Below are 288,358 nucleotides of genomic sequence, written 5' to 3' on the forward strand. Positions count from 1 at the left end.
TGAACAGGAAGGAAATCCAAAGGTGAGGGAAAATATGAATGTATGTGCAAGAGCCTCTTGATGAGGGTGGAAGAGGTGAGTGAAAAAGCTGGCTTAAAATTCAACATTAAAAAACTAAAATCGTGGCGTCCAGTCCCATCACTTCATGGCAAATAGAAGGGGAAAAAGTAGAAGCAGTGGCAGATTTTATTTTCTTGGGCTCCAAAATCACTGTGGAAGGTGACTGCAGCCTTGAAATTAAAAGACATATGCTCCTTGGAAGGAGAGCTAAGACAAACCTAGACAGCATATTAAAAAGCAGAGACATCACTTTGCCAACAAAGATTTATATAGTCAAAGCTATGATTTTTTCAGTAGTCCTGTATGGATGTGAGTGTTGGACCATAAAGAAAGCTGAGAACCAAAGAATTGGTGCTTTCAAACTGTGTTGTTAGAGAAGCCTCTTGAAAATCCCTTGAACTGCAAGGAGATCAAAGCACAAGCAGTTCTCTCTCTCTTTCTGCAGTCCACGGGGTCGCAAAGAGTCAGCCGCTGAACAACAACAGCAAAATGGCTGATTAATTTTGCTTACAGTAGAAACGAGTACAACATTGTAAAGCAACCGTGATCCAATAAAAATTAATTAAAACAAAAGACTCCTTTGTCTTTACAAATACGCATGTGTTAAAGGTGGGCTCACCTTCTCACTAGGGGATAGATGAGGGAAAGGGTACAGAGATATTGAACCCTGGAATCTGAGTTTGAAGGAGGGTTCTAGAAGGGGAACAGAGTAGAGAAATTTGATACTTCATGCCTGGGCTATCCTCATAATAGGATATTTGCTCAGGATAAGGCAAAAGGATATGTTGTAACTTCACATTCCCTCAACAAAATGCAAAATTGATGCAAGCAGGGTACAGTGAGTAGTTAAAGGGGGATTCAGCTATCAGGGCATCTGTTGGAAGTCTCAGTATGCTATAAGCAAAGCATCTGATAAACTAGTAACTTGTTTTTCTGATGATTTCATCTCTTACAGGGTAAAGGATACAAGCAGAAGAACTGCTACTTTGTATTTAATTCTAACAGAAAGAGAGAGAGAACTGTTTGTGAAATGGATGTGAAGTCTTGGGGAGAAAGTGTCCAGGTCAAGTTAGATGGTGTGATACCCAAAGATGTCAGACGTGCTGCTAGACATCAGGAAATTAGATTTTAGGAAATTGAAGGGAAAGATGAGTCAGACTCAATGGCCTAAGACTCTAAAGGCAAGATTATTTTAAAAGTCTTTCAAAAATGAAATTTTCAACTCGACAAATATTTATTGATCACTGGCAACATGGGACAATCTGTACCAGGAGCTATAAAATTCTTACTCTCGAAGGATTTATTGCCCATGGAGGGAGGACAAGGAGATAAACGCTCAAATGCACAGCTACCAATTATTGAACATCTACTGTGAAAAACAGTAAGATTAATAATTTATATATAATATTTAAAATATTTACAAATCCTCTGCAAGGTAGATATTATTCTCAGTTAACAAATAAAGAGACTAAATGTTTAGACTGGTGGAGTAAATTGCTTGAAGCCTCATAGCTCCTGAGGAAATGAGCCCCAGCCTCCCTTCCCTTGTGTTTATGGGATCAGCTTGATCCTTGATCATAAAGCCAAAGGACACTCTGCTGCTTTCTTCTTTTTCCCATGAGTGTTCAAGAGCACCCGGAGTTCATTGGCACAGATTTGGTCCCTGAAACAAGCAGCTTTTAACAACTGACTACAAAGGAATAAAATTAGTCCCATCTTTGAAACTGGAATATCTGCTAAAACTCCTGGTGGGAGAATTCATTCCTTGAGTGAAGACTTAACCATTATCAACCCTTCTATACTGAAAATCTTTCTCTTGAACGGTCAAGAGCGTAGGTAAATCAGTACTTAAAAAACAGCAGCTTAATGACAGCATGCGTAGAAAAGATTTATCATGTGAGAAGTTACATATATTTATTATTATTATTATTATTATTGTGTGACTATGCAGCTTTGCTCTTGGGATCTTAGTTCCCAGACCAGGGATCGAACCCAGGTCCACAGAAATGAAAGTACCAAGTTTTAACCACTGGACCACCAGGGATTCCCTAGACTGACTCTTTAATGTTGAAAATCACATAGTTGTACAATATGTTTAGAAGCCTAAGATGTTTGTATATGGATAAGTAGATTAGAGTTTTACTCTACACATTTAATGAATTATATAATGTATTAAATGGTTGACTAAATAAAACTGAAGACTTAAGCAATTGTGTATTGATCAAAGTTGGCATATAAATCTCTCTCTCTTTTTTTTAAAATTTATTTATTTGGCTATGCTGAATTTTAGTTGCAGGATTTGGGATCATCAGTTGCGGCATGTGGGATGCGGCATTGGGAGCATGGAGCCTTAGCCACTGGACTACCAGGAAAGTCCCTCTCTCTTTTTTTTAATGTGAGTGAAACAAGCTAACACTCACTCCATTCACTCTTTATTACTGAGCAATTAATCCTTGACTGAATTATTGGAAAATTAAATTTATACTGTTATTATTTGCCTATGGAAATTCAACTTACATGTTTTAATTAAAAAAAAAAAAAAGAAAATCAAGGAGGCCACTAGATGTGAGGAGTCTAAAAATTATGTTTTCAGAGGTTCACTGACTCTGCCTAAGAATTCGGCAACATGAGGTACGTTCAACTGAAGAAACTCACTGAAGTGAAAGAGCCAGAAAACTAACCACACCCTATTTCCTGTATATTCCTGGAGGGGAAAGTATCCCATAAACCGAACATGGAAATTACATTACAATACTTTTAATGTACACAACACCAGCTTTCCTGAAAGTTGAGGGAAAGTTGTCCGTGTTTTTCTTTTCGTGGCCAAAAAGGACTATGTTCAGAAGTAAATAATGATGAAATTTGATTCATTTACATCTATATGTAGAGAAATTAGAGAAAAAAGCACATTTAATCAGTTATTTGCTTCATATAGAAACATACATGTATAGAACTTTCAAAATCCCCTCATTAAGTGAAAAGTGAAAGTGTTGCTCAATCCTGTCTCTCTCTTTGCAACCCCAGGGACCACAGCCTTCCAGGCTCCTCTGTCCATGAGATTCTCCAGGCAATAATGCTGGAGTGGATTGCCATAACCTCCGTCAGGGGATCTTGCTGATCCAGGGATCGAACCCAGGTCTCCTGCATTGCATGCAGATTCTTTACCATCTGAGCCACGAGGGAAGCCTGAAGACCTGGTATAAAGTGGTGAAATTGAGAGTTAGCATCTACCCTGCTCCCTCTGGCCACTCCCTCTGACCAGTGGTAGGTCCCAGTAGAAAAAGGTATATCTAGTTCTAACTGGTCCACCCAGAAGAAATACAAAGACATGGGGTTGCTGGCTGAGGCCCTCAGTCTCATGGGTGAGAAGGACAAAGGAGATAACCCAGAAAGAGACTTTCTCATGAGGGTGTAGGTATGACTGTAAAAAGAGCCCCTCCTGTGTTCTATGCATTCTGGACAGCATGAATCTAGGGTCACATCATTAGAGCTTTGCTAGAGGAAGTGGGGTGGACCTCTTCCTGGGCAAAGCGTGCACTTCTTAAGAAGATGTCTATATGACTGGATTGACTCTCAAAGAATACCATCTTATGTGTCTGCTGAAAACCACACACCCCTGGCCAGTACTGTTTTGACTCTAATGGGAAAAACACTCAATAATTTGGTCTCTTCCCACCTTGTTATAGTTCTTTTTTTCCCCCTTTGACCCAAAGCGATCCCTGACCCAGAATCCCAGGGTGTTAGAAATTGGTAATCCTTCAAGTCCAAATCCAGCAGCCTTGTGCTTTCTGCATGATAGAGTGGAGGCCACTTTGTGCTTTCTGCGCCACTTAATTCTTCTGACATCTGCTCACATTTTGCATCATACACAGCTATTGAAAAATATGAACTGGAAAACTTTGCTCAATGCAAATATTGCTCTGCCTAGTCCCAACCCAAAACTGAGGAGTATGAGAAGAGAAAGAAAATGAGACATCTACATGCTTTGAGAATGTAAAGCATTGGTGGCATTCATTATATTATTGGTGTGCTATACACACCTTTTATTTCATTTGTTAAAAACTTCTTTGAGAGTTGGGGCTGTATTTTGTTTAAATTATTTATTTATTTATTGGCTATACTGTGTCTTCATTACTGCGTGGGCTTTTCTCTGGTTGTGGAGAGTGGGGGCTACTCTCCCGATGCGGTGTGTAGGCCTCTCATGGTGATAGCTTGTCTTACTATGGAGCACAGGCTCTACGGAGTGTGGCTTCAGTAGCTGCAGCTCCTGGGATCCAGAGCACAAGCTCAGTGGTTGCGGTACACAGACTTAGTTGCTCCAAGTCATATGGGATCTTCTGGGATCAGAGACTGAACCCATGTCTCCTGCATAACCAGATGGATTCTTTACCACTGAGCTACCAGAGAAGCCCCGGGGCCATGCTTTTAAATTATCTTTTAACATGTATGGACTGTAGCACAGTAGCATGAATGTCCAGGAATTTAATAAGTGTTATTTGTTGATGATGAGCCGATCTATCCCCTGGCCTCCCAGCAGTATCCCACATAATCATCCTAGACAGCTAAGAATCCGTCCTGCTTTGAAAGACCTCCAGGGAGTGAGAAGCTAAACCTTCTTCCATAACTCATTTCAGTGTCTAATAAGGCTTAGTGTCTGTTGGAGATTCTTTCCAAGAACGTGGCATTTAAGAATGTTGCCCAGTAAACACCAAACTCCCTCTAAGACCTTGGAGCCGGGTCACTTGAAGGACTAGAGCTATCCTAGAGAGTGGTTGCTGCTGGGGAAGGTAGTTGTATAGGAAGAAAAAGGGCAGAGATTATGTCTGTTTCCAGCTTGGAGGGAGTGATATTGTTCACACCTGTTAGTAGAGCTGTCTAGCGTTAAGGATTTGGGATGCCTAGAAGTCAGGAAACTGTAGAGTTGGGAAGAGCTCTACGATGGTGGAAGACAAGTCTGTCGCAGGCTACCCAGCTGTTTACATCCCTCCCTGGAGCTGTCTATGATGATAAAATGGCCATTTCTAGTCCCCATTAGTATTCCCTGATCATCAGCGTTAGTGCCTGTTAATGGAAAAGAAATACGCGTACCCTAGCCATGCTACAAATGAGATGAATGAATGCTTCCTTTGCCGTGTGTATGTGTGTGTGTGTGTGTGCGCGCATGGGTACCTGTGCGTGTGCACATGTGCAAATGAAGGATTTGTGGAGGTGCAGACCTGGAGTGACAGGAGGTGACTAAAGAAAGGATTAATCAGACCCTAGCAACCTCTCAGGTAAAAGCAGACTCAGGCAGGGAATCGGAATCAAAATCAAAATCAGGGCTGAAAATCAAAACAGATGCCCAGAGGAACTGCAAATTCAGTGAAAACCTAGGCAGGGAAGCGGAAGGGCAGAGTCAGAGGCAGAATAAGGATTGAAGCGAGGAAGTGCAGGTCACAGAAAGTAGACCTGTTGAGATAGTAGGCACTAGAAGGGATAGAAACAGGACTGAGCCTCCAGGAAAATGAGTTGTCAAGAAGAAGCTGCGAAGTTAAGTTTCAGCCTAGTGGTTGCGATACAGAACAGGGCAGGGCTTGCGTCCATCCTGCGCCCATGTCCTGGGCTGGTGGAAGGGCTGAGGAGTGCTGTGAGCACGGGATCTAGGCTGAAGGCTGGCAGGTTGGTGGCCTGGCCTCCCTGCCAGGGGGCTGAGATGAGACGCAACTGGATGAAGTAGGTGTCACTGGTTAGAACTGAGAAAGGGTTTGGACCGGAAGCGACCAAGCCAAGTTTCAGTTCTGTGCCCTGAACTGAAGGACAAGAGAAGAAGGCCTGAACCTAGCTAGAAGCGTGTTCTGAGGCCAGGAGGGGCTGGGGCACACACGGCCCCCTCAGTGACAGCCAAGTCGTCAGCCACCGCGAAGAATCTAGGTCAGTGTGGGTGAAAGGCACCCTCGACTACCGTGCCTCAGTCAGGCCTTTTCAGAAGGCAGGGGCACCCACTCCAGTACTCTAGCCTGGAAAATCCCATGGACGGAGGAGCCTGGGGGGCTGCAGTCCATGGGGTCGCTAAGAGTCGGACACGACTGAGCGACTTCACTTTCACTTTTCACTTTCATACATTGGAGAAGGAAATGGCAGCCCACTCCAGTGTTCTTGCCTGGAGAATCCCAGGGACGGGGAGCCTGGTGGGCTGCTGTCTATGGGGTTGCACAGAGTCGGACACGACTGAAGCGACTTAGCAGCAGCAGCAGCAGAAACAGAGAAGGCAGTTGATTGGAGAACAGTAGGAAGCCATGGAACTAAAACCCTAGGATAACACAAGAAGACCTAAGTGGTGTTAAGAGCTTGGAGAAGAAGTGTGGGTGGAGAGGTGAGTCATAAATAGTGGTTTCTAAGCCTTCTAAGGACAGTCAACCCCTTGGAACAGAACAAAGGCTCACACACTTGTTCCAGCCCCTATCTCTTATTAGCCCCTCTTAAAGCCGTTTTCTTTACCCTGCAGGAACTTGACATTACTCTGCTCAAATTGTAAATGATTTATTTTATGAATGCTGAATCACGGGACCGTGGTTCAAGGAAATAATCATCACACGTAAGAATCCCTGCTCTCTCCCGAAACACTTCTTTTCTTGCCTCCCTCGTGTGTGTGTGTGTGTGTGTGTGTACATGTGCGTGTGTATGTGTGTGTGTGCGGGTGTATGTGTGTGTATGTGTGTTGATTGGAGTACCTGTTCTAGATACCAGCATCATCTTTAAAGCACACATTTTCAGAAATTTTCAGGTCAAAAACTTTTAAAGTCCAAAGCTGGCCAGAACCCTAAATACCATTCCTGCTTTTCTTGGCACTTTACAATTTCTTTGGCACATATCTGAGAAAAATAATGAAATACCATTTATTAAACACTTTGGTTATAGTGGGCCTTTTATATACTTAACGTTTGTGTGTTCTTATGTACCTGTTTTACATTAAATCAAGCTGGAATACTTAACATATTTACCAAACACAAACTTGATGCAATACAATACTGGCATTTCTATAACATTATATTACCTCAAATATTTCCTCTATTAATCAGGGATTTAGCTATATGTATATGCCTATATACAGAGATATAGCTAAGATTATATGCTTTAGAAAGCAATTTTTACCACATACTGATTAGTCTTAAGAAATTGTAAGGGTTGGGCATGAATCTTACTTATTACTATCATCCTGATCTCATAGTTTTAAAAGATTAAAGAAAAAGGAATCTTTTTCTGTATTTGGGATGTGTTTTATAATTCTCTTTTTAAAATAAATCTCAAAGTTCTCACCCTGCTACCCTTATTGGTAGAATGTATGCCCCTGTAGGCTGACTAGTATGAGGGATGAGCAGTGGGGGAGTCTGAGGAGGGACCCTACATTTGCTGCCCACAGCTCAAAAGGTCTTCTACCTGGTCCAGAAAGATTCCACATGCCATGGGGCTGCAACTAAGTTTGTGGGCCACAACTAGAAAGCAGTCCCCATTCGCCAAAACTAGGTAAGGCCTGCACACAGCAGTGAAGAGCCAGCACAGCCAGAAAGAAAAAAAAAACAACAAAACAAAACTCTGCATTTGTGTTAAGAATAGCTTTAGCTCAACTTCAAGGTGGGAAGAGAAGACTGTTTTGTGTTTAGCTATGAGACAGTTTTGGGCAGATGGAAGGACAATGAGCTGCCCCTCTAAGAGCAAAATATGTAAAGCAGCTTGTTTTTACACCTGAACTTCCTTATTGCATAGCTGGGCTCTTCAAAGGAGACATTGTGACCGACAGCCAAGTTTACTTAAAGGTACAGTCTCTTCCTGCTAAGGTCAGGTTCTTCTCAAACACATCGGGACATTCCATTTGGGGGTAAAGAGGGAAAGGTGGCTACTTCATTTTCCCTGAAATAGAATAATACCAAGTATCATTGCTCTGCAATATTGTCTCAGGCATCACTTCCCAAGTGGAATGTGGCATGGAACATAACTCTTGCAGAGTTGCTCACATGTGCAGCTGTGCATGGCATAAACACCTCCAGAGCAAATCTTTGGGTGGCCAAAAAGAGTTAGTCCCAAGGCACCTCAGAGGAACACTCAGATTTCACGAAGCATCACCAGAGTTAGAATCCTACGCCCTTTTCCTCATCCAACTCCTTGAATAAGGTCCAAGCAGGGTCCCTCCAACTCTTTGGAGGTTCCTAGTTCAAGGTCAATGGCCAATTTTGGAGAGGAGGGCAGGGTCAGACTCAGGTAAAACGGGAGGTTTACCGATGATTTATTTAGAGTGAGGGTTGAAAGAAGAAAGTGAACATGTTGGTCGCCCCATTGTGTTCAACTCCTTGTGATACCATGGACTATAATAGCCTGCCAGGCTCTTTTGTCCATGGGATTCTCCAGGTAAGGATACTGGACTGGGTGGCCATGCCCTTCTCCAGGGGATGTTCTCCAACCAAGTGTGGAACCCAGGTCTCCTCCATCACAGATGGATTCTCTACCATCTGAGCCATGAGGGAAGCCCAGATCAAATCCCGTCACAGCCTGGGGTTAGGAACTGTGTATACGTTTTTAAAAGGTTGGGGTGGGGGGAGGTGGGTGGGGGGAAGCGGGGGAGAGACAGAGAACCTGACCCACAAAGCCTAAGGGCTAAATAGTTACTATCTCGCCCTTTACAGTTTGGTCCCCAGCTTCACAGCCTGTCGGGGCGCTTTCTCTGCCCTCACGCCTCTGCAACTCATCTCTGACTCCTCAGGAGGAGGAAGTCCCCACCCAGCCCTCAGCTCCAGGTGTATTTACTCAGTAGAGCTAATCCTTCCATCCAAAGGCAAACCCACTGACCTGGCTGCCTTTCCCAGGCTGGACGGAGGACCGCAGTCTGCTTCCTCCCCGCCTCTCCTCCTGCCCCCTTCCCCTGACTTCCACCTTGCGCTCTGCCCCGGAGCTGCCCCTCCTCAGGCTGTGGGTGCTCCCGTTCTCAATGCCTGCGGGCAGGCCAGGCGCTTCTGGAGACCGAGGGTCTCGTGCCTTCCCTGTAAGAGCTGTGGACATGTCTGCTCCTGAGCCTTCCCCTCTCGGGCCTCCCAGGACCTCCATCCAGGTGTGGCTTGTGACCCAGGGTGCTCCCTTTCCTCATCTTTGGACAGGGGGTAATAATAGCTCATTCATCCAGCTGGGCTTCCCAGGTGAAGCAGTGGTAGAGAACCTTCCTGTCAATGCAGGAGACGCAAGAGACGCAGGTTCGATCCCTGGATCAGGAAGGTCCCCTGGAGGAGGAAATGGCAACCCACTTCAGTATTCTTGCCTGGGAAACTCCATAGACAGAGGAGCCTGGTGAGCTACAGTCTATAGGGTCACGAAGAGTAGAACAGGGCTGATCATGCACAACACACACACACACACACACACACACACACACACACACATAAATACGTTCATCCAGGTATGGCCAGGATTAAATGTTAATCTGCATAAAATGGTTTTTAACAAGAAACCTAACACATGGTAAGTACTTAATAACATGCTCACTCTCACTACTGTTTGATGTTCTGAGGTTAAGCTGCGTCTCAGGCTGGTCTTGGCCCAGGTCTCCACTTCCTCTGGCTATTGCTTGAAGTGACTTCTGTTCTCAAAGTTAATCTTGCGGCCCCTAGAGGGATAGGCAAGATGGAGAAACACGTGGGACGTATCTAAGAAGCTTCCCATCTCTCTTATTCTTTATACCTTTTATTACACAGAATAATAATGACTAAAAATACTTTGCTTTTGAAAGGAGGCTGTGATCCACTTTCACAAACATTATTTGATTAGATGCATGCGTCAGCCCTGTGAAATAGCTGGTACATGGTAGCACTGATAGATGTTGACTGAGTGATGGAGATAGGCTGTGAGGCTGCCAGTTGGCAAAATGATGTTGTGTGGCCAGGACTGGCTGAGAAATGTTTTGCATCCTGACTCTGGAACAATGCTGTTCACGTCCTCCCTTTTTATTAATGAGGAAGCTGAGCTGGTTGATGCTTTGTCTAATATTACATACAACTTAAGTGGAGTTGCAGTCTAGAACCCAGTACCTCTGACCTTTCACCTAGCCCTGTGGTGGTTATTCCTGTCACTAAATGTGTCTAAAATCAAGTGCATTTTATTTGACTCAACAATAACCTGGTACTGGCATTCACAGTCTTTTCTTTGTGATGCTCAAGGAAGATCACAATGTCAAAAGCTGAAGAAGGATGGGGGCTCCTGTGCCTCAGGAGGCGTTCTTTGAGTCTCTGCAAAGGACAGTGACTTTCAAGCCTGCGGGAAGGAAATGAGTGAGCACGAGGTACTGAGGGACTTCCCCTCTCTCTTTGCAAGGGACTTGCCACAGGACACACAGTTTCTCTCGCCTTTTTCCCCTGGGAGAGCAGTTTCCCCTGTGGGGAAGAGCTGCAACTGTTGAATTCTGTCTGTGGCAGGGTGGGATAAGTTTAGGGGAAAAGAAGTATTGCATGTGCTCAGTCATGTCCAAATCTTTGTGACTCCACAGACTGCAGCCCAGGCTCCTCTGTCCTTGGGATTCAACAAGCAGGAATATTGCAGAGGGTTGCCATTTCCTCCTCCAGGGGATCTTCCTGACCCAGGGATCGAACCTATGTCTCCGGCATCAACTGCATTTGCAGGTGGATTCTTTACCACTGAGCTACCTGGGAAGCCCTAAGGAAGTACTAAGAAGTCCATTTAGTTGTATATCTAAGCTAGAATCTCCAAAAAGTAAAAAAAAATAAAGATCAAGAATTAAAGATATTTTACCAAATTGAACACAATTTACCAGATATGTTTCACAGAATGCTAGCCTGGCAAGCCTTTGAAAGATATGTCTTTAAAAAGGGGGTTCAGTGGGTTTATAAGATTTTCATACTGCAAAGTTTCTCAGTCTTTAATATGCTAACGAACATTGCAAACATCTAGAAGATATTTTAACATGTGCGATTTCCCAAACCTTTAAAATGTTGACCTTTTTATTCACTATACCACACGCGATGTGTCCACAATGAATGGAACACAGTTTGAGAGATCTTTACATGAGGGCATTTGGCATATTCTTATAAAGTTCTGAAGGCTGCTCACTTTTCACTAGATGTATTGAAGATGTGTGTGTGTGTGTTCACAACTGTAGAGCCAGTCACAGGTATGAGAGTGCACAGTCAATTTCTACAAGAATTGTAGTCTCATCAGAGACGAAAAACAATAACATTCAGAATGAAATAGTTTACAAATTGGCTGGATTCAGCTAGGTTTGTCAGCAGTCTAGCAGTGCTTTGTGCTTTGTGGTCAGTTGCTCAGTCATGTCCAACTCTCTGTGATCCCATGGACCGTAGCCTGCCAGGCTCTTCTGTCCTTGGGATTTCCCAGGCAAGAATACAGGAGTGGGTTGCCATTTCCTCTTCCAGGGGATCTTCCTGACCCAGGGATCGAACTTACGTCTCTTACGTCTTCTGCATTGGCAAGCGGGTTCTTTACCGCTAGTCCCAATCTAGCAGGAGGGGCACAAATACAAATAACTTGGAAGAAATAGATGCAGGCAGAATCTGTGGACAGGAATGGTGGCAAGACCACTAGCCATTTGCAGGCAATAATTTGTTATTCCCATTGACTGGCATTAAGGAGGGTTCAGTATGTTTTATCAGCTATGAGAAATGCTACCCTGATGTCTATATATCCAGCCAGAGCCTCTTAGGACGATTAGCCACCATCCTAACTTACCTGGACCAGTAGAAGTTTTTCATTTAAAGCATGTTTGTTTTAGTCCCAGTAAAGCATCAAGTTAAACAAAAGAGAAGGATCTCATTACTTACTTAAACTTTTCAAGTCTACTAAATTTTTTATTCTATGCTTAGAAATAATTTGTGCGTATTTGTATTTGACCTTGTAAACATTTACAATGTTTAAGATAATTTGACATTTTAGAATGCTTAACAGGTTATCCTCGAAATGCCAATTTAAACTATCTCCATAAGCTCTGTCATTGTTTTAGATTTGTGATGTCTAGTGAAAAGATATGAGAAGTTTATTAAATCTGTATTTTTGTAATATTCAAAAGAACAAGAGTCATCCTATTTTATAATTAATTTATCATATTTATGAGCATGACTTGTGATTCTTTTGTTTGTTGAGTAATAAAGTATTTTAAAAAGATTGAATATATTAAATGTATAAATGCAGTTTAATAATTCAAAGGAATTTAATGAACTAAATTGTAAACATTCACTTAAAAGAGAGACTTAGATATGGAACTTGAAATTGAAAGCTTAAAGGAAAGCTAGGTTTTCAAATTTGTAATAAAGGAAACTGAATTACTGTATATTGCCTTCTTTGCCCGCAAAATCTGTCTTTAAGAACAGTCCACAGCTAAATGGCCATGTGGGGGCAGGGGAGGTGGTGGTGAGAGGGAGTAAGTGGCACAAAGGTCTTCCTTATGCAATCCTTCCTTCCTTGTGTAGATGGACTAATGTTAACAGCTCAGAGTGCAAACGAGTGAATGCAGTTGATTGATTATAACCACTGCATTCAGTAAATAATTTTTGGAGACTCTAATCTAGAAATTGTGGGTCACATAACTGAGATTAAGATGTGGTTCCTCCCTCAAGCAGTTTCTCCTTTTTTCCACTTTGCATTTCTCTCTTCTCCATTCATGGAAGGACTTGCACTTTCTTGCCGCGACCTGCTTACTTTCTCTCTTCCACAGAGCAGACAGGGCTGTCAGGCAGCCTCAAGTGCAAATTCTTGTTTTGCCATTTGGCACATGAACTTCCATAAGCTATTTGGTCTTATGACTTTAGTTTCCTCATGAGTCAAACTGAGATAACAAGATTACTTACCTCTCCAGGTTTTTGAGAAAATTAGGGACAGCAAAGATAAAAGTGCTTGGTAACAAGCAACAAGCTTAAATAACTGGTAGCCATTAATATGATCTGTGATTTCTTTTCAACAATGTCCTTGTCCAGATAGAGTGTCACCTTATATCCACCAGTGATAAAATACATTTAGGCTTCTGAGCCCATCAAGAGCAGGGGAGATATTTGGGGCCAGAGACAGTATAAGATAATAGAGAGCTCTTCTTTGCCTATACTTACTCTCTAGCCAGTTGTATCCAGATCTATGATTTCAAATATCCTTACTTAACTGATGAGTCCCAACATGATGTTTTTCAGCTCTGATCCCTCCTCTGAACACTGGACTTGTGTCTCTGGCTGCCTATTTGATGTCTTCACAGGGAAGTCTGATCAGCACATCAAACTCTAATGCAAAACTCTTGATTTTTCCCTCATAAACTTTCTCCTCTCCCAGCCGCTTCCATCTTAATAAATGGCCATTCCATTCTTCTACTTATTTGCTCTATAATCATAGAATCATCTTTGACTCTTATGTTTCTCTCTCATGCCACAAGTACACTTCCTGATGCTTGTTTAAGATGTACACAGAGGGTTTCCCTGTTGGCTCACTGGTAAAGAATCTGCCTGTCAATACAGGAGATGTGAATTCGATCCCTGACTTGGGAAGGTACCCACATGCTCTAGAGCAACTAAGTCTGTGTACCACAACTATTGAGCCTATGTTCTAGAGCCTGGGGGCTGCAATTACTGAGCCCATGTGCTGCAACTGCTGAAGCCTGTGAACCCTAGAGCTTGTGTTCTGCCACAAGAGAAGCCACTGCAATGAGAAGCCTGCACACCACAATGAGGAGTAGCCCCTGCTTGCCACAGCTTGAGAAAGCCCATGCAGCAATGAAGACCCAGCACAGCCAAAAAATAAAATAAATATAAATAAAATTATTTTAAAAATTAAATAAAATATACACAGAGTGACGATCTAAAGGGGTGGGAGGGAGGCTCAAAAGGGAGGGATATATGTATACTTATAACTGATTCATGTTGTTGTACAGTAGAAACCACCACACTACTGTAAAGCAATTATCCTCCAATTAAAAGGAAATAAATTGCACACAGAGGTTAGCATCTTTTAACCAGGTCTTGCCACCATCCCCCATGTGCCACCCTCTCATTGGGATTTCTACATTAGTCCCTGACCAGCTGTCCCCTTTCCACTGTTGCACAACTGCACTCGACACTGCCCATAACAAAAGAGAAGTTGGATCAAGTCATTTCTCCCCTCAAAACCTTCTGACGGCCTTCCATCTCATGGAAGGAAAAAGACCTTCACATCTGGTTCCTGACTCCCTCTTTGGCCACTGCTTGGCTCACTGGCATCATTTTTGTCCCTAACACACAGCTTTTGCTTCTGTTTTTGTATTTGCTTCCCTGGTGGCTCAGAAGGTAAAGAATCTGCTTGCAGTGCAGGTGACCTGAGTTTAGTCCCTGGGTTGGGAAGATCCCCTGGGGAAGGGAACAGCTACCCACTCCAGAATTCTGGCCTGGAGAATCCCATGTACAGATGAGCCTGGCAGGCGACAGCCCATGGGGTCACAAACAGTCGCCTGACTGAGAGACTTTTACCTTCTCACCCTCTTGTATTTGATATCCCCTCCTCCTTCTTCTGCTTTTGCCCACTCACCCCCCAATTTTGTTCCCTGCTCACAGGTCACCTTAACTGAGCAATCTCCTCTAAAAGCCCTAGCTAAACTAATATATGCTCCCAACCATCTTCCCACCTTCTTTTATTTAAGTTTGGTACCTGGCATTTACCTGACTTACTAGCACCTAGGTATGGTCATACGCCTGGGTTCTGGCCAAGTGAGTCTGAGGGGAAGTGATAAGTACAACTGCCAGAACAAGTCTTGAAAGAGCCCAGTGACTGGCATTTGAATGTGATGGCAGGAGCCAGAAAAGCTAAGTTAGGCAACCAGTAAGAAGATATGTGTTGAGCTAGTAGAACAAACTGGGTCCTTTTTACATTACCAGTTCTATAATGTTTATATTGGAATGGCCATGTTAGAGAATAAACTTTTATCTTGTTTAAGCCACTTTTTATATTGCCTTTGTTATGGAAGTCAAACTATAGCCTAATCTGTGTGCCATACTGTTACTTCAGTCGTGTCTGACTCTTTGTGACCCCGTGGACTGTAACCTGTCAGGCTCCTCTGTCCATGGGATTCTCCAGGCAAGAATACTGGAGTGGGTTGCCATTCCTTCTCCAGGGATCTTCCTGACCTAGGTGTCGAACCTGCGTCTCTTATGTCTCTTGCACTGGCAGGGGGGTTCTTTACTACTAGCACCACCTGGGAAGCTCATGTATTTTTTGAAATCTGTCCTCCCAACCCCCTCCTGACTGGACTGGACCATAAATTCCATGTGGGTATAGGGGCTGTGTTTGGTTTATTGTAAACAACTTCTTGAGCAATGCATGGTACACTAAACATTCAATAAAAGTTTGTTGAATGAATAGCAAAACCATCAACATAATGTGAGGCCTTGATCACTACCCAAGGAAGCACATGGCTGGTCAGTATAAGTAAGTGATGGGTATAGCAGTGTGCTCCGTGTGTGGCTGGTTTTCTATTCTGACTAATCGCAAAGGCAGGATACGACCTGCTATTTCCATTATCTGAGAGGCATAAATACTTGTAAGATGGTTGTGTGTCGCTTTTGTAATTTAAATGAAGACTCCCAAGTAAAGTTCATTGTTGTAATGAAATCGGGTCACAGAGTCATGGAAAACTGACAAGGTTCACACTGATGAGGAAAGGTCACACGTCGTCTGCAAAGCACAGATGGAGAAAAGGAGCTTCTATGCTGAGATCCTGAGATGCGTGTCTGAGATGCGCATTGCTATGGATGGCAAACCCTGGTCACTGGAAGAGCCACAGACAAAGAATTGCACAAACTGAGTCAGAATGAAACAGAAATATATCACAGGGTGCCAGAGAGACGCTTGAGGGTAAATGCTGCAGACAAAAAGCCACTGAGTTCCCGGGTGAGTAAGAATACGAACGAGTTACAGTGCCAGGATCATATTTTTGGTATCAGATGTCTTTTTCATGCTATTAAGTTTGTTTTGGATATTTTAATTACATAGATCAACTCACGTAAACAAAACATCACGGTGGCTTTAAAAATATAGTAATGAGATCCTATAGTTGGGATTAAACCACCTTAATTTTAAAATGTTCTATTTCCTGAGTGATGAAAGTTGCAAAGGTGTAGGCTGTCTTGCCATACCACACCCCCTGGGTGTAATATTACTGAAATAAAACAAGTCAAGATTTGTTTAGTCATTTTATAACAAACATGTAACTTCTGGTAACAGCTGCTGGCCCCAGGTTTCTCTTTGTTGAGAAGTTAGCTAGAAAGTTCAAGAGAACTTCTTGATAATGTGCTTCTTTGCTTTAAAATTTCTTAGTAACAATAATTTCTCTTTTTTAGAAACATATTAACATTTATATTCAAAGCTTAAGGACAGCTTTTAGATTAGGACAGAGTACTGGAAATTGGCAACAATAGTTACTTGTTGTTGCCCTCTCTTGCCTAACTATTGCATTTTGGTGAGGCCTCTGATCTGCTATACTATATGTGTTGGAATGATTAGTGGGTGGAGGTAACAATACATGTGACCTTTGTATGGTGGCTCATTTATCTGAGTATTTCATGTTGAAGCCACAATGCTTATCATATCAGATAGGTTCTGGAATATAGAAGTCAAAGGGATTGTTGTTTAGTTGCTAAATCGGGTCTGATTCTTTGGAACCTTATGGACTGTAGCCCACCAGTCTCCTCTGTCCATGGGATTCTCCAGGCAAGAATACCGAGGTGGGTTGCCACTTCCTCCTCCAGGGGATCTTCCTGACCCAGGGATGGAACCAGTGTCTCCTGCATTGCAGGCAGACTCCTTTATCACTGAGCCACGGGGGAAGCCCCTAAGCCTTCCTTGAAACCCCTTCACAGGGACAACCAAGGCTTTTCCACATTGGGTGGTTTTATTTGTCCAAAGGGCACTTCATGTCTGTCTTCAGTGAGCACAGGGGAGGAAGTTCACTTTACAGGAACAAGTTTATGGCACAGGTCCCCACCTTTGGTGACTATTCTCATGATATTCAAATGAAGTCATTTATGCACAGAAATACTTTATAAACTTCAAGGATGCAAACAAACGATTATTACTACCAATGTGATAGTAACAATTTAGGAATTTCTGTTAGAAAAGACGGCAGCTTGGTGTAGGGTATAAGAATTTCAGGCTGGAAGCCCTGGACCCTAGGGACCTGAGGCAGGGTGGGCCCTCTCTTGTGAAGGGAGGGAATGAGGTCATTTTAAGGGAAAGTAAGTCTGGGATCCCCGGTTTGGAGATGACCCTGTCAAGTGTGAGGAATCCTCATTCACTAAATGCGTGGTTTGATTTTCCAGTAGCTACTGCCTGAACAGGACCCACGCAGGGCGGCACAATGTGAAACTTCAAAAACAAGCTAGGCGGAGAGATGTGTTTCACTGGGTGCTCAGATAATGAACCCTAGTTGTACTGAGATAGCTTACTAATTGGAGAGAAGATTATGCTTAGTGACATTTATATGTATGTCACTACAAATATTGACAAAAAAAGTAAAATATTATGTTTTCATTACTTCTGAAAAGCGCCTTTGCAAAAGGTGCTAGTTCTGCAGTTAAGTCAGTCTGAGCTTCAGAGTCTTTCTGATGCAAAACCAGCTCTCTTTGTGCTGTTTCCCTGTACACTCAACACAGTGTTTTGGAAACCTGCAGTTATCTAAATTCCCATCGGATGACATTGTTTAATCTAACATTCCCTCTTTCATATATGAAAATAGCTCTAAGGACAAACCACAGAGAGGCTTTGAACACTTTCTGGTGGTTGGGAGGGAGTTTCCAATCTCACTCCCTCTCCTCTGATGGTTTTCCTGCCCCCTCTCCCCCTCCCCCACCCAACACTCAAAGGTCTGGAAAGGCCTCCAGCAGCTCCTCCAAGAACTCAACTGGGGCAGGAGCCTTTGACTTTGGCCAAAAAAGGGCACCTGTCTCATCACTGAGCTTATTAGGCCACCCAGAGTCCAGATGTGTAAAAGTTAGCTTTAATGAACTTTTTTTTGGTGTGAGAATTTAGGTCTCTGATGCCGGGAGGAAACGACCATTGCTTTACAATATTGACTACCCCAATTTCCAAATATGAAAGTACAAGAGTAGGAAAACAGAACCTCTTAACCTTTTAAAAAGGCTGCAAAATTGTTATTTTACTTTGAAGACAGCAATAACTGAAAATATCAACAAAAAAGGTTTATTTCAGGCCAAATCTTAAAATTAAAGGAGTAAGCTTCTTTTCTTAATACCTTAGGCTTACACAAAGGTCCTAGAAAACCCCAAGCTCTGCTTTTTGAGGACCTTACACTGAACACATTTCTTTCAAACCTGTGAAGTGCCACCCATTTAAAAAATAATCCGCTGCCCTCATCAATATTGTTACATGATCACTCATCTCAGTAATAATCTATAAACCACCTTGATGAGCTACACACACGCAAAAAGTAGACAAAGTGGATAAACTTCTACTGTCGATGCTGCCGTAGAGGTATATATGTTTAGCAAACATTTACTTACATTATTTTATTTTTGTAAAACGAGAACTGATCGACAAAACCTTTCAAACAGACCCACCAGACGATAAATACCACCATATGTTTAATTCACAGTACATTTGGGCATAAACACTTCAATTACAGCTTTGTGTTTAGTATCAAAACCCTTTTCTTGTGTGCGCGTGTTTTCTCCACAGAGCCGGTGCTCTGGATCACATTTTGAAAATCGCTTATTACAGATAAAGCACCTTTCCAGGTCGGCTTCCAGAAGCATATGTATTTATGCACACAAAGGTGCGTGCAGCTCTTTTCCCAAACAAATGTCCATATGATGCCTGCGCCGCGCTCTCCGCACATGCTCACCGCGTGCGTGTGGCCCGCCGGCCGCGCCGCGCCGCCCGGGTGCGCGCGGGGCCAGGCCGCCCCCGACCACGCCGGAGCCCGGCCGGGCCTCCCCGGGAAAGTTAACCGGCGCCGCCCCGCCCCCACCCGGGCCCGGCCGCCCCGCACCCGGCGGCGCGCGGCGGTGGGGGCGGGGCGGCCGGGGCCCGGCGGCGCCTGGGAGCGCCCGCGGGTCTCGCTTTCTTTTTAAACGCCAGCGCCGCACCCGCCCAGCCCCCAGCGCCGCCGCGGCGGGCGGGAGGCAGAGGAGCGGGGCCGGCGGAGGCCCCCCCGCCGCGCCGCCGCCGCCTCCCCGCGTCCGCCGCGCCCCTCCCCCGCCGGCCCCTCCCCCGCGCGCCCGCCCGGCGCAGGCCGCTCGGGTTTGTTTTGCTGCGCGGCCGCCGCCGCCGCCGCCGCGGGCCTCGCGAGCTCATTTGTGCCTGGCTGGTCCCCATTCCTCTCTCCCCAGTGTTGAGTGTCTGAGCCGTTGGCTGCTCCGAACCGTTTGGCTCTTTCCCTTAGTAACAGCTTTTACCTTCTGCCTCAATTCCTCTCCCGCTCGCGCCCTTCCCCCGCGCGCCGCCTCCCCCCGCCGCCGGCCGCGTGCGCCCCCGCCCCTCCCCCCGCGGCGGGAGCACCTCCGCTCGCCACCTGGGGACCCGCGCCGCGCTCCCCGCCCCCGCCCGCCCGGCGCCCATCCCCCGCGCCCTCCGCTCGCCGGGGTTATAATTGCCTCTCACCCCCCGGAGGGGTTATTTTGGGGGTGGTTGGAGGTGGCGGCGGCGGCGGCGGCGAGGAGGGGAATTTCCTTGTGCCTCCATTCCCGGGAGGGGGGAGCGGCGTCGGAGGCCACCGTTTCCAGGTAAGCGCCGGGGGCCGGACCCCGGGGTGGGGGCGGCCGCGGGCCGGGGCGGGGGGCGCGGGCCGCGGTGGGCTGGGGGCGCCAGGCCGCGGTGGTGGGGGGGGGATGGGCGCAAGTGGAACATGCATTTTTCAACTTGGCCCTTCGGGGAGCTGGGGGGTTGGTGGGGGAGGGGAGGGAGGGACGGCATTTAGGGTGCCCCATCCCCCCTTTTTGCTCTCCCAAGCTTCTTTGAAATGCTCACGTGCCTGCCCACCCCCTACCCTTTCCTGGTCCCGGGGGATCCTCACCCTGATTATGCTGTTGTCCCCGAAAATGTGCACGTCGGCCTGCTCCCCCTCTTCCACCCTTCGTGCATTTACACCCCGTTTTTGTGTGTGGTGTGTGTGTATGTGTCTGTGGGGGAGGCTTTCAGGAAAGAATTTGCAGCAAATTGAATCAAGGAGCCATCATGAGGCCGACTCCTTTATAGCCTATTTTTAGCAGGGGAGAGGGCTTCGGCGCTCGTCTTTTGGCGAAAGCTCGGGCAGCGATGGAAGCCCGCGCCCCTCCCCCGGCGCGGCCCAGGCCGGGCGCGGCGACCCCGGGCGGCGTGCGGGGGGCGGCGGGCGGCCGTCGGGGCGCGCGGCCCGGGCGGGGTGCGGGGGAGGGGCGCGCGGCCGCAGGGCCGCTCTCCCGGACGTGTTTATTTGCAACTTAGAGCTTTTTAGCGTTTGGAGGAGGCATTTGATAGAGCCTCTTTGAAGTTGGGTTCAGAAGTGTAGAATTGGCAAAGTTATTGCTAGCTTCCTGGTAAGTTTTGGGTGGCTCAGAGTCACATTATTTTCTGACAGTGTAAAGGCCACGTTGTGAGGGTGGTTTCTCGGTAACTTCCTCTTTGCAACCGATGTCATTTTTTTGAACAGCAGCAGACTTTTATTTCAGTGAAATATTAATCTGAAATGGCAGCTCGAGGGAAGCCATGCGTGTGTGAGCGTGTTCAGTATTTTTGGAAGTTCCTAATTTGCTGAAATAGGCATCACTTTGCAGGGGCAACCGAGAATAAATTTGGGTTGTGAAAATGGTGTGTTCCATGTAAAATTTGAGTTGTAATGGCTTTTAAAAAACGCTCCTGTTCTTAGCTTATTTGATGATATTCTCAAAAATAATGTGATTACAAATGACTAAAGTGTTGGAACCAAGTTAAAAACTAGATTTTTCTCAGTGTCTGGAGCTTGCTTCCAACGGTGGACTGTGCGGACACCAAGGTGAAGAGTTTTAGTGCCTATAATGATTTATAGTTGACTGAGGGAAGTTGACTGTTGGCTTTCTGGTTTTCCAGGCAAGACCCTTCTGCTGATCTAAACAAGCTTGCTCATAAAATATGGTGGGTGGAATGTAGGTTATTTTTAGTCTGAATGGTTTAATTCCCCCTCCCCCATATAATTAGGTAATCATTTTCCTCCCCCCTTTTTTCCTGAAGACTCCTTTATCTGGTCGGGTAATAGGAGGCCCTGGTGGTGTTTTCATTTACTTAAAAAAAAAAAAAAAAGGGCATAAAAACACACAAAACTGTGATAAATATCCTGATTACACGCTGAAGATACAGTGAGTGACTTTTTGGTTTTCCCAGTGTGGTTTATTTTCATTTTTGTTAAATCAGACTCATGCTGCATTGGTGTATTTTAGTAATCTTGACTTCCTGGGACTGTATGTTCTCACTCTTTTAATAAGTTTATAGTCTGGCGAAATAGGGCAGCTTTGTCTCCATGAAAACAGTGTGTATGTTGGGTTGTATCATGGGAGTTCATGGCAAGCAAGTTTCGGAAATTATCATTGAGCGCCGTTCTAGAAATAGTTAGCGTTTACCTGTGGAGGAGGGGCAACAGAAAATATGCCCGAGAGTGGTTAGGCTTGTGATTCGTGTTTATACTTTTTGCTCTTAAATCGAGGTTTTCCTGCTTCTTTAAAATAAATATTTTTTCACCCCAGTTCTGCTGTCTTGCACCATGTGATATATGTAATCACAACCATTAAATCCATAAACGACTACTATTTTTTTTGCCATTTGAGTTGTTAGAATCAGACCTGGAGGGCAAAGCACTAAACCGAGTGGGGTATGAAAACAATATGTACAAGGAAAAAGTTTTTCTTAACTGTTAAGGAACTTAATTATTTGTTAATGGCATAAAAATTGTTGCAAGGCTCACCATTAGTTTTTTTTTTTTCCCCACCATTAGTTTTATAAGCGTTTTTTTTTTTTTTATTCCAGTGTGTACCAGCTTTGGTTGTTAATATGGGGAACACCCGTGGTAAATGGAATGGCCCCTTGTGAAGGTTATATTTTTTCATTGGTTGTTTCAAAGTAGTGTTGAATATTAACTTTTTTGCACATGTTTAGAGATCTTTGTTAGGTGTGTTCTCAACATAAGATTTATCATAATTACCATGATAACATGCCCAGGAGGAGAATAAGAAGTAACTGCTTCCTCTGTACTGGGAGCCTTTCAGGCTAATATGCAGAAAGGGCAGAATTACTATAAACGTAGGGGTTACTGATAAGAGATGAGACTAATGGACCTTTTGAATGACAACCTGTTGAACAAATATATCTGTTCATATACAGCAATGAAATATAAGTACAACCTTGTCAAATGAGTAGCTGATAAAGAGATTCATCTCCAATTTACTACAGCAGTTATTACTACAAAGAATTTCTGACTTGACGCATTTTGAGGAAGACATTTGTTGGATTTATTCATTTTCTGTGTTATTTGTAGAAAAAGAATTGAGAAGAATGTGGATAGTTGTAAGTCAGGTTAGAGAGATGGCAGAAATATTGGCACTGTCTGGGACTTTATATTTTTCTAGTACATGGAATTTGACTCATTTCAAATGACATTTATAGTGTAAGTCACTAACATGCAAAAAAAAAAAAAAAAAAAAAAAAAAGCAGCCAACATGGAGTTATGTATACACCCCCATAGTACCAAAAGGCTAGGACCCCAGGGCTGTGTAGTAAAGAACTGCTAAGAGTATGGTCTGGTTTGGAGGCCACATGGTGGTGTATCCTATTCTATTGCCAAGAGATACTTGAATTAAAAAACCTATGTGAGAGAGGCTATGCTGGAAAAGTTTACTGTTCACCACCTCTGGGTTTGGACTCCCTAAGAGTACAATTAATAGCCCTATTAGCAAGAGTCCAAGGAAAGGAACTCTGCTTGGGCTGTACTCTAGGAAAGGGGTGAGGCGCTTTGCTATGTCATTCATACCCCAGTCTAATCCTGAGCTGGGTAGTATTTGTGGATGGTAAAACAGTGAGGCGAAGATAAGTTAATTCACTTGTTCAAGGCCACAAAATGATCAAATGATGCACTAGTATTCAAATCTTTCTTTGAGCCGTAGTCCATTTTCTTTCTAGATGACTTTAGCTGGGCCTAAGTTTTGTCAGTCTTGTCTGTAGATATCCTTTGAAAAACTACTGTTTTTAACGAAGTTTATAATTGTATAGTTGGGGTCGCTACTAACTGGGTCAAGTCATTGTGTAGATAAACGAAATTCACAGGGCTCACGTATCATTGGCTTAACTCTCTAGAACTGTTTATTAATAATAAGATGTAATCTTCTTGTCCACTGCTTTGTTTCCGACTTTTAAGATTCTCTGCGGTGATAGAGCCTTTCCACATACTGCTAGCAGAAATAAGGAAATGTGATTCCATACTTGAGAAGGAAAAGCAGATCCTCAGAGCACATATTTCTGAAAACTCCTGTAGGAAAAATCATAAAAGTCTTTTTGTGCAGCTTACGGATTCTGTCAGGCATTCTCAAGGTGAACTCCCCAGCTTCAGACTCAGGCTTCATCCCTTACTAATTTTATCACCTTGTGACAGCAACTTCACCGTGTCTTAGTTTGCCCCTCTGTGTAGTGGGAAGGTCAGCTTCATAGAGTTGAGCAGATTAAGAGAATTATATATGTGATACAACTAGAGATTATCATTCTAAGTGGAGTAAGTCAGAAAGATAAATACTGTATGATATACGTGAAATCTAAAACATGGTACAAATGAATTATCTGCGAAACAGAAACAAACATACAGACACGGAGAACAGACTAGTGGCTGCCAAGAGGCAGGGGGAAGGAAACGGATGGGCTGCGAGTTTGGGGTTGGTAGATGCAAACTATTGCATTTAGAATGGATACACAACGAACTACTGGATAGCACAGGGAACTATAGCCAATCTCGTGGAATAAATCATAGTGGAAAAGAATATATGTATAAAAATGTGTGTATGTGTGTAATTGAGACACTTTCTGTGCAGCAGAAATTAGCACAACAGTGTAAATCAGCTATTGCTGAATTTAGTTGCTAAGTCGTGTCTGACTGTTTTGCAACCCCATGGACTGGGATTCCCCAGGCAAGAATACATGGAAGGAAATGAGTTGCTGTTTCCTCCTCCAGGGGATCTTCCCGGTGTCTCCTGCATTGGCAGGCGGATTCCTTACCGCCGAGCCATCAGGATACTTTGATTAAAAAAAAAAAAAAAGTATGCAGAAGTTGCTGAGAGCGAGCGGTAGCTGACAAATAAGCATTATGGAAATGTAAGGTGTTTGGATGATGATGGCTTTGGATTTGAAGTTTGCTTCTTTGCATTACATTTTATTTACTTGTTATTTAAGTAGGGGCGTAATGTCATAGAAAGTATTTAGCAGTTTTATTTCCTGACTTCTTGGGCAAAATAGTTGACATATGCTTAGCATAATTTATTTACTCCTGAAGTTGTGGCTTAAGTAAGGCTTACTTCAAGAGTTACGTTGGGTTGTAGCACTAAGGGGAAGTAATACCAAGTTCCCTGGTTGGTATAGGTAGTGGTGGGTCTTCTGTGTGTCTTTGTTGCTGTCTTGCTGTTGCTTGGACTTGGACTTTTAAAATCTGTTTGAACCATTTGAAACCTTTTCTAACTCTTTTTAAATAAAAAGAGGTTTTATTTTTCGAGGATGGATCCGCCGTGTCTAGGATCTGCTTTTTAAATTGGAGTGATTACTTAAAGTAGCTTATTGTTTTCTTCAGTCTCAACCTTTTACCTGTGTTTTACATTTTCAGCTGCTATCAAGACAGTTCTGCTTGGAGGTTCTGTTCCTTTGAAGCATCCTTGAGCCTTATTTTCCCTTCCCGTTTTTTGTCACCCTTAATTCAGCAGTAGTGTTAACTACTACTAGAATTCTCTGTGTCAGGGCCACAAGGGTGCTTTGGCAGGTGCTTGTGACAGTGGCTGCTATTTTAATTAGCAGCTGCTTGGAAACAAAGGCTGAGGTAGCAAGGAAGAGGTGCTGAGAGGGACTCAAGCCCAGTGTGTCTGGCTTCTGGGCCAGTTGACGTTCTCAACTAGCAGTCTCTCTTCTCGGTGGAGGAAGGAAGGAATGAATGGGTTTAGTTCCTGGGTTATTGCTTTACTTTTCTGGCCAGTTGCTTTGGGCAGTCTTTCTTCTTCATTCTCTGTTCTCTTAACTGCTGACAGTGTAATTCATTTAAATATTGGTTCATCATGTCAGTTCCCCTGCTGAAGAACCCATAATGGCTTCCCTTTGCCAACTGGATGTAGTTCATTTGCTTCAAGTCTGGCTTTTAAGGCTCCATTCTAACCTATTCAGCTTTGTTTCCCACTCTTTGCCAACTGGGATTCTTGCTTGCCTATCAAATAAACACCGCAGTTTTGCCATACTCACTACGCTGCCTTTGCGTGTGCTATCCTTCCCTTTGTCCTTTTTATAGCCTAGTTTCAGCCCCACTTTCGTGAGGCTTTTTCCGGCCATCCTGACTCAGGCTATTTTTTCTCTGAGATTGGATTGGATTTAATGAATGTCGCAGACGCCGTAATTATTTATTGTTTTGTGAGAATGTGTCACATTGCCTCAACTACAGTTACATTTCTTGAAGGAAAGGACCATTTTCCTTAGCTGCTCAGTCGTGTCCTACCCTTCGTGACCCCTTGGACTGTAGCCCACCAGACTCCTCTGTCCGTGGGTTTCTCCAGGCAAGAATACTGGAATGGGTTGCCATTTCCTTCTCCAGTTTTTCTTAGAGTATGTAGCAAAATTCTTGACTTTTGTACTGTACCATCTTCACGATAAAATGGATTGTTTCTATGAGGGCCCATGTTTAAATAAGAACAGTGACAGTCCTGTTTCACTCTTGGTACTGTGTCAAGCTTCTTTTTGAATTAAGCCTTCAAAGTTTAGTTATACTAAAGTCACATAACCATTAATTTGAATTTTGATGTTGCCAGTGTTGACAAGGAAGGGGAAAAAAAGAACCTAGTCATTATTTAGAGTGAAATGAAAATGGATAGTTTTATTCTCTTAATCCAGGGATAGTACCCACAGTCCTGGTGAAGAACCTAGTCTAGTTGGGAATCATGTCACGCTAAATTGTCTTTTTCTGATCATATTTGTGTTCGTTGTTATGAAACTTAAGATTTTTGGATTTTATTTTTTTAATTGTCTTTTTTTTTTTTTTGCGCATTGTTTTCTCCGTAGTATGCCTAAATAAGATTATGTTTTTAGCTCTCACTATAGGTGGCAGCCTTCTGACAGCACTGGAATCCCGTTTGAGCTGTTACTATGAATGTGTTAACTATCTATCATACAGCGTCATGGGTTCGGTCTCCCAGAGGAAGGTCATTGCAACCATCTCTCAATAGTTTTCCTTCTTTTTTTCTTGGCCGTGTGGGACCTTAGTATCCCAAGTAGTGATTGAACCCGTGCCACCTCGCTGGACGTACACAGTCCTAACCACTGGACCACCAGCGAATTCCTTCTTAAGCAGTTTTTTGTGGTAAAAAGGTACCAATCCACCTGGGTAATTTATTCTAAAGGCAACCATCTTGGTATCACGTCCTTTTGAAATTTTTAACATTTAGAGTTTTAAGATCGAAGGTTTCAGTGTCAAAATAAGTTGAATGTTACCCTGCTTTATAAGAGCTTAGATTCACAGTTCAGAAATAGTACAGTTAGACCATAAGGGTCATGCTGGAAGATCAGAAGTTCCAGGTCAGTAAATGGAGAGTTCCAGAGGGTTAGGGTAAGATATTTATGTGAAATGATCAACTTGAGGAATAAATGAGGAAGAATAGGTATTGAATGTTTAAACTGGGGAGTTTGTCACCTGTTTCCCTCTTTATTGAACTTTTCTTTCAGGAGGTAGAACTTAAAATACAGAAGAAAACATGGCAGTCAGGGATCAGAGATGGTCATTCCAGTGTTGTCTTTGTGTTATTTTTATGTGAAATTGTACTTGGGACTCTCAGACTTCTTTTTTTTTTAAACAAAGGTGAGATTTTCAGTTTTTAAGTAATTTAAAGCAAAATAAAAAATTTTTATTTGCTAAGGTCTAGATATCAATTTACATCTTTATTTTGCCTGAGATCAAAGTTGGTACCGTTGCTTTCCTCTTTTTCCTCCCTCCCTCACTCCCTTCCTTCCGCATTGCATCCTGAGTGATAGGCATCATAACAAGGTGCCCAGTGCCTTGGTTGTTAGTGGATGTTTGTGTTTTTGTTCTTAACTGCTTATGTACCTGAATGGTGGATAGTATTTTAACATGGATTCAATAGTAAGTGAATTTTTTGCTTTTTCTTTTGCAAAACCATAGTTATATGGGTAAGTCATTTAGCTTCCAGAAAGGTATAAGAGGATAAGATGAAATGCTTCCTGAAGTTTGCTCTTTCATTCTACCGATACTTATACAATCAATTCCTATATTAAAGTTCTGAGATTTTTGTCATTTAATTTTGTGATTTTTTTTTTGGGGGGGGGAGACAGATCTAAATTTTCTTAGTGTATTGGAGGACTGAAAAATTTATATTTTACATAGAATAATAAATAGGAAGTACTTGACATTAGTGTAAGCAAACACCTTGCCAGAGTTTAACAGTTAATAGCATATTTTGGTGGTTACTTTCAACTGCTAATAGAGCACAACTTATGGGTTAGAGAGAGGTGTTTTATGCTTTCCCCTTAATTTGAGCAGGCTAATTGGGTAGAGTGTGTACTAATTTTGTTCCATTTCTATTTTGCGATTGTCAGATGTCATTAACTGACAGTGTAAGGCAATTGGGTCATCTACTTTGGGTTTGTGAAATAAGGTAATGGGAGTAGATAATGAATGAATTTCTGTAATATTTTTTCATTTTCTATATGATCATTATTTTATAGGATAAAATTTATCATATGTGTGTGAATTTTTAGATGCTGTTTGTAACTGTATCAATGTTTTTTGCCATCTTTTATTTTAAAATGTATAATGCAGTATACTTGAAAATTTTTCACCCACTTAAGTGATGGATTTTCCCTAAATCACCTTTGTCTGTTTTCCTTAGTAAGCAAATATATATTTGGAGATCTTAAACTGGGGTTTGGAGTGAAGCCTGTTGGTGTATCAGGGAAATACCAATAACTTCCCTATTCTTGTGCAAAAACTAACAGATCCTTTTTATTTCTTTGACCTTGGACCTCTATATGTCCTGCCAGCAGAGGTCACCAGTTTTAACACCTGGTGAGAGATGTTTTGTGTGTACTGTTTCTGTACAGATTCTGTTTATATTTGATGTTTATAATTTTCTGGTATTTTTAAGATCTTCTCAAAGATAGATTTAAATGAAAAAGCATGGAGGCAGAAAAGGTCTTGTATAGTTTTCTGCCATTTTAGCGTAACAAGAGGGAGAGGAGTGGAAAGGACACACAGGCTGGAGTGTGCGTGTGAGTGTTTATGTGGTCCAGGTGACGCCAGCAGGATACACAGGAGCCCAGGAATAGGGTTTGGGGAGTGGAGATGAGGTGGGGAGATCATGTGGTCAGATGTGGGAAAGATTTACGTTCATGTGTAGTCTTTAGAACTGCTTGAATTTTCCTATGTTAGTATTACCATTTGAAAAAAAAAGTAGCAGTTGTGAAAGAACAAGGCATCCAGTTAAGAATTCTTATTCTTCCTAGTTCTTTCAGTTTGAACTGTCAAAAGAAGACAGAAAACTGTTCATTTCTTCCATGCTTTCCAGTCAGTTCTTAAAGAGCTGGAACTGTGTATATTTTTGCAAAAACTTACTTTTATTTTTCAGATTTGTTGGCAGAATTAGTCACTGAATATGATTAAAATGTGTTATTTCTGTGTCATGATTGGGTCATAGGACCAGTGGAATTGTTTAGTGATAGCAAACTGATGATTTTTGAGTCATGTCCATGGTTGATAATTTGAAATTAACTCGATGCAAAGAGATGTTGGCTACAGCAGTGTTGCCTGATTTCAAAAGTGTTTTGTCAGGGCTTTGGAAATTGGGTGAAAGTGGAAGTTCTCATAGTTTAGTAGTTAATTTCAGTAATTATGATAGTCTGTGGTATAATGGGATTTGTGGAATTGTAGCTTGTGATATTGCATGGATTTTAACATTACTTGTGAGTTTGGATGAATGTATTATTGACTCCAGGGAGATAGATCTGTTAGATCTTGATACTATTTTGGGTTGCAATTGGTGTCCCTTGTAATTGTGTCACCTGTAATTGTTGATTAGTTGTTTACCAGTAAAGAGTCTTGCCCTGTTTTGTGCTCAGTTTTCAATTTAAGCTAGAACAGCCTCTGGGAAGATAGCGCCCATTTATGTGCATCATGTTCTGCGCTGTGACCCCGTGCCACCCTCTCCTGAGGGCCGGGCCTCTGTCTTCAGCTCTGTGTCTGATCTTTGGCAGTAAACTCTTTGTGCAGGGTGTTACTGTGGCAGAAAGCTCAGGCTCTGGAGCTCAGCATCCCTGATTTGAATCCTGTCACTCCAGCTTATCGACCTTGGCTGGCTATAGTCCGTGGGGCCGCAGAGTCAGACAGGACCGAAGGAAGCGACTCGGCACGGCGCACAGCACCCCAGATTATCAGCTGTGTGGCTTTGGAAAGTTATGTAACCACTCCAGTTGGTTTCCACTCTGACAAATGGGAATTTTTCTCTGTAGAGCAATTGTGAGGACTGAAATGTGAAGGCAGTTGTCATGGGGCCAGCATATAGGATATACTCAAATAAATGCTAGCTGCTGCTTGGTGCTTTTGTGAGCTGCAACAGCTGAGGAAAGGGAAGAGTGACACTGCGCCTGTAAACTGTCATGGCTTTCTGTGGCAATGCAGAGAGCGGGATGGTTAACATTTCCCACTCAGAGCTAGGACTGGGTTTGGCGACTGAGCTTTTGTTGCTTACTCTAAGATGAGTTTGTGTATTGGGGAGCTTTGTTGTGTCTCTAATACATATGTTGTTTTACAGTGATGTTGTGATGTTTTACATTGAATTTGGTCACTTGATAAGATGCATCAAGAGAAAACAAAGTTACTACCTTTTAAAAACAGTAAAATCTCCCTGCTCTTTTGGGGTGGAATCACTCTTCTTTTCCTCCAGTCTGGGAGATCCAGCAGTGGTCTGGCTCTCGGTGGACGCTGCTTGGATGATCAGTCATTTCCAATACTAGTGTTACACAATCTTCAAACTTGGAATTGGACTTTCACCAAGAAATCCAGGAGTATGTTACAGCCATACACGCCCTATGTTATATGTTATAGATAACATGTGTTACCTATATGTTAGGTTATCTATATGTTAGGTAACATGTTACCTAACATATGGTACCTATGTTATAGGTAACATAGGGTGTGTATGGGTGTAAAAATAAGTTTTCAGGAAATTGTGCTTCCTTTAATATGTGGTATACACTCATTTTCTACACTCTTTCATTTATAAACATGCTGTTATAAACTTGTAAGCTGATTTTATTTTACAAGTAATAATTTCATTATTCACTGGATTTAGAATCAGTACTCAAAAATCAGAAGCAAAGTATTGCTCTGAATGGTAGGGCATAGATAGTTACAGTTATTGGTGCTCATGTCTTTAGGTAGTATTCTGAGGCTCTGTTAGGATTCTGAAGTTCTGATGCCCCAATTTTTGTAATGTCTAGATGCAAATTGTAAGGAAGTTTGGTTGCTAATAAATGTAAATATAAAAGACTTTTTAGGGGTTATCTGCAAACAGCTCTGGATTAAGAACCGTGGATGTGTCTCATAAGAGTGTTAATTATTAACAAGGGAGTAACTATCATACCAAGTTTCTTACATCTCATCAGGAAGGAAATTTGGGTAATTGTTTTGTACTATTTAAAACTAGCACATCTTAACGTATTGGCCACCTGAAGTTACACTGTTTGAAGACTCAGCTTCCTTCTATGACATCCTTAAATTAACATCCTGCCTGTGCCCACCGGTCATCTGTTTCTGGCATACGCCTCTATTTGACTGAGTGTTAATTGTTGATTAACACCGTCTCAACGCGCATGACTTTCCTTGAAGACAGTTGCATTTCACTCATCTTTTCCTCGGCACCTATCCAATTCTTTGCACAGTGTAGACGTTGCATTCATGTTGATCTGAATCCATGAAGCTCTCTGAGTGAGGCACAGGTTTTCCAGTATAAACCCTGACTTCTGAGACAGTGATTCAGATATGCAGAGGTAGAAAAGGGATCTATCCATTTTCACAAATTCATTGACTTTTGGATTTGTGTTCTTACTCTAAGACATGTCAGGGTCTGCTTGATGACCTAACATCCTGTTTCTGGTGTCTTATAGAAACAATGAATATGCTCAAAACCTGGATTAAAAGAAACAAAACACCTTGACCTGACATTAGCAGTTAAACTTGATTTGGGGATGTTTTGTGGACTTGTCCACGTGTTCATGGTACTCATGTACTTTTTCTCGGTCTCCCCTCTGCCCCCCATTGGAACTTTTACCTGATACTGCTAATTGATGATGCCTTTCTTGCTTGACCTCCTGGTATGTGTGTTCAGTCAATACATCTACGGATGTCTCCCCTTTGACTGTGGCCTTCCCTTAGGGTTTACAGGGCTTAACACACTCCATGCCCCTTGTCTCTTTAAACCAGCCATTGCAGTGCAAGTGATGCTGTGGCCCAAGATGGGTCTTAATTCTGACCTCCTCTTCTGATCCACAGCTATCTACATTCTAGCATGAGGTTACCCTAAATTTTTTTCCTGAGTTTCTGTTACTGAGTGTAGGCTGGCAGTGGCATTACGTTTTCATTTAGTGATGAGACAGCGATGGAAGATTGAGGAGGGTCAGAGATGGAAGAAATAGGGGTGGGTATGGTAATATCCAGTTGTTAGGGTGAACTGGGGCAACATTCGCTGCCTCTAGCTACTGTTGAAAACATCCAGGATAATCTGAGACACTGGGTGTTGGAGTGGAGTTTGGAGATAAGCAATCTTGGTAGATGTGTCTGTTATCATTTGAAGCCTTCCACAGTGGAGGATACCCCCCTGCCCACCCCCAGCTTTACTGAGGTATGAAAGATGATTCTTTTGTTAGAGGGAGATAGTTGCTCTCTGGAAACCAGGGAAGGTAAGATTTTCAGTTTTGCAACAACATTTCAGTGATGTTTTAAGAAACACTTGTACTTAATAAATTAAAGTTTAAAATTCTTCAGCAGATTAAAAAAATTCCTAGGGATAGTACATTAAAAAGATGAACATTCTCACTTTCCTCGGAATGTTGTTAAAACTGGCAGGGTACTATTAAATGGAATGAACACAGGATTCATCCTAGAATAGCTTTTGCATTTTTTTACACTTTGTTTACTTGCCTACCTGAGAGTACGTTTGTTTAAGTAGATAGCTTAATCTTTTCTATCTGTAGGCTCTTTGCTTCTTGTATTAGGTATGTTTTCTCATTTCTTCTCTACTTGCTTTGTTCCCTTTTTGGGGTCACACACTCTTGTGAATAGCTGGCTGCCTTATTTTTATCTAGTCTCATTTGCCTTTCTTGCATTTTCTTCATGAATGTTTTGGTAGTAGATAGCATTGGTTGGTTCATTTGGTTTGACAAATCAATGTAGAAGTGACTTGGTAACTGAGAACTGGTAGTAATAGGAAAAGTGGCTGCTTTTTTTTTTAATAAATTGTGCATAACAGCATACTAATGATCTTTTGATAAATACTAAGGGAATTACACATGGTATAACTTACATGAATGCATACATGGTTTTATAGAATGCGTGGCAGAGACATTTGTGCATACTGTTGTGTAGACACTCTCTAAGATGCTCAGAAAGTGTCAGTTTCCTTCTCTTTTCTCTGTGGGTTTTCCATCGTACTTAATATGACGTTGAAATGTTTTTCCTTCGCCTGTGAAGGTTCCACCAGCACATGATTTGCCCTTTGGCCACCTCACAGATTGTATCCTGTTTCATGGCACCCTTCCCCTTGTTCGCTGCGTCCAGCCACACCAGCTCCACACCCACAGAGCAAGCTTGTTCCTGTCTCAGCACCATGATTGCTTTACTGTCTGCCTCAGGCTTTGCCCTGAGATTGTCATGTGGCCATTTTTTTTTTATGTCATTCATATTTCAGTTCCAATGCCCTCACCTCTGAGAGACCTTGGAAAGGTCACAGTGAAGTAGCCGCCCACTCCCTAGCCATTTTCAGCCACATAGCGCTTATCTCTCTCTCTGAGAGCCTTAATTGTTGATTTATCTTTTTAAATGCACCTCTATAATTTAAACTCCCTGAGAACAGGGATGGGCTCTGTCCTGTCACACCAGGACCTAAAACAGGACCTGGTGGTTGTTCAGCAAATATTTGAGTGAATTGTTCTCTCAGGAATGTTTTTGTGACCAGCTGGTAGACTTAAACTGGTTTGTCCTTACAATAGAATAGTGGAAATAATTCATTAAAACGTCAGCATTTAGGGGAGGGTTGGAAGAGAGTTTACTACACCTTGGAATCTTCTTTTGGGGAAGCCCAAGGACTTATGTGAGTGCTGTCTGCTTTTCTTGGAGAAACATACTTACAGTGTTTGCAACAGAAAAAAAAAAAACCACACAGATGGATAATTGATAAACCAGTTTGAATATGTGCTTGTGTTAATCATAAGTGTTAGATTTTAGTAGGTTAATACTTCATTTTAAGACGCGTATTTCATACAAGAAAAATGACGAGGGCTGGGTACCCCCATTTAGGCTTTGTACAGGTTCAGGAGATTTTGAAATGTACCTTTAGTTATATTTACATGTGATATTCTGTCTTTAGAGGCACGGTCAGCTTCCCAAAATTGGTATATGATTCAGATCTCTTTCAGTTGTATGTATGCTAGAAACTCAGTTCAGACTAGCTTAAGCCAAAAAGGGAGTAGAATCAAAATGGATCAAGTAACTCATTTGTAAGAAAGAGCATTGAGCCAGCTGGGCTTTAGGAGACAACTAGAAGCACACCAATTTGAAAGCTACTAGACATCTTTGCCAGAGAAGGCAGTGGCACCCCACTCCAGTACTCTAGCCTGGAAAATCCCATGGACGGAGGAGCCTGGGGGGCTGCAGTCCATGGGGTCGCCAAGAGTTGGACACGACTGAGCGACTTCACTTTCACTTCACTTTCATGCGTTGGAGAAGGCAATGGCACCCCACTCCAGTGTTCTTGCCTGGAGAATCCCATGGATGGAGGAGCCTGGGGGGCTGCAGTCCATGGGGTCGCCAAGAGTTGGACACGACTGAGCGACTTCACTTTCACTTCACTTTCATGCGTTGGAGAAGGCAATGGCACCCCACTCCAGTGTTCTTGCCTGGAGAATCCCAGGGATGGGGAGCCTGGTGGGCTGCCGTGTATGGGGTCACACAGAGTCGGACACGAGTGAAGTGACTTAGCAGCAGCAGCAGCAGACATCTTTGCTAATAATCTTGTTTCTTGTTTGTTTGTAGATGAGCTTCATTTTCTCATAGTAGATTTGCTTTCTTCACGAGGAGGAAAATACTTGCCAGTGCCAGTTTTCATTCTCTGTTTTCTCCTGCTGTAGAGTAGGGGCTACCTCTTTGTCGTTTCTATTTGTAAAATTCTTGTCTGCATGAGTGCTCAGTCATGGCCAATTCTTTGCGACCGCATGGACTGAAGCCTGCCAGTCTCCTCTGTCCATGGGATTCTCCAGGCAAGAATACTGGAGTGGGTTGCCATTTCCTCCTCCAGGGGATCTTCCCGACCCAGGGATTGAACCTGCCTCTCCTGCATTGGCAGGCAGGTTCTTTACCGCTAGTGCCACCTGGCAAGTTTGATTTGGGACGGTGTCCACCATGGCCATGAAAGGGAAAGTGAAGTCGCTCAGTCGTGTCCTTCTTTGCTACCCCATGGACTTTGCTACCAGGCTTCTCAGTCCATGGGATTTTCCATGCAACAGTTCTGGAGTGGGTTGCCATTTCCTTCTCCAGGGGATCTTCCCGACCCAGGGAACGAACCTGGGTGGTCTCCCACTTTGTAGGCAGACGCTTTACCCTCTGAGCCACCAGGAAAGCCCACCATGGCCATAGGCCTTATCAAAACTATGGCTGCTCCCAAGTCCCTGGTGGGAATGGGGGAGAGCCTTGGGAATGAGAATTGAGTGAAATCGCAGGCTGCTGGGCAGACCACCTCTTCCCCTCCTTCCTCTTGCTGCCTGTGTCACCGCCTCACAAAATGTAACTCCATTTATGGTTGGGGGATGGTGCCTTTAATCCACCATAGATTGTCAGATAAAATTCCTTTAACAATTTGGAAAATTATATTTTACTCCTTGATACAGTGCGTGAAAGATGATGTGATGGTTTCATAGGGAAAAGGGCCTAGCTCTGAACTGAAGGGAGAAAGTTTAGCTGAAGTGACATTTCTTATTTTCTTGTTTTGCTCTGGCGTTCCCAGTCTTTTCAAACTCAGACGCATTTTTTAAATGAACAATTGAGGTCTTTCATGTGGGTTTTCTTCGTCGCTCAGACAGTAAAGAATTTGCCTGCAGTGCAGGAGACCTGGGTTGGGAAGATCCCCTGGAGAAGGAAATAGCAACCCACTCCTGTATTCTTGCCTGGAGATTTCCATGGACAGAGGATACTGGCAGGCTACACAGTTCATGGGGTTGCAGAGTCGGACACGACTGAGCGACTAACACACACATGTGTGTGGTAGTAATTGTAATTTTATGAACTTGGTCTCTGGCTAATATGAATATTCAAATGAGTGTCTTCTCAAAATGAGTTACACAGCAAATAATTTGATGCTATTTATGTTGGTTTTGTTTTTAACATTACTTCTGCTAATTTAACAGCTAATAGAAGGCAGTATTTGAGATCAGCTATTAGAAAGTTATCACGAGGTTAATTACACATATTTAGGGAATATTTTAATGTCTGAGGAAGATAACGACCTTCATCCTAACTAGGTAGTTAAATAATTTTAGCATGTAATATTAACAAGTTTTATATTCCAAACAATTACTGTTTTGAGCAGTATTTCAGCATTCACTAAAGTAAAATGTTTAGCTGTGTAGAAAAAGCCTTCTGCAACACAAGATATAGTCTTTCTGGACAGCAGTTGCTTCATCTTTAAAACACTGAACCAGGTCTCTGAGGTTGCTTTTGGAGTTAATGCTCTTTGACCCTGAGATTGCACATATAATTTAAAAATTAAGTCTGTGTTCAGCCAAATTAAATGGAAAATATACTGTACTGGTCTCTTCAGGTTAATCATTACCCGGGCTGTTTTTTTCCTAAAGAAAATGCTTGCATTTCTTTGACACCGTCTTAATTTGGAAAAAGTTAGCCATAAAGAAAATATTTTTTAGATGTCTGAAAAGACACTTCTTTTGTTTAATCCAATAATCTTTGAGTTCGGGAACATTTGTTAGATCTGATTTCACGGTAGAGAAAACTGAAAGAAATAGCATCAGACACACTTTTGAGAATGATTTTTCTTTAATTGTATGATTGCTGACTGTCAGTGGCAATAATTTTTCAGCAGTTTAGGTTTTATTAGAAGTTGTATCGAAAGTGTATCTCAAGTACTATGAGAAAATGCTGTTCACATTTGTAATTTTTTAAATACTAAGATAAATTTCAAGTGTTGCTCATATTAACTACTGAGAATCTGTGTATATTAAAATAATTTACAATCAAAATAGCTATGTGGATGATACAACAGAAGGAGAGGATATATGTTAGGGCATAGAGACACCAAACAAGTTGGTCTTTTCTGGCAACCAGTTTGGTTTATGTGTAGCACCAGCTTCGAAAGTTGGAGGGTGATGAGAACAGGCAGGATAGGTAAGTAGGGATCAGACCATGGAATGCCTTCTTTGTTGTGATGAAGAATTTGGGCATTCTTCTGTGTCAGTAAACGAGTGAAGGACGTTTAGCCTAACTGCAGGATTGTATTTTATCCCTGGATCTAGTGCATGAAGAATGACATGGTGGCTTCAGGGGGAAGAGGGCGTAACTGGACTGAAGGGAGAAAGTTGATCTGATAGTGTTATTGGTGAGAACGAGACCACGTATTCCTGAGAGTCTTGCAGACTCATCCACATTTCTGAATTCTGGAGGTAAAAAAAAAGGCAGTTGGAAATTCAGGAGAGAGTGGAGCATCCGGATTTTCTTCTCTGTGGCGTGCTGCTGCTGTTCTTTTTGTGGAGAACACGGGCATGAAGACTGATCTGTGAGGAACTAATTTGTTGTCCAAATGGCTAATGGATAAAATCAGGGGCCACGGAAAGGAGTGGGCGATTGCCCTTGTCATGATGAATCTTAACTGAGGGGTAACTGAATTAGGTATTTACTTGAGAATAGTCACAAAAAAAGTGAATTGATACAGTTTTAGTAGTTTATGAAGATTCTAGTGGGTATAATTTTTTCTGGGTTAGTCACATTTTCATATATCTTCAAAGCTTTTAACAAGTTTTTATTAGTATAAAAGTCATTAGAATCTCAGTTTGATAACTAGGAAATTAATCTAAATTGAGTACTATTTAATGTTATGTAATTAAGATTGCATAAATTTTGCTTTTTAAAAAGCTTGTTATTTTGAAATAATTTTAGATGGCACAGAAGAGTACAGGGCTGAGGCTGCGGATACTCAGGGACGGCTACCACAGAGGCGATGTGCCTGTCTTGTATCAAGCGCACATGTCAGTATTTACATACAGTGGTATCAATTGTCACTGGGGTTATTAACCTTGATCACTTGATAAGGACTGCTATTAACCTTTTATCTATTGGTAGAATTGTTTAGGGGCTTCCCAGGTGGTGCTGGTGGTAAAGAACCTGCTTGCCAATGCAGGAGGCATAAGAGACGTGAGTTCGATCCCTGAGTTGGAAAGATCCTCTGGAGGAAGGCATGGCAACCCACTTCAGTGTTCTTGCTTGGATAACCCCATGGACAGAGGAACCTGACGGGCTATGGTCCACAGGATCACGAAGAGTTGTACAGGACTGCAGCGACTTGGCACACAAGCGGAGTTGCTTAGACTGGACTATCCAGTCATGTACTGTGTACCACACATGTCATTTCAAGTCTTCCTGTAATCACACTGAAACAAGTGATAAGTGAAATTAACTGTTAAACAGCAGGTTTTATTAATCCTAGTGTAACCACAGTACTATCATTTCAGCAAGTTTTTTCATTATGAGGTTACTGTTTTTCTTCTTTCCATACTCCATTCATTAGAAGTAAGTCATTAGGTTCAGCCTTCATTTGAATGTGAAGGACATTAAGTTCCACCTGCTAGAGAGAAAAGTATCAAAGAACTTGTGGATAATTGTTGAAGTTGCTATAGCAATCAAGAACTGTTTCGGGCAGGTGCTCTAAGGATGTGTAGGTAGCCTTTTTCTTTAAAGTTTTGCCCGGTAATTTTAGCATTCGTCAGTGGGGCATTGTTTGCACCAGTGATTGCTGGGGTGTTCTGATGATGACCTTCTAGTTCTCTCATACCTTCTACATACATTAATTGGATTTTTCTGTACAGATGTGTTCCTTTTCACTCATTTTTTCAGTTTATGTGCATGTGGGTTCATGGTTTTTTATTTTGGTCTTTGGGTTATAAATTAATACCATTAACGTTAATAACTCCTTGTTTCGTTGCTCAGATTCTAGCTTTGGCTGCTGGGAACTCATTTAGGCTGCTTCCTGCACCCTTTCAACAGGACCCATCCTTTCTTTATTTAATCTCTTTCTAACCAGCAAGGTGTGCCAGGTTCATCTTGTATTTTTCCTTTCCTAGGCCTAGAATCAGCCATGTCTCCAAGAAACTCTGGCTCCCTTTTATTGGAATCACAGCAAAATTTTATTCTAATTCAGAAAGTAATGTCTTTATATGGATTTTACAAAGTGTCAGTATTGGCTTGTGTCAGATTTTTCTTATGGTTTCTGAACCACATTTATTCACTCAGCAAACTTAAAAAATGTTCATATGCCAACATTTTTAGTAGGGATCCAGGGTCAAATAAGACATGGTCATTGATGCCAAGGAGACTAGATGTGAGAAAGCAGATCTTTTCTCCCCCTGCAGCATACATTGAGGGCGTGTTATGTGCCAGGTACGGTACTACAAGGGAACAGGAAGTAATAAGAACTGGAGAAGGATAGCATAGGTTGTTTCTAGGAACACATGGGAGGGGTACTTAAGCCTGAATTGGGCCAGATGGAGTGTGGAACAAGTCTTGAAAATGACTAGATCTTAAGTGTGAAATTGAGTGGAGAGGAGGGGAAGGGGAGAGAAGCTATTCCAGGAGGAGGAATAGCATTGTCAAGACCACTGGGGATGATGAAGTGTGAGGTATGTCTAGAGATCCATATGTGGGTGGTGGTGTTGGGGGAAATGGGGGAAGTGGTGGCAGGATGCAGATTGTGAAATTCCTGTGGGCAAGCCAGGCTTTGAAGAGTTGAGGGACATTTTTTAGGAGTTTGTGTTGGAGGGTAACGTGTGGATGTGTTGGCTTTCTTGAGGCTCTTGCCATGATAGAGGTGTGAAGTGCAAGTCTTAACTAAGAACTGTGTCAGTAGTTCTCAGACTTCAGTGTGGATTACCTGGAGAACTTGTTAAAACATGTTCTAACATCACTCAGCCCCACCCCCAGTGTTTCTACTGTCTGTCTGGGGTGGGGCTCAGAATCTGCGTTTCCTTGGACAAAGTAGTGCTGAATATTTTCTGTTGAGTTGTAACAACTTCAGTCCAAACCATTGACACTTTTTAAAGATTAAAAACAACAAAATTTTAATCCGGACTCAGATACTTTTTGGGGGGAGTCTATGACCATTATATATTTTACGTGTTTATAGAAGTATGTCTGTATAGTAAGTGAAGCTGATAACTACTTTGAAAATGGTTTTATTGGGTCATTTATTCACAGGGTTCAAAATTCAGAAGTGTTCTTTCTCTTCCTGTTTTCCCAGCCCCCCAGCTACCAATTACTTTCCTGGAACCAAACAGGGATATCAGTTTCCTCCCTATCCTTTCAGAGAAATACCATATATATAAAAAAGCCAATGCATGTGTATAATTTGCACTTTCCTCAGTATTGTTTGGAACACAAATGATAGCATGCTGGTCACTCTACTGTATTTTACTTTTTTCACTGATGTATTTTAGATCTCATATCAACACCTAAAGAGCTCGCCTTCCCCTTCTTAATGGTGGTGAGGTGTTTTATTGTGTGAATTTACCATAATATATTCAGTTTGTTTGCCCAGTGGATGGATATTTAGGTTACTTCAGTCTGCTGCTCTTACAGTGTTGCAGGGAATAACCTTGTTGTGTATAGCCTGTATGTGCAGGGGTACGCGTATGATGAACTACTTGAATTGGAACTGCTTAGTCGCAGGCTGTGCGTGTCTGCGTTCAGACTCAGTCGAGGCTGACTCTCTGCGACCCCATGGACTGTCGCCCGCCAGGCTCCTCTGTCCATGGGATTCTGCAGGCAGGAATACCGCAGTGGGCTGCCATTTCCTCCTCCAGGGGGTCTTCCCGGCCCAGGGATCGAGCCCCCATCTCCTGCTTGGCAAGCAGTTCTTTACCACTGAGCCACTGGGAGGCAAGTGGGGTAGTTCCTGCGGGACAGCCTCCAGAGGCTGCCCCAGCTCACGCCACTGGTCCCAGTGTGAGTAACCGCTCACACGCTTGCCAGCGTAGCGCTAACCAAGTAAACAGCTCTGCTTTTGCTTACACGACAGTAAAGATGGCACTTGATGTTTTAGTGAGTTTGAGCGTCTTTTTATACATTTTGGTCATTTCTTTCAATGAACTCTCATTGTATTTTGGACTCTCACCATTTTTTGGTTGTTGTTCATTGTGGTATAACTTGTGTAAGATATAGTACACACATTTTATTTTTTTATTATTATTATTTTTTTTAGTACACACATTTTAAACTCAGTGAACTTTCTTTTATTGAGGTGTAATTTCCTGTAAAATGAACAGATCTTAAGTGTACAGTTTTGATGAGTTCTGACATTTTTATGTGACCATATAACCAAGTCATCCTAGATTTAGAGCATTTCCACTGCCCAGAACTAAGTTCCTTCATGCTTCCTTTCCATTCCCTTTTCCTTTCTCCTTACCTCAGGCCGTCACTTTCTGATTTCTCACCATCAATTAGTTGTGTCTGTTGATTTTTAACATGTTATAAACTCATGTAACTCCAGAGTCAAGACAGAGAACACTCCTTGCCTTGCAGTATGGTCTCCTGTGCTCCCCTTGCATCTTCCCACCAGAGGTAACCACTGCACTGACCTGGGTCAATTGTAGATAGATTTAGTAAACTTGTAAGTCATCACGCTGCTGTGTTAGTGTTTTGTTCTTTCTCATTGCTGTGTATGGGAATATAATGCCATTATTTTATTGTGGATTGACAGACTTGGTTTTTTTCAGCTTTGAGCTCTTTGAATAAAACTGCAGCGAATATTCATATATCTGTATTTTGGCAGATCTAAGAATTTAGATCTTTATAGTCTGTTAGAAATGGACTAAGTGGGCTATAGGTTAGTTATAGGTAACTAACTAGTTAACTTTAGTAGATACTGCCAAATAGCTACCCAGTATTTCCACAGTGTTTGAGAGTTTGGTTGCCCGTATCTTGGTCCTTTTAGTTTCAGCCATTCCAGTGGAATCTCATTGTGATTATAATCTGAATTTCTGTGGCAACAAATGATGCTGAGTGTCTTTTCATGTGTTCAGTGTTGACATGTTTTTAACTGGGTGATGGATCTTGGAATGATTTGTAGGAGTTATTTTTAATAGTGTATGTAATAAGCCCATTGTGATAATGAGTTTGCAAATACGTTTTTTTTTACTGGTTTATAGTATGTTTTTTACTTTTGATTGCCTGGCAGAAATCATAGTGAGTAAACTTTAAATAAGTAAAGTAGACTTTATTTTAGTTAAAATTTTCATTGTTTCAAAATTGCCTCCCAGTTTTGTGGTATACTTTTGAAAGTCTTGCTTCATTCTGAAGTCACCATATTTTAAACTTAATGTGTTCCCAAATGTATGATATTTTGTTATTTTGTGTATGGGGTCACAAAGAGTTGGACACAACTGAGTGAGTGCGCGCACACGTTTTCCCATATGATAGGAAAAATGTTATTAAACTGGTGTGATTTTTTTTACCTCTTAGAATCTTTATGTTATACTTTTAGTTTTGTGTTGTATGTACTACTCTTCCAGATAGATGAGAGGAAAATAGACATGAAATACGTTGGTTAAAGTGTTTCCGCTAATTTTTCACTTTTAAAGTAGGACTTCCGAGTTGCTTTTTGACTTCCTACTGTGTTTCTCTATTGTCTTTTGTACCGAGAAGAGTGTTGGTGGGGAGATGGGAGGAGCATTTCTTAAAAGAATTTTAAAAAAATAAAAGCAACAACCTAAAAGCCATTGAGGCTTCACTGTTAAGCTGACTTTGCAGTTAGGTAGGCCTGACTTCCAGGTGGCGCAGTGGTAAAGAACCGGCCTGCCGATGTAGGAGACACAAGAGACTTGAGTTGGATCCCTGGGTCGGGAAGCCCCCCTGGAGGAGGAAACGGCTCCTCTAGGACATTTGCTTGGAAATTTCCGTGGCCTGAGGAGTCTCGGGGGCTGCTGTCCATGGGGTTGCAGAGCTGGATGTGACTGAGCACGTCATGCAGACCTAGTTTTTTTTTTTTTTTTTTATTCTAGCTTTATGAACCTTGGTAAACTTTTCTTATTGTCCAGCTTCTGTACCTCTTTATCTGAATTCTGATTTGTAGGGTGTAAAAGAGTGGCCAGCTAATGTTTCAGCTTCTAACCTCCATTCTGCAAATGTTGATGCAGGTTGTGTAATCACAAGCAAGGACAGGTGTAGTATGATGTTAGCTGGCCAACGCTAACTGTAAAAAAAAATCTATATTTTAAGACTCTGTATCTTACATTTAATGAATACAGTATGAAATCAGAGAAGTACATTTTTCTCTACATTGATCAGTTTGAATTATTTCCTTCAGTTAAAGAAATCATAATGTCCTGTTCAGTAATCTTTTGTGTATATACATGAATATATAAACATAGTTCAGAAAAGGCTTAAAAAACAAACAGAAAAACAAAACAACAAGCAACAGTAGCAACAACAAAACCACTCTGCTGTATGTGTTGCTGAGCTACTTACTGCCTTCTGAATATTCACAGCCTTGGCCAGTGCTGCTTGGGAGAATCAGTCTGGTGCTGGTGGCCATTTGACAGTGATTATCTTTTATGTACATGTGTAGTGCCGAGGTCAGAGTCTCCGACTTGCATTTTACTAATTGAAAATGGAATTAACCTTAAGAAGTTCATAAGGTACATAAAAATGTGAGGTAGATGCAGGGAATAATTTGTTTGCCTACTGCTTGCAGAAATCTCTCTTTAATAAGGGTTTTGGGTAAAAGAAAACTTAAAGGGCACATAGACCAGCTAAAATAACCACATGAAAAGTGAGAAAGGCAGGAATTGGCTTGGGTTTCTCAGATAGGTGGGCAGAACTATCAGAAAAACAGCAAAGCACAACTTAGACAATAACAAATGGAAAATTACAGTGTTAAACGTTTATCCGATTTTAAAAACCAATGTGTGTACATTTGTGTTTGTGTTGTGTATATTTATTTGTATATAAAATTGTTGTTTAGCTGGTTTTGACTGATAAGTACTTTATAATTTTTTACATTTCTAGAGTATCATAGACTTTAGGTTTGTCTTATGATTTGGGACTCTTGAGTTTAAAATTACAAAACCCAGTAACTGAGAGCTTGATGAAAAAGCTTGATTGGAAAGTATCTTGTGAAATTTGGTTTGAGGATATGTTGTGAAATTGGGAGCATAGTGAGGACTCAGTGGAGACTGTTCTGGACATTATATGATTCTTCTTTCTCTCTGCAAACTTAACTTCTTCTCACTTGGTCCACAAATCAGCAGAACAAAGCCTCCAACAGCTCTTTAATTTTTAATGTTATTTGACTAAGCTCATAGAGAAAAGCACTCTTACTTTTGTACCTTCCCACTCCTCTTTTCTCTCTTCTCTTAGATTAAGTGACTCGTGTGCAAATCTGATTCTCTAGCTATGCTCTTAACCACTACTTAATGTTGGTAGAAAGTGAAGTCACTCAGTCTTGTCCGACTCTTTGCGACCCCATGGACACCAGGCTCCTCCGTCCTTGTGATTTTCTAGGCAAGAGTACTGGAGTGGGTTGCCATTTCCTTCTCCAGGGAATCTTCCCGACTCAGGGATTGAACCCAGGTCTCCTGCATTGTAGACAGACGCTTTACCATCTGAGCCACCAGGGAAGTCCTTAATGTTGGTAAGTGAAACTAGATCTAAACTATGAGATTAGGTACATGAACGTGGTGATATCAGTGACCTTGATGCATTTATTATGCTTTTGAAAAAAATTTATTTAAATTGAAGTGGTAAAGAATCTGCCTGCCACTGCAGGAGATGCAAGAGACGCAGGTTCAATCCCTAAATCGGGAAGATCCGCTGGAGTAGGAAATGGCAACCCACTTCAGTGTTCTTGCCTGGAAAATTCCATAGACAGGGGAACCTGGTGGGTTACAGTCCCTGGGGTTGCAGAGTTGGATGTGTCTGGCTGAGCACACATGGTTGGTTTACAGTGTTGTGCTAATTTTTGCTTTATAGCAGAGTGACTTAGTTGAAAATTTTAAACTTGTTAAATTTAGCATGCTAAAGTATGTGAAATTTTACTGAAGCTTTTGAGTCCTTATAAAGATGTAGTGTCTGGCTTGTCTTGGAAACGTGAAGGGTCATGATCAATCTCTGCCAAAGCCCCATGCAGCCCGGTGACTGCAGTAGTGTTACTTACTTGGGGAGGCCTTTCTTGGTGTCATAGGAGCTAGTACTTTTTTTAAGGCTTTACTCCTGATTATAATTATACATCTCTTTGGGTGACACTTTTCCCTCTATTCTTTTCCCACTAGAATATTAAGGGCTTACACACCTTTAATGCCTGCAAGGGTTATTGTAAATGTTTATTTTAAGAAAGAAGAGAAACTGGATATAAACTCATGCTACTAAAAAATGTGATGAGAATTTTGTGTCTTTGTGTTTTCAAGTAATTTTGATCAGATTTGTCATTTATGTGTGTAAATATATATTGACTTTTATATGGTTTTTCTTTGTAATAAATCATTCAGTTCTCATAACAGTGTTGAAAGTGCTCTGTGTTAAAATAGAGGGTCCTTATTTCAAAGTGATGCTTTAAATTGTGCTGTAAGTGGTAATTTACTTACCATTTTGGAGGGAATCTTTTTAGCATTAGAGAATTGATATAATTTCAAGAAGCTTGTTCATTCAATTTTGGAAGTGAGCTGTTTACTTTCCTTAGCAGCAAGAATCAGGCCCAGCATTTTAAACCCATGATGGAAAAGGATTTCTTCTCTTCTCCCATTGAGAAAATTTATTTGGTGCCACATAAGTAAAAAACAAACAAACAAATGAAACAAAAAACCTCTTATCTCTCCAGGAATTTAAAAAGAACTCTTCCTGTTATTTTTACATTTTAGAACAGGAGGTCTAAAACTCTAATAAAAGGGTATTTCTACATTGAGGCTTTTTGAATGCTGATGATTGTTAAATTTTTTTTATAGCTTTAGTTTTGGAGGTGAGGAGAGATGTCTTCTTAGTGCTAGCCTTAGTAGTTTAAATGTGGCCTATAGGATGGGTATACCTGTTTCTTGAGTTATATTGTGTGTGTGGAGAAGAAGAATCCTTGTTTTGTATTACGGCAGGTAGTTGACTAGTTTTCTGGGTTGATATAACTTAAGGTTGCTAGTGGTTGTCCAGTTGTGCCACAGGGGATTGCCCAGTCACGGCCACACCCAGGTAGATTGGCTTCTGAGTGCCTCTAAATTACTACTTCTGAACTGTCTTCTGTCTAGAATCAGTGCCATATTAACATGAAGGATTTTCATTTCTTACTATACAATATCAAATTTAGGGTTGTACCACTGCCATTGTTTTGTAGCCTTGTCCTAAATTCCTGTATTTGAACTGGAATTTGCAACAGAGTTTTCTTTACAAACAATGTTACAAGAGTGTTTATTAGTTCTCCAGTGGTAAATATTACTTTCTCCTTAGCCATATAATATAGATCGTTTTACGGAAAACTGCCACAGTGGGAACTTAAAGTATACGAGAAAGATAGGTTGGAATACGGAGGTTAAGAACCAACTAAAACAATACTCACTAATGATAGTATTTATGCCTTAAAATAAGTGAGGCATACTTTAGATATTATAATAAAAGGTACACATTCGAAGTGTTTAAAATGAATTTCGACAAATAGGTATACATGTATAAGCACCCAGTTCAGGCCAAGGCTCATGTTCATTACAGAGAGAGTTCTCTTGTTCCCAGCAGTGGTCAGGCCTGCTCTTCACCTGATCTACTATCTAACCCTGCAGATTACTTTTGTTTCTTTTAAAGTTTTATATAAATTCCCTTCTTTCTATGGTAGGCATAATAAAGACCCCTCCTCCAAGATGTCCCTGCCCTAATCTGGAGAACCTGTGTATGTTTTACCCTGTGTTCACTTCTCAGTCTTTCTCAGCATCAGGGGCTTCTCCAGTGAGTCGACTCTTCACACCAGGTGGTCAGAATATTGGAGCTTTAGCATCAGTCCTTCCAGTGAATATTCAGGGTTGATTTCCTTTAGGGTTGACTGATTTGATCTCTTCAGTTCAGTCGCTCAGTTGTGTCCGACTCTTTGCGACCCCATGAACCGCAGCATGCCAGGCCTCCCTGTCCATCACCAACTCCTGGAGTCTACCCAAACCCACGTCCATCGAGTCGGTGATGCCATCCAGCCATCTCATCGTCTGTCGTCCCCTTCTCCTCCTGCCTTCAATCTTTCCCAGCATCAGGATCTTTTCAAATGAGTCAGCTGTTCGCATCAGGTGGCCAGAGTATTGGAGTTTCAGCTTCAGCATGAGTCCTTCTAATGAATATTCACGACCGATTTCCTTTAGGATTCACTGGTTGGGTCTCCTTACAGTCCAAGGGACTATCAAGAGTCTTCTCCAACACCACAGTTCAAAAGCATCAGTTCTTGGGCACTCAGTTTTCTTTAGAGTCCAACTCTCACATCCATACATGATTACTGGAAAAACCATAGCCTTGACTATATGAAGTTTGTCGGCAAAGTAATGTCTCTGTGTTTTAATATGCTATCTAGGTTGGTCATAGCTTTTCGTCCAAGGAGCAAGCGTCTTTTAATTTCATGGGTGCAGTCACCATCTGCAGTGATTTTGGAGCCCAGGAGAATAAAATCTGTCACTGTTTCCATTGTTTTCCCATCTATTTGCCATGAAGTGATGGGACCGGATGCCATGACCTTAGTTTTCTGAATGTTGAGTTTTAAGCCAACTTTTTCACTCTCCTCTTTCACTTTCGTCAAGAGGCTGTTTAGTTCTTCGTTTTCTGCCATAAGGGTAGTGTCATCTGCATATCTGAGGTGACTGATATTTCTCCCGGCAATCTTGATTCCAGCTTGTGCTTCCTCCAGCCCAGGGTTTCTCATGATGTACTCTGCATATAAGTTAAATAATCAGGGTGACAATATACAGCCTTGACGTGCTCCTTTTCCCATTTGGAACCAGTCTGTTGGTCCTTGTCCAGTTCTAACTGTTGCTTCTTGACCCCCATACAGATTTTTCAGGAGGCAGGTAAGGTGGCCTGGTATTTCCATCTCTTTAAGAATATTCCACAGTTTGTTGTGATCCACACAGTCAAAGGCTTTGGCTTAGTAAATAAGGCAGAAGTAGATGTTTTTCTGTAACTCTTGCTTTTTCTGTGATCCAAAGGATGTTGACAATTTGACCTCTGGTTCCTGTGTCTTTTCTAAATCCAGCTTGAACATCTGGACGTTCACGGTTCACATACTGTTGAAGCCTGGTTTGGAGAATTTTGAACATTACTTTGCTAGCGTGTGAGGTGAGTGCAACTGTGTAGTAGTGAACATTGCCTTTCTTTGGGATTGGAAGGAAAACTGACCTTTTCCAGTCCCATGGCCACTGCTGAGTTTTCCAAATTTGCTGGCATATTGAGTGCAGCACTTTCACAGCATCATCTTTCAGGATTTGAAATAGCTCAACTGGAATTCCATCACCTCCACTAGCTTTGTTTGTAGTGATGCTTTCTAAGGCCCACTTGACTTCACATTCCAGGATGTCTGGCTCTAGGTGAGTGATCACACCATTATGATTATCTGGGTCATGAAGATTTTTTTGTACAGTTCTTCTGTGTATTCTTGCCACCTGTTCTTAATATCTTCTGCTTCTGTTAGGTCCATACAATTTCTGTCCTAATTTTCTTGAAGAGATCTCTAGTCTTTCCCATTCTACTGTTTTTCTCTGTTTCTTTGTATTGATCACTGAAGAAGGCTTTCGTATCTCTCCTTGCCATTCTTTGGAACTCTGCTTTCAGATGGGTCTCTCTTTCCTTTTCCCCTTTGCCTTTCACTTCTCGTCTTTTCTCAGCTGTCTGTAAGGCCTCCTGAGACAGCCATTTTGCATTTCTTTTTCTTGGGGGTGGTCTTGATCACTGTCTGGTGTACAGTGTCATAAACCTCTGTCCGTAGTTATTCAGGCACTCTTATCAGATCTAATTCTTGAATCCCTTATGTAGCAAAAGGGATTTTGCAGATGTAATTAAATTTTGGGCCTTCAGGAGGGGAGACTATCCTGGATTATACAGGTGAGCGTAATCGAATTGCTCGAGTCCTTTAAAGTTGTAGTTTGAGAGGGGCCTACTGAAGGACGGTCAGAGATTGAGAAAGGGGGCCATGAGTCAGCAAATGTGGGCTGCCTCTGGAAGCTGGAAAGGTCAGAGAGACGGATCTCCCCATAAGCCACTGTCGAGGAGTGTGGCTCTGCTCTCACGTCTTCAATTGAGTGCAGAGGCCTGTGTCAGACTTCTCACCTGCAGAACTGTAAGGTAATGCATTTGTATTGTTTTAAGCTGCTAGATTCCACTCCAGTATTCTCGCCTGGAGAATCCCAGGGACGGGGGAGCCTGGTGGGCTGCGGTCTGTGGGGTCGCACAGAGTAGGACACGACTGAAGCGACTCAATAGCAGCAGCAGCAAGCTGCTAGATTCAGGGTAGTTTGTTATAATAGCAATAGGAAGTGGTACGTTTTTCTTTTGTGCCCTCCTTCCTGCCATTTTAAGATTCATCATGCTGTTATCTCTGTCGATATTTAGTTCCTTTTCATGTCTTAGTACCATTCCATTATATGGATGTATCACAATTTTTTATCCATTCACCTGTTGATGAAACGTAATTGTTTTCGGTTTTGGATTATTAAAAGTAAAGCTACTGTGAATGAATATTTGTCTTTGTATGGGTGTAGTGTTTTTACTTTTTTCCACATAAGAGTGGGATTGCTAGGTCAAGTGATACGTGTATGTTTAATTTTATAAGAACTACTAAACTGTTTTCTAAAGTAGTTATTGCCATCCACATTCCTGCCACCAGCTTCTCCACCCTGAAAGTTCTAGCCTTTTTAATCTTAGCCATTCTGGTAAATATTTCATAGTATCTCCTTGTGTTTTTATTTCATTGATGACATTCATGTATCTTTTGTGAACTCTTTAAATGGTTTGCTAATTATTTGTTGGGTTGTATATTTTCATATAATTGTTATAGTTTTCTTTATATACTGTGGATTAAGTCCTTTGTCAGAAGTACATAGAATACTTTCTATGTACTTTCTATGTCAGAAGTACATAGAATAATATGGCTTGCTATATCATTCATTTCACATTCTTTTTAAGAGTCAGAGTTTTCCATTTTGGTTTGCTCAGTCACTAGTTGTGTCTGACTCTTTGTGACCCTGTGGACTGCAGCCTGCCAGACTCCTCTGTCCATGGGATTTCCCAGGCAAGAACACTGGAGTGGGTTGCCATTTCTTTCTCCATTTGGTCGTGTCAGTTCAGTTCAGTTGCTCAGTCATGTCCGACTCTTTGCGACCCCATGGACTGCAGCACGCCAGGCCTCCCTGTCCATCACCATTTCCTGGAGTTTACTCAAACTCATGTCCATTGAGTCGGTGATGCCATCCAACCATCTCATCCTCTGTCGTCCCCTTCTCCTCCCACCTTCAATCTTTAGATGATAAATTTTTTGTTTTATGATTTTATGATTTGTGCTTTTTATACCCTAAGAAAATTTACCCTATGATGTCTTTTAGAAGTTTTAGAGTTTTAGGTTTTACGTGTAGGTCTGGGATCAAACATTAAATTTCTTTGATTTAAGTTTTGTGTACAGTATGAGGTAAACTCATCCCTCCCCCCCCCGCCATGTAAATACCCAGTTTTTTCATTACCATTTGTTGAAAAAGACTACCCTTTGTCAAAAACCATCTTTGGGGAGGGTTGATTTCTTAAGATTTTCTATGTACCTGATCATACTGTCTGTGAATACAGATAATTCATTCTTTCTGATTTCTATTTTGTTCATTTGTTACTTTATTTCAACTGACTAGGACCTCCAGTACGTGTTACAGTTGGTGATACAGGACATTCTTGCCTTTTTCTCAAATGTGAGGGCAAAGCATTCTGTCTTTCTTTATTGAGTATGATGTTAGCTACAAGTTTTTCATTGAGACTCTTTATCAGACTGAGTATGTTTTCTTCTGTTCATAGCTTACTGAGAGTATTGTGAATGGGTATTGAATTTTGTCACAGGTTTTTGCTGCATCTACTGAGATAATCATATATGTTTTCTCCTTTATTATTTAGCAATTTCAAGTGATAAGTCATCTTTGCTTGCATCCAGAGTCATGATGTACTGTCCTTTTTTTTATGTTGTTGATTTGATTTCCTGACACTTTATGAAAACCTTGTTTTGTCTGTGTTCACAAGGGGCATTGATTTATAGTTTTTGTTTATTTGCTTCTTTCTCTCTCTGTCTGCTTTTGGTAATGTTGGTGTAAAGCTAATTCCAGAAAATAAATTGAGAAATGTTTGCCTTCTCTGTTTTTTTGAAGTCTGTGTAGGTTTGGTATTGTCTCTGAACGTTTGATACAATTCACCAGAAAAATCACCTGTTCCATTATCCGTTTCTAGAGCTTTTTCATTATCTAAAACAGACACTGTACTCATTAAATAATACCTCCTCATTCCTCTCTTCTCTCAACACCTGGTAACCTTTGTTCTACTATTTATTGGTAAGAATTTGCCTATTCTAGGTATCTCATGTAAATTTGATCATAGCATATTTGTCCTTTCATGTATGGCTTATTTCACAGCATATATCAGAATTTCACGTCTTAAAAAATTCTCCCTGGTTTTATTGACATATAATTGACAGTGCTGGTGTGTATGCAGGGTCGCTTCAGTTGTGTTCCGACTCTTTGCAGTCCTATGGATTGTGGTCTGACAGGCCCCTTTGTTCATGAGCTTTTCCGGGGAAGAATACCGGAGTGGGTTGTCACGCCCGCCTCCAAGGATCTTGCTCACTCAGGAATCAAACCCACATCTCTTTATGTCTCCTGTGTTGGCAGGCAGGTTCTTTACCACCTCTGGAGAAGGGAATGGCAACCTACTCCAGTATTCTTGCCTGCAAAATTCCATGGACAGAGGAGCCTAGTGGGCTATATATATAGTTCATATATATGGGTCACAAAAAGTCAGACACTACTGAGTGAATAACACTATAATTGAGCACTGTAAATTTAAGGTGCATAACATAATGATTTGGTATATGTTGTATGGCATCACCAACTCGATGGACATGAGTTTGAGCAAGCTCCAGGAGTTGGTGATGTACAGGGTAGCCTGGTATGCAGCAGTCCATGGGGTCACAAAGAGTTGGACACGACTGAGCGACTGAACTGGTAATGTATATGTTGTGAAATGATTACTACAATAAATTTAGTTAGCGTTTATCTCCTCACATTGTTTATTTTCTTTCCTTGTGATGAAAAGTTTTAAGATTGTCTTAGCATCTTTCAAATATACACTGTAGTGTTATTGACTATAATCATCATGTTCTAGCCCCAGAACTTAGTTTAACTTATAACTGGAAGCTTGTACCTTTGACTACCAGTGAAAAAGGAATTTATTTCTTTATGACTGAATAATATTCTTTTGTGTATGTTTATACTACGTTTTGTTTATCCATTCATTTATTGATGAACACTTGGGTGGTTTCCTCCTGTTGGTTAATGTGGATATAGTATATAATTCTCTTAATATTGATATATAAATATCTGAGTCACTAATTTCAATTCTTTTTGAGTAGATATGCAGAATTGCTGGATCGAGTGGTAATTCTGTATTTTGAGGCACTCCATCTTGTTTGCACATTGGTTGTACCTTTTTTTTTTTTGGCTGCACCATGCAGCATTTAGGATCCTGGTTCCCTGGCCAGGGATGAACCCATGCCCCCTGCACTGGAAGTGCTGGATCTTAACCACTAGACCGTCAGAAAGTCCTGACTGTACCATTTTATATTCTTATTGTTCAAGAGTTCCACCTTATCCAAACCCTTTCCAACACTTGTTATTTTCTGGCTTAAAAAAAAACAACATTATTTTTAATTGTGGCATGGTCAAGACAACAAAGATTTTTACCATCTTAACCATTTTATGTGTACCTTTCAGTTGTGTTAAGTACATTGTTCAGTCTCAAGAGCTCTTTTCATCTTTTGAAACTTTACGTCTCTACCCATTAAACAGCTCACTAACCTCCACTTTTCCCACTTCCAGTCCCCCACACCCACTTGTTTTTGTGGATTTGAGTAGTCCCGTGAGTGGTGCCCCCTCATGAGTGGCATCATACGGTATTTGTCTTTTTGAGACTGGCGGCTTTCTTTTGTTTTGTTTTGTTTTGTTTTGTTTTGTGACTGGCTTCTTTCATTTAGCAGAATGTTCCCCAGGGTTAATATGCATAATATAATAGTATGTGTCAGAATTTCCTTCCTTTTTGAGGTTGAATAGTACTCCATTGTTTGTAGACCACATTTTGTTTATCAATTTGTCCCTTGATGGACACTTGGTGTTGCTTCCATCTTTTGGTTATTGTGAATTGTGCTGTTAGGAACATGGGTGTGCAGATATGTCTTAGAGACCTTGCTTTCTGATGTGGGTATATGCCTGAAGTGGAATTATAGGGTCATATAGTAATTAAATTTTAATTTTTTGAGGAACTGCCGTACTGTTTTCCATAGAAGCCACACCATTTTACATACTCCCCAGCAGTGTGCAAAGTTTTCAATTTTTCCATCTCCTTGCCAACACACATTTTCTGTGGGTATGGATTTTTTAAAAATTAATAATCATACTAATGTATATCACTGTTTTGATGTGCAGTTCCCTAGTGATCATTGATGTTGGACATCTTTTCATACGTTTGTTCATCATTTGTGTATCTTATTTGGAGTAATGTCTGTTAAATCCTTTGTTTACTTTAAAATGAGATTTTAAAAATTATTGTTGAATGGTAGGAGTTCTTTATATATTACAGATATTAATCTCATATCAGATGTATAACTTGCAGATTTTTTTTACGTTCCCTAGGTTACCTTTTAACTGTTGGTTGTGTAGTCTGATGCAGAGACTTGTTTTCTGTTTACTTGGTAGTAGCCATCCTAATGGGCCTGAGGTGGTATCTCACTATGATGAATGAATAGCCAGATACCTGATGATATTGAGCATCTTTTCATGTGCTTATTGGCCATCTGTATATCATCTGTGGCAAAGCTTAAACTTTCAACAAGTGTTTTTGTGCAGTAGCTTCATTACTACTACCATTTCCTTTTCTGTTATTTGTATTATATATTAGTTTTAAATAATTTTTTAACATTGTTCTTTCCATTCTTCTGTGCCCCTCTGATTATTTTTCAAGCAATGTTTTATAATATTCTGAGTAAGGTGTGTGCTTGGTTGGTGAAGAATTTCTCTATTTTATTAAATCTTGACCTTGCCATTATTCAAATATGCACTACTCGGCAGATCAGTTTTACCTTCTTTGGGTCCATAGATGGTAATAAGTTACATACGCTGGTTGCAAACCAGTCTTCAGGCAGGGTAGAATGTGAGAACAGGAATAAGAATGTGAGAACAGGAATTGTGAAGAGCAAGAGCTAAACAGACTTGGAGGAAAGCTGTATGGAAAACAGAAAAAGAGCAGGGGGAGATGGAAGCAACATTAGTTCATTTAGGGAGCAAAGTAAATTGAATATCAAACTCGGAGGAGGCTCTATGAATGAGGAATAGAGAGCTCTACATAGAAATAGAGAGATCTGTGTAGAAAAAGATAAAAATACATGGAACTTGGGGCCAACATTGCCTGAGTAGGTGAGGGAAATAAATATGGAGTAGAGTGGGGCTCAAATTAGTTAATCTTTTGGCTCTGGAGAAACAAGAGCAAGAAGGATAGTGGTCTGGGAGTGAAAAGTAATGTTTATAATTCACAGTGAATATAGCAGCTGATTCCCTGATAGCTCAGTTGGTAAAGAATCAGCCTGCAAGGCAGGAGACCCCTGTTCAGTCCCTGGGTCGGGAAGTTGTGCTGGAGAAAGGATAGGCTACCCACACCAGTATTCTTAAGCTTCCCTTGTGGCTCAGCTGGTAAAGAATTGGCCTGCAGTGCAGGAGACATGGGTTCCAGCTGCTGGGTTGGGAAGATCCCCTGGAGAACGGAAAAGCTACCCACTCCAGTATTCTGGCCTAGAGAATTCCATGGACTGTATAGTCCATGGAGTCACAAAGAGTCGGACACCACCGAGTGACTTTCACTTTCACATAGCAACTGAAAAGAAAAGTGTGACTGCTGGGAGCATCTTTGGAAGTAACACAGGCCAATTGAGTAATCTAACAACATTTTTAATATGCCGTAATTGTATTTAATTTATTCGTGTGAGTCCCTCACAGTTAACCATTTGAGTCATCTGGAAACCAATTGTGTTCAGCGGTGTATAGGACAAAGCAGTATTTAAGACTAAGTATCGAGAGGGAGAACTCCCTTTACTCTTGATTGGTGAAAAATTATTCTGGGATTTCACCATAGGTGAGGGAATTGAAAACTCCACAGGTGTTCTAGAGTGCAGCTAGTTTTCTCACTCAGCCTGTTTGCTTTTATTATGTAAAACATCACCACCTAACACAATCTAAGTGTTTTTTAAATATTTCTTTTGATATGTGCCAATAGAGTTACACCATATTGGGGTATTTATACTTAAAAAATACTTGTTATGTAGAGATGGTGAAATCTGAAAATGTATGGCTGTACTGAGTCATGGATCTGGTTTTTTTGACCAGCTTTGAATTTTATATGGGCTTCCCCGGTGGGTCAGACAGTTAAAAAAAAAGAATCTGCCTATAACGTGGGAGACCTAGTTTCCCACCAGGGTTGGGAAGATCCCCTGGAGGAGGAAATAGCAACGCACTCCAGTATTCTTGTCTGGAGAATCCCAAGACAATGGTGGGCTGCAGTCCATAGGTCTCAAAGAGTTGGACACGACTGAGCAACTAATCCTTGATTTTATATACCATGGTGACACTGGGCAAGTGACCCAACTTTCTCTTCACCAAAGCCACATTATTTGTAAAATAAAGGAGTTGAATGTCATCTTTAATCAGCCTCATATCTCATTCTGTGATCGTTTTTTTTCTTTTAGTTTATTATTAGTTTTTCTGAGCTGTCTTCGAAACAAGTACATTATATATAACCTTATTCACTGGAGAGAATACATTTGAAGTTCTGAACAACATGCTTATGTTCCAGACCTTTTTATCAATGGTAGATTTGTATGCTATATTACATGGTGAGGTGAAATCTCAGATTCTCACAAGTTGTTCCAATTTGCGTCTGAATTATTTTTTTCATTGTTAAAAAAAATAAGGTTTTTTTTTTTTTGGTCCTGATTTTTAAATGAACGTAAAGTATAAAACTTTGACTGTTTCTCATTTATGAGTAATCTCCTCTACTTCATTCTGAGCCTATTTGGATTTTGTTACAGAATCTTCAGATAACTGCTATCTGTCAGTTGCTTTCTGCATGGCACTTGAGTAAAGGCTTAGACATGACTTACTCCTCACGGTAACTTCATTTTGGGGGCTGGAGATAGATAGGTAGAGCAAGGAATACTCCCAGTGGATAGGAAATTTGTTTCTTTTTTCTGCATGGGTGCTCAGTTGTGTCCGACTCTTTTCGACCCCATAGACTGTAGCTCGCCAGGCTCCTCTGTCCATGGGATTCTCCAGGCGAGAATACTGGAGTGGATTGCCATTTCCTTTTTCAGGGGATTTTCCCCAGGAATCAAACCTGTGTCTTCTTCATTAGCAGGTGAATTCTTTACTAGTGAGTCACCGGGAAGCCTTTCTTTTTTCTAAAAGGTTATTAAATTACATGACAGGGGAATATTTTTTTGAATCTGGGTACTTCAAAGAGACAAATAATATTGTTTTGCTAGGTAACTCAGTTCGTAGATGCTGAAAGCGGAAGAAAGGATCAGGAATGGGTCAATTTTCACCTTTTACTGGTCTGGTGACTTTTGGGCTCTGGATTTTGGATGCAGAGAAGGCACCCTAGTTTGATCATTTCTTAGCAATTGTATGTTCCAGTCATCTACCTGTGAGTTTCCTGTTTGGGCTCATTTTGTTTAATTTTAAGGAATTGAGTACTCTTTATCTTCTGAAAAATGTCAACCCTTTTGACACTATACTTACTTGCTCCATTTCTATAATCTTTGAATCCTATTCCCCCCACCCCACCCCCCAGTAAAAACCTTAATACCAGTTATTTTTTAAAAAGACTCCCTTACTGCTGGCTCTTTCAGTTTCCAGAGAAAATGAATAGTCAGGTACATTTGGTTCTTGGTGACTTGGTATTATCCTGAAAATAACTTGTTTTGACACAATATTTTAATTTGATGTGTTTGCCCTTTTGCAGTAGAAGCGGGAGAGTGACTGAAGAAAATTGGACTTTGTGGTTAGGCTTAGGGTTAGGGTTAGGGTTAACTATGGGCTGAATTGTGCAGTGTTTCATGTCTTCTATTCTCAAAGTAGGTAAGCACGGACAATAGAAATACACATATACCTATTTTAATATTAGTTTACATTGGCATTTCCTCAGTTATTTCAGAAGAATTTTAGAGCAGAGGTCAACATGCTGTTTCTGTGAAGAGCCAGGTAGTAAATACTTTAGGCAGCTACTCAAGTCTGTTTGTTGTAGTGGGAAGGCAGCCATAGACAGTATCTAAATGAATGGGCATGGCTGTATTCCAGTAGAATTTTATTTATGATAGACATTGAAATTTGAAGTTCATGTTATTTTTAATATACTCCCCCTCCTCCATTTAAAAATGTGAAAACTATTCCTAGCTTATGGATTAGGAACAAACAGGTTGGATTTGGCCCATTCACCATAGATTGCCAACTCCTGCTTTAGAAGAATGTTGATAAATTTGTTCAGTCCCTGCCCTGTCCTATTTAAGTAATCAGTTGTAGAATTTGTGTAATATAACAGAACAAAGTCTAAGCTTTCAAATCTGAGAAATCCAATCTAAACCTTTAGTTTTCTTATGTGTAAAATAGGAATGCTATACTTACTGTAAATCATAGTTCTTTATACTAAACAATAACTCACCCTGGCTATTGTAAGCAGAGTAGGGAATTATTAAAGAATATTTGGTAGCTCATAGAGTCATTGGGGAGTGCTAGAGATTGGACTTTAGTCCAAGCCTCAGGAAACATGTTCCATAACCATACTGCAGGACTCAGTTTGAGGAAGCTAATGTTGCTGAGCTCTAAATGCCAGAGACTCAAGTTTATTGCAGATTCTACTGCGGTTGTACTTTTTCAGTGGCAGGAACTCTATATGGCAACCTCTGGAAAGTGACTAACAATGCTGCCACCACCATCAAAAGCCGTATGTGGGGTCTGAGCAAAATTGAAAATTCTCCTTGTTACTTAATTCCAAATCAAAGTCTTTTGGAGATTTACTTAATACAGAATACTATGCAATGTCCATAATTAGAAGAGAGACTGGAAATTTAAATTCTAACTTCTACATTAGAGATGACATGAGTTAATTAGAAATTACATTAATATATTAGGCACTGGATCATAAAATTTGTAGAAATATCCACAAATTAAAGTCTGTTGAAATTTTTAGTGGTGGTGATTATGATGGATATCCACAATAGTAGATACTTAATTGTAACTATTAGTATATGTACCTCTTTTTGTACTTAGGCTTCAAACAACTATAATAAGCTCTCATCTAAAAACTATAATGTATGAAAGGTTTCTGTTCTAAGTTAGTATGTGAATTGGTTTGTTAGAACCTAGAATATATTTTGCGTTCAAAATTAAAAGGTTATAAATAATGGACTTGTTTCCAGGGTAGTCAGCATAAGGTTGTTTACACCAGCCAAGTGTCTATTTCACAGAAATAAGTCCCTTCATGATGGAAAGATCCTGAGTGTTATCAGCTTGCGACAGGTGGCTGTTTGTCCCCAGTGAAATATGGTACAGTTTGGTGTGGAGGTGAGAGGGACTCAGTTGCTGCTTATGGCAGGTTATATTATTCTAAGCAGTTGGCTTCCTTCTTTATTGGGTTTCTCTCTACAGGGTCCCTACCTATGGGAGGAGTACTTCTTTTTACCATTGCCTTCAAGCTTGGCCATGGGATTTGACCAAAGTCAGTGGAAGATGGGAAGTGATATATGTCATGTCTAAGAAGCTTTGGAAGCCATTGCATGAATTGACCTTTGCTTATTTTTCTCTGTCACGAGGAAAGCAGGTGCCAGATAAAGGCTTTTTCTTTTTCCAGGATTCCAGAATGAAGATGATACCTGTAATCAACCCAAAGTCAACATAACAAAAATGAGAAATATGTTTTTGTTCTAGTAAACTGTGCGTGCCTGACTGCTCAGTTGTGACCCCGTAGACTGTAGCCCGCCAGGCTCCTCTGTCCATGAAATCATCCAGGCAAGAATGCTGGCGTGGGTTGCCATGCCCTTCTCCAGGGGATCGTCCTGACCCAAGGATTGAATTGGCAGGTGGATTCTTTACCAGCTGCACCACCTCATAAAACAGTAGTTCTCAGAATGCTTTCTGTTTAGCCCAAGACCCTTTAAGGATCATAGCTATATTAATAATAATACCAGATTCCTTTTTTATTATGTTGACAGTTGCACTATGGTTCATAAGCAATGGTGGGGAGAAAACTGCTGATGTTTTAGCAAAAATCAGTGTAGTTGCTTCAAGCTGTGCTCTTTGTCACCATATATTTATAGTAAACAAAAAATTATACATGAGGATTAAACTTACTAATTAAAAAAAATCTTGATCTTGAGTATGCATCTTTCTATAAGCCTTTTTGAATGAAGCAGAAAGTATTGATGAAGCACTTCTGCATGCTGAAGTATGTGTTTGTCACAGGGAAAAGCACTTGTGTGATTATTTGAATTATGAGCCAGACTAACCTCTATGGAATATAATTTTCACTTGAAACAGTGATTCATGAGGGTTATTTTGACATGAGTGTTTGACAGACATTTTGTCAATTGAAGTGACCCTTTACTTCAAGGAAAGCAACTGGCAATATTTGTTGTCAGTGATAAAATCTGATAAGCTTTCAAGTGTAAATTAACGTTTTAGAAAATTATCAGGCAGTATGAGCTTGATAACTTCGCAGTACTTAGGTTTTTTCTGATGAGCTTGGTAGTGATAGTAATGAAGCCAGTTTTTAAAAATAATTAATACTGTGTTATGAAATGCCAACATTTGGGAGCTATACCAAACTCAGTGGACAAGTGTTTATAACTGACTGATGAATGATATTACAAAATTATACATAGGCAAAAGACTGACTCATGTTGCCAGACTGATGGATTAATGTAACAGTATGAAAGTTAACTGATAAGATTAAAGATTCTGTACTTAAATGAAGCGTTTTTTTTCTTATTGAAGTATAGTTGATTTATAATGTTTCAGTTTCTTCAGTGACCCTTTGAGACACTATTGTTGAGCTTTGAGATAGAATCAAAGACTAATACTCAAAGCTATTCAAAAAAGTCATCAAATATTCCCCCCTTTTCTAAATACATATCTGTGAGTTATTTTTCTCATATATTTCAATCAAAACAGTATTGCAACAGATGTTAATCTGTTATTTTATTAAGTCAGATCTTAAAGATTTTATTTTTTATTTAAATTTTTATTTTTTACTTTCTTTGGCTGCGCCACGTGACATGTGGTACCAGATTCCTCAACTAGGGATCGAACCCATGTCCCCTGCATTGGACACTTGGGGTCTTAACCACTGGACTACCAGAAAAGTCCAAAGAGATTTTAAAAATATAACTCTTCTTAAAATTTTACTGTTTTGTTTTTTGGAAGATGTAGTTTATTTTAAAATAAAAAGTTTATTTGTGCTAGCATGTAGTTGGTTTATTATTTTTAAAATGGATTAACAAATCTTTGAAGTCTCACCCACGGAGCATCAAGAACTACCTGGGGCCCTTTCCCAATTGGGATGTGCTTTGTCTGGATGTTGATCAAAACCCAGTTTGGTGATATACTCTCTGCTCTTTCTTTTTCTCTTTTCTTTTAATGTTAGTATATTGAAAGTAAACTAGATAATTCTCTAATAAATGTCTGTATTATTTGTAAAAAAAAAAAAAAGATAATTTAATTTCTAATGTAATTAATATTGTTAGAGCCCGTGTAAGCAGAAATTCTTTGAGAGTCTCGATTTTTAAGGGTATAAAGGAATTATCAGCCCAAAATATTTTAAGAATCACTGTTGTAACTATTAAGAATTTCAGAATTGTTTGCTGCTAAATCATAACCTAGTGAAAGATGGTACACTGGCAGGGTAGCTGAGTCAACCTTGTTGCGAGGTGCAAGTTCATACAATTTCTTGAGCCTCTGCTTTATGACTGCGGTTGATTTTTGTGAGGTCACTGATTAGGCTTTGAAGTTGCTGGTGAAAGATACTGACCAGCTTCCAAGGAATGGATTATCTTGATGCACGATTCCACATGATTATGGAATCTCCCCTCCGGTTGGGACTTTCTGGTGAGCCTTTGCATGGAACAGAAATATTTTAACACTTGGTCAGTTCTGACAGTTCCATCCATATATCTCGTCCTTAAATCACTGTCCATACCTGTGTCTTATGAGAACCTGACCTGGAAATTTAGCCAAATTATTGCTTCCTCACTGTGTTCCTGTTACTGACAATGTGGGTTGTGAGATGTACTGCCCAGTGGGAGAACTTCCCTTTCTGACCTTCCTTAGCAGCTGTTCCAGATGGGACAGTAGGATAGAAAGAGTTTTTGGGTGATAGCAGCGTGTTGTGCAGAGACAGTTGTAATCCAAGGTCAGATGTTTTCTTTCTTAGCCAGAATAGAGAATCCCCTGTGTAGCAGTAGGCCTTGTGTGAGGAAGAAGACTGCAGTGCATCAATAATCGGCGCACTGAAAATGTGAGCTGTCTGCTCGTGCCTCACACCCAGCCTGAACCCTGTTCAGCATGCATCATAGCACCTGATGGTGGGGTGTCTCTGTTGCTTTACTTGGTGGGTCACATGATGACAATTCCTGACAGGCAGCTCAGGTTTTATAGTTACCTGTGGCTGGGTGTTCATTCTCCAAAGTAGAAAAGGTACGAGAATTATTTTCAAGAGAGTCTTAGTTTAATAAAGTATGACTTGGCCCAAAAACTCTTAGGGTCGTTGCTGTGATTCTTCTAAAGGATTTGCCAGTATCTCCTTATGGCATTCATCTGTTGACTCTTGGAGCACCGTTGCCGTCAGAAGGTCATTATGGTCAAATGGTAGAGCTACTTGTACTGCAACCTGGATTGACTCAGGCATTTTCTCTTGCTCTGGGATAAACTGAAAGCTGCTGGATTTCAGGTGATTCAGTAAATAGAGCAGCACACACAAGCTAGCGTATCTTGTTGTCAATATCCAGAGGCCCAGCAAGCTTTCCCCTTCTTTTTTGTTGTAGTGGGTATTGACTTGCTTTTCATTTTGAGGGGAATATCCTGAATTGCCACTCTCCACCTGCTTCTAGAACTTCATACTGGTGTCAGGACCCTGTATTTTCTTGTGACTTATTTTCTGTCTTCTGGCATGCCTGTCTTTTTAAGGCATCTAGAGCACTGCTGTTTCTTTTTCAAAAGGTTCTGTTGGCTTGAGTTTATCAGTATAGTGAGCCAGTGTGATGTCGAATGGTGTGATGCGATAACTACAGTCTAAGAAAGTGGAAACTTGACTTAGCGAGGCAATGTAGTGAACATGTACTGCTATCCGAGTGAAATTAAAGCAAATTATAGAGACAGAGACACCATTTGCCAGAACTGTAGCTTTATACCAGGCACTGCTGCACGAAAGAGATTTAATTTGAATTACCAACTTTGCTTGTAGTCATTAAGGTTAAAACACTTTTCTTCTTTAGGAACTTCTGTGTGTTCTGCACTAGCCAGACAGTTGTACGAAGTGAATATCTGCTAGGGGCTGTGACCCTTGTTGCTTTTAATCCCCCAGGAATGGCGTTTTTGATTGGGGGGAGAGCTCCAGGGATCTCTCTCTGGCCTTAACTGGTATTATACTACCCCACTACTCCACCTGTCCTGGCATCAGTGTGGGCTTTTTTCAGTGGGTAGTCCCTGAGGCTACCCTTTTCAGCTGTATGTTTAGTTCCTGGAGAAATACCTATAAGATTACTCCACTTTCTGATAAATGGACTTGGGCCTAAACTTCATATAGTATTTGGCTTCATTCTAAAACATATGTCACAGTGGTGCTGTCTGGGTGCTCAGGATTACTTTAAGAGTTAGATTTTATAGTCCTGAAAAGGTTGGAGTATTTTCCTTTCCCAAGTGCATGATAAGTGGCTGTTGATCCTTTGTGGAAAGCCATGACAGAAATCACAGTGCTGGTGATGCAATCATAGAGCTGTTTTTGAAGGTTGCTTTGCCCTTATTTGAGGGGCTCTGCGTCTGGGAACTTTGAGTCTATGGCCTATGTTCCCTTAGTCAGGCCTAACTATATGCCATACCTGGAGTTGTTTGAGTAGATTAGGAGTCAGCAAACTTTTTCTGTAGAGGGCCACATATTAAATATCTTAGGCTTTTATGTAAAAAAATTAGCCAGCAGAGCTATTGTGGTGCTGAAGTGTCTATGGATAATACATAAGTGAGGGGGTGTGTCTGTGTTCCCAGAAAACTTTACTTATAAAAGCATCATGGATCAGATTTGGATCATAGCTTGTTGTTTCTGGGTCTCTGGTACAAATGACACAGGATTATAGTGGGATTTCCCAATATCATTGTCTTGGGGACTTTTTAGGAAGGATTCTTTTAGATAAATCAGTTTGATAACCACTATGTTCCTGTTTCTTTAAGCTTGCTTAGTACTACTTGATGTTATAATTAGGCAGTTAACAAAATCATTCTATGCATTTTGGTCTTGAGATCTAGAGTAGGGGTTGGCAAGCCACACTGTACAGGTCAGATGTGGCCTGCACTTGTTTTTAGATGACTCATAGCTAACAATATGTTTCACATTTTAAAGTAATTGGGAAAAAAGTCAAAAGAATGATACTGTTTCATGGCAAGTGAAAATTATATGAAATTTAGAATTTCGTATATAAAGGTTTATTGGAGCACAAGCCACATTAATTTATGTATAATTTTGGCTGCTCTCAGTTTGGTAGTTGTGACAAGAGCAGTTTGGTAGTTGTGACAGAGACCTTTTATGGCCTTTAGAAAATTACTATTTGGCACATTATTGAAAATGTTTGCTGATTGCTGCTCTAGAGTCTGGAGAAAAGTTCTTTTATGTCATTCTTAGAAGCTGCCTTAAATTTGGTGCTTTGAGTCAAGAATTTACACTGTGACTATGTCGCTTTCTTTTTTTGAGCTCTCACACACTTAGACGCAGTAGTCTTCCTTGGCTGTCCTTGTTTGTCTACCTCATTCCTTTCATAGTTTTGTACTACTGCTACCACTCGATCCCCAAAGACTTATTCATCACAGACGACCACATTTGATAATTTAGTCATAGCCTGAATGAACTGTCAGAGATCATCTTCAATAGCGGTGTTTACACTGCATTCAAACCCAGCCAGTTTAGATACATTCTCAAATTCCCATTACCTTGAAGGTTTGCTCATGTACCTACCTCACAGAGTGATTATAGGAATTTAATGCTGTAAATAATATTAGCCAAGATTTTATTGAATTTTTACTGTGTGCAAGGTACTGAGCTAAGCACTTTTTAATCTGTGAATAGTAAAGTACTTAGTTAAGTGCCTGTTACATAAGTATTCAATAAAGATTAGCTGATATTTATTTTTAATTAGAAATAAATTACCCCCTTCATACCCCATGTACTATAAAAAAACTTCATTAGCCATTAAAGTATTAAAAATCACATTAAGTTTAAATTGGAGTGATTGACGTAACTTAATTTTTTGGCCTATAATATTGCTCCTTAAAACAAAAAACTGTAGATAAATACAGTCAGTTCTCATTATTCACAGCAGTTAGTTGATAAAGTTGCTGTGAACACTGAATTAGAAAATATTGAACTGTTGCTTCCTGGGAAACAGAGAGTTTCATTCCTGTGAGCCTCTGGTCACAACAGATTTGTTGATGGATCAGTAATAACCTTGTTTTGTGTGCTTCTGTTTAAAGACACTTTATTGAATATATAGTTGATTCATTAACATGGCACTCATGGCCCAGCAGCATTATAAATCCTGCCTAAACAAAAAAGCCCATCTACCACGTTTTCTCCATAAGACACATCCACCTTCTTGTACTTAGGAACAATAGACAGCTTTTCAGCCCTATGCTGAATAGCAAAATCACCAATGAAAAGCATACACAAAATACAAAAATGTGGCAGTAAATTGACCACACAGAGGACATTTGTTTACACAACGAGAGCAGAAACAGGAAGAGAGCTGGACACACCCTCTCTAGGTAACTTACTCTTTGCTCTTCTACACCTGTTTAAAGACTGCAGAAATGCCATAAGTATTACTTTAGGGATTACATATAACTTTTAGCAAGTAGGCAGATTGCACAAATATGAAATCAGTGAATAGTAAGGATTGACTATGTCTTCCCAGATGCCACAATTTATCATTTATGTTTTAATTTGGGTTTTTTTTTTTTTTTTCATTTGCTTTGAGCCTTATTTTTAATTGGGTTAGGCAAAAAGTTCCTTTGGTTTTTAAATAAAAAGATGTATTTTTCATTTTCACCAAGGACTTTATTGAACAATGTATTCACTGTTTTTGTTCTACTGACTTCTGCCATTTTTAGGCAACTTCATAATTCCATCTCCCTAAAACATTTTATCTTTTAGAGCAAAAAAACTATTCGAGGTGATTTTGCAATCTTCCAGGGAATTGAATGTTTTTCCATTAAGAGAATTTTATGAAGAGTGTAATAAATGGATATCTGAAGGTGCAGTGTCTGGTGAATACAGCTGATAAATCAGAACTTCCTAGCCAAGCTATAACAGTTTTTGCCTGATCATCAGTGAAACATGTTCTTGCATTAACCTGACAGAAAATTATGCATTTTCTGTTGACTAATTCTGGATACTATTCATCTAGTACTGCTTTCGTTTGGTCTAATTGGGAGCAGTACTTGTTGGAATTAATCATATGGTTTTCCAGAAGGAGCTTGTAATAGAGGATGCCCTTCCAATCCTACCATATACACACCATCACCTTTGGATGGAGACTGGCCTTTGGTTGTTGGTGATTCAGGTTGCTTGCCCCATGATCTCTTCCGTTACACTGTAACTGTACAGTATCCACTTTCTATCAACTGTCAAAATTTGTTTTTAAAGTGGGACATTTTTGTTAGTTTCAGTAGAGAATCACCTGTGGAAATACATTTGGTCAAGGTTTTTCTTTTGCTTAATTTTTGTGGAACACAAACATCAGAGCAATTAACATGACTGAGTTAGGGTAATGATTTTCAGCACTTGATCTGGATATTTTGAGTATGTCAGCTCTCTTGCACGTGGTATAACATTGATTGATCTCAGTTTATGTCTTAGTTTGATGTCTCAGTTAATGTCTCAGTTTGATCGCTATCTCCTTCAAGTGATCCATCTGACTGGAGCATCATCCAGTGAGAAATCTCCAGCATGAAACTTTGCAAACTGCTTTTGACACATTCTATCAGTCACAGCACCTTCTCTATATACTGCACAAGCCTTTTTTTGCATTTCAGTTGTGTTTTTACCTTTCTTGAAATAATAAAGCATAAGGTGTTGAAAACATGGTATTTCTTACATTGTCAGTATTAAAATGGCTACACAAAAATTGACCAATTTTGATAAGTATTTTTTTTAATGCATGCTGATTTGACAACTGTCACAATAGAATCTAACAAAATTGTTTCAGATGAAGTAAAAGACAATGAAGTGCTACTAGAGCAATCGTCCGGAAACAACCAAATGAACTTTTTGGTCAGCCCAATAATTGTGGTAAAATAATGTCTGGAGGAGGGCATGGCAACCCACTCAAATATTCTCCCCTGGAGAATCCCATGTACAGGGAGCCGTGTGGGCTACGGTTCCATTGGGTTGCTAAGAGTTGTACTCGATTAAAGCGACCTAGCCCACATAATGTAATAGTACCTTCAAGTGCAGTCAGTCTCCAGCACTCTTTTCATATTTATACCCATTAAAGAACAGCTCCCTATTTCCCCTTCTCTCCAGCCTCTGGCAACCACCCTTCTGCTTTTTGTTTCAGTGAATTTGATTACACTTCTAAGTGGCACTATTTGGTGTTTTGTCTCTTTGCGATTGGCTTCTGTCACTCAGCATAATGTCCTCAAGGGTTCATCCATGTGGTCGCATGTGTCAGAATTTTCTTCCTTTTTAAGGCTGAGTAATATTCCATTGTATGTATATAGACCACATTTCGATTACCCTTTGATTTGTCAGCAGACACTTGGGTTGCTTTCATCTTTTGGCTGTTGTGAATAATGCTGCTGTGAACGTGGGTATGCATATATCTCTTCAAGACCCTGCTTCTAGAAGTAAGTTTATCTTTGATACATCATGTATACATAAGAAAATGAGTGACCCAACTAAACAGAATAGATGTATATTATAAAGTGACAGGTAAAAGTTCTCAGTTTGACCTCATTCCATTCACTAGAGACAGCTGAAGAGTTTGGTGTGTATCCTTTCAAATGTGTTTTTGTGCAGCTAAGGAGTATCATATATATACATACACATAGATATATAAGTATATACATTGATATATATATCTTTGTGTACATAGATTATTGATATGTGTCAATGTGAAAATATTTAATGACTCATTTACATACAGTTTAGTAGCAATTGGGGTTATATGCATACCATTCTATTGACTTGATAGCCTAATTTTTTACGAAGTAAAGACTGGAGTTTGAAACTGCTTAGTTCTGTGCCATAGTTTCCTATACAATGATTTTAGAAATGAAGAATTACTAATTGTTTAACTTTTTTTATTATGTAATATTTTTGAAGAAGAAGATACAATACTGTCTTATTAAATGTTTACTGTAAGAGGAGGATTATCTACTGCTAGGGATAAGTGCATCCTTTTTTATTTTCTTATTCATATGTTATTTTGATATCATAATTCAACTGCCACTGTTTCTTCCATATCATGTTGTGTTTTATTGGATTCCTTTTTGTTTTGGTGTTGTATCTTTTCTTTTCTTTTTTTTTTTGGTAAGTAAAATTTTAGTTTTTCAATGTCTAAAAACGTCTTATTTTGACTCTTGATGGAAAATCTGACTTGTGAGATTAGTGCTTTCCAACCTTTATATGTATAGAAAGTGATAGTGTGTGTGAAATTGTTTGCAACAGAGGCGTCTAGTTCTTCAGGTTACCTGGTAACCCATTCATTTGTAACACACATGTTGGTGAAGGTCTGTAGGAATCTGGTTTCAAAATATTTTTCCCTTTGAATTTGGAGGAAACTTCTCTGTTATCATTTAGTATCCTGATGAGAAAACGAATGTTAGAGTGATTCTAATTTCTGGAACCTTTCTCAGTATTCTGAAATTTTTCCAGCATCATCCTGGATATGGGTTTTTTTTTTTTTAACTTGGTTTTTGTTGCGTTGCATGTCTTTCACTTTGATGACGGAATCTTCCCTTAGCTCTTGGAAAGTTAAATGTGTCCCCTTGTTTGGATTAATTTCCGTCCACTTTGGGATATTTTATGTAAGTGGATGTTGGGCCCCTTAGATTTTAATTCACATTTTCTATTTTCTAACAGTTACCGTCTTTGTGTATGTTTTCTTTACTTTGAAAGCAAGGTAAATTTCCCTTCCTTTAAGGGAGCAGCTCTTCAGCCTTTTAGTATAGATAAATAATTTGGCGTTTAGTTTTGCCTGTCCATGTATTACTACACCCCCCGCCCCGTACGCATGTGCGTGCGCACACACAGACATTTTTCTTCTCTCTGTTCATCTTGTTCCTCTTTTATTCTGTTAAGTTTTCCTCATGTTTGGGGAATCATGGTTGATACTGGCAGTTGAAGTGTGTCTGCCTCAGTATGTAGTTCTTTCTCCACCAGGCCTTTGTGTTGAGTGGTAGTTTTGATGATAGATTCTTAGATGTGGAGCAGCAGACCAGATCTCAAAGAGAGTGGCTGAGGAGAGGGTAAGGCAGTGTGCGTCTCGCCTGGATAACTGTGGAGTCTTGAAGTAACGCAGCGGAGTAGTACTTTTTTAGATTTCACTCAGATAGTATTGAGGTTGCTCCATTGCTCCTCTTTGCTTTGCTTTTTCCCTCTTTCCCCTTTTTATTTCCCTCTTTGTGTTGGAAGCCTGATGGTCCTTCCATCTTTCTGCTCTGTTTTTCCTTCAGATATGACTACTCTCATAGGAAGCCTGACCTGGGCGGAAATGCCTGCTTTATGGAGATCAGCCCCCTGGCTCTATCTTAAAGGCAGAAGCTGCCACTCCTTGCATCTCAGTTCACAAAGAGAAGGGGGAGGGGATCATCTGTCCAGAGTAGGGTAATGCAACCCCCTGATGAAGTAAGTCCCCTAATGGTTTCCTCCTTCTGGGAGCTGTGATTAATTTGATTATAACTTAGAATTTCTCTCTCTTGTCCTGGAAAAGACTTTGGTATCTTACATATGATTTCATCCTTTTTTCCTCTTTTATTCCAGTCTCTCCATTATAATTTCTATATACCCAGAATTCTTTAAAATTTATGATTGTCCAGTGATGTCTTTTCTTGATCTGCAACAATGCTATCATTTCATTTTAATTTTTTTCCCCCATCATTTCAGTGGGACCTTGGGCTGGAGGAGAGAGATACATCTATTTCAGTCCACTGCCTCCTACTGTAATTGACCAGTTTGTGACTAATTTTTACAAGGTAGATATGTCTTAAAAAAAAAAAGTTAGTTGCTCAGTCCTGTCTGACTCTTTTGCGACTCCATGGACTGTAGCCCACCATGTTCCTCTGTCCATGGGGTTTCCCAGGCAGGAATTCTGGAGTGGGTCGCCATTTCCTTCTCCAGGGTATCATCCTGATGTTCTTAGACACATTCTTAAACAACATCTCTCTCTCAGTGTTCCTTAGAACCTTTATTAAATCATCCGGCCCTGTCCCTCTGTAGTAAAGAATATTTTAATTTTCGATCTAAGTTGTAATGCTCATTGCTCTTCTGTTGTAGAAGAAAACATGCATAACCATAGTGACCCTGCTGGCCATCACCTTCTGAATGCCCCTCCCACTTTTTTTGGTATATGGGGTTATACGTGTGAGTGAAGTCATCTTTTTTCTTTCTTCTTTTTTTAATATTGTTAAGTCTTTATTGAATTTGTTAGAATATGGTGTTGGTTTTCTGGTGGTCAGGCATGTGGAATCTTAGCTCCCCAAGCAGGGACTGAACCTGCATCCTCTGCATTGGAAGGCAAAGTCTTAACATTGGATTACTAGGGAATACACATATTTTTTAAAGAGACAGTATATATTGGAGAATATCCAGTCACTCATGAAGATGGTCAGGAAACTGATAAAATGGTGTTGATATCTCTAATGAAGCACAGCAAAAAGGAAGTATTTTTGAAAATGATTTGGTAAAAACCTGGGGGGAAGGAATAAGAGAATAGCTAGAACATTTTTGTTCTTTTGAGTCTTGTATGGGTGTTCAGTGTAGTTTTAACAAACACTCTGCTGGAGGGGGAAAAATATGATACTTACGTCCCAAATACTACCTTTTCACTAAACAGTTTGTAAACCCCATCCCATCCCCCTCCTCCTTTTTGGTAGTGTCTAGGATATTGGGTGAAGGATTTTATTGCCCAAATGTTTTTAACATCAGATTTTTGATGAAAAGTTGAGATGTGTCAGTGCATACAGTTGTAATAATGACAATGAGTATATCCGTGGCTTTCAGAATCTTTTGGTCTGTGGTCCACAATAAGACATACATTCACATTTCTATTTTGTATAGTGTGTAACACTGGAATTAGAGTTTTGTGAAACAGTTTTTGCCTTTGATGTGATACACTTATATTATCTATTTCATTAACAAAAAGAATATGACCCATTAACTAGTAATTGGTTATAACCTGCAGTTTGAAAAACTTCCTGGTTTAAATCCTGGTCTCTGGGAAAAGTGGGAAGATGGAGGGGTTGGATTCTGAGAGACCGAGGGAATTCTAACTTAATAGTTTTGGGTAATTTCCTTCTTTGAGTCTGTTTTCGCATTTGTTACTGGGAATAATATCTTGTTACCTTGATTGTGAGAATTGGAAATAAATGAACAGTGCTTAGCAGTGCTAGGAATGATGTAGATATTTAATAATTGGAAGGTTTATTATTGTTTTTTTTTTATTATGTGCCATCTGTCCTATTAAGTAGGCACTGAGTTTCAAGCGTCCTTGCTTTTAGGGAAGTAGATAATATCTTATTAATACAGAGGTGTTACTGTCCTCCAGGATGAGAAGGATATTACTAGAGCATATTAGAGGTGTAGTAACTTAAAGGGAGTCAGCATTGGGAAGTTACAGGTGTGCCCCCCTCTTTCCCCAAGGAACAGGGTCTCTCAAATTAGCTCCAGTTAAATTTGATACATAAGAGAGGAAAGGAAAAACAAGAACCATTTTAAAGCTGCAAAGCCAAGCATTTCAGAAAATTGCAAGTGTGCTTTGACCATAACGAATTGTTTCCATTTTCTGACTTCATGACTAATTGGACATCTTGAAGAATACGACAGTCATAGGGACTGAATTCTCATGTTTCCCTTCAATAACAGCAACTCACGACCACCAAGTCCAGTATTCTACCGTCACAGCTCAGTTCTGTCTCCCACTAGATACCAGCTTTTCTTCCACGCTTCCCTATGATTGGTGCTGCGATGTTATTTCTGCTGACCTATGTCACACTCTGCATTTCTTGACTTCTGACTTTTTTAGTTGTAAGCAACAGAAATTGAAGCAAAGACAGAGGAGCGATATGTGGTGGTTGAATGAAGTAAAAAAAAAAAAACCCTGAAGAGCAAGAGATCTGGATCATAGCAATCAATGAGCTGGTTTGGCAGTAGTTGCTAATCTGCAATTATTTTCCTATATAGTTTTTCTCTCTTCACATTTAGATACCTAGAAGCGAATCTGATTTGCCTAGCTTTAATTATTTTCATTCTTTGGCCAGGGGAGGAGAAGATAGGCTGAATGAAAATCCAGCCACGACTCGGCACAGTAGAAGCTGTATTGTGTTTTAAAAGCAAAATTAGATGTTGTTCCAGAAGGAGACTAGATGCTTACAGCCAAAAACAACAGATGTCCAATACTGTGTATGTGTGTGTGTTCGCGGAGGGATATATATGATTTCAAACTCTAGAGAGAAGATGTGTCTGGTTCTTAATCATTATCCTGCATAGAGTATGTATATTGGGCATGCTGTGTGGTTTAAAGAAGTGAACAGAATTCTGGGGAAATATGTGACTCAGCCTTAGGGCATGTATTTTGAAACTATGTGATAGGAGAGATAATAAGCAAATATAATGTCATTCCCAGGATTTTACATTCATTTATTTTAATATGCCACATTATATGATCATATTTACCTTTTATAAAGTTTACTCTGGGGGCGTTGTAAAGGTTAGAGTGAGGGTGAAGGACTGTTTAAACAGATAGAGGCAGCTGGACCAGTGAGAAAGTTGAAATGCACATTTATCAGGCCTTCTGATGTAATTTTCTACCATTTGTCCCTTACTTACCACCGTCTAACCACACTTTTGCTCACATCCAGCTTGTTCTCATCCCAGAGTCTATGTACTTTATTGGCATTCTCCCACCCTTGGTTAGCATTTGCTTAGATTTAACTCACATTTCCCTCTACCACCTCCTGGCTATAGTCTCTAATCTCGATGCCTCTTAGGGCATTTCACTATCAGATCATTCTGTTTTATTTTTTTCATCACAGTTATTACAGTTTGTTATTTTTTCTTTTTCTTTTTTTTTAACCTGTTCCCCTAACAGTGGCGGTTAGGCAGGGTTTGATTGCTAAAGAAGACTCGAGGGACCTGAAGCGATGGTGCTGATTAGTCTGTGGTCTGTTGCTGTCAAAGGGTGTAGCACAGCAGCTGCACTGGGGAAGGTTATGCTCCTCAACCACCGCTTGCCTCGCAGCAGTGGACCTGAAGAGGCCGAGCGTGCACTGCAGCGGGCCTGCCTCTGTAGATCATACCAGGTAATGCTTTCTCTCAGGTCAGGGTCACTGAGCGTGCACGAAGCACCCTGAGCCGGGGAACCCACAGTGGAGTCTCCGCTGGGGCTTCTCATGTCCTGCTGGCAACAAAGGCATATGTGTGCTATGTAACCAGCCCCAGTGGCAGGGCTCCCTGGAGGTCTTACCAAAACCAGGTGCAAACCATCAATCACACTATTAACAGTGAACAGTAAACACTGCTGGCACAAACAGTTCAAAGCTTACCGCCCCCGTAGTTTCAGATCAGCCTTACTGATCAGTTGTTCGGTCTGTGTGTGTGTTTTAATTGGAGGATAGTTGCTTTAGAGTGTTGCGTTGTGTTGATTTCTGCCGTACAACAACGTGAATCAGCCACACGTGTACGTATTTCTATGTTCCCCCCCTCTTAACCCTCCCTCCCCCCAGTCATATCAGGGGGGCTCCCTGCATCATACGGCCACTTCCCACCACCGGCTGTCTGTTTTCCATACGGTAGTGACTGTTTCAGTGCTACTGTCTCAGTTTGTCCAACCCTCTCCTGACCCCTCTGCGTCCCGAAGTCTGTTCTCTGTGTCTGCGTCTCTGTGTTTTGTGCTCTGACCAGGCATGGCTGCCATATAAGAAACTTATTTTAGGAATATACTGTGGCTGGAATTAACCCTCAGAATGCTTTTTGCTTTTATGTTTCCTTCCTTCTCTTCCACTGGAATATAAAGGCCTCTACAGCAGGAATTTATGTTGAAAGTTCTCAGTGATTTCCTTAAAGTGTTTAAGATTTGACAGTGGATATTTGGAATGACCAAAAGTACCTTCTCCATTTAGTTTTTTTTTCTTTTTCCTCCTTCTAAGTTTGGGACCTTAGTGTTTTGGGAAGGACCAGGCACTCCATGCAGTACTGAGGGCTGGAAGCAGTGATTAGTGAGAAGGGATGGGTATAAAAGTGTGGGTCTCTGCCTCTTCTTATTCCTTCATCAGAAGGGTCTTCGTGTCTAGGCAAATAAAGTAGTTTCCGTTTTTTGTTTGTTGTCGTGTGTCCTAGACACAAAAGAATTGAACCGTCTCCTATAAAAAGGTTCCCAGGTGGCGCTCATGGTAAGGAGCCCACCTGCCACTGCAGGAGACAGAAGAGATGTGGTAGAGGAGACCCCCTGGAGGAGGGCGTGCCACCCATCTCAGGGTTCTTCTTGGGGCCAGAGAGTCCCAGGGACAGAGGAGCCTGCAGGCTGCAGGCCAGTGTCACAAAGGGTCAGACGTGACTGAAGTGACGGAGCGCACGCTGTAAAAGGGATTATAGTAATTTTACATGCGGAGGAGGCAATAATAAATAACCCCCCCTTCTGTGCCTCTTATTCACCAGACATTGTGCTAAGGTTTGTTGTTATTCGATTTTTATTTTTAAATACATTATCTCTGACCTTTATGAGAATACTACAAGGTGTGGGTGGTAATATCCTGATTTTAAACAAGTAGAAGCTGAGGCTCTGAAGTGCCAGGCTCAGACTTGTTCTTAGTAGTGACCTGGCAGAGAGAGATTTGGATCTAGATCTTTGGGGCTCCCAAACCAAAGTTCTCATTGTACAAGGTAGTAGAAGTAGAAGATAGCAAGAACCTTATAGTGAATGCTCATGACCATAACATTTTATGTGGTGTGAAAATAAAAAAAGTTCAATGTCCTGCCCTTTACAGTTTGCTGATCCTTATTAAACACAGCTTCTGGGGCCCTGTCTTGTGTCTTTCTGTTTCCTTTCTACTTAAGTATTTAGAACTGTCTCATCTCTCTTATTTGGATTCATGTCAAATAGATATGTTGAGATTGAACATCCCTGTTTTGCTAAATAAATTCTCTTTGTTCTCAGAAACATAGTTTCCTATTGCTATTGTATTGCGGACCTCGAAATAAGCTGCAGTAATTTAACTAATTTTTCAGTATGTCTAAATTGCAAATATTGTGGTCTTTTCCTTTTAAAACATTTCTAGATAGTCTTTCTCTGAGAAGTGATGAGCAATTATTTTAATCTAGGCTCTGATAATCTCTCTGTGGATTCCTATTTTTGCTTTTCTTTCAGGTAATTATTTTTTAGTGTCATCAGTTTGAAGATGTAAACATTTTACATGGCTCAGACTTTAAATTCTTCCAAAGTATATACATGGGAAAATCTTCCTGCAGCTACTTGGTTCTCCTCCTTGGAGGAACCGGTGTTCTCATTTTTCTAATATGTCCTTCCAGAGATGATGTTACATACAAATAATAATATACTTAATCTCAACTTTTTCCCTCTAAAATACTGTATGTTAGTATGCTGTTTTACCTTTTTTGCCTCCTTCCTCTTTTTGGGCCCAGCCTCTGGAAAGGTGAATGTCATCTTGACTTATAGTATCAATTCATTTTTTTCATACTTCATATAAATCATACAGTATGTGTCCTTATTTATAGCTTGCTCAGCATTATATCTGAGTTTTATCCAGGTTTTATCAGAAGTTCTTGGTGAACTCTTAATTACGTTTCTCTTACAGGAAGACAGTCCTTTCATGTTTCAAACTTTAAATTTTTATGAGCATCCTTTCATGTTTCAGGCTTTAAAATTTTTGTTTTCTGTAAGCTGTTTGTTTCCTACATTCTGAATGGAGTGTCATTCCCTTAAAGATCTTTTTATATATGAAGGAAGTTAATTTTTTATCTGGGAAATGAGTTGTAACTTTTTTTCAGTTAATCATACCTTTTAATTTTGCATGTGATGGTTTTGGCATGTAGATTTTTTAAAATTACATAACCCAATTAATTTTTATGGCCTTTAAACATTTCCCTCCATAATATTCCTTACTTGTTTTCCTCTGTAAATCTACTTACTGTCTTCTGAACATCACAAAACTTTTATTAAGCCACACCTTAATGTCAATAAAAATGAAAGTACAATAAGGAAATGAAAAGTGATAACTCTGAAAGTGATATTTTAATCAGATGTAAATGGGGTTATGGAAGAATAGAATGTTGCCACTGTTCTAGAGACTCTGGATTTGCAGTCAGAGGATCTTAATGAAGGCAGACTTATGAATAAATGAGGAAAAGTGGTTGTGCTGAAAAGGGCTATGTCCAGAGGAAGTGATGCTGGCAAAAAACTTCACACTAATGGGACTCTTTTAACATTGAAAGTGCAGGGGATAAAATGTTAGAAGCTGGTCCCAATTTAGACAAGGATATGGCAGTTTCCCAAGATGTATAAAATGTAAAAGATGCTCTCCCTCTGTATTGTAAGTTATGCCATTAGAGGAGACAAGTGCTATTCAAACTGCTGGATAAGTTTATTTGTAAGCAAATAAAGCATTTTGGTTCACAGTTGTTCTCATTGTTTAAATTAGAGTATACTAAGTGAGTATTAGTTCTATATTTTTATCTTCTTACACATACATAACTGACAGTTTTAAAAGGTCATCCAGCAGTTCCCCCCGATTAAGGTTACCTGGCTTGATTTCGTCTGACAGTCATTTTTATGGTCCCATACTGCGGTACGAAACGAGGACTGCCTGCGTGTGTTTAAACAGCCCTTCCTCGCCCTCTCTGTGTGTGTCTGCTCAGTCGTGTCCGACTCTTTGCAGCCCCACGAACTGTAGCCTGCCAGGCTCCTCTGTCCACGGGATTCTGCAGGCAAGAGTACTGGAGCAGGTTGTCATTTCCCACTCCAGGAGCTCTTTCCAACCCCGGGATTGAACCGGAGTCTTTCTGCATTGCAGGCGCATTCTTTACCACTGTACCACCTGGGAGAGCCTTCCTGTTCCTCTAAAACTCCTTAAATTGACCTGATATGTTTCAGAAAGTGACCCCTTCATTGTTCTGATTTGAAGTTCATCATAGATTAGATAGGATTCCAAATACGCTATGCTTTTCATGTATTTAGTACTTGAGTTGCTGGAACCACTTTGGATCTCATTTCTTCTCTAAATTGCTAGTGTAGATACTAATAGTCTTACACACTTACTGAAGAAGAATGTGAGATCATGAAAGACGCCGTGCTTTTGTGTATTTCTTAAGCACCTGCTGTTTACTAGGTTCTGTGTTAGGCATTGGGGTATGAATAACACTTGGGTCCCCTTTTTCTCTAGAAGGAGCTGATAGTCTGCTAAAGTTGGGTTAACAGATAAAAGATAATACATTGGAGTTATGTGAAAATATAGAATTATAACTCATGCTGAAAATTCAGATAACTGAGAATATTTTAAAAGTGTTGCTAAATTCTTTGCTATGTTCTATGATGTTCTCTGATGTTGGAGATACCATAGGAATGATTCTTATTTTCAAGGAAATTGGTAGGAACTTCCCTCATAGCTCAGTCAGTAAAGAATCCGCCTGCAATATAGGAGACCCAGCTTCAATTTCTGGGTTGGGAAGATCCTCTGGAGAAGGAAATGGCAGCCCACTCCAGTGTTTTTGCGTGGAGAATCTCATGGACAGAGGAGCCTGGCAGGCTACCGTCCATGGGGCCTCAAGAGTTGGGCATGACTTAGCGACTAAACCGCTATGTATACAAGTAGTTTGTTTATATAGGTCAGGTGACAGCATATCTAATAAATGCCATAAAACATTTTTAATATAAATAATTGAACTTGGACAGCAGGTATATACTGATTGTAATCTGTCTTTGGCAGATTCATGTTGAAAACATATAGTCTGATTTTGGATTGTGAATACATTTTATGAGCAGAGTAGGTTAATTGACCAACTCAAGGGTTATATTGTTAAGTTTCTGTTGGAGCTAGGTTTTGGGCCTCTGGTCCAGTGTTCTTACTCCTAATCTATTATGCCTAAATTGTTAAGTATTATAATTTAGCATTATGTACAGTCATTTGAAAAGGATTTGGTTTTCAATTCATGTCTCTATAAAAGCTTACCTACTGTGCCTTCCTCTTTTCCAGAAATTAAATGAAAGATACTGATTCTGATTATTTACTGAACATGTTTTTATTCAGTATTTTTGGAGAGCCTGTGCTGAGAACTCTTGAAGAGCTGTTGGCTACCATGAAACTTAATTTAATAGATGTCATAAGTCTTGAATATAAATAGCTAGACAAATAATACTAATTATTTGTCTAAATAAAGCTAAAAAAAGCTAAAAGTAAAGCTAAAACTAAATAAAGCTGATAATCGTTATTTTATGGATGGTACAAGAATGGACTTGGATTCAAAGGAGTAAGCAATTATTTCCCATCAGGAGAATCAAAGGAGACTTCATGGATGCAGAATAGCTGAGCAAAGGCTTGAAAGATACTTCATGGGCATGTTAATGGAAGCATGTACTGATTGTCTGGTAAAAGATGTTTGACAAATGATCAGTGGATCATAAACATTACCAATTTTTGTTCTCAGCAGAATATTGTTAATATGATTCAGGATCATGTAGTAGGTCTCATACAGTAGGCCTCTGACAGCATCAGCATCGTTTGATAACTTGTAAGAAATGCAAATCCCTGATCTTGTCCCAAGCCTAGCAGTTGAATCACGAAGTTGGGGATGAGGAAGAGGTACCCAGCAATCTTTGCTTTATGAGTATTTTCTTGTTTTAAGAGAACCAAGCATTTACTATCCATAATTTGTGGGAAAAAATGCAGTATCTGTTTTAGCTTTATTGTAGAGCTTAAGTTCACTTGTTCAGTCATGTCTGACTCTCTGCATCTCATGGACTGCCGCACGCCAGGCTTCCCTGTCCATCATCAACTCCCGGAGCCTATGCATACTCAGTGTCCATCGCGTTGGTGATGCCATCCAACCATCTCATCCTCTGTTGTCCCTTCTCCTCCTGCCTTCTATCTTTTTCAGCATCAGGGTCTTTTCCAATGAGTCAGTTCTTCCTATCAAGTTGCCAAAGTACTGGAGCTTCAGCTTCAGCATCAGTCCTTCCAGTGAATATTCAGGACTGATTTCCTTTAGGATTGACTGATTTGATCTCCTTGCAGTCCAAGAGACTATCAAGAATCTTCTCCAACACCACAGTTCAAAAACATCAATTCTTTGGCGCTCAGCTTTCTTTATAGTCCAACTCTCACATCCGTACATGGCTACTGGAAAAACCACAGCTTTGACTAGACGGACCTTTTTTGGTAAAGTAATGTCTCTGCTTTTTAATATGCTGTCTAGGTTGGTCATAGCTTTTCATCCAAGGAGCACGCATCTTTTAATTTCATGGACACAGTCACCATCTGTAGTGATTTTGGAGCCCAAAGAAATAGTCTCTCACTGTTTCCATTGTTTCCATCTTTTCCATGAAGTGATGGGACCAGATGCCATGATCTTAGTTTTCTGAATGTTGAGTTTTAAGCCAACTTTTTCACTCCTCTTTCACTTTCATCAAGAGGCTCTTTAGTTCTTCTTTGCTTTCTGCCATAAGGGTGGTGTTGCATCTCTGAGGTCATTGATATTTCTCCTGGCAATCTTGATTCCAGCTTGTGCTTCATCCAGCCCAGCATTTCACGTGATGTACTCTGCATATACTTTTTCATAAATACATGATCTTCCTCTAGAAGCTATTAATGATTTTTAATTACCCATACTATAACTTTGATTACAAGTTATTGCTCTCCAACTTAACTATTTGATTATAAAATCTCTTGTCAGTTTGAGGGATAATTTTTTTTTACCTTAAAAATTTGAAAATCTAGTAACTGAAGAATTTAGTGAATTTTTTAAAGTGTCAGGAATAAGTATAAAGACAATTGCAAATGGGTCATTGTAGTCATTGGTAAGTACATATAGAAAGGAAACATATTCTGATAAAGTTTTTCATTTTTATAAAATCTTTTAATGACATGTCAGTTTTACATTATCTTTTTGAAATTTTCGTTTTTTGAAAAATTTTATAATTCATTATTTCAAATGAAATGCTAATAATTGAGGAAATGCCAGAATTTTTCAAAGTGACTGCATTTTACATTCACACCAGCAGTGTATGAGGTATACTGTTTATCCACATCCTCGATAACCTTTATTACTGGGGCTTTAGTTGTCGATAACCTTTTTTTTTTTTTAATTGTATTTCTTTGAAGCAAAAAAGTTTCAAATTTTCTTGATGGCAATTAACTTTCTTTCCTTTTGTTGCTTTTGCTTTAAGTATCATCTCTAAGAAACCATTGCTTAAATCTAAAGTCACTTAGGTCTCTGATCAATTTTAAACTAATTTTTATATGATAGGAAGTAGGGTTTTAGCTTTGTCCTTTTGCATGTGGATATTCAGTTGTCTCAGCACCCATTTGTTACAATGACAGATTTTTGTGAATTTTTTAAAAAAATTATTTTATATTGGAGTATAGTTGATTAACAATGTTGTGTTCGTTTCAATTATACATATACATGTATCCTTTTTCAAATTTTTTTTCCCACTTAGGTTATTACAGAGTATTAATTATTAACATTTTGTGAATTTTTATCTGTACTTCCTAGATCTTATTAGTGGTTGAAAAGATTGAGTTTTACTGACTGCTGTCATCTGTTGTCTAAAATAAAAATAAATTCACTATTGAAGAAAACCTGCTGTAAATAAAAACACTGTGTATCATCTTAGGAGTGATATTTTTAGAAAGACACAAACTGGAGCAGCTTTTGTAATTGTTACATCACAATTTTTTAAAATGGGAAATAGAACACTTGGGAATGAGACTGAGAGAAAGTCCTTCCACTACCTCCAGTTTTCATCTGGTGCAGAGTTAAGCTTGTTTTATGTAGCTCTAGAGGCCCTAAGTAGAAGTTACAGGTAGATACATTTGAATTCTAGAGAGGAAAGAAGTTTGTAACAGTTTGAGCTAATAATTTAGTAAAGTGGGCACCCTCACATGAAAGCACTCATCATTGAAGGAACCCAAGCAGAGGTTGAGTTATTTTGTCCTTAAATTGACAGAATGGATTTCTGCATGGAACAAAGGTTGTTGAAGGATTTCCATTTTTCTCTTCTATTTTGCTTTCATATTTATGAAAGGTTGTTCTTTTCAGGGTTCGTCTCTTTCCACATTTCTGTCAAATAGCAAAATGAGAGAGTGAAAATAGGAGATTATTGCCTTGAAGGATTTGGTTAGCCAACATTATTATGCATTATCCTGAAAACTGATCACCTTCTTGAGCTGAGCTAATTATTTTCTTTTTTGGCTTATCTAAGCTTGTTGGAAAACACAGTGGACAGTGGGAATGAGACACTATAGCAAGAGGGAAGAGTTGGTGAGAACTGAAAATTTAAAGCGTTAGTTCATCACATTTGTCATAGTTGTGGTTTGTTGACTGTGGATTGAAGTTTGCAAGATTTCAGGAACCTGTAAACTGTGATAGTGTAAATGGAATTTCATTGTTACCCTTCCAGGGAGATCTAAAAGGTACATTTCCTGATTCAGGAATTTATGCTGTTACTTTATAAAGGATCCATTAGAAGAGAGTATCCTTAGAAGGAGAACATGTACTAGTACCTATTTGTACTTTTGTGATAGGTGTAGTTTAAATCATTTGTTTTAAGGTTTGGAAGAAACCTCTTAGTTATATAAGCTGATTGACGCAAATATATTTAAATACCTGGCTTTTAGGCAGACTGATTTAAGGACCTTTCGGTGATAAGACTCAAACTGAAAATAAGAATTAAGAACATGAAAAAAGTAGGTGTCTTTATTTCTTTGAAGTGAGATTTTGGAGTGGCTTTTAAAATAGAAAAAACTGAGCTTAGCCTGTTTCATGTTTTAAACATTTATCTTGTTTGCTCATTTTACAGGCTTTTATTTTAAAGACTGTGCCAGAATTCTCACTTTGAGAATAGCCTGGATTTTGGTTTGGGAAAAACTGGCTTAAAATAAAAGCTTGCTTTCTGTGATGTTGGTATAGGTATGCTTCAATGTGTATGTAATTGGTACAAATCAATTAAAGTGAAGATTTTATGTAACTAACTTTTTAAGACTTAAATTTAGAAGTTTTTATTAATGTGTGTATTCTTTGATGCTTAAGAAAGTGAAAATACTGTTTTGAGAAGGAGACTCACAGACTTTGAAAGCGAACTTATGGTTGCCAGCGGGAAGAGATAGTTGAGGACTTTGGGAAGGTCATGTACACACTGCTATATTTAAAATGGATAACCAGCAAAAGCCTATTTTGTGGCACATGGAACTCTGCTCAGTGTTATGTGCCAGCCTGGATGGGAGGGGAGCTTGGGGGAGAATGGAAACATGTATATGTATGGCTGAGTACCTTCTCTGTTCACCTAAAACTATCACAATGTTGTTAATTGGTTATATTCCAATACATTATTTGGATGGTAAAAAATTAAAGTAAAAATACTGTTTTTCATGTATATGAATTTTTTTCCTGAACCTAATTATACATGAGTAAAAGACTTTTAAAATATGACTTTGAGCAAGCTCTGGGAGTTGGTGATGGACAGGGAAGCCTGGTGTGCTGCAGTCCATGGGGTTGCAGAGAGTCAGACATGACTGAGCGACTGAACTGAACTGAATTAAAGTATACTGTCAGGATCTTCATTTCCTTTGCCTGCTTTTGAATGGCCCACCTGAAGTTTGCTACTCTTCCCAGGTCTCTGTGACTCCACAAGTTAATAAAAAAGACTTCACTTTTTCTCACTTTATAGCTATAAGACATAAATGTGAAATACGGGATAGTATGTGTAGGAAATATTGCACAACCTGATATTTTTCTATGGTTGACTTCTTGTAATGTTTAACAGCACTCTTAGCTTAATTTATTAGAGAGGGATTCACTGTATTAAATAGTACCCTACACTCAAGTAGTGAAAGTGAAAGTGTTAGTCACTCAGTCCTGTCTGACTCTTGGCAACCCCATGGACTGTAGCCCACCAGACTCCTCGGTTCCTGGGGATTCTCTAGGCAGGAATATTGGAATGGGTTGCCATTCCCTTTTCCAGGGGATCTACCCAACCCAGGGATTGAACCTGGGTCTCCAGCATTGCAGGCAAATTCTTTACCATCTGAGCCACCAGGAAGAGTTAGGTGTATTGCAGTTTAAGAAATGCTATTGGAATTGGAAGGTGAGGATATGGGTGCTAATTTGCTATTTGCAAAAGACAGATTTATCCGACCACCAGTTTTTCCTGCACGTATGTGATGATCTGTGCTTTGATCAGGCTGCCACCACTTATTTAAAGAGCCTGTTGCTCTTTAACAGTCTGTTTAGCTCTGTTAGGCCGGAGCCATTGATCCTAAAGTTCTGCTTTTCCTCGAACTCGACTGTAGCAGCAGTATGAAAGCTAGCCCCGCAAAATTGAATTTCCAACAGTGTGGCTTCACTGTTGGTGGACTTGCAGTATTTTATGTCCTAACATTTAAGGTCAGAGGTCTTGACTTCTTCAAGTGCACAAGAGTTCAAATTAGAGCATATGGAGCCAAATTTGACGTCTGTGTTAGAGGCTGATCTCATGACAATATTAAGGGCTCTGGATTAGTACTTAGCAGTTTCCAGGGAATATGCTGAACTTTTTGATGTTCTTCTCTCCATTCTGTCATCTCACTTCTTCCCTTACCCCTGCTTGGAGTGTTGTTCTTAATAACAGTTCTAGATGCCTTGACACACACGCTTATAGTTTTCACCGCATGTGTCTTGTATAGCAATTAATGTCTTCATGTATCTTATTTTAGAGGAGTTGAAATATTTGAATAGTTGTGTACCCTATATCAGCTAATAGAATGTACTTTACTAGGAGACAATGTTTTGGAATAAGTACATTTGACAGTAGTGCTCAGAGGCAGAGTTTTGGTTAATTTGTCAACATTGTACAGATATATTTTAAATATGTCTTCTCTTAATAGAATAAAAGTTTGCTTATTAATATTGCTGTAGTTTTTCAACATGCTTTGTGGTTTTGACTTCAGATTTATTAATTAGAATGCTGGAATTACCCCGATTTCTTCCATCTGTGGGATGGGGAACAAGGATGGTTCTTTTAATTGCTTCAAACCCTGTGTTTTTCTAGGTTTCTAGTAATCTGAGTTTCTTAATTAGTTGCAGCTTCCACCAATTTTATTTCTTTAGCAAGAAAAGTCTTGTAAAATCTCAGAGGGTGAGCACGCGCAGGGGTAGCCTCTGTCAGGGCATCTGCAGCTGCCAGTGTCTGCCTGTACCCCAGCCAGCCGCGCCTTCCTCGCAGCTCGCGGAAGCGGGCTCCTCCCACGTGCCACGCGGAGGCTGGCCTGCAGAGCCAGAGGCGAGCCGTGCTCCATCATCCTGTTAGACCACCAAATTTATGTTAATCATCAGACTAGACCCTTTCATCAGGGAGTTTAGAATTTAAAGAGAAAATTAATACATCAGTTGTGACTTTGCCTCTGCAGGAGGTAGGCTGTGGAAGGGAAGGAAGACATTGACATATAGGAAGATTTCTTGGGGAAGGGCTTTGTTTTAAAATCTTTATTATGAAAAATGTCAAAACATGTAAGAGAAAATGCAGTGAATTTTGTGTTCCTGTTGCATAGTTTCCAACATTTACCGCCACATGGCCCGTCTTTTGCATCTGTATCAGGGGTCAGCAAAACTAAGGCCTGCTTTTTTGTAAACAAAGTTTTGTTGGAACATACTAAGCCCATTTGTTTATGTTGTTGTCTCTAGGCTATCTTTGTGCTACAGTGACTGCACTGAGTAATTTTGACAGGGACTAGAAGGCCCCCCCAGACCTAAAATATGAGTTACCTGGCCCTTCCCAGAAAATGTTGGAATATGCCCATCTATTCCTTTCTCAGTAATATCTTTTTTCAGCTTTTCTGTAAAGTTGAACTCTTGTATGCCTTTCAAATAGATTTACCAGTTTTGGACATTTTTGTACATTTGTTTTATATTATTATTCATTGTCTCTTTTATCATTATTTTTTATTAATCTCATTATTCTTACTTTAGCTGAACCATTTGATAATAAGAGTTACACATCATGATTTTTTATCTCTCAATGCTTGTATGTATCTCTTAAGAACAAGTACATATTCCTGTTACAGTAACCATAGTGTGATGGTCTAATTTAGGGGTATTGATATTGATACAGTATTGTTACTTTGATGTGTTTCATGTTCAAATTTTGCTAATTGTCAAAATGATCTTTTTCACAGTTGTTTTACTCTGATACAGGATCCAGTCCAGGATCACATGCTGACTAATCTTTAGTCTGACCTCAGCCTTTCTTGGTGTCTCACTACATTGACATTGAGTTTTGAAGAATATCCCTCAGTTTGGGTTTGCTTCCTCAGAAAGGCGTTCAGATTATGTTAACTGTGACTTTAAAGAAAAGGATGAAATCCTTTGACAGGCCAAAGCTATCGCTTGTAATTGAAAGAATTCTGGATCAAAAATTAAGATTCTGAGTTCTAGTTACAAAGAAAGAATTGCTTATCTGTCATCTCAGCATAATTTCCATTCTGTATGTGTGTGTGGTGAGAAGGAAGACAAAAAAGAATTGAAATATATTGTATTTAAAGAGCATATACTTTGGAGGTGGTGACATAGTTCTAAATGGCAGCTCTTGGTGGAGGAGTTACTGTAATTGTTGAATGTAAGCATCTTAACTTCTTAGGGCCATTTGTAAAGGTGACAGATATTCCTGCCTTTTCAAATTGTCCTGGGTATTAAATGAGATAACATATGTGGAGTAAAAAGTTGCTCTATTGTGAGATACTGATTTAAATGTAGTAGATTTGGAAAAGAGGGAAATTAGTATGAATTAGAGCTGTCAAAAAGAAACATTAAAAGAAGATTACACTTGACCTGTGATCTGTAGAGAATCCATGAGAAATTTCTAAGGGTGGAGCAATATGGTAAGATTAGCGTGGGAAGGAAGATTAGAGTGAGAAGATGGCAAGAACTAATGATAAACCTTAGTATTTTGAGTTTAAAGACCTGGATTATATTCTAGCTTCTGTCTTTGACGAGTTGTTTAAATTGGGGTAGATCACTTAACCTGCCTGGGCTGTATTTTCCAGCACCGTAAAATGACTTGTATGTCAGAGTTCTTCCGAGAGGACGAACATCACTGACAGGTAGAAATATTAAGGAAGGACTTTGAGCAGGAAGGAATAGAGCTGGATCTTGAAAAATGGATAGGCTGTGGATGGGACAAGAAGGAAAGGGGAAGCCGTTAGAATAAGCATACTGAATTAAAGAGGGCACCATGGAGAATAAACCTGCTCTATCACAGAGTAAGAAGGGATGCATGTTGGAAAGTAATGAGAAACTAAGGTTGTCTGTTCTAGGCTCTGTAAGTAGGATCTTTATAATTATGTGTGGCATTTAGAGTTGTGGAGTAGGAATATGGCCCTATCAGTTATTTGAATAAAGTTTGGTGAGATATGTATTGGAATATAACTAGATTCACTTTATGCCACATTTTGGAATGATGGTTTGTGGATTGTTGGCTTAGAGAGCCTAGGGGCTTTTTGTTATAGAGGCGGGTCCTCACTCCTCTCCCAGAAATTTGGTGTTAGAAATACCGAGACTTAATGGAAGGAAAGGCAAGGACAAAACACTGCAAATAAAATGACCTGGAAGAAAATGCACGAGGTTGAAATACAGGCCCAAGGAGATTTTTGGAATGTTTGTGCATGTCAGTTGATTTTGGAGCTTCTGTTGATGTTGCAGGAACAATAAATGGTTTTGGAAGTAAGCTAAAATAATCCGCAAAGTTGGTAGCCAGTGCTGTCGCCCGAACCGGGAGCTAAACCAGCAGCACATCACGACGCAGTGCGTTGAGATTCTGTTCAGAGCAGATTCCAGCAGCCCTGTCCTGTGGCAGGAGAAATGGTATACAAATAGCTGTTCTTTGTAGATCTCTCTGTCTCAGGATTGATAACCTTCCACCCTCCACTCATTTTCGTTTATTTACCTACCTATAAATAAAATCAATGGGAGTCTTAATTATGTGTGAATCCAGTCATTCATTGGGAATAGAAGAGCCATGGGACCATATTTGACCACAAGTTGTTGAAACAGATTCCAGGAACAAACAAAATTGGGCTGAGTGGGAATATTCTTGATCCATAAAACTGCTGTGGTTTCTTTATTTCAAAATCTGACTATCCAGGTTTTTCTGAGCCAGTGATTTCAGTAAATCCTGTTTCCTGGAGTTTCTTTCTTGTATTTGCAGTCAGTGACCCTGAATGGTTACAGTGCTAAAACTGAAGTATTTACTCTTGTTTTTAGAAACCTGAGACAAGACAGTCCCCATATATTATAATGTACTCGTAATTATTTGTTCTTCTTTTACTAAAATATAAACTTAAGGGAATTTTCTTTACTGCTCTTTTATCATTGGAAATGATCCTGGTTTATAGTAGGCACTCAACTCATAGTAATCAAATGAGTGAAGAAATTCAGTATTTCACACTGTAATGCATAATTAATCCCAGTAATAATTAATTATGAATTAAATCCAGTAAAAAGAGAATCACAAATGGATTCTTCTAAAGTTTCCCTAAAATCTTTCTACTTACTCCCTTTCTCCTTCCCCCTTTGATTATGGGCTTTGCTTTGATCAGTGAAAGGGGAATATGATGAGTCATATTTTGATTTTGTCTAGGAATCTAGTCATGACTTTGGGAAAAAATGCCATGACCAGGTTTTTAGTTTTAATTGGAAAGGACATTTAACATCCTTTAATAAAAACTATCAACTTTATAAGTTATTTTATACTAGTGGTTAAATTTTAAAACATATTGGTAAATATTTAAATTTTCTACATAAAATTTGTATTAAGTATTATTAAATTATCAAATTACCAGTGATAGGGGTGTACAAAAGGCATGTGTATAGTTAATATTTGTTATTTACATGACCGAAGTTTAATTTCCTGGCTTTGGATGACTTAGAAAATCAGAAATTTCAGTGCTTTAAAAAAAAATACCTTGGAAGTAATGAATGCATGGAGTTCTCAAGTGGTTCAATGGTGGAATCTGCTTGCCAAGTAGGAGAGGGGTTTAATTCCTGGGTTGGGAAGATCATCTGGAGAAGGAAGTGACAACCCACTCCATTATTCTTGCCTGGGAAGTCACATGAGCAGAGGAGCCTGTCAGGCTACAGTCCATGGGGTCACAAAGATTTGTACACAATGACGAGGATGATTGCATATAATAAAATGAAAAAAAGGCAGGGGGGACTTCTTTAGTATCCCTATTCTCAGGAGACAATAATGTTAAGAACTTGTGCTTTGGTTCTTTTAATGGCTCCCGTTATACATTTATTTTTGGCTTTCTTTATCTGTGAGCTTTTGTATACAATTTATTGTCTTCAACTTTTTTTTTTGCATTTTATTTTATTTTCATTTATTTTTATTAGTTGGAGGCTAATTACTTTACGTTGTCTTCAACTTTTGAGTGAAATGTCCATGATAATGTCTTTGTGACATATATGTTCTTTGAATAATGCTTGGGGAGAGAAAATCATTGTAGATTGACATAAAGAAAACATGAGAAGGTAATGAACATGTGTCCTACAGTTCATTTTAATTCTGACACTGTCTCCCTGGAGTTAGCATCATCTCACAAGTTAAGGGATCAGTCCCACAAGACTACCCCCAGTTCAGATACCAGACACAGGTCCTAGGTTGTCGCTTCTGACCAACTGGCTATAAATTGGGGTTCCTGTGACTTGATGATTTGGGCTTGATAATTTGCTAGAATGGCTCAGAACTTAGGAAACCACTTATTGATGTTTACCAGTTTATTGTAAAAGGAAGGGTTTAGCAGAGGATACAGATGAACAGACAAACGGAAGAGATGCGTGAGGCAGAGTATGGGGGAAGAGGTGCAGAGCCATGCTTGCTAGTGCATTTGCGCATGCAGTGAGCCAATGAGCTCTCTGAATCCCATCCTTTTGAGGCTTACATGGAGGCTTCATCATGCAGCATGGTCAGACCTTAACCCAGTCAGCACTCTCTCTCTTTCCTGGAGGATGACAATGGTGGAGTTCTTTTTTGTGACCAGCTCCATCCTGAAGTTGTCTAGTAGCTCAACCGAGAGTTTCCTCATTACAACTAAGGTAATTTCTATCATCCAGCAGATTCCAAGGAATTTAGCACCTCTGTGAGAAACCAAGATCTAACATCAAATATTAGAACATAAAGCCTTCCCAGTGTTAGTATCATTAGGAAGTTACAAGGATTTTTAAGAGCTCTGTGCCAGGAATTGGGGACTCATATGTCTATGTATGTGTGTGTTTTATTTCTCAGTATCAGATGGATCAAATTAGCAGTAAGGTTATTCTAGGTATAGTTTGAACAAAAGTCTGGTATTTCTCTGTGTTCTCCTTGTATACTTAATGTCAGTGTAGGAATATATATCTGGGTAGAATTGAATTTCAAGGAGATCCATAACCTGCCAAGTCATCCTCCATTCAGAGACTTCTGTGGGAACTTTAAATTTGAAGCAGTTCTAGAAGTTTATTTTTGCATGTGTAGTATGGTTTTAACTAGGTTGTTCTTTCACCCTTTACAATGTAAAGTCTGTGGTCCTTAGAATAGGCTCTAAATAAATGAATGAATGTTCAAGGACATTTGAGAGTTTGAAGATAAGTGATTTTGAAACAATAGATGTTTTACATTGACTTAGAATGGGAAAAGTTTCTTAGTTGTGACTCACGACAGTCATAGCTTGAGCGTTTGGTGTGTCCTGAATTTCTGTCCAGGAACAATGGATTAAAAAAGTGAGGAAAAGGAAAAAAAAAAAAGTCAGTTTATATATTGTTAGGAAATGGATAAAAGGCCATTGACCCTAGACTTTTTACGAAAATGTATTGATGTAGAGTTGATTGATGAGGTTGTGTTAATTTCTGTTGTGTAGCAAAGTAGACTTTGTCTTTTTCTGTCTACTGCTTCCCCTGCATGGCAGAAAAAAGCAGATTGGCTGGGGTCAGAATGCTCAGTGGTTCTCCGCTGACAGTCGCCTCGTGCTGCCGACCCTGTTCGGCTCGCCAGTACAGCTTTTCTGCCCTTTGAACGAAACAGCCCATTTTACTTTGTTTCTGCCAGTCATTGACACAGAAGTCAAGCAGAATTGACTAAAACTCCAGGTGGGGTTTGCTGACTTCTTTCAAATTAGTAAAATTAGTCTTTTACTAGTGACATTGTTAGACTGAATCATACTGCTAACATCTTTATTACTATACTAGAGAAGACACATATTAATGGAATTTATAGAGACTTTAAATTGTCCAGAGTAGCAGACATCAGGGAGAACTGAGAGCTTCTGCCTATAAGGAACTTTCTGGAATAGGAGACTACAATTTACATGTTTGTAATTTATTTTTGATGTTTGTAAGTTATTTTCGATGTTTTATCTAGAAAGAATGATTTAAAACTACACAAATATTTAGTAATCTGTGTGATGTTCAAAAACAAAATAAAGGTACTATTTAAAGATATTGTCTCATTGTGAAGAAGGCTTAATTGAAGCCTTATTAAGCTTACCCATGATTTGCTATCTCTGAAGGTTGTAATTCCCAGGAGGTAAGTGTTGCTGTGGTACGTGGTAGTCTCATTGCTTCTCAGCTACTGTTTGGAAGCCAGGAAACAGGAATAAAAGTGTTAGGCTTATATTTTTTTAAAATACGGACATCTGATTAATCCAAGACTGAATATAGATGATTGATTGTGATGCTAATTAAAAATGGATATTACTTTGCAGCGGCCAAGTCTTAACCCACTCCTGCTTTCCTGTTGGATAACTTTCTTTTTTTATTTTATTTATATCTAATATTTATCCAAAAATGATACCCCATTTTCAGAATGCCAGTGAACAGTACTGTCATTAATTACTTTTTATATCTCAGTTGCTATTAAATGCTTATTATGCATTCTCTGTTTTAGTTCTCATAGCAGCAGTTCTGTCCAGTTTTACAGATGAGAAAACAGATTTAGAGACATAAAATAACCAGCCTGCTCATCTCAGTAAGTCTTGGTGGAGTCACAGTGTTGTTGCAGTTCTAGTTCTGTGTGTAGTTTCTTCTGCCTGAAATGCTTGAATTTGGTGACGAATGGGCAAAACTGAAATAGAAGGCAACGTGAATATTTATTGAACGAATGCACTAATACAATTGAATAATGGTAAAGAACTAGCACCCCTCCCCCCTTTAAACAGTTGTGTATTGTAAAGAAATGTCTTGGCATAGGATTATTAGATGCATGTGGGAAGGAGTAGGGAATTTGGTATGGCTAGAAGAGAGCAAGGACATAAAATATTCAAATTATTTTGAGAGGGGGAAAGCAAGAAATAAAAATGATATGTATGAGATAGTGATATGGTTTCATAGTGGCACAAATAAACCTAGAAGACTTGAAAATGCACAGACGGCTTCATTATAGTAAACATGTAAGGCATATCTGTATTCTTTTGGATTTTATTTTCTCCAGTGTTAGAATGCCAGTAGAGCGAGTTAGTCTGCCTTCCTTTCTATCTTTCCAGGATTTTAGGGTTAGAAACTGGTGATGAAAGGAGTCCCTGCCTATTGTAAGCCTTCCAGTTTCTTTGATTAGTCTGTCCAGTTTTTGTCTGTAGCACAATGAAGGGAAAAAATAGCAAATCTTAAACTTTTCTCAGTGATTCACTTGCAGCTGTTGATAATTCTTTTTATGTAGTTATCCTTTGTGTTACCAGTTCCTCTAATCTGGTCTGCAGTGATCAACAGGATCAAAGTCAAACCGTAGACCCTAAAAGGGCAAAACTAGGAAATGCCCTTTAAGAGCAGCCTTTATATTTTTAAATTTGCGTCTTTATTTGTAACAGAGTGGTACTGTATTGAAATAGTTTTCAATGGTTTACTAAGGTGTTATAGTTCGCTAGTGTGTGTGGGTAATATAGTATTTCAGAGCAAAGTGTGGTTGTTTAATAAGTGGTCATAGTTCTTATTTTTTACCCTTGAAATAAAAATTATACTTCTAGGATTCTTAATTTCACATGTGGTTTGCATTAAACTAACATTTGTCTTCGTTCTTCATGAAATTGATTTTGTGAATGAATGAATAACATGTCAGTGATGTTATTGTCATAGTTTTTTGGTACCTGTGCAGCTGAAGTCTTTATTTTAATCACTGGCACTCTGTGAGAAGGGTATATTTGGTCATATTATTTATGCTTTGTTCTAGGGCGTTTTTCAAGCTATGTGTCATCTATTGAAAGGAGATAGGCATATCAAATAAGTATCCACAGTGGTGGTAGAATTTAGGTGGGTGATTAAAGTTTAGCTGGAGGATATACTTCATCCAAAGTCATGAGAATGTGGGAAGTTTGGGGAACTGAAAACACGTTTGTGAAATAACACCCTAGAGATAGAAAGTCATGGTGTTTTCTGATTGGATAAGCTATGGGAGATGAGGGAGGAGAAGGAGCCATGTTTCTTGGTTGAGTGACTGGAGGATAAAGCCATACTAGAGAAGATGAGAAGAGGAACAAGTTTGGGGTGGGAGGTGAATGAAATTTATATACTGGCTCAGACTGTAAGGAGTCCACCTGTTGTAATGCAGGAAACCTAGGTTAGATCCCTGGGTCGGGAAGATTCCCCTGGAGAAGGGAATGGCTGTCCACTGTAGTATTCTTACCTGGAGAATTCCATGGACGTAGGAGCCTGGCGGGCTACAGTCCGTTGGGTTGCATAGAGTCGGACACAACTTGAACGGCTGACACTTTCACTTCTTTTTCGTAGTAAGTTTGCAATGCTTTGGGGACATCTAGGAAAGAATGATGTCCAGTTGGCTTTAAGTAACTGAAAGTACTATTTTAAACAAATTAAACAAAAAATAGGAAAGAAGTTGCTTTCTTTTTTTATCCCATTGTCCCCAGTGAAAGGAATTCCATCAGACTCATTGCCTCAGTGAAAAATGGCTACTGCTTCAGGAGGCATCCTGTTAAATAATACAGCAGAAGGAAATGCTGCATCTGTTGTTTGTTTTCAGGAAAGCGGTGCTTCCCTGGCCGCCTCCCTTGCCCTGATGGCTGCCCTCCCTAACCCCTGTTTTTTTAATATGGCGTTTGAAGAACTAGTTAGTTGTACAAAATACTCTAGATCAAAAGTATTTGGAAAATTGGGTAGGTGTGGCTGGCAAAAAAGTTGTATTTATTTGTGAGTGTACTTATACTGTCCCCTGGTGGGGGTACCTCAGATTCATATTGTATTAATTCCATTCTACTTAGAGCAGTAAGAGTATGGATATAGATTTCTTCCCCTTAAGTGAAGTGATACTCTCATTACAAATTGTTTGTTGTGTTGGAATAAGAAAACTCTTTGGAAGCAAAGGCTTTGAGAAAGGACTTGAGAGACCTAGAGAGGAAGTTGACAAGAGATCCAGCGCCTGATGTACCTTATTCTTCCTCTTAGTAGTGGTGTTCTTGGTCTGATAATTCCTTTGAGCCCCAGTTAGCTTGTTTCCTAAACAGAGATAGTAATACCTACTGTACAAGCTTGTTCTGAGATTTAAATGATACTGAGTACGCAAGCAATGCAGAATTTAATAGTTATTTTGTTAGTTCTAATAAGAAATACTGAACCTTTGGACCTCAGTTTGTGAACTATATAACTACATTGCTTTGCTTTAATCTTCATAATCAAGACAATCATTCTGTGCTATTAATAAGATATTTTTAAATTTTAAATTAAAAAAGAAATTGGGAGGCTGCATCTCGTGGGCAGTTTATGGAACCTTAGTTCCCTGTCTGGGCCCGTGGCAGTGAAAGTGCTCAGTGGACTGGACCACTGGACCGCCAGGGAATTTCCTATAAGACATTTTTTTAGCTTGTTAGTTTTTATATCTGTGTTGCCTTTATTTCTTAGAAATCAGAAGGTATTTCCTTCTTTGCTTTGAGAGTCTGAATTTCAGTGCGCCTAGTTTTTTTTTTTTTTAAAGACTTCAGACAATTTCACAGTTCAACCCAGTCATCGCTTGTATAGAAGGTGAATTAGTCCCATAGAAGCTTAAGTTACAGGCCCAAGACCATTGACATCCTAGAGGCAGAGTAGGGATAAGGACCCAAGTGTGTTGCGAGGAAAAGGTTCACCAAACCTTTCTCTTTCTGTGGGTAAATGACCTTGGTTTAATTTTCAACTGTTTCATGTGGCACATAAAGGCAGAATGTCAGTGGTATTACCAGTGTGGGGTCTGGCAGAATGGTCCCTGATTTGTGAGTTGCATCTGGAATGGGAGTGGCTATCTGGTAGGACGAAGGTGGTACATTCTTCTAACTGAGTGTGCCCTTTGATGGGTTGGGTCCCTTGGAAACTATACCCATGAGACTCTTAAAAGATGATGTTGGTTCCAGCTTAAGGTTTCCAAGTCCGGGTGGCTTCCACAGCCTCCTGTGAGTTCTTGTACCATTGTACCTGAGCAGTCATGTGGTGGTGGTAGGAGGAAGTGCAAAGACAGCAGCTCCTGGATTGCACGTTCTGCTGACATATCTGGCCTGCTACTACCCTGATGGGCTTTCCGGACCTGTAACCTTTGAGTGAACAGGTTACAGCTGTGGTCTGCTTAGGTCTTATGATTTCCTTTAGTCTGAATCATCGGGGTAGTTCTTTTCATCTGATTGGTTAGCCTTGACTTGAGATCAAAAGGCCGTAGAACAATCACACACAACAGATTTTCATCCTCTTTGGTTTTCCTCAAAATATTCTTTAAACAATTTCTGGCTTATTTCCCGTCTTCTGGGGAAGAGGAGAGATTTTGTTGCCATAGTCTGACTTCCACAAATCTTGCCACCACTACCACCCCCATCCTTGAGATCTAGTATTATGTTTTAGAAGTGACAGTAGGTACAAGTTACAGAGATAACTCTGATTTTTTCCAGGATTTTATAGTTGAGTTTATTGCTACACTAATAATATGGAACACAATGGGAGGAAGGCTAACAAGACCAGGGACCCTTAGGCATTTGAGTACATGTTGGTCTGTATCCATAGTTGTGTTTAGTTCTTTTTAACTAAAATACTTTAAGGTGATGATGGGTAGTTAAGTGTGTGTAGTGCTAGGCACAATATAAGCATTTGGTGGATATTAAAAAGTTGAGTATTATCTAAACTGTGGTAGGATTTAAGTGATCAGGCATTCCATTTCAGTAGCCTTTTTCTGTTTTTTAGTAGCCGGTGTCTTGAGAAAGTTTGAAGTTCTTTGATAGTAACTTTATGAGAATGCTTGTATGAAAAATAATTTGAATGAACAGACTCTGGCAACAATTATGAAGTTTCTCTTTTGCATTTGATGACTTCTGTGATGACTTTGTATCACGGACTTGATGGGCATGAGTTTGAGTAAACTCCGGGAGTTGGTGATGGACAGGGAGGCCTGGCGTGCTGCGATTCATGGGGTCACAAAGAGTCAGACACAACTGAGCGACTGAAGTGAGTGAGAGTGAGTGAGTGATGACTTTCATAATGTTATATAATGCTAAATATTTACATAAACTTGTCATTTGTGACACCTAGTATCTATCCTAGGAATTAGAGCTTCATAATACATAGTAAATGTAGGTAAGAACAGATGTTTCAGACAGAGAAAAAAATTAGAGTAATTGAAACATGAAGGTCATTTATAGTTTGAGGTTCTCTTTCTAACACTAAGCTGACAACAAGATAAGGCACATCTTCATCCATGATTTTCCAAATACAGAACAAACATAAGAGTAGCTTCCTACGAATCTCACCGGCTCTCAATTGGAATACAGACGAGTTCTGACCGTCCTCCTTCTACTGCACTGTGGGCGGCAGCACCTCCCTTCCCTGTGTAAAGTCAGTCCTGATTTTTCTCACCCTACTTGCATTTTTTTCAGTTTCCTTTTTAAAAAAAAATTTTGCTGTTGTTTGCTTGTTTTTTAATTTATTTTATTTGCTTTTTATTTGCTGCACCACGGCATTCGAGATCTTAGTTCCCCAACCGAGGATTGACCGTGTGCCCCCTGAAGTGGGAGGGCAGATTTCTAACCCCAGGACCACCAAGGAATTCCCTTTTTAATTTTTTGTAGCATTTATCACCTTTTACATAACATTTGATTTTAAATTCCGCTGGAATTTGAACTTTATGAGTGCAAGGATTTTTATTTACTGACGTATGTTAGTGAGTTTTGTTCCATTGTTGGTCAAAGGCTAACTTTTTTTTTTAAAGGCTAACTTTTAACATAAACAATATATAGTAGAGAGATTAATAAAACTTTTCTTCCCCTTCTCCCCCACTCCCCTTCATTTTTTCACAGTTCTGTTGTCTATTGCAGGATATAGCTCATCTTAATAACCAGTTAAAAGCAAACAAATAAACAAACAAAAAACCCCAGAAAGCAAATTGCAATTTAACTTGGGTTCAGGGATGAACATGGACTCTAAATCACATTGCATCCTGGTCTCCTGAAGGAACATCAGGCTTTCATCTTAATTTGCATTTTCTTGGTTGATTAATGTTTCACTGATGGAAAGAGTCCGTTTGTTGCATTCAGATTCTTTGCTGTTGATGGAGTTTTTAGTTGCTTTGATATTAGAGAAGTGGGAGAAGATAAGAATTGACATTTGCTTTAAATATTATTCTGTTTGTGGATAGTTTTATGAACTTGTTTTTCAAGATAACTGCACAGTTTATTTCCCCCCGCCCCAGATTTATATGTGAATTCTGATTTAAGATTGTTAGAAAATGTGAAAACATCGTTTGCAGTAATTGTTTAATTCACATTATAGAAGTGATTTTTGGTGTTCCGTTGTCACTAATTATGTCAGAAAACTAAAATACAGTATCATTTTCTCTTAATTAAAAATATGCAAAATAATTCTCATTTCTCCTCACCCACTACTTGGTTCACATTAGCTAGTATTGGCGAAACTTATGGTCAAGATGTTTTCTTGCTCCATTGGGTCTGGCCAAGAGAGTTCATTTCCAGGACCACTTTGCTATTTCTATGCCTTCATTGTTCCTTCTTGTTTGACTTTTTGTTTTTTTTTTTTAATACTTCCCATTGCTATTTTTATAATCTCATGGTAAGTCATAAAAGTCATCAACAGTTTTTTTTTTTTAACTTAGAACGTAAGTTTTTAATCTTTCAATACTAGATTGTTCTTGCTCAGCATTCAGATGATCTTTTGATGAATTTGTGGGGGAATAAGTGGTCTCTCTGTCCCATTCCTCTGCCATCTTAGGACCACCCCTCTAGACTGTCCTTAACTTTAAGTACTATTCTTTTGAACTCAATAAGCAGTTACAAGTAGCTGATATTTATTAGATCTATTTCTGCGTGAAAGCATAAACATCTTTAAGGGTTTAATAGGATTGGTCGTTTTTAAATCATAGTGTTATTTTTTTTCCTTATAGTAACCCAAGCTCTGTGTTCATACTTGGTGTAAAAGCTATCCATCTCTGCGGAGTGTAGCCTTGTAGAAGAACCCCATTCTGTAGATGAGGACACTGAAGATTTGCTCACGATTGTTTGGGTATGATGTGAAAGACTTGTGTTTTTAAGGAGCAAGAGTAGAAATCTTGTGTTCTTTCCATTCTGCCTCCACTGCCTTTTAGGTCTGAAGATGTCAGAGAAATACTGGAGTTTTAGTACTCTTCCTTTCTAATTGAACTTTATTACTATGTGTAGTTCTATATAAGATAGGTTTGAATGCCTTGGAAAGTCCTTCCTGTAGAATGGTTAACATAATTTTAGTGGAGAATACTTGAATAATTTATTCTGTTACTTTTTTGATTACAAAGTGTTTTAAAAATTTTGTTTAACCTGCAAGTGTTATGCTCTGTCCTCAATTGGTAGAGGTTTGGCTGGTCTTGGGCATTACTTCAGGGCCCAAAAGTGTTGCCTGTAGCCTTTTTTTTAATTGTATATTTTGAGTAAAGTTTTAGTGTAAACAGAAATATAGTCATTCATTTCTGTACTGTCTATGGCAGCTTTGCACTGTAATAGCGTTGAGTGGTTGTGATAGAGACTGTGCAGCCTGCAAAACCAAAAATACTTTCTGGCCATAGTGTCAGCCTCTATACCAGGGCGTGACAACAATTGAAAAGTCAGATGGAGCCACTGTATTCATATAGGCTCCACTGGTGCTGTATTGTAATTCAGGTGGTGGGTAGGGAGAGGAGTACTGTTTTGTATTGAAATAAATTATATTGAATTACATAAGAAAGGTGGTCTTCTTTCTTTTCATGATCCTTCCATTGAGAGTGAATGAGTGTGGAAGAGTATATCTTTATGTCCCTCTTCCTATGTCTATATGTCCAGAGTGGAATAGGCAGATAACACAGTGTATTTGCTGGTTTACACGTTTTAAGTTTGGTGAAGTTGAAAGCACTTTGGCAAACCAACATCAGATGAGAATTAGGCATTTTTTGGAATTATGAATATGTAGTTTGTAATATTCAAGAGCCGGACACGACTTAGCGACTGACTAAACCACCACCAGTTTATAATGTACTCAGAATGAATTATGTTAAAAAGACAGGACAACCTTGAATTCTTAAAGTTATATTTGTGACTGCCATTCTGATAGAAACATGGTAGTTGAATGAGCAATTTGTTTTAGCTTACTGAAGACAAAACATTTGTTGGTCCTGTCTAGATTATACCAATTTAAAAAATACGAAGTCAGAGCAGTGAGTTCTTAAGCTTTTCCATATGTGAGGAAATACTCTTAGACACACGAGTGATCTTCTGAATCTTCATGACAGAAACGTAATATTTTAAATTTCTGAACCTAACATCTAATTAAATGTAAGTATATTTTTTCTTTTTGTGTCTAGAGTACTTCAGAATGACAGTTTTCATTTTAGTAATTATCTGCTGGCATGTTCTTAATTTTTTAAAAAGTTAAGCGTTTTCCTTTCTATTACAAACTGAAAGTTAAAGACTTCGTTTTGGAGTGTGATTGAGAGGCTCTGCCTCACTGTGTGTTCGTTATCACTGTGTGGTCACACTGGTCAAGATAGGTGTCATGTTCATGTGAACTTGTACCCACGGTACTCTTGCGTGTGTGCATGTATATAAAGCTCTTGCATCAGCTCACAGAAGACACAGCTGGATCTGCAGCGTGCAGCACGCAGCACAGCAGAATGTGAGTGGACAGCTGGTGCGCTGCACAGACGCTCGCAGCCAGGGGACAAGTGGGTGCTGGCATTCAGGCCACGCTCAGCCAAGCCATTTCCCTGGTATTGGGACTGTCTTCTCAGAAGAGAGACCTCCTTTTTACTTACGTGTATTCTTTTAAATGATTTGAATTCTGTGCCAGGCACTCTTTAGCAGTTTGTAAATATTAACGTACTCAGCTCTCACTTACGGTTACATTACAGGTGATGAGAAAATTGAGGCACTGAGGGTTAAGTGCCTTGTCTTGGGTCGTCTGGCTGTAGTTTCAGAGTGGTGTGTTTCCACAGTCAGGCCCTTAACCCTCCGTACTGTAATATGGCTTCTCTTTTTTCTAATTTGTCCTGCTGGAGTCCAATTTGTGCGAAGGTGCCACAGAGGTTATTGGTGGTCCTGATGGCATACCTGAAGGCTGAGTTGGAAGGAATTGGGCAGGACATGCTTAAAACACCATATCATATTCCACTGTAGTAATTTCCATGTCAAGTGAGAATCCAGATTTTGTTTAAAAGGTATAATTCCTGGTTTTGTGGTCTGTGTCTTTTTTCTCTGAGATGTCCTCATTATTATTGTCCTTGCTTTTCTAATTCACTTTTGGGGAGAAGAATTGAGTTTATCTTTTGTTTCTTTTGTTAATCTTAAAATCAAATTAATAAAACTTTTACTCAAAAGGGTATGTTTCCCACTCTTGTTCTTAGAATGAGAGAAGGACTCGTTTTGCATGCCAATATTATAGAAAGACGTGATTCCTCTGTGCCTTCCCCTCCCCCTCCCCGCATAGATGAATAGTTTGGCTAGTGAATTCCCCATCCTGCCCTTTGCTGCCACATAGTCCAGTGGTTCTCAGCGCCCATAGGAATCACCTGTAGGAGCTTTTAAATTCAACAGATGTGCAGATTCTATCCTAGACCAATTAAATCCAAGTGAAAGACCCTCTGTGTCACAAGTTAGAATCTGGAAAGGTATTTCTGTGGACAGTTAATCCAAGACCCAACATCCCTGGCAGAGCTGTTCCATTTCTGCTGGGAATGGATTATTTAGCAGAGTGATTTTTGTGTTGTCTAGCCTAATTACCTATTCAGATTCTTTGGCATCTTGAATCAAATATTCACCCCTTGGGAAGAGTAAGAAATCTAAGATCTTAGATCCTAGAGTAAGATCTAGGAATTATGTCAGTTTTTTACTTCTAACTTGTTCCATGTCACACACCTACTTGTGTGGTCTTAGGCAAATAGGGAAAGTGTGATTTTTTTCAGTCTCATTATTTCTCAGATCCTTATGCTATTTTATTGTCTCCATTTACCTTTTGCTTGTTTCTTCCCCTTAAGCTATTTTTTAAAAAGTGATTTAGCTGCTATCAGCTTTTTTAAAGAAAACAGCATCAAATCTGTCATATTTCTAAGGCATCGTAAGTTAACAGTTGCATCATTATTTTAGTGACTTTTTTTTTGTTTTTAGGAAAAGAAATTAGTTACAGTTACATAATGTTGATGTACTCAGTTTTTAAAAAGGTAATGGGCAATAATACTATATTTATTCAAAGGTAATGGGCAATAATACTATATTTATTCACACATTTTTGTATCACCTCTCTAGCATCAGAGCTTAAATTTGATTCTGAACCTTTTCTCATATTCAGATTCTCTACATTGAAAGTTAGTGGACTGAAAGCTTTTGATGAGTGGATGTTAGTGCCTAAAAAGAAACTTTACTTTTAATAACACTCGGAACTGCCCAAACCAAGCTTTAATTGAAAAATCTCTGTGGCTTACTATGAGTCTGTTGTTTTTATTGTCTTTAAATGGATTGCTTACTTTCTGACGGGCAAATTTTGGGGACCTTGAGTTTTTTTGTCTTCTGCTCAATAGTGGGTTTTTTGGTTTTTTTTTTTTTAAAATAAATTTAATATAAAATTGAACCACATGTGATACTGCCAGTGAGACTAACCTAACTGAAGTAGTAGTTGAATGACTAGACACAAGTGCATGTTTTTATATTTTTCTTTGCGTTTGTGGTCCTGCGTATTTCTTATTTTTAGAAAATTTGGGATCATAATAAAATTCATTTCCCCTAAATCACTTAAATAACAAAGCGAAGTGGAAATCAGAGGCAGTGATGGGTACGTTGTGTTTGCCCTAACTGCTCTGCCTTTGGGCCTGATCAGTTTTCTTCAGATAATCCTCTATCACAGCTCCTTCCCCCTTTTCACTAACTTCCTCTTTTGACTGTCCAGCTTATATCTGTGTGTGGTTCCCTGAGAAATGAGAATAGGGTGAGGAGAGTGAGGGACATAATGCTTTAGAGCTTTGATGAATGTATAGTGTGTTATTTGAGATTGCCATGTTGAAGAAGGCAGCTAACAAAGTCATTTTGTGTGAAATGGATCAGTGTAATTGAGAAGATTAAGTTGAAACTCTTTGATTTACAAATATATTCCTGTTTTAAAGGTTCTAGTTGGAGGTAATCACCGTTATTTATTGTGCTTTCAGTCTTGAGCTAAGCAGTTTAATTTTGACCTTTTTCTATGACTTTTCTGTTGTCCAGAAGTTCATTTAACAAAAATCTTTCTAAGAAGATTGATTATGGTAGGATTGATATATTTTTCTCTTAATTCTTGAGATTATTTCCCTGCAGTTCTCCAAATTTAAAAAATTCATTTGTAACTTTTATTTCTTAAAGATACCAGCTATTCATTCTTGCCTTTGTTACTGGTTACTGGTTTCTAGATTAGATTATGTCACTGCTATGAATTATAAGCAAAAATTTTTTTTAACTTTTTTTTAGGGGGAAGGTTCATAATCCATTAGCTTTTAAAAGACATTGATAAATCAAAGAGATTTGCCTCTGGAGAGATTGCAGGGTAGTATGTTTGAAGATCAGTCAAAATACACTGTTATGCTGTTATTTTATGGGATTTTTCATCTTAAAAATATCGTAATTATGTATAGATTGCTGCTGAATTAGCAGTGTCTGTTCCTATACTGAAAGCTTATTCTAAGATTAATACTTCGTTTATTTTAGGTAAAATGTTCTGAAATTTCGATTCTAAAAGCACAGCCCTGTAGATGTAATTAAAGCTTGCAAGCATTTATTTCATCACAAGAAGTGAAGCACATGGGTTTAGTTTATGTAGTACACTAAGTAGTTGATAGTTTTACAGATTTTATGATGTGGCTTATCATAGTTTTTTTTTATTTTAATGGCAAAAGGTCAACCTTTATTGACTTTCTTGGAAGTGATACTAAAATTATTGGTATAGCCAGGCTCTCCTAAGTATTAAAAACAAAACAAAGCAAAACTCACTGTTGAATTCTTCCTTGCCATTGTGATTTGTGTTGTAATTCCGTTCTACTGTGTTTTCTTCTCAAAAATGTATGTGCCTCTCCCTGCACCTATAGCTACTATGTAATTTTATCATCATATGTGTCCCACAAACTGTATGCTCAAGGCCCCGTTCTTAGTTCTGTGGTGGGACAGCACGGTGAGCAGATCAGTCCCTGGCCTGGGGAAGCCTGATAGGGGAGGCATGGGGAGAGCACGAGGCAATTCAGAGTTGTGGTAAGGGAGACACGCATTTCTCTCAAGTAGTCAGTGAGTAATCAAGGGAGGAAGCTGATTTGGGATGAAACTTGAAAGAAGAGATGGGCTAGGTTTGTGGGCAAAACCACAGGAGAAGGAGACTTCTGACAAAGTAATGGGCGCTGTCACGGCAGCCAGAGAGCGCAGAGCAGGGAGGGTGATCTGCTGCCCTGAGCGTGCAGGAGGTGGAGCAGGTGAGATGATAAGGGCAGGGGTTTAGGATACATAACGGTTTTGGTTTTTGGTGGTTTTAATATATATTTATCCTGTTGGATTATCTTAAATCGCCTTTGTTTGTTCAGTTCCTCAGTCCAACTATTTTTTTCAACCCCATGGACTTCTGCACACTAGGCTTCCCTATCCATCACTGTCTCCTGGAGCTTGCTCAAACTCATATCTGTTGAGTCGATGATGCCATCCCACCATCTCATCCTCTGTCACCCCTTCTCCTCCTGCCTTCAGTCTTTCCCAGAATCAGGTTCTTTTCCAGTGAGTTGGCTCTTCACATCAGATGGCCAGAGTATTGAAGCTTCAGCTTCAAGCATCAGTGCTTCTAATGAATATTCACTGTTGATTTCCCTCAGGATTGACTGGGTTTATCTCTAAGGGACTCTGAAAAATCTTCGCCAGCACCACCGTTTGAAAGGATCAATGAAAAGAATGCTTGCTGCTCAGAAGGAAAGCTATGACAAACCTAGACAATGTATTAAAAAGCAGAGACATCACTTTGCCGACAAAGGTCCATATAGCCAAGCTATATAGACATGTACAGATGTGAGAGTTGGACCATAAAGAAGACTGAACACTGGAGAACTGATGCTTTCAAAATTGGAAAATATTAATGCAGAAACCAAAATACAGCCCTAAGTATAATTTTTAAAAGTTTTTGGGAATTCCCTGGTGGTCCAGTGGTTAGGACTCTGTGGCTTCCACTGCAAGGGGCATAGGTTGGACCCCTGGTTGAGGAACTAAGATACCTGTTAATACACCATTTTCCATAGATTTATTTACCCTTCAACTCCTAGAATCAGATATTTAACCCCTTCAATATTAAATCACTCTTGTGGGCTTTTCCCATGAGGAGCTGTCACCTGATAAAAGCTAAATGAATGAATGAAGAAAAGAATGGAAGAGAAAATATATTTAGAGAAAACTGAGATTAGAGACCTCTGTGAGAATGATGAGAGGACTCACCACAAAAAAATTAAGGGGAGAGAACCAGGGAGGGGGAAGTAAGGACTAGCACAGGAATAATCTGATTTAGAATTTCCCAAAGGTACATGTGTGTAAGTTTGTGTGTTGCAGTGTACACATCCTAGTAGTGAAAGCTCTCCATTGAAGTACAGTGCTCAGTTACTTCATATATGCTCATTTTAGATTTTAAAAATTAAATGTTTTTAATGTTTGATACTGGGGTTCACTTGGCTGTGGTGTTAGAGAGTCATGTATAACGTATGATCCATAACAGTGTTCAGAGGGTTGGGAGTTCTGTGGAGAAATAGTGGCATACCCATTCACTCAGTCCATTTGGGAAAATTGCCATGTGTTTGGGCTTATTACTGTAAGTTTACTTGTGTTTGATTATATAGATTTGTGGATTATATTATTCAGTTTTAACCAAACCCCATAAAATAGACTAATAATGTGAAGATTCCTGCAAAGAAACAGCATATCGGAAACATGAACAAGAATAGGAAACAAGAAAATGGTAGGGTGGGTACTTAAACAGTTAGAATAAGCTTTCTACCTTCCCTGACCTAATCATTTTAGAAGGTGGATGAAAAAATTAGAGATTCTCAAGAAACACATTTGACATACAGTACTGATTTCACTGTTACTACTGATGAACCTACTGCTAAGGATCTAGAATGTTGTATGATGTTCAGTAGCAGGTATTAGTTGTTTATAAATAACTAGAATGACTGTATGCCAGTCTACCTAGCTTAGAGCTCAAAAATTCACGAAAACTTGTGTAGTAAAATAATTGATGTTCGTAATAAATGACACTGAGGTAGACAGAATTGCCTCACAGTAATCTAGTTTTTGTTCGGATTCAATCACGATGTCTATAGAACCTTTTCCCAATAGGTGTTAGTAAAGATCTGCTGAGTAGCTCAGTGTTACTTGTGCCAGAAAGCCTTGGGGCTCACTTGCCTGTCTTGAAGCACAAGAAGCTGGTGCAATATCATGTTGATATAACCATCTATAATTTCACTTATAAGTGTGTGGTGTATTTAATAAGTATTATTTTAATTCCTAGGTCTTCTTACAGCTCAGCTACCTGGAAGTTTTACAGTAGCACTGAAGTTACTTAGTGTGGCGTTGGAGTTAGTAATCAGCAAAAAGCGTTCCAGCCAATTGTAGATAAAATCAGAGAGGAGCGCATTTCAAGGGATTGCATTTTTTCTGCACATATTCGGTGTATTTGCCAGGTTATCTTTTTAGTGTTACTGACTTCACACTTGTTGGCGTGTGAAGAAAATCTCTTGCATGCCTTCATGTGGCATCGGCTTGCACTTTTCCAGAAAGGTGCGCTCTGCTTGCCCGTGGTGGGAGCGGCGCTGATTAGTGTCCCACCGAAAGCCGCCACTCTGAAAGGGCGTGTGAAAAACCGCTGTGTGTTTGCAGAAAATGGTCTTGAAAAATAATGTGCTGTGCCCCAGCATTTGAGAAGACTGGGTAAACTCTAGAATAGAAAGTCTGAAGAGATTTCCAGTATAGTACATTTTGACTGAAACCAGTCATGTATTTCTCTCAGTTATTAAACAGAATATGTAGCACAAAAGTTTGTACTGTTTTTCATGGCTCATGATGGTAGATTATGAACCTGCCTGCCATACTGGGCCCAGTAGTGGTAATATTTGCCTGAGTGGAGTTGAATGGTGGTGAGTGCCTTCTTTATGCAAATTCATCTCTTTTGAGCCTCATTTTGTTCGTTGTGTCAACTTTTTAGAAACGTAATGATTGAGTGCCTGCTGTGTACTACATGTTCAAAAGTTGCTCTTGTTTATGACTACAGTTGCTTAGGGAGAGAAAGATACTCTCTGGTGGGGGCCTTAAAGGCACAGAGATAGTATTTCCTTCCTGTAAAATTTGGAATGAGAAATCTTTTGAGCAGAATGTGTTTTAGGATGCACTGAATATTTTGCTTTCCTTTTTCCTCAGCATCAGCAACAGCAGCTTGTGATTGGCGGTACCAGATACTCAGTTGTACATCCCCACATCAATGCACTGCCAATGGTAAGAATTTCTCCTTTTTCTTTTGTCAGAGATTGTCTTAACTGCTCTTTTTATTATTCTTATATTTTAAGAACCTGTTAAGAATTTTTAAGTTTTCCACAATTGGGCAAAATTCATATGTTCCCAAACTGAAGAACTGTTTTTAAAAATACGTAATTTAAGGTACTTAGAAAATAATGTTTGATTATATATTTATTTTTTTAAGGCAGAACACTTGATTTGAAGATTTCCATTGTCTTTGCTGTGGTTATCAGAATGAGGAGTACTAAACTCAGGTTACAGTGGTCATAATAGCTCTTGTGTTTTTGCCCATCATTTACTGAAATAGTCATATCACATTTCTCGTAATATTTATAGTTAATGGGCGGTTAAATGGCTAAAATTCTCCCTGTCTTTAGTAAGTGGATAATTATTAAGAGAACCATTCTTATTTATTTAACAAGGTCGTTTAGAATCTTTTCTCTGTGGATTGAAAATCTGTCCACTGTGTGATACAGCCAAAGACCACTAGACTGTGGGAATTGGGATTCGCTCTCTGCTGCATGTGTCTTGTGTGACTTTTGGCAGAAGCACTGTTAAAAAGTTAGGTGATAGCATTGGACTAAGTTTCTAATGTTCATTCTAGCTAGGCTGAGTGATCGCATCACTGTTACTTAGAAATCAGAGTGATTTTTGCATTACAAAAAGTAATTCCTAACTTAAGTGGTATGGCTCTGTATTTGGGGGATCAGGAAATAGAATGAATTATGAATTTTTATTTATTTTTTTAAGAATTAATGTCTTACAACAATGTTTTCTATAGTACATTATCAAAACTTAATTATTTTTACTTAATCACATTTTCATTTTAAATATTAAATCGGGGAGCTATAGAAACTGATTAAGTTTTATGGAACTTGGTGGGAAATTATAGATGCATCTGTCTGAAATAAAAAGTACTAAAATTAACTAGAACCAGAATGAGAGAGTGTGATATGAAAGTTATCTGTGAAAATATTTCTAGGAAATGATTCATTTTAAAGATGGACTTGTCAGTGTGTTAGATTTCCTTTGCCTAAACTATCTTCTATATTCTCACTGCTGATGAGAAAATGACCTCTCCCCATCTCCAATCTCCCTTCTCCCTTTCTCCTTCCCCTCAGCAAGTAAAGGGGAATGTTGGGGGAAAAAAGGATTTTTGTTCTGTCTCTACCTAGCACGAAGGATGACATGGTCCTTCATTCATATTTGAAATATTTATGGGTTCTTTATGGTACTTGGGTGATTCATTAACCATCATTAAATCTGCTGTTACATCCTCTGGAGCACTGCAGTTTCTCACATAAACAGCTCATCAAGCATTTTGAGTAACTAACTGTTTTGTTTGAAGTTCACTTTTGAAACCTGGCATTTTTCTTGGTTGTTGGAGTCTTAGCTTTTTGTGGCATGTCTTCCCCAAGAAATAAGTTGCACAGACCTGTTGGATGTCTGAGAGCCACTTGTGATGCTACTGGTTCTCTCTTCTAAGTGCCTACCTTCAAGTGACTTTGTAAAGTACCTCTCACATAGGCTGTTTGTTGTTTTGTTTTGTTTGGGAAGCAGCTTGTAGACTGTATTTTAAATTCAGTTATCTCAAGCACATTTGCCAATTTTTTTAAAAATCCCTGAAGTCATTTTTAAAGTCATTTTTATGTATGGCTTATGCTTTACTTCTTTTTATCCTTCTAATACGTTTGGCTTGATTACATCCTTATGCCTCTCTTTCCCTTGAATTTTTTTTTAAATAAATCAGTAGTTAGATTTATAAGATTAATTCAGGTTTTTCTGCATAATTTGGGGATGGGGATAGAGTGACAGAAGCCATACATAGTGAAGCATAAGCTATAAGTAGCAATCAAATGTAATATATGAATTTTGTTGTTAATTTGTAAAAGTTCAAATTAAAATGATATATGGTGATACTAAGAAATTATTGTCATCACCTTACACTACCCCAAAACCAAATAAACCAACCCCCTAACCCTCACAACAGCCAAAAACTGTCACAGGAAAGAAAGTAACAAGTACAGCAAGAACTCAAGGAGATCAAACCAGTCAATCCTAAAGGAAATCAGTCCTGAATATTCATTAGAAGGACTGATGCTGAAGCCGAAGCTCTAATACTTTGGCCACCTGATGTGAAGAGCTGACTCATTAGAAAAGACCCTGATGTTGGGAAAGATTGAAGGCAGGAGGAGAAGGATGAGATGGTTGGATGGCATCACCGACTAGATGGACATGAGTTGGAGCAAGTTCTGGGAGCTGGTGATGGACAGGCAAGCCTGGCGTGCTACAGTCCATGGAGTCACAAAGTGTTGGACATGACTGAGCAACTGGACTGAGGGTGACAGAACATATTGTAGGGGGTACTAAGTAATTTAAGGAAAAGCCTCTAATATTGATTTGTCTCTGTTCGTGACCATTGATGGTCATTACCTAGATCACCTCCATTATTTATTATCTGTAATGTTTCTATAAAAAGAAACTTCCCTCATTAGGTATTTGGTTACTCTGTGGCACAGTTTGCACAGAAAAGGCATACCAGATTCTTGATTCTTCCCTTGATTTACCAGTTTTCTGTATCTGTAGCTCTATTCCTGCTTTGTACATAAGTTTATCTACCAATTTTTAAAGTGCTAAGTTGTTTCCTAGAATGCTGGGAAAAGTAGACCAGAAAAAACTCTTACAAAAAGTGTCTCTCTGAGCTTGTGAATTTAAATAATTTGATTTTTTACTGCATTGTAGTTTTTATCCTTGGGATGCTTAGATTGTCTTAGCCTAGGGAGCCCTTTTAAGTTGACTTCTGAGCGTTTTTGATAGGTCTCTGACCCCTGCTTTGTTACGTGACAAGGTGTTCCTGAGCTCATCTTCTGTGTGTCCTTCCTCAGCCCTCACCTCAGCTGTGTCTCCAGAAAGCCCAGTTCCTTTTAGTGAGAAGCAGTATGTAGGCCACAGTTTTGTGCTGAGGGCATTTGTTGTTTTCTGGATATCTATCTGGTGTGTCTGTGATACATCTGGTATAAATTTTGGATTTTAATTTTTCAAGCTTAAATTCTTTGATTTCAATATTGCCATCCTTTCTCATGCTGACAAATGTCTTTTTCTAATGGTATTTATGTAAGCTTGTTTCTTTTGTAACTTTATATTGCATATTAGTATAATGCTATATATGTATTTAACATGTGCAAAACATACTAAAACCATAAAATAAAGTGTGTAAGATACAAATATGTAAATATATAAAATAAAACATTGTACATAGTATAATTTTTATATTTATAAATAATATTTATATATCTAAACCATTACCACCAATATGATTACTGAAAACTGCAATTTTAAATTTTTTTTTCCTTTTGCCCATTATCCCACTGGGGTTTACATTCAAAGTAAATCCACTTATATGATTTTTCCACCAACTTGGTCAGAATCAGGTCCATTTGTTTGATTTTATTTTTAATTCTTAGCATTTAAAAATACTGATTTAATCTTGTTTATAATTTTATGTAAAACACTGATATTACTTCAAAATGAAGTATGTACTTAGTTTCTTCTCCTTATAGGTAACCAAGTTTAGCTAGGTTGCTATTTTTAAAAATATAAATAAACCTGTGTGAGTCTGTGTATGTGGGTGTGTGGGTCTGTAGACACACACACACACACACACACATACACACACACGTGTTTTGTATGTACAAGTAGAAGACAGGCTCAGTAACACCTTGTCATATAACAAAGCAGGGAAGCTATCAGAGACCAGAGTCCTATCAGAAACGCTCAGAAGTCAACTTAAACGTTCTGTATAGTTCTGTATAGACGGCAGCAGAACGTTTTGGAGACCAGTGTATGGAATTAGCCCGCTGTTTTTTTGATAGCTGAGTAGTAGTTCATCACCTAGATGTAGCTTAGCTGTTTCGTGAATGAGAGCTTTAGGTATGAGCATAAATGTTCGTGTAATTTTGAGGCAGCTTGCCAAATTCTCTTCCTCAGGCTTTCTGCCATTCTGTTTTTCCCAGTACTGTGTGAGGGTGCCTGTCTCCCACTTGTAAACAGTATGTAGTCAGAACCTTTTGGCCACATGCATACTTTATCTCATAGTTGGAATATGGTGTCTCAGTTTAGTTCTCATTTGCATCTGACGTGCTTTAGAGCAGTTTGTGTGTTTTTTTCCTTTGAACTCTTCCGAAGATAAATTCTCATTTTCAATAAAAGACTATCCATTTTGTCGACCAGTCCCTTTAGGCCTTCTCTCGTCTCTTTTTTTCTAATTCTCCAGTCATCCCACAGCTTGTAAAACTTAATTTGGTTTAACAAGATTTTCCTACTAAGAATAGAACCTCACTGACCAGTTGTCAGGTTTGATTTCTGTAGAATCAGACCTTTGATTATAACCATTTTATTTGAAAGCTCAACCCAGAAAGTTCCTGTGAGAGAATAAGAAAAGGAAGATGAGACCAGTACAGGATACAGGTTAATGTTTTAGGCAATTGGGACAGTGTCTTGTTGGGACCTTTGGAAGCCAGTGTAGGTCACGCCCCTTAGTTCTTCCACTCAGTGGTCACGAAAGGGGCACTTTGTCCAACAACTCCATTCCTTACTGGTGGAGTTATGCTTTGGAAAGGGCAAGACATCAGCTCCTTAGTGCTCTCCCCTGACCTAACTGTGGCCAGAGGTGACCTTCAGGTGTTTGCAGTAAGAAGGTGCCTACGCCCTAAGGAAAACAGTGATCAAGGCTTGTGGCCTGGGCACTGCCAGTGCCCGTGGACTGTTGTGTCAGTGATATTCTAGTCTACTTGCAGCTACGTTTCTCAGTGTAAATTAATCTCATTCATAAATTGCCCTACTGTGTTTTGTTAACATCTATTCTCCTAGAACTTGATTGTCCTAAGAGAACTGATAAAAGTAAATTGTGACTTGCTCAACTGAGGATAAGACCCCAGAGTTGTAACCTTTTTGAGAGGTAACTCCCAAAAGCAGTGTGATGTGTATTGAGGAGCTAACAATCTGTTCCTTTTTATTCTCCACTTCTCAAGAATATCATCTATGAAATAATTTGTTCTGTTCACTGTAGAAAAGTTCATTATTATTTTCATCTACTATCGTGATTTTGAACTGGATTAGTAAATGTGAAGCATGAATGGTACTGCCATATAGACAGGATGTGTGAAGTATTCATTTTATTTTGGTGGAGAATTTATGTCCCTGGAGAACTAATTTTCAGATCAATAGTAAGAGTTACAGTGAAAAACTCTCTTAGTTTTGTGGATTTTTTTTTCTTCCCCTTTGAATGGATGGAACTGAAAATAATAGCTACAGGCTGAATCTCTTTCAGAAGCGTCTGTGCCTTTGCATGTGTCTGAGCAGGTATCCCTTTGAAAAACGTATGGTTGATTTTCTGTAAAAGCAAAACAAATGATAAACTCAGAAAAGCAGAGCACATGCCCATTGGAGTTGTATTTTTTAATAAGATTCTTTTTGATGTGGACCATTTTTAAACTCTTTATTGAATTTGTTATACTATTGTTACACTCTTTTGACTGCAAGATATGTGGGGTCTTATCTCCCTGACCAGGGATGCCCCCCTTGCTTTGGAAGGCAAAATCTTAACCACTGGGCCACCAGGGAAGTCCCTGGAGTTGGGTTTAACTGAATGCCTTCGTCTTTACCATTCGATTTGTTGTGTGTTATGTGATGTGAGGCTGATATGCCTGACCAAAATGAAACCTGAGTGATTGTGGTATCATTTAGAAGGCAAAGAAAGTGTAGATTCTTACATGGATTTAATCCTTATATTAATAGTAGTAGTTGACTTGTTACGGTGGAATAGTTAAACTTGTTATGGTGAGTAGCCGTATGGTGTAATAATTAAACTTGTTATGGTGAGTAGCAACTTAAAAATTGATCTCCATACGTCATATAATCTTGGCCTCTGTTCTACAATTTCTTAGTATGGGGTACCATGCAACCAAAAATAAAGTCTGGCTCTCTTTATGTCTCAAGGAGCCCAAAATAAAGTGAGCAAGGACTTACACCCACATAAAGGGATGAATATTTAATGGAATAATGTTAAAACAAAAGGTGTTCTGTCATTGATTATTTTCTGGGTCTATTTTTAAGTTTTTCCAACTTCTCACACTGACTATACTATGTTAAACTCAGTCTTAATAGGATCTGATACATCTAGGATTGGGCTGTGCCGTGTTTTGCTCACTCAGTCTTGTCTGACCTTTTGCGACCCTTTGGACAGCAGCCCACTAGGCTCTTCTGTCCATGGAATTCTCCCGGCAAGAATATGGGAGTGGATTGCCAATTTCTTCTCCCAAAGATCTTCCCTATCCGGAGATCAAACCTGCATCTCCTGATTAGAATTGGGCTCCTGGTCTAATACTAGCAATATAGCCAAATTTGAGACTACAAACCTTATTTCATGGATGTATTGAAGCCATTTGAAATTTTCTTTTCCTTGCTTTCTTCCATCAATCTATCCACCTTTCCAGGGCATAATACTGCTTTTTTAAAACATTTGAGTTTTAGTTTTTTGTCCAAAGAAAAAACTAACATACTGAAGTTTGAGAGGTAAAAGACAGAAACTGCCAAATTTAACAGATGCTGTTTGTTGTCTTCTTCACGTTCTGTCCTTTTCTGCAAGCTAGTTAATTTCAGTCATATCTTTTGATGTTTCTCCTGATTCTTTTAAACGGAATTTCTTCACAACATCTATTTGTCTCCTATGCTATGATTACTATTTCCTCCTGTCGGGAGGATGTTTTTTAAAAAAGCTGTTGATGTTCTTATTTTTCTACCTACTCTATATAAAAAAACCATCTCACTTGACATTCATTTCCAGTTAAATTTTAGTGGAATCATGTGAGTTCATTGTAATCTGATATTTTTTAAAAATGACTAAATATAGGGGTTTATGAGTGTAGAACAAATCACAGAGAGATATTTTAAATATGTAGGAGACACCAAGACATTTTGATTAGCTTACAGTTTTTTGACACATTAAAAAATGTAAATTAAAATCAGACCAACAATGGAAAGATGAGTGAGTGTTCTGAAAGAGAGTAGATAGATATTTAAATATCTGTGTAACTGTAAGGCTGTTACCATCTCTGTTTTATAGATGAGGAAACCATTTTTCCTGTTCATAATGGCTTAGATAATAAATTGCAAAGTCTGAAGTCTGAACCAAGTCTTTTCCCACAGTTTTTCCCTCTCTTTAGAGAACATGTCTGTATTTCTGTTCTGAGATGGAAATGATAGTGACTGTGGCATGATGGAATTGGAGTGGAACTCTGGGTTGTCACAGAGATTGTGTGTTGCCTCTTATATTACATGAGGGACAGTTAAGGAATGAAATTGTTGGAGAGGCTTTTAAAAAAAATTATATTTGCATTTGCAAATTTTCTTAAGCTTTTTGTTATTTTCTGGCTTCCCTTGTGGCTCAGCTGGTAAAGAACCCGCCTGCAATGTGGGAGACCTGGGTTCAATCTCTGGGTTAGGAAGATCCCCTGGAGAAGGGAAAGGCTACCCACCTCAGTATTCAGGCCTGGAGAATTCCAAGGACTGTATATATAGTTCATGGGGTTGCAAAGAGTCAGGCAGGACTGAGCGACTTTACTTGTTTCTGACAGGGCAAATTGTTGTTTTCATTGGAAGGGGGGATTTGATATTTTGCCTGAAACTTCAGAAGCTAAGTATCACAGTAAAGCATCTAAATTGAATATTGTGTACTTTTTAAACACATTTTGTGTTTCCTTCACCAATCTTTTAATTCATTTGATGGAGGAATGCTTTTGTTTCATAAAGTCTTTTAATGTATTCCTTGTACACTTTCTCCCCTCAGTTGCAAATAGGATAGGATAAGCAGTGGTTTTTCATAGAAATAGATAGTTAATTTATTTATTTTGAAATGATCCATAAGTCATTTGTCTACTTCTCCGCGCCCCCCCCCCCCCCCCTTTTATTGAAGTTTCTACCTGTAGTAGGGATGGAAATTTATTTCAAAACCAGGCTTTCTCTGATTGGTCCTTCTGCCCGTAACAGAACAGATCTCATAACCATCAGTGGTAGACTGGGGGTGTGTGTGTGTGTGTGGTAGACTCTGGGTGTGTGTGTGTGTGTCCTTCTGCTTTCTCTGATTGGTCCTTCTGCCCGTATTGGTCTGGGGTGTGTGTGTGTGTGTGTGGTAGACTCTGTGTGTCCTTCTGCTTTCTCTGATTGGTCCTTCTGCCCGTATTGGTCTGGGGGGGGGTGTGTGTGTGTGTGTGTGTCCTTCTGCTTTCTCTGATTGGTCCTTCTGCCCGTATTGGTCTGGGGGGGGGTGTGTGTGTGTGTGTGTGTCCTTCTGCTTTCTCTGATTGGTCCTTCTGCCCGTATTGGTCTGGGGGGGGTGTGTGTGTGTGTGTGTGTCCTTCTGCTTTCTCTGATTGGTCCTTCTGCCTGTATTGGTCTGGGGGGTGTGTGTGTGTGTGTGGTAGACTCTGTGTGTCCTTCTGCTTTCTCTGATTGGTCCTTCTGCCTGTAACAGAACAGATCTCATAACAGAACAGATCTCATAACCATCAGTGGTAGACTCTGGGGTGTGTGTGTGTGTGTGTGTGTGTGTGTGTTAGACTCTGGGGGGGTGTGTGTGTGTCCTTCTGCTTTCTCTGATTGGTTCTTCTGCCCGTAACAGAACAGATCTCATAACCATCAGTGGTAGACTCTGGGGGGTGGGTGTGTGGAGGTGTGTGTGTGTGTGTGTGTGTGTGTGTGGTAGACTCTGGGTGTGTGTGTGTGTGTCCTTCTGCTTTCTCTGATTGGTCCTTCTGCCCGTAGTGTGTTTGTGTGTCCTTCTGCTTTCTCTGATCGGTCCTTCTGCCCGTAACAGAACAGATCTCATAACCATCAGTGGTAGACTCTGGGGGGGGGGGGTGTGTGTGTGTGTGTGTGTTAGACTCTGGGTGGGTGTGGGTGTGTCCTTCTGCTTTCTCTGATTGGTCCTTCTGCCCGTATTGGTCCTTCTGCCCGTAACAGAACAGATCTCATAACCATCAGTGGTAGACTCGGGGGTGTGTGTGTGTGTGTGTGTGTGTGTGTGTGTGTGTGTGTGTGTGTGTGTGTCTCCTTCTGCCTGTAACAGAACAGATCTCATAACCATCAGTGGTAGACTCTGGGGGTGGGTGGGTGTGTGTGTGTGTGTCTGTGTGTCTGTGTGTCCTTCTGCCTGTAACAGAACAGATCTCATAACCATCAGTGGTAGACTCGGGTGTGTGTGGGTGTGGGTGTGGGTGTGTCCTTCTGCCTGTAACAGAACAGATCTCATAACCATCAGTGGTAGACTCGGGGTGGGTGTGTGTGTGGTAAACTCGGGATATGTGTGTGTGTGGTAGACTCAGGGTGTGTGTGTGTGGGGGGGGTAGACTCGGGGTGTGTGTGTGTGGGTAGACTCGGGGTGTGTGTGTGTGTGTGGTAGACTCGGGGTGTGTGTGTGGGGGGGTAGACTCGAGGGGTGTGTGTGTATGTGGTAGACTCGGGGTGTGTGTGTGTGGGGGGGTAGACTCGAGGGGTGTGTGTGTGTGTGTGTGTGGCAGACAGATAACTCAGGAGACACCCTGGCCTTGCGTGTGTGTGTGTGTGTGTGTGGCAGACAGATAACTCAGGAGACACCCTGGCCTTGTTTGCTCTATCTCACGTCCCCCTGCCCTCCCACCCCCACGTCTGCACCTGCATTGGGTACTGTGGTAGCCACCATGATGTGTAACTATTGAGCACTTGAAAAAATGACTAGTTGTAATTCACATATTCTGTAAATATAAAATGTACACTGGATTTTGAAGAGATATTTTTGTTTGTTTTTTAAGTGAAATCTTAGTCTTGCATGGATTTCAAGAGATGATATTGTTTGACTTACAATTTCCATTCGCTATAGAACAAGAACAGGTCATTCCTTTATTGACATGCATGTTTGGATGTATTGGATTAAATTAAAATAGACTATTAGAATCAATTGCTACCTTAAAATTTTTTTCTCATGAGGCTACTAGAAACTGACAAACCTTTGGTTAGCATTGTATGTCTGTTGACAATGTTCTATACCTTGCTGATCACAGCTACCTGATTTAAAGCATCTTTAAAGGTTCTCCTTGTCGGCCAGAAACAAGTCATTAGAGCAGTGAGAACCTTCAGGAGCCCTGCGAACACAGCGCTGGAAGCGGTGCAGGGGATGTGGGCTGCTGTCTGCAGCCCGCGTGCCGTCTCAGCGCCAAAGCGCCCTCCCCTGGGGCCGCACACCCGCCCAGCTCTGCTGGCGGTGCGGAAATCCACAGAAAAACCCGAATGGATAACAACGAAAGCAGTGTTGGAACAGTGGGAAATAGCAATTTTGCTCGGGAAGCTTTTGGGAGATGTTGTTTACCGTAATCTACCTGAAGTTGGGGCAAAATTGAACAGACCAAGGAGTCTGGTGCTTTGGAAAGTGTGAAAGCTGCTAGTGAACTCTATTCTCCTCTGTTAGGAAAAGTAACTGAAATTAATAAAGTTCCAGCAGAAAATCCAGGACTTGTCAACAGATCTTATTATGAAGATGGTTAGCTAATCAGAATGAGACTCAGGAACACTTTAGAATGAGATGAGTGAGTGAAGAAGCATATGAGAAATACATGCAATCTATTGGGAAATGAAAATGGAACCCCTAAGTAAACTAGTTTGAAACAACTTAAAAAAAAATTAGGATCTGAGGAAACTGGAATGACTATCAGAAAGTTCCTAAAATTAGGTCATGGGACTACATTACAAAGCTTAAGTTGTCATTATTCATTTGTAAAATGAGGACCTAAATGTTAGAGAAGGGATGCTAATCACTTAGTTTTGGTAGAGCACTATAAGTTGAACCAAACCCCCTCATTTGTATTTGAGTTTTCTTTTAATCTATGTCATACAAATTTTATAGAATTTGAATATTCTTCAGAGGTGAATCATGAGTGCTTTCACAGGACCTAAAGACGAGATAGAAAAATAAGAATTAAAGCATCTTTATCAGTTTCCCTGGTGGCTCCGACAGTAAAGAATCTATCTGCCAATGCAGGAGACTTGAGTTGGATCCCGGGGTCAGGAAGAGCCCCTGGAGAAGGAAATGGCAACCCACTCCAGTATTCTTGCTTGGAGAATCCCATAGGCAAGAGGAGCATGGTGGGCTACAGGCCATGGGGTCACAAGGAGCTGGGCACGAATGAGCGACTGACATGTTGAAAGCTTCTTTGCTAGAGATCTCTAGGTTTTTTCCCCCTCCACTACAGTTAAGAGCTAAAGATACAGACTGTCAGGAGAATTTTCTTTTATTAAAATTAGACTTTTATTCTCATCTATTTATGTTATTCTCTTATTCAGTGTTTGCTCTCCTTTGTGTATACTTACTTCCTTGTGAAATCACTTTTCCCTTGATTTTTCAGTTATAAAGTTTCCATGTGGTGGTTCTTATATTTTCTACTTACGAGTTTTTACCATCATTTCAAGTGCCCACCCTTACTCTATGGAGAATGGACTATTAAAATAGCTGCCTTATCTTTGATAATTCTCACCTCTAGATCATCTTGAGACTGACACTTGTTCCTGCCTTTTTCTTTGAGATTTTCTTGATTCTTTGTATGTTGAGTAACTTTTGTATTGTATCCTCTCAGGAGATTATTATTATTCTGTTTGAAACCAGACAGGTCCAGACTGAACTTTCTGTGTCATGGACAGTGGCCCCACTGTGAGTTCAGTGTTCAAAGCCTTTATTCTGCTGCTTTGTACCTTACGTGCACACCTCAGGCTCAGTGTGGGACCCTGACAATAGCTCCTATCTTCAGTTCTCAAAGCCTTTGCCTATTTGAGTATGTTTTGCACACACATCTTTGGATGAACTTAGAACTTGTGTTGGTTCGTATACAGAATTACAGGATCCAGCTCCCAGAGGCCTCTCTTTCTGGTTTAGTTGAGCTACTTTGGTTGAAAGGGACTAGCCCAGTCAGGGTCTTAAGAGAGATAAACATGGGAAAGGGGGATTATGTCAATTGCAGTTTTGAATATGTGCGCTTTAAGAATAGTAGCGGGTTAGAATTACCAAAAATGGAGTCGTGGCTCCTGTCAGACAAATCGTCCCACAGGTAGTGACAGCCATCTCTGGACAACATATGGAAAAAAGTATGAGAGCATTGTAGAGCGAACAAGTAGAAATAGAAACTGGGTTGGAGTGGCCGTGGGTGAGTTTCCCACGTTGACGGCGTTCTGCCTGAGGGCAGGGTCCTCTGGGGTGGTCTGCAGTTTTAACCTGGCTTGAGGAATCGGACAGCTGAGAACCGCCACAGCGCTGCAGAGCAGTGGAGCCAGAGGGGGAAGGGGGGGAGAGTCTGAGAGACGAGAGCACCTCAGAGGTCGAGGACCAGATCCGGGGCGACCCCTAAACTTGGGAAGAGTTCGGGTATCAGCAAGAGAATAGGTAAACTGGGCTTTTTTGTATCACAGAGTGTTACTGACAGTTGAAGGAGAGAACTGTTGGTGCCTGAAGCAGTTTGTACCAAACTCTAACACATGCTGAGTGAATGTAGTCTCACACGAAACGGGACATAACGTGTGACTCCTTCCTTACACGGTGTACTGAGAACAGGCAAGGATCTGTTGTGTATTGGGGCCGGGGCGGGACAAAGATAGTTACTGTTGGGGAAAAAATGATTGCCAGGGCTTAGAAACGGAAACATGGCTGCTGGGAACAAGAATTAAGTAAGAAAAGGCATGTGGGGACTTCCTAGGGTGACGGTAGTGTCCTGTTAGGGATTTGAGTTACTCGAGTGTGTGCATTTGTCAAAGCTCATTGAATAGTGCACCCGTACATACCTGTTGTAGTTTGCACGAATTCTTTCTTTAAAAGAAAAGTTGTACTAAATACTCTATTATAGTTAATGATAGGCAGTTTGAAGTATGTATGGGTTTATGTGAACGAAGTTTACTGATAGCTGTCTTTTTTGAAGTGCCTCAGAAGTTAAGATTAGTTAATGCTGCTGCTGCTGCTGAGTCACGTCAGTCGTGTCCGACTCTGTGCGACCCCACAGACGGCAGCCCACCAAGCTCCCCCGTCCCTGGGATTCTCCAGGCAAGAACACTGGAGTGGGTTCCCATTTCCTTCTCCAGTGCATGAAAGTGAAAAGTGAAAGTGAAGTCGCTCAGTCGTGTCCGACTCTTCGCGACCCCATGGACTGCAGCCCGCCAGGCTCCTCCGTCCGCGGGATTTTCCAGGCAAGAATACTGGAGTGGGTTGCCATTGCCTTCTCCGAAGATTAGTTAATAGACGTGGGTAAAACAAATAGAAGAAAGCATTAATTTTAAAGTCTTAGTGATGGCTGTGTGAATGTTCTTTGTACATTTCTTTGAGTTTTTCTGAAGGTTTGAAATTTTCATCATGAAATGTTATGAAAGATACTAGTAGGCAGTACATCTCTGCTGTTAGTTTGTTTTTGGTGACTTTCATAAAAATTGGTATTTCTTTAAATTTGAAAATATTTTAAAGAATTTATTAGTGACATTTTTCTGCCTATGCATTGAGCTCTGAACTGTTTAGGGTGTAGAAAAATAGAAGTAGAAATAAACAAAGTAAGTGGAAAGACAAAACGTATACACACAATAATTTGAAGACTTCAGAGTGATAGAGCAAAATCTCACGAAGATAGATCATTTATAATAGTGTGATCAGAGTCAAATGTGAATAGTGGGAAATGGAATCACTGGGGTTGCTTATTTTGAGCAAGTTTTGAAAGTGCTCATAGAGGAAACTTTTAGATTCTCTTTCTCTTCTTTTAATTGGCCAATTGTTGATTGCAAAGTATGACTTAGGGCACATTTATTAGTGTGTTGTATTCATTCTTCAGCAGAGGAATGCTGCATGATTTTAATGCTAGAAATTGTTAGCCAGATTGAATGATGAGGATTTATTTTTAAAAATCTGTATTTTAGGAAAATGGTAATTGTGTGTTAATAAGTTGTTCTATTAAAAAACAGATGATCATAGTTGCTGAATTTTGTAATTCTTTTATAAAGAATTTATAATTCTTTTGAGAGATGAGTATAGTGATGTTACAAATATTAATATACTATCCAGTATTAAGTATAAGCATTCTAAGCTACTTGTTCATTCTTTATCCTCAACTTACTCTTAGGAAATCTATTCTGATAGACTGAATTTTTTTAGGTATAAAAGTGGATAAAGATGAGAGAAAAATGAAATACTGAAATATAAATGAATTGTGAGATTTTTTTAGTCATTAGTTTGATCATCTGTTTCTTTCTGTTGACAGTTTTTCTTCCCTTCTTCTTCTTTGAACAAGATTAAGAACTTATTAAATACATTTACATTTTAGAAAACAAAAGGTTATATATAATTAATTTATATATATATATATATTTATATTTATGTATGTCTGTATATATGGCTTGTTAGTTTCTAGTGACCAGAAATAGATTTGGGCTTATTTTTGGTCTTTTGACTTTTTAATCTTTCCAGTTGTATTGCAATTAAAAAAAGGGACCATTTCCATTATAACTTTCTTAAAGCAAATATGCTGCAAAAATACAAACAGACGAAAAGCAAATGTGCTGCTGTTTTGTGTGTAGCTTTAGCAATTTATAATTGTTCCTAGAATTTTGTATTATTGATACCTAAATGAAGCATTTTGGTCTTTGAGAAAATTGTACTGTATACTGACTTACACAAGTGTTAGGAAGAATTAGAAATGTGTTTCTGTTCTACAGATAGAAATTTAGTGAGGAAAAATCCAGTGGACTTCCTGCCACATACCAACTGGTTAATCAAACATCAAATTTTCATTTAACCCCTGATCTTGGTACCAAGAGAATAGTGTTTTCTGCAGTACAACCAGTTCTGAATTTTTGAGGAGCTGGTTTACATCTGTATGATAGTGGCTAAAAATAATGCTGCTTATAGTATCCTATCACTAGTAATTATAATAAAACTAGTAGTTTTATTATTAGTAAGTAGGCTTAATGTTTAAGTGTCTCTGAAAAAAGTCATGGAGGAAGGGGGAAATAAGGTAGTTTGAGTAAATTGCTGAAAACAGCTTTTGCGCAGAAGAGTGCACCAAAGAATGCTTTCCACATCCATACTGATATCTGCTGTATGCAGTTAGGTGTACGTTTATTTTAGTCAGCTCAATAGGATTATAAGTCAAAATACCTACATTAAAATAGAAAATATTTTTAATGTGAAGGAAAGTTTGGGCAGATGGATATCACAACTGTTTTAAGACTAGCCAAGAACAGATTTCATTACCGTCAAGGATGCTTTGTTTTTGCCTTTGTTTCTACTAGCCAGAGAAAAATTTTATTAGTGATTCTGAGTAACATATTAGGTGCTGTATTGCCAGTGTGAAATGTTCAAGTGAATGATTAATGGAATTGTGTGTATGCCAAGTTATTTTATAATCACTAGGTGATTTGCATAAAGTAAGCTTTAAAAACAAATTTTTCATAGACTATTTCATTATATCTTTGTATATTTTAGAAGATATATGTTAAATCCTTTAAAAGGATAGATTTTTGATATTAATAGTTTCCTGATTGTAGATATATGTTTATTGGTCCTCGTATAGCTAGAGTTTTAAAAATCTGCCAGGTGAGATTCATAGTATTAACATAAATGAAAAGTAAAGGTAAACTATAGCATGAAAGGATCTATGAACTTAAAAAATTTATTAGACCCTAGACCAGTCAGTTAATTACCTGTATTTAGGAAATTGCCATTAGGAAACCACAAGTTTTTGAGGCACCAGAGCCTTTCCATTATTTGTTACTGATATATAGAAGCTTGATTTCTTTTAGTGTAGAAAACTTAAACAAAAAATACTCTTTTCTTTATATTTCTGTTTGTCACTAGTGGTTAAAAAAAGGCATTTATTTCAGTTAACCTTGTTGTCAAAAGCAGTCAGGTTCTATTTTGAGAGCTAACAAGAAAAATATTATGCATAGGGAAGGTACACTCATTAACAAAGAAGGGTGTCGTAAGCATAATTATTGTTCTGTTACAAGTAAAAGTAATTGTCTAATTTACTCATCATTTTTTTGTCATTTTACACTTTGTTCAGTTACTTAATTGAGAATTGAGATCAGTTATGAGGCATTTTATTTATACTGTTTTTAAGATTCACTTGGGCAGTCTCATTGGCTAAAGGTGAATTGCTTTTTTGAGGTCATAATTTGGTCACTCATTCCTAATCTGGTTTAGATAATAAGGTAACTTAACTAAGGCAGGTATATTGTAAAAATTTTAAGAGTTACGAAATCTTTAAAGTTACGATTTTATATCGTAAAAATCTACTTAAAAGTTATGAAAAGATTGCTTACAGCAGTTCAAAATTTATGAAAATCATTTTCATCCCTGTTCCACCTGCTGTTTGCAGTGTTAACCTCACTGCTAACAGAAGTCCTACCTTTTACTGCTTCTTCCTGTGCTCGTCTATAGACTCACTGTTAAAGCCAGAAGAGCCCTTTCAGGTTATCTAATTCAGCACCCTCATTTTCCAGATGAGGAGACTGAGGCCTTGGACTAGAACAGAAGTCTCCTGACTGAGTCCAGGACTCTTTCTGTTACGTCATGCTGCCCGATGTTTGCTTGTGGAACTCGGCAACATCACATACGGGGTGAGCTTTTTTGTTGTTGTTAAACGAACGCACGAAGTGGTTTGCTGCTCTCATCAGGTGGTGGCGTCATTCTTAACTTTCATTTTTCTTTTTTTACCCATACCTATTTTAATCCACAATATAGCCCAATTACCCATGGACTTATTTTGCTGCTACTACTTCTTGGCATTTGACCATTATTTTTGAGAGTTAAACTCTTAGAAACGTGTTTTCTTATCCATAACCACAGTAGCCTTATCAGGCGTTATAGCAACAGTAGATTGAAATTCTTACAAGGATGACTTAGGGAATCTTAAATTTAGATTTAAAAAGTGAGTTATAAGTAGATAAGTACAAGAGTGTGTATATGAGATCTAAGAGCAGATGTGATACCAAATATGAGAGCAATCTTTTTGTGAAATAACAAAATCCCAAAAAATATTAGCCAACAGTGTGGCATGATTGCTATAAAATGCCTTATCCTGTGAACTCATGGATTTAGATTCATTTGTGTTTTAGATTATCGTTTTCTGTGTAGATACTCATAATGTCCTGATTTTGGCTAGTGAGAGCCTCTTCAGGTTGGTACCTATGTCGTTTGGATAAGACCTTAGAAGTTCTAAGTAGCTGTCTTGCTTTTTGGTTTGACACAGTGTCAGTAGGTTTGTGTGGTTTTCTAAGGTAACTCAAGGACTTTTAAGTTCTTGTAATAAGGTCAAGATTTATAAGTTTCTGTAGGACCAAAGTATCATTTCTACTAACTCATTCATTAATAAACACTGTCCATCATTAATTTTGCTTTTTGTAAAAGTAGGAGATCTTTCAGCTTAAACAAAATCGGTGTGCTTCTCTTGTGTATATATTTAAAATCTCTTGTTTCATATCACTGAAATAACCATGATGTTAACCTCGAGAATTTTGGGTTAACTAAAGCACTAATGCTCAGCTATGAATGTTGGATAAATTTGGATTGGACAGGATACTGCCATCACAGTTACACCTTACATCACTTACATATGTATAATATGTTTATGTCATTGGAACATATGTATATTACTAGAACACACACACACATATATATGTTACTTGAATTCTTTGCCTGTTTAGCTGTTTATTTGCAATTTTAAAGGGCCCCTGTCCAGTTAACTAAATGTATTTCAGGTGAACTAAATCAGAAGTCCAGAGATACTATGTGACCGTAGTTTTCCTGAAAGGATTATCTGTGGGCAGGATTGTAGATGTTTTATTTTGACAAGGGCATAGTACATAAATTGCGCTTTGATTGTTTCTTAGGCATCAGGGCTAGCTTTAATGACTTCTGGAGGGGTGTGTGTGTGTATATTGTTGCTCAGTCTTGTCCAACTTTTTGTGACCCCATGGACTGCAGCACGCCAGGTTCCTCCATCCTCCGCTGTCTTCTGGAATTTGCTCAAATTCTTGTCCATTGAGTCAGTAATGCTAATCTAACCATCTTATCTGCTGCTGCCCCCTCTCCTGTTGCCTTCAATCTTTCTTAGCATCAGGATCTTTTTCCAGTGAGTCAGCTCTTCACATCAGGTGGCCAGAGTATTAGAGCTTCATTTTCAATCCTTCCAGTGAATATTCAGAGTTGATTTTCTCTAGGATTGACTGGTTTGATCTTCTTGTTGTTTATAGCTATTATGTGCTAGAATGTATAGACTGCCTTTTAAATGCTTGTAATTTGATAGTGACTGAAAAATATGCATAATATAAAATGATAGAATAACAATGTTAACATGTAAATTATAAATTGGTTTTCATGCACTTGTACTACCTGTGAGGTTTTTAGAGTAGATTTTATTTCTATTTTACAGAATAAGAAACTGGGGCTTAGGGTAGTTAAATGACTTGATTTAATGCTTTAATGTCAAAAACAATAACATTTGAAAGAAAATACAAATACTCTTAATTTCTAACCTAAAAACTTTTTTTTTTTTTTTTTTTTTATTTAACTACTGCCCAACTTTGAAAATGGTTTTTCTAAAACTGTGCTTCACGGGTACAGGAGGAAAGGAGGAAACACATTTAATGTTGACATTTGAATAGTCTTCATAAGGAGATGACATTTGAGGAATAGGAAAAATTTTAACACTTGTAGTTGGAACAAAGAGCTTAAAAAGCATAAGTGGGAATTAGGGGTTTGTTAGAGTATTTTTTACTCACTTGAATGTAGAGTAGATTCAGAGAAGATGCTGTACAGTCAGATGGATACTTCAAGATCATACACTGGAGAAAGAGAACTTAAATGCTTCTGTAAACAATTTAGAGTGAATGTGGAAGCTAATAGGTAGTCATACATACATATGATATAATCAGCATTATATTTTATGTGTAGATGTCAGAAGATAGTATGAAGAGACTTGGAAGTCATTGAGGGTATTGCACTGGTACAGGTGATAGGTACTGCAAAAAGGAAGGCATGGCTGAAAGGGGTGTTTTAAAGGTAAGAGATAGCAGGTAGAAGCTGAGATAGAAAATTGAATGCAAAAAAAATACTGAAATTTAAATTGTAGTGAATTACAGAATTAGTAGTAGTTATGGAGGAGAAACATTTTGGGAAGTATAGGGCATAAGTTGCCTCCAGTAATGCTAAGTGATGATAACTGAAAGGACATAGATATTTGTGCTTAGTCAGCTGGAATTAGGATTCCTAGGTGGCTTGAGGTAAAGAATCTGTCTGCCAGTGTAGGAGATGTGGATTTGATCCCGGGATCGGAAAGATCCCCTGGAGGAGGAAATGGCAACCCACTCCAGGTATTCTTGCCGAGAAAATCCCAGAGTCCCATGGACTATGAACGGCTGTAGTCCATGGGGTCCCAAAAAGTCAGCTGGACACGACTGAACGACTGAGCAGGCACATATGCAGCTGGAATTGGAATGTTTGGAATGGGAAAGATGGGTGTGTGTGTTAGAGTTTGGCATGTAGATGGACAGATGGTGGTTTTGTAATTCTTCAGAGTGGATGAGATCCTTAGTTGGAGGAGTTGAGTGAAGATCAAAGGGCTAAAAAGAAGTCAGCTATATACTATCAGGGCAGGAAGAAAAATCAGTGAAATGGACAGAATCAGAAAGTCACACATTGGAAGTTTAAAGTTGTTTTTTTTTTTTTTTTTAAATCTTAAGTTCTGGAAATGGCAAGTAGTATGAAATAATGAAGGCATATGAAGACCTGTTGAATTTGGGGGTGATTAGTAACAAAGTTCTTTGGAGTCCATAAAATTTTAACAGTAACAAAAACGTTTTCTTCTTTATATGCTTAAACGTATTCTTTTACTTAAATGCATAGATATACGTTTTGTCACGTACTCTTTCTTTTGCTCCCTTCCCCATCAGTTCAGTTCAGTTGCTCAGTCATGTCCAACTCTTTGAGACCTCATGCACTGCAGCACGCCAGGCTTCCCTGTCTATCACTAACTCCCAGAACCTGCTCAAACTCATGTCCATTGAGTTGGTGATGCCATCCAGCCATCTCATCCTTTTTCATCCCCTCTCCTCCTGCCTTCAGTCTTTCCCAGCATCAGGGTCTTTTCTAATGAGTCAGCTCTTCATATCAGGTAGCCAAAGTATTGGAGCTTCAGCTCCACGAGTTTATTATTTTTAATGACTTTACAGTCCATGAATATCATGAATGTACCACGATCTTGGTTTGATTCTTCCCCTTAATGGGCATTCACTATACTATACTCCCACCTTTTTGCCATTAAAACCCAGTCTTCTTATATAAACATCCTTAGGAACTTGTGTTTTTAATCTCTCTGTATTGTAGAGTATACATCTTAGTTGAACTCTGTGAAATTGCAACTGTGTGACCACATTTTAACAAAAAAGGCAGATTCTTATTTTTCCAGTCTAATATTTTTACTTTTAATAAGAGTTACCAGATTGTTTTCCAAGGGTTTTTTTCTTTTTTACATTTCCACTTGCACTACATGGGGATAACGTTGTATTTTTCAATTGAATATAGTGTTTGGTCATTTGAAATTGTGAAATTGTGTTCATTTCTTTTGTAAATATTAAAAAATCTTTTAAGTAGAGTGTTTTCTCATCTCTATTTATAGATGTGTATTACTGGAGCAGAGAAAAGCTGTTGTTTTTTATTGGTCACTACTATATTAAATTCCTTTATGAAGGGCTGATGATATTTGCTAATAATGTAATATATCTAGAAGACCCAACAGCTTCTGTGATGGAGACTACTTTTTCTCTTTTGTATCTTTTTTCTACTACTTCTTCAGTCAGCACAGAACAATAGGATGAATAAAAATAAAGGCTTTTGAAGTGAGCAAAAAATCAGAAAGTCCTAATAACTTTTACCAAAGAAGTAAAGCCACCTGAAATTAAGGGGCTTTGAGCTAGGTAGAATCCTTCAAGTTTTTGAAAATCTGTAATGGCAAATTTGAGAAGGAAGTTAAAAACGTAGTAAAACGATTGCCAGATAGTTCAGAGGAACAAAATAGTTTTAGACACCCAAATAGTTAAATGTCTTGATGATAGCATTTGTGTTGAAATGTCTGTGTCTAGGTGAATGATGTGGGATTGGAGGATACTGGGAAGCTGGAGTGATGTGAGATGACCTTGAAAACCTGTTCAGTTATACATCCTGAGCAGATCAAAGATATAAGGAGTCTACAGTGAAGAAGTACCACCAGGCTCCCCTGGTGGCTTAGTGGTAAAGAACCCACCTGCCAGTGCAGGCAGATGGAAAGAGACACAGGTTCAATCCCTGGGTCGGGAAGATCAGGAGAAGGAAACGGCAACCCACTCCAGTGTTCTTCCCTGGAGAATCCCACGGACAGAGGAGCCTGGCGGGCTGCAGTCCATGGGGTTGCTTAGAGGTGGACACGCTGAAGTGACTTGGTACGCACACACAGTGACAGAGGGTGTGTGTGTTTTGTTTTCTTTACAGTTGCAGGATTTAAAGATAGAGAAGTTTTGAAGTATGTAGTGTGATGCGAGCATGGCTTGTATGACATGGGGAACTTGCTAAGACAGACGTGCCTGGGCTGTACGTCTGACTTGCTGAGACTTAATTAAGACTTTTCCTGCTTGTCACAAAATTTATAACATTACTTTGAAGAAGCTGCACGGGTGATTTTGATACATCACACTAGGTAAGACTGTTAGGCTAGAAATTGGAACGTGGCTTTTTTCCCCTCATACATAGTGTCATGGTCCCCCTCCACCTCACCCCACCCCAAAGAAATGGAGATACAAGTTACTGAAATTGAGAGAGTAGTGGAGATCAATATTGGAGTGGATGAGAGGGAACACTGACTTTTAATCATCAATGGAGGGTTTTTTTTTTTTGGGGGGGGGGTCTTTTTAAACATCACTGACCTAGTGGGAAACATTTATTCATTTTGTCAACAATCATTGGGTGCCTTTTATGAATCAAACTGTTATTTCAGGCACAATAGTAGTGAATGATAAGGATTTAAGTGTCTGCTCTCACATAGCTTGCATTTTTTTAATGAACACAAATAAGCTGTCATTCCTAGAGTACAGTATTTGTTAATTGAATCACCATGGTGTTTGAAAAATCTAACGTATCCTATACAGTATATGAGCCAGTATTGTTTCTGTAGAGTAGTGGTCTATGTAAATAAAAAATTTATTTTGAAATGAATGTTTTCATTTGCTGCTGTTACCTCTAGCTGCTCTTTACTATTCTTTTAAGTATCACTCTGAAAGCTTCATTTACCACTAATGTAAGGGAAGACAAAAAAGAGGTAAACCCATTTCCATCACATAATGGAAATGAGGAACATTCTTTCCGTTTTGGCAGTCTTGAGTTTCAACACAATATGCTTCTTCAGGATAGAACAGTCCAAAGGGAAATAATTCCAGACTCCTACCTACTGGCTGTGAATAGATTGGAAACCTTTCCAAAGTTAGATAACCCTGTGATAACTGGTTGAGTACCCAGAAACTCAGAAAGGGGATGAAGTTCTTCTTTGTTTGATCTTCTTGCTCATCCTCTCCCAACCCATATCTCTGTATAAGTTTTGGAAATATAGCAGATGCTTTGTTTTCATCTCCATTTTGCAGTCACTATTTTCATGGGTTCAGTTCTGCATACTACTCACAGCTAGTACTAGAGCCATCCCTCTTAGTTTGTTTTTTTTTTTTTAAACCAGCTTTTTAAAGAGAAAATGATTGTATATTTACACATAAATGTTTTGAGGTTTTAATTAATATTAGGGCAGCCTAAGCCAGGAGGGGAAAACTGCTCCTTCAGCCCTAAAGCCTAGGATTCTTAATGTTTTATGTATTATAGATTGTATCAATTAATGGTTATTTTGTATCAGCAGGCCCAAAGAAAATTCTGCCCTAAAAAGTAAGTTTAGTTATATAATTGAGGTTAAAAACAAAGATTTTTTTTCCTGATTTGTATTTTATTTATTATAATTTATATTTTGATCTTTTAGGTCATTTGTTGTTTAGCCACTAAGTTGTGTTTGATTCTCTTGCGACCCCATGGACTGTAGCTTGACAGGCTTCTCTGCCCATGGAATTTTTCAGGCAAGCAGAGTGGATTGCTGTTTCCTTCTCCAGGGGATCTTCCCAACCCAGGGATCAGACTCATGTCTCCTGCATTGTCTGGTGGATTCTTTACCACTGAGTCACCAGGGAAGCCCTTTAGCTCAGTAGAGTACCTATAAAATGCCTAAAAACCTTGCAGTAGAGTGAAAATAGGTATGATTTGTGGGAATAGTTTTAGTCTTAAAAACTTATATGATTTGGTTCAAATGCTCATTGTTCTGACATATGTATTCATTTTCATATAACCTTTTATTTGTAACATTTTTATCATAATGGTTACTCGTATAACTATAGGTATTTTAATTGAAGTTGAGTGGTTTTGATGTGTGCCCTGAAAAACTTGTATTTTTTTTTAAGAATGTTTCTTTTTCCTTTAGTTCAGAGAATTGTGTAAGAAAGTTCTGCTCTGAAGAGTAAGTTTAGTTGTATAATTGTGGTTAAAAACAAAGATTAAATATCTGTTTACCATATGGTAATCAAGGATTTTTTTTTTTTTTTTTTAACTAATAAAGCTTACTGTCAACTCCTTAATATTTTCAGAGGAGATCAAAGTGATTCTGAAGTTGATGTCTCTGGGTGAAGACAGTATTTTCTTTTCCCTAAATGTAATTTCTTCTTCTCCAAGAAAGAGATGAGGTTGGGAGCAATGAGAAGAAAAGCACTCTTACCCTCTGATTTCTGTCTTAGGGGTGGGTGTGTGTGTGTGTGTGTGCACACGCGCGCACTATTTATGGGGGGTGTTAGCTATTTATTGAGGCTTTGTGTGTGTGTGTTTGTGTTTTAGCTATTTATTGAGTAGCTAGCATGCATTTGCATCATATTGAAGAAAGCAGGCTATTCTAATACCTGTACTTGAGAAGCAGGAAATTGATCAGCAGTTTAATAGTCTGCTGAAATGGAACGTGTCTAGATAAATTAATACCAAGTTGTCTTCTCTGTAGTTGTTTACTTTTCAGAAAAAGGAGAGTCAGGCCCAGGACTTCATATTCAAATCAGGGTCAGAAAACTAGGAATCATTTTGAGTGTGAAATAAATCATTGTTTTGTCTCTGCACTCTCTGCCCTCATTCTTCTAGATTTCCCTGTCCTTCACATTCATTAATATGGAGAAAACACTAGGGTTTAACTGTTACAGTGGTCTGGAAAAGATGAAAGCCTGATGAGAAACTGGAAGAGGTAAAGGGAGTTAAAATTGTTATTTTGTCTCCCCAATAACATTTCAGATGGTTACTTTTATTAAACAGAATCCAAACAAGATCTGCACACTGCTTTTGGTTGCTAAATTCCAATCACTTCCACCTATTAGTAGAAATAAATTTGTCTTGTCATATGCCCCGCATTCTCGATTTGGCTAGTCACATGGCTTTGCTGGTGGCTCAGATGGTAAAGAATCTGCCTGCCTTGCAGGAGGCTGGGGTTTGATCCCTGGGTTGGGAAGGTCTCCTGGAGGAGGGCATGGCAACCCACTCCAGTAATCTTGCTTGGAGAATCCCCGTGGACAGAGGAGCCTGGAGGGCTACGGTCCATGAGGTCGCAAAGAGTTGGACACGACTGAGAACTAAGCGCAGCACATCCTTGTGGAATTACTAATGTATTCTGCTGTCCTCCTGTAACTTCTGTAAAAGGATAGTTAAGAGGTGTGATTAAATTCACTTTTCTTTGATTATGAAGTCTTCTTTTTTCTTCCTTCTGCCTCACCTTGAGGCATAGACCATCTGGTTGTGTCACTTTTTGTGGTGTTGATGTTGATAAGTGAATTCAGTTGTTATTAGTCTAATATACCCGTTATAAAATTCCACATCGGATTTCCCCCTGGTGGTCATAGTGCCCATTAATGATTGTTGTCTAGATTTTAATTTTCTTAAGGATAGAAAATTGTTGTTTCTAAAATCCTATCATTGTTTTTGCGTTGATTAGCTGGAATTCTGTAAAGAAGGGCTCTTCCTAGTCAAGTACTGGGATATTCTGAAATAGAACTTGCACAACAAAAGCAGGGTATGTGCTTGATTTGTTTTAGTTCCCAGTTTTTAGACTGATGAGTTGGTGATGCCCTCTCAAGGTGACCAGTGATGTGAAATTTATTTTTAATTTTTATAATCTCATGGATTAAGAACTATTTTTGAGGTGTTGTAATCCATTGTGGTTCCTGTCTCCTTTTGAAAAACATGACGCACGTGGCCTTTGGTTGTTTCCTTGCTTTCTTGCGTGGCAGGATGTTCCAGGTTTTCTGCTTCAGTCCTGGAATTGGTGATTCCTCCAAAGCAGTTTTATTTCTATGGAATATGTTTATTTAGAGACTGCAATCAAAGCATGGAGTGCTATTTACTACTGGGTTATCATTAGTTGCTGTAAGTCCTTTTTAGAACGAGGAAATGTGTATATTTAGTAGGAGAAATAAATCACAAATTCCTGCGTATATTTCAGTTCAAATTTAAGGTTACTCTAAGGTTTTAAAGCTTGATTTGTATTGTATGATTTTATTAAAAATATATCTGCATTATAAGCATTAAAATTATTTTTTGTATTCCATCACATAAGAGATTTTTTTATAAAAGTAAAATGACCACACTTACTTATTATTAAAAAAAAAAAAAAGTGTTCCCTGGGATAATGTGACACGTTTATCCTGTCTTCTCATACTACCTAGCATACTGCAGTGTATTCTTCAGGGGTAGCCAACTTGAGGTACAGACAGTAGGTATAGCATGAAGAGAATATGAGAAGATTTTTATTGCTGCCCTATTTGTATATATTTTTTCTTTTGGAAAATTTTGGTTTGTAATGGATTTAGCATAATTTATTTGTTATATATTTATAAAAATATTCAAATTAATAATGCTAATAGAATTACTATAATAAGATTACAGAAAGCAATTTAAACATTTTTTCTTTTTTTTTTTGGTCTCTAGGTTACATCCCTTCAGGATATATGCAATCAAAATACTACTTTAAAGTATATTAGTTTTAAGATTATAAGTAATTTCACCAGTTTACAAAAATAGAGATTTATCTTTCAGTCTCTTGCATGTAGATGATGTGGGCTGACTGTGGCTCTGTTCTGTGTCCTCTTATTGGGGACCTAAGCTCTTGGAACAGAGCCCATGTAGGACGTGTTCATTCTTGTGGCAGAAGAAAAGAGGAAGAGCGCTGGCAGATACTTCTGCTCCTCTTAAAGCTGAGACTGATCAGCTCCTCCGCTCAGCGTATGTCATGCAGCCCAGGTCCAAGGTGTTGGAGTGGGGATGAATAGCTATTGCAGGAAAGGAGAAGAGTGATTAAATTTTTTAAAATTTTTATTTTTTATTTATTCTTGGCTGTGGGAGGTCTTCTTTTAGCTTCTTCAACTAGGTCTTTTCTCTAGTTGGGATGAGCAGGGGCTCCTGTCTGCTGCAGTACGTAGGCTTCTCATTGTGGTGGCTTCTCTTGTTGTGGAGCATACTCTAGGGCAGGTGGGCTTCAATAGTTGTGGCTCCTGGGCCTGAGAGCCCGGGCTCAATAGTTGGGGCATATGGGCTTAGTTGCTCCTGGCATGTGGGACCTTCTAGATCAGGGATCGAACCTGTGTCCCCTGCATTGGCAGGCAACTTTTTTTTACCGCCACACCACTTGGGAATGTCCTTATAAAAGTAGGACGTTTTGGACACAGACATAGAGAAGGAACAGTGTGAAGAGCCACATGGAGATATTGCAAGGTGGCTTGAGTAATGCACCCAGGAGCCAGGGAAGCTAGGAGAGAGCATTCCTTAGCACCTTTAGAAGGAGCACTGCCCTGCCAACACCTTGATGCTTGGACTTCTGACTTCCAAAACTAAGACAGTAAATTTCTGCTGTAATCCACCTTGCATGTGGTACCTAGTTATGGCAGGCCTAGGAAACTAGTACAGTGCCATGGGTTGACAGTGCTGTCCAGTTTGGCTTCATTGTAAGGGCATAAGAAGAAATATAAGCTGTACCTTTAGGTGGATATAGCAGAAGGGACTTTATTGTTGGGGTAGAGAATTTTGGACTTTGCTAAAGGTGTTTCTTAAAATAAAAGTTCTACAGTCAGGGCTAGAAGAAACTAGCTTGAGGGCGCTTTATTCTTTTAACCTTTTTTGTTTAATAATAGAGTAGTCTTACTGCTGAGGAGATGGAGGAGGATGGATGCTCTGTTTAAAGTACCTCCAGATTTGTTGTCCTTTTAAACTCTGAAAAGCTGCCACATAGTCGAGTTAGTTCTGTCTAAGCTGGAGTTCTGCATTAAACCACTCACCGCTAAATTTTATGGCTGATTTGTTAGGGGAGTTTTGAAAGTTAGGTACTGTGGGTTGAATTATGTCCCTTCAAAGGTGTGTGGAAGTTGTAACGCCTGATACTGGTGAATGGGATCTTACTTGAAAATAAAGTTCTTGCAGATGTAATTAAGATAAGGTCTTCAGGGTGAGTCATTTTCCCACTGTGACAGATGTCCTTATAAAAAGTGGGAAATTTAAACAGATTCATGGGCATAAGAGAACAGTATGTGGTATGTGAAGACATGGACACAGGGGGAAGATGGCCACGTGAATGAAGATGGAGACAAGAATTAGATTGCCACAAGTCAAGAATTGCCTGGGGCCACTCCCCAAAACTGGAAGAGGCAAGGGAAGATCTTCCTGTAGAACCATGGGAGAGTACATGACCCTGCCAAAAACGGGATTTCAGACTTTCAGCCTCCATAACTAAGACAATACATTCGTGTTGTGTTTAGCTACTCAGTTTGTGGCACCTTGTTATAGCCGCCCTAGGAAACCGATACAGAAGGACACATGGATTTTGAAAGTACTTTCTCTGTGATCTGAAGAGCTGCTTTTAAGTCATCACATTTTGCACAGATTATCAAGGTTGCTTTCAGTAGGGTGAACAAGGGCTTCCCAAACTTTGCTGTGTATTGTATTCACCTGTAAAGCTTTCATAAATACTGCTGTCTTGCTCCCACCTCTAGAGATGCTGGTTTAATTAGTATAGGATGCTACATAGACAGCAGGCTTTTTCAGAGTTCCCTAGATGATATAATGTACAGCAGATTTTGAAAAACCGTGGGGCTTAACCTTCTACCTTAGTCAGACATTCTCCCAGCTCGCCCTGAACGTATAGTTTTGTGTTCATTTAGTTTTTATTAGCCTCTAGGTAATACACTACTCCTTTATTAACCTCTAGGTGATACACTACACCTTCCCCCAAGTTCATTTGTGTCTTGGCCTATCTTTTTTTTTTTTAAATGTAGTGTTCTGTTCTGTTCTTGCCAGCTCATTAGGCATATGATTATATTCATCTTTATATATGATGAATTATTTATAAAGTCTAAGATTTATATTATTTATAGTTATTTACAAAGTCTATTATTTATAAAGTGTAAGATGTCTATTTGTATTAAAACACCAAATAGATTTTAAAAGTTTCTGAGACATCCGTGCATATATGTTTTTGAAGGTTGGATTATATGTTACATAAATTGCCAGTAAATGAAAAACAAATTTACATTTGTGTTGAAATAGATTTGAATTTTATTAATCATACAAGTAGTATAATTACTCATATCATTATTGACCATTTCTTACAAGATTACATTAAGAATGATAAATTGAAGGCCTGAAAGCAGCCACCTTCTCAAACATCTCTTGTCTTCAGGTCTCCCACTTTATCACTTTTTCACATTGTTAGATGACAAAGTGTGTAAGGTCCACCATCTGTAAATATATTCTGGGTTGGTAATTTCTCCGTAAGAAATTTGAAAAATTTTTGTCCATGTGATAAGTCTTAAAACAGCATACACAGCAAAGTTTAGACTATCTGGGTGGCCACTTTTAAGACTGTTTATTTTAAACCTGTAATAGACATTGTACATATAGTACCTTGGTATTGATAGGTAATTTTTTTTTTCAAGTTTTAGTTGGAAGTGCTATCATTTAAGGACTATGCGTAGTGTTTTTATTTATATTGTGGTAATACAGTAAAAGCCAACTCTTGGGACTAGTGTGTTACTTTATTTTCTTGTAGAAGGTACTTGATAACTACTCAAATTTGAGCAATTGTGAGTTAAGACAGCGTATTTATGCATTTGTTATAAGTTCTTGGAAAGCAGAACACCAAGCCATTGTTATTTATTAGCATTTTGTTATATAAAGACTGAAAGACAGAGGCTAGCTTCATGTTTCGTTGGTGGGGAAGACACTTCTCTTAAGATGAGTGGCGAGGCTGGACAGCCATGGAGGAGGAAGCGCGCCATGGTGGCGGCGTCTGCTTCCCGCAGCCTCCACACCTTCCGTACAGCTTTTCCTGAAAGAATTGGGTGAAAAGTGGGACGCGACCTGGAATTTGTCTGTGAAGACTGTCCTGCCCAGTGTAATTCTTTGTATTAATAGATTTCTGTACTGTTACTGCATTCAATACCTAGGACGCCGCCAGGCTTATATTAGCACTCAGTACATGTAGAATGAGGGACAAACCGAGTTTCAGTAAAACTATTGAATCACGTGTCTGTGTCTGGAAAGAAGTTGATTTAGAGTATAGTCTCAGGAAATGTGTAATTTTCACCCCCTCATATTTTTGCTCGTAGATTTCATGTTTTATAAAAACTAGAACTTTGGCATGAAGATGTTTACGGATGTTGAGTACCCTTTTTTGTTGATTAGGTATAAATTTACTGGCTACCTAATGTTATTGTAATATGAACATAACAGATCAAACTGATCATGATTTACGTCATGTTTCAGTATGAACAGTATTGTGACTTAAGAGGTCTGTATCCCCCGGGAAACTCTTGAATTTTTCCAAAGAAGGTTAGCACCAATATTGCCATGAGGGAATAAATTTTTATACTAGGAGGTTTCAAGCTTTTTAGACTTAGTATCTCATTACATTCTTAATTTATTAATAACTCCAGAAAATTTTTCTTTAAATGGGCTATATAGCTATCAATATATGCTGCATCAGAAATTAAAACTGGAATTTTATAGTACTAATGCATCTTAATGTAACAATAACAAACCCATCTATAACATTTTAACACACATAGTATGTCTTATGTGTGGAAAATAATGTCTTGTATCTTGGAAAAATAATTTCCAAGACAAACATTTTCCATGCATTGTTTTAAATGTTTGAAAATCTTTCTGTTAATCTCTGACTTAGTAGAAGACATCTGGATTCTCACATCTCCTTCTGCATTCTCAAGTTGAGATACGTTGTTACTTAGTTGGAATTTAGGAAAAAATGTTGCCTTTTAAAGATAGAGTTGTAAATTTTTTAAATCAAAATAAGGCTCATTTTTCAAATAAACTTGGATATTCTCCTTTGATACTATTCCACATTTCAGCAACTGGGTAGTTTCTTAAGGGTTAGTTGCACTGCAAGGTCTGAAGTTGTGTCAATGAACTTTTTGTATTCTGTCATATTAAAATCCATTCGTTTCTCTTGAACTTTGAATGGATTGTTTCCTCATGCATAATTTTATGCTAGTCATTGGAAAAATATTTGTTCATTGAGTTATACAGATCTTCCAAATGTTCATTATACAATATAAAAAACTAGTCATTAACACCTCCACTGATCTCATCACAGAAGTTCTGGAGTAGTATTGGGAAGCTCATGGTGGCTGATAGATTTTCCAAATCTTAATTATCTCTTAAAAGCTTAAGTTTTATTCTTGCCAACAAATATTGTTAGTTGTTTTCTTAAAAGTGACAGTTTCACTTTGTTTGTTTGCAAGAAAATGTCTGCCAAATTCTCAGTCTGAAAAACCATACTTTGTCAGTTGTTTGAAGTAAAAACGGTATTCCATGAAAAAAGTAACTAGTTCAGCTTGTAATTCAGACATTTTCATAGTGCTTTTTGAGACAACCATCGTTTTAGTATGCAGCAGAAGTACTATGTGTGTATTTTTTGTTACAGAGGATATTGTAAAGGTATATTTTGAGGTTGAAATTTTAATAAAATTGTTTTTCTTGCTTCATCAAGGAACCTCTTCAGTGAAGAATTTTTTCTGTGAGTTTTTTTTTTTTTTAAAGTACATAGTAGTGAATACTATGGGGGCTTCCCAGGTGGCTCAGTGGTATAGAATCCTCCTCCCAGTGCAGGAAATGCAAGAGATGCAAGAAATGCATGTTTGATCCAGGAGTTTGGCAGGCTGCAGTTCATGGGTTGCAGAGAGTCACACGTGACTGAGCAACTGAGCACGCCTCCTTCAAAGCAGGAGATGTGATTTTGATCCCTGTGTTGGGAATATCCCCTGGAAAAGGAAATGGCAACCCATTCCAGTATTCTTGCCTGGGAAATCCCATGGACGGAGGAGCCTGGCGGGCTATAGTCCATGGGGTTGCAAAAGAGTCAGACAGGACTTAGCACCTAAACCGGAGAAGGCAATGGCAGCCCACTCCAGTGCTCTTGCCTGGGAAATCCCGTGGACGGAGGAGCCTGGTGGGCTGTGGTCCATGGGGTCGCACAGAGTTGGAAACGCCTGAATTGACTTAGCAGCAGCAGCAGCACCTAAACAACAACAGTGAATAGTATGATGACCGCTAATGCCCTGAAGTGTTAGTACCTTGATTTTTACTAAGATGTGAGCCATTCTACCAACTGTTGGTTTGTAATAGCAGTATAAATATCAATTCAGTGGAAAAGGCATGCTATTTTATAACAAAATCTTATAATACTAAAAGGAATAATTTTGATATCTAGAACCCCTTAAAGATCAACCTAGAGGTTTGTAGACCTCACTTTGACACAATTTTTATACTAAATAAAATAATTGAGCTTTGTCATACGTATGACAAAGATAGCAAATCTTGTTTTTGGTTTTGAGCACTTTGAACAGTGTTAGCAAGGAAGTACATGTACTATAAAATGGAAAGCAGTATCTTCTAATAAGAGACTATGAAAAGTCCATGTTTGCCATTAGAGAGTCTGTGTAACCTTACCGGTAAGAGTACTTCTAAAGGATGGACAGAGTTTGATTATGGAGTGATGTTCTTGATTTGTTTCTACGTGGTGTTTTTGTCTGTTTTTTAAACAGAAACTCTTACAGGCTTGTACTACTGTCCATTTTCTCTTAAGCTGTGAAATTGACCTATGAGATTTTCATGATGAAATCTGTTCTTACTCCTTTTTCAATGAAACTGGAAAGCCTGCCTCAATTCATACACAGCAGCAGTATCCACTCCATTTTCTTTTGACTTTTGTTTTCAAGATTTACTAATACCTGTGTTGTATGTGCGTGTGTTGAGGGTGTATGTGTGTTATCAGTTTGCTGTCTGAATTTTAAACCTGGTTTTAGAGTCATCCTCACTTGATTTGAACAAGCATGTATTACCCACTGGGATTAACGCTAACCTCTGTACATTTTTTCCCTTCCTTTGGACTCTTGATCTGTATCAGTCATACATCTCTGCTACCAGAACAGTCTTCCTCACATTTTTACTACTGTTCTTCCAAAGAATTTACCGAGTATAACCAGTCTGTGGACACTTGTTTTGATTCACTTAGGGCTTAGCTGTGTTGGTTTTACGGACTTAGTCTTTTTTTTTTTCCCAGGAACTAAAGGATATTTCTTATCCAATAAATTGTTTCATAAATACTGTTATAGGTGGCATTTGTTTAAATAACTCAATGAGTGTGTTACACCTGGTACCTTACTCTCTTTATTTTGCCCGTGATATCGCAGTTTTAAGCCAAGTTTCCATTCATTTAGGTAACTGTAGTTTTAGTTGTGTTCCAGTCTCATGGGTCCTTATAACATTTCTGTTCCAAACTCAGAATAGTAAGGTTTTGAAGAAACTGCTTTTATCTTTCTGATGTTGGTTCCCATTCAAATAAACTCAGAGCTTTTCTTGCTAGTGGGAGGGAACTAGGTTCTTAATTTTTATTTTCTTACCTTACTTTACTTTCCAGACTGACTGGAATGACCAGTTACTGCTCAGGAGTTGAAAAAGACAAAACACAACTGTGGTCTGTCTTCTGTTAACTTGGTGTTTTAATTTCTTTTTCCTCATTCCCCTATCAGTGTACCTTGACTATGTTTAGTCAGTCATTTAACACATACTTACTGCCTCCTTCCTTGATTCATACTGAATAGCCACTTTTTTATGTTTGGGAAGTTTGAAGTCCACAAGTAAATCAAAGTTGACTCATCACATAATACATGCTAGTTGCTAGTTTACTCAACCTAGAGAGCTTTGCTGAGATTCTTAAAATTGCTTAATTGGGATTCAAAGTTAGTGTTCCCTGTCGTGAAATCAACTACAAATATTCTGTAAAAACAGTTCATTGTTTTGTGAAAACCATGAGGTATTGTGGGCTAAACAAAAATGGGTGATGGGTTGGGATTTACATACAGGCCAGAGTGTGTAAACACTCCTGGTATAGATCAAGTTGAAACAAATGACAGACATTATTAATCTCAGTTTCTGATGAAAAAATGGTTACCATTTGCCTAATAAGCGCTATGTTTAGTAAGTACTCAAACATTTCTTAATGAGGTGACTCATTTATTTCCCTTTTTCCTGATTCCTGGAGATGTCCACCTGAGGTCTGACAGTTTTAAAAACCTCGTAATGCACTCATAAGCCTGTTATAAAATGATTTATTACAAACCACTATGTCATCTGGTCCTGTGAGCCTGCAGGATTTTTATGTAATATTCTGTACTGTAATACTCAAATCATTGAGGTTTAGCAGGAAGAGAGGCTATCCGCTTCACTTCCCTCATTTTCTCCATGAAGGAACAGAGGCCCAGAAGAGTCACATTGTCTAAAATCTTACAGGATACCAGAGATCTGACTTCTCTTTCATGTTATTTTTTTTTTCTTTCATGTTATTTTTAATTTCCATGGGAGCTCTGGATTCCAATGGAAAAGGCAAGGACAAGAAAAGTAGTTTACAAGTTTATCCCTTCTAAATTATGCTTTAAAATTCTTAAGGTTCACCAGCTTTGTTGACCATAAGTATGATAACAAAACAAAGCAACAACAGCCGAAAGGAAAAAAAAAAGAAGCATAAAGATTGCTTATAATTACAGACATTCTTCAAAGATATTGCAGTTTTGGTTCCAGACCATCACAATAAAAGGAGTCATACGAATTTTTTTGGTTTCCTACTGCATATAAAAGTATGTTTACACAGTAGTGTAAAAATAGTGTCTATGTAATAGAAGCATTATGTCTTAAAAATAACATACCTTAATTTAAAAAATACTTTTAGTGATAATAAATATTAACCATCATTTGACAGTGCAGGGCTGCCACAAACCTTCAATTTATTTAGGAAAAAAATAAGTTAGCCTTTCTGTAAAATACACGTATTGCTAGGCGCGTTGTTAGTAAAATCATCTGAAAGATGTTCATGTGCCATAATTGGAAGATAAAAGTCAATGCCAGTACCTGCTAATTTCCCTTCAAAAACTATCTTGTCTGCCTATTTTTTTTTAAATTGTATTTGTTTCTCTTGGGGAGGGGGCTGGGAGTGGATACTATAAATTTTTCACTAGAACATTTTGTTCAAATTATTAAAGATACCCTTAAAATGCTTACATGAAAATGTAAGATATAGAACTCATTAGCTTAAAAGGATATTTTCTCCTTTTTAATAATGTGAATAAAAATTATCTCATGAGATTGTGTCTTTAAAAATATAGTTTAAATTAAAAAAAAAAAAAATATAGTTTAAATTTAGCATTTATCTTACTGTCCAGAGTGGTAGAATGTTTTAAGAAAATTCTTTTAAGAAAATTCTTTGCTTCTCTTTGGACTTAATATTATAGGCATACATGAAAAGACATCCTTAAAATGTTGGACAAATAAACCATGGTTGTAGTCCAGGGCTAAGGCTCTATTAAAAGAACATATGCTGCTGTTTGTCATTAATATTTAAGACATCAGCCAAATAACTTGGTTTTATTGTACAGGGTTTTATATTTTAAGTTTGGTTAGTACTAAAATAAGCTGAGATACACATTGCAATTAGAGCTTAATGTTTTTTCTTGAGATTATCTCTTTGAATCCTGATTTGTTGCATTTTACAGTTTTACAGGAGTAAGTTTTTTTTTTTTTTTTTTTTTTTTAGGAGTAAGTTTTATAAATATGATTTCATTTAGTCTAATATAATTTTGTGAAATCTTTTAAGCTTTAGCATCATGAAAGTTAATACACATTTTAAGCTATTTGTCAAAGACTTCAGAGCTGTCTTAAAGTACACCTCTTCATTATACCATATTATATGTACACAAATGTGTTATTACCTTAGTAGGATTTTAATTATTTTTAAAGAAGTGGGAAATGAGTAAGGCATTTTGTGTGTGTGTGTGCTGTTTGTGAGAGTGTTTCTTGGGGAGTAGGGAGAACAAAGGGGCATTGCAGGGCAGAAGATTATGACGTGCTAATGTATCCTGTTAATGTCATCAACTTTGACAAATTACAGGACATGTAACTGTTTTTGGCAATTATAGGACAGGATAGGTTCCTAAAAATAGAGGCAAATTTTTGAAAAGATAGACCCTGGCAATCGTGAACATCAGTAATTTAAAAGTCTCCAGTGAATGATCAGAGTTTAACAGAATTTTAATGTTGGTTGTGTATCAGTTTGCTAGGGCCACCATAACAAAATACTGCAGACTGAGTGGCTTATAAAACAAAAGAAGTTTGTTTCCTCACAGTTGTGAAAAAGTCCAGGATGATAGTGCTGGCAGGTGTGGTGTCTCCCGAGGCCTCTCCTTGATTTGCAGATGGTTGCCTTCTTGCCTCTTCACATGATCTTTCCTCTGTGCACATGCATTCCTGCTGTCTCCTCCTCCTCATAAAAGGACACTTGTCATGTTGGGTTATATTCACATTATGAAAGATTCACCCTAATAACTTCACTTTAATGTACTCACCTCTTTAAAGACCCCATCTTCAAATAAAGTCACTTTCTAAAATCCTGCAGGTTGGGCTTCACCATAAATTCTAGAGGCACCAATGACTTCACTAATGGGTAAACTAATTTAATTTCTCTCCTCTATTTCATCTCCCCTCCACACACTTTGTGTTGTTAGTTTTCATAGTTTGGTATTTTTTGCAGCTTGTCATGGTTTTAACAAGACAGTTTGACAGTTTCCTATGGATTTCCCAGGTGTTGCTAGTGGTAAAGAACCCACTTGCCAATGCAGGAGACATAAGAGATGCAGGTTGGATCCCTGGGTTGGGAAGATCCCCTGGAGGACGCCATGGCAACCCACTCCAGTATTCTTGCCTGGAGAATCCCCATGGACAGAGGAGCCTGATGGGCTGCAGTCCACAGGGTTGCACAGAGTTAGGCACGACTACAGTGACCTCGCATGCATGCATGCACATGGTTTTATCAAGACAGTTTGCCAGTTTCCTATGATAACCCATTGAGGTAGCGTGGCAGTGGATGAACATTACTTTATTCCGCAGACAGAGTGAGAACTTATACCCAACAAGTTTTGATGCATGATTCTTTATGAGTTTAGAAGCTGTTATTTATATAGCAAATATTTCAATCCGTCTGCTTGTGGCTGGCTGACTGTTAGGACCGCCGCTGATCTCAAGGTCCATGTGAGCTGTGTAGTGATACCCCATGGCGTCGAGGGGTCCTTGGCAAAGTATGTCATGCTTGGAATTAGCAGTTTCCTAGAACCTCCTGGTGCTTAGAATTTGCTTTCCTTTTATAGTTATTACATTCTTTTACATTATAGATTGCACACTTTTTTTTTCTTCTCTGAAGAAGGTATAGTATTTGAATGACATTTCTAAATACATAGATCTCTATATTAAAATTTATAGTTGGAATTGTTCTTTTTCTTCCCAGCAACTTGTAAAGTCACGCAAGGATCTGGCCATGGTTTACATTGTTTAGTCATGTCTCCAGCATCTGGCATAGTGCCTTACACATTGGAAGTGCTCATTTACCTTTAACTGAGTGAATAAAAAAAATGTCAGAAAAATAGTGCTGTAGTGGGTTTTACCCCTATAGGCTTTAGCATGGCCATTGTTATGTTTACTTTTCACTTGTCATTACCCCACCCCCACAAATGCATGTAGTCAGCATTTGTTTGGATTGGTTTATCACCCCAAAGTAATATGAGTAGCTGAAAATGTGACCTTGAAGGGAGCAGAACCAGAGGTACCACTTCCCATGAACAGCGAATTGTAATACTGTATTCTGGAGCATTTCTGCTGAGCTGTCTTCTGTTTTACCTCTAGTTTAACACATACGAAGTGGGACTCCCCAGAGGGCTGTGCTCTCTAGGGAGCCCTGTTCTGTAAGGTAAATCTGTCCTCTTTCCAGTGTGGAAACAATTGGGATTTTAGACACTCACCTTCCCTCCACACCCACCCCCCACCTCCCACTTATTTCTCCAAATATAATCTATCACTAACTTCAGGCACTTTCTTTTAAAACATTTCTTGGTTGTCTGCCCTCCTTAGGTTGCAACTGACAAATCTTCTAGATTAGACCATAAAATTAGTTTTTGACTTCTTTAACTAAAATACAGTGGTAAATTAGCTTCAGATATTACTTGAAGGTAGACATTTAATGTCATCGAGGACACTGTTTCTCTTGTTTCTGTGTTGCCCACTTCTCTGCCTCTGATATCTCTATTCTGACCTCAGTGATCTGCTTTCATCCCAAGCTTCACATAGTGCCCTTGTTGCCTGCCCACTCCTCTCTGAAAGGAGGTTGACTTTATAGAAATCAACACGTTTTCTACTCGCGTTTCACTTACTGGGAGTGATTGAATTGAGACACATGGGATGTGGTGTGTGTCTGTGGAGGAGAGGTGTCAACCCTAAACCAAAGATATTATTTGCTGGTTGGCTTAAGCAAATTAAGTACCTTCCTCTGGATCAGAATGTCTGTCCCATATAAACCACAGGTCTGAGAATGGAATAATTCTCCACATGGAAAACAGTTGTTGTGTTGTGTGTATGCCTTTTCTTAGTCAGTGGCTGTGGATTCTATAAGAGGCAGGCCACAGTTTTCATCTGCTAATTACGATCGCACCATGTCTCAGCTGCTGAGTTGCAGAGAAGCCTGAATCTTGGCTAGATGGACTCCCAGCATATCAGCCACTTGGGCCCCTCTGTGTTATTAACATTTATTTGGAAGGGTGTTCTGAAGATGTTCTAGGTCATACTGCTTGACATTTATTTGTTGTTTTAACATCAGAGTTCTTATAGCAGCTTTTAATATTGTTGCTCTTTTTTCAACTATTAAATAGCTATGACCAGTATTTGTAGATACTATGTATAAAGATACAGCTTTGTAAGTATGAGGTTTCAGAAAAGCTTTTTTTTTTTCCTTTGTCCATAACTGTCATTATTTTTTCCATCTTGTAGATTTAAAATAGTATGATTTAGGATCATCGTTGGACTCTGATATGCTCTAGATATGGTATCAGAAAAGAATATGATGTCTGTTCTGTTTGAGGGCAAAGGCAGACATGTGGTACCAGATGTGTGGAAGAACAAATGAGGAGATGGTTAAATATTTGGAGCAGTTATTATCTAGTGTGTGAATGCTGAACTCAGTTGTGTGATGCTGAAAATACCATGTATATTCGGTTGAAGCAGTTATACCTGACTTACATTGACAGTCCTGTTTTTGTAATACTTGCTAGATTTTTGTCTGTGAAACCTTGAAGTAAAATAGTTCGTACTAAACAATAGCGTATTTAGTGTAATTTTACATATAAACACTTGGCTAAATGTTAAGACTGTAGTTTTTATTTTTACTCTGGCTGCTTTAATATAGCTATGGTTTTGAATTAAGTAATTTCATTGCCCATAACTGATGGAGGTTTGAATAAAAGCTTTTATGATTTTACAAGCTGTTTCTGAGAGTTAAGAATGTACAGAGATATTTAATATATATATGTTTTTAGAATTAGGTCATTTACTTTTTAGGGCTGAATAAGTATGATCAGGCAGAATATACAAATAGGTGTTTCGTGATTTTAGGAAGTGCTTATTTCGGATGTCTTATTCAATAGTCTGTCAGCTCCTTGGGGCAGAACTTCTTTTATACATGGTAACCTCTACCAGACCTGATATCGAGGCCCATATCTGTTTGTACAGGGTAGAGTGGATGAGTGTCTTACTGTTATCTTGTGACCTTGTTTAAAGATAGATGTTCTGAAAGATACCACCATGGAAGAGGTATGGCAGGAAGGTTTTTGTGTGCCTTCTGAAGATCGGTTGCGGCTAGTCTCTGCATATCCTGTCTTCACTTGGGGCAGGTGTAAGACTGCATCATAGATGTGTAAACAAGCAAATCACAACAGACCTGTTCTGTAAAGCTGTAGTGAGTCCACTACTGAAGTGGGGGCATTTTCTCTAATTTTTGTTCTCTGGCATCCAGGTTTTTTAGGTAGTTTGAAAGTGAAAACTGAAAGCTTTGAATCAGGAAATGCCTTAACGTTGTCTTGTTTGTTTTTAACGTCTAATATTTCCTGTTCTTTTCAGGTGTCCTTTTGATGTTAGAATTTAAACAGACTAATTTCATACTGAACCTTACTCTAGAATTGAGTGTCTTTACAAGAGGATAAACTCAAGTGTTTAAGTAAAGAGCCTATGTAGTTTTATTGCTACTATGACTGAAACTTTAATACAGAGTTGTATTTACTTTTTTTTTTTTAAGGCCACATTTGTTTGTATATTTCTGTTAACTGAAAAACTGTCAATTCTGCAAGGCTGGGACAGCTTTATTTCATGTGTCTGTTCCTAGCTCTTTGTTGTTGTTCAGCCGCTTTGTCATGTCTGACTCTGCAACCCCATGGACTGCAGCCCTCCAGGCTTCCCCATCCTTCACCAACTCCCAGAGCTTGCTCAAATGTGTCCATTGAGTCAGTGATGCCATCCAACCATCTTATGCTCTGTCATCCCCTTCTCCTGCCTTAGCTCTTAGCACAGTGCTTTGTCTGCCCTAGGGGTATGTTTGATATAAGTGAAAACAATGATCTTTCTCTCTGAAAGTATGAGCTAGCTGAAGTAGAACTAAAGCTAGAGTAACCCTTAACAGTTTACCCCTTTCTCTTAAAAAAACTTTTGGTTACAGAAACTGTTACAGTACTATGATCAATATAATAAACTCATTCACAGCAGTTTGAACAGATAAGAACTCTCCTACTCTTCATGTTTGGTATTTCTTGTTGACTTTAAAAAAAAGTATGCCACCAACATGTATTTATTATGAGAGTTTTTACAGACAATAATTTATATCATTTTGACTTGTGTTTTTCTTTGCCCCAAGATACATTAGATGATACAGAAACACTACTGATAACTGCTTTAATTTGAGACATTTTGGTGACCTTTGTGCATCAGAATCAGGCATTTAAAAAATTTTGTACATCTTAGGTACTTCAGTTCCATTATTCATTATTTGAATATTAGACTGAGTGATATTTTAGAGGAAAAGAATGCTCTTATTTTCTTCATTAGTTATTTCCCTAGGATTCCACCTGACTGAACTCAATTTCCCTGACAGATATCCATGGCTGGTCAAGTTGTGACTTAATGCCTGCCATGTAATGGGTATTCTGTGTAATCATATAATGGGTGTGGTGGTTTTACTTTTTAAATCATTCAGTCACCAGGCTTTCAGAATTGACCTCTGTGTTACCCTGCTGCGTGTGCCGAGCACATCGTTGCCCGTTCTGTGGCTCAGGTGGAGTTGAGCAGGATCTCCTCCAGAGCTCAGGTGCTCCTGTGTGCCACAGGGGTGTCTGGATGAGGTGTCCCGAGCCGCTCATCAGCGGGGCGTTCGCCTGTATCATTCTGTTCAGTGTGGCGTGCATACATATATCACATTCAGGCAAATCATTGTACTGTTGAAGTTAAATGGGAGGAGGGGCCTTCTTCTTCACATGAGGATGGTATTTACTTTTCTTCCATGGTTTCTCATCTCAGTGAATGGAATACTGCCTCTCCAGATGTCCTCAAAGAAACCTCCGACCCTTCTCTTTTCCTCAGCTCTGTGTCAAGTCGCCCACCTTGAGGCTGCGCTTTGCTGAGTATCTTTGGAATCCTAGGATTCTAGGGTTCTCCTCAGGCCCAGTGCCTCAGTCCGGGTCTCAGTCTCCTTCGGTGACTCCAGCGCCTTCCTGACTCGGCCCCCTCTCCTCGGTCCAGTTTCCTTCTAGTTTTCATATCAGAATTCAGGATGGTCTTTTTAAAATGTAAATCATACCACTTCCCTGCGTTTTCTGCTTTTTCTTCCCTGTTTTCTCTTAAGTGATTCCTTCAAGGCCCCTCTCACGCCTCACCTGGTTTCGTTTCTTTTCCTTCGCCCAGCCCTTCCAGCGACCGTCAGCTGCTCACCGAGTTGCTCGGGTTCTTTGCCTTCCCCCAGATACTCATGCTCTCACTCTCTGTCTGTGCTTCGGGTCTGACCGCTGAAGACACTGCCTCAGATGCATTCCCGGACCACTGAATTTGGTTAGGGCTTCCTCTGCGTGTCTTCACTGGGGGAATTGGTACTACCCCGTTGGTCTTCCTTTGTTTCTGAGATAAACTTGATGAGTGTTCAGTCACCAGGCTTTCCAGATCCAGATCCAGAGCAGTAGCAGTTCTCTTGGTTAGAAGCCTGCTCAGTTCTTACTAATCTGAGAGGTTTAAATATATCGTTACCCTGCATTTTAAGAGATCCATGATGTGGCAGTACGGTCAGCACAGGCCTGGGGTTAGACACCGCTTTACACTGAATGGGCTTCCCTAGTGCCCCAGACAGTAAAGCGTCTGCCTGCAGTGCCGGAGACCCGGGTTCAGTCCCTGGGTGGGGAAGATCCCCTGGAGAAGGAAATGGCAGCCCACTCCAGTACTCTTGCCTGGAAAATTCCATGGACTGAGGACCTGGTAGGCTACACTCCATGGGGTCGCAAAGAGTCGGACACGACTGAGTGACTTCACTTACTTTCTTTCTTAAGACTGAATAGATGTCAGTGTATCTCTGTGGGCCATGTCCAGCCCACTGACCTTTTATAAGGACCACAAACTAAGAAAGGGTTTTAATTTTTTGAGTGCTGAAAAAGAAATCAATAGAAAAATATCTCATGACACAAGAGTATCATGTGAAATTCAGATTTCAGTGTTGGTAAGTTGTCTCATTGGAACATGGCCACCTCAGTCGGTGGTGTGGCGTTGCACTGCAGCTGCAGATGAGGAGCCGTGACGCTGACTAGATGACAGGCAAAGCCTAACGTACTTACTCTAGGGCGCCGCACAGAAAAGGTTTCTTTCAATCCTTTCCGTGACGTGAGAACAGCTACGTGTAATTAGGATGTATTTAAGCTATATGTCAGTTTCCTTCTTTCCCTCCTTCTGAAGATATCATTTGAGTTTTCAGAACTGTATTCCAACCTCTCTGCCTTATGCATACCTAGAGCTTTTTGAAACTTAAACATTGCAGATTAGATGTTGAGAAAATAAGATTCTTCAAATCCTACTAAATTTTGTAAACAAAACCAGCATGGATGGCTGGTCCCTGATCCCGTAGTCTGGTCAGTCTTTTCCTATATAAATAATTTTCTAATCCTTAAAATACACTCTTTCTTACAGTTAAGGAGGAAAGAGGAACAACTTTTTATGCTATTTGATATAATTATTAAAATATGATACTGGAGGCCCTTTTGTAAATTTTTAATCCTTTTTGCCAATATGTTGCAGAAAAAGAGACCCAGCTGTGTTTTGGTTGTATAATCTATTACTAACTATTGGAAGTAACTTTATTTGTTAGGATTTATTATTAGGCAATATCAAACCTTCATTTTACAATATTTAATACAATCAAATGGTTGTTACAACATTGTTTACATTTTGTTTAAAAATATTTTATTGAGAAAATACTTAATTAACTTTGTTTTATTTTTAGGGTTATATCCTGTGTTGTGACCTCATGGTTTAAGTGGGAATAAAGATGAGTATAAGCAGTGATGAGGTCAACTTCTTGGTATATAGATACTTGCAAGAGTCAGGTGAGTACATTCATAAAGTAAATAGGCCTCAAATTATTTTAATATCCTCAAAATAACCTTTTATGCATTTGAAATTTGTACCAGTCCAAACTGTTGAGCTTTGTATGTTTCCTTAATGTCTGGACTGCCGTTTTAAAGCTATGTGTTACTGCATGGTTTCACTCTCTGACTCTTTCAAATATGTTGGAATCATCTCAGGCAAATATTTGTAACAAGTGGTTTAGCTTTCACTGTTCAGAGATCATTTTTACAGTTTGTAATGAAGTGAGATTGTTGCAAATGGTTGGTAGGAGCATATAAATTTCTCAGATACCATCAGTTTGATAATGTATGTGCATAATTCTTGGCTTAATGTTACTGGTCCTAGTTGCAGTAAGCATTTCAAAAGCTAAATTTGCTTTTTCATAATGCTTTTGTCTCATCCCAGTTGATTAAGTGTATCTTTGACCTGAATCTTAATAATGTATTTCATCGGGAGCTGATTAGTAAATGTAAATCATTGAAAGTTATTTATTATAAATATTAAGTTAGTCAGTGATCTCCCAAGTTTTCTAGACAGATTAAGAGGTGTTATCCTAAAAAAGAAGGAATATCACAAGGGAAAATGTAGGATGGATTAAGGGGAAAAAAGAAAAACTAGAAGAGGAAAAACTTGGGTTGGATGGGACATAAGATGGTGGAAAAGATTGACTGCAATGGAAAGTTAGATTGTTAACATGAGATTGAATCATTTGGTGGTTGAAAGTGTTGGAGTGTGAATTTTAGGAATTCATTTATAATTTATATTTTTAAATTTATAATTTAAATTTATAATTTAAAGAATTATAACTTAAAGTTATTGGGATGTTAATTAAGGTAAAGTTTGGTATAAAAAGATAATTTTTGTAGTCACTTTTGGGGGAGAGGTGAAAGGAATAGAGTAGGATATTGAGCCTTCAATTTTGATTTGAAACTCCAGTTATTCTTCTTCCAGGGTTTAGTTAGTTGTCCTTTCTTAGGCAGATAATTTAAACAAGGCCTTAGATTTTAGATCGACTACTTATTGAGATACTCCCAGCTGCACTCCAGTTCTGAGCTTTTCTCTTAGGTGGGAATTTTCGATTCCCAGGCAACATCACTACTCCTCTCTGGCTTGGAACAGCTGAGAAAATTATATCCAACAAGGGCTGGGAGGGAAAAAGAAGAAAATAAAGTAACCAAGAATGCAGGATAACTTGTTATGAAACTTTGAAACGAATAAATCTTGTTTTGTTTTGTTTTCAGTTGGTAAACTGGCAGATCCAAAGAGAAAATCTGTAGAATATTTTGCCTAAGATATAATGATTATTAATAAAGTGGAAAAGGTAGTGACCCAGGGACTGGAGCACATACGCTCACATTTGGATATTGTTATGTAGTACTTTAGACGATAGCAGAAAGAAGTTATTGGGGCAGAACAAACTCTGCTTTTTTCTGCCTTTGAATTCAACCACCAGTTAAGTCAGAGCTTTGAGGCATTAGACACTAAAGTGAAAAATAGTGTGAAGGATCAGTGGATGAGAAACACAGATGATGTTTTATGTCGCTGCAGGAAAATATAGCAAGTAAAAGGGACAGTAAAATACTAATCTGGGTTAATTTATGAAAGTGTCCAGTGATTTTATCAAAAGTCTTAAAATTGCTTATGTTCTCACAAAGTATGCTTCTAAATTTTATATTTTAAGGTATTTTATGTTGCAGTAAACATAAAGCAAGAATGATATTTTTAAAATATACCTTGTATGGTAGACTAATATTTATCCTATTAAGTCCTATGTAATTGTTAGCTGTGTTCTTAATTGTGCTTTGTGTATTCTTTACAAAACTGTATACGGTGTACTGGTGATGAAGTATGATGTAAGCCACATGTCTAAAATGTGAACACCAGTCCCTTTATAAAATTGCTAACTTCCTATTTACATTATGAATTTATAGGGGAAAATCAGACTACACTGGTGACATTTTGACTTAAACAGCAGTTTTTCTAGGAAGGCAGCTGGCAATAAATTTAAGAACCACCTATAACCCGCATTCTGAAGTTTGATCCTCTGACCACCTGCATCACAATCACTTAGAGAACTAGGAGTGGGCCCCAGAATTTCCTTTTTACAGATGTTCCAAGTGGTTCTTAGGTGCAATTAATGATGGATCTGTACTAGTCATAGGATAATTAGAACTTGACAAGAGGTGTTATATATTCACAGTATCTTGGGATCCATCTCCTGAGGGAATAAAACCACTTAACTTGTTTTAATCCTAAATACTTCATACCATGTGGTAAATCTCCTATTACAACTATCATCAGTACTAGAAAATATTACCTGTAAAAGTCTTTCCCCACCCCCCAGTTACATAACTTCTCAGAGCTCCCATTTTCTCATTCATAAAATTTGTTAGTAATACTTGCTGAAAAGGAACTACAGCATGGTATTCAACCTCAAATATTTTATAAACTTCTGTCTGAAATAAGCCATCCTTCCCTATTTGTTAAAACTAATCAAGAGAAAAATTTATTGTAGTATGGTTTTATTGTACTGGAACCTTTTATCTTTCTCATTTATATCTCTGGAAAATTCATCCTGAGCATGTTACTTTGATCATTATCATTTTGTGCTGTTATGAACTAGACTTTTCATATTTAACAAATATTTCCTGGGGAATAAAATTTGTTATCTTTTTCTTTTTTTTTCCTTTTGGGATTTGACATGTAGTGCTACAATTAATGATTTATTTGATTTAGTGTGTTCCCTTTAATTAGCATTTACCCAAGGGCATTAATAATTTGATCACCCTAATAACATATCCAGCAATGATAGGTAGAATAAATACTAATATTATAGTTGGTTGTATATAAGAGAAACTGATGCAGGGTTAGTTTTAGAAGAGCTAAGCTGGTTTGGATCTTTTAAATTTTCTCCCCCTCCCCTCACTCCGTCCCCCTTTGTGTCACTTGACTCTCCTGTAGTTGTTTATTTTTTTCCAAGGAAATTGTTCCAGGCAATTATTTGTGAACTTTGTGGCACTCGTTTTTCTTGTTGCTTTGTATAAGATGAAATTTTGCTTAAATTGTGTATTTGATTTAGGGGAGAAGTCTTGGTTCTGGATTTCATTGTCATCTATTACGTGTTTAGGAGCTGGTGGATGAACCTGTGTTGAACACTGTGAAACAGTTGCATTTTATGATTGAAAACTAACTGGAAAATGCAGAAATCATATGTCCTTGTTACTGAATAATTTTCTAGATTGTGATTCTGAATACTGTTATTTTTAAAAATCCTCATGTTTTTAGAACTGAGATTCATCTTGCCACATAGTCTCCATTTATGAGAAGGTGATGATATATCTAGGCTTAAAGCATTCGCTTCATGAAAGATCTTCTTGTCTCTCCTGTACCCCACTTCACTCTTCTGCTCTTTTCAAAGGGATATTGCTTCTCCCAGGAAATAGGCCTTGCAACACACCACTTCTTACATGATGCTTACTTAAAATGTTATATTTGTTTATAAGGTCACACATCAGACACACTTACTTTGGAAATCTAAACATGATCACAGTGATCATAGTGGTCACAAAGTGGCCAGAGCATTAATACCCAACAGCCCATTCATTTGTCTTTTTCATTTACTGCTTTTTGTATTAACCCCTCCAATGGCCAGTAGAGAGTATCAGCAGTTAAATGATAGTGTAGTTTCTCTTGACTCAGATAAAGGTAACTGGGCTAGATAAACATTGCTTCTTACATATCCTCCGCTGGTGCCATTTATAAACAGATTTTAACAGCAGGCTGGAGGGAGTTTAGATTAAATGGCTATGAGTAATGTGCCTTCACCATGAAGAAATGGAGAGGAGAGGTCAGCATCTGATATGTCCACTGTGAGTCTTTTCTTTTCAGTTTTTGTGAGTACGTGGTCAGTTACAAAACTGCAAGTAGGTACATAGTTTTGTTTTATAATAAAATATACAGTGGCATTAATTTGATACAGTTGTTGTACACATGACTAATGAACAATAAATAGCAAGCAGTTGTCATAAATGCTGATAATTAACTATACTTTTATACTTTCAAATCACTTTTTCTCCTCTTTTTGTAAACTGAATGACTATTTTTTTTGCTGATAAAGGAAATTCCTGTTACACATTCTGACTGACATACTTGTTAAAAGACAAAGGTCCTTTAATGGTTGCCAAACAGAGAACTTGTTCAATCTTAATAGTAATCTTTTTGTTTTTTTAGGAATAACCAGCGTAGTAAGCATATAAGGAGACGTGTAAATTGCTGATGGTTTCATAAACTTGCACAGTTTTTTTGAAAAGCAATTTGGTAGTCATGAACTTCCTTTGAAGTGCTGATGTCCCCTTCAACTTTTGAGGGAATCCATCCTAAAGAAAAAAACATACATATACATGGCAAAAGCCTATACACATAGATATTTGAAGTAAGGGTCTTTTTAAATAGTGAACATTGGAAAATCCAAATGTCCAGCCATGGGATGAATAATTTACTAGCTGGTACATTTATTGGATGAATATTATGATAATAAAATTATTTCAGAAAATACAAATCATATAAAATACTCAGATATATATATATAAAGGGCAAAATTAGGGCACAAAACTGCATAGCCAGTATATTGTGCTGGACAACAGGAAATAAAACATTTTAACAGTTGTATTTGGGTTTTGGTATTGTAATTTTTTTTTCTTCACTCCTTTCTTCCTTTCCTTTTTTTGTTTTTTTGAATAAGTGTTAGGCCTAACTTTTCAACATACAAGGTCCCATATAACATTTTTTTCTCTACTTCTTTTTACCTTTTCTAAAATCTTCATGCATTTAGTATGGAACTTTTTGTAGTAAACAAAATTCTGGGTCTATAGAATAGACGAATTTGGGATCAAGAGAGTATGTGGTGATGGAAGCAGGGGTATAATTTTCTGGGCTTTTCTGACCTGATGCTAAAAAAGGACCTTATATAAATCAGATTTTACTTCCATACGAGGGCATTGTGTCATGTTAGTAGTTAAGCTTTGCGACCCGCCCCCCCCCCCCCCCCCCCCAACCCCGTTCAGAGCCCTTTTTCATGTTCGTATACCCTCTGTTTGCAAAGTAGAGTTGACAGACTCTGGAAGACTTGATTTCCTTTTGAGGAAACCATCCCTATCATCCCAAGAAAGGTCACTCCTGAAACAAGCAATATGTAGAAAATGGTTGTCTTGTGACCTCATTTCTTAGTGGGAACAGTGGATGGCCTCAGAAGTAACTGCACATGGACCCCCCCCCCCCCCCCGTACCACTGCTGGTCCTGATCACTGAATATCCTTGGATTACTGTATACTGAACTTTGTGGATTTCAGCCTTATGCCTCTCTGGATTTCTTTTTCTGTCTCCCAGATTTTAATCACTCTAGTGAATGTGTAGAATACTTGATTGTAGAGTATTTATACAAAGTATTATTTATATCAGCTTTGCTTTTTCTCCTGGAAAGAAGGGATGCTATATTAGGCAAGCAGACTAGACTTAAGCATTTCACAGACTGTAAGTTGATGCCTTTTGCCTTTTACTATGTAGATCAAAAGCTGTCCCTGAAAAAGTATTGCCTGCATATATATTTACAGATAAATGCAAATATATTTTGGCATAACCCTGGTTCAAGTTTTAGTTTTTCAACGGAGATTTAAGTCATATGTTTTCTCTGGATTCATAGATTTCCTGATGTGCCAAGATAAATTATAGTAGAATTGCATTCTGATTTAACAAATGTTTATTGAACACCAGTAAAACTAGGTGACATATAGTTTCCTAAAATTGAAAGATTACCTAGACATTAACCCAATCTTCAGACATCCCAGTGTATTAATCATACACATACACACAACCTGTAGAATGCTACACATACACAAATTAGAGGATTAGTATAGAAGAGAAATATCAATCCTGGAGCAGCAGAAGGAAGGATTTCTCCTCCATTCACATAGGTGAAAAGTACATGGTGAAGCCCAAAGGCATGAGATAGCACAGTATATTCTAGGTCTTGGTTATAATTTGCAGTCACTTGAGTTTAATGTGCATTGAGAAGAATTGGGGAGATAAGCCTGGAGAGATGAGTAGGGTAAAGATTGCAGAAGTACCTATGTGTCACACTTAGAGAGTTTGACCTTGATTATGAAGGCTAAAAGGATTGTTGAAAGTACTCAAGTAAGGAGCGTGTGATCATTTTTTGTTTTACAAGTAGTCTTCTAGCTGTAGTGTTGCAAGTGTATTTGACTGGGGAGGAGAGGAAAGGAACTTATGACCGCAGTAGTCCAGGTAAAGGATGAAGGGAACTAAAATCCAGGTTTGGGCACAAGAGGAAAGCTATGACAGAGACCAGAGAGGGAGAATTGATAGGATTTGGCAAATGGTGGAATGCCAGGGGCTGAGGTGGGAGTTAGGATGACCTTCAGGTATAGCACAGCAAGGTGAAAACTTCCTAAGGAAGAAGTTATTTTAGGGAGGGGAAGAGGAAGAGTAGTTTTGAATGTAATTTTAAGCTGCTTTGTAATGCTGTAACTAGAAATAAAAGAAAAAGTTATTGTTGAATTCAGCATGTGTTTAAGAAAAGCATTTTAAGTATTTTTAGGGCAGATATATATTAACGATAAGTGCCAAAACTATTAATGATGGCTTTATGGTTGTTTTTCTTGCTATTTGAGAACATTGTAAGTGCATATGTAATAACTTAAGATGGCAGAGAGCACCTGGTCTCACAAAACAAATTCAAAACATAGGCAACATTCCAGTTAAAAATTGACATTGTTCTACGTGCAGCTCTTAGGATATTCTTGGACATAATCTTGAACTTTGTCATCTAATTAAGCAGGGTCTAAATGTAATTAATAATTATTTAAACTGTTCTCAGAAATTGGAGTACAGAAGTCATAGACTTTACTACAGTTTAGAATGCTTTGGAAAATCAAAGTATCTTGCTTATTAATAAAATGTTTTAATGTCTCATGTGCTACTGATGCCATTTTCTAATACCCTGAAATGAAATAAGAATAATGATGCAGTCTTTTATTTTTTGTTAATATGCAGGAGCTCACTCTGCCTTAGCTTTATCCTTGAGCCTATTCTAACTGTTCAGTAGGATAGGGGGAATGCAATGGTTATGGCCATGGTCCCTGAATAAATCTTTTTTTCCTTTGTGTTTTCTCATCTGCTAAGATGAGAAAGTAATAAGATTATATATGTGTGGATGATATAGGCCCTCTGTAAGTAATATCGTCTATCTCGAAGTCTTCTACCCCAAGCCACTTGGTTGTTTAGCTTTTTTCCCCTTTCTGTTTATGAGTTACTGCAGAATTTATTTGGGGAGGGATATGAAATTGAGAACAGGAGTCCCCAACCTCACTGCTTCTGACTTTCACTCATTATCTCGTAACCTTTCTCCTCAATCCTTCCTAGTCTTTTTTCTCAGTTTCCTAACCTGGTGATCTAGGATCTGCTTATCCTCAAGTAGTTCTGGGTTTCCTGATAGGGACAGAGCAAAACGGTGCTTTTTTCATTTGTGTGTTTTTTGTGTCTTCCTTGTGAGCTCAGATAAGTTGCAGATTATAAATGCTTTTTAAATAATGATCTTGTCTGTGGGTGAAATCAAGAAGTCAAAATTCATGTCTTATAAGCTGGCATTTTCTTACTTCTCACTATGGGTAGTTACAGAAACGGTTAGCTATCCCAAAGAGGTAAGGGAGGGACAGCCCTAAGGAAAATGAACTTAGGTGTACTATGACTCTCTGTTAACCAGTGAAAATAGCCTCTAGCCACATGCTCTTTGTGAGCCCACAGTATTTTATGATAGACTGTTCACGAGTGCCACAAGGAGTCTTGAGGATACAAAGCACAAAACAAAACAAAAAAGACATGGAGTAAGCACTAACATCTAAGGACAGGCTTGACAACATGTTATATGGATTAAATTAGTTTAACCAAGACCCAAATAAGCCCGTGTTCATTTACCTTATTTAACATTCTGTACAGATGTATAATTTAATTGAATTACTGAACATTAATGATAGTTACTAGTTAAGCTCTAACAGATATGTTGGTAAAGAGATTAACCACCCTCAGTCTGTCAGTTTACTAGAATTTTACTTTTGGATTTGGACTTGACTTTCATAAAAAGCAAGAGTGACTTAAATTGAATTAAAATTAGATTTTTGTTATGTGAATATTTTGGTTTGAGTATTTCAAATTAAAATCCAAGAATTGTTGATCGACATACAGATTGGATTTTCACTTGCCAGCTCTTCTTTTTCTAAAGCTTCCATTTAGATGGGTTACTACTAAGTAGCAAAAAATTAGTAACTTTTTTTTAGTACTTAATCATATATACAATGAAAGTTAAGCATGAAAATTATTTTTCATTACAGTTTTCATTCCTTATGTTAGTTTCAGTTTGCTTTTTATTTCCTAAGTAGTTTTTAAAAATAGCTTACAAAATATAGAATTACAAGATGTATGATGATTTATATACAGAAATTTTAATACACTACAGAAATATTGTCATTTAATTTATCTTGAGTGAAGCAGTTGAGTCACATGACTTACAAAGGCTTTTTCCCAACTTTAAAGTTTAATACTGTTTGTTTAGGAAAATTATGTTATGTGCTATGTATGGTTATATCATTAAAGTGAAGAGGAAAATACATGAAGGTTAATGTGTTTGGATTTTGATACTTCTTTTGTTTAAAAACATATTTGGCATTAGCTAACAGTCTGGGATTCCAAATGGGTGGAATGTGGATTTGAAAGATTACAGAAGTCTTTCCTTTGTGTGGCACTGAATGTTGCCATTTGGAGAATAAATTGTTACACCTCTTCTTTTGCTTTCAGGATTCTCTCATTCAGCGTTCACCTTTGGTATAGAAAGCCATATCAGTCAGTCTAACATAAATGGTGCCCTCGTCCCGCCTGCTGCATTGATTTCTATCATCCAGAAAGGTCTACAATATGTAGAGGCAGAAGTTAGTATTAATGAGGTAAGGAAGACTTAGTTCAAGTACTAAGTCTTACTCCTAAATGCTTCCTTAAATATCTGATATCTTGCTTGCTCATTCATTATCTGACTTCACCTTCACCAGGTAAACAAAACTGAAGGGCGTTATTCCCAATGTGGTGTCAGGGCACACAGGCAAGGCTGATGGCTCTCAACTATAAGGACCACTGTCTTATTGCTTTTTACATGGTTTAATACGTAAACAGTAAGAAATAATTTTCTTTACAATAAGAAAATTGTGCTGTGGGATACTGAGACCATAATTGATTGAGAAATTAGAAGATCTTAGGTTATTTGGTTATAGGTGGTTTTGGAAAGCTCCTGTCTACAGTCTGTGTGATATAGGTAGTTTAACTTTTGTCAATCAATTATGGCCTATGAGCCAAAGTCTGCCTATCACTTGTTTCTGTAAAGTTTGCTTGGGACATAGTCACACTCCTTAATTTACGTATTATCTAGTTTTTGTGCTACATGGCAGCATTGAGTGGTTGTAACAGAGACCTTATGGTCTGCAAAGCCCAAAATATACACAAAGATTCTGCACCGCCTGGTATAGCTGAAAATTTTTATACATGGTCAGGATTTGTGATATATGGAGCTTTTTACCTTATTTTCACTTCAGAGATTAACATATTCCCCCTTCCTTTTGCAGGTATTTTAAAAACTAAAGCATCCATGGTTTCTACATCAGTATTTATTATTATAATTATAGTGTACTAAATTGATTATTTTTTTAATGTCCTTATGACTATAACTGAAAAATCTACTGATACTAAATGAAATGTGTCCTCATTGTCTTTTAGCACTTTGCCTTCCAAAGTATACTTATTGCAGAGAATGATAAAACAATTTCTTCCAGTGGCCAGAGTTGAAGTCTCATTTTTTCTGAAAAAATTTTTTCTAGACTTAATATAGTACTCCACAATATATCTATATTGGTTTTAATTTTTTTTTTTAAAGTTTAAATACTTGCTCCAGCTCCTCAAATACTCTATTATAATCGACAGTTTAGAGAGATGCACCATGTTTTGTAACCTGGAGCATCCCATCACACCACTTAGGGCGTGTTCACTAGCTTGAGTGAGCCAGGCTTCGTTTATGCATGTTTCCAGCTAATATGCACTGTTTCTATTTCTGACTTGCCCTGTGCCTGTGTCTCTTCTCCTGCTTGTTTTAGAACATATTTATTGTGAACTTTCTAATATCAGTGAGAGGAGCTTTGGAAAATTATAGCAGCTTGATAAAACTAAAGAACACTAGCCTGTGAGTTGTAGCTGTACTTCTCAAATGTTTCTGTGCATATAAGACTCTCCCCAAAAGCTTGTTAAAACAGAGATTCCTGAGCCCTTTAGAGATTTTGATTCTGTAGCTTTGAGTCTACATTTCTAACAAGTTTCCAGGTGATGGTGGGACTGTTGGTCTTTGGCTTGTGCTTTGAATAGCACCAGTTAACAGATTCCAGCTGTCATAGACTACCTGTGGAAGTCTTTAAATCTTACTGTGCTCATATTTCAACGGTAATAAAATGAGGTACTTCCCTGGCATTCCAGTGATTAAGACTGCCTTCCAGTGGAGCGGCATGGGTTCAATCCCTGGTCAGGGAGCTAAAATCTGCCTGCTTTGGGGCCAAAAGAACAACACGTAAAAAACAGAAGCAGTATTGTAACAAATGCAACAAGAACTTAAAAACAACAGTAGTAAAATGAGGTGATTGTATGATATTAATGTCTGTTGATATTGATGTCTATTTCTGCCTTAATGTTTAAATTAAATCACAAGAAACTTTTGCATTCAGCAAAACTATTTTAAGAGTTTTTAGTTTTAAAGAAGTATTTACCAAAATGTGGCACCAAATCTCTTATTATTGTATTAACTATCCCACATTACTTTTGACTAACAAAACTTTGGAATATAATTGAAAGGCTTTTTACCCTCCAGGCCTACTTTTTTTTTTTTTTAGTCCCTTTCAATATTTCGGCTTTGATCTGTGCAGCACTTAAGGGTAAGAATTGGGTGAGGAAGACAATTGGAGCAGCTGTTTGCAGCGCTTCCTTTAGTTGCCGTCTTCCCTCCAGATTCCTTCCTTTCTTACATGCACTCAGGAAGTTATCTAAAAGTGTTTTTTTTTGGAATGATGATTTTCAACTGTTGACTTGTATGAATACAGATTGCTCTAAATGTGTTACCTTTGCTTTTTCTTCTCACGATTTTGCACATCCAGGATGGTACCCTGTTTGATGGTCGACCAATAGAGTCTCTGTCACTGATAGATGCCGTGATGCCTGATGTAGTGCAGACAAGACAACAAGCTTATAGAGATAAACTTGCACAGCAACAAGCAGCAGCTGCTGCAGCTGCCGCAGCTGCGACAAACCAGCAAGGCTCTGCAAAAAATGGAGAAAACACGGCAAACGGGGAGGAGAACGGAGCACACACTATAGCAAGTGAGCCGGAAGTTCCATTAAAAAAGAAACTTGCTTTATGGGGATGCCTCATTTTAGCTGAACTCACACTGTCTAGTTTTTGCCAACTTGTTCCCCTAAATTGTATTGCACAATTCAGATTTTTATGCCTAAAGCTCCATAAAGCTAGATTTACTTTCATGGACCTTATTTTCATTCTTTTTTAAAAAATATTTAGAAACCATTTTTTTTTATTGTTACGTGAACTTTGTATCTGCATTTGATTTCTAAATATAATTTATAACAGTAGTCATTAGCATACAATAAAGCTTTGGCATGGAGATATAAAGGCAACTCTTGATGTTATATGAATGATATCAGCAACCCCTACTGGCAGAAATTCAGAATAGTGTTGGCATGGATTATATTTAATTCAAACTATTTTAACTGTGTTTGGGCCTAACCTTTCACAGTCTTCCTGTAGTCCTGCTCCCCCATCTCTGGACACACCACTTAAATGCACATCTCTTTTTAAAAAAATATATTCATATTTAACTAAAGATTGGAATTTATTTTTCATGTGATAAATTCTGTATAGTCATTTTCAATATTACCTGACATAGTGGAATAAGAAAGTTACACTCTATCTGCTGGTTAAGAATCCCTTTTTTCCTCCCATATGCTGTGATATTATTACCTAACTGGAATTTTCCTTTTATTTCTCATGATGCAGATAATCATACTGATATGATGGAAGTGGATGGGGATGTTGAAATCCCTCCTAATAAAGCAGTTGTGTTACGGGGCCATGAATCTGAAGTTTTCATCTGTGCCTGGAACCCCGTTAGTGATCTCTTGGCATCAGGGTATGTTTCTCAAAGTGCAGTTAAAATGGATTTCTAAAAGAATCTTACTGAAATAGTGCATGTTTTATAAATGCATTGCTTACACTTCCAGGTTTTTGTTGTTGCTTGTTTGTGGTCATTTTGCCCAATAAATCTTTATTTCTTCATAAAGTAATGTTAGTTTTTAAATTACTCCCTCAGGAGTGATTTCGGCATCTCCAAAATGGAGACTGAGAAAAATACTGGAAATGGAAATGCCTGATACTCTACTTTGTATTTGCCTCATTAATAATAGGATATAAATTTGTTGCCTTGATTCTGTAATACTTGAGAATATCATGAAAATTTAAAATATGTTGCATACTTTATAGGTCTGGAGACTCAACAGCAAGAATATGGAATCTTAGTGAAAACAGCACGAGTGGCTCCACACAGTTAGTCCTTAGACATTGTATACGAGAAGGAGGGCAAGACGTCCCCAGCAACAAGGACGTGACATCGCTAGATTGGAACGTGAGTATCACTGTATTGTCCATGATGGATGTAGCTAAACTAACATACTTAACCTCTCTGAGCCTCAAACTGGTGGCAGGGTATGTCTGTTCGTTCAGGTATTTTTGAATTTCGCTAATAAGGACAGCAGACTAGGAGTCCCCAACCCACAATGTGTTAAAAGCAAAGACCGAGCAAGGTTCATCTTCAACCTCTCAGTTTATCTCGCTACAGAATCTTTGTACAACTGGTGGTCTATCACTCTGTACTTCATTCTCATCACATGTAAAGTAGGAGTGTATTAATGTTCCTACATAAATTAAATAATAAATGAAAACCAATAATAGGCATGTACTAAGTTCTTAATGGGCTTCCCTGATAGCTCAGTTGGTAAAGAACCTGCCTGAAGTGCAAGAGACCCCAATTCGATTCCTGGGTCAGGAAGCTTCCCCTGGAGAAGGGAAAGGCTATCTATTCTAGTATTAATTAAGTTCTTAACTACTAAGTCCTTTGTTAGGGGTACAAGAGAAATCTATGTAATAGAAACATAGTCTTGTTTCTCTCATTTTGCTGTTAATTGATGAAAACTTCATTGCCAGTTGCTTTTTAAGAACTGTTAGTCTAGATTACAAGCTTTATTCTAACTGTAGGACTTTTAGAATTCTCTGATTCTATATATAATTCAATAACTTTGTTGACTTTTACTTAGCAGAAAATTTGATTTCACTATTGATAAAGCTTCATCTTTTCAGTTTCAAATATATAATTAACAGCTTTCTTTGCTACCATTCCCATAAGTAACTTGGAAAATTAGCATTTCAAAAGTTTCTGTATCTTTTCCTTTATTCCATGTTGTCTTTTTTCTTCCTTGTAACTTTACGTTCATTTTTTTTAACACCCTCCCACTCCCCCAACTCTGGTTCTAGTAACTTCTTAGACTGTATCAGTGTTACCAAGAATTTTAGAGGTCAGCTGTCCTTTCCTTAGCAAGTGGATATCCTTTTTTCCTTCTCTGGACTCATTTTAACAACATTTTGTGGGGCTTTTCAAAGTATCTTCCAAATCTCTTTCCAAGAAATAAGATCTATCTTTCAAAATGATTACACTATCTAAAGTTCTTAGTTTCTATGAAATTCTTCCAGAACTCATGGTAAGGCTTATTAGTGTTCTTTTCTAAATTTCCAGCAGTGTATTTACCCTTTCCCAACTATAAAGTTGAGAATTTTAAACAGTGTTATTTGATTACATGGTCAGAACTAAGAATTCCATTCTTAACATGGGACCTTACTATATCATAGGCCAAAGGCCTCATAGCCTTCTTAGGCTGTTTGGCCCAGAGACCATGTTAACTTAATGAAATTTATAGTTTGTACTGAAAAGGATGGTGAACAAATGATTTGTTGAGCTCGGTGTTTCTGAACTGCAAGTTAAAGCTTTTAAAAGTATAGACTTTTGGAAGATTTATTACTTGCTATGAACTTAAGTCTTCCCCTAGAAGGAGAAAATGTTATTGTTGTTTAATGGCTCATTTCCATGGCTAAAGCAGAAGCCTGTGAGATAGCTGTTCCTTATTATTCTCTTCCTTTACTAGTGGTCCATGGTCTAAAACCATTAGTTTAAAGGAAACTTTGCATTGTGCAGAGTTTGGAAATAAACTTGTGCTGTTAGCTTCAACATTGCTCCTTCTTCCTTAGATAGGACTATAGGGGATTTCCAAATCCTAGCAGAACTGAATCTGCATCGCCTACAACCAGCATTTGTTTGTCACTTAACTGTACAGCTAGATGACTGGAGAGGTCTGAAAAGGTGATCTTGTTTTCATTTCTCTTGCCAAAAAGCATCAGAAAGTGCTGAGTAAGGCAGGATTTCGTTCTGTCTCTCCTGTAATGTTTACTCATCTCAGCTATAGTCTACTCTGAAACTTGGTTTCCACAGAGTAGGTTTTGTCTCAGCAAGTCCTGCCGTCGTACCATTGTTCAAGGCAAGGCACCGCAGGAAATTTTAAGATTAGAGAAAACGTTAAGGATTCCTCCTCATAGTAGGGTAGTTCCGGACAGTTGTACTCACTTCGTTAACTATAAAGTCAGCCTACACTCTTTTCTGACTTTTGTGTGTGTTTGTGTGTGTTGCAATTTTTATTGGTACGGGAAAAAATTAGCAAAAGAAAGAAATGTTTAATGTAGTGATATTTAAGAAAATGATCATCTGAAACAATATTGTTTGGAACACACACACAGTTTAGACAGTAAAAGATTTAGAGGGAGGACAATATGAAAACTTCTAATCATAATGAAACATTTTGGAATATTTTGCTTTTTATTGAATACCTTTATTAAATCATAAGATTAAGATTTGACGTCCTTTTTAATCCCCCACCCGACCCCCACGTTTAGTCCTGGGCCTTTGTGAGAGTACAGTAAGTAGACCGTAGCACCTGTAAGGGCGGTGATAATCCTGCTCCCAAGCAGTTACTGCCCTTCCACGACTGGGGTGCGAGGCCTGCACCCTGACTGAATGCTGCCAGAATACTAGCTTCACAACATGAAGGGTGTTCTGTAGGCCTTTTCTTGCATTCCAAATAGGCAAAGCTGAAGGTCTTAAAGCAGAGAATGTCACAGACCTGCTGTACTTGGAATTAAACGTAATATATTCTAATAAAAATTAAATACCCTTTTTGGGTTATATAATTGAAAAAAATGTGTTTCTCCAACAGAGTGAAGGTACACTTCTAGCAACTGGTTCTTATGATGGGTTTGCCAGAATATGGACAAAAGATGGTAAATAAAGCATTTTTTTCCCCACTTGTTTTTACTGTTGATCCAAGTTATAAAGCTTAAAGTAATTTTAATGTTTTTCCTCTTGAATTTTAGGTAACCTTGCTAGCACTTTGGGGCAGCATAAAGGCCCCATATTTGCATTAAAATGGAATAAGAAAGGAAATTTCATCCTAAGTGCTGGAGTAGACAAGGTAATTAACTTCTATAAGTTAATTTGTTTAAGAGTATACTTGAGAGTAATATTCTCCTCTGCTAATCACATAAATAATAAAACATTCATATTTGGGAAATTCACATGTGAATTTATGTTAGGTGTAGAAATGCTTTCTTAGATTTTCTGTCAGCTCATTCTTAAATCTGTGCAGATGCCCTTTATTCTTATCTGTGTGACCACTCTTCATTGTTTTGGAATTTGAGCCATAGTGAAGTCATATATCCGATACTCTTCATCTCTTTTCTGTAGCTTTTAGTTAATCTCATCAGTGAGTATGGCTCTGGAGTATTTCATGGGAAATCTTGGAGTCAGTCAGTTAGCTGAACTCCTAATGTTTAATTGAAAATGCAAGAAATGCAGGGTCTTTCCAGCTTTCACCTAACATGGCTGGTAAACATGGATAGGTTGAAATCATTTGTTATTTCTCCTTTATTTTCTTAAAGTTATTTCCTTTACCACACATCCCAGAAAAGATTATTTTATAATACAGGAAAGTATATGCTCATAGTTACCTGTATATTGTTAAAAAGGGAAGTAGGCAAAAAGGAAGAATATGAAGGTAGCCAGGAATGGGAGGGAAAGCCTTCTTAATAGTTACTGCCATTCTACAATACTTATGACCCCAAAGTTTTAAATTAGTGATAGGAGGGTATTAGTGGAATTGTGAATGTATCCATTCAGATGTATATGTTATACTTTGATGTAATATAAAAAACATTGTTTTAATTATTGTCAGAATTAAAGCTGCCTTTATTTATAAATGTGAGCTTTAAAAATCTTAATATTGAGAATTAGCTGATTATTATATTAACCAAAATTTGCCTCCTCAAGCTGCACAGCAATAAAAATCTGACATTAAATACACTACTACAATGGAGTTTCTTAGTCTAATGCAATGTTTGGTACTTTGCAGACAACCAATAATTGTTACTTGAAGTAAGTTGACTGATGAAAAGTCTCCAGGGTAGAATTAAACTGCTTAACAGTTTAATTTAAACATCCTTTCCCTGCTCCCAGTGGAGTATAGCCTCATTGTACTAAAAGTAAATGTTCAATGCACTCTGACATTTCATACTGCTTTAATATGATGAGGCATTTAATTTATATGTGATGAACTTTTCTTAGCAATGTATTTTTCTTTTCTATCTTAGACTACAATTATTTGGGATGCACATACTGGTGAAGCCAAGCAACAATTTCCTTTTCATTCAGGTAAATCTTCACAATTTACATGAGAACTTTTAGAACTGTCTTTTGTTTTCCTAATTAAACTTTTAATAGCATATAATTCATCTAAAATCTTGAACTATCAAATGTAAGTTTTGTTACTAGTCCTTTGAGGAGTTGATGTTGAGTGGCTTTCAGATAATTAATCATCAGAGGATCATCAAATGTTTTCTGTGAAATGTACCATAAAAAAGCATTTTCAGCCTGGTGCTATTAGAGTTGGTAATGTTTAATGGTAAGAACATAGATTTTTGATCCAGGATGCCTAGGTGTGCTTGTGAATCCCATTCCAGTTAACAGGCTTCAAGATTGAGAGAGTCACTGAACCTTTCTGAGCCGTATTTTCTCTGTCTGTTAACGAAGGATAAAAATAATACTGTTTGAGTAAGCACATAAGACTAATACATATATATGAAAATTCTGCATAAACTCCTACCAATTTAGGTATTGTCGTGTTTTATTTTAATTTATGTATCTACATCAGTCCTCTTGCTTACCTAAAATAAAAATTATAAGGCTTTCCCGATATTGCTGGAACTTTAGATATTTAGATATTTTTTCTTTAAAAACTTTAGATATTTTTCTCTTTTAGGAAATAATTTGATACTTAAATCAGATAAATCTGATCTCCACAATAGTGTGCTGCTTTCGCCATGATATATGGCCGTGCAGCAGGGCATACATCTGGATGTGTAGAGACCCCTTGATTTTAGTACCAACACTCTTGTGCCTCTTAGAACTTTGTTCCTCCTTTCAGGGGGGTTTCTGAGAACAGAAACTGATGTCAAACTGGAACAAGATCCCTAGTCATGTTCAGAACAGTAGTTTTAGTACTGCCTGATTTAATTGCATCATGCAAGATTGTGTTATGGTTGGAAAGAGTTTTAAATTGGAGGCCGAGTTAAGTAGTTCTGGTATTTTCAAGGCTTTGGTAATACCCTTTTTACAGTCAGTGGCACAGTGTTACCTTTTAAATTGAAATACACAGCTTTTGGCAGTTTGCTTTTTTGTATTTCTCTATTTGGTGTGATTCAATAAGTCAAACAAGGCACAAAATGATTTTTCAGTAGTATCTGAGTGGCATAATTTTGCAAGTATTGTGTTAAACAATTCAGCTTGATTAAAGCTTATCACATTAATAAGTATTTATTTACACGTAAGTTTCTGTTCACCTGTTTTAATCTCTTTCCGCCTTTGCCTCTAGTCCTCAACCAGATAGAATTCTCTTAGACCTCTGACCATTCTGCCTAAAATTTTTCCTACACCCTAGGAATGGTGGAAAATTGAAATAAGTGGGTGTGGCACTGTTAGGAGTTGCTTTATGATGTATGCCACCTTTGTGTTGGAGGTGATGCTCTTTATACACGATCCCATTTAGTCTTGGCTACAACGCAAAGAGGTAGATGATGTAGAAGTCATTTTACAGACAAAAAGCCATTTTACCTGTGATATTCTTTCCTGCCATGCTTTTTTTGTTTTTTAAATGGCTTTATTGAGGGGGGTGTGTGTGTATTAAGTCACATAGTTGTCTCCAACTCTGCAACCCCACGGACTGTAACCCACCGGGCTCCTTCTGTCTGGGATTCTCCAGGCGAGAAGACTGGAGTGGGTTCCTTTTCCTTTCTCCAGGGGCTCTTCTCGTCCCAGGGATCTAACCTGGGTCTCCCGCATTACGGGCAAATTCTTTACTATCTAAGCCAACAGGGAAACCCTTATTGAGGTATAATTGATGTAAAATTGTCTATGCATATTTAAATTGCACAGTGTGATGTGTTTTGGCGTGTGTGTGTGTGTATATATATATATTTTTTTTTTCTTTTTTTTTAACGCACACATCACTGAAACTATCATCACACTTACGACAATGCATTTGTTAGCTTCAGAAGTTTCCTCCTGCTCCTTTGAAATCATTTTCTGCCTCTTCTCCAGGTGGCCACTGATACTCTGTCACCAGAAATTAGTTTACATTATATAAATAGAATTACACAGTATATATCCTTTTTGGATATGGTTTCTTTCATTGTGCATAATTATTTTGCATTCCTTTTGATGTATGAATAGGATTCCATTATGTGAATATACCAGTTTGTTTATCCATTTACCTGTTGAAGCAAGTTGTTTTCCAGATTTTAGCTATTACAAATAATACTGCTAAGAACATTCATTTTGTTGTCTTCTTATGAACTTGTGTTTTCATTTCTCTGTGTGAAGACCCAGAAAAGTGGCTAGATACATGGTTGGTCTGTGTTTTACTTGCTAATAAAGTGCTGAACTGTTTTCCAGAGTTTGTTTTCCTAACTGGTTTACAGTCTCAGCAACAGTGGGTATTCCAGTCCCTCCATATCCTTGCCAGTACTTGGTATATGATCAGTCTTTTTAATTGAAGCCACTCTAATGAGCGGGTCGTGGTATCTCACTATGATTTTATTTGTAGTTCCTAATGATTGATGATGTTGAGCATCTTGTCATGTGTTAATTTATCATCTGTATGTCTTCTCTGGTGAAGTATCTTTTTCTTTTGCTTGATACAGAAGTTGAGGTCACTGATTTGAAACCTTTCTGCTTTTCCAGTGGGGATCTGACATTTGGTGCTGTAAATTTACCTCTTACTGCTACCTAGTGACACCTCACAATTTTTCAGATATTGTGATTTCATTCAGTTCAGAATACTTTCTGAAGTAATTTTGATTCTGCATATTAATTTCTGAATAATTGGAAAATTTCCGAGGTCTTTGTAGCATTGCTTTCTAGTTTTTAATAAAAAATATTCATTTTATTTTTGATTGCACTAGATCTTTGTTGCTGTGTGCAGGCTTTTTCTAGTTGTGGAGATTGGGGGCTACTCTAGTTACAGGCACGGGCTTCTTGTCACAGTGGCTTCTTGTTGCGAAATGCGGCTCTGTGGTGCATGGGCTTCAGTATTTGAGGCTCGCAGGCTCCAGAGCGCACGCAGGCTTAGTAGTTGTGGCTCATGAGCTTTTTGCCCTGCAGTATGTGGGATCTTTCCGGGCCAGGGATCGAAGGAACCCAGTGTCCCCTGCATTGTAAGGCAGATTCTTAACCACGGGACCGCCAGCGAAGCCCGCTTTCTAATATAATTCCATTGTTCCTACGAATGTCAGGAGGGTCAAGTTGTTTCATAGGTTGTTCAAATCTTTTATAGCCTTAACTGATTGTTCTGTCTACTTACACCACCTGTTACTGAGAGAAGGGTTTTGAAATCATCAATAATAATTGGAAAACACAGTTTCTAATTTCTTCTGTCAATTTTTGCTTTATCTATTTTGAAACAGTGCTATAAAGGACATTAACATTTAGAAATGTTGCATCCTCATGTTGAATTGATCCGTTTATCATTTTGTTAATGATCCTCTTTTTTTTTTTTTTTCCATTTTGTTTTTTGTGCTCTGCAACCTACTTAGTCTTATGTTAATGTAGCCCTTCAAGTTTCTTTTGGTTAGTGTTGGCATGGTATATGTTGCTCCATACTTTTACATTTGAAGTGTAATTTATGTAGGTATCATTTATTGCTTGTTTACTGAATATCAACTGCTGCCTTTTAATGGCAATATTTAGGCTCTTTACATTTAATGTGATTATTGATATGATTGCATTTAAATGAATATTTCTATTTATCTCTTCTTTTCCTATTTTTCCACTTTCATTTGAATTATATGAATATTTTTATGATTACATTTTTCCTCCTTTGGTGGGTTATTAACTATAAATCTTTTATTATAGTGGTTGCATCAGGATTTAGAGTACACATCTTTAACTTAGCACTATATACTTTCAAGTGATATTTTAAAGAGATTAAATAATAATAATTTTTACTCATAGTTGCAGTTTCCAACTGTTCATTTCTTTGTGTATTTGCATACACATCTCATTCATCTAGTATCATTTATTTTCTGCCCAAACTGCTTTAACATTCTACAAACCTAATACTGATGAATTCTCTCTATATATGTGAACAAGTCTGTATTTCACCTTCATTATTGAGAGATTTTGTTGTTGTTGTTGTTGAGTATAGAGTTCTGGGGTTGACAGGATTTTTTTCTTTCAGTACTTTAAAAAAATATTGCAGTGTTCTCTTATTTATACTGTTTTCATTTTGAACTTGTTCCAGTTTTCATCCTTATTGCTCTGTAGTAATTTGTCTTGTTTTATCTGGTTGCTTTTAAGATCTTTCTGCTTATAAATGATTTTGTGCAATTTGAATATGTCGTGCTCTGTGAATATGTTTAGCTTTCTTTGTTTCTTGTCCTTGAAGCTTCCTGGATGTCTTCGTACATAGTTTCCTTCAAATGAAAAAAAAATTTTGACCATTATTTTTTAAAAATATCCTACTTCCTCCCCACATTTGTTTTTAACTTGCAGTTTTGAATGTTTTATTAGTCTGCTTGATTTCCCGTAGTACTCTTCATTTTTCATCCAGTACTTTTTTCAGGTGTGCTCAGTCGCATGAACTCTCTGCGGCCCCATGGGCTGTATAGTCCACCAGGCTTCTCTGTCCATGGGGTCCTCCAGGCCCGAATACTGGAGTGGGCTGCCCTTTTGAACCCACATCTCTTGGTCTCCTGTATTGGCAGGCAGATTCTTTACCACTAGCGCCACCTGACAAGTGGGATAATGGCTATGCTGGTTTTCAAGTTTGCACTTCTTTTCTTCTAAGTATTTGTGAACTTTCTTCTGGCACATTGTTAAATTACCTGGAAATGGTCTGATCCATTGGGTCACACTTATGAAACTTGTTAAATGACAGGGAAACAGTGCTCAGTGTAGGGGTAATTATTTCCTGGTACTGCGGCAAGAGCCTAGATGTGCTCAAACCAGTGTTCCCTGAATCAAGAGGTTTTCTAGCCTGCTGCATGTTCCAGCCTTGAGTATCAGGCGTTGTTTCTTCTGATCCCTTTCAGTGGTTCTTCCCAGGCTCAGCTGGTACCTTCACGCACTCCCGCTGATTAGTCCTCTGACTCTGTGAGTCGGCCCGCCGCAGGTCTTCAGAATTCTGTCTGCCCCGCTCTCCTTTCTTGTGCTGTGAATCCTAGCTGCCTGTGGCTCTCTAGATTCTGAGCTTTATCTCTTCCGCTCAGGAATTTCATTAATCTCTTCCTTAGGGAGATTCCCCCTCCCTGGGCCAAGATCTGGACTTTTCCCAAATCATGTGAGCAGTTAGAGGCCCATTGTTGGCTGATTTCCTTCTCTCAGGAACCACTGGCCTTTGCTGTCTCGTACCAGAGTCTTCCTGGTGGCTCAGATGGTGAAAACTCCTTTTGCAGTGCAGGAGACCCAGGTTTGATCCCTGGGTTAGGAAGATGCCCTGGAGAAGGGAATGGTAACCCACTCCAGTCTTCTTGTCTGGAGAAGTCCATGGATAGAGGAGCCTGGCAGGCTGTGGTCCATGGAGTCTCAAATAGTCGGACACAACTGAGCAACTAACACTAGCACTAACCCAGAGTCTTGAACTGTTGTTTCATACATTTTGTAAGTGTTGGGCTATTTTGGGCAGGAGGTAAATTTGTTTCCTGTTACCCCATCTTGACCAGGAATGGAAATCTACCATGCTTTTAAAATTACCATATTCTAATTCCTCTACTGTATTTTCATCCATATACTCTTACATAAAGCATAAATCATGATTATAGATGAATTAACCATTTCATATTCATTAGGATAGCTGTAAAAAATAACAGTGTTCATGATGTGGAGAAATCAGAATCCTTATACTTTTGTTAGTAGGTATGTAAAATGGTACATTTGTGGAAAAGCGTATGACAGTTCCTCAAAAAGCTAAACATAGAATTACCATTACCAGCAGTTCTTCTCCTAGGTAATTGAAGGCAGGAACTTGAATGAATTCATATCAGTATTTATAGCATTGTTCACAGTAGCCAAAGGTTGAGAACAACACACTGTCCATGAGCAGATGAGTAGATGAGCAGAATGAGGTCTCTATATACGTGGACTATTATTCAGCCACAAAAAAGAATGAATTTCTGGTACATGCTGCAACACCAGAGAACTTGTATACCTTATGCTAAGTGAAGTAAATCATACATAACTTTAAAAGTAAAGATTCAAGATTACAGAGGCTGGGAGGAGGGCAAAATGGAGAGTTATTGCTTAATGGTTACAGAATTTCTGTTTGGGGTGATCACGAAGAACTTTTGAAAATAGTAGTGATGATTGTACAATATTGTGAATGTAATTGATACAGCTGAATTGTACGCTTAATTAAATGACAAATTTCATGTTATGTATGACCACAATATTTTAAAACTAATGTAATATACTAAAAACCATTGAATTGCACACTTTAAATGTATGATATATGAATTATATCTCAGTGAAGCTGTTTTTTGAAAAAGGTAAATGAATATTAAATGCCTTTTCCCCTTCCCTCATAAGTTTATTTATTACATTTCTAGATTATGAAAGATGCATGGGTTAACAAAAAATAAATCAGAATTGGAGGACACAGAGATAGAATCTTAGTTCCAGGATTTTTTTTTTTTTTTTGCTGCACCTTTCACCTTGCAGGATCCTTGTTCCCCAACCAAGGATCAGACCCGTGCCCCCTGCAGTGGAAGAGCAGAGTGCTAACCCCTGGACAACCAGGGAATTCCAGCTCCAGGAATTTAGAAGATTGTGTAACCCTAGGCCAATTAACTATTCTTAGCCTTTTTCATCATATGAAAAATGAAACCAATAATAGTAAATATACTTCTCACATATTACCTACATAAAAATATATTTTATGTTAGAGATATATTGAAGGACTAATATTACCTAGAGACATTTTTAAATTTTAGGAATAAAATATAAAGTAAGGAGGTATGGTTTCTTAGATCACACCAACCTATAATCATTGTATCTTATAAGCCAAGCATATCACAGAACATTAATCATACAACTCATGTCTCAGCATTCTCCAGCTTCCTTCAGTTATCTTTATCTGGTTATACGGTTGGTTTTTGTTTTGTTCTGAACCTAATGGTGTATTTGTTTAAATACCGTTTCTAATTTTCTCAGCCACCTATCTTAACGTTTTCAGATGATGCTCTACCAAATTGATACCCTGGTAGAGCACAACAGACACTTGGCCTTCTTCATAGCATTTTATTATATAACATTTAATTGTCCTTTAAATTATTTACATTTTTGGCACCCCCCTCCCCCCATACACACACACACACACACAATTTTTTTTTGTTGTTGTTTCTCTGGGTCTTTGTTGCTGCAGTTAGGCATTCTCTAGTTGCAGCGAATAGGGGCCACTCTTCGTTGTAGTATGTGAGCTTCTCATTGCAGTGACTTCTCTTGTTGCAGAGCAGTGCTCAGTAGTGGTGGTACGTGGGCCTGGTTGCTCTACAGCCTGTGAAATTTGCCCAAACCAGGGATCGAACCCGTGTCGCCTGCATTGGCAGGCAAACCCTTATCTACTATGCCACCAGGGAAGTCCTTTCGCCCACTTCTTGACACTATAATATATTATCATATAAGCATTTTGTTAAAATTATTTTTCAAAGTTGTATCTTAATAATATTTAATGTCAAAATGAAGGTGTAGTTACTGCTTCCAATTCCAAGGCACAAAGACAAAATTTAAACCAGGTAATTCAAGAAAGGGAACATAATATAAGGAAACTCTTGCAGAAGTCTTACAAGAGTGAAGAATAGAGGAGTAGGAGGTAACTCAGAGTTTAACCACCGTGTAAACGTAAGACTGGAGCGAAAATGATAGGATCCAACCACCCAGTGGGAATGGTGTCTTTAGAGAACAGGCTGCCTGGCGAGAATAGGCACCGTGGAGCAAGCAGAGTCACTGCCAGAGACCCAGTCTTAGCGAGACCACAGAGGCCTGTCTACCCTCTTTGTCCTGACCTTGGACTTCTGACAGTTTCTTCCGCTGAATGAGCCCATCTGGGGTACGGCAGGCATGGGGACCTGGAGTATGTGATGTCCTGGTGGCAGAGGAGGGCAGGGCAGAGCAAGGGGAGGAGGTTGTCTGCATTGCCCTAAGAGGTTGTGGTGCACCTAAATAACAGCTTGCCAGACACAGTGCTGATCAAAGTGGGCCAGTGTTTTTGTTCACTGACTTAGTTGGATTCTCCCAGAAGCAGGATGGAAAAGAGGAAAGGAGCCAAGGAAGGGAGCAGTTTCTTGCGACACAGGTCTAGGGTCAGCCTAATTCATGCAAGGCTCTGAAGTGTTTGTTATATATTGATTTTTACTTGTCTTGCCAAGCGAGCTTCTTTTCTGATTCTCACCTTTCCCCCAGCCATCTACTGCCTGCTCTAAATGCAGTGTTTTGGGTTTGCTTCTATTGCTTAACCCAGTTACTTGCTATCATTACCTTAATCTGCATTGCTAATTATAGAGAAACTTTGCACTTTGCAACATGGGAAAATAAGAAAGGAAAGAATCTTTAATCATATCAGAGCTAAAGTATTAAATGCCAGCCAGCTTTTGGACCTCTGAGGTTTTAAATTCAATGATGTAGAATTTAAGATATATTTGACAAGAATCACTTAGAGTAAAAATGCATTTGCCAATCATGCAATACTCCCATTTATCAGTTAAGTAGATAGTGGAAATGGTACTTACTCAGTGTAACATTTGTCTCACTTGTAATTTAAAAAAACTTTCCATACACATTATCTAACGATGTTCACAATATCCTTGAGTACTAAGCATAAAGGTTTTTATCCCCATTTTTTAGAAGAGAAAAATAGCATGAGAGCTGACTTGCTTATAAGGGCCCATTAGTTAGGGAATAGCAAAACAAGACTTCTTATCCATTGAACACTCACAGAATTTTAGAAACAAAAGGAAATGTAGCATCACATTTAATTTTATTCTTTTAGAAATGAGGTACCAAGAGTCCAGTGCTAGTAATTACAGAGCAAACTCTCAGGAACCCTCATCTCCTGGTGACCAGGCCAGTGTACTTTATTAGGCTGTGTCTCACATAGAGACAACCAAACTGAAATGTATTAATATTTGTGATATTTAAGTACCATAATCTTAAAAATTCTATTAATATAAAAAGTATAAAGCAAATCATTTATAGGCTGTGTCTCACATAGAGACAACCAAACTGAAATGTATTAATATTTGTGATATTTAAGTACCATAATCTTAAAAATTCTATTAATATAAAAAGTATAAAGCAAATCATTTAAGTTCTTAATGTCCAGCAACGTTTTTAAAACTAAAGCACCTAGATTTCAGTACATGTGGAATGAATGCAAACCTGGCCTTTTTTCCTTTGCAGCACCAGCATTGGATGTTGACTGGCAGAGCAACAACACTTTTGCTTCTTGTAGTACAGATATGTGCATTCATGTCTGTAAATTAGGACAAGACAGACCTATTAAAACATTCCAGGGACACACGGTGAGAAACTTCTTTTTTCTCCCTCCTTTAAAGCAATTATGATGAATAAGTAATGTTTCAGAGTGGTTTTGAAGTATGTATGTTTAATACCCAAAGAACAACCAAGTCTATGAAATGAAAATGTGAATGTTTACTGTTATTTTTAGAATGAAGTAAATGCTATCAAATGGGACCCAACTGGCAATCTCCTGGCATCCTGTTCTGATGACATGACCTTGAAGGTAATTCAGATAGTAGGGAGGAAGGGGGCTGCGGAGTTATACAGTGTGGCTGCTCTGGCTGTTTAAAGATTGTTCAGAATGTGTCTCTTGTAGTTGGGAATTATGATACTAAAATTTGTGCTATTATAAATTGTCTTCGCTAGTAACAAGTCATATATTGGTACAATGAAAGGTTATTTGCTCATGTAAGGATCTGACTCATAGGTAGTGAATGAAGATCTTTGTGGGATTCATGGATTTGACTGATATTCTGAGCAATGTATTAATTGTATTTTTGCTGTGGTGTGAATATATATCACCCTTGCTGGGAAACTGATGTGTAGCTTAATTGGTGAGTGAGCATAGTTGACTTGTCAGAATTCACGTCTCAATATGAGTTTACATTTTTCTTGTTGTATAACTAAAAGCAAAAACTATCACCTAGCCCCTGTGTATATCACATACCAGAATTAAGGGGGGGAAGCTTTTTGAGATAAAGAAAAATATAATAATCTTCAAAATTAATGAAGCTTGAGCTCTATAAAGTGAAGTCGCTCAGTCGTGTCTGACTGCAACCCCATGGACTGTAGCCTACCAGGCCCCTCCGTTCATGGGATTTTCCAGGCAAGGGTACTGGAGTTGCCATTTCCTTCTCCACTGAGCTCTATACTTCATCACATTAACTCTACTAAAAATAATTTACCCTTGACTTTACAATGCCACTGGCTACAAACATGATAACCTTTATAGATAGGATAATCGTGAAGGAAAACCACTTTTCCTCTTCCCATGAACAGACTAAATGTAACCTTGGTAACCTGGTGGGTTTTTTCCCTTAAATACCTGCTGTGTTTTTAGTTAAGTTTTCTCAAGTCTGGACTCCCTTGTAAGCGTTGCTGATAAAAATACTTTTCTTCACACTTTTATTTGTGAGATTACTTTGCAAATGTGTGTGTGCATGCGTGTGCACACACGTGCTCACTCAGTCGTGTGTGAGGACTATAGCCCACCAGGCTCCTCTGTGGAATTTTCCAGGCAAAAATACTCCAGGGACTGAACCCGCATCTCTGTGTCTCCTGCATGGGCAGGCAGATTCTTTCCCACTGTGCCACCTGGAACCCTTGCATGCACATACATTATACTTATAAAATGAATAAAGAACAAAAAACTTCTTGGGGAGCAGAGTGTGGCATATATAAGGAAATGAAAGAAGGCCAGTGGCTACTCTGAGCTACTGATTTGCAGTTCAAGAGATACGTTTGAATTAGAAAGTGTTAGAGATTTTTGTTGTTGTTATTCGAAGAATAATAAAAGGTCATAGAATTTTAAAGCAGAAGCTATAAGGATGGATACTGTCTAGTGAAGCCATATTTTGGGAAGACAGAACAGCAGATGAGTGAGAAGATTATATTTAGCTTGGATAGTGCCTTTGAGTCATGCAAGTGGACGTGCCAGGCTGATCTGATGCTCAGAGGAGAACGCAAAGTTTGATGTAATCATTTGGGAATTCTCAATAGATGGGTGGTCATTCAAAGCTCTGGGCGTAGACAGAGTTGTATAGGTAGAAAGTATCAAGTAAAAGAAGAAGAAAGCTTTAAAAGTCTTAAACTCTGTAACATTTACCTGCTTTAAAGAAGAACCAGGTTCCAAAAGAAAACCTAGCAGGAATGACCTCAGTGGAAATAGTATGTATGTGTAGAGAATATTTCAAGGGAGGTGTTGAAGACAATGGTCAGCAGTATCAGTGCTATTTGGAAACTTTGTCTTTTGCATTTATTTACATGGAGTTATGTATACCTGGGATACAAAACATTATGATACTGTTTCATTATCTCAATTTCATTACATAAATGTGAATCCCAGCTAATTTTTGTTTCTTCGTTGGCACTCGGGTTTGGTGTGTGTTTGTTTTTATATTTGGCAAGATTTTCCCTCTTGTCTTCATTGAGTGATTTTGTCAGAAATACTGTTGATACAGGTTTCTCTTAATTTTTGCTCAAAAACAATACGTGTTTTTAATCTGTATTGAATAATAAACATGTTTTCAACTTGAGAAAAGTGTGTTTTCTGTTTACCATTTTAACTTTAATTATTGCTTTTTTAGTGTTTTTTTCTATATGGATCATTTAAAATTTCTAAATCTTATTATGATGAGAACAGATGAGATCTACTTTCTAACAGATTTTTAAATGTACTATACAGTATTGTTATCTAAACATAGTGTCGTATGGCAGATCTCCTGTGGGGCTGAATTTTACACTTTTTGAATAGCAACCCACCTCCACCACAACTCCTTGCTACCACCATTCTTTTTTTCTTCTTTTCTATTATTGTTTATTATAGGATATTGAGTGTGATTTCTGTGCTATATACTATAGGACGTTACTGTTTACCCCGGCCGTTCTTTTTTTTTTTTTTTTTTTTTTTTGCTTTGATGAGGTTGATTCTTAGATACCTCATGTAAGTGGAATCATGCAATGTTTGTTTTTAAAATTTATTCATATTGTCTTATTGCATACTGCAGGATTAATATAGTCTGAATAGACTCCATTGTGTGTATACACATCTTTTCCTTTATCCATTCATCCATTGTTGGACACTTAGGTCATTGCCATGTTTTGGCTTTTCTGGATAATGCTGCAGTGAACATGGGAGTACAGATACCTCCTCAAGATCCTGATTTCATTTTATATATTTTATGTATAAAGCCAGATGTGGAATTGCTGGTTCGTATAGGGATAGTTGTTAAAATTTGAGGGAGAACCTCCATACTGGTTTTCATAGTGGCTACACCATTTTGTATTCATTTATCAGCAGTTTATAAGGGTTCTGATTTCTCTATATTCTTGACAAAACTTTTAAAATGTATGGTAGCCATCTGACAGTTGTGAAGTGATATCTCGTAGCTTTGATTTGCATTTCCCTGATTATCTGTGACATTGAGCATCTCTTCATATAACCTGTTGGCCATTTGTATGTCGTCTTTGCAGGAATGTCAAGTCCTTTGTCCATTTTTAAATTAGTATTTTGCTGTTGAGTGGTAGGATTCCCTTACCTATTTTGAAAGTTAACTCCTTATTGGATATATGGGTTGCAGTATTTTCTCTCATTCCATAGGTTGTTGCCCTTTTACTTTATTGACTGTTTCCTTTGCTGTGCAGAAACTTTATAATTGTATATCGTCCCTCTTGCTTTTTTTGTTGTTGTTGCTTTTATTGCCTATCCATATAGTTCCTGATTCTGAATTCTAAGAGGAACTTTATAATGTATATCTTTATTTTTAAAGGACAGCACAAAAGCTAATGCCTTTAATATTGTAGCATCATTACCCAAGGAAATTACTGAATGTTGATATTTGTACCATCTGAAGCTTTCAAAACTAATCTTAGAACTACAATTTATTGAATCCTGAAGCCTCACAATACTGATTATTTTGAATGGACTTGAAACTAATTTGTCATTTTTGAAAAACAAATATATTCTACTACATTTTAATTTCTTTGCATATATTCTCTTGATCTCTATAATTATTGTTATGGTTATGCCACCTATTTTGGACTGGCAAGATCATATTATGAAAGTATCCTTTTTGTGGAAAGATAATTTACACACACTTTTCTCTTTTGTTTAGATATGGAGTATGAAACAAGACAACTGTGTCCATGATTTGCAAGCACATAATAAAGAAATTTATACTATCAAATGGAGTCCAACAGGGCCAGGGACAAGCAATCCAAATGCCAACCTCATGTTAGCAAGGTAACATTTCTGCTTTGCTTTTCCCTTATGAGTCTTACAAAAAAGATTTCTTACATTATGGCAGAAAATTAGGAAAATTCAGTAAAATGGGGGTGTATCCTGCAAGGAGTATTTCTTAAATGGGAACATTTAGACCTAGAGTTTTATTGTTTCAGCTTATAATGGATTTTGTTTCTGGAGATAGCAAATATTTACTGATAATATAAAATATTGATTAAAACCCAAGTAACCGAGGCATAATGCAATAAAGTTTTTTCAGCATCAAAATAAATAATAAGTATATATTCAATGTAGTGTTTTGTGAATCAATATAAAGGAGTTATTTAAAGAATAGAGAAATATAATTAGCTCATTTATGTTTTCCAATTTACAGACATGGAGATGCCCTTAATGAAAGCTGCCTCATCTCCTTTTAGCTTTGCTTCCAGAACACTTTCTTCCTAACATCACAGTCTACTCATAAGGAATTTGGGCTAGCTCTAAGGAAAGACGGTGATTGTAGTTTGGGGGTTGGGTTGGGAATTTCATTACTTATAAAATCTTTTTTTTCCCTCCTTTGTCAGTGCATCCTTTGATTCTACTGTTAGATTATGGGATGTAGACCGAGGAATTTGCATCCATACTTTGACAAAACACCAAGAGCCTGTGTACAGTGTAGCTTTCAGTCCTGATGGCAGGTATCTGGCGAGCGGTTCTTTTGACAAGTGTGTGCACATCTGGAACACACAGGTACGTCTGGGTTATTTGAAGAGTCACATATCCTTATGTGAGTAAGACGCGCTTGTCTAAACAGATTTTTTTTTTCCAATTTTGATCATCATTCCTTTTGTGTTATTGATTCAGTTCTTAGTTTTTAAATGATTATTTTTGCTGGCATTTTTTATAGCTTAGTAAAGATCAAAACCATCTGAAGTGACATTTTCATAATACAGACCAAAATTTAGAAATAAATTTAAATTCTTTGTTTTAGTTTTTCAACAATTTTGCCTATTTGCAATATGCAAAATTGCATATTTGCAATTCTCATAAAGTATGAGAATTTAAGATGCATTTATTTAGATAAATGATGTAATTTCTTTATTTTCTAAAAGAATTTTCTTTGAAGAAGGTATATATGAGCAGGTAAAAAAATGTACTAAAGGACAGGATTTTATGATTCAATACAAAATTTGTCAGAGAGAAACTTAAAACTATATACTACATTTCTAGGGACAGTGGTACAGAGATCTTTTCTTAAAAATGGAGAAAACAGTTTTGTGCTTTCATTCTTTTTCATCTTTTCAGTGTTTTAGATTTACATGCCATATACTGTTTTCTTCAATAGCAATTATGTGACTCTACCTGTCTCTGAATTATCAGTATAATTTTAATGAGTGTCACTTTGTAAGTCTCCCTATTAAGGCTCTTTTTTCCCCTTTAGTAGAGCTTTATAATTTCTTCATAAAGATCATCTTTTATTAAAAATTTATTCTGAGGTGCCTTATGGATTTTATTGTTACTATGTATAGCATCTTTTAAAACATGTATTCCTTTTACTTACTGATGGTTACTCATATTTGGAACATTACAGATTTTGGCATGTTGATGTTGACTTCATCAACCCTGCTGAGCTCTTTAATCTTAATTATTTCCCTGCTTGCGGGATCTTAGTTCCAGAAAAGTCCCAGTCTTTCTGTTTTGATTGAATAGCAGAGACTTTATAGATAATCTGCCTATTGTATTATTTTCTGTCACTCATTTGCTCCATTTTGAGTACATTAATTTAAAATAAAATTTGGGTAGAGAACTGTAGAATTCTAAGGGAAGATGCTGTTAGACTTTTAAAGACATTTGAACAGCTATCCATACTGTTTTGTTGTTTCACTATTGTGTATCAAAATGCCTTTTTTTTTTCTTTTAAGTTTGAAAATAATAAAATGCATCTTGTGAGATTTCATTGCAGGAAAAAGTCATCATTTTTTGTCCATATACATATGTGATATATACGTATGTGTGTGTGTGTGTGTATTTTTTTTTCCTTCCCATTACTTGGTTGATAGTTACCTAATCATCTGACAGATAAATTCTTATAGTCTGATCTGACCACAGATTTGAGTAAAAGCTAAGAATCCCATGGCAGTTTTAATGTAGATAGCTCTTGCTTATTGACCTTGCTGTTTTGGTTCAATTATAGCCTCAGTTAAGCTTAGGAATTGGTAAGTACTGTTGAAAGAAAGAGCTGGTTCTTTTTTGAACCCAACAGTTGACTCTGTAGATTTTACTCTGTACGTGAGCTTATTTTAGATTTTGTTGACGCCACTCCTTTCCCTCCTAATTAATTGTAGATATTTAATGTCTGCTATACTCATACTTTTTCATTAATCTCTTAGATTGTGAGAAATTTTAGGTAAGAGTAAAAAGCAGTAGAGTCTTCCCAGTGTGATCAACTGTATCCATGCATCTGTGGTTTCTGCAGTATTTCCAGACTGAACAGGAAAACAAGGAAAAATGGTCTCCCAGCTTAGTGGTTAACTTAGGGCTGACTCTGTCAGATGGTGTTTACAAGATATGTGTCTTGCTGCTATGTCGTTTTTAAGTAGTTCTGATACTTCTAGTTTGAATTTTTTAGGTCACCATGAAGCTGACACATACTTTTATTGTTTGTCAGAACAGAACACCGGAAGCATGTTTTTCAGTTTCTCATAGGAGAACCTCTTACCTTTGACCTGTTTAATGACTTGTTTCCTAAAAGAATATATTTTTGTACTGAATAATTTAAATTATTGAATGGCAGCTGAGTGATTTTGATTACCATTACCAAAGGAATACAGTAATTGAGTTGTATTTATAAATTGGCTAAATTGATGGTGAAATTGGTAGTGTTCCTGCTTATATGCTTCTTTTAAAATATCTTTTAGTAATAATTTACATATGCTCTTTTAGCTTTTTTATAATTCTTCTAGCTTTGGGACGCTTCTGGTGTCAAAGAGGCCAAAAGGATACCTTAGCTAAAAATGGTTATCACTACTGGAGAAATTGTGTGTGTGTGTGTGTGTGTGTGTGTGTGTGTGTGTGTGTGTGTGTGTGTGTGTGTGAATGATCTGTTGAGAGCAGGTTAGTGCTACCATTTTGTGAAAGGATCAACATATTAATTTTCTGGTATTTCAGAACTTGTGTTTCAAGTTGAAGCTAAATCTTGCATTGGATTGCTGGAAATAAAGCCATATGATATTTTGACCTCAACATTTGAACATGTGTAATAATTTATCATTTTTAAGTTTCTGCTTCTCATTATTTTAGACAGGTGCTCTAGTTCACAGCTATAGGGGAACAGGTGGAATTTTTGAAGTTTGTTGGAATGCAGCAGGAGACAAGGTTGGAGCCAGTGCATCAGATGGTTCAGTAAGTATAATGAAGTTTTCCAAAGGGGTAAATGTGTGTGAGAGAGAAAGCATAGTGCATAAACGGGGCTTGTTGTGGTAGTGACTACCAAACTGTTCTTTGTAAGATAAATTTTATGATATGGATATTGATCTTTTTTACTGAAGGCTCTATACTTTTCATATTCGTTTCATTCAAATAATGTAAATATAATTTAGGGTATCTTTGCCCAAGAGTGCCTTCAAGATCAAGAAATGCACTGTAAAACTTCATCAGTGAAATTAAGTATAGCATGATATCTCTATGAGAGAGATTTGAACTTTTAACGCCTATTGTTGACCTTCTCTTGTAGAAGAGTGCTAGAAGGGGACAGTAGAGGCACTGAGGGTCTACATTGAGGAATGTGTGATACCAAGAGGCTTTCAGGGTGAGGCTGGCAGTGTCTTTACAGAAATACGCGTTGTGGCTTCCAGAGTTCTGAAAGCAAAGGGAAGATGGAAAGAGTATAACCATTAGCTATTTACTGAAGCGATACCTTAATATAATCTGTAGTATCTGTCATTAAAATTGAAGACATATAATAGAAAATGGTCTATTTTGAATGTATTTATTTCTACTTTTTAATTAACAGAAAGCAAATCTTAGAAATTTTAGCCATGGTTCTTCTGTAGTGCAAGCCCATGATTGTTTCCTCTGTCTTCTTTCACGTAGGTTATCTGATTGTTTATGTCCATTGCTGTGATTACTTTTATCAGTTTCATGAACTTGGAACTAAGAAATAGATTCCAAACTGTACTATGAAAAAGTTTAAAACGTACAATGAAATTCTTTACACACTGGTTGATTATTTTAATTTCTTACAGGTTTGTGTATTAGACCTTCGGAAATAGCGCTACTAGTTGGAAGCCATGGACCGACTATGAATGTGTATATAGCCAAAATGACTGTCCCCGACCCAAGTACTGCTATAGTCCCTCTTGAACCATGGCCAGTCCACTACAGCCAAATCTAAGAGAAATATATACATACAGTGTATATAAACAAAATTGCACCCTGAAGATGACAGAATTTTGTCACAGCTTGTGAATTCTGTTCACCAAGTGCTGGAATCTAATCTGCTGTGCCCCTAAAATAGCATTTAGAAGTTTTGGATATGAAAAACAGAAGAGAGAAAAAATATGCGTTATAAAAGCAGCCCATACATGTACCAGTTTTTGGATACTAATGACAGCCTTGTTTATCCCCTTTGAATCAGCAGACACCATGGATTATATTCTTTTTTCCCTTCAGTAGTTTAGCAGTTTGTATGTACAGAGAAAACGGACTTACAAAACTTGCAGCAGTAGTTTGTTCTTGCTTTTAAACTTTTTTTGGTTTAGTTTATGGATGCATGAAGTAAGGGAGTGAATCAGTTTCTTGTTTATATTTTTTTTCACCTTTTAAACAAAAAAATTCTTAAAAATATTTTAATGCATTCTTTTGAAGAGATAGATGTTTGGTACATTTATGGCTCCCAGAGCATATATTCAATTGGTGCATGTTGTAGAAGGGGAAATTGGAAATTAAATGGAACTGTATGACTTTGGTCATGTCAACCTGTAAGACACATCAGTAAAAGGGTATTATGCTCTGTTTTTTGTTTTTGCTTTTGCTTTGTTTTTCTGTTGTGGGATTTTTCTGTTTTGTTTTGTTTTTTTGGTGATGTGGCTTAAATGCAATAGTTTCTTTTTTTGGGACATATTTCTGCCAATTAAAGACTAGAAGGGCACAAAATTTTTTTTAATACCATAGAGAAGATGCATAAAAATATCTTCTGATGTTTTGTAGCCATAACTAAATTATGGTTAAAAATGTGCACTATTGTGAAAAGGAGCAAAGTAGGTTTGGGTTTTTTTGTTGTTTGTTTCTTTTACTTTGTTTTTTAAGAGATTAAAATGTTTCTGGATAAGGAGTAGCTTCTCCAAAGTGTCCATCATTCTGTGTAGAAGCTTAAATATGTAATGTAACCAAACTCCAGTATTAAAAATCTCTCATGTTATTTTTCTTTATACAAAGCAAGATAACGGCATATAACACTGCCATTACATGGCAAAATGTTTGCTACCTTAGTTTAAAAACAATCTTTAAAACGAAAGACTTGCTTCAAGGTGTTCTTAAATAGCAGTGATTCAAAAATTTTAAAAAAGGTATAATTGCACTAACCTCCCAGCTGCTCTGATTCTGCGTTTGTGGTACTTGTGACTACATTTTCTCAAATATAGATAGATTTAAGCTGCTATGTTTTGTTTTTTTAGTAATCACTACTATATCATGTCTTTTACTCTGTTTATAATATCATGTATTTTCTTAAAGGTATAGGTATCAGATCAAACCTCCTCTTGTGCTCATGCAACTAAAAGCTAAAATATACAGAATTTACAAATGATAGCATGGGGCTATGTTTATATGTGTGATTAACAGGGTTTGTCATGATTAATGTAATAATTCAGAAGTGTCAGTTTTGAAGAGAATAGTTGTCAAATTTAATATCGCAAAAATTTTAATTAAGGAATATCATTTATTATCAAGCTTAGCAAATTTATAACACTATTTCTGTCACTAATTATTTGAAGCTTTTACTGCTAAAATTTTAACCTATGTTTTAAGTAGAAACTGATTTAACCCAAGTAATGCAGCTTTGATTTTCAGCATTTGTTGTTTTGCTATTTTTACAAAACAGCATTGATTGAAGCAAGTCTTGGTTTTACTAAGGTAGGATAGCATTTGCTATTGGTAAAGAGAATAAATACACTTAATTTCACAATACATTGTTATATGTACCCCAGTTGTTGTTAGTGGGGACTAAGATACTGTAATAATATTTTTTAAAATTTACATCCAGAGAGGCAGTCATTCATGATGGTTTTGTGCCAGCTGTTTTTAGGGTTTTGGATCACATTATAGATATTTAGAATTATTACCCTGTGACTTACGTAGGAAACCTAATACGCTGAGTATCTGGCACTTGAAATCCTGCTTTTATTGCTGGAGGTCCACACCTGTGGTTGACCTCTGTTGTTGTTTTAAAAAAAATAAATAAAAATTTAAAAATCTGTGCAATAATTTTTAAATGTGCTCCCAGGAATAGACACAAATGTTTTGAGTATGTTTAAGCTGCATTTTCCTTTAGCGATGCATTTGTCAATTGCACTGAATTTAAATCTGAAAGTCAGAGGTGGTTATTGATAGTACTTTTTGTATTTTGATATGGACAATTTATTCATTTGCATACAGTTATTGACCTTTTTTCCCCAGCTGATTAAAGATAGTCACGAAGTTCTGCAGTATAGCTGCCAAAATCGACAGCTACATGTTTATGGTGTTGTCATCGTCTCTGTTTGTTTGTTTGTTTGTTTCATCTTTAGGTATTTTACTTAAGCATAATAGCCACAGTAGAACATATAAAAGATTATAAATACAGAGCTTTATTATCCTGGAGTCGTGGGTCTTTTAAGTATAAACTGTCAGAAAGGTATCCATTTTGTAGGCTTGGGCTCTTTGAGCGTCCAGTTGTTTCTTTTTTGCTGCTGTTCTCGACGTCATCATTGCCTGCTGATGTGCCACGATGCTGCTCCAGTAGACACAAGTGAGGTTGCCTCTGATTTGAGCAGTAACATGATTATAAGAGACCAAGTTTCACAGCCTGTAAAGTTCTATATTTGGGGTTCTTGCTTATTTTTTCCTTCCTTTTTTTTTTTTTTTCTTTTTGCCCAATCTAAGAACTTATCTGAAGATCTATTGATTCCAGTAGATTTTCTGTGGTGTTCATTATATGTCATTGTTGTATAGGCTACTGTAAGACACTTATAAGGAAAAACAGAGAGGAAAACTTAAATGAATAGAATACTCATTGATTAAAATAGAATGAAGAAAGAGCAGCTGTCATTCTTGAACATCGTAAAGGAATATCTTTTTTTCTTCTTCATGTAGGATATCCCGTAAATTCTTATCTTTGTTCCATTCTCAGTTTACTGTCATTGATCGGGTACCATCATTAACTTTGATGTGACTTTTAGAAGTGATAACTTTTAATTTCCTAATAGGTCTTAGGGTGTACTGAATTCTGTTTTAATTAATTATTCTCTAGGTAAGTATGTTTTAGGATTAAACACCTTTTACAGATACTGAAAGTGCCTCCTTTTGTGGTGTAAAAAACAAATTATGGTGCAAAAAGTAATCATTAGATTGAATTACATGAAGGTTTTTTGCTTTTTGACATATAGAAATGTCAAGAGAAAGGCCAAAGATTTGTACTTTTTCACTTAACTTATAAAGCACTCCTTTTTTCCTTAAACTTAACTTCTGTCAAATTAGATTTAATGAGAGAGTACTATTTTTAAGGAGCTATCTGTTTATGTAGAATGATTTTGTTAAGAGTAATGTAAACTATTACTGAATAGAGGCCTGAAGAGGAATGCATTTTTGCTGTTTAAAGGAATCAGAAATGACCGTTCTTATGTCAGCAAAGATGTTAAGTTTTACTAGATAAGCAGAAAAAATAAATCTCAAATGCAGTGCTATTTACTCTTTTCAAAACAGTTTTCATTTTCTTAAGCACATTGTACATTTCTGCATTTTTTCTCGCATGCTAAAAACGGTACTTGCATTTGGTGAATTACTGTTGACAATTTCCATAGAAATCCTGTTTCAGTGGACCAACATTGTGGCATGGCAGCAAATGCCAACATTTTGGGGAATAGCAGCAAATCTACAAGAGACCCTGGTTGGTTTTTTTGTTTGTTTTTTTCTTCTGAATCAGCAGGGATGGAAGGGGAGTAGGGAAGTTATGAATTACTCCTTCCGGTAATAGCTCTGACGTGTCACATTCAATATCAATTAAAAAAAAAAAAACATGAATCTAGTTAAGTGTAGAAGAGAGAGCAAAAAAAGAGGAAGTGTTCACTTTTTTAATACACTGATTTAGAAATTTGATGTCTTATATCAGTAGTTCTGAAGTATTAATAGCATTCTTTATTTCTGCCTTTATGTTGACAGTGTTGAAGCAGGGTGAATAACTCGGGCATATATATATTTTTTAATTTTCTCGTAATCTGTTTCATGATGTTTTCTTTGGAGTTTATGGATAAGTTCAAGAAAACATTCTGCATGTTGTATCTAGTCTAATGTACTTATCCATCTCATCAAAAACAAAAACACGCAGACTGCATTTCGTAGCTCTGTAATCCCTAAATACAGAAGTAATTTTCTTCTTTCCTGACTTTGACATTGTAGCTATAATGTTCTAATTTTTGATTTCTACAAATCCTTTGGGTCTAATTCTGTGAGCCTACTTATAGCACTGGATTAAAATGTCTGCATCATTTCTTTAGTTATCCAGTTAACTTTAAAACTGTTGTAAAAGTGTAAACCAGCCCATGACAGTCTTTTGTACATGTTGAAGAACTTTGTTGTTCAGTTTTCATGACTGTTGTGTAAGGAAGACTGATACAGATACTCTATGCTGTCCTGGACCATGTTAATTACACTTGCGATGTATTTTGGTTCCACATCACAAATGATTTGTCCCCAATGACCCTTTTATCCTTTCTAGGCACATTTTTTGTTGTTGTTGTTGCAGTTTCCCTTTGCATTGTATTGCTTTGACAACTGTAATTTGAATCAGATCTGAAAGAGGTCCAGAATAAAATATATTTTGATATTATGTTGGCTGTGTACATATATAAAACCTTTGATACCTATGTAGTTTGTATGGACTATTTCCTAGTCAAGTAAAGGGAGAGGGATGCTCTTGTTTACAATTTCTTGTTTACATTTTATTGCAATTACTCCTCCGATGTTCTTTTGTAGAATAAAGTTTTTTGATCTGAGTTAGCCTTCATAACATAGAACATCATGTTGCTTCTCCCATGCTGGTGTTACCAATCATAACAACTGCCATCAGAACCCAAACCACTGTATTTCATAAATTTGCTGTTTTACAAGACACACATAAAGTAAGCCCATAGATAAAAGTGAAAATTTTACTATTTTATTACTTCTCGTAGGAGATAAGATTTTTTAAATGAAGGGTAATTTACTATTTTTATTAAAGAGTAATAGAGCATTTAATCAGCTAAGGAATAGCAATTGCTTTTGAATTATTTTAAAAAATCGATATTGTACTTTAAAAGACATTGTTTGGCATAATCAGACAGACAGATTCATTTGATTAGCATGCATTTGAGCACAAAACAATGTGTATAAGTTGAAGATTTTTAGGACAGGGTGCTCAACTTAATGCTCTTTTTTCTTCATAGATACCTACTATAATTTAATAATTTTCTTCCTTAGCTAGTGGTATATGTTGCTAACAAATCTTATAATCTGTGAGGAAAGATACTAGGCATCTTCCAGTTTTAATTAATCCCAACTCCTTTAGAATTACTGAGAGGTAATAATTTTTAAAGAATCATTGAGCATATTTTTTGTCTTTTTTTTTTTTTTTTTTAAACCTTGCACCCTCCACATATTCTACCTTTCCCTTCGATTTCCTGAAGCATAAACTTACAGGCATATAAAGTATGCCTGAAGCATACTTACAGGCATAGCCTTGTCATGTTCTATTAAACGATAACCTACTACAGTTACTAGAACTTTCTGACAGCCTTTCATTTTCAAAGGGTTAACTTTTATTGCATGGCATAGATTGTTAATGTTCTGCATTTTACACTTTATTCAAAAGTGTTGGACAACTAAGGATTATAATCTGTATCAGCTTGTGAAACAAATCAATTTGAATAGTTAACAGAAGGGGTTATTTGAAACTTCCTAGTTCTTACACTTTCCTATAGGTCAGATTTCTTACCTATTATAATACATAGCAGATAAAATTAAAGTTGACTGTTTCCCTAGCATATGCATTTGAAAATGCAGTGGAGGAAAAGACACTATGGACAGTAGTTTTATGGTGCTTTTCTCTGCTGTACCAAAGCTCTCTGTCAACAATGAAATGTTAACCCTCTGCTACTTTTTCTGCATGTTTCTTCTCTTCAAATGTCATATCTCAATGCTTACTTGTCCTAACTTGTAATATTTTTGTATTAAATTTTTTTAGGAGTTCCTTGTAATTTCTTTATAATTTAAAATATATTAAACACAAAGTGTTTAGTAAAGTACAGAAAGACAATTATCACTGTTTCTTGGTTGTTGGGTTTGTATGATCGATTGTGCAAATGACTCACATTTTAAGAACGATGACCAGGGGAGTGTAATCTACACAGAAAAATAACACCATGATTCTATTAAGAAAGCAAGCCATCTTAGAAAGTGATACAATCCAGTGCCAAAACGGGGTGCTTTAAGAGATACTGCACCACCAGAAATATCAAAATCATCGGTAGCAGGGCTCCCTGGTAGGACTGCTGTGCAGGAATTTAAGCAGTGAATGGATACCTCAGGCAGTCGACTCTTAGCTTAAAAATCCAGTCACACTGAACTCGGTCTGAGATCATTCATCTGAAGACATCGGCTCCCAGAATCTCACACATTTCTTATGGGATTTTGAGAAGTCTTCATGTTGTCAGGTCCTCCTCCTCCACATAAGCTTTTACTGACTTAATTGACACACACTACTTGACCAAGGTGATAATCTGGTTTTCCTACTCTGGCACTTGAGCAGAATACCTCACGGCAAGGAATAGTGAAATTCCTAAGAGGGATGGCAAGCTGCACGTCTGGTGTGGGTGGTATCTTAATGAAGGCCCACAGTCATCAGATAAATCAGGTTGTGTTCAATACAACATAAAACTGTAGCTATAAAGTGTGTTTTTAAATATACCCTGTGAAGTGGTTGAGATAAACTTCATTTTGAAGTTGGACCAATGTGTTGAACTCAAGGAAGTCTAGAGTGACTTGACATTACCATAATTAAGACTAGAGGTAAGTACATTTCACTTCTTAAACAATGTTGATTGACTTGACTCCATTGAAACTCTTTTTAATGTAAAATGCATGGCCTACCTTTACCTTCTCACTAATATGATATCACTAGATATATGTGCTTTTTTTTTTTAAAGTTTGTGTGCCACAGATGATATTAGTACATGCTTGTAAAGAAATTAAAAGATTCCCATTTCTAAATTCCAAACCAGTTCCTCTGGTTACACAGTTCAGTTCAGTCGCTCAGTTGTGTCTGACTCTGCACAGAAACTTCCCTGTCCATCACCAATTCCCAAAACTTGCTCAAACTCATGTCCATTGAGTTGGTGATACCATCCAACCATCTCGCCCTCTGTCGTCGGCTTCTCCCACCTTCAATCTTTCCCAGCATCAGGGTCTTTTCACATGAGTCAGTTGTTCACATGAGGTGGCCAAAGTATTGGAGTTTCAGCTTCAGCATCAGTCCTTCTAATGAATATTGAGGACTGATTTCCTTTAGGATGGACTGGTTGTATCTCCTTGCAGCTCAAGAGTCTCTCAAGGGACTCTCGAGTCTTTTCCAGCACCACAGTTTAAAAGCATCAATTCTTTGGCGTTCAGCTTGCTTTATAGTTCCAACTCTTACATCCATACATGACTACTGGAAAAGCCATAGCTTTGACTAGATGGATCTTTGTTGGCAAAGTAAATGTATCTGCTTTTTAGTACACTGTCTAGGTTGGTCATAACTTTCCTTCCAAGGAGCAAGCGTGTCTTAATTTCAAGGCTGCAGTCACCGTCTGCAGTGATTTTGGAGCCCAAGAAAATAAAGTTTGTCACTGTTTCCATTGTTTGGAATGAAGCCCATCTGTTTGTCATGAAGTGATGAGATCAGATGCCATGATCTTAGTTTTCTGAATGTTGTGCTTTAAGCCAGTTTTTTTTACTCTTTTTCACTTTTCATCAACAGGCTCTTTAGTAGTTCTTCACTTTCTGCCATAAGGGGTGGTGTCATCTGTATATCTGAGGTTATTGATATTTCTCCTGTCAGTCTTCTGACGGGAGCTTCTTCCAGCCCAGTGTTTCTCATGATGTACTCTGCATGTAAGTTAAATAAGCAGGGTGACAATATACAGCCTTGACGTACTCCTTCCCCGATTTGGAAGCAGTTTCTTATTCCATGTCCAGCTCTAACTGTTACTTCTTGACTGGCATACAGGTTTCTCAGGAGACAGGTTAGCTGGTCTGGTATTCCCATCTCTTTCAGAATTTTCCACAGTTTGTTGTGATCCACACAGTCAAAGGCTTTGGCATAGTAAATAAGACAGAAATAGATGTTTTTCTGGAACTCTCTTGCTTTTTCTATGATCCAGCAGATGTTGACAATTTGATCTCTGGTTCCTCTGCCTTTTCTAAATCCATCCTGAACATCTGGAAGTTCACAGTTCACATATTGTTGACACCTGGCTTGGACAATTTTGAGTCTTACTTTGCTAACGTGTGAGGTGAGTGCAGTTGTGTGGTAGTTTGAGCATTCTTTGGCATTGCCTTTCTTTGGAACTGAAATGAAAACTGATCTTTTCCAGTCCTGTGGCCACTGCTGAGTTTTCCAAATTTGCTGGCATATTGAGTGCAGCGCTTTTACAGCATTATCTTTTAGGATTTGAAATAGCTTGACTGGAATTCCATCACCTCCACTAGCTTTTGTAGTGATGCTTCCTGAGGCCCTCTTGGCTTCACATTCCAGGATGTCTAGTTCTAGGTGAGTGAGTTACACAGTTAACGCTTTGGTATGTGTCCTTCCAAACATTTTGAATACTTGTTTCAAAGGGAAAAAAAAGGATTGTGATAGTCACTGATTTGAGAGACTAGCTTTTTCACTGACACTGTCAGGACCTTCTGTGCCATCACTGTAGGTACTTTATATTGTAGATGTGGAGTCTACCATAGAGATTAGAGCATGGATTCCGCCTGACTGACTGGATTGAATCCCAGTTCCATTCCTGTTTGACCTAAGGAGTTTCTGTCCTGGCTTTCCCATGTGTAGAATGAAGCTAGCAATAGTACCGGCCTCACGTTAGTTATGAGAGTTAAAATTGTTAACATACATGAAGCCCTTAGAGAAGCATGCCTGCTTGTATAGAGCATACTGTAAGTTACTGTTATTTTGACTTTTAATGGTTGCATTGTATTGTATACTATAATTAGGTCCCTATAATGTATATTTACTTTTTCACTGTTTCCTATTATAAACAGTGGTGCTGGAACAAGGAAACAAATATTTGTATATCAGTAGGACAGACTCAACATTTCATTCTGATGTGCACCTCTGGTTAATAGGCATTTTTAGAGAATCTATAAAACTTGCCACCCACCCATTTTCTGACACTAACTTATTTCAAAAGGAGTCATGTAGTAATTTGTGGAAGGGGGATTTCTTGGGGGAAAAATACCTTATTTTTTTTAATGTACATAGAGGAGCAAGAGAGAAAATAGACCAATAAATGACCCTAATGTGGCAGGAGTCACCTGAAAACACCAAATATGTTGAGCTTATGTTACTAATGATTAAATGTTAAAGATATGAGGAAGATTTTTTTTAAACATGGAAGAATATTTCTGCCACAGAGCATGATATTTAGGTTAAATCCAATTATAAATGTATGCAAATACCAGAATATTTATACTAATGATGGGAGCCAGTTTCCTGGTCCATGTGCTAGAATAGTATGTGGTTCTTTTTTTCCAGGACTTCAAAATTTTTTCCAGTTTTGGACATTTTACCTTCCTGATCCCTGGGTCATCTTTTGTTACATTTTCAGCACATACTTATTTTTCAAAAATCTAGAATGTCCCAGGAAGTTCCTTTCCTACTACAATAGTGAGAATAGGTGATATTCCACCCAGGACCTGCTAAATCATATTGTATGTGGAGCAAGGATCTTCAATCCATATTTTATGCCAGACTTCTAGAGTTTCTAATGCACAGGAAACCTGGAGAACCACCTGGAGACTGTATTCTGGCAGTCACTGCTGCTGTGCTCAGGTGCGAGGCCAACGTGGTTTCTGCCTCCACATAGGTAATTTTTTTTTTTCTCCTGGATTCCTAAGGAGTCCTTGTCCCTGAAATTCTAATTTCTCAGGGTATGGCTAGGTGTTGTGCCCCTCTGAATCAGTCTTTGATCACTGTATACCATAGAGTAAGCACACAGTCACCTTTTCAAAACCTTATTAAAATTCTGAGTATGTTTTCCCTTCCCATGGTATCTTGAGCTTGGCTCAGACCCAGCGGGAGTGCTCCAGAGTGCTCAGGAGGCCTGGGGTGGAGGGGGGGATGTCTTAGGTGGTGATGGAGATTGGCACGGTCCAGGAGCACTGAGCCATTCACACTGCCAGAGGATTGGCACTCCCAAGTACTTGCAGGACTCGGGGCCCTCTAGTCGGGGTATTCCTGGGATCATATGGGTAACGTCTGTGGGAAAGTTCAGGTCTCTGGAGTCTGGAAAGGTTTCCGTGCATCTAGAAGAGACCATCATGACCCAGGTTAAAGACAAGGGCAGTAACTGACTTAAGTATGCCTGGTCTTCATATTTCCTGGAAGATGGTGGAAGCTCTGCCACAGTAAGAGGACTTGTCAAATAGCTCAGGAGGTTATGGTTGCTTCAAGTTTTTGATGAAAATATGTGGCAATGCCTGGGAAGGGGGCCATGGAATAGAGGCTAAGAGTGGGAGCAGACAGGAGAGCAGGGTCAGATTAGCCTTGTGAATTTAAGTGGCTGAGGAATCTGTCTCTTGTATTCAGTCACATTCTTAACTAGCCACACTGAAACAGATGCACCTCCTGTAAGCTTTCTTGCCCATATCATGTAATCGCCTGCACCCAGAATGCCTTCTCCCTTCCTTCATTTGCCTAATTCTTATATTGTCAGGTCCAGCCAAGCAAAGTGCTTCTCAGAAGACTGGCCAGTCCCTACTCACTGTGTCCTGCCCGCCTTCTGCCTCTGCCTCCTCTCTGGAGTGGGTGCCTCGGCCGCTCTCAGCACCCTGTCAATAGCTCTGGGGATAACCTGGCTTCCTGGGCTGCTGCTACTCAAGTTCCTGAGTTCCTGAAGGGCAAAGTCTATCATATACTATTCTCTCTCGATTCTAAGAACCTTGGACAGTGCCTGGGGGAAATAACTCTTTGATTAATAAGGGATGGAAGGCACACATAGGTAGTAAATAAATAGTGAAGACAAGAAGGTCACATACTGTTGAGACAAAAAGCACCATGTTTTTCTTCTGGATGTGAGCTGGAACAAATTCCTTTATATTTGGGCATCAATTTCTTACATTTAAGAAATATCTATATAAGATATCTTGCTTTCAAGGTAGTTTAAAGGATTAGTGTTCAAATAACTTGTTTAGTACAGTGGCTGGCGTAAATTAGGCTTTCATATGTGGCATGATTATTACTGTTGCTATTTTTCCTGTTATAAACATGCCAGAGAAAGCATTCATTTGACAGAATAATTTGTTGAAAATAATCAGTTGTAATTAGTTTACAAAACACTGCTATTATAAGTGTGAATGTGGTAGGACTTATTGAACAAGCTATTATTTATAGTTGCATTTTGCTGTGGTGGAGCATCTTAAAATATGATTTTGTGTGTGTGTGTGGTATGGAACTTACTTGGATGATGATGATGGGTGTATCTGGGTAATCACTTCCTTTGTGTTTCTTTATTTGTAATTTTTTCTGTCTTGCCCTTAGTCTCCACTAATTTTTTTTTGGCATTGTCAAGAATTGGAGAATGCACTTTTAAAAGCAACTCTGTGCCAGACATCCATTTTGTAATCTATTATTTATAGGAAAACATCAGAAACTGCATCAATATTAAGAACCAAGTTTCTAAAGGAGTGGCTTTTCACATTTCACTGTCTTTTGTCTTGATTTCATTTATCTCACTTAGACTTCAATTTTGAAACATTAATCGAGGTCAAAATAGCACTCTGCTTTTGTGTGTTGGGTCACCTTTTTTTTTCAGGCTTAGACCTTTTGTTCTATATAATTTTTTTCCCCCTTATGGTAGTAATACATGCTCATTTTAGAAAAACTTTAAGAAAAAATGTTGAGGTGTATATGTTAATAAAGAAAAATTCACAGGAATAAGTTTTATCTAGCTTTGAGCAGGATGCTTTGGTACTGCTAAACATAGGCCTTTCAGCCATTTCAATGAAAATAGCATCCTGGTGACCACCTTGGGATGTGTAACATGAGTAAAAAAAAAATGGTTATTTCAGGTCACTGAGATTTTGTTACGGTAATGTACTCATTCACCCCTACCTCTGACTCACATGGCATTCTCTCCTATAATAGCCTCTGTTAGCTACCTAATATTCTAGACACTTTTATGTGTTTATAAACATAAATCAGTGTTTTGCTTTAACATAAAGGGGATTATGGTGTACTTGTTTTTGTCCGGCTTGATTTTATTTTATTTAGTATGTTAAGACATCTTTCCATGTCATTCTTTTTCAAAACAGCTTTATTGAGCTCTAATTGAAATAAAGTACATATTTACATTGTACAAGTTTATGTGTTTCTACCTATGTAAATAACCTGTGAAATAATTACACTTACAAAATGAGCTTATCTATCCCCTTCAAAGTTTGCTCTGGCCCCTTGAAAATCCCTCTCTTTTAGCCATCCTTGTCTTGCCCCTACCATTCTCAGCAAAGATGTGTGGCAACATGCATGGAGTATTGCCAACCAAGAAGGCTTGTCCAAGCCTTGGTGTTGATGCTGAAGACTCGGCCTCTGTGCACCAGTGCTGAATTGAAACTTGGAGACAGAATTTGGGGTGAAGTAGAAAAGAATTGCTTTAATGCTTTGCTAGGGAAAGGGGACACAGGGGACTCTTGCCCTCAACTGTGTGTTCCCAACCCAGGAGAATTTGGTGGGGGGTTTTATACAAGTGGTTCAAGGGCGGAGGTGCTGGGGTGTGTCAGCGTGTGTGTACAGGGCAGGCAGTCTCCTAATGAGCTTCTCTAGAGTGAAGAATGCTAGCGTCTCTATTTTGGGAGGTTTTAGTTCTACAGAAGAGTTCAAAGGTAATAGGTTGGTACAAAAGTAATTGCAGTTTCAGATTGAATTTTAAATCATTATATCTAGGCTCAAACACATCTTTATTCATCAAAATAGGAACCATTAGAAGCAACGCATTTTTGCCAATGAAAAATAAGCTTGTTTATTCCTATTCTCCTTTTTAGCATAAAAATCTGTGCTTTGGGATTTGATGAACTCTTGGAAAGCATTTTCTATCTCCTGCTGGCTGTGGAAGCATTTTCCCTGCAAAAAGTTGTTGACATGCTTGAAGAAGTGTTAGTCCGTCGGCGAGAAGTCAGGTTGCATATGGTGGATGAGGTAAAACTTGATAGCCCAATTCGTCCAAATTTTGAGGTGTTGGTTGTGTGACGTGCCGTCTGTCGGGCGTTATTGTGGAGAAGGATTGGGCCCATCCTCTTGACCAGTGTGGGACTACAGGTTTTGCAGTTTCTGGTGCATCCCCGATTTGCTAAGCATGCTTCTCAGATGTAATGGTTTCGCCAGGATTCAGAAAGCTGTGGTGGTTCAGATGGACAGCAGACCACCAAACAGTGCCCATGACCGTTTTTTGTAGGCCTTTCTTTTTTTAGGTGGAAGCTTGGTTTGGGAAGCGCTTTGGAGCTGCTTCTTGGTTCAGCCACTGAGCTGGTTGTTGCTGGTGGTTGTATAAAATCCACTTTTCGTCACATGTCACAGTCTGATTGAGAAATGGTTTCTTGTTGTATAAAATAAGAGAAGACACTTCAAAATGACGATTTATTTTTGATTTGCAGTCAGCTCATGAGGCACTATGGTGGTAAAGAATTCCAGCTCAGTTGGTAAAGAATTCACCTGCAATGCGGGAGACAATCTGATTCCTGGGTCTGATTTCCCTGATTGCTGGGTTCGATTCCCCAGTTCGATCCCTGGGTTGGGAAGATCCCCTAGAGAAGGGAAAGGGTACCCACTCCAGTGTTCTGGCCTGAGAATTGCATGGACTGCATATGTATAGTCCATGGGGTCGTAAAGAGTCGGACCCAACTGAGCGGCTTTCACTTTCACTTTTATGAGGCACCCACTTACCGAGCTTTTCACCTTTCCAGTTTGTTTCTGAATGATCATAGAACGGTCAGCGTTGAGTCCTTTGGCAACTTCTAGTGTGGTTGTAAGAGGATCAGCTTCAATGATGGCTCTTGGTCATTGTCAACTTCTGATGGCCTGCCACTCCACTCCTCATTCTCAAGGCTCTCGCCTACTTCACAAAATTTCTTGAACCATCCCTGCACTGTATGTTCATTAGCGGATCCTGGGCCAATGCGTTGTTGATGTTTCGAGTTGTCTCTGATGCTTTTGGACTCATTTTGAACTCAAATTTAAAAATCACTCGAATTTGCTTTTTGTCTAACATCATTTGTATAATCTAAATATAAAATACACAGCAAGCAATATCATTAGCATAAAAATACAAAGTGAGAAATGTGTGTTAAAGTGATATGTAACATAACCACATTTATTTAGGAATGTATTCCAGTGCAAAGTTCAACAGTGTAAAAGCGCAATTACTTTTGCACCAGCCTAGGGACTTCCCTGATGGCTCAGACGGTAAAGCGTTTGCCTACAATGCGGGAGACCCAGGTTCAATCCCTGGGTCAGGAAGATCCCCTGGAGAAGGCAATGGCAACCCACTCCAGTACTCTTGCCTGGAAAATCCCATGGACAGAGGATCCTGGTAGGCTACAGTCCATGGGGTCGCAGAGTCGGACACGACCGAGCGACTTCACTTCACTCATTTACCTTGAGACGGAAACTGGATCCTGTCCCTGTTGCTTCTTTTTTTTTTTTTTTTTTTTAATTATCTTTTTTTTTTTTTTTTTTTTTTATTATTTTATTAGTTGGAGGCCAATCACTTTACAACATTTCAGTGGGTTTTGTCATACATTGACATGAATCAGCCATATAGTTACATGTATTCCCCATCCCGATCCCCCCTCCCACCTCCCTCCCCACCCGACTCCTCAGGGTCCTCCCAGTGCACCAGGCCCGAGCACTTGACTCATGTATCCCACCTGGGCTGGTGGTCCGTTTCACCATAGATAATATACATGCTGTTCTTTCAAAACATCCCACCCTCACGTTCTCCCCCAGAGTTCAAAAGTCTGTTCTGTATTTCTGTGTCTCTTTTTCTGTTTTGCATATAGGGTTATCGCCACCATCTATCTAAATTCCGGGGTTCCCTGTTGCTTCTTGATCGCTCTGCTCGTCGCTGAGTACCCTTCCTTCCCTGATTGGCAACTGCTTGAACCTGCATTTGGAACTCATGGAGACTGAAGCCTGTTCCCTATAAACAAGAAAACGGGACAGAAATGCTTTCATGCCCAGGAAACCCACAGGACCCAGCTCAGTTTCAGTGTTCAGATTTTACTGGGGCTGGGTCACATCTTTGAATGTTGAGCTGATAACTCTCTGGCCCATGCTCACCCCACCCCCGTGGTATATTTTTCTCTATCCATTTACTTTTAATCTATATGTCTTCATCATTAAAATGGGTTTCTTGTAGAATACATAGAGTTGGGTTTTGTTTTTTGGTCTATTCTGATAATATCTTTTCTCCAGTTTTATGGAGGTGTTACTGACAAAAATTATGTATATTTAAGGTATTCAAAATGTTTTGATATGTGTGTATCTTGTGAAATGTTTACCATAATCAAGCTAATTAATATATCCATTACCTGACAGTGACCTTTTTTTTAATGTGTAATGAAAACACTTTAAATTGACTCTCTTAACAAATTTCAAATATAATACATTATTATTAACTATAATCACCATACTGCACATTAAGTCTCCAGAACGTATTCATTTTATAACTGGAGTTTTGTACCCTTTGACCAACATTTCCCCTTTTCCCCATCCCCCAGTCCCTCGTAGATATTCTACTCTCTCTTACCATGAGTTTAACTTTATTATTTTGTAAATTCCATGAATAAATGAGATCACATAAATATACATCACATTTTTTGTTCATCCGTTAATGGACACTTGTTTCTGTATCTTAGCTACTTTGAATAATGCAGCCATGAATTTGGGAGTGCAAATATCTCTTTGAGTAGTGATTTTGTTTCCTTTGGATATATATCTAGAAGTGGAGTCGCTGGGTCATATGGTAGCGCTATTTTTAACTTTTTGACTGTGATAATAGCCATCCTAATGTGTATGAAATGTTACCTCATTATGATTTTGATATGCAATTCCTTGAGAGTTTGTGATGTGGAATATCTTTTCATATACCATTGGCCATTGGTACATCTTTGGTGAGATGTCCATTCAACTCCTTTGCCCGTTTTAAAATTATTTGCTTTTTTTTTTTTTGGTGGTCGAGTAAAACTTTTATTTATTTTTTTTATTTTTTTTTAGTTGGAGGCTAATTACTTCACAACATTTTTTTTTTTTTTTTACCTAATGATGTGTGAATTCCTTGTATATTTGGGATTTAATCCCTTATTGAATATATGGTTTGCAAATATGTTCTCCCATTCCATAGCTGCCTTTTCATTTCATTTACTGTGATCGTTTCATTTACTGTGCAAAATTTTTTAGTTTGATATAGCACCACTTGTTTATTTTTACTTTTATTGCTTATGTAAAATCTTTTAATTGGTATATTTGGGCAATTAGCATTCAAAGTGATTACTAATATGCTGCTAATAATGACTTCCCTGGTGGCTCAGTGGGTGAAGAATCTGCCTGCAATGCAGGAGACCTGGGTTCGATCCCTGGGTTGGGAAGATCCCCTGGAGTAGGAAATGGCAACCCACTCCAGTATTCTTGCATGGAGAATTCCATGGACAGAGGAACAAGCCTGGCGGGCTACAGTCCATGGGGTCACAAAGAGTTGGACACAACAGAGCGACTTAGCACATAGCACAGTACAATATGCTGCTATGTACTAAGTTGCGCCTGACTCTGAGACCCCATGGACAGTATTTAGGCTCCTCTGTCCATGAGATTTCCCAGGTAAGAAATCTTAAGTAGGTCGCCTTTTCCATCTACAGGGGATCTTCCCCTCACAGGGAATCGAACCAGTGTCTCCTACTTGACATGTGGTTTCTTTACCACTTAGCCACCTGGAAAACCTGGACTGCCACCTGCCATATTCATTACCACTTTCTATTGTTTGTCCCTGTGTCCTACTTTTGTCTTCCACTCCTATTTTGCCTTTTGTGGTTTTAATTAGCATATCAGTTATACAGTCAGTCTTCCTTATCCAAGGTTTGCACATTCAAGGGTTCAACCAATTGCAGGCCAAAATTATTCAAAGATAGAAGGCATATAGCAGGGTAGAAAACAGAAATATTCTCCAAGTCTTTCTGAGTTGTCTAACTCAGACGCTCAAGTTCTTAAGAGAACTGATTGGATTTGGGTCATAGTGAGAATATGACTGGGCTTCCCAGGTGGTGCTAGTAGTAAAGAATCCGCCTGCTAATACAGGATATGCAAGAGACACAGGTTCCATCCCTAGGTCAGGAAGATCCCCTGGAGGAGGAAATGGCAATCCACTCCAGTATTCTTGCCTGGAGAATACCATGGACAGAGGAGCCTGGCAGGCCACAGTCCATGAGGTCGCAAGGAGTTGGACAAGACTGAGCAATTAAGGACAGAAAGTATGGTGAGGAAACATGAAGAAAGATTTTCTCCAGACTTCATGGCTAATGGCAGGGGCCTGGGGAGGATGTAGAGAGAGAAAGAATGAAAGGTCTGTGGGCAGAGAAGACCATTCCCTGCGTCTAGACAACACTACTTTGTGGTCTACATTTTGCTCAGAGGAATGACACCAAGCTGTGTCCAGGCAGATGGGACCTGTGTGGCAAGCAGACTTCCATCTTCTGTCCGAGAAGAACTTTAGAAGGAGCAGAGAATCTCCAGTTCTAAAGAGACTGTAAGCTTAGGGAAAAGTGCTCATCTTTTGCCCCAAGAAAGGATTATTGAAAAAACACATCTATCCCCATGTTTTTGGCATGTCCAGGGGTCTAGAACTATCGTACCCCCAAGGGAGGAGGGTGGTGAAACTTCATAAAGTATTAATTGTTGTTGTTCAGTCGCTCAGTTGTGTCCTACTCTTTGTGACCCTGTGGGCTGCAGCACGCTGGGCTTTTCTGTCCTTCGCTATCTACCCGAGTCTGCTCAAATTCATGTGCATTGAATCAGTGATGCTATCTGACCATCTCATCCTCTGCTGCCCACTTCTCCTTTTGCCTTCAATCTTTCCCAGCATCAGGGTCTTTTCCAATGGATTGGCTCTTCGCATCAGGTGGCCAAAGTGTTGGAGTTTCAGCTTCAGCGTCAGTCCTTCCAGTGAATATTCAGGGTTGATTTCCTTTAGGATGGACTGGTTTGATCTCCTTGCTGTCCAAGGGACTGTCAAGAGGAGTCTTCTCCAGCACCACAATTCAAAGACTCCTCAGATAACCACTTTACCTTCTTGTATTTCTTTTTCTTTGGGATAGCTTTGATCACTGCGTCCTGTACAGTGTTATGAATCTGTCCATTGTTCTTCAGGCACTCTGTCTATCAGAACTAGTCCCTTGAATATTTGTCACCTCCGCTATATAATCATAAGGTATTTGATTTAGGTCATACCTGAATGGCCCTAGTGGTTTTCCCTACTTTCTTCAATTTAAGCCTGAATTTTGCAATAAGGAGCTGATGATCTGAGCTACACTCAGCTCTAGGTCATGTTTTTCCTGATTGTGTAGAGCATCTCCATCTAAGTAATGTCCAAGTGTAGAATCTCCTTTTGTGTTGTTGGAAAAGTGTATGTTTGCTATGACCAACGTGTTCTCTTGACAAACTGTTAGCCTTTGCCCTGCTTCATTTTGTACTCCAAGGCCAAACTCGCCTATTACTCCAGGTGTCTCCTGACTTCCTACTTATACATTTCAGTCCTCTATGATGAAAAGGATGTCTTTTTTTGGTGATGGTTCTAGAAGCTCTTGTAGGTCTTCATAGAACCAGTCAACTTCAGCTTCTTTGGCATTAGTGGTTGGGGCATAGACTTGGATTACTGTGATATTGAATGATTTGCTTTGGAAATGAACTGAGATCATTCTTTCATTTCTGAGATTGGATCCAAGTACAGCATTTCAGACTCTTGTTGACTATGAGGGCTAGTCTATTTCTTCTGAGGGATTGTTGCTCCCAGTAGTAGATATCATGTTCATCTGAGTTAAATTCCCCCATTCCCTTCCATTTTAGTTCATTGATTCCTAAGATGTCAGTGTTTATTCTTGCTATCTCTTGTTTGACCACATCCAACTTACGTTGATTTATGGACCTAACATGCTGGGATCCTGTGCAGTGTTGTTCAAAGCTGAGCATCATTTCCACTTTGGCCCAGCCTCTTCATTCTTTCAGGAGTAACTGTGCTGCACTCTTACCCAGTAGCATATTGGAGACCTTCTGAACTGGGGAGGGGGGCTCATCTTCCAGTGTCCTATCTTTTTGCCTTTTCATACTGTTCATGGGGTTCTCAGGACAAGAATACTGGAACTAGTTTGCCATTCCCTTCTCCAGTGGACCACGTTTTGTCAGAACTCTCCACTATGACCTGTCCATCTTAAGTGGCCCTACGCAGCATGGCTCATACCTTCATTGAGTTATGCAGGCCCCTTCGCCACAACAAGGCTATGATCCATGAAAGGGAAAGTATTAATACTAGGGTACCTTTTTCTTTGATTCTGTGAAATGGGATAGACTGGAGGATGGCTCAGAGTCAGAAATTAAGTTTTATTTTTAAAAAGTCTACTTTTTTTTTTTTATCACTTTGTCAAATGGCATTCCTGCCTGTGGTTAATTTTTCTGAAAGTCATTTTTGTGCCTGAATTTACAAAGTAAACTGTTCCCGTGTTCAGCTATGTTGAGAAAGGGTAAAAATTAATTTTTTATGTGTATCTCATTTAGCAGTTCTATGACAAATGAAACTTACTTTAAAATCTTCAACTGCAGAATATAATAAAAGTCCAAATGTAAATTATACTGTGGCAATCAGTCAGTTTTGACACATTATAGGTAAACAGTTGTAGTCAGAAAGATCCAAGGAGGTTTTAATCTCAACCAGCTTAAAAATTTCTGCTCTAAAGTCTATCGAAACTTGATAACATTTTTACAGATTCCTTTCTTTCCCTTTAAAAAAGTTCTCTAAAATTGCTTCTTGACAGTTAATGACAGCATTTTAGACAAGTAGCCTGAAATGATGTTGCTTCACTTTCAACACTGTGTTCCCAAATGAAATTAGAGTTCTTTAGTGTGAAGATTGCTTCTTGAATGCTCAGATTTAATTCCGAGGGAAAAGAGAAAACATCCCAGTAAGTCTGAACAGAATGATCTGAGCATCCTTGCATCATCATGACTCTATACTAAGGAAGTCAGTTCATGAAGAAGGTGCTCCCTGGAGCCACGTACTTCTCAATAAAACATTTGAATGCCAACTCATTACATGCAGTAAACTGATGACTGTGGAAGCAGCTGTTATAAAAACTGCAAACTCCTGTCTACCAAGGACCTTTTTTTTCCATTTTATATTTCCAGAGCCTATCACTTGTTTTAAATGAATGACTGAATGAATAAGTGAATTGAACTAGCTTGTTTTGTATCACTTACATATAGGAAGGAACCTGGCACATGGTTGGTATTCTAAACTTTTTCTAGTTGAATGAAGGAAAGAACAAAGGAAGTAAACATGGCAACTCATGATTAGTCACTGGTAAGATCTAATGTTTTCTGTTTTCGCATGGGTCAAGATTTCATATCTGGTCAATCAGTTGTTCATACCTGCACCAATAGGGGGCCTAGGTTGGACCAGTTACAGGGCTGTGGTCTTTGAATGGAGCAGAAAGGAAGAAGAGTCTGGATTTGATTGAGTGGAGCATTTTACATTTCACCTCACCTCTCAGAAACTGCTCATTCATTTGCAACTTGAAAACCACAGTGCAGATTTATCAGAGTTGCTCTGAGGATTAATCAGATAGTCATACAAAGTTGTGAGACACTCACCAGATGTTAAATAGTTTTCAGGGGAAGACGAAGGTCTTGGGTTATGGCAGTGCTTGCCTTTTTAGAAAAGAAAATGTGGAAGGACTGATGCTGAAGCTGAAACTCCAATACTTTGGCCACCTGATGCAGAGAACTGACTCACTGGAAAAGACCCTGATGCTGGGAAAGACTGAAGGCAGGAGGAGAAGGGGATGATAGAGGATGAGATGGTTGGATGGCATCACCAACTCAATGGCCATGAGTTTGAGTAAACTCCAGGAGTTGGTGATGGACAGGAGGCCTGGCATGCTGCAGTTCATGGGGTCACAAAGAGTTGGACACAATTGAGCAACTGAACTGAACTGAGGCAGGTACCTAAATGGTTTTGTTTGTGAAACATGTTTAATTAATGTAGATCAGTTGATTTCATATACTCGGTTTTACTTTCTAGGGTTTGAAAAGTGAAAGTGTCAATTGCTCATTCGTGTCTGACTCTTTTGTGGCCTCATGGACTGTAGCCCACCAGTCTCCTCTGACCATGGAGTTCTCCAGGCAAGAATACTGGAGTGGGTAGCCATTTCCTTCTCCAAGGGATCTTCCTGATCTAGGGATCGAACCTAGGTCTCCTGCATTGCAGTCAGATTCTTTACTCTCTGCCAATTCAGTAGAATTTTGAGTTTCTATCAAACTTTGCTATTGTCAGTCTTCCTTAATTACCCTTAACTATCACTTATTCAAAGTCATTTAGCCAACTTCTTAAAAACTCTGATAATGGGAAAAAATGAATCATGATTATCATCAAGATAAGTTAACCTAATTACTTCTGGGACTTCAAACCAGTCTCCATGAGTAGCTTCTCTGTGCATTTACTAAGACAATGAGAACAGTAAATTACAAAATAATGACAATACATTAAGGATGAAATTAACATTACATTTTGCATAAATATTTGAACCTACATGGAATGTCAAGATTGAGTTTAAAGACCTAGAAAGAGTTAATGTTAAAAATTGATAAGTGTTTTGTTGAGAACATTAAGATGACAGGTTATATTGGATCTTGAGACAGGAATTTTAGAATTCAGAAAGAATATAATCTATTTTTTTTTTTGGTCTGTGCCTCTGTGTCACGTGGGATCTTAGTTCCTCAGCCAGGAATTGAACCCGTTCCCCCTGCAGTCTTAACCACTGGACCACCAGAGAAGTCTCAGAGATAAACTTTAAACTTAGCTGCTGTGGTTTTTGTGTGCATGCATGTTTTAATAGATGGAAAGACTGGGGCCAGGAGAGGGTAAATGACCTATCCAAAGTTGAATAGGGGAAAGTATTAAATTAGTAAACATCAAGGCAATGATACAAGACAGGAAATGAATTCTAGGAAGCAGAGGTTAGACCTGTAGTATATATACCAATGTTTTGTTGTTTCATATAGTTGAGTCAGTGAAAAAAAAGCCACAAGGTAATATTTGTCCTAGTTAATATTTTCTCCAATTGATTATTCTCTGAGACTGTGGTGGTATCATATAAATTTGGCTCTGAAAGTAATGATTTGAATAACCTCAGGCAAATCTTATGGTCTTTAATTTTTTTTTTTTTTAATCTATGTAGTGGAAATAATCTGCATCACCTAACTGGTTATCACAAGGTATGTTCAGAATCACTTGGAAAAGAAGAATTGACTTATGTCCAAATGTAATTTTTCCATTGACAACACCCTGCTATAAGAGTGCTCAGGTGTTGGGCCTAGGGACTGTGACCTTAATGAACTGACAAACGTTGGGAGGCATCTTAAGTTTTGGGCTTGCGATAAGTTAATGTGGTGTGGTTGTGGCAGTCTGTCTGAGGTCCTTCCCCTCATACCCTATGGCTCCCATTGTTGGGACACTATTAGCATTTTCTCTCAGTGGACTCACCCCCAAAAGCCTGCATAACGATGGTTAATTTACAGTGATGGTTCAGTGTCCACGGAGATGGAGAAGGTCCGTGTCAGTCGAATGATTGTAAGGACGATCTCCTTAAAAACATACAGATTTGGATACCTGAGCAGCAATCAACTCAGAATCTCTTTCTCTGTGTCCTTTTCATTTTCACTGGAGTGGTTTTCAAGAGAAGGAGCTCTTGTACCGTCCTCTGGAGGCTTTGGGGAAAGGTAGGGTGTTGTCACAGAGGCGAGGGGACAGTGTCTGTGTGTTACTTGGTGCTGACACCCTGTAACGTGCCGGACAGCCTTACACAGGGAGCCACAGCCCCTCCCGCAGTGAGGGGACCGCTGCACCCCTCCTGAAGAAGAGCCGTCACAATGGTCGTGAGCCTAAAGCCCGAGGGCCCTCCTGAGTTCTGCGCTCTGGCGACAATGCACTTCTCTTCAAGAGCATGTCTGCATTCTGCTTTCACGTTACATCTGCTTTTGCAGGGTAGGTAACCTCTTCCCAGCTGGCCGACTTCAGCAAGTTCCTTCATTCATCTAGTGCTCCCTCGCTCCCATTTATAGTGTTGGGGTGATAATAATTGACCTTTCAGGGCTGTGGTGAGCATTCAGCGGCATGACATAGATATGAAGTGCCTAATGCTCATAGGTGGAGAAGGAAATGGCAGCCCACTCCAGTGTTCTTGCCTGGAGAATCCTGTGGACAGAGCAGCCTGGTGGGCTGCCGTCTATGGGGCCGCACAGAGTCGGACACGACCAAAGCGCCTTAGCAGCAGCAGCAGTGCTCATGGGAGCAGCTCGATAAATGTTGGTCTCCTTCTTGCCATGAATGGGATGCCCACTTTAGAGAAAAGATGGAGAAGTGAACAAGTGTTTCTTCAGGACTGCAGACACACTATTACAGTTCCTGTGTTCCCCTTCCACAGCAGACTGGCCGAAATCCCACTGGCTCTTTTTAGGAAAGAAGGGCAGGATGGAGCCTTCCTAAGGTGAGGTGGTTCCCCTTGGTGTGTACAACACGTGGGCCACAAGTGTTGCATGTGCAGTTCCTGGGCTTCTCTCTTTTGGGGTGCCAGTGTCTACAAGGGTAGAGAGGTTAGAGTGCAGAGCAAGTAGAAGGTGCCCTCAGCTGGTATGGGATTGGGGGAGAGGGGCAGGGGTGGGGAGTGGGAGGGGAGGGAGGGCCAGGGCTGTGAGCTCAGGCTAAGCTGGGAGCCATGAGGTCAGAGTCAAGCTATAGGTTACCCCCACCTCCCAGCCCAGGTGAGGATGGGGCCCATGTCCTGAAAGGCCCCTGAAATCTGGGCTAACAGAGGTTTAGCACAGAAGCAGAGCTCACTGCTGGTTTCAGAATAATATCTGTATTCTTTCAAGTGGCTTTTAATTGCCTTATGGGGATCTGGCCAGAGTTCACCTCTCGTATCACCCCCTTTCCTTATAGATTATGCTTCAGCTACAGTAAAAGAATTTCTGTCCTTTTATCTCAAGGCTTGTTCTTTGGTCCTTCATTTTTTCTCCTTTGGATGCTGTCTTCACCCTGCTCTTCTGCCTTCAACAGTCTTTCAGACCACCCCTTGACATTGATTTCTAGGGAAGTCACACTCCTCTCTGGATGTCTCTCCTATGTCTTTTCATTGTACTAATTAAATTGTTGTTATTCGGTCACTTAGTCACATTCGACTCTTTGTGACCCCATGGACTGCAGTGCACCAGGCTTCCCTGTCCTTCACTATCTTTTGGAGCTTGCTCAAACTCATGTACATTGAGTCAGTGATGCCATTCAACCATCTCTTCCTCTATTGTCCCCTTCTCTGCCTGCCCTCAATCTTTCTCACATCAGGGTCTTTTTCAACGAGTCGACTCTTCACATCAGGTGGTCAAAGTATTGGAGCTTTAGCATCAGTCCTTCCAATGAATATGCAGGGTTGATTTCCTTTAGGATTAACTGGTTTGATCAGTTCAGTTCAGTTGCTCAGTTGTGTCTGACTCTGCGACCCCATGAACCGCAGCACGCCAGGCCTCCCTGTCCATCACCAACTCCCAGAGTCCACCCAAATCCATGTGCATCGAGTCGGTGATGCCATCCAACCGTCTCATCCTCTGTCGTCCCCTTCTCCTCCTGCCTTCAATCTTTCCCAGCATCAGGGTCTTTTCAAATGAGTCAGCTCTTCACATCAGGTGGCCAAAGTATTGGAGTTTCAACTTCAACATCAGTCCTTCCAATGAACACCCAGGACTGATCTCCTTTAGGATGGACTGGCTGGATCTCCTTGCAGTCCAAGGGACTCTCGCGTCTTCTCCAACACCACAATTCAAAAACATCAATTCTTCAGCGCTCAGCTTTCTTTATAGTCCAACTCTCACATCCATACATGACCACTGGAAAAACCATAGCCTTGACTAGACGGACTTTTGTGGACAAAGTAATATCTCTGCTTTTTAATATGCTGTCTAGGTTGGTCATAACTTTCCTTCCAAGGAGTAGCATCTTTTAATTTCTTTGTTGCAATCACCATCTGCAGTGATTTTGGAACCCAGAAAAATAAAGTCAGCGACTGTTTACACTGTTTCCCCATCTATTTCCCATGAAGTGATGGGACCAGATGCCATGAACTTAGTTTTCTGAATGTTGAGCTTTAAGCCAGCTTTTTCACTCTCCGCTTTCACTTTCATCAAGAGGCTCTTTAGTTCTTTATCACTTTCTGCCATTAGGGTGGTGTCATCTGCATATCTGAGGTTATTAATATTTCTCCCGGCAATCTTGATTCCAGCTCGTGCTTCCTCCAGCCCAGCGTTTCTCATAATGTACTCTGCATCTAAGTTAAATAAGCACAGTAACAATATATAGTCTTGATGTACTCCTTTTCCTATTTGGAACCAGTTTGTTCCATGTCCAGTTCTAACTTGCTTCCTGACCTGCATACAGGTTTCTCAAGAGGCAGGTCAGGTGGTCTGGTATGCCCATCTCTTTCAGAATTTTCCATAGTTTATTGTGATCCACACAGTCAAAGGCTTTGGCGTAGTCAACAAACCAGAAATAGATGTTTTTCTGGATGTTTTTCTTGCTTTTTCGATGATCCAGCTGATGTTGGCAATTTGATCTCTGATTCCTCTGCCTTTTCTAAAACCAGCTTGAACATCTGGAAGTTCACGGTTCACATATTGCTGAAGCCTTGCTTGGAGAATTTTAAGCATTACTTTACTAGCGTGTGAGATGAGCATAATTAATAACTGTTTAGGTCACATTATGAAGTGAGTATGAATATTGTCCCCCAACTAAGATATACGAAGACTTTATTTTTAATACTCAACTTCATTTCTGGCTTCAAGCTCCATATCCACCAAGCTAGAGAAAACATTTAACCTCAGAACTTGCCTCCAGACCTTGTCTTCTCCCCTACCCATGGTTGAGCTATGGTTCCAAGATCCAAAGCAAGAGGAGGACCCTGTGGTCCTTGATTCTTGGTGCTTACAGGTTGTCCTTGAGGAGCTCACCACACCTGCCTCTCTGGTCCCTCCCAGTCCAGCTTCTCCTTGCTCCTCACATGCTCCTCAGGGACATGGGAACCTTGCCAGGCTGATGAGGTCTTGCTGGCCTTGAAATTCCATGCCATCGAGTCTACTTACATCACTGAGGAACAGGCGAGGATTTCTGCTCCCACCACCAAGGAACTTCCTTCCTGGAGGCTTCACCTCCAGCACGAGATGCTCTCCTGCAGATCTGGAGGGAGCTGTCCTGACCCCCGCCTCTCTCTGTTTCTTCCAACACAAACTACTTAAGCTTGGACAGTCTGTTCTGCTTTTTACTCCTTAGCAAACTCTGGGAATTCTCCAACAGATTTAAGTCTTTTGGAAAACAAAGGATCCTCCTCTGAGGCCGTGAGTACATACCTGACTTTCTATTTGAAGGTTGAATGCAGAGGAGAAAAACAGAGTGGAGAAAAAGCCCTTTAATATCCAAAACATTACCCAGCCACAGCTGTCTGCCATTCACTGCTGGGCATAGAGACATAGGCCAAGTCGGTATACAATGAAAACATAACCTGTTCTCACCCAAATTCTAGAATTTATCACCACTCTGAGAATCCTTTCACTACGTTTACTCCAGCATTTATTTTGGGGCTGCTCATGTCCCTTGTTACCTCCACCAATATCCTTTAAATGTTTCCACACCAGCCTAATCTGTTTGAACAAAGCATCATGTCCAAATCAGAGTATTAAAAATAATGGAGGGACTTCCTTTGTGGTCCAGTGATTAATAGTTCACCTTCCAATGCAGGGGGCATGGGTTGGATCCCTAGTGGGGGAGCTAAAATCCCACCTGCCTCATGTCCAAAAATCCAGAACATAAACAACAGAAGAAATATTGTAACAAATTCAACAAAGACTTTTAAAATGGTCCACATAAAAAAGTCTTTACAAAAAAAATTAAAAATAATAAAAATAATGGAGAGAAGGAAACCAAATCAAAACAGTTGCTAAAGACTGTGTATATGCTGACTTATCTTTTCTGTAAAAAAAAAAGTCCCCATTGCAGATCAAGATATGGAATAATTTTGATTTGTATTAGGAAAGGAGAAAATAAACAGCAATAAATACATGAATTTAAAAGTTTTTGTTTCTTCTTAAATTATGGGTTTTGTTGTTTTTAATTATCAAATTCAATATTACAGCATATAAAGTTCTTTGCTTTTTTTTTTTTTAGAACATGTAATGATCACTTAATGTTGCTCATTTGTCTGTTCATACACGCGGTCTTTTTCTGGCAGCTGTTGGAGGCACCACGCTTCCTGGGAGGCGCTTGTAGCGTGTTTATATGCATATTAATGAAACTCTACAACTCTCCTCTTTTAACTTAAATGCTTTGCTGCCACTTCAGCTGATTATGGCTTTGGATAATTGCCACAGTGAATCTTGTATTTAGTAGAAACAAAATATATTGATGACAAACATGTTTCCTATCAAAAGCCAGAAAGATGGATCTGAATTCAGATTGTGCGGTAAAAACAAATATGTAAACTCATTAGAGAGGCAAGATGCAAATTTACAAAGCCTGAGGAAAATAATGAGGACAGCTTCAAATCTGAGGGAAGAGGCAGCATTGGGCCTTGTTATTGTGAAACTTGGCTTGCACATAGATTTTTCAGAGCCTGCTTGTGTGAAGGTGAATGTTAAATTACTGAGTCCCCTGGCAGGTGACAGAGAAGGTGCTCAGTGACTGTGCTGGAGCAGCTAATGGGCTGGAATCACTGTGATCATGATTGCCATTCCTTCTGCTGTTTGCTTTGCAGTCCTGCCTAAACAGAGAACCATGGGTTTCCTTTTAGTACTGGCTAGGTGACTGTCTTAGTCTGCTCCAGCTGCTTTAACAAAACTCTACAACTCTCCCTAGACAGGGTGACTTAAACAATAAACATTTAGTTTTCACAGTTTTGGAGGCTGAGATATCCAAGATCACGATGTAGGCAGACCCAGGTCTTGTGAGGGCCTGCTTCCTGGTTCATAGATGCCCATCTTCTTGCTGTGTCCCCCTATGGTGAAAGCTGCAAGGGAGCTCTCTGGGGTTTCTTTCGTAAGGGCACTAATCCCATTCATGAGGATTCTATTTTCATGATCTGATCAATTCCCCAAATTCTCATATACCATCACTTTGGGGATTAAGTTTCAACATATGCATTTTTGCAGAGACACATTCAGTTTAAAGCAGTGGATTTACAGTTTAAAAAAAATAGTTCATTTTTCACATACTATGAATCCTAAAGGAAATCAGTTCTGAATATTCATTGGAAGGACTGATGCCGAAGCTGAAACTCCAATACTTTGGCCACCTGATGCAAAGAACCAACTCATTGAAAAAGACCGTGATGCTGGGAAAGATTGAAGGCAGGAGGAGAAGGGGACAACAGAGGATGAAATGGTTGGATGGCATCACCGACACGATGGACATGAGTTTGAGTAGGCTCTGGGAGTTGGACAGGGAATCCTGGCATGCTGCAGTCCATGGGGTCGCAAAGAATCAGACACAACTGAGCGACTGAACTGAACTAAACTGATGCACCTAAGCTCAGTTAAATGTTCTGCAAATACAGATGTCTCAAACCAAGCCTCCAGGACTACAATGAGAGAGGGAAAGAGACAGGGAGAGATCAAGAGAGGCCAATTTCTAATTATAGGCCAACTTCTAATTATCTTTATCACAGTCTAACTTCTAATTATCTCTAAGCCCTACCAGAAAAGTGACTTATGTGGTAGGCCAAATAATGACTTCCTAAAAGACTTCCATGTCCTCACCCTTGGTACCTATGGATATTACCTTATATGACAAGAACCTAGAACTTTGCAGATATAACCAAGGATACTGAGGTGGGAAGATGATCCTGGATCATCTAAGTGGATGCAAAATGCCATCATATGTACCTTTAAAAGAGGGAGGCGGACAGGACACAGAAGAGGGGAAAGCAATGTGACTCTGGAACGGGAAGATGGAGGGGTGTCTGTCTCCTGCTGCCTTTCCTGTCCTGTCTCTACAGGGGTAGAGTTCAAACTTCATAGAGCTGTGATCATTCCAGAGCCTGGCCTGGTCTGCTTTCCCAGACTCATCTCTTACTGCTCACTGATACGTAACTTCTCCATCGTAAACCAAAATTGTGTCTGTCCCAGGGGCTTGACATGGTGTCTTGTTTTTTTTGGTTTGTTTGTTTTGTTCTGCTGCTCCGGATCCTCTTTACAAGTTACTTTCTCTTCATTTGAAGCTGTTTTCTCTCATCTCTGCTTTCCCAAACCCCTTATGCTTCTAGAATCTGATCAAATGTCACTTCTCTCAAGCATCCCACCACTGTGTTGAATAACTTCTCAGAAATCTGATTGTGCTTAGCCTTCCCTCGTATTTTTATTTCAGTAAATGGCAGGATTCTTTTCTTGTGTGCATTCCATGTCTTTTCATCTGGCCTTGAAATGGAAGCAGAAAGTGTTCTGTTATGCTGCTTAAGAAAGGCATTCAACAAATACGATGCAATAAGCAAATAACACCCAGCGACGACCTGAATAAACTCAAATTATTTACTGAGAGCTCAGTAGCCAAACAAGCATGTTGTACAGTACTGCTACTGCTACTGCGAAGTCACTTCAGTCGTGTCTGACTCTGTGTGACCCCATCCCTGGGATTCTCCAGGCAAGAACACTGGAGTGGGTTGCCATTTCCTTCTCCAATGCATAAAAGTGAAAAGTGAAAGTGAAGTCACTCAGTCATGTCAGTAGTATCATTTTTTGCGGGTGGGAACATGCCACAAGGCTTGTGGAATCTCTGTTCCCTGACCAGGGATTGAACCTGTGCCCTCAGAAGTAAAAGCATGGAGTCCTAACCACTGGAGCTCCAGGGAACTCACAGTAATAGCCCAGTGTGAGTGAAATGTTGAGCAGTTGATCTCATAAGATGCAGCATTCACATCATAGTCAATGAAACCTCTTTACTTAACGATTTCCCCCTCTTCTTGCTTGAGTCCGGCATTGGGCTGACTTAACAAAATGGTCATATACACAGTAAAATAGCACAGAGTTTGGAAATGTACCAAGAGTCAGGCTGTGGCTTCACCTTTATCGTGTCATGGCTCTGGGGTCCAGACTGTACCCACTGGTGACAGCTGGATGGATGTTGTCACTCTTGGTCATTGTGGGAAAAGGTAAATCCTGGGACTGTGAGAGATTGGCACCGGTGAGGGGAGGACTTCTTACCTACTGGGACTGGCAGTAAACTGGATCCACCCTCCCAGGCCGGAAGAAGCCTAGATGGTTTTAGGAGGGGGACTGAGCTGCTGCTGGCCATCTGGAGGCGAGCCGAGGACAATAGGCAGAGCCAGTCTCTGCTTTCTGGTGGCACTGACGCTATGGACCCGACACGTGCTTGTCAGCTTTTGAGAACAAGGTTAGTCATCAGTCAGATCCATTTGTACCTGTAACCTACTTGCACTGCATTGATCAAGCTCCCTTTCACTGCTTTTACAAAAACGTGTGTTTTCTCCAAGCCTCAAGTAGCCTAGTTAATAAGATGTTTGCCCTAGCTGTGTTGTAGGAGCTTGGCATCAGCTGTGTTCAGTTGGTTCTCCAGCCAGTTAACACTGATTAAGACCACCGACCCCCTGACGGCATGGCAAAGACCGCTGCTGGGTGATCTTTCGACGTTAGAGGCTGAAGCTCCACCTTCTGCTCAAGTTAACTACTATTTTTTTTTTTTTTTAACTACTATTTTTTTTAGAGCTCATGTTGCACGGAGGAGCCAGGAGCTTGGGTGCATCTGTGCAAGATGGTGATGACCCACACCTTTTCTCTCTCTCCAATTACCTCTCCCAGGGCTCGCTGCTCCTGGACTTTCTTCCACGAGCCCTGTGCTTACGGCAGGTGGAGCTCCAGGCTGGGCTGTGAACTTTGGCATCTCAGCGTTTGGGTTGCTGCGTATTGGCCACCAAACCTGGTTTGTTAGCTCTTCGAACATAGTCAGGACCTGGGGAGATGCTGGTGAAGTCTTCCGGTCGCCTGAAGATGTGCAGCGTTTGGCTTCATCGGTGACGGTAAGAGTAACTTGGGATGTAAACGAACAGCCCTGGGGATTTTTCAGCTTGGGAGCAGGGAGTTTGGGAATGACCAAACATTCTGCTAATCTGGGTATGTGAGGTTCTCTATTTGGCACACTTTGCGAACAGATTTGTTTATCCTAAGCTAGCAAAAGTGGATCTTTGGACAACTACAATTGGTTGGGTTGTTCAGCTTTCCAAGGGGGTTTCATCAGATTTGCAAACTTCTTCCCATGGGACCAGAAGCTGCCAGATGATACTCCCTGGTATTTTCTCCTCCTCTCCCAATATTTATTTCCTGGTCACATGGTGAAATTTGAGTCAGTGGACCCCTAAGTAGGACTAATATGTGTATCTTCAAAGTACTGTTTGTAAAAAAGAAGTAGCTAAGATTGGACTTTGTCTTTTTGTCCTCTCCATAAGCTGTTATATTGATGTAATGTTGACCCAGCTTCAACAGGAAGGGTAATGCCCTCCAATGATGCCGAACAACACGGTAGAAAGAACCTGAGGCCCTGGAGAAGTCTAGCTTAGATCTCCTCAGCTGTTTCATGAGAGAGAAATAGCCAGTCTTGGTGAAGTTACTTATTTTTGGCATCTTGTTTTTGCAGTGTCATTCTAATTAATACAGATATCAGTACTTACCATTATAAAACATTAAATATGTGGTATTGCCTTAGATATTAGATAGTGGGCAGTGGGAAAAACAGAAATTTCAGATATTGGGAAGCTGATGAACTTTGTACTGTCAAGGTAACATTTGGTAAGATTGTCTTCAATTTTTAGAAGACAGACCCCATACCTATATAATCATTAGCCCTAGAGAAAGCAGTTGGAAGGAGCCAGGTTATTTGCATGTTGGCTGCTCTTTGCTGCTTGCCACAGGTGATTATTAGAAATTAGCCCAGGTAAGAATTGGCTAATTAAAAGCAGAAAGATAATAGAACCCCATGTGGTGGAAAAGTCAACTGTTATTAATCCCACAAAAGCAAAAAATGGTTACCAAGGGTGCTCTTCAAAGTCTTCCCGTTAAAAGATTCTCGACCAAACAAGGGATTAGTCCTAGCAATAAAGATCTGATTAAGTCTACTGTGTCAGATGGCCTCAAGGGAGTGGCCTTTTTTTTTTTTTTTTTTTTAATTTTTACTTTATTTGGTCGAGCCAGGTCTTATTTGTGGAATGTTGGATCTGCGATTTTTGTTGCAGCAGGCAGACTCTTAGTTGCAGCAGATGGGAGCTAGTTCCCTGAACAGGAATCCAACCTGGGCCCCTTACATCGAAAGCATGGAATCCCAGCCCCTGGGCCACCGGGGAAGTCCCAGGAGTTGCCTTTCAAGTGAGAAAGAGTGATGGCTAAGCTAAGAAGCCAGGAAATAAGGTGGGCTTAAGAAATAATGGCCAATGTAGAACTCTGGGTATTACTGATAACATTAATCAAACCAGAATCAAAAAAATCACAAATCTATCTTTTATTGAAGCAAACCTTATTGCCAAACAAACCACAGACTTGTGATTGTTCAATCCTAATGTAATTCTCAGGCACCTAAAACTGCAATAGGAAGCAGTCTATAAGGAACTGAGCATTCCTGAGGAGGGCTCACAAAAGAAATGCCTCCAAACTCCACCGTGGCCATGAGGGACAAGGGACAGGGAAGAAACACTGAGGCAAAGACGCCAGTTCAGGGCACAGCAGGCGAGGGGATGCCTCCCAGAAAACAAAACCAAGGTCTAACCATGAAAATACTCCACTGTGTTTGGTACATCCAAAACACTTCCCTTTGGTTTAGGCCTCCCTTATAAACAGGGCTTTTACTATATTCTTTTAGGCAGTTAAGGGAGAGGTAACAAGGAAAACTGAGTATTCAGTTTGTTAAAATTATGAGCCTATTTTCTTCTACTGTGGCTTATCACAGAATATTGAATATAATTCCCTGTGCTATACAGTAAAATATAAAATATATATGTGTAATTGAATCACTTTGCTGTACGGGAGAAATTCATACAACATTGGAAGTCAACTATATTTCAGTAAAAAGAATAATTTTAAAAAATTAGCCTAAATTAATCCCCGTGCCAAAGAGAGATTTTGGGGTGGCAGATTTTGCTCCTCTGAGTTTTGTGGGTAAATGTCTATTGAATGAACACATGAAAACTATTCTGGATTATGCATGACTGGTTTCTTTTCCTTTACTTTATTTATTATTATTATTTTTCACCTGCACTGGGTCTTCATTGCTGTGTGAGGGCTTTCTCTAGTTGCGGTCAGTGGGGTCCTCTAACACTGCTCTCGTTATGGTGCACAGGCTTCTCATTGCGGTGGCTTCTCTAGTTGTGCACCACAGTCTCTAGGTGTTGGCTTCAGTAGTTGTGGTGCACAGGCTTAGTTGCTCCATGGCCTGTGGAATCTTCCTAGACCAGGGATTGACCTGTGTCCCATTCATTGGAAACACCAAGTCTTAACCACCGGGGAAGTTCACGTGACTGGTTTCTAAAGTGAGATGTGTAGATGGCTTAAGACCTGGGACTTTGCTCGTAGTGATACCTGAGTGACTGTTGCCCCAGATGAGAGAATCTAGGTGTCAGTCTGTTCAGGCTGCTGGAACAGAATAACCACAGAATAAGTAGCTCCCTGGAGAAGGGAATGGCAAACCACTTCCGTATTCCTGCCTCGAGAACCCCATGAACAGTATGAAAAGGCAAAAAGATAGGACACTGAAAGATGAACTCCCTAGGTCAGTAGGTGCCAAATATGCTACTGGAGATCAGCAAAGAAATAAGTCCAGAAAGAATGAAGGGATGGAGCCAAAGCAAAAACAACACCCAGTTGTGAATGAGTTTGGTGATAGAAGCAAGGTCCGATGCTGAAAAGAGCAATATTGCATAGGAACCTGGAATGTTAGGTCCATGAATCAAGGCAAATTGGAAGTGGTCAAACAGGAGATGGCAAGAGTGAACGTCGACATTTTAGGAATCAGCAAACTAAAGTGGACTGGAATGGGTGAATTTAACTCAGATGACCATTATATTGACTACTGTGGGCAGGAATCCCTGAGAAGAAATGGAGTAGCCATCATAGTCAACAAAAGAGTCCAAAATGCAGTACTTGGATGCAATCTCAAAAATGACAGAATGATCTCTGTTCATCTCCAAGGCAAACCATTCAATATCATGGTAATCCAAGTCTATGCCCCAACTGAATGCTGAAAAAGCTGAAGTTGAACAGTTCTATGAAGACCTGCAATACCTTCTAGAATTAACACCCCCAAAAGATGTCTTTTTCATTATAGGGGACTGGAATGCAAAAGTAGGAAGTTAAGAAACACCTGGAGTAACAGGCAAATTTGGCCTTGGAGTATGGAATGAGGAGGCAAAGGCTAATAGACTTGTGCCAAGAGAACACACTGGTCATGGCAAACACCCTCTTCCAACAACACAAGAGAAGACTCTACACATGGACATCACCAGATGGTCAACACCGACATCAGATTGATTATCTTCTTTGCAGCCAAAGATGGAGAAGCTCTATACAGTCAGCAAAAACAAGACTGGGAGCTGACTGTGGTTCAGATCATGAACTCCTTGTTGCCAAATTCAGACTTAAATTGAAGAAAGTGGGGAAAACCACTAGACCATTTGGGTATGACCTAAATCAAATCCCTTACTATTATACAGTGGAAGTGAGAAATAGATTTAAGGGATGAGATCTGATAGAGTGCCTGATGAACTATGGATAGACGTTAGTGACATTGTACAGGAGACAGGGGGCAAGACCATCCCCAAGAAAAAGAAATGCAAAAAAGCAAAATGGCTGTCTGAGGAGGCCTTACAAATAGCTGTGAAAAGAAGCTAAAAGCAAAGGAAAAAAGGAAAGATATACCCATTTGAATGCAGAGTTCCAAAGAATAGCAAGGAGAGGTAAGAAAGCCTTCTTCAGTGATCAATGTAAAGAAATAGAGGAACACAATAGAATGAGAAAGACTGGAGATCTCTTCAAGAAAATTAGAGATACCAAGGGAATATTTCATGCAAAGATGGACTCAATAAAGGACAGAAATAGTATGGACCTAACAGAGGCAGAAGATATTAAGAAAAGGTGGCAAGAATATACAGAAGAACTATACAAAAAAGATCTCATTGACCCAGATAATCACGATGGTGTGATCACTCACCTAGAGCCAGACGTCCTAGAATGTGAAGTCAAGTGGGTCTTAGGAAGCATCACTACAAACAAAGCTAGTGGAGGTGATGGAATTCCAGTTGGGTTATTTCAAATCCTAAAAGATGATGCTGTGAAAGTGCTGCACTCAATATGTCAGCAAATTTGGAAAACTCAGCAGTGGCCACAGAACTGGAAAAGGTCAGTTTTCACTTCAATCCCTAAGAAAGGCAATCCCAAAGAATGCTCAAACTACCGCACTCATCTCACAAACTAGCAAAGTAATGCTCAAAATTGTCCAAGCCAGGCTTCAACAATATGTGAACCAAGAACTTCCAGATGGTCAAATTGGATTTAGAAAAGGCAGAGGAACCAGAGATCAAATTGCCAACATCCTCTGGATCATTGAAAAAGCAAGAGAGTTCCAGAAAAACATCTATTTCTGCCTTATTGACTATGCCAGGCCTTTGTGTGGATCACAATAAACTGTGGAAAATTCTGAAAGAGATGGGCACAACAGACCATCTGACCTGCCTCTTGAGAAACCCGTATGAAGGTCAGGAAGCATGTTAGAACTGGACATGGAACATCAGACTGGTTCCAAATTGGAAAAGGAGTACATCAAGGTTGTATATTGTTACCATGCTTATTTAACTTATATGCAGAGTATATAATGAGAAACGCTGGGCTGGAGGAAGCACGAGCTGGAATCAAGATTGCCGGGAGAAATATCAATAACCTCAAATATGCAGATGACACCACCCTAATGGCAGAAAGTGAAGAAGAACTAAAGAGCCTTTTGATGAAATGAAAGAGGAGAGTGAAAAAGTTGGCTTAAAACTCAATGTTCAGAAAACTAAGATCATGGCTCTGGTCCCATCACTTCATGGCAAATAGATGGGGAAACAGGGTAAACAGTAGCTGACTTTATTTTTGTGGGCTCCAAAATCACTGCAGATGGTGACTGCAGCCATGAAATAAAAGGACTGTTACTTCTTGGAAAAAAAGCTATGACCAACTTAGACAACATATTAAAAAGTAGAGACATTACTTTGTCCACAAAGGTCCATCTAGTCAAGGCTATGGTTTTTCCAGTGGTCATGTATGGATGTGAGAGTTGGACTATAAAGAAAGCTGAGCGCCGAAGAATTGATGCTTTTGAACTGTGGTGTTGGAGAAGACTCCTGAGAGTCCCTTGGACTGCAGGAGATCCAGCCAGTCAATCCTAAAGGAAATCAGTCCTGAATATTCATGTTGTAGCTGAAACTCCAATACTTTGGCCACCTGATGCAAAGAGCTGACTCATTTGAAAAGACCCTGATGCTGGGAAAGATTGAGGGCAAGAGGAGAAGGGGATGACAGAGGATGAGATGATTGGATGGCATCACCAACTCAATGGACATGAGTTTGAGTATATACTTCGGGAGTTGGTGATGGACAGGGAGGCATGGCGTATTGCAGTAGTGGCGTCGCAAAGAGTTGGATACGACTGATCCACTGAACTGAACTGGATCAATAGAAATTTCTTCCTCATAGTTGTGAAAGCTGAAAGATGAAGGCTGCCAGCCAGCAAGTGGAGGTGAGAGCCCTCTGCCAGCTTGCAGATGACATGGTGTCCTCACATGGCAGAAGGGCCCAGGGGGCTGTTTGCTCCTCTTTTATGATTTCCTGAGTCCCATTCATGAGGGCAGAGGCATCACCTCCTATTGCCATCACTTTGAAAGATGGGTTTCTGACATGTATTTAGGGGGACACAAGCATTAAGGTCAGAGCAATAGGTGGTTGTTCTCAGGCATGATTCTGAAAGCCCATGTGCCTGCTAAGTCACTTCAGTCGTGTCTGACTCTGTGCGACCCCATGGACTGTAGCCAGCCAGACTCCTCTGTCCATGGGATTCTCCAGGCAAGAATACTGGAGTGGGTTGCCTTTTCCTTCTCCAGGGAATCTTCCCAACCCAGGGATTGAAGCTGAGTCTCTTTTGTCTCCTGCATTGGCATGCAAGTTCTTTACACTAGTGCCACTTGGGAAGCCCCGAAAGCCCGTCTTTGGGGGGAATGTTAAGATGAAATAGCATGCTGAGTAGGTAAAACCTCCTGTAGTTCTCCTGGTCGTTGTTCCCATGCACTGCCACACCTGCAGCATTTACAGTCTTGACTGTTTCCTTTCAGAGATCTTAATTTAGTCCATAGGAATTCTTCCAGCACATCTAAGTAATTTGCAAGCATAATGGAATAAATCAATGTGAGATCCCCTGTAGGTCGCAAACCCTCCTAAATGTACCAAACGTTAGTAAGAAGACATCTCTTAAAGTCCTGCTTAGACTGGCTCCCTCTTGTTGAAATCTCGCACCAACATCTTCCCACAGGAGCTGCACACTTCACAGTATAGTGATATCCATAAACCCAATTGCTGACAGAGACAGAGGTAGATTACAGTCTACAAATACTTATTTAGGGACTTCTATGTGGTCTAGTGGCTAAGACAGGTCAGAGAACTAGATCCCACACACCATAAATAAGAGTTCACCTGCCACAACTAAAGATGCCACATGCTGCAACTAAGACCTAGGGCAGCCAAAGAAATAAAAATAATACTTATTTATAATTCTGTCCTCACTGTACTCCCCTTATTTTACAAGGAGGTTTCCTGATGATGGAAATCTTGGGGAAGTAGGTGGGCTTCCTGTGTGGGATCTATCAGAACCCCTCCCAGTTCACTTCTTCCCCCCAACAGTGCCTCTAATACTCTCTCGCCTTTACTCCTAAGTGTGGGATGGTGACCTTAGTCTCCATCGACTGTCCTCAGATGTGTGGTGATGGTGACGGTGACACAGAACGAACACTAGACCCAGTTGCCCTTCTGTTGGCAACTAGCACTGAATCTTGCCCTGACTGTGAAAGAAAATCATTAAGTCCCTAAAAGTGTCTCATTGTGCTTCAGTTGTTCTAATTTTATAACAACCTCTTGTGATCTTAAAGTCTTCAAAAGTAGATTCCAGTGATCAGCTTCTAAAAGAATTGAAATTTAGAATATTCCTATCACCTTGGATTCCACTCCCATTCCCCTGCCCACAGTAGACTTTTAGGATGAGGCTGTCTAATTTCAAATTAGACCAGACTCCCCTTCTTTTCCTTGCATTGGGTTTACTCATGTTCTTGCAACATTTGACAGCTTGTTCACCCCTGCTTTTGTTTTCATCACTCCTGTTTTGGAGACAAGAATTTGTAGAGGTCTCAACTCGTGTTTTCAAGTGAACATCCCCCTCTGACTTCGCTTTCTTCCTTTGCGAATAAATGCATAGTCTGTATGATTTGGTATTGTGTTCCATGGCTTTGGTGACATAATTTAATTTTTTATGCTCAGATGCAAATAAGCATCATCCAATAATAAAAAGTGGTAGACATACTTGAATGGAAAGCTTTGATAATTATACAATCTTTAAATTAATTAATGAGCCAAAGGCAGCTAAACATTAGCATTTAGAAAGATCTCTACAGCATTAGCTACTAATGAGTTCATTTAGATCCATCATGCAACTCGTTTTGGAAAGCACAGACCATATTTAATCATATTCAATCATATCTAATATTGAAATTATGAACACAAGGCATTGTTGAGTGTGAAATTACCATAGAATTTTAATTGTTAAATACATTTCTTGTTGGTACTCCTAGATGAATGATAATTTGACAAAGTAGGTAATCTGTATACAGTGGGCCATTTATGGAATAATAAGGAATTCTAGGCTCTCTTGATTTGTATTGATCATTCACATACAGATTCTAAATTCATTGCCCCCAACTGCTTCAGATGTTCTCCTGACTTCAGGCAAGAAGGATGAACTTTTAGACTTCTTTTTCCTTTGAGTCTACAGTTTCTTTTTCTTTTCTTTTTTTTTTTTGAGAGGACAGAATATTTTAGAAATGTATTTCAACAATCGGATAGTATCATTAAAAATTAAAATATAATAATAATACAAAACCAGCCTTTCTGCACCACTTGATAAAATTATATGTAGCTGGGGTCACAGGATATTCAAAGATTCAGCTTTAGTAGATTTTTCCAGTTTTTCACAGTAGTTGTACCAATTTACATTCTCACCAGACATATGTGAGCTAGGTACCTCTTAGTACAATTAAATTGTTTCTTCTAGCTATGTACACTACAACAGTGGCCAGCTGCCAGTTATAGGATTGTACTGTTTATTTTCCCTTTTAAAACTCATGCTATTAGTTATGCTAACACCGGCTTCTGCAGTAGCTTCAGTTTATTTCTCACTCACTAAACAGTTCAGTGTGGGAGAATACCCGGCAAGGCAATCTCCCTGAGCCGTGATTCAGGGATTCAGAATTATGCATTTAGTGGCTCGACCATGTTTGATATGTGTCTTCCAATGTGACCCTGGGTTTAGACATCCAGAGGAGTGTGGAGAAGGCACACCATCTTTTAACTATCTCAGCCATGAAGTGACACATTCTTTCTGTTCACATCCCCCTTTAGTAGGAAAAAGTCACAAGCTGCTGCTGCTGCTGCTAAGTCACTTCAGTCATGTCCAACTCTTTGCGACCCCATGGGCTGCAGCCTACCAGGCTCCTCCATCCGTGGGATTTGCAGGCAAAAGTACTGGAGTGGGTTGCCATTGCCTTCTCTGAAGTCACATGCTGCATCTTTGCATCTCCTCCCTCCCTGGGAAGGGGGCAAGCAGGAGAGGAAAAGTTCCCCGCTGGGGAGCTGGTTCCATTAACAATTTTACACTTAGACAAAGGGTCATAAATAGCTGCTGGGCAGCTGTGTTTGCCATGCAAGGCTTGGCGTGCCTGTATTTCCCTCTCTCAGAAACTCTACTCCTCAGGAGCCCTGGCTGAAAGCAGTGATGACAAATCAACTGAAGAATCTTAGAAAACTTGATGGAAGGGTTTGTCATGGACAAACATAACCCACTGAGACCCAGATCATAGAAGAAATACTTTATAAATGCTTCTGGGCTGTGAGCCTCTGCACAGTAACATCTTAAATACTCCTCTCACTGTTTGACAGCTTTCTCATAACTCTGAACCAGAACTCAGTAAGGAGGAGGCGGAGAATGATTTGCAGGGAAATCACTGCAAATTGATTTGAAATCACCACCAAGTGAGGCTGTGGAATGGCACATTCGTTTTCTGTGATCTCACCCGGTGTGCTGATAGGTCCTCAGTAAGCACCAGGCATTCAATATTTGAGAGTCCCAATCAAAGCAAGGTCTTGAATTTGGACCTGGGGAAACCTTCAGGTCAGGCCGGACTTGGTCATGTCCAACATCTATGTCTTAAGCATAAGACAAAAGTACAGATCACATGCATCTGAGGTAGCAAGTGGGAGAAAGGTGGAGGGCCCAGCATCCATCGTCTATTCTGAGGTCATGATGATTTTGTTCTACAAGATTAAAGGGTATGAGGTTTATGACTGAAAGTATTAGCATCGGAAGGGAAAGTAGCAGTTTCTGCCCCAGGTAACAGACAGAGCTATCTGGCTAAGATCTTCTTGTCTCCTGTTTCTCTGAATCATAACCGGAGCCACCTGTGTACGTTGTTAGGCTCGCTTCCTTTTCATCTGCTTCCTGAAATGTGTCTGTTATGTTATAAGGATGTTTTTGGTTGAATGAATTTTGAGGTTTTAAAAATGGATAAGTTGCCATGTGGTGCTGAAATCTGTACGCGTAAGGGGTGGTTTGGGGGGTGGGAGTGGGGGAGAATGGAGAAGTTTCCAGAAACAACAGCTACATACATGGAATACTATGCAGTGTGCAGTTACTATGCGCTACACGCTTTATCTGCACCAGTCCCTTTAATCCTCATGTGAAGAAGGAAAATGAGGTTCAGGGAGGTGACTGCTTGTGACCACTCAACTAACAGGAGGAGTCACAGTGTGAGTTGATTCTGCCTGCCAGTCACAGGAGCTCCCCAAGTGGCACTAGTGGTAAGGAACCTGCCTGCCAACGTAGGAGATGCGAGAAATGAGGGTTTGATCCCTGGGTGGGGAAGATCCCCTGGAGAAGGGATAGGCTACCCACTCGAGTAGTCTTGGGCTTCTCTGGTTGCTCAGCTGGTGAAGAATCCACCTGCAATGCAGGAGACTTGGGTTCGATCCCTGGGTTGGGAAGACCCCCTGGAGAAGGGAAAGGCTATCCACTCCAGTATTCTGGCCTGGAGAATTCCATGGACTGTATAGTCCTTGGGGTTGCAAAGAGCTAGACACAACTGAGAGACTTTCACTTTCTACATGCACTAGTATGAAAGTAAGCAGTGGGTCAAAATCCTCTCCAGCTTTCACAATTAAAATGTTAGCCAGTCGAGGGCGTCTGTTCCAGTTTTTCCACCACAGCACTGGAAAGATAAAAGCTTGTTTCTAGAACTGTAGCATACACATCCATAAAGCAGGGCGCTGGTCACGGTAACTGTCTTTCAAGTGATGGATGGTAGTGGTGTTTGGGAGCTACTCTGGCGCTATTTGTTTTGAAAGTGCGCGGACCAGCCGAGTTTCACAACCATTAGGAGTATTGGGTTGTTACAATAAATATCAATAAGAAGTACATTGGCTCCAAGGAACCAGTGGATTTTAGAAAAGGTGGCTTTAATGTCTGCACACTGTATGTCAGGTTGCCTCAAAATGATAAATTATTTACCAGTGAGAGAGGCAAATTAATTCTGTAGTAAAAGAGACTTTCATTTGTTACCCAGGCTGAAGGAAACTGGAAATATCAAACTGTACCTCTATCAGGGGTTTGTTTCTTTTAGATACCTTGTTTTGCTCCACAAAATATTGGCCAGGATTTGACCTCTGCCAGATAGTTCTACCAATTTAGGGAACATTTATGTTTTTCAGTTCCTTTCCATCTGTTTTCAATCTCAATGTGCTGAATTCCACAACAAACTTAAATTAGAATTGCTTTATTAGAGGCATTAGACCCTGTTAAAGACTTAAGTCTACAGTTTTACTAAACGTATATTGCATATTTATTTAGGGCTAGTGGATACCCTATGAAACAATGCAGATATGGGATACATCCATTATTTCAGAAAGTTCATTGGACAGCCTTGTCTTCATCCTGTCCAAAGGGGAAAGCAAATGTGCAGGAGGACGGCTTTCTTTTAAAAAGTCTTGGCCTGGGAGACTTCCCTGGTGATCCAGTGGCTAAGACTCCATGTTTCCAATACAGGAGACCCCAGTCAGGGAACTAGGATCCCACAAGCTACAGCCAAAAAAAGACAAAGAGAAAACTGTCTCAGCCTGGATGTGGCACACATCACTTCTGCTCACTTTCGTTGGTAGAAATATGTCTTTTGAGCATCCATGTGATGGGGCCTGGTGTCCTAGTCCATTTGAGCTGCTGTAACAAAAATACCAGGACGGGGTGGTTTATACGACAGATGTTCGTTTCTCACAGTTCTGGGGTCTGAGAACTTCAAGATGAAGGGGCCAGCAGGTTCCATGTCCGGTGAGGACATGCTTCTGAATTCAGAGGTGCTGTCTTCTCACTGTGTCCTCCATGGTGGAAGGAGTGAGAGAGCTCTCTGTGCTCGCTTTTATAAGGACATTAATGTGGTTCATGAGAGCTCTGTCCCCGTGACCTAATCACCTCCTGAAAGCCCCATCTCCAGATACTATCACATTAGGGCTTAGATTTCAACATCTGAAGTTTGAGGGGAGGAGACACCAGCCTGATATTCAGGCTGCAGCACCTGTGTAGCTACAGTCCTGTACTATGGACAATAGGGACTGAATTTTATGAGGCCATAACCATTACCACCAAATGAATTTAATAATGCGGTCAGAGGAAAAGCCTCTGGAGACAGGCTTGGATTCAAGTCCTTCTTCTGCCACTTCCAAACTGACATTGAGCAAGTAGGATGTCCTGACTCAGCTTTGTCATTCTTAAAAGGCAACAGTGATGATACCTAATTCCTAGGACGTTGTCATGATTAAGTATTAAAATGTATACCCTGTAAAAGTGCAAATGTGCTTTGAAGTTCAAACGTGTGCCCACATGTGACATTGTGTCACGGATCACAGCTCTTCATCGGTCCCTGCAGCCTTGCTTTTTGCTGTGTGACTTTGCAGTCTCATTTCCTGCTCCTTGACTCTGGAGTGACCCTGTGACTTGTTCTGGCCAGTGGGATGAGGTGAGGATGTCACTGTGTCAGTCCTGAGCCTAGGTTATAAGAAACCTTGGAGGTTTCTGCCCTCATGAGAAATCTGCTTATAACTTGTTGATCCCAGGAAGAGGTTGGTGGCTACGTGGAAAAATGGTTGGACCAGCAGCTTAGACCACCTCAACCTTCAGCAGAGGCATGATCTAAGTAAATGCATATTACTGTATAGTAGAGAGGTATTGTTGCTTGCTGACTCTTGTTATAATGACAGTAAATGACTACAACTAGTTTGTTCATCTATGTCTATTCACTTGAACAACCTTTGACAATTAATATAATCTAACATACTAAATAGCAGTAAGGGAAAAGTTTGGCTTGAGTTTTAAAAATACTTTTAAAATATTCTTTTTACATTGTCTGGTACTTTTCATTTAGTGACTCAAAGAAATAGTAAATAGTGATAACAAATGAGGCAAGATAAAACAAGAGGGGAATAATTAAGTGATCATTGCTTTTTTTCTTAATTTTTAAAAATTGAACTCTAGTTGAATTAGAATATTGTATTTCAGGTATAGAGCACTTGGAGAGTTTTTTCCTAGATTATTTTCCATTATAGGTTGTTAAAAGATACTGGTTATAATTCCATGTGCTACGCAGTGAAACTTTGTTGCTTGTCTGTTACATATGTAGCAGTTTGTATTTGTTAATCCCATACTCCTAATTTGTCCCTCCCCCACTCCTTCTCCCCTCTGGTGGCAGTAAATTTGTTTTCAATGTCTGTGAGCCTTTTTCTGTTTTGCATGTAGATTCACTGGTGGTATTTTTTAGATTCCACATATAAGTGATGTCATAAAATATTTTTCTCTCTGCCATGTTTCACTAAGCCTAATATTCTCTAGGTGCATCCATGTTGCTGTAAATGGCAATATTTCATTCTCTTTTATGACTGAGTGATACTCCATTGTATGTATATATGTACCATATCTTAAGTCACTCATCTGTGGATGGGCAGTCGGATTGTTTCCTTGTTTTCACTATTGAAAATAGCTGTTATGAACATCAGGGTGTGTCTTTTCAAGTTAGAGTTTTCCTTTTTTCCCCAGATACATACTCAGGAGTGAAATTGCTGGATCATATGATAGTTCTGTTTTTAGTTTTTTTAAGGAACTTTCATACTGTTTTCCATAGTGGCTGCACCAATTTATATTTTCAAAAGTATAAGAGAGTTCCCTTTTCTCCATAGCCAGCATTTATTATTTGTAGACTTTTTGATAATAGCCATTCTCACTGCTGTAAGGCGATGCCTCTTTGTGGCTTTGATTTGCATTTCCCTAATAATTAGCGATGTTGAGCGTTTTTTCATGTGCTTGTTGGCCATCTGTATATCTTCTTTGGAGAAATGTCTTTTTAGGCCTTCTGCCCATTTTTTGATAAGGTTGTTTATTTTTTTTGTTTTGATACTGAATTGTATGAACTGTTTGTATATTTTGGATATCAACCCCTTGTCAGTTGCATCATTTGCAAATATTTTCTTCCAGTCTATAAATTGTCTTTTTGTTAATGGTTTCTTTTCTGTTGTGCTTTTAAGTTTGATTAGGTCCCATTTATTTTTGCTTTTATTTCATTTGGCTTGGGAGACTGTGTGACCAATGTTTTTAGGTTAAGGGCTAGGTCGTAAATATTTTCAACTTTGCAACTTCTCAGCTCTGCCTTTGTGGTATGAAAGCAGCCACAGACAATATGTAAACAAATGAGTGTAACTGCTTTGTTCTTTATGTTTAGACCCTAAATCATGTCCAATGCTTTGCAACTCCATGGGCTGCAGTCCACCAGGCTTTTCTGTCCATGGGATTTTCCCGGGCAAGAGTACTGGAGTGAATTGCCATGTCCTCCTCCAGAGGGTCTTCTCAAACCAGGGATCGAACCCGGGTCTCCTACCAACCGTCACTTCTGTGTTGACAGGTGGATTTCTTTACCGCTGAGCCACCTGGAAAGCCCAAGTGAGCCCACAGAGGCAGGTGGCGGGACTTACTCATACTAACCATTGGTACTGAGATAAATATGCTTAGATCCATGCCTCGATCCACATACTGTAAACAGAAAAGTGTGAACTTACAGAAAGAATACAAAATTATAAGACATGAGAAAGGATTATTATTCTGGCTGTAAAGGGCAACAAATTAAGAGCTATTGTTGAGTTGAATAAGATCATCTAATTTTTTTCTTTTTTTTGAGATCATCTAATTTAAATCTACAGCCTAATAGCACACAGGGCCTGTTCTAGGACAATGAATTATATTAATGTAAGAGCAATATAGAAATAGTATAAGCAAGCTGATAGGTTTAATTATATAAATATAAAATCCTTTATATCTGTTCAGTAAGGATCAGTTACGATAAAATGGAAAATCATATAAAAACATATATAAGCTCTGTAAAAGTAGCATACTACTGCTTCATCAGCCTGAGGTGCTGATAAGGCCATATGTCACTATCAGGAAATTGTTTCTTTCATCCCATGGAGTCCCTTCATCCATAGGTTTACTTAGTCCAAGATATTAGTCTACGGTATGTTGACTTCTTTGAAAGAGAACTGAAAAATCTAACTAGTCTCCGGTAAGCCTGATGCTCCTGCAGGGAGTCTTGTGAAGCTCTGGGATTTCTGCTGTTTGCTTTGTAATACATGGTGTCTGATATGTTGAGCTGTTCTAGGGTTGATGGCTCTAGAGCTTAGATGGGCTCCCTTTATGCTGCCTGACACCCATGCTGCCACAGAGCTGCTACCAGCACTGTTACGGGGAGGGGGACACAGGGGAGGGTGGTGTGGGATATCTGGGAGCCCTGCCCTCTTCCATCTGCCTTCTAAGGCCATAGTGTTTCCACTTATCATTCCCAAAGTCTGTCTGAAGTACGTTCCACCTTCATTCCTTCTCTTGACATCTTTCTGGTCCTGTAGTTTGCTACTCAAGCTTCCTTACAAACATTTCTGAACAGTTTAGCATAGGTGGTTTCCCCAACCTCTGGACTGATCAGAGTTACCCCAGGTCACTGTGATGGTTAATTTTACATGTCATCTTGGCTAAAGGGTGCCCAGAAGGCTGGAACAAACATTATTTCTGGGTGTGTCTAGGAGGATGCTTCTGGAAGAGATGGGTTTGATTCAGTAGACTTAGTAAAGATGGCTGGTTGATGCCCAGCCACATGGGTAATGGCAACCTGTTGAGGGCCCAGACAGAACAAAAAGGGTGGAGGAAGGGTAACTTCTCTTTCACTGTGAGTTGGGTCATCCATCTTCTGCCCTTGGACATTGGTGCTGCTGGCTCTTGGGCCTTCAGACTCTGGGGTTTACCCGCCACTCCTCCCCTGGACCGGGAGTTACACCATTGGCTCCCCTTGCTTCTCAGATCTGTTGACTTGGACTGGCTTCACTGGTGGCTCAGTTGGTAAAGAATCTGCCCACAATGCTAGGGACTAGGTTCAATCCCTTGGGTTGGGAAGATCTTCTGGAAAAGGGAATGACTACTCACTCCAGTATTCTTGCCTAGAGAATTTCATGGACAGAGGAACCCAGAGGGCTACAGTCCTTGAGGTCACAAAGAGTTGGACATGACTGAATAATTAACACTTTCCTGGTTCTGCAGATTGCCAACCACAGATTGTGCAGGTTGTGGGATTCTTGGCTTCTATAACTGTATGAGCCAATTCTTATAAATTTCCTCTTAAATATATCTATATATATCCTATTGGTTCTGTTTCTCTAGAGAACTTTAATACAGTCACATTACTGCATAAATATTATGAACAAAGTATTAATAACATAGAGTGAATAGAAACCTATACAGACAATACTTAAATGATTAAATACAAATTCCGAATCTTTCCTGTCCCCTGTGGGATAGAATGCTATTTCTGGCCCTTCCTTTTTAGTTCATTTCTTTTTTTGTGGCCCTCCAATGTTGAGGCACTTAGGGGAGAGAGGTGAGTTGGTATTTTTGCCAAAAAAGGAACTTTGGAAACAAATGAACACAGGCTTCTAGCGAGAGATTTGTTGTTATTTAGTCGCTAAGTCATGTCAACTCTTTGTGACCCCATGAACTGCAGCATGCCAGGCTTCTCTGTCCATCACTGTCTCCCTGAGTTTGCTCAAGCTCAAGTCCAGTAATGCCATCCAACCGTCTCATTCTCTGTCGCTCCCTTCTCCTCTTGCCCTCAGTTTCCCCAGAATCAGAGATTGGCCAGTGGTTAAAAATCTTTGACTAAAATGTTCACTTTCTAAAAGAAATTTAAATGTCAGTTCTAATAAAACCCCGGAGAAATAAGCTTTGGTAGGTGATATTTATCAAATGAACTCTAAACTTATTGGGGAATATGACCTTGAAAAGCTGTACAAGCTGATAGTCATACTCAGTGGTTTTTAAAAATAACCGTTTCCTCCTTTATATCACTAGTAATAAATTTTCTTTGTATGAAAAGAAGCAAATACAAATAAATGCTAAGTTAAGAGCCCGGACTCTGAAGACGGTTAGCCAAGTTAAATCCCGGCCCTGCCACTTACCAGGGTGACCTTGGGTAAGCGTTTTACCCTTTCTAAACCTCAGGTTCTTCTTTTGAAAAGAAGCAAGTAATAGTCTCTCTCTCAGGGGGTTTCTGTGAATACTCGATGAGGTCGTGCCTGCAGACTGCTTTGCAAGCACCGTGAGCGCTGTCAGTTATCATTTTTATTACTCATAATCCCAGCATTTAGGGATTGCTGCTGCAAACATTTTGATGTTTAGGAGATCCTGATTATCTGAATATTTATTTTCTGAGTTTCAGCAGTTACAAAATTTTTCAAACACAGCTGCATAAAAATATTCCCTAATAAACTGACCAGTTAGAAAATGTCAGCTCTTAGACATTTGCTGCTTAATCCTTGTGTCCAGCCACCCAGACTACTCACGCCCAATGTTTCAGTGCAAAACCAAGGCAAATTGAAACTGCAAGTTTTACAGGGGATAGGGGGTTTCAAGTAAGTGATGTTGGGGGACTTAAGGTTGAGAAATGAGGGTCTGGCAGAGTTAGACTAGTTAACAATTGAAGAGTGGAAAATAAACCTTGATAGCGGCCTGAGAGGCCCTTTGAAAGGGAATGATTTGAATATCAAAGGACTCAGAGAAGCCCTTAGGAGAATTGAAGCCCTTAAATATTTCTAAAAAATACTCTTTAATCTTGCTTTTTAGACAGGAACTAATTTTGCTAGATAGTGTTTCTAGATGGACTCCGTTTCTTCACTGCAGTTGTATCTTATTGTGCCTGGGGCCATCAAAGTGTGACTTGGAGTGGAAGCTCCAACATAACCTCTGTAAATACTGATTTTGAAAAAATTGAGGTCCACAGTGATACCTTTTTGTCCTCACCTTTTCCCAGACAGGGACCTTACATAACAAAAAGGATTGTGACTCTGCGGAAACATAACCTATTTTTTAAAAAGATCAAATCTCTTTGCTTTTTGAGGGCAATCTGTAGAGTTTTTGGTAGCAGAGCTCTATGTTTTTAGTAGTAGATCCCATTGAGAAACTGATGACAACTATGCTCAACCCAGAAAAATGAGCATAATTGTCATCAGTTTCCTGGTGCCTTAGATGGCAAAGAATCCGCCTGCAATTCAGAAGACCCGATTTGATCCCTGGGTCGGCAAGATCCTTTGGAGAAGGCAATGACAACCCACTCTGGTATTCTTGCCTGGAGAATTCCATGGACAGAGGAGCCTGGGGTACTGCAGTCCACGGGGTCGCAGAGTCAGACACAACTGAGTGACATTCACTTTCTTCACTTTCAGAAAAATGAACATTTGTACCCACTGTGAAAATTTTCATGCAATTTGAAGGGAGGCGCCCAATGAAATCCATTTACAGATTACAGGTTAAGCAACCACATATGGTTATATTTCAATATCTGAAAGAATTTGCTTTCTTAAATTTTCAGACTTGCGTGAGCTTTTTTTTTTAAATGAATCAATTGGGGAATAATTACTTTACAACATTGTGGCTTTTGCCATACATTGACTTGAATCAGCCACGGGTGCACATGCGTCCCCTCGTCCTAAGCCCTCTCTCACCTCCCTCCTCACCCCATCCCTCTGGTTTGCTCCAGAGCACCAGCTTTGAGTGTCCTACATCATTGCATAAGCTTTAATTTGATACATATGTTAATAAACATTTGCTCTTTGCCTGCATCTGTGGGAGATAAAGGTGAAGTATTGGGCATGGCTCCTGAGTTTCCGCTAGACCAAGAGAACACCCAGAAGGTACAGACAGGGTATTGTGAAGCAGAAAGACATGGTCAGTCTATCTAGGCAAGGAGTTACCCCAAAGATGTCATCTACAGAAGGTATTAATATTAGGATCTAGCCTATAGTGAGGTGAAGCAGTGGTAGGGGCCCAGCTAAAGTCTCTATCCAGATCAGGATACAAAAAGTGAGCAGCCTGCTCATCTGCCTGCTCAGTCTAGGCACCTGTATGGTGATGGCAACCATCATGGGCTTCTCCCTCAGTAAACATACCTGTGAAAGCTCTTGACTTTGTAGTGAAAATCAAAACCCAAAGTGAGTGAATATATATGATCAAAAAAAGCCAAAGTTGTTCAGTTAAACATCACACCCACACCTGTATACGTACATACAGGATTTAAAAATAATTTACACATCTAGTTCTCCAGGCTGGTACTAGTGTTCCTCATGAATTCCTTCTCTTTAGGATATTGCCAAAGCCATCAGCCAGGCAGCATGACTTATTTCTGCACAAGTTCTGGAAGGTGCAGCTCTTCTTACTATAAATTCACTGTGCAAAATGCAATAAAATGAATTCTCCCTCCCACTGTTGCTAGTGTCACAGGCTTCTGGCTTCTAGCAGGAAAGGATTGACTTTACTTAGAAGAACCCTTCTCTGTGGCTTTGTGTCTCCTTCCTCTCTTTTACTATCTATTTTTTCTTCTGGTAGTAGCAAGTGTTAAATGGATTTGGCTTGTTGCCTTGCCAAAATGTTGTTGTTGAGCTATTTATCTTCAGTACAGCTGTAGCCCACCTGCATATTAGCAGACACTTTTGGCTCAATTGACACGAGGAAGAGTGAAAGGAACTAAAGACAAGACTAACATACAAGAGAAGCCAGTATAAGACAGTACATGGCCCAACGCTTGATTATGTGATAACAGAATATGAGCAGAATCATGTGTGAAGGTTTTGTAATTCAGGGAGAGGTGAGTGTGGTACTGAAGTCTAGGTGATGATCACGTATATTTCAACAGACAGACTGGATGTGGAAGGAGGATGGAGGAGTCATATATTTCCTAGGAAGGCAATGTGATGCAGAGCAAAGAGCAGGAAGCTACAGTCCTTTCATCACATACATATTTAGTAAGAGCCTGTTATGTGCAGGCACTGTGCCGGGTCTAGGCCCATGGGTAGTGAGCTCAAGTCCCCACTCCGTAGAGGATTCATGAGCTAGGATAAGACTTGTGTTTAAACCTGACTCTACAAATTATCTTGTTCACATGGAGAGAATTTCTCAACCTCTTTGAGCCTCAGTCTCCTTGTTTATAACCTGAATTATACTAATTCCTTGAGTTTGGTTTGGAGTAGAGTAATGTAATGGAATCACTTAATAAGCTCTAAAATTCAATGCCAATTTTAGTTACTATTCCAACTAGCATGTGATAGCATGTATTGTTTTTTGAATCCTGGACTTTAAAATATGAATTCTTGGAAGAAGAGAAAGTTATCTGGCTGGAGAAGGATCCAGTAAGATGCTTGCACTGAGCTTACCTGTCCTTCCTCTACCTGAGACCTATGTCTGGGATGACAGCCTTGGCTCTGGGCAGAATTAAAGGAGAGTGAGCAGAGTGAAAGGAGAAGAGAAGCTCAACATAAAATGAATAGCCAGAGGTGGTGAATGAAACACTACAGAAGAAATGGCAGTTCCGACCAGGTTATGGGGGGGGACACAGATCACAGGAAGGGTGTCACTCAACTTGTATTGAAGAATCTGGTGTGCTGTGAGCTCTTGGATGAGGTTGAAACAGTGTATTTTTAGAAAGTTCATCATTAGTAGTGCTGTTTCCCAAAGCTCACAGTGTTTAAGATCAGCTGCAGATACTATATTTCTTCCTGAGAGCTTAGATTTGAAAGCTATGGCTTTCTTTACTTTATGTCTTTAGAATTTTCTATATGGTTTATTGGTTCTAGTGACCAAAGTACCTTCATCAAGCTGCAATTAAGTCCTTGGGACTGAGCCATGTGCCTCTGTGGGAGGTAATTATAAAAGCTGGATTAATTTGCCATTGAATTATTTATGTAAACATAAATTTTGCAGAGGCAATTAAACCTCAGGTATTTCTTAAGGCATAGATAAATCAATTTACATTGTGTTCATGCAGTTCATTTCAGAGGAAATGTTTGACAGGAAATAGAAATCTTTGTCAAAAGGTAAAATACCCTAAGAATCCATCCCTCCATTAATTTTCTTTGCTCTCTAAACATACCCTGTAAAGTAATTTTGTATTTTATTGTAATTCCTTCCAACTGCCAGAGATAATAAGTCAAAAGACATTGAGAGTTTTCTTTTGTCAATACCAGGAAGTCAATCTTCTGTCTATTTTGGTATAATTTAGCGCAGTGAGAATCAACTGATTTCACAGATATTAACTTTATCAAATATACAAACGGAAGTGTTATAGGAAAATAATTTCTCAGTGAACATCGGAGATAGCAATCAGAAAATGCAATCTCCTTTTGGTCTCAAAACTTACTCAAAGGCTGGAGCGTGCCTGAAATCTACACCCCCCCTCTCTCCCACAAAGTAGTGATTTACAGAAATGAAACCTGCGGGATACATATTATGCAAACGTTCTGGGGAAGTGAATCATAGCACAACCAAACTAAAATTGATGGAGCTGCAGTGAAAATAAAGTTATTAAATTTGTGGTGAAGGGGAAAATGCAAAAGGTACCACTCAAATGGTATCTCATATATAAAACCCATCAGCTACTCCTGAAGAAGCCGTTGCTTGCAGCCATCACATCCTCTGCCCTTCTTCTCTCATCACATATTTCCAGCTCTGTCTTAATTTTTGACCTTCCCTCATCAAGGCAGTCAGGATTTCAGATCCTTTACTTTTACCCCAGCTCCAGTTTTAGCAGGGCATCATACATATTTTTTCCTTATATACAGGGCCACCAAAGTCAGCTCACAGCCCTCATTCAAAGTCACTGTGACTCAACTCAGGTGATATTTTCCAGAGCAACTGAATTTTTCATAAATTTAAGTCATCTTTATCTAGATCTTTCCTGGAGTGGACACATTGAAGTATCCTAAGCAGAGAAGTCGAAGACTTCAAAGATGCTAATTGAAATGAACAGATTTATAGCATGTTAAAATAGAAGCTACAGGAAGGTAAGGACATCTCATTATTGACCGAACAGTGAGAATCACTTTTGGTTCAAATTGGTGCTTTGCATATTATTGATAATAAATGACACACGACAGATTTCAAGAACCTGGGCTGCATTATATGGGGGCTACAAGAGGAGTTAGAAGTGGAAGAGACAAGCTCAAGAATTTACCATACTTTCAGCCTCTATGGGAAGCTGGAACACAAGGTCATAACCCCATTCTAGTCTATCCTCTCTCACATAAGAGAGTGGCTTTGTTGGAATGCAAATCTCATCATAGCATTCCTTGACTTGAGACAAACCTGTGGCTTTCTGCTGCTCTTAGTCTAAGGGACCAAATCTTTACTATGGACTGACAAGGCCCTGCGTGGCCGGGTCCCTGTCTGCCTGTCCAGATTTATCCTGCTCTGGGTGCTGCAGCCACGCAGCCACTTCCTTGAAAACCCTGTATTTTTCTGGCACTGGGCCCTGCACACGCAGCTTCATCCGCCTGGATACCCCTTCTCTCTCTCTGCCCTAATCCACTGCTTCTTACCCATTGCTCAGGTCTCAACACAAACTTCATATCTTTAGGAAGAACTCAGATCTTTGCCATGTGTGGAGACCGTTCTCCATGAATTTCTTTCCTTCCTCATTGATCCAAGTTTTCTGAGCAGAAGACATGCTGGAATAGCAAACAGCCTTGGAGGCTTCCCAGGTGACTCAGTGGTAAAGAAACTGCCTGCCAACGCAAGAGACCCGGGTTTGATCCCTGGATTGGGAAGATCCCCTGGAGAAGAAAATGACAACCCACTCCAGCATTATTGAACTTCCCTGGTGGTTCAGATGGTAAAGAATCTGCCTGCCGTAGAGGAGACTTGGGTTCAATCTCTGGATCAGGAAGATCCCCTGGAGAAGGGAATGGCAACCCACTCCAGCATTTTTGCCTGGAGAGAAGTCTGGTGGGCTATAGTCCATGGGGTTGCAAAGAGTCGGACATGACTGAGTGACTAACGCTAACAGTTTGGAAGCTAGAGCTAGTGTTTCCCTCGAGTGAGATTGGAGACGTTCCTGCTGGAGACCCCTGAGAGTAAATTTCTCTCCTTCCCTCTCCATTCCAGAGTAGTAATGATTTGTCCCCTTCTCCTGTGGAGGAGATTGATTTATATTAATTTCACTTTCTTTCCTGAGGCATGGATAGTGGGCGACAGCCTGCTAAGAGCCAGTCTCCTAGAACCTGAGGCTTGTCTCCTATGGTGTACCTTACTGGAGAAGTGGGTAACATCTGGCAAATCCTGTGTCTCTGTGGTAATTGGGAAATAGGGAAGTGAAACAAAATACTGCCCTGGATGCTGTTTTGTTATGAGTAACAAATGATCACTGTTTCTTATCCAGGAGTCTTATCTTGCATTTTCTGCCATTATATGTATGTAAAACTGGCAGGCTATCTTGTTAGCTTGCAAGTTGGATAAAATTTCCAAGCCTTCATGGTTTCCATTTTAACACATCACTGGTCAGATTCCCTCTGTCCTAGCATCGTGTGCCACTCATTTATGGCATGTGTCACAGTCAATTTTATATTTATCCGTTGTTGATTTGAGAAATGTTTCTCTCTCCAAGTAGGAGGGCAGTATGTTGTATTTTCCCCCGTGTTGTATATCTTGCCCCTAAAACAGTGCCCAGTGCAAGTTTTATTTGTTAAATGTGGAAAGAGCTTAATTCTAACTTAGAAGAGGAGGTCAGGCTTCCTAGAGATGGAGACACGTGAAGGGGGCAGGAAATAGAGAATTGGAAACAGAGGAAGAGTGTGTCTGGCAGTGGGAACAGAGAAGTCAGTGTCGGATGGAGCAGTTTGGGCTGTGGGACCAGTTCCTTGTGGCTTGGGTGTGGACCAGTGTGTGTGTGGGGTACTAATGACAAGGAAGTAATTTTCTTGGCAAATGTCACTCTGTTTCTGAATGTAATAAAGCATAGAAAATTCCAAAGGTTAGTGGAAATGAGAGATGGATGTGTTCATAGGGATTTCATTTCAGAAGGCTAAATAGAATCAGGGAGGGAAGGACTTAAAGGTGCCTAAGGATTTTGGGTCTTTTTTTGTTTTTAACATTACTAATGAGGAAAATGATTTATATCTTACTTTTTTTTTTTTCTTTTCCTATGTGGTTGATGGGAGAAGGAAAATGTTTGCTGAAGTATGCTTTATTCTTGAATTTAGTGATGATTAATCCCAAGGCATTTTAGGACTAGGGGAAATAAGAAAAATATTGGGACAGAAAGCAAAATAACTAACTCTGGAAGACAACAGTAATTCTAGTTTGTAGATGAGAAGGTGGGGGCTGGGGTGATGCCATAGACTGTTGATATCTGTAGTTACAGCCCCAGTTCCATGGTTTCTCTGGGTTCTAGGGTTCTTCACAGAGAAGGCATGTCAGTGTGCTCCTTGAGATGTGATGAGGCAGCTTTGAAGTAACTCCTCCAGGTACAAAATAAAAGCATAGATTGAGCTTAATATGAACATCCTGACAGAATTAAAAATGCTTTTGTGTTTTCTTCGTTTGTTCCTTAACTTAATTCAAAAATAGGATTGGGAAGTAAGTGAGCTCTCTGGCAGTCTCCTAAGGAAAAAGTGTAAGAATATAAAATCATATCTCAAAAACCTACAAGAAAATCTTTCTCAGAAATCATCTTCAGCAATTCTATGTACGAAAAAATTATCTTTAATGGGACTGTCATGATAAGCCTCTACCCTCTTTAATATTTTAGGGCCCTCATTAATTCTTGTTCTTCTGAGCTTGGTAAAAATCTCTAGGGTTTTTGATTCATATAAAGCTGCTCGTCTTTTTTAGTAAATGGCCACAGATAGCTATGCTTCTTGAAAGTAATAGGGTTGGCTTTTTATGGCTCCCCAGTTTCTTACCTCAGTTTCTGTTGCTATGGGTATACCGAGTTTGATTCTAGCAGCATTTCCCCTTTCCTCTGCTGTGGTCATTCATCTTCTTTGAAAGGAGAGTCCAGATGAAGCAAGCTGGTTGGAGGTGTGTATAAAGTAAATGTAGATCAGCTACGAGTGATGGCTTAGGGAGCCAGATCAGTTAGGATCAGGTTGGGCTGCACATAATAGAAAAATCCATAATAGCGTTATTAAACAAGACATATTTGTTTCTCACATAATAAATCAGGAAGTAGGTAATGCAGGGCTAGTACGGTACTATGGCAGGTTTTACTTTCTGAAGATGGCCATAATGATACCTTCGGTTTTTCTTAAGTTATGATCTTTCCATTCCCTGCCCTTTTCCTTCAGAGGTGAATCTGAGACCCCTCTCCTTGAACCTGGGCTCGCCTCAGCCAGTAGAGTGGGTGCAGCAGTGTGCCATCATGCATCTTCTGAGGCTCGGGCACAAAGGGTGTGCAGTGACTGCTCGTTTCTGCTGCCATGCTGTGAGGAAGCCCAGGCCACACGGGGAAGCCCTGAGTAGGAGACCGGGCCAAGAGTAAACATGAACCTTCACATACACGAGTGAGGAAGCTACTCCACTGGATGACTCCAGCCCCACGTGAGCAATCCTGAGCAAGAACTGCCTCACTGAGCCTAGTCAACCCCTGGAACCATAAGACATAATGACAGTATATAGTTGCTATTTTATGTGACTAAATTTTTGCTGGTTTGTTACTCAGAAATATAAGATTGGAAGAGGGACTCAAGAAAGGCATTAATGACGTGGACTCCTTCCAGCTCTCTGCTCTGTTATCTCAAACACAGCGCTATCATCCTCACATATCAAGATGCTGCTGGAATTCCAGTCATCACATCTGCATTCCCAGCAACAGATGGAGGCACTGAAGAAGAGTGTACCTTCTCCCTTTCAGGGTAACTTTCTGGAATTCCATACAATCCCATTTGTGGCCAGAAATTTAGTCACATTGTCACTCTGAGCAGCAGAAAAAAAGTGTGTTAGTGGCTCAGTCATGTCCACATCTTTGCCACCCCATGGACTGTAGCCTGCCAGGCTTCTTTGTCTATGGGATTCTCCAGGCAAGAATACTAAACTGGGTTGTCATGCCCTCCTCCAAGGTAGTATCTTCCCGACTAAGGGATTGAACCTTGATCTGCATAGCAGGTGGATTCTTTACCATCCGAGCCACTAGGGAAGCCCTTTAGCAGAAGGGAAGGCTGAAAAAGGAATCCTTTACTTTTGATTGTAATATACCCAGCTAAAATTTAGGCTTTTGGAGAATGGGCAGAATGGCTGTTGGATTAGACAGTTGGTAGATTTCAGATCTTTTCATGAGCCAAGTGTATGAGTTTTAATGCATGGAAACTGGCACTGTTTTACTGTATTCACAGTATTTGGGGTTGATGGATAGATGACTTCTGTCCACAACTTTCCGTATAACTGGAATGTCATTATGCTTATTCTGTTATTGCTGTGTTTCTGTGGTAGCTGATAAGCAATGCCTGATAAAACTCCATCAGATCTCCTCTTGAAACACACACAAATAACCACCAAAAAATTGGTACCAAAGGCGTAAACTTAGGAAAAACAAAGATAGTTGAGACCAAGAAGACTGTACTTTTACTACGACATGGTTGGGTTTTGATTTTGAAAAACATTGCATGACTTCACATACTCTGTCCTCGAAGCCAGAACAGTGGAGAGAGGGGAAGACTTGGATGAAGACCAATGATCTCCCTTAATTTTGGGACTCAAGTCCTCCACAATCAATGTATTGGGAACTAGCTATCACTGGCCTAGGAATCATCTGAACCATCCACATCTGTTCTGTGTTCCTTGAGTCTTCCCCTACCATGATTCTTCCCTTCTGAGTTTCATTACATGGTTGATTCACGGAAGACAGCTTCCAGGATTCAACAAAGCTGATAGGATATCTTGCAGGATGGATTATGAGGACTTGTGTCATTGAAGATTCCATCACTTAAGAAAGGCCCTTATAAAGGCAGAACCAGGAAAAAGGGAGAGAGGCCAGAGCAGGCCATGCTGGGGTGGGGTGGTCTGGCTCCTCATGGTGAACTCCTCACTGAAAGCCTCAGAAAATGTGTAGGAGAAGAGTTTCCTTGATGAATGTTGGAGGGCAAGAGACTGGGTGAGCTAGCATTCTCTCTGGGTTTAGATCAGAGATAGGAAATGTCTAGTTCCCTAGTGGCCCCGGAGGGGCTGAGTGAGCCTCTCACCCTCCTTTCCTCTGCGTAAAGAGAGAGAGAGAGAGTACTCATCTCATTCAGAGGGCAGCAGACGAATCTCCCTTAGATTCAATCACATGGAGAAAACTCACAAACATAAACCTTACCAAACCAATATCACATATTTATTATTTTTTTTTAAAGGGCGTAGACAAAAAACCTTATGGGAGTTTCTCAGGGCCATTAAAGATTCTGTCTAATGTGTTTGCTGTCCCACAAGCATACCCACAGGCTTGTGTGATGAGAACTGATGTTCAGCATGAGAGCCCACAGACACTGCAAGATTTTTAGTCATCAAATATTCAATTATGTTCTCTATGTTCTATTTACTAAAGCGGAGAAGCAGACATTAAAAAAAGGATTTCTGTAATAAGAATTGGCTTTAGTTTCACAGACACTGTGCTCTCCTGGTTGCATTTGTTTGCCAGTGTAATTTAGAGTCCCACCAGAAGGCAACCCAGACGATGCCGTGAACAAGTAGAAAATGTTGTACGTTTGCTTTGGGGTGACCTAGAAACAGAAAAACATAAAAAATTTAACCACTCCACAGTCTCTAGTCTATTCAATCCTCTATTCATCTATCCTTTTATTGTGAGGTGCACTTCTTTTAACGTGGGTCAGTGGAGATAAATGGTTATAGAATTTACTTCGTTACTGCTCATTTTATTTTGCCATTCAAACATTTTGTTATGAACTGAATGCTTGGGTCCTTTCAAAATTTGCATATTGATGTCCTAATCACCAAAGTAATAGTATTTGGAGGTGGGGGGCCTTTAGGAGGTAATTAGGGTTAGACTCATCCAAGTTGGTAGGGCCTCAGGATAGATCTGTGGCCTGGTAACAAAAGGAGACGTCTTTCTTTCCTTGCCGTGTGAGGATACAGTGAGAAGGCAGCCGTTGGCAAGAAAGGCAGACAGTTCTCACCAGAACCTGAACTGGCTGGCATCTCAGTCTTGGATTTTCCAGCCTCTAGAACTGTGAGAGGGCTTCCCAGGCAGCATCAGTGGTAAAGAATCCACCTGCCAATGCAGGAGAGCCAGGTTTAATCCCTGGGTTGGGAAGATCCCCTGGAGAAGGAAATGGCAATCCACTCCAATATTTTTGTCTGGGGAAATCCCATAGATAGAAGAGCCTGGAGGGCTACAGTCCATGGGGTTGCAAAAGAGTCAGACAGGACTCAGTGACTAAATGACGATAGAACTTATATTCTGACAGAGTTTACATTTCTGTCATTAAGCTGCCCAATTTACGATACTTAGTTATGGCAGCCCAAGCTAATACAGATTTCTTTCTAATAAAGATGCTGATAGTAGCTAACATGTGGATTCTAGCCATTTGCTGTGGAAGTGACTCAGTCATGTCCAACTCTTTGTGACCCCATGGACTGTAGCCTGCCAGGCCCCTCTGTCCATGGGATTCTCCCCAGACCAGAATACTGGAGTGGGTTGCCGTTCCCTTCTCCAGGGGATCTTCCTGACCCAGGGATTGAAGCCTGGTCTCCTACATTGGAGGCAGATTCTTTACCATCTGGGCCACTAGGAAAGCCCAGCCAAATGCTAGGTATGGTCTTTGATGGCTTATGTGCATAAGTGCTTTTAATCACCACATCAGCATGATAGGTCAGGTATTAGTCACTGGTCCTAGTTGACAAAGAAGCAGAGGTTAAGTTACTGAACACAGGCCCTTTGGTCAGTAAGTGATAGAGCTGGGACTCGAACCCAAGACTGCGATTGGAAGGACTCTGTACTTTTCCAATACTAGGTACAGTACTTCAGTTCTGAAAGCCAGCAGTTAATAACTGTAGTTGGCATGCATATTATGCTTTGTTCTGTAAAGCGTGTATCTGTTTGCATCTGCTTCTCTTGGCCTCCCCAGGAATGGCTGTTAATTGAACATCCTCAAGCATAGGCATCCCTGGGTCACGTGGAGTGCTTTTTCCTCACCCACCCCTTCCCCACCTTCCAGACACTCCTGGAGCCCACCCTCTCCTTTCAGGCCTCACCATGTCATTGTAGGTTGGCTGTGTTCAATGCCAGGACACATCATGCTTGCTGTGGGCTTTTCTGGCTTCCGGAGCCCACACGCCCATCAGGTCCTGTTGATACCCTCCTGCTTCTCTCAACCAATGGCTGCTGGGAGTTGGTGCATAAATTCCTTGGGCCCCTTGCCCTGGAAGGCATGCTTCTGAGGATGTTCCTCACAGGCTTGTAAGTTCTTCTCCTTGGTGGTATGACACTCAGATTGCTTGTAGGGGTAACTTGCTTGAGTACAGAAACTTTAGAGCCTGCCTTCTCTTCTCTTGTCCCCCACCCCCGAATAAAGTACCTGTGCTTGAATTCCTTGTCTCACATTCTGCTTGAAGTGAAGTGTTAGTCATTCAGTTGTGTCTAACTCTTTGCCAGCCTATGAACTGTGGTCCGCCAGGCTCCTCTGTTCATGAAATTCTCCAGGCAAGAATACTGGAGTGGGTAACCATTCCCTTCTCCAGGGGATCTTCCTGACCCAGGGATCGAACCTATGTCTCCCTCATTGCAGACAGACTCTTTACCATTTGAGCCACCAGGGAAGCCTAGGGAAGAACAAATCAAGGTGTCCCCGTGTTCTTGGGTGACCATGATGATGATGTACTTTATCTGGCCCTTTAGCATGCCACTAATCTAACTTCTCTCCCAGTCATGTAGTGAGAGTATATTTTCCCCTTCCTGACACCTAGACTCTCCTGTGTGTGTGTTTCTTTATATTCATCCACACCAAGTGGCTTGTGAAATCTAAGTTCCCCAACCAGGGATCGAACTTGCATCCCCTGCCTTGGAAGCAAAGAGTCTTAATGGCTGGACCACTGGGGAAGTCCCTGAGTCTTGTGTGTTTTGAATTCAAGAGGGATGTGAAGGAGGTGGGCCAGCCTATTCACTGGCGCCTCTGGGGACAGGGCTGGGTGCATGCCGACACGCTGGGCCCTTCCAGTGACTCACAGAGCCCTTGCTGTCTGTCGCTCATTCTCACTCCTAATCACATGCTCTCTTGAGATGCTTGATGAACTCTTGAGTGTAGGTTTGGCTACTCATTTGAAGCATCGGGTATCTTGACAGCAGCAGCTCTCTCACCCTGATTTTGAATTTCCCCTGGTACTGAGTGCTTCATAGACACTTCCCAGATGGTTGAGTTTGGAAGTGTGGATACTGCTTTTGATTTTGTAAGTTATTCCACATGTGCTGTGTGCTTTCCCTTGAATATCTGTCATAACTGGGGTTGTTATTTATTAAAAGTTATTATTAAAGTTATTTATCAAAAGTTCATTCAAAATTCTTTAATTCCAAATTTGTGTTAGGGCTAAATGAAGGCTAGAGTTTATCTTTTGTAGAGGAAAAAGGAAAAGAGGGCCTGGCATAAACAGGTTTGTCTGGGAAATATATATCTAAGTAAGAGAAGGTTTTCTCTTATTGTTTAAACTGCTAGTTCACATACACTTATAAGGAAAGCAGAAGCAAATGGAAACTTCGCTTCATTACAGTTTTTACAAACTGTTCTTATTTACTAATGCAGAATGTTTACCAGGTGACACTGGTGTTTAAATGAATAAATGCAGGAGGATTCATTCATGGTCAGGGTTCATGACACATCTCTGCACTCATGATGGTGTCATCCTCGGATCCCCGACTGGAATCTGGATTCTATGGTGCTGTGTTGTCTGTGTGTGTGCTTACTGAAGAAGGGAGAATTGGTTGAGCATGAAACTTGCCCTTATGGGTTGCTGTAATGTACACTTTTTGGGTGGCTGCCTGGCTCAGTACTCCAACCTGCTCTGATCCATAGTCAAGGACTCCCAGCTGCCATCTGCCATTTTTGGTCCAATATGATCTTGCTTTCTTGACAATGGCTAATTTTTTTTTCAGTGATATCCTCTGACTATAAACTGAACCATCTAAATTCTCTGTCCTAGGAATTTTATAATTTGACCTAAAAACAGTGAACCCATAAGTTATTAATGGGATATTAATTCCAACATTCCAGACGTTGTCCACTACGGCTATACATTAAGATCGACTAGGGAGCTTTTGAAACATGCTTAGTTGTGAGTCCCACCCCCAGAGATTTTGATGTAATTTGTCATAGTAAAGCCAGTACATTGCTTGTTTTTCACATTTACCCATGTGATTCTATTATGTAGTCGAGGTTACATAATAGGAAATAAGAAATTACCAATGAAGTCTCTGGGGGTATCACAAAGTCCTACTAGTGTCCTTTCAATAAATTCTTTCTCTCTCTCCTTCCATGTCTCTGCATTTAGTCAGAGTCATTGTTTATTTCTCACTACTCAAAGACTCTTAATATAGGTAATATCAGTCTCAGAATTACCATCTTTGAAATATTTTTGTTTATGGAAATATATCAGTTAGCCACATGCCTTCCTATTTTGCTGTTAAGCATCTGAGTTTTAAAAAATAGCTATTTAAAAATTTTCTAATATATTTTTAAAAGGGTCATGCATAGTCCCTTAAGACATGACTATTTTGTTTCCTTAAGGTTTTCAGGAACTAATTCTGTTTCATTATTTTAGCTTCCTTCCTATTTTTATGTCTGTGCAATTCTTGTCACACTGGCCTGACTATAACTTCTGGGAGTGAACAATGAATTCAGACAGCTAGGATGTGAGTGTGTGTGTGTGTGTGTGTGTGTGTGTGTGTGTATTTTAGTAGAATTGCAGTGCCAGTCCTCACCTTAATATGTAGTCAAATACCTCATTTACCTTCCTTTCCTGGCTTTTTTCCTATTTGCTCTACATGATTTCAAAGGTAGAAACTTCATTTATCTGAGCATTTCCTTGCTTACTATCAGTCTGAAAAGCAATTGCCAATAGACTATACTGGTTTGTATCATCAGACATACATAGATTCACACATACACATGATCGAGTTTTCGTGTAATCAAGTGGCCCAGTGTCTTTGGCATGGCTGCCAGTGACCAGCTGAGACTTCTGATACCAGACTCAGTCCGTGTGTGTCCAGCTGTACTGACCAGCTGGCATATGGCACCATGCTGGCACAGGGGTCCTATCTGTCAGCCCCACGCATGCACTTCCACCCAGGATAGAACCAGAGGGCCCATTTGTCCCTCTGCACTGTCAGCAGAAATGTCCTTTCACAATGGCTTGCAATAATTTTGTCAGTGTGAAGGAGATCCATTTAATAGCATAACTTACTTTAGAGCCTTAAGGTTCAGAGGACCCAATGATTTTTTAAGTTGAAATATAGTTGAGGTACAATATTATATCAGTTTTTGGTATATTATTATTATTACATACTGATTTGACATTTGCATACAATATAAAATGATCACCATGAGTCTAATACCATCTGTCCCTATATAAAAATATTATATTACTGACCATGTTCCTTATCCTGTATATTACATCCCCATGGCTTATTTATTTTCTTCTGTACCTCTTAATTCCCTTGACCTATTTCACTCAACCCTCTACCCACCTCCCATCTAGCAAACCACCCATTTGTTTTCTGTATCTGAGTGTGTTTTTGTTTATTAGATTTCACATATAAGAGATATCATATGGTATTTGTCTTTCTCTGACTTATTTCACTAAGCATAATACTATCTATGTCCATCTATGTTGTCACAAATGGCAAGATTTTTTTTAGTGGCTAAGTAATACTCCGTTGTGTGTATAGAGATAACATCTTCTGTGTCCATTTATCTACTGATGCACACAGGTTGCTTCAATATCTTAGCTATTATAAATAATGCTGCAATGAACAGTGGGATGCATGTGTATCTTGTTGAATTAGTGTATTTGTTTTATTCAGGTAAATACACAGAAGTGAAATGCTGGATCCTATGGCTGTTCTATTTTTAGTTTTTTGAGAAACTGTCATACTGTTTCCATAGTGACTGTACCAATTTACATTCCCACCAACAGTGTAGGAGGGTTTGGAGAAGTCAGTGATTTTTAATTGAAAATATTGGTCACAAATGAGGTTTAATAATGCTACTCCTGTCTTGAAATTCCATTACCTAGGATTGTAGTGAAGAGCTTTGTGAGTCAGTTGGATTCACCGGCTATGCTTTTTGATTTTGAATTACTGTGCTGCCTTGGATTTGAGAAGATGCCCATTATTCTTCTCATCTTTAGTGCGTGACATCCTTTCTAGTTTGTTTTAAAGTGAAGGATGGTAAACTGGGTTGGGAATCAAGAGGTAACCAAGAGATATATAATTAAGAGTCAAATATCTGCGCTCATTTCTATCACAAGGGTTGAGTGACCTTTGATTTAAGTAGGCTACAATCTGATGGTGAAAGTGAAAGTCGCTCAATGGTGTCTGACTCTTTGTGACCCCATGGACTATACAATCCCTGGAATTCTCCAGGTCAGAATACTGGAGTGGTAACCATTCCCTTCTCCAGGGGATCTTCACAACCCAGGAATCCATCTGGGGTCTCCTGTATTGGAGGTGGATTCTTTACCAGCTGAGCTACCAGGGAAGCCCTCAAATCTGATGGTAATTCACTAAAAAATTGCCATAACATTCATTACTGTATCACTCAAAGATATCCAGCCATCAGGAGTTATCATTCCTTTGATACTCATAAGCAAACAGAGCAAAATATACTCAAGGTCTATCTCATGTATAATTGGGAGTCATAATATCTCTGGGAGGTGGGGGCTGGGGAACTAAACTGTTCCTAGCATGTCTGTCTGTGTTTTTTTCTTGCTTATGCTAAATTGTTTGCTGCCCTTCATCTGACCTCCTGGTCCGTTTCTTCCCCTTCTATCCTTTCATCAATTCCATATATGGAAGACAGTTTTGCCTTTAGTTTTCTACCACATTTCTAAGAAATCTAAGACATCTCAGACAGTGACTTTACTGAAAATCTAGAGGCAAAGTAGGTGAGTGGGGGTGCATGCATGTTATGGGCTGAATTGTACACCTCCAATTTCATATATTGAAGCTCTAACCTCCAGTACCTCAAGTTATTGTTGTGGTTCAGTGGCTAAGTCGTGTCTGACTTTTTGTGACCCCATGGACTGCAGCACGCCAGGCTTCCCTGTCCCATACTATCTCCCAGATTTTTCTCAGATTTTTGTCCATTGAGTCGGTGATACTATCTAACCATCTCATCCTTTGGCAGCCTATTCTCTTGCCTTCAATCTTTCCCAGCATCAGGGTCTTTTCCAATAGAGTCAACTCTTCACATCAGGTGGCCAGAATATTGGTGCTTCGACTTCAGCATCAGTCCTTGCATTGACTATTCAGGGTTGATTTCTTTTAGGATTGACTGGTTTAATGTCCTTGTAGTCCAAGGGACCATCAAGAGTCTTCTCTTAGTACCACAATTCAAAGGCATCAATTCTTCAGTGATCACTCTTCTATATTGTCCAACTCTCACATCTATATGTGAATCTGGAAAAACCATAGCTTTCAGTATTCGGATCTTTGTCAAAATAGGGTTTTAAAAGAGATAATTAAGTTTAAAATGAAGTCAAAGGGTGGGTCCTAATTCAACATGACTGATGTCCTTATAAGAAGAGAAGATTAGACTGAGGTACCTACAGAAGAGAAGATCACAGGAAGACACAGGGAGAAGAAGATGATCATCTACCAGCCAAGGAGAGAGTCCTCAGAAGAAATCAACCCTGTCGACACTTTGATCTCAGACTTTTAGCTTCCAGCATTGTGAGAAAATTCTGTTGTTTAAACCACCCAGTCTGGGATAACTTGTTCTGGCGGCCCTTGAAAAATGACTGCTGGGGGCTATTTCAGAGCAGAGCACTACACAGGAAATAATTTACAATTGAATAGCAGCCATCTTTATTTCACAAGTCTTGGCTTCCTTCACACTGAAAATTTCTCCCAGCAATCTTTTCTTCTTAAGATCTGGTCTTTTTCCCCCCACATTTGTCAGTGCCTTTCTTTCTTCCTTGACCTCCTTATCTTTTCCCGATTCTGCCTCTAAAAAGGAGGAATGTTGACCTTTGTCAAGAAGAGATGGACTTCTTAGAGAGCACATGGCTAGGGGAGTTCTTGGTAGCAGACAGAGAGGCCTGTCAGTTCCCATTAGATTTGACAGTTTCCAAGCCCTAGATTTGGTGTCGGTTACTGAACCTCTTCATTCATCAGTGTCCTTACCTGTATGTTGGGGGTAGTGTTGGCACTTAACTTTCTAGAGTTGTTTTGATGATTAAATAAAACAGCGCGTGTAAAGCACTTAGCAGAATGCTGAGCTCAGCAAATACAAGCTGTTATGATGTCACCATCCCACCAAAATGGTGCATTAGTGGATGTAGCAGAAGGATGATAAATTGGTGCAGGTGCCCAACCAGCCTGTGTAGAAAGACTAAACAGGTCACATTTACTCTGATGTACAGATGGAGCTGGCAGGCCCTTCTCTTCGCATTAATGCATCTCTTCTTTTATGAGCTCTGCTGTCTTTACTCCTCGGGGCTGTGGTTCAGGCTCTTTGAAGGCCCGACAGCAGCAGAGTGGGCCTGGATAAGGGAGCCACTGGGCCGGCACTTGCCTGTGGTATAGCTCAAGATTTTCTGGCTCTCAGAAGAGAGCCAGGTCACAGCATGGGAGAACAGAGTTTGGAGTGGAAGTCTTAGTTAATAATAATGTCTGTGTGTTTGTCTGCATATTTCTTGGGGACCTGATGTTGCTATAAATTTGCAGGATAGGATTCAAGCATACAGAGAATTCACCTTGATCAGCGTTACCATAACCAGCACAATTTTGTCATTGTTGAGGTATAAGTAGAAACAGTCTACATTAACCTGCTGGCATCAGCTCATTGTGAGATGGATCAACCTAAGCCCTTGCATCTCCGTGGCTGCGGACGAGCTCCATTTATAACTCAAAAGTAATGAGTGTGGCTATCTGTAAGGAGCCAGCAGTCAGAGGGCCCCACAAAGACGTGCAGTGGGGGAGATGGCATTTCGGGCTTCTGGGGCGAGGACAGTCCCAAGTGACACTAGTCTTTGGCTATCAGGGGTATAAGTTGAGCAAAAGTGTCAGTACATTCTGGCATTGAGTCTCGACTTCATCTCCTTGGAATGCTTTCCCTTGTACATGTAGTTAATAAAAGGCATTGAGGAGAAGGCATTGTTCAGGGCTTGACGTTTTGTCTATTGTGAATCCTTACAATTTCTCACATAGAGCTTTTAGTGGGTAGTTATTAATTATACACAGTATGGATTATGCAATCAATATGCCTGAATTCCTCTAAATTGTCCCACAATTTGATCACAGAGTCATCCAGTTAACAAGACAGAAATAACTTTTAAATGATGTCTAATTACCGCCCTAACAGCCAGATGTCAGTTTTTAAAAGCAGGTCACAGATCAAAAGGCATTTTTCACAACTGTCGGGGAGAGGACGGTGGCTGGTGAAGGAAGTTCAGTGTCCACGTTTCCTGGGGAGTGTGTGTGGGGACTAGAGCAGGGTGGGGGAACTTCATTTCCATTTGAACAGTGATGCCTAGCGATGGAGTTTGTCTGGGTCCTGCATGTCGTAGTCAGACTATGGGGTGACCCTGCCCAGCATATGCCTGGGCTGCAGAAACTACTGGAAGAGCTTCAGACATGCGCAGAGTTGGGGATCTGGGTGCAGTGCTGTTTTGCAGGTGACAGAAGTGGACACACGGTGACTGTGGGGGTGGGAGGTCAGGGAGGCAGCCCCCCTGTTTTTTCTCGCTGAGTGAGACCCTCACACACACAGCAGCAGGCCATGCAGGCTCCGAGTCACTTTTCAGTATGTGTGCACGCTCAGTCGTATCCCACTCCGCGATCCCATGGACTGTAGCCCACCAGGCTTCTCTGTCCGTGGGATTCTCCAGGAAAGAATACTGGAGTGGGTTGCCGTGTTCCTCCTCCAGGAACTCTTCCTGACCCAGGGAACAAACTCGCATCTCTTGAATCTCCTGCATTGGTGGGCAGGGTCTTTACAGAGCAGCAGGCAGCCTGGGCAATGGATCACTTTTCAATAGAACCCCTCAATCCAGTTTCAAGAGAAAAGCCTGAAAGCTGCCTTTTTTTTTTCTCATCTGTGTCCAGACACAAGCATGTCAGTGGCTGATGAGCAGTGCCATTTTTTTAATTGTTATAATTCTATTTCATAATTAGGTAATATAAAATGTGAAACTCTGCATCTTCTTGCAACCAGGGATGGTCTCTCTATGGGATCAGTGATGCTGTTTCATTTGTGTGAAAGATGTACCCTTGTCATAGACATTCCTGTATTTCTGATTTGGCCGTTGTGCATACATAGGCATACAGCTGGACTGGCAGGCTCAAGAGGTGATGTGAGCTCCTGAGTTTAAAAGAGGCAGAGAAGTGCAGTAAAGGCAAAGGCAAGTGGCCTCTGAGGTTGTAGGGATGTGTGTTCTAACCACAGATTTACTACTTTTTTGTATACTTTGGGCAAGGTAAGTTGAGGATAAAAGGTACTTTATTATGACACCTCTTTCCTAGTGTTCTTGTGAACATCATACGAAATACTGTAACTGAAGTGTGGGACTTGGTAGGTCACAGTAACCTGGGGCTGTCACCATCATCAAGCATCATCATCAGCATTGTCCATCATCGTAATCATCTTGTCTACTCATAGTTTCATAAACATAAATCAATTCCTGCTTTCCCATTGTGGTCAATATTTTAAATCAAATCTGGCTTGACTCTAACCTTCTCTCATCACCTCACTCTTCCTGCCCAGGACACTCCGCTGTTCCACTCTGGTCTAACTTTGCTACTGTTTCTACCCTGTTTTCTATATTTGCCTTTTCTCCCCAGTGAAGGTTCTGGAAAGCCGGAACTTGCCTCACCCTTGTGTTTGTCTTAGCAGTTCCATACCAAGTAGAATTCATACAATAAGAGGTCAATACTTACTTAAATGAGGAATAAAAATGTGTGCAAGCTTATTAATATTCATGTGGTGAAGTGAGCGGATCAGGATTCAACTGCACAGAACGAAGAAGTTGGGAAAGACCTCTGAACTCATGCAGTCCATCTTTTATTTAATAGGTGGAGAAATGGAAACCCAGAGCAGCAATAGACACTTGTCTTCAGAGCTTTACGTGTGTTTCTTTGCTTGAACTGTATCATGTTCAGTAAAAGTTCACAGAACATTTATGTCCTAGTAGACCTAAAGATGAAACATTTGCCATGGAAGCATATTGGGTTCTTCGTATGTGGACTACTAGAAAGCATCCCCTTAAAATTATTTCAAGGATTTGAAAAAAATGATGAACAGTTCATCATATTGACCATTGTTTTCATAGCCCAGACCTCTGTGTCTCTGTGTTCTCATGAGAGTGGGGACTTGAAGCTGCGTGTCCTGCCCCCACCCTTTCCCTTTTCCTTTTCTTTCTCCCCCCCTTTTCCTTTTTAATGAACCTGGTTGCAGGTCTACTCCGCTCCTTTAAGCAGCCCCTGGAACTCAGCGGAAGCTGACCCCATTCTGCCCCACAGACAGATCATGATTGAGTTAAGACTTCAAATCAATCAGATTAATCTTACAGGCAGCCAGTTCAAGAATGGATATGTTTTAGTATTTTGACCATTCAGCCTAGAGAAATGACTTGTCAGGGCTCAATGGGAAAAATCCTTCACCCTCCCTAGGGTGCACGTGGGAACCATTCTTTTTCCCACTGAATATGAATAGCATGCCATACGGCCCAGATCTCTACTGGAAACACTCTAAGGCCACACGAGTAACCCGTTTCAGGATAAAATAACATACCGGACGGCAGAATACAGCATGAAAAGGACATGGGTTCTTTGTCAAAACTGTCCAGCTGCAAGTCATCAACAACGCTGCCCCTGGACTTCATGTTGCGAACCACAATAAAGTCCCTGAGGATTAAGTCCATTTCAGTGGGTGTTCTGTTGCCTGCCTAGCATTCTGACAGAAGCCTTCATGGGAAGGTGCGTGCCTGCAAGTACGGAATGGTTTCCTGGCAGTAGCAAAGTATTTTATCAGCTGTAATGCAAATTAAAACTTTGGAAAACTTGCAAAACCCTCCAGAGATTTCTGAACTATTTAAGTGCTTCAGTACCATCTAGAGATTTCCAGAACAGTGATTTCTTAAATATCACACTGCAACTCCTCTAACAATTCTAAAGATCTATGACTATCTGGAAGCTTACTGGACACTGGTTTGGAACTACACTTGATGAAAGTGGAGAATTTTGTAGGCTGAGTTTTAGTAGCAAGGATTATGGTGAAGGAAGAACTCTTAAAGCTTGAGGCCTTTATTAAATTGCTGCCACCCCTCATTTGAGCTATAGAGCTTACTAATAATGGTCATAATATTAATTATTATGCACTTACGTTGTGCCAAGTACTTTATAAACATTTATTTGCCCATTTAGTTGTTCTAACTACCTTGGTGTTATTATCTTTATTTAATAGATCAGCAAATTGAGGCTCAGCAGAAAATATAAGAGACAACCACAGTTTCAGCTTATGTTCATTTGTTTTTAGAACTGAGGCTATTAGCTGGTACATTGTATTGTCTTAAAACATTAGTATTTTGCTCATTTATTCAGAGTAAACAATATTCACTAAGTGCCAGACACTGTTCTAGGCCCAGTAGAATACATTAGTGAATAAAATATTGCTGCTGTTGTTGAGATTACGTTCTTGTAAAGGATGATAGACTTAAAAAACAAGTACATAAGCACACACGTGTGTGTATGTATTATGTAAAATGCTTACACAATGTAAAATGTAATGACAAAAGTGAACCTTGTTATGTGATTTCATTACAAAAATATTAGCATCTAGTGAGGGAAACTGTACACCTAACAAAACTGGTGCATTTTGGCTCTAGGGAAAAATCTGGTCTTGGTTAGATTGCAAAAATGAAGTCCCTGGCTCTTGGTTGGATGGTGCAATCTCTAATGTCTGCCAGTGGGTGGCAGTCATGCCCTACAAACATTTCAGACAGGAACCTGATAGGCACTTACAGCTTACAATGAGGCTTAAGTTCTTTGATTTTATAATGCTAGAGCTTCCTATGCTATCTAATTATCTCTGTTGAATGGGTTGGGTATATGAAAGTCTTAATCAGTGCAATTTGAAATACAGGTAATGTGGCTGTGTAATTTTCAGTGACAATTTATACAACTTTTATTTTAAGGTAGTCCTAAAAATGTTGAACACATTTTGTTGAAGCCTATGGATTATATTTATGTTCATGATAAACAATCATACTGCATGATGAAAATAGGATTATGGAAGTGCAGCATTTTGCTAAATTATATAGTCAGAACACACTTAGAGTTGAAAATCTAATAAAGGTTTTCACAGAGGAAAATGCGATTGAAAAGTAAAAACCTCTCCTGGAAATTGAAATGCCTTTTAATCAAGCTTGCAAAGTTGCTCTGAGAATCTTTGCTATTTTAAAGGAAGGAGAACTTTGCAATCTGCTGGATTTAAAAAGAAAAGGTATGTACATTTTGAGTTTCGATGCAAGATCTTTTGGTATTATCCTCCATCGTCCTTGCCATTTTTCTTTCAAAATTAGGTTGAGGGGTTAGAACAGGTAAATTTGTAGCACAGGGGCATCATTTGGTTTTTTCAAGCCACACTGATTTTTTGCAGTGAGTGGTTGAGCCCCAGTGTTGGATGAAACCCGAGATGGGGAAGTGAAGGGAATTTTAAAGGAGGTGTCTGTCCTGCTGCTCTGCTGGTGTTGTTTGAAGGTGCAGCCGCTGCCCTGGAAAGCTTCGTTCTTAAAAGTGCTGTTATACTTGTGAGTCTGTAGCCTTCTGCATTTGCTGAGAGTGTTATTTGCTTTCTGTCAGATTTACTGTTTGAATTGCAAGGCAACATCTTATTTTAAAAGCCTCAAATCCCTTTTGTTGCATTGTTAAGAAGCTATCCATCAATTAGTATTCACAAAAGACATCTTGCTGGTGTCTGCAGCAGCCAGTGAATGTGTGACTTGGTTCCTTTTGTGTTGAAGACCTGAGGATTCTAGTGCTTTCTCTTCTACATATAATCTGGAACTAATTGTGTTTCAGGAAGTTGCGGGATTTTTGTAAAGGAAATGCCAGACTCACATGTGTTTCAGTTGCTAGCCCAGCATTATGTTATTATATTACTCTGAAATTACTGTTGGATACATTTATTTTGGTTTACTTTCGTTCCCTCTTGGGGTATGTGTGCCTATTAATCTCAGTAATAACAAAATGGCATTTTCTTGAATTAAATTTCATTTAGGATGTTGAAACCTGTCCTTTACCTTTTTTTCTTGAAGGGTGGCAGGAGAGTGTAAGGAACTTTTCAATTCTCAGAAGAACTCCGAGTCTCTTTTCTCAGATCCCTTCTGGGAAGTTCAGCCACTCATCTGGCTGTGGTCCCCGGCTCTTTCTTAAGTTGGATATACTCCAGTTTCTAACTATACTGAATTCATCTCAAAAAGTCATGTCTTATGTCTTCCATTTCTATCCTAACTAAACCTTAGAATTAAAAAAAATAACCCAAAATTGGTACCCAATAGATTTTTTAAAGCCCCACAATTTGTTTCTCTTTTGCTGCAAGACCAAAGGAAAAAACCCCCATGAACTAGTAATAACCAGTCTTGAGCTGGGATAATATGGAAGATGAACTGAAATTGGTCAAAAGATCTATAGAAAAATAAACAACAACAAAAAAATCTTTCTTTGATTTTGGTTTTGTGATTGTCCTGAAGATGTTAACGTAACGATACTTGGGTAAGAAATCACAGAGCATATGAGGACTTCCAATTTAGAAATCTTTGCATCAGTCCATTCAGTGTTGATCCTGGGACTCTGTTTGCAAGCACCAGGGAGAGTTTTCTTCAAAATGTCTCAGTAAAAATGGGATCAGGGTGGGAGAGCCTTTGATAGAGCAAAGCTGAGAGATTAAAGGTAAGTCACTTGTGCAATGTGGCATTTCAACAGAGCATCCTTTCTACTCCCTGCCTTAACTAAATGTATCTTTCTTGGAATGTTAAGGTGGAGGAAAAAAATCAACATTATTTATAGCTAGAAAGAAAATCTTTTACGAAGCCATAGAAAAGTGGGGACCCAGTGCGGCTTTCTGAAGTGTCTGAAGAAAGACAGCATGGCTCGCTGCTTCTAAATTAGATCACAAATTTTCTGGCTGATGGCAGCATCTTAGTGCTCACCCTAAAGGCAAAGATCTGAACAAATTACATTTTAATATCTTAGGTTCATTTATCCCTGCTGAGATCACACAGAAGCAAAGAAATACACACACATGGAAATCCAATAGGCCCACGGGACTTGGCAGCAGTGTGGTACATGGAGAAGATAACAGTGAGAGTGAAATGAAGCTCTCTGCTTCTGCAGCCGGCGATACCCTCTGTTTTGCACATGTCGTTGCTCTGATGGAGCACAGCCCTTTGATGGACCACACCCATCTTCGATAAAAAGGGGCACAATGGATTTGAGAGCTAGCCCTGTCTTGTTGAAATGTTCATGGAGTTACGGACTGAAACCCTCACTTGTCCCCTTCCCCCATCCCATACCCAGGAAAGATGCTAATGTTGACCTAAAACCCAAATAACATGTTTTTGGGAGAGTGTAATGACTTTGGAGGATACAAGCAGGAAAAGGTAACAGAAGGTGTGACCAGAGAGGAGGGGGATACTTTGGGCTGGGCTAAGACATTCCATCTTGATTAAACAGAGGTGGTTCTTGGGAATGACAGGACATTTCTGAGAGTGGAAATGATTATTGTGGAAGAGGCATGTGGATGGTAAAGAGGAGGCAGATCATTTAGGAGACTGTTGTAATGCTTGCAGTAAAGAGAAGTAGAGGCTACAAGAAGGAAAATGAAGGGAAGAATGGAGATAAGAAAACCGAAGCGAGGATAAGCATGAATTGGCAGGCTTAGGGAGACTAGCAGCGGCTTGGTCACACCAACCAGAGAGAGTGAGAGGGGAATTCCAGTCCTATGAGCTCTTGGGCCTGGGTCACTCTCCAACTGATGCTGCTGTTGGCAAAGCAGGATCCCTGGGGATGGAATCGGGTTTGGGGTGAGACAATTCCATTTTCAGTGCAGAGTGTGATGGATTTCGGGGGGAGCTATGTAGGAATGTCCATGAAAATAGTGAAAATGTGGAACTGGAGTGTGTGAAGGTCTGACCTGGAGGTGTTTGGGCAGGGAGGAGTTAGGGCATAAGAAACAAATTTCCTTGGCAAGTTTAAGCTTCATCTAAAAATTTATTTTGTCTTTTATTCTTCACTATATATATGTTTCTTTCTTAACATTGTTTTACAACTGAGCTTGACAAATAGGTAAATGAAAACAAATCTTAAGTATATAAATTGATATTTATATTTGTTTTAACATGAGAATAGCTTTTAATATTACTTACAGTCAAGAAGCAGCAATACTTCTGAGTATTATGGCCTATACTCTAGCATGGACCCCAGGCTGTATGTAGTTGAGCATTTGACTTCAGTGGTCACTTTTAGTAATGGAAGGGGTTGTTGAAGGAGGGAATAGAGAAAGGAGGCTAAAGGGCTCTGTTGACACATTGGGGACAAGCCTATAATTAAGAGGAAGAGGAAGATAAAAGCCAAGAGATGAGAAAATTCAGGAAATTTGTGTTGCTGGTACCGTGGGGAGGAGGAGATTAAAGCACAGATGGTCAGCTCAGTGTTCCCAAGAAACCTTCAAGAATGAAGAAGGATTTTTAGATCAGAAATGAAGGTTGAGGGAAGAGATTCCTGTAGAGTAAAAATGGTGGAAATCAGATACCAAAGTTAAGGAGTAAGCTGATTAGCGAAGAAGTAGTGGAAGGTGAGTTTCTAATGAAAAGACTTGAGAGTTTGAAGGCTGATGGGAACAGGTAGTGGGCTGGCCAAAAAGTTTGTTTGGCTTTTTCCATTACATATTATGAAAAACCAGAATGAACTTTTAGGTCAACCCCGTAGTTTCAAAGGCAGGATAGAAAATACAAGTGAGACAGAGGAGAACTTCATTTGGGGGAGGCAGGAAGGCTGAGTGGGTAGAAGCAAAGACTTAAACCCGGGTGAATCCACAGATGCTAGCTCCTTTTTCTCTCCTCTATGTCTAGCAGAACTACAAGGAATTTAGCAGTTTAAAAAAATTGTTTTGTAAAGTCATGGCAGATCTGAGTGATACTAAAGGCAGCATTTATTCTTGTTGGGAAGTGAGTCGTGGGGAACCTGGTCTGCTTCGATGGGCTGTTTCATGCTGATATGGTCTAGAAGTGCCCTCCTTGCCAAGCTGGGGTTATGGGAATGTGTCTGCCATAATACAGTGACCAGCTCTGCCTCGTTTTTCTAATCCAGTGGATTATTCCAGGCCATAGAATCATGCTAATTTAATTATTGCTGCCCTTGCCGGGAGATATTCTCTAACATTCTTGGGCTTGAGAACTATGGTGGAAAGCATGGTTCAGGTTGGCATTTGACTCTGCTGAGATGCCAGGATTGCAGGATTCACATCCCATTCCTGGAGAAAACTAAAGCCTACTTGCCAAGTGTGCTAAACGTGCACAGAACATCCTTGAATCTGTTAGAGGTTGAGCATACATTTCTTTTGCCAATTTGGCCAACGTAGTATATATACTTCCTTTCCAAGCTGAGGAAAATGAGCTGACTTTCCCCAGTTCCCTAGAGGGATGTCAGCTTGCTACTCTTCCTTGTACCTCTCATCAAACATCAGTGCTAATTAAGACTGATTAGGATGAGTTGGATTTGTTGTCAGAATATCTAATGTAGCTAATCAACTCCAATTTTTTTTCAAAGTTAATTTTGTAAATGTATTCCAACTGAAGCACCATGGGGTAAGAACTTTTCTTGTTACAGCTCTTGATCTATCAAAAAATAGAAATATGAGATAAACTATTGTATCACACCTCCCTTAAGTTACTTAGGCCTGTGCCTGAGAACAGCAAAGAAAGGAATTCCTAGGGGAATAGACCTATCTTCAGGAGCTGCGTATGCTATCGATGAACCCAGTGGTTCTCAGATGCCATCTATCTTGTGATTGATTACTCAAAGATTCCTCATTTGTAACAGTGGATGTTATTGAAGGTTGCTTAATGTCATGTCTGAAAATGTAAACTCAAATCCATTTCACTTGGGTGCATTAGCAACATTTCCTTGTGTTGAGTGGAGGTATGTCAAAACGCTGCAATACTGATGCTGAGACTTTTGAACTAACTTTTCATTATCCATGAAACCAGAGCTATAAATGTCATCACTAAGTAGCTTCTTGTAGCCAATGTAAATATTCTGAAAATATTCTGATCTGACAGAGTAATAGAAAATTAGTTTAAATCTAACCTCTAAAAAGTTCTACCCCAAATCACCTTAATACTTTTCTTAGAGATGGGTTTTTCATTTTCACAGTTCTGTCTCCCCAGCCAAGGTGCTTTGAGTATGCTCTCCATTGGCCATTCTGGGATCTGGGTGTTAAGGTTTTATGTGTGTTTAAGGTTTTTTTCTTCTTTTGGTCAGCTTAAATGCCATACCTCAGTTTTCAGTGGCAGGAGGTTTGATTTATATTAAATATATGGACTGTATAGTCCATGGGGCCGCAAAGTGACTCTCACTTAAGGAACACTCAAGGCGTTGTTTATGTGGTAGTTCATTTTTCCAAATTAAACTTCCAAATTTTAATCACTTAAAATTCCTATTGATTCCTATTGTATGTATACATTTTTGGGTAAGTAGTCTCTTGTACAGAAACCCAACCTCATGGTCTCAGAGGTTATCATTAAAATGCTTATTTCATATATGCGTATACACAGGGGATATAGAAAGACCAAGGATTTCCATAGTTAAACTTCCGAGGTTTGACTGAAGTTGGTAAGAAGGCTATGAAATATGTGATTTTAACCTTTGCCTATTACCATGTAAATCATTTAGTTTCAGAATGTTTGCCCTGGAATGAGTGAAGGTTTGTATTTTCTTCTTGTCAAAATGCCTGTGAACTGGGACTGAAACAATGATGTTTGCAAATGTCAACTGTAATGCCTGTCTGCTGGATCCCAGGCAGCTGCTTTTATGTATTTAAAAAATTTGAAACCTTTGGATGTAGTTTAAGTGTGAGCACTATGTAAAGGTGGTTTTTCAAAAAAGCTGAGTATATAGTGACCAGAGAAAGAAAATATGAAAATCAATGTCATTCCTGCTTCACTTACCACTAGAAAGCAGGTAAAATGAGAAAATTATACCTTTTATTTTGCCATAAAGCCATTTCAAATTAGGCATTGTTGTTGAGGTATTTTTTTCCAGCACTGTCTTATGTCTTTTTTCCAATTCCTATGTTTACAGCACGGCATTTGAGATGTAATTTCTTCCAGGAAACTTAGAAGCTTTGGGTTATAGTTGTGATCTCATTAGGAACACATTCTACCCAGTAATTGCTATTGGTTTCACATGGTAAAAGTAAGTTATTGCTCTCAAAACAGCAGATGACAGAGGAATGCTTACAGTTCTTGCCACAATACTGCCTGCTCTCCCAAGAAAGAATTCTAATATGCTTTGCATATAGTTGACTTCACTAAAACTGTCATTAGGGGGTGGATATAAGTGTGGGAGAAATGCAATGACTAGATTCAATTTTAATATAGTAAAAATAAGTTTTTGAGTGTTACTATCTGCTAGAAACTGTTCTAGGTACTTTCTGAGTTTTATCTCATTTAGTCCTCAGAAAAGCTCAACACAGCAGCTATCTTTGTTTTTTCCCTTTTACAGATAACTCCACTGAGGTATTCCTTCTGAAGTTTGAATTTATAGAGTGAAGACAAATGAATTGAAAGTTATTCTGAAAGTTGGCTGAGTCAAAGATTATGCTTAAGCATAATCTTTCCCCGTAGCTGTGTAAGAATTCATTTTGTCTGGTTTTCCAGCTTCCCTGAAGAAAATAAATAGCCTATCCCATCCCTAGGGGAGGGAGAATAAGAAAGATGTGGCTGATGGTTCTTGCCTTTCAAGGGGCAGGTGGCTGGTGTGTCCTCTGGGGGTGGGTTAGTTTGATGGCAGTTTCTTCAGGGAGGATTATAAGGTATTATAACACCTTTCTGGGCTTCCCTGATGCCTCAGCAGGAAAAGAATCTGCCTGCGATGCAGGAGATGCAGGCTCAATTCCTGAGTCAGAAAGAACCCCTGAGGAGGAAATGGCAACCCAGTATTCTTGCCTGGAGAAGTTCATGAACAGAGGAGCCTGGTGGGTTACACTCCATGGATCACAAAGAGTTGGACACGACTGAACATGCACGCATATTAGCTATTAGTTCTCATCCTTTGAGAGCTGCTATCTGGGGCAATTTCAGCTTCAAGTTCATAGTAGTTTATCATATTTAAGCTCCTCTGTTATAAAATTTTGCATCCCCCCTTCTGCCTGGGTGTCTTGAGAGAAGGGGTGTTCAGCCTTTGGGTGGATGTGGATAGCTGTGTAGTAAGTGTGAGCTGATGGGAACCAGCGGAGCAGAATGGCAGCCAGGGTCAAGGATACTGCATGAAGGCTACAACTGCGACAACATGTGCAGGATGGAGAGGAAGAAGGATAAGAGATAGGAAGGATTTTCCACCAGGGTAACAAACAACAAAGCCCAGACAGGGAGTAAATTCAGGAAGTGGGACACTCCAATTTTTCAGCAGTGTCCAAAATATAACTAAAAGCCAAAGAGAAACACTGACTGACTTATCCCTATTCATAAAGAGTTGATCTTTCTGCCTGAGAAGAGATCAGTGGTCAAAGCTAGAATCATACTTGTTTCATTTAACTGAAGTGTTCTGTTTTTTAGAATAATTCAGTTAATAATTCAACAATCACAGTACATTTTCTTAAATCTTTTTGGGTTTTAGGTTGTGATTAAAAACCATAGCTATCTATTTTTAATCACTTCAGATTTACCTGAATTTGACCGATGGCTTTTTGGATCATTGGACAGGTGCCTGACCTGAGAAGAACTTTTCCCCATGCCGTGTCCCTCATCTTTGACCTGTCTGGAAAAGAGGAAGGAAGGCCCTGAAAACATAGTAAAACAAAGCCAGAGGCTTGGGTTATTTTCTAATATTGAATGCTGAGAGCTGCGAGTTACTGTTGAAACAAGATTATATTCCGGAGGAATTTGCTGGAGGTGAGTTTGTTAATGGAGCTGTTGGAGTCTTAGCTTACACTGCTTAATTTCATAGCTGTCACTTTGTCTCATGGGAATGTGGTATTTCTAGTCATTTGCGAGAATATGTAGGCTAAACTTTGCCAGATCTCATGGCCAGGATGAAATTAGCGTATATATGATCAGAGTCTTCCTCCTGAGGCCCTTAACCCATTAGGACCAGAATACCAAATAACCCGTTTAAATATGCTCTGTTGGCTCTCGGTTTATTTTACAAGCTACTTTAAAACTTTAGGCAGATATATCTATACCTATATATCTACAGATACACACATATATACACCTGAAATATATATTTTAAAGATACAACATGGCAAAGAATTAAAAGCAGAAAAACATAAATGCAAACACTAAGTCTTCTGTTTAAAGCTAAGCTTTAACAGAAGTATTTATTTTTCCCTTCTCCTATTTATGTTCTGTTTTCTACTTGATTACCCCAGATATTCAAGAGTTTAAAGCTCTAGGTGCCTCTTATACAGTTTCTTATAAAGTGCATTTGATATGCAAATTGTTATAGTGAGCCATCATTCATAAGCTATTTATGTTCATTTTAATAGGGAAAGAAGTACCATGTCTTATTCCATATATTTTTCTCTTTACAGCCTATCAAGTACAGAAAGATGCTTGAGATTAAATAAATGTGCTACTCATGTTAGTGAACATCTGATACTTGATATAGTTCAGAGATTTTTCGACATTTATAATTACATTCCCCTAATTGCTCTGGGAACTGGCGACAAAAATGAGTGATGGGTAGAGCTTCAGCAAGTGGTCTCCATAGTCGCTCGTCCCACTCCTAGAGTTGACTTACTTCATAAGGAGACCACAGGTCAGTAAGTGGAAAAGAGAAGCATTAAAAAGGTGAATATCCCGGAAAGAATGAAACAAGCATTCACACCTTCATTCACTGAATGTTTGTTAATGGTGACCTCCTCTGCTGGTGTCCATGAAGAAGACATGACTCCGACCCTCAGGATACTGAGAATCTGGTGGGGAGTCAGACATGCGACAACGTGAGTGCTTCTTGCTATGTCACCTTAACCTTATCTCTTGGTACAGAGAGCGTGTTCCTTGCCTTCCCAGTCTCTTTAAGGCTGCATCTAGGCATCGTCACCTAGTTTCTAGGATATACAGCTTTCCTGCGTCTCTTCCTCTTAGGACTTGCTCCTCTCTGGAATAGATGCTGCTGGCTACACTCTGTCCATTTTGGGTCACTAGAGGAGCAGCAGCACTGCTTCCTAGGAGAGGGGGGACACCTTTCCTGAACGCTGAAACCCCCCAAACCTGGTCCTGTCAGTTGGTGGTGGCGGCGACAGCCTTGTAAGCGTGACGAGTCTCCTGGGCTTACTTATAGCAGCACTCACTGGCCTTACAAATGGATTTTTACATCCTCCTGCGCTTACAAACAAGAAGCAATTTTTTTCACTTTAATAAATCAGGCTGATGGTTGGTTGCTGTGAAGCTTATGGCCATAGTTTACACAAAACAAGACAAGTTTGTGCTGCACCCCCCAGGCGTATGCATCGTGGCCCCAGGCAAAGAACTGGTTTCATCCTGTGTTTTCCATTTTATGTTTTATAATGCTCCTTTTTTCATTATGAGAGATTTTTCTGGGGGATATATTTAAGTATTGGAGATTCAGTTGAATAACTAGTTAACTGTTAATAGTAACTTGTAATTAGTAACATGTTTTTTGAGATGAGGATTCTCACTTTTGGGGAGCTCATCAGGGTTGTTATGTAGGTTGTGACACAGCATGGAGTTTGTGAAGCTGTTTGTAGAGAGTGTAATTCTGTTTTATAGGTGATTGTAATCCTGTTTTATCTGGCAACACATACCACATTTCTGATAAAAATAAGTTACAACAGCATGAACTTAATATTTCTAGGTCAAATTATGATGTTGGCTTTGTTTTAAAGACAATTACATTCCAAACTTATGAAGATATTAATTAGGAAGTTGGTAATGATGGGAAAGCCATGTTCATAGATTTGTTTTAAGTTTATTTTCCCTAATGATAACACATGTAGAAAGCTTATTCTTTGAGTAGCATTAAGATTAAAAAAAACCCAAAAAACAGGTTTTCAAGTCAAACATACCTGGGATTAAATCTCAGCTTTGTCATTTACTGGCCGTGTGACCTAGGTTAGATAAAGTTGTCTGGAGTGTAAGTTTATGTACCTGTAAAATATGAGTGAACATACACTTCTTAAAGGTTGGCTGTGAGTTTACATTAAATCATGTATGTTTGGTATTCATCCCAGGCATTGGTATTCTTGTCACAGGCGGGTCATCAGTCAATGTTGGTGGCTGAAGGGGTACAATCTTAATTGAGCTGAGATGCTGCACTAGTGATGGACAGCCTTTATGGACATTGCATTACTGTTCGCCAAGCACCTTTTAGGTGTGTTGGACTCTGGGCTACGCACTGGGCCGTGGAAATGTTGAGCCCCAGGTCCTCCCCGCAGGGTCTCAGTCTGCTGAGGAAGCCAAGCCCGCACATCTGCGTCACAGTGGCATACAGTGGGAGTCATGCAGCAGACATCCTGGCAGTGTGAAGAGGGTCATCTGATTCAGTGGGGGAGGCCCATCTGGGAGGGCTGCCTGGAGGGAGTGACCCTTGAGCTGATTCTGGAAGGACAAGTATGAGTCACTTTAATTTTTTCAGTAAGGGAGTAGGAAAGGAGGAAAGAAGAGGAAAAAGTCCATGGGGGCCTGAGTCATATCTGTCTTCTTTTGGGCTAGAAGTTCATGGATTAAAGCATCATCTTCCTTTTCTGTGGGGTTCATGTGTTTTCCTTTTTCTCCCTCTGTCAGCACAAGAATATCCGAGGGCTCACCTCATCTCTGACTCCAAGTTTTCCGTCCCGAATGGTGCCACTGAGGAGGCCGCGGCGGACAGGCTGCTTCCCACACCTGGGGAGGCCTTGCTGTCTGTTTCCCAGGGGCTGGCACCTGAGAGGGCAGGGCAGCCTGGCACGGTGACTCTGCTTCCCGTGTGTGTGGTGGCCGCATCGCTGAGTAATTCCGTGACACTGACACCGTGCGCCTCGCCCCCTCAGGTCAGGGAGAGAGCATTCTGATGGGAGGACCGCAGCCATGCTGGAGTGTGAAGCCTCTTCTGGGCCGTGTTCTGTTTCTGAGATTCCCACCGGTCTCCGGACCACCCTCTCCCAATATCCCATGGCAGTTGCTCTTTCTTCTGGAAAACACACTTGTACCTAAACACACTTGCATGCTGTTACTTCCATCACCAGAATGTAAATCACTCCTTTGAGTTCCTAGCTAGGTGGAATCTCTGAGGCTTGCAATTACCCAAGTTATGCAAACAGCCTCTTTTTAAGATTTCCTTAGAGTGAGTGCTGCACAGGGAGAAGAAGATGCTTTGTGGAAACTGGGCATTAAAATTGCCTTGAAAATACATTTATAATTGCATATAAAACAAAATGTGTATGTGAGCTGTGTGGTTTTATTTTTAATTATCTGTTTTTTAGTAAACATTACACTCAGATTTCAAGAAATAAAATCCCAAGGCCTCATAAATGAATAAATAAAATATGAGGCATAATAAAATCAGATGATATAATGCACATGAAAAATGGGACAAGAGGAATATAAATAGAAAATATATATAGTCTTGTAAGACTAACATTGTGCTCCTTTATGAGATATTTCTAGAACATTATAAGCAAACAAGTTTTAAAATTTAGAAATGCACTCTATTATTTTATCTTGAGTTTTATATCTAAACATTAATGTATTTATATTTCTTTTTGTTTTTATTAATCCACTGAAGCAGCCTTTAGCTAATTCCCACAACCCAAATGTAGTTCACAGATGCTATCTTTTCATAAAGAAAAGAAATAAATTTGTATTTCGTGATGTGGCTTTATTATTTTCAATGAGAGGAGTTTTATTATATTAGATTTTTCATTCCTCTGTAACATAACAGTCTCAAAATCGATAAAACAGCAGCACAAATAATAAATACTATGTAGAAAAGTAGGTCGCTCTGCATTAATTCATAAAGAAAATAGGTCTGCTTGATGGCTGGTCAGAGAGGCATAATTAGTATTAGTCACTGTTTTAATGCTGGAAGTTGTTACCAGTTCCTGGCTTCCTTCCCTCCCCCACTTCCCAGAGTCTTGTGTCAGCAGGCACTGAAAAGGCAAATAAAAGAGTTATTTCAGCGGATCTGAGAGAGGCGGCAGAGTGAAGGTCTGGGGTTAATGTGACTGTGTTTGGAGTCACATCAGATGTTGACCGTCCAGCCGTGGAGGCTGTGAGGCAGCCGGTTCTCTTACCTGAGCTGCAGAGGCATTGCTGCCCATTCGTCCCTTGAGGAAACTTAACTCCAAATACAGGAGTAGGAGGGTCATCTAACAGTCACGTCTCTTGCTGATGCTTATGTATCCTGGGGCTGGTATAACTGCTGCCTGTGGATTTCGTTAGAATACTTGTCCACTAAGCTGACCTTTGGTCCTTAAAGAGTCACCCTGGCCATCTATGTGGGGAGTGGTGAAGTATTTTTATTAATGGAAAATTCTTTTGTGTAAATCAGCATATCTAGGGCACAGGTGGCAAACTCCTTGTTCCAAGATGTACTTCCTTAAGGAGGCATAGTATTCTAAATTATTTTTCAGCACTTAAAATTCAGGGATTTTGATGTTAAAAATATCCAGATTTCTGTGTAGTCTCAACAAATCAGAAAATCTAACAGCCACTGGCTCCTATTCCTTCATGGTGACAACTGTCTGGGGCTAATCCCCTGGAGAAGGAAATGGCACCCACTCCAGTATTCTTGCCTGGAGAATCCCATGGACAGAGGAGCCTGGGGGGATACCATCCATGGGGTTGCAAAGAGTCAGACCCAACTGAGTGCCCAACACTACTGCTAGGCATCAGCGGTACTTCTTAAATACACATCCACACATGTGGTTTCTGGCTCCCCGGGGTGCCCATGACTCCTGAATTAACACACCCTGCCTATTTCCCTCATTGCTGCCTACCTTTTTGTTTTTGGACCAGTGATTCACAAAACTAGTGGCATAAAATCACCAGGGGTATTGGCTTCACCCCCAGAGATTTGACTATGTTGGTCTAGTGTGGGGCAGTCTCAGCAGCATCTCAGGAGATGCTAATAGACACTCCAGGTTGCCGAAACATGGCCCGAGGGGAACAGAAAGTGGACACTGGTCACCTTCTCGGGAGGTCCTAGTGGAACCATTGCTTGACCTTGGGATGTCCATTAAGGAAACTTCACGTTTCTTTGTTCTTCCAAAAAGAATTGACCTAATTTTCTTTGCCTTTTGAATTTCCTGGTGTTGAAGGGGTTTCTTGAAGTTCGTGAGATTCACAGTTCAGTGCCACTCGCCGGGGATGGTTTCAGGATCTTATCTGTTGAGCAGTCACAGATGCTGAGACTCAGGCTCTGGGTTTTCCTGTCTTACTGAGCACCACCTGGGGAGCTGTAGCTTGCTCCCTGTTATCTCTTCCTCCCTCCCTTTCCTGCCATTGCTCCAGTTCTGTGCAAGGTGGGGACTTTCTGGAGGAGTGAAGGGGGATGCGTCTGTGGAGCATGTCATGAGATCAACCTTTTCAATGCCCATGAAAAGACAGGATGTCAATTTAAAGCCTCATCTGTCACAAGCATTTTCAATCTTGTGGTGATTTATGAAATACTGTAAATTGCAATCACATTGGCCCATAACAACCTGGCAGCTACTTCAATAGCAAAACTTTCATCCAAAAGTATGATCTATAAGTGGAATAAAGGTATCAGAAAGGGAGTGTCATTTCACAGGCAGGCGCTATTATCATGCACTTACTGACGGGAAAGTTTTCTCAGTTCAGTAAGAAATGTTCTTTCCCACCCACACAACACCCTGCACAAAGCATGGTGAAGGGGAATTATGCCTTGCAGTTTTGTGCATCCCACGAGCAAGGAAGAGTTCAAGGAGGATATCTCAGAAAAGCCACGAGGAGAGTTGAAGCTTTCATTTGAAAGGAACTATCCAAGGTTCTCTTCACTGTTCTCTGAATTTTCACCTGCAGACAGATTTCCCCTGGAGTCTTGTGGGATAAGGTGGGAAGCTGTGCAGAAGAGTCAGGATGGGCCAGTTTGATGTGTAATGGATTGGTAGATTTAAGATTAAAAAAAAAATGCATCTCTGTGTGTGGTGTGGGGGAAGGGAGATCAGCTGGGGCTGTGTTCCAACTGGTTCTTGTACAAAAAGTTTCATATTAAAGTGGAGTGACTTCTTCAGAGCTTGTTGACAGAGAACCATACTCTTGGCTTCTCAGAAGAAATGTTAACATTCAGGATTCCTAAACTGCTCTTTGGACATGGATTTGCCATCAGTGAAGATTCAGGTGTTACTGGGGTGTAGGGAATTTAAAGTCAGCAGGGATCTGGTGATGGTGGGAGAGAGCACAGACTCAGAACTAGAACTTAAAACCAGGCGTTGCTGCCTAGAGGACCTGCACTACAGAAAGGAAAGAGGGGGCTTTACCAGTCAGGGGCTGGGAATTGCCTCATCCCAGTTTTTTTAAACACATCAAAGTGACAAGCTTTCTTTCATATTCAGTCTACCCTTCAAGCTTTGCCTTGTGGTCAGCTGGGGAGAAGAGGCTTCATAACACCCAGGTAAGAAAAAGGAGACAAAGGGACGCTTAACAGGGAAGGGAAGATGGACATATATGTTGTCAGGCTTCCAAAACTCTATTTGAAAGGGGTGTATTTTAAAGGGGTACTGATAATGTACTTGAAAGGATGTCAAATATACATTTGAAAAGAGGTCAAATACACTTTTGAAAACAAAGGGAGGCATAATATTTGTTCTGGAGAACAAGGAAGATTATGATATGGAAATTCTACAAAGGGGTCATGTCTGTTCAACGGAGTAAAATATAAAGGATGTTTTTGGACGGTTGACTTTTTGGTGAGACAAGAAATTCTCTAGATTGAGAAGGCTGATTTCCCCTTATATTCTTTTTTTTAAACTTTATAAAAATTTATTGGTATTGATTTATACATCTTTATGTGACAAAATGGATTTGAAGCAGTTGTCAATTTCAAGATTTATCATTTCCTGACACCATACAAAGGTGGACAATAGAACTAAGCTAGGGCAAGATGATAATCAGTATTGCTTTTATTTATTTTATCTTAAAGTGTTTATACTGTATGCTTTATCCCATATCCTATCCTGATCATCTTGGTATTCCTTTCAGGTAGTCTGACCCAGAATAGATGCTCAAAGAATACATTTTGATAAATGATGTCCTCTATGGGCAGAAAGAAGCTAGACTTAATCACAATTTTGAAAGCACTTAATTATTTGTTGTAAACCACTGTGCAAGATCAATTTTGTTATATCCTCTGACAGTGTTAAACTTTATAGTAGGTCTGTGCTTCCAGAAAGCAGGGACAGTTAAGAAATCCCATCACAGGTTTGTGATTTAGAAACGGCTTGTCAAGAAAAAATTGCACTGGATGGAGTTAAACAGTCAAAGAAAACTTTATTGAAGACTATAGCAATCAGGGAGAGACTGAACTCGTCTCCAGCACTGAAGGCAGTTGTGGATTTATAGACAAGACACAGAGTAAGAAAGTCAGTGGATGAAAACTAAGAGGAACCCGGTTAGCTATCAAGGGTAGGGAGATTCTTGCTAAACTGGTGTGTCAGGGTTCTGGTTACATGGGGTTAGCAGGCCATACGCAGGGCCTAGCTGAGAAGAGGGCTCAGAGGAGCCTGACTAAAGAGCAGTTGGGGTGACTAGGTCCTTTTTATCACCACAAAGGACCATCTCGCTTTTGTTTATTCTGAGGGAAAGCTCACCCTTTCTTCTTCATGACTCCTCTAAGACTGGAAATGCCTCTGTGAAACCCCAGACTCTTTTTCTTCTCCTTTTTTCTTTTTTTTTGCATTTGCATTAATGAATCATCTCCTTCTGGCAATAGCCTAAATAAAGTTGCCTCCTTCAATGACTGGTGCATATTGTCCTTCCCAGTTTTGGTCCTGTATCTTGGAGAGGAGTGGAACCTTTGCCCTGGGAAACTTGTTCATTCCACCCAGGTGAAATGGCCTCTCGGAGTTCTTTGTGCTCAGTTTCCGACTGACAATCAATAGGGGGTGGATTTTGTGTGTGTCAGACTGTTGCCTTTCCAGAACTGAATCCCAGACGATATCTTTTGCATGTAAACTATCTTTGATATTTCCTTGGGGTGCTGGAAAATCACAAAGAATCTGTTTTACTCCTTATAAACAGAGATGCTAGAAAGAATTAGGCTTATTTGTTGTTACTATTGATGAATTGCACAGAAAGAGAGGTCAAATCAGAAGAGATACTCTGCCTTCTCTAGGCTACATTTTTCTGGGTAAAATGTTAATAATACAAATATTTCAGAAATTGTAAGCTGTTGGAGAAGTTCTCAGGGAATTGTCAGTGTCCTTGCTGTCCTTATCTGTCTTTATGCTGTTGCTACTTACCAGAGACTTGGGATGATTTGCTTGTTAATTGACAACAATGGGATAGTGTTATCAGCCATAATTGCAGTTATTTTTTTCAGTGTTAATTGAAGAATGAAAGTTGGCTGCAACTTACACTGTGGGCAGTTAGGGTATATATTCCTCTGATGAGATATAATATTCAACCCCAACCCCCCAAAACCACTAGACCACTTAAACTACAAGCATTCACATGTACATACAAACTCTCAATAAATGTCAAATGACAGCTACCTATCAAGCACTCTGCTAGGCACTAGTGGCCAGTTAGATTTATTAATATTATCAGGTTTATTCTATTGGTAAAGACAGACAATAGATGAGTGATCAAAAAGTAAGAGTTACAGGTGATTTTTATAAAGGAAAAGGGTGATATGTTGAAGATGAGAGGAAAGGTAAGGGTGATCCTGGAAGGCTTCCTAGGGAGGTGGCATAGGCTGAAATTGGAAGGTTGTTGTAGAGCCAGCTAAAGAAGACTGCTGGGAGAAGGGCCTTCCCACCTTTCTCTGATTTCTGCTTAGGCTACCTGCTGGGCTAAACAATGTTTTCCATTTGCTCAGTAAATTTTTTTTGCCTGGTGTGGCTAGTAGGCTACTTTCAAGAATGCATTTACCTTCCCATCAATTTTATCTACTGAACAAGAGTCAATTGTACTTTTCCCCCCAAATTTGTTTGCTCTCACTATGTTGTTTCGATTATGCAAACTGATGAAATATGCTTTTGAAAAGAGTAATTTCTATGGAAATTAACTTCATTGATATGGGAAAAGTTTTCAAAAGGTGACTTTCAAAAGTTTTGCTATCAAATTAGTTGTGTGGGCAAGACAACTGTCAGAGTTGGAGAAAAATTACAAAAATACGGAAGCATTTTGGACTTTGCTTCACAAGAGTCTTTGTTTTCTCACTAATTAAAGAAATTGAAACTAGAAATAGTTGACAGTGTAGTACATAAAGACAAGTGACGCAGCGCTATAAAAAGTGGACTGACAACCAACAGACTTTAATCTTGGCCCTTTATGAAACAATTGCAGGAGTGTACATTTATGTTTAGTTTAAAACAAAATATTTGAGCTATGTATGTATATTTATAGATTTAGCATTAAACATTTTAACGTACTGTACCTATCTATCATCCTTCTTTCATTTTATTTCTTATGTTTTACCACTTTAACCTATTTTTTTTTCTTTTAACTGACCAATCCCCTGACCTGACTAGGTAAGGGGAAAAGAAAAAAACAACCACTCCCCACTAAAAAAAACTACAGTATCTTTCTCACAAAAATGAGATCATCCTATTCATATTGTTTTGTAACATTTTTTCCTGTTTACCATACTATGAACATCTCTCAATGTCAGTATATTTCTATAATATAATTTTGGATGCTATCATATTCATTACATAAATGGATCATAGTTTTTCTTTTAAGCTATTTATAATAGTTAGCTATTTAAGGGGCTCAAACTTGTCACTACAGTGATCAGCCTTATATACACATATTTGCACATATCCTTAATAGTTTTCTTAAGATGAATTCCCAGGAAGTGCATTTCTGCCTCAAAGACAGTCACCTTTTAAGACCTTTGATATATACAATTAAATTTTCCTCCAGTAAAGTGAACACATGTCTTTTTGGAGTGAAATGTTTCTGAGATTCTCTGAATATTTCTGAGGCAATGAGGCAATCAATCAGACAGTAGGGTCTGCTCTTAAAGGTTATGTTCACATATAGGAACACTGAATTCAGGCCACTCAAAGAACAGAATGAATAAAACATAGCACTAAAATAAAACAAACACCATAGCGCAGCAACAGTACATGCCCAGCAAATTCATCATCATCTGGTCAGAAGCTTGCTTTTGCCCGTTAAAACCTTTATTTTGAGTGACGAATAACATGGAATAGACTGTGAACTATTTTTGTCCTAGTGGTCCTCCCACTCTTTTCTCTGAAAAGTCCTCGCTGGCTTACCCGCACCTTTCAATTGAGAGGTTGCCCAGCAAAGGATGGCTACAACCTTGCTTGAAGGAGCCTTCTCCTTTGTCAGCACACCCGGCTTTCTTTTTGATGATGTCGGTATAAAATTTGTTACTTCCTTTTCTTTAATCACTATGTGGTCACTTTAAATGTCATTCTTCAAAATGTCTCTTAGAGACAACCCTAGAGGAAAAATAATTGCATTAGTTACAAACACCAAGATGCAGCACAGCCCCAGAGTGATACACTAGGCAGATTTCACACCTTTTCCTGACATAGCTGTCCCTCGACGTCTTTTGAGCTGATAATTAGGTTTCCAGGGTTTTCTTTCTCATTAATGGCCTGGTACTGTCAAAACCCCCACTGAGAACAAGATTTATTTAAGGTAGAAATTAAATTCCAGTGCAGAACAGAGAGCCAGGAATTCCCATCACATCATCCGGTGATAATGCTGTCTCTTGCCACTTTGTGCTTTAAGACGATTTAATAAGGGCCTCTTTCTTGTTCCAAACTCAAATAATGACTTTCATATGTAAAATTCTGTCAGTTGTAATTAATTTTGTCTTTATTTACTCGGTAGCTTTGGATATAAATGCTGGCTCACCTTCTGGAGCATAGCCTCTTAAGGATCCTGGAGGAGGAAGGCATTGACGCTTGTGAAGAAGCTTTGTCCTCTCGGGTGTGGGGAAGCGGCCCCTTGGTGGCTTTGAGGGAGGTGTGACAGAGGCCAGTGGAGAAGGTGGGTGTGAGCTTCTGCAGAAACAGAGAAAGCCTGACCTGAGTCCTTCTCAAGGTATCATAGCGGGCTCTACAGAGGAGGAGGCCCTTGACTGGGATTTTGAAGGATAGGTAAACGTTATGCAGAGAAGGGTTCTATTCCTGGGTGGGGAAGATTCCCTGAAGTAGGAAATGGCAACCCACTCCAGTATTCTTGCCTGGGAAAGCCCATGGACAGAGGAGCCTAGCAGACTCCAGTCTGTGGGGCTGCAAAGAGTTGACATGACCAAGCACACGTACATGAGGCAGAAAAGACAGGTAGAAGCAGCCCTGCAGGTGGAGGAAGACAGGGAATGTTTGAGGAAGCACCACAGGGGCCCAGGGGGCAGGGCTGTTTGAGGGGACAGAGTAGGTGTTTGTGAGGTGACCTGAGTGAGCAGGCGGAATGCTCTCCACACCTTTGCCCTTTACAGCCTCTATTATCTGTGTTACCGCTGTTAAACAGTTGTTTAAGAGATCACCAAGTCTTTCTTGTTTTCAAGAATCTCTGAAAAGGGGAACAATCCTGGGAGAAGTGAAGGATAGTGGGGCCCCAGATTTCACTGGAGTGGCTTTACACGTGCTGTCCCGCTTAGCCCTCCCAACAAGCCGTAGGCTTTTTGGTTAAGCAAACAGAAGGCTTTTTCGGTAAGTGGTTGTCAAAGGCCACATCCCCTGGCAACTCGTGGAAGAATAGAACCTTCGAACGTCGTGGTGGAGGCATTGGCAGGGAGCGGGACACCTTGCTGGGTGGGGCACAGTCAGACCTGGGACCTTGGGTGCATCTGATGGCAGTGCTGGCTGGCACTTGGCAGAGTGGGTGCCTGGAAATGGGGTGTGGGGGTAAAGAGCAGAGGTGGAAGGAAACCGCCAGAGCTGGTCACACACTTCTCAAGTGCATTGACTTACCTCTTACTCATTTAAAGGGAGTTTGCTGAACATCCAGGAGGTAGGCAGTGAGCAGGATTGGGGTGACAAGGATGTGTTGAGGAGGAGTGTCACTCCTGTGGTACACACAGCCTTGTGAGAACGTGAGCACAGATGTATCACCCTTCACCATAGCTCACATGGAGGTACGCCCAGTGTATCAAGGTGGGAGCTCTGCTTGAGGCAGGGGCTAACACTGAGGTGGACCCGAAAGAATTCCCAGGAGGTTTTCTGAGGAAGGCAGGTAAAGGAAGACATTTGAGGCAGAAGCAAGGAGGACAAAGGTGTCCACTCATGCGGGGAAAATGTGTATGTGATGCTTTCAGCAGAAAGAGGATGAGGAAGTGCAGTAGGGATGAAGACGGGGCCCTGGGCAGGTTAAGGGCTTTAGAAGTCATTCTGAGGAGGGAGCTTAATCCTGTTCAGTTTTTTTTTTGTTCCAGTTTTTTTTCAGTTTGGGTTTTAAGGAGGGAGCAAGAGGGTAGTAACCCTGGAGGGTAGAGCTCAGGGGGAGAGAGACTGGAGGCAAAGAAATAAAACGGGAGAATGGTACAATGGCCAAGGCAGAAGTGATGAAGATCAATAGCAACTGACAAACAGAGAAAGGTATGGAATTCCTTTATATTTCTGTATGTTTTAGGAAATTATAAAAGTAATTCATGCTTACCGTAGAAAATGCAAATAAATCCACACATGTAAAATAAGTGGAAGTCCACACTTGCCATAAACTTACCCCAGCAAACCTGTATGAATCCTTTCCAGACAGTGTTGTGTTCTTTCTACACACACATGCACACACACACTCATTGACATATGCACATTTATAACCCACCTTCTGTGTGAGTCCAGAATTGATCCTGTCCTTCTGGAGTTCACAGGTGTTCACTAGACTCCCAGTCATGTGAATTTGAAGCTCAAAGTGGGGATTTGAGATTATGAATGATAACTGAAATATATCCACTCACCCCCCACCTCCATGGGAGACAGACGAATCTTTGAATTCTTGTCTGTTCACTATTACTCACTGTGTGAAAGAAATAATTGTTCATACCTAAGCCTCCTCAGCTATCTACAAGGAGAATCAGAGAAAATAGATTTAATGAGTTTCTGTTCCAAACAAAATGTTTGGTTTTTAAAAAACTGGTGAATTAAAGATCTCTTCTGTTACCTACTTGGCAGTCCTTACCTATGAGGTGGTGCAGTAGATAATCTAACACCATCATTATTATATCTCTGTTCACAGGTTTTATAAGAGCCTCTCAGTCTCACAGGAGGGGTGCTTTAAAAAGCGACTCCATGATGAAGAGGGATTAACTTCTTTTAATAGCACTGGGACATGGTTTCCTGAAAAGTGTGTGTGTGTATTCTCATTTGTTATTTTCACTTTTTAATTTTGCACTTCACATTTTTAACAGCTCTAATAAGGTATAATTAGCATACAGTATGTCTTAGGCTGTTCAGGCTGCTATAACAGATGTACCCTAGACTAGCTGGCTTATACACTTCAAAGGTTTATTTCTCCCAGTTTTGGAGGCTGGAAGTCTAAGATCAGGTTAAAGCAGATTTGATGTCTGGTGAGATGGCAATCTATTCACTAGGTCATCACATGGCAGAAGGGGGCTGGAAGCTCTCTGGGGTCTCTTTTATGAAGGCACTAATCTCATTCATGAGGCATCTACCTCATGACCTAATCACCTCCTAAAGGCCCCACCTCCATATACCATCACATTGGGGTTTAGGTTTTTCAACATATGAATTTAAGGAGACACAAGCATTTAGCAAAGTACATTCTCTACGTGTGTACTTGATGTATGTAGAACTGGGAAACATTGTCATGATAAAGATAGTGAACATGTCCATCATTCCTTCAAGAATGCCTCATGTCCCTCTGTAGTTCCCCTTCCTGCACCTTTTTCCTCTCTCCAGGCAGCCACCAATCTGTTTTCTCTCACTACATAGTCACATGTTAGGTTTTATAAACACGGGGGGGAAAGATTGAACCAGTCAGGGAAAGGTAGTTACTTACTCAAATATCCATGCCCACTTTTAAATGAATTTTAAATGTTCCTTTTAAATCAATCCTGATTCATTGCATAGAGAGTAATGATCACTCTAGAAGAATTTTTTCCCAGCCTTCCTTGCCTCTAGGTATTGCCATACAACTGAGATCTCACCCGTGAGATGCAAGTAGATGTGTTACGTGAGACTTCTGGAAACAGAGCTCAAAGGGAGCTGACTTGGCTGGGAAAAAGACCTTTTCACCTTTTCTCTCATTTCTTATCCTGTGGTGTGGAATGCATCTGTAATGGCTGAAGCTACACTGGCAATCTTGAACTATGAGATGACCTTGGAAATGAAAGCCATTTGCTGAGTTGGTAGAGCAGAGAGATGAACTTGCCTTTCTTATGTCACCATGATGCTTTCATACCAATCTACCACTATCTGTACTTGGATTTCTTCTATATGAAGGTGTCATAAATTTGTAATTTTCTTAAGCAACTCTTATTTTGCTTTCATTTTCATATGCAACTGACCTTATCCTAACAGAAACATTCATACTTCTATGAATGTTTTTTGTTAGTTTTCTTAGAACAGTTCCAACAAGTCCATTTGATTTTATTTCCTTTCAAATTATATATGTGATTTAGATCCTCTTCTAAACTATTATATTTCACTTAACTTTGACAGGGAATGGGTCACTTCACTGGGGTCAACCCGATTGCCTCAAACTGCAAGCCAGTTGTTCTAGCAACTTGATTCCCTAGGCTCTGACACACCAGCTCCTCTGTCAGAATAAACTGCTCTACAGTGAAACACCTTTTTACCTTAAGGGAATTTCATAATGCATGGTGCCTTCAGCCCTTCCACAGGGGGCTGGGGAGAATCCTTCTGACACCCTTTGTGAATGTTAAGGAAAAGAAAGAACATAGAAGCTACAAACCTAGGTGGTGAAAAAACGTCATTAGGGTTAAATGACAATTTCCTAGAAACATTATTCCTTTCCTGACATGGGCATAGAATATGTGCCTCACTTCCCTGGCTTAGTGTACAATGTCAGTTATCTTAATGTGTGTGAAAAATAGAGTCCTCCTTGTTGCATTAGCCACTGGGGGTTTCCCTGGTAGCTCAGTTAATAAAGAATCTGCCTGCAATGCAGGAGACCTGGCTTTGATCCCAGGGTGGGCAAGATCCCCTGGAGAAGGAAATGACAGCCCACTCCTATTCTTGCTTGGGAAATCCTGTGGACAGAGGGCAGAGGAGCCTGGTGGGCCACAATCCATGGGGTTGCAAGAGTCGGACACAACTTAGTGAGTAAACCACCAACACTACAAGGCTCCATGGAAGACTGTGTGGGCTTCACATGCTTTTCTATGGGCTGGGTCCTAGGATACATCCTCTTCATTTCCCTCTAACAAGCTTTCTTTTGTAAGGCCATGTGACTCGTGCTGCAAAATATAAATTTAATTAAGCTCTGTTAGGTGCTGGCTTCCTTGTGAACAACAAAAATGGATGAACTATAATAAAGAAGATTTGGCCTAGGCAAACATTTGGACTGTTTTTCACTGGCATTTCTGGAAATTAAGCTATTAAATCAGGAGAACGGGCCAGACCAGTTTGATATTTATTTTTCATTCTTGACTGCAAAGTAAAAGGCTTAACTTATAATGACATAAAATCAACACCTACTGTGTTCCATTAATTAATTCTGGCATCCTATCAAAAACATCTCTCAAGTTTGTCTAATCTGATTTTTTTCCCTTCATAAAAGCCTAAAGCATATTAGTCATGATGCCATTATATTCTAGATGCTTTAAAAAGATTTCTGTAATTCCTGTCATCCCCTGCCTACTACTTTTTAGTGAGAAAACCAAGCTGGGTAAATGAGAAAGTTTGTGGCTTGTAGAGATGTCTTGGCATTTTCTCATAGCCGTTGGTGGACTCTTTCCAGTTTTTAGTATTTTAAGAATATTGTGAGCAGTTTATTGAAAGCATGAACAATTTGAATACTCTGTGGCATACTTAACTCAGAGCTTCTTATTTATTCCAGCCTAAACTTTACAGGGGTTTATTTCAAAATAATATTTCTCCAAATCTTCATTATTTTCCAACTGAGCACATTTATTTTTGCCATTTAAAAATTTTTATCTGTAATGGATTTGTCTTGTTCTCATAACATTTCTATCCTAGGAGATAGAGATAGTTCAACTTGCTTTCCTTTCCTTAATTTTAATGCAAAAATTCCTCTCATTTCCTTTACTCAGATTATCAGTTCAGTTCAGTTGCTCAGTCGTGTCCAACTCTTTGCAACCCTATAGACAGCAGCACGCCAGGCCTCCTTGTCCATCACCAACTGATGTCCATCACCACCCAAACCCATGCCCATTGAGTTGGTGATGCCATCCAACCATCTCATCCTCTGTCATACCCTTCTCCTCCTGCCCTCAATCTTTCCCAGCATCAGGGTCTTTTCAAATGAGTCAGCTCTTTGCATCTGGTGGCCAAAGTATTGGAGTTTCAACTTCAACATCAGTCCTTCCAATGAACACCCAGGACTGATCTCCTTTAGGATGGACTGGTTGGATCTCCTTGCAGTCCAAGGGACTCTCAAGAGTCTTCTCCAACACCATAGTTCAAAAGCATCAATTCTTCAGTGCTCAGCTTTCTTTATAGTCCAACTTTCACATCTATAGATGACCACTGGAAAAACCATAGCCTTGACTAGACAGACCTTTGTTGACAAAGTCATGTCTTTGCTTTTTAATATGCTGTCTAGGTTGGTCATAACTTTCCTTCCAAGGAGTAAGCGTCTTTTAATTTCATAGCTGCAATCACCATTGGCAGTGCTTTTGGAGCCCCCAAAAATAAAGTCTGACGCTGCTTCCACTGTTTCCCCATCTATTTGCCATGAAGTGATGGGACCAGATGCCATGATCTTAGTTTTCTGAATGTTGAGGTTTAAGCCAACTTTTTCACTCTTCTCTTCCACTTTCATCAAGAGCATTTTGAGCATTACTTTACTAGCGTGTGAGATGAGTGCAATTGTGTGGTAGTTTGAGCATTCTTTGGCATTGCCTTTCTTTGGGATTGGAATGAAAACTGACCTTTTCCAGTCCTGTGGCCACTGCTGAGTTTTCCAAATTTGCTGACTTATTCAACACAGCACTTTCACAGCATCATCTTTCTGGATTTGAAATAGTTCAACTGGAATTCCATCACCTCCACTAGCTTTGTTTTTAGTGATGCTTCCTAAGTCCCACTTGACTTCATATTCCAGGATGTCTGGCTCTAGGTTAGTGTGAGTGATCACACCATTGTGATTATCTGGGTCACAAAGATTTTTTTTTTTTTTTTTTTACAAAGATCTTTTTTATACAGTTCTTCTGTGTATTCTTGCCAGCTCTTCGTAATATCTTCTGCCTCTGTTAGGTCCATACCATTTCTGTCCTTTATTGAGTCCATCTTTGTATGAAATGTTCCCTTGGTATCTCTAATTTTCTTGAAGAGATCTCTAGTCTTTCCCATTCTATTATTTTCCTCTATTTCTTTTCATTGATCGCTGAGGAAGGCTTTCTTGTCTCTCCTTGCTATTCTTTGGCACTCTGCATTCAAATGGGTATATCTTTCCTTTTCTCCTTTGCTTTTCACTTCTCTTCTTTTCACAGCTATTTGTGAGGCCTCCTCAGACAGCCATTTTACTTTTTTGCATTTCTTTTTCTTTGGAATTGTCTTGATTCCTGTCTCCTCTACAATGTCACGAACCTCCATCCATAGTTCATCAGGCACTCTGTCAGACCTAGCCCCTTAAATCTATTTCTCACTTCCAATATATATTCATAAGGGATTTGATAGGTCATACCTGAATGGTCTAGTGGTTTTCCCCACTTTCTTCAATTTAAGTCTGAATTTGGCAATAAGGAGTTCATGATATGAACCACAGTCAGCTCCCAGTCTTGTTTTTGCTGACTATGTAGAGCTTCTTCAGCTTTGGCTGCAAAGAATATAATCAATCTGATTTCGGTGTTGACCATCTGGTGATGTCCATGTGTAGGGTCTTCTCCTGTGTTGTTGAAAGAAGGTGTTTGCTATGACCCGTGTGTTCTCTTGGCAAAACTCTGTTAGCCTTTGCCCTGCTTCATTCTGTACTCCAAGGCCAAATTTGCCTGTTACTCCAGGTGATTCTTAACTTCCTACTTTTGCATTCCAGTCCCCTATAATGAAAAGGACATCTTTTTGGGGTGTTAGTTCTAGAAGATCTTGTAGGTCTTCATAGAACCGTTCAACTTCAGCTTCTTCAGCATTACTGGTTGGGACATAGACTTGGATTACCGTGATATTGAATGGTTTGCCTTGGAAATGAACAGAGATCATTTTGTTGTTTTTGAGATTGCATCCAAGTACTGCATTTCGGACTCTTTTGTTGACTATGATGGCTACTCCATTTCTTCTAAGGGATTCCTGCCCACAGTGGTAGATATAATGGTCATCTGAGTTAAATTCATCCATTCCCGTCCATCTTAGTTTGCTGATTCCTAGAATGTTAATGTTCACTCTTGCCATCTCCTGTTTGACCACTTCCAATTTGCCTTGATTCATGGACCTAACATTCCAGGTTCCTATGCAATATTGCTCTTTTCAGCATCGGACCTTGCTTCCATCACAGTCCTACTCACAACTGGCTGTTGTTTTTCCTTTGGCTCCATCCCTTCTTTCTTTCTGGAGTTATTTCTCCACTGATCTCCAGTAGAACCTACTGACCTAGGGAGTTCATCTTTCAGTGTCCTATCTGTTTGCCTTTTCATACTGTTCATGGGGTTCTCAAGGCAAGAACACTGAAGTGGTTTGCCATTCTTCTCTCCAGTGGACCACATTCTGTCAGACCTCTCCACCATGACCTGTCATATACCTGTCTTAAAGAGAAGAGCACTGTAGTGAAATGTGGGCATGGGGTGTAGCAGCCCATCTCCCTGCTGGATTGAAAGCCTCTTTGGGTGGGAGGTTGTGTTTATCTCCTTTAGCCCATTTCCTGCATTCAGAGAATTCTCCATATACATTTGTTGAATTGATTAGTAATGGTACCACAATAGAACTTCTTGACTTGTGCTCACCAAGGTTGTACTTACATACAACAACTGACCTAATAATTTTTAAAAAAGTGACTTGACTAAATATCTATTTCCCTTTAAGCTACACATGTTATGGTTGCCTAGATGCAAGCTTATGAGTTGATTTTACTATCTACTTTTGAATTTTTCATGTGAAGGTATTAGAGCCAAGCATAAGAAGCCCTTTTTTGATTATTTGGTTATCTACTCATCACTCTACCAATGCTTCCACTTCTTAATTGTGAAGTCCCTGAGATAAGAGAAAGTCATATTGATATTTTCCTTGTAGCCTGTGTCTCAAACATGATAAAACCGAGCAATAAACATTGAAAAATAAGCGATTGGTACACAGGGATTAAACTAAACAAATGGAGAATATAATGTTGAACAAGTATGAAACTGTAAATTAATTTTTGACTTAAAAAAAGCATTCTTTTTATTTATAATCTCTGAAGATCACACATCACCTTTCCCCAGTTCTTTGTGCCCTTTTCTAATGTGAGAAAGAGTTGAATCCTGCAGACCAAAAGCTGGGTATGGAGGCAGTGGGAAAGGAAGCAACCTCCTAATAATTGGTGATGGTCAGAAGTAGTCTACTCCATCACTCATCTGTGATGAAAGTTTCAAACAGACTCAGACCACTGGCATCTCAGAAAAGACTTATTCCAAAATCTTTGGAAAGAGAAAATGCTGAATAACCAAAGGCTATGTGGAGCTTGACCACTACCTGAGGTGGAGTGTTAGGAGAGAAGCCGTTTCCAGCTCCAAATACACTGAGTCACCCCTCAACTAGGGAAAGATAATCCTTTTCCTCCAATCCTATCAGAATGACTAGTGATTATCTATACTGATTAGAAGGTGCCTATCTTTTATTTTGAGCTTCCTTGGTTGGCTCAGTGGTAAAGGACCTGTCTGCCAATGCAGGGGATTTAAGAGACAGGGGTTCGACCCCTGGGTCAGGAAGATCCCCTGGAGGAGGAAATGTCAACCCACTCCAGTATTCTTGCCTAGAGAATCCCATGGACAGATGAACGTGGCAGGCTACAGTCCATGGGATTGCAAAGAGTCAGACATCGCTTAGCAACTAAATGAAAACAACCACATCTTATGAGTGAAATTTTTGAGGTAAATGTACTACATAGATAAGTGAATTGAAGCTAATTTATAATAAATACTCAGTTATGAAATATACAAAAAGCAACTTCACTGACTGTTAATAGTACCCCCCCCCCCAATTTCTTACGATTCAAGTATCTTTTAAAAGCACCTGTAGGTGAAATTACTTTCCAAATAACTGATGGCACTCAATAGCACATGACACTTATGGTTTTGGGCTGCTGTGACTCCTCCTGGAAAACAAAGGTGTCCTATTGCTGTTAAGCTTATTGAGAAATGAGCTGGTGCCACACTTAGCCATTTCACCTCTGTGGGCTCCCAGAGGCCTCTGGACTGAGCCGGTCACCTACAGATAGGCACCTAGGCTATGGTACTTGCCAAGCTGACTGCAGCAACTTCTCCACTCCCAGTGTGCACACTCCTTTCCAGTGTGATCTGGATGATCCTCCTGTCGAGAGGTGAGGTCTCTACCCTCTTAAGTTTGGGCTGGCCTCAGGATTCACTCGGACCAGAAGAAGGTGGTGAAAATAATGTGAAAATTCCAAGCAGGCCTGAAGCCTCATTTCTCACACTGTTGAAATGTTGCCCTGTAAGGGCCATATGGCAAAACTGTGGTCCAACCAGCATGAGGATGGGAGGCCATATAGAGCAGAGATAGGCCAGCCCAGCCAAGTCCCCACAGACCAACTAGCCCGTGGCCAGCCAAGCCACCAGGCATGTGAATGGGGCCGTCTTACACTACCCGGCCCCACTCGGCTGCCAGGTGACTTCAGCTGCAGGAGTGGCCGCAGACAGAATCCGCGGGAGAGTTGCCCACTGAGCCTAGGTCAAGTTACTGTTCCCCAGAATCATGAGCACATGGATTACTTGGGGTGATTTCTGACATGGCAATAGACAGCTATTACCGCAGCCTGTGAGAAGGATCCTTTTCTTCATGTTGGCAATTCGTGGTATCTCTTCAGACTGTTTCTTACAATTCCAGTGCCCCTGCTGGCTGCACCTCTTGTTACACCCTCTTTGACTCACACTCAGCGTGTCTCACTCAGTCTCTGGCCTCTTTAGACTCTTGATTTGCTTTGGAGTGTCTGTTTTGATTCCTGACTCCAGCCTCACCCGGGAACACTGGGCCTTTGGCTCCATACCATTTAGCGTGAAGGCCAGACCAGTTATGCTCATGGTGACCAGAAGCCTGGCTGGATGTGGTGTCCAGAGTCCCAAGTTGGTCAGGAGGGAGCTCAGAAGCAAGAGTTGGTTGAGTAAAGGCTGTCTTATAGTCATGGGACCCACAGGAGAACTCTACTTGGGTTTACTGCAGCCTATTTATACCCAATATTTAAACCCTCTTTAAAAAGGCTTCTCTGAAGATAAATTCAAACTCTTTTTATGGCTCACAAAGCTCTGCATGTTTTATTTGCTGCCAAACTCCATCATCTCATCTCTTACCATGAGTAGTCCCTGCACTGATTCCATCTTCCTGTTGGCCTGAACTTTCTTCATATTCTTGAATGCACCTTGCTAACTAGCCCTGATGTTTAAGCCACCTAGTTTGTGCTTTGTTATGATCCCCTGAGGAAACTAATACAGTCTACAATTTACCACACAGTGTTCAGATGCTTGGAATATGTCAGTTAGCAAAATAAAGACCCCTGCCCATGAAGGACTTACATTCTAGTGGACAGTGATGGACCATGAACCACAGATATATGTTGGAATGGAGTATATGCTGTGAAAAATAGAGAAAGTGTAGAAGAGTAAGGGGGATTGGAAGTGTGGAGGAGTGGGATAGTGGAGGTCTCACTGAGAAAGTGACATTTGAGCAAAGACTTGGTGGCGAAGTTATCCAGGGGTTTTGTAGGGGAACAGTATTCCAGGCGAGGGAAGAGTAAAATCAGGTCCTGGCATGATGGAGGAGAGCTAAGGAAGTCAGTGAGAGGAGTCACCCCTAGGTAAGTCCTAGGGTTGGAGTGGGATGGGATGGTGTGGATGGGTCCAGATTACATGGGCTCCTTAAGCTCCTATTGACTTTTTTTTTTCTTGTTCCCCATTGACTTTTACTTTGAAAGCAGAAGCTGGTGTGGGTTTTGGATGAGGAAGAAATATGATCTAATTTATGTTTAAAGAAGATGGCTCTGGCTGCTGCATATTAAGACAAGGGTAGAAGCAAGGAGAACCTATAGCAATAATCCAGGCAAGAAAGGAGCCTCACTTGGCAGTGGCAGTGAGTGAAAGAATTCACAAATTCTGTGTGGGTTTGGAAGGTAGAGAAAGATTGGATACAGGAGTGAGTGTGTGAGAAAGGGAGGAGTCAAGCGTGACTCCAAAGATTTTGGCTTGAGCAACCGAAGAGATGGTGTTCTCTGTTTTTTCTTCTCTTATTTTGCTGAGGATTTTAAAACCTTTTTAGCAAAGTTGATTCCTTCTCTCTTTGCAACCTCTGTTTTTTCTAGTTTGATTTGTTTGCTTTAGAATAGATACCTGCTTTCCATTTTAGGTGATTTCCTGCAGTGTCCAGTAACTCTTGACTTTTCGCATTTAAGAGTAGAGCACAGAAAATCTATTCAGAAGTTCTGTGTGTGTGGAGGTGATGAAGAGTGCCTGTTGACTGTGTCTTCACCATAGGGTGACTTCTCATGCTGCTTGAATAGGGAACCCCAGTGACAGACATTGTCTTTCCTCCAGTTGTTGAGATTCCTTAGAAAAGAATCTTCCAGTTGTAGAGATTTACTTGTAAATATGTGCTTAGGATGCTAAATGGTTGAAGAAGGGTGGGTCTCTCAGTAATGAGTAGGAGTCCTGTTTCCAGCAATATGTCTTTGCTTTGGGCTGTAACAAATGTTTTTAGTCTAGAGACCAGTTTTACTCTTTCCAAAGGAAAAATCTTGGGTATCTTGTCAGGGTAAGTGGTGAGCAGGTGCCGGGCTAGGCAGGAGAGGAGGAGGGGACCAAAGCCACTTGTAGCAGAGTTTGAATGAGTGCCCTTGTTGTAAGGCCATGTTCAATCCTGCTTTCCCAGATACCAAGCACCACAGACTTAGGAGCCTTTGAGAGGCTCAGCAGCATCTGTGATGTTGCTTTTTGGTTTTACACTCTTGTGTTTGAGAGTCAGTTTTCTCCATTCAGTCAAGTCATTTTCCACTTGTCCATCTGCTTTCCAAATTTCCAAATTTCTTATGGGTGTTTTATTTCCATTATCTTTGCTCTCATAGGCTTATATGTTTATGTCTTTTATTTAAAAATTTCTTTTACTTTCATATTAGTGATTTTGTCACCTTTAACCAGAAGTCCTTGTTGTCTTCTCTTGAGTAATCACTGCACATCCTTCAGTCCTCAGCTGAGGTGTCACTTCTCTTGGGAGGTTTTCAATGCTGAGTTGTGTTTCTAGAGGTTTCTATATTCCCCTATTCAGTTCTTTCCACACCATGTTGGAATTACCTGATCACCATGCACCTTCCTCAACAGATGATAATTTCTATAGGGAAAGTAGAAAGGGTGTCTGTGTTATTCACCATTGTAACCCTGGAACCTGACATAGTACCTTGTATGTAATGGGGATTAAAAAATATCTGTTGACTCATTGGTTAAATAATTCTGAACAACATCTGCAGTGCTCTGAACTCTGCCCACACTTCTTCAGGAGAGAGCCTGGAGCTATTTGCTATTTTCTCTGACAGCGTACACCACACCCCCAGGAGTGTCTACCTCACAGACCTGTCACGGGACACTTTGAACCTAACACAAGAAGCACATTTCTAACAGACCTGCTGGGAAGAGAAAAGCACTGTGGTGGAGAGCCTCCCGCAGCTGTGTGACAAATCTCCCACGTGCTCTTGCACACCATCTCTTCTCCCACAGGAATCTTCAGCTCAGGTACTCTTTGAACAGCCATCAAAACCCCTAAATCTTCTTCTCAGTGTGCTATATATAGATTAATAAGTCAACTACCTCCAGCACACCAGGTTTGCAAACCCTGGCATCTCAGCTTATCGATCTGGATCTTCTAACAAAACGCACAACCGCGGTTTCATCTCGTGCCACAGAAAATGTCTTTGGTAGGAAAGCACTTTAGTTAAAACCAGCTTTGGGCATCTGGGAGCTCACAGCCTGGAGGCCTGTAGATCAGAGGGAAAATTATGTGCTTGAAAGACTCAGCTTTCTTAATTAATAATAAATTCCTCAAATTAAGAGAAGATTTTGATGTGGTGAAACAGTATTACTATTTCAAAAGACTTATATCTCCTTTTTTCCAAGGCTGTCCTAGCCTTTCTTTGAAAGGAATATTTTCTCTCAAGTTTTCTGTCTTCAACTGTGTAACCATACAGTCATTTAGCCAGGGAGAAATAAATACTGGTGCAGTGAGGACATAGTAAAATGAGACATTCAGAACCAGGTAGATTCAAGAAGTAAAGAGCTCTGATATTTATACAAAGGAAAGTCTTCCCTGAGCCCCCATCTCTTACCCCAGTTCCATATGCTACCTCCCCCTTCAGGTTGGCTCAGCCTGCACTCTTCCCCCATTCAATTATTTTTCAATTATTAAAAAAAATTATTTATCCATTTATTTTTGGTTGTGCTAGGTCTTTGTTGTTGCGCAGGCTCTTCTCTAGTTGTGACCAGCAGGGCTAGTCTTCCTTGCAGTACATGGGCTTCTCATTGTGGTGGCCTCTCTTGTTCTGGGGCACGGGCTCTAGGCCACACAGGCTTCAGTAGTTGCTGCGCGTGGGCTCAGAGGTGGTGGCTCCCGGGCTGTAGAGTACAGGCTCGGTA

The 288,358-nt window shown here is 39.5% G+C and overlaps 1 protein-coding gene across 5 annotated transcripts; it reads left to right on the forward strand.

Annotated features, from left to right (window-relative positions):
- The first annotated feature begins 19,586 nt into the window (after positions 1-19,586).
- On the forward strand, positions 19,587-188,369 carry TBL1XR1 (TBL1X/Y related 1). Of its 5 annotated transcripts, none has more exons than XM_065942298.1 (17): positions 19,587-19,796; positions 48,003-48,085; positions 105,652-105,726; positions 148,839-148,941; positions 157,829-157,974; positions 160,213-160,435; positions 161,127-161,259; positions 161,610-161,751; positions 164,444-164,507; positions 164,601-164,698; positions 165,873-165,933; positions 175,228-175,349; positions 175,496-175,570; positions 179,181-179,308; positions 179,872-180,037; positions 182,588-182,689; positions 183,532-188,369. In XM_065942298.1, the coding sequence occupies exons 4-17, from the start codon at positions 148,884-148,886 to the stop codon at positions 183,556-183,558; spliced, it is 1,545 nt and encodes a 514-aa protein (XP_065798370.1). In that variant the 5' UTR covers positions 19,587-19,796; positions 48,003-48,085; positions 105,652-105,726; positions 148,839-148,883; the 3' UTR covers positions 183,559-188,369. The 5 variants fall into 5 exon arrangements, with proteins under 5 accessions (XP_065798370.1, XP_065798373.1, XP_065798369.1 ...); XM_065942301.1 differs by lacking the exon at positions 48,003-48,085 and adding an exon at positions 122,299-122,415; XM_065942297.1 differs by lacking the exon at positions 48,003-48,085.
- Positions 188,370-288,358: the final 99,989 nt, after the last annotated feature.

This window comes from Muntiacus reevesi, chromosome 8 (assembly GCF_963930625.1).
Source record: "Muntiacus reevesi chromosome 8, mMunRee1.1, whole genome shotgun sequence".
Classification (NCBI taxonomy): domain Eukaryota; kingdom Metazoa; phylum Chordata; class Mammalia; order Artiodactyla; family Cervidae; genus Muntiacus; species Muntiacus reevesi.

Bases quoted from the DNA above. Each gene is read 5' to 3' on its own strand.
- TBL1XR1 (XM_065942298.1), top strand. From the start codon at position 148,884: ATGAGTATAAGCAGTGATGAGGTCAACTTCTTGGTATATAGATACTTG. The intron at 157,975-160,212 runs GTAAGGAAGACT...TTGCACATCCAG, and splicing joins CAGAAGTTAGTATTAATGAG to GATGGTACCCTGTTTGATGG. The intron at 179,309-179,871 runs GTAACATTTCTG...CTCCTTTGTCAG, and splicing joins GCCAACCTCATGTTAGCAAG to TGCATCCTTTGATTCTACTG.